This window comes from Mustela lutreola, chromosome X (assembly GCF_030435805.1).
Source record: "Mustela lutreola isolate mMusLut2 chromosome X, mMusLut2.pri, whole genome shotgun sequence".
Classification (NCBI taxonomy): domain Eukaryota; kingdom Metazoa; phylum Chordata; class Mammalia; order Carnivora; family Mustelidae; genus Mustela; species Mustela lutreola.
The window spans coordinates 38,871,115-39,159,472 of record NC_081308.1 but is presented as its reverse complement, the minus strand read 5'-3'; the positions used below and the strand labels follow the sequence as shown (position 1 = coordinate 39,159,472).

General features: G+C 40.7%; 2 protein-coding genes, 1 non-coding gene and 2 pseudogenes across 7 annotated transcripts; 1 reads left to right on the top strand and 4 right to left on the bottom strand.

Moving 5' to 3' along the window:
- Positions 1-6,516: 6,516 nt before the first annotated feature.
- LOC131820925 (non-histone chromosomal protein HMG-17-like) lies at positions 6,517-6,822 on the bottom strand (annotated as a pseudogene).
- A 25,016-nt stretch (positions 6,823-31,838) lies between these two features.
- On the bottom strand, positions 31,839-31,939 carry LOC131822365 (U6 spliceosomal RNA; annotated as a pseudogene).
- Positions 31,940-83,096: 51,157 nt separating this feature from the next.
- EFHC2 (EF-hand domain containing 2) lies at positions 83,097-277,208 on the top strand. 5 transcript variants are annotated; one of them, XM_059157389.1, is made up of 16 exons: positions 83,957-84,085; positions 101,163-101,376; positions 114,813-115,001; positions 158,521-158,671; positions 168,968-169,191; positions 172,287-172,538; positions 175,685-175,798; positions 176,171-176,309; positions 182,759-182,924; positions 191,001-191,143; positions 193,790-193,986; positions 197,430-197,560; positions 247,485-247,682; positions 249,884-249,976; positions 262,168-262,273; positions 276,701-277,208. In XM_059157389.1, the coding sequence occupies exons 2-16, from the start codon at positions 101,272-101,274 to the stop codon at positions 276,800-276,802; spliced, it is 2,310 nt and encodes a 769-aa protein (XP_059013372.1). In that variant the 5' UTR covers positions 83,957-84,085; positions 101,163-101,271; the 3' UTR covers positions 276,803-277,208. The 5 variants fall into 5 exon arrangements, with proteins under 5 accessions (XP_059013376.1, XP_059013373.1, XP_059013372.1 ...); XM_059157392.1 differs by lacking the exon at positions 101,163-101,376 and adding an exon at positions 84,452-84,948 and having other exon boundaries at positions 83,967-84,085; XM_059157393.1 differs by lacking the exons at positions 83,957-84,085; positions 101,163-101,376 and adding an exon at positions 83,097-83,455.
- On the bottom strand, positions 144,309-147,209 carry LOC131822078 (putative deoxyribonuclease TATDN2). Its single transcript, XM_059158477.1, has 2 exons — positions 146,978-147,209; positions 144,309-146,736 (listed from the first exon to the last, which is right to left on the bottom strand). Exons 1-2 carry the CDS (start codon positions 147,207-147,209, stop codon positions 144,770-144,772), a joined length of 2,199 nt encoding a protein of 732 aa, XP_059014460.1. The 3' UTR covers positions 144,309-144,769.
- Positions 184,174-184,280, bottom strand: LOC131822377 (U6 spliceosomal RNA). The gene has a single exon (XR_009350241.1). It is a non-coding gene; the product is annotated as a U6 spliceosomal RNA (small nuclear RNA).
- Positions 277,209-288,358: the final 11,150 nt, after the last annotated feature.

Here is a 288,358-nt window from a genome sequence, read left to right as displayed (position 1 = left end):
AAGGTCACACTGTAGAAGAGAATGCACATAGTCGGCCACAAGGGTGAAGGTGGAGTTGTGGGCAAATTGAGCTCTAGTGAGATAAATCGGCAGGAGCAGGAAAGAGGGATGTTCAAAGTGTGTGGAAGGAAGAACCAGTTGTCTGGTTGACATGAGGAGTGTGATGAGTTGGGAGAAGATAAATTTGAGAAATTATTTTGGGCTCTGTCCATAGAGGGCTTTGAAAGCCCAAATGCTGTGTCTGGTTTACTGAGAGGCAACCTTGTGATGAGATTAACAGCATGGTCTAGGAGTCAGCTAAAACACTTTCTGGATCAACCCTTGATTAGCTGTGGGTGTTAGGTAAATCTTACCCTTCCAGAGACTCTATGTTCTTACCAACAAAAGGGGATCATTGTAACTTTGTTGCAGTGTTACTTTACAGGATAAGATAGTGCATGTGAATCACTTAATATATAATAAAGGGTGGCCATTATCATTACACTGATAGTAATAAGGCAGCCAATGAGAGTGTTTGAGGATAAAGGAACTCCTAATGATCAAATTTGTCATTTAGAAAGTTACCAGACAGGGGGGCCTGGGTGGCTCAGTTAAGGTTAAGCATCTGCCTTTGGCTCAGGCCATGATCCCAGGGTCCTGGGATTGAGTCCCCCTCAGCGGGGAGCCTGCTTCTCCCTCTGCTCCACATGCTTGTACTCTTTCTCTCTCTCTCTGTCAAATAAATAAATAAAATATTTTTTTAAAAAAAGATTACCAGATAGGCCTGAAGTCAGGTAGACCAGTAGGAAGAAATGCCATTACTGTAGTTAAGAAGCCACGAGAGCCTGAACTAGGGTGGTGACTGGAAAGCACTTAGGATAACAAGATGTTGAGGAGATAGAGGTTTTATTTGGTGGCTCATTGGCTACAAGGGTGAAGGAGAGAGAGGGAGCACCTGATTTGGGTCAGAGGTCAGAGTGCAAAGGGCAGGTCCTCTTGGTTGGTTGCTACAAAAAAGCACCATTTCTGCTGTCTAGGATGGCTCTTGCTCTCCACATCAAGGAAGTGTCTTCCACAAGGTTCTAGAAGCAGAACCTGAGACAGGGATTTTTTGGGCAAGGATTCTCAGGAGAATGAGAGGGAGGGAAGCTGGATGAAACAAGGGAAAACATGAAAAAACATGGTGGTTTCACCTGGAGACTAGCTTCAGAGGGATCCCATAGGGAAGTTTGCTGTTTGACTATACCACACAGCCACACCTTCAAGCAGAGTGGGCCTGACTTTCGTGCTTCCTAGCCAGTCAGTTGTCAGCTTTGGGGTAAGGTGTCAACTTCCTTGCTAGATGGTTCCATTCGGCCAAGAGCAACTCTCTGGAGAAAGAAGAGGCTGTGAGCTTTCAGCAACTACCATCCCTAGCAGCTAGGGAACAGGCGTACTGGCCTGGGAAAGGGGATTTGGATGAGGCACCACTAGTGTGACCATTACAAGGGTAAGGGTTATGATCAGTTTGCTCAACACCTTTTCCTAGTCAGGGAACCACGGCAACTGCACTTCTGCTCAGTATGCTTCTGATCATCGTAGACTATTCCTTTCGGTTGCAGGCTGTAATAAAAACTATGTTTAGGAGTTCATCGTGTCTTCTTAAAGAATCTTAGAGTATGGCATTATGCGCGTGCAGACGGCTGAAATGTAGGCTGGCAGTGAGTCTATGGAGCCTCTTGGCCTGCTGACAGGAAGAGAGAGAGAGAAGGAGGGAGGGAGAAAGTACCCATAGAAAAGACAGCACACGAAGATATGCATTACGTCATACTTACTGAAGAAGTTTCCTCATAATTTATGTGCCTCTCAAAGGACCCAGCAAGGGCTATTTATTTCATCTCTAGCTCTGCGATCTTCCATTCCATGCACACTGGATTTGATTGACATTAGACAAATCACTGTTTTCTTTGAAACGGGAAACGTCTGAAGCAATCTCTGAACATGGGGCATGATAAATTTAACTTTTTGCATAGGTACTGTTTCCTTCTTTAAAGTCAATAGAAATGATTAAACAAGAATAACTTACATAATTCAAAGTAAACACGTACACACATACCAAGTCTGTAGATGAATGGTTAGGCTGCCTGCCACCAGAAATCTCCCACTTCCCTTTTATTATTAGAAACAAACACAAAACCGAATCAACACCATCGAGGGTTTGCCCACTTGGAAAGGATATTGCGTTCCAGAGAGGGCCAAAGGTTACACTTCTCATGACGATTGTATATTGTTTTCTCTCAAGTTCGTGGGAAAATAATAGTTGTTATTTTCTGCCTCCAAGCCAGGTTTTCAGCACTCTGAGTCCTTCTAGAAGGGAAATGCACCCCTGTTTTGTGCCTTTTATAAATGACCCTCTTTGGCTACTCTTCAGGAAGCCCTCCTACTGGACTGAGCTCGTCTATTTATCACCATGGTTCTACTTTATTCTGTTATAGCCATCTAAGACATCCTCAGTTTCAGAAGGAGAGAATATACTCATGGAAACCACTCACAGACAATCACCATTTCTATGCTGGATAGACAACCATATAAGAATAAGCTGCCAGAGGTTATGTTTTGACCAGATGACCACAGATAAATGGTTTCCAAATATGTGTTAGATGCTGTTGCATTGAGTGAGCTAATTAAGTCCTAGGGATTAAATGCTAGTGGGGTTTCTCAGTTATGACAAGATTAATGCTCAAGGTGAACATGTTCTGTATATATTTTAAAATGAAAAAAACTCAGGTGCCTGGGTGGCTTAGTTGGTTAAGCGTCTACCTTCAGCTCAGGTCATGATCCCATGGTCCCAGGATCGAGCCCCATAACGGGCTCCCTGCCCAGTGGGGAGTTTGCTTCTCCTTCTCCCTATGCCACTCCCCCTGCTCGTGCTCTCTCTCTCTCTCTCTCTCTCTTTCTCTCTCTCTGGCTAGCTCACTGTGTCTCAAAGAAATAAATAAAATCTTCAAAAAAAAAAAAAGAAAAAAGAAAAGCACTCAACTTTTCTCATCTGTTGTATGATGAAAAGATGAAGATTCAAGAAACCCTGACTTGCAGTGACATGAGACTTTGGACAAGCCTTTGAGCCTCAGCTTCTGGATCTCTAGAGTGATAATATATGTTAGACCTGTCACCCAGCATTGCTCTTTACATCTAAAGAGATATAAATGGAAAGGAACTTTGTAAACTCCTGAATGATGTTCAAATATTAGAAACTAGGAGACATTAAAGTAATATACACTTAAAATGTCTTATTTTATTCCATGACATAGGAAATATATTTTGTAACAAAAATATAGGAAACAATTTAAAAGGAAAAGATAGTTATAGGATTTAAGAGGTTATTAGTTATTAGTTATCATTAGGGGTTGAATGGGAGCCCCCAAAAGATACATGTGAGTTTTAGTCCCCAGGTACTTGTGAACGTGATTTTCTTTGCAAAGAGGGTCTTTGCAGATATGATTAAGTTAAGGATCTTGAGATGAGAGCATCCTGGATTGACTGGGTAGCCCTAAATCCTAAAAGAAGTGCCCTTATTAGAAGAGGAGAAACACAGATGACAAATGTGGAAGGCCGTGTGAAAATAGAAGCAGACCGGAGTGATGTGTCCACAGCCAACCAGAGGCTGGAAGAGGCAAGGAAGGAGCCTTCCCTAGAATCTTCAGATGAAGCATGGTTCTACTGACACCTTGATTTCAGACTCCCAGCTTTCAGAAGAGTGAGAGAACCCATTCTTATTTTTTTGGTGGAAGGGAGCAGAGGGAGAAGGGGAGAGAGAGAGAGAATGTTAAACAGGCTCCACACCCAGAAGGGAACCCATTACAGGGCTTGATCCCATAGCCCAGAGATCATGAACTGAACGAAAATCAAGAGTCAAATGCTAAGCCAACTGAGCCACCCAGGTGCCCCAAGAGAATACAATTCTATTGTCATAAACCACTTAGTTTGTGGTAATTTGTTATGGGCATCCTTCAAAGTTAACAGAGATGCTCATCATAAAAAAAGCCCAGTGAATTTCCTCAGGTCAGGGAATGAGCAGAGTTTTGAAAGACAAGAGAAGCCTGGGGTTGGCAATCTTCAGTGCATGGCTTTTCTAATAAAAAAAGTTTATTGCCTGTCCTCTCTAAAGGAGCACAGTCACTTTAAACAGACCAGAGGAAAACAGCATTAAAAACTATAATAAAGGCAAGTTAGGAGAAGGTTGGGAAGGAAAGTAATCACAGCAAATAATAAGATTGAGTCAGTTGAGTGGCCTTATCTTGTATTAAGGAAAGACTTTCGGCGTGGAATTAAGCAGGTGAGCATTTCCTCTTAAAGTGGAACATGGGGATAAAAGAAGAAAGGGGTTAGGAATGGAAACAATTAAGGAATAGAAGAGAAAAACACCTAATCGATCCAGAATGTAGACCTCCTTTGCTCAGACCTCACCTGTTTTTATTTTTTTGACTACATTTAGTTGTGTTTAGACATTTTTTTAAAATTTAGATTCCATTAGCCAACATAGAGTACACCATCAGTTGTGTTTAAACATTTTAATAAAGAGATTAATTTTTATCAAGTCATGTTGGGAAAATTTCATTGTTTAATTGGGGTGAGTCTCAGCAAAGGAAGTCTTTGACTAATTAAGCCACTTTAATGAGGTACCTGATACCTGCAGCTCAACCACTTGGAGCTCTAATTGATAATTTGGATTTTCCATGTCCTGAGACTGATCTCTTCCCCAGAAGGTGATTTATAGGAAGTCCTGCCCAAGGCAGAAGTCACCTTAATGTAAAGTCTGCCTGGTTCCTATTTTGTCAATCCTAACCCCCTTAATTTTCTTCTTTTCTACTCACTCGGTACATTTCTATGGTTGTTTGGTTGTTAAAAAGAATAATAAGCACCAGTTACCTCTGGGCATTTATGATTTCACAGATACGCTTTGACTCTTGTGATGATCTTGGGAGGTACCTATTACCATTCTTGTTTTATGCACGGAGAAACCAAGGAGCTATGGTAAAACTGAAGGTAGTTCAATGGGAGTGGAAGTCAAATAGATTTGGGATTCAATTTCTGGCTCCATATTCAGAAATAAGCTGTCTGACATTGTTTTATTTTGTTTCAAACTGTATCCAGCCTTATTAAAGATTTTTTTCAGGGCACCTGGGTGGTGCAGTAGATTAAGCATTCTACTCTTGGGTTCAGCTCAGGTCTTGATCTCAGGGTCTTGAGATGGAGCCCTGTATCAGGTTCCCCACTCAGTGCGGAGTCTGCTTGAGATTCTCTCTCTCCCTCTGCCCCTCCTGCTCATGCTTTTTCCCTTCTCTCTCTCTAAAGTAAATACATAAATCTTTTTTTAAAAAAGATTTTTATTTATCTGACAGAGAGATCACAAATATGCAGAGAGGCAGGCAGAGAGAGAGGGGGAAGCAGGCTCCCTGCCAAGCAGAAAGCCTGATGTGGGGCTCAATCCCAGGACCCTGGGATCATGACCTGAGCCAAAGGCAGAGGCTTTAACCGACTGAGCCACCCAGGCACCCCAATAAATAAATTTTTTAAAAAATAAATATACTTTTCATAAACAATCACAGTATATCAGGCAGGACATGGGCAGATGATAGTTAACAGTATACAACAACCTTCGAACTCCCTTCTTCAATGGGCTACCAAAAGCAGAAAGCCACTATAAAACCCAATGAAGTCTTCCTCTGATGCACTGAACACGGAAAGTTTAGAGTGAGGGTTGACAGTTGACATTTATCATGTTGCTTAACAACTTTTCACAAGCTGACCCTGATTTTCCGGAAATGAAATGAAAATGGCAGAATTACTAATCTAAAGATCCACAAGCTAAAAAAGGAACTCTTTCGAGAGATGCCATCTCCATGGTGACGCTGTAAAGTCCAGATTGTCTGACATAATGAGAACCATGCCTTGGGGTCAGGTTCCAACAGGCCTCTGGGTTTAAGGGGGTCAAGTCTATGTTGAAGGCAGAGAGGGAGAAGAGGATATAAAAAGTGAATTTTAGTCTTTCCATACCACCAAGGCATTTGTGCCAAGGTAGCTCATGTGTGTCAACATCAAGAAATCCCTTCCAAGAGGAAGTTTCTCAAAACTAGAAGGGAAAAGTGTTTTACCCCCTTGGTGTTTTTGTTTAGTTTTTGTTTTTTAAGATTTTATTTATTTACCTGAAAGAGAGTGAGTGAGAAAGCACAGCAGGGGTAGGGGCAGTGACAGAGGGAGAGGAAGAAGCAGTCTCTTTGCCAAGCAGGGAGCCCAATGTGGGGCTCGATCCTGAGACCCCAAGAACATGACCTTAGTCAAAGGCAGACACTTAAGTGGCTGAGCCACCCAGGGGCCCAAGGGTTTTTCCCCTTTCATCAGTCTAGCTTTAGAGATATTATGTTAGTGACAATATGCCCCTCGCCCAAAACAACAACGAAGCACTCTGTGTGCCAACAACACATCATTTTAAAAAAGCAAAACAAAATTCTGAATTTTTATAAAACTTAGTTTAAAAACAAACAAACAAACACTATTTCAAACTGTGGGGTCACCAGTGAAGTTATCAAAAACGCACTTGGCATATCCAGCACCTTCAGCTTTCTGTGCCTGGTCTATTGAGGCACCTCGGTTTTCTGCGGGGTTATTCCCATCCATGCCCACACCAGCTTCCCCCTTTTGCCCTTAGGGTACCTTCTCTCCCTTCTTGGCAGGGGACCTTTTTAGGCTTGGGCTATGGCTTTGGAGGAACAGGATTAGCAGACAGCAGATCTTCTCTGTGGCTTAATCCTTCACCTTGACTTTATCTCCTTTGGTGTCCCCTTCAGCCTTTCTCCTGGGCATGGTGGCAATGGTGGAACGTAGGTTCTGGATGCTGGGATACAGCGACACTCAGCCTTTGGCGGGTCCAGGGGTCGTTCTTGCCTTTTCTTCTTCACGCTGCTTGTAAGCTGTGTGACCTAGGCCAGATAAGGTTCCCTAAGCCTCAGTGCTCTCGTACATAAAATGGGATACTTACTACTCCATTTTTCTTGTGATCTAAAGAGCCTTTCATTTTAATTTTTTTAAAGGATTTTATTTATTTGTTTGACAGAGAGAGAACACAACCTGGAAAAGAAGCAGGCAGAGGGAGAAGCAGGTTCCCCGCTGAGCAGGGAGCCTGGTGCAGTACTCAATCCTAGGACCCTGAGATCATGACCCGAGGGGAAGGCAGATGCTTAACTGACTGAGCCACCCAGGCATCCCTATGGAATTGCTATTAAATTGATGATGTCTTCTCATTGACAGCATTTGATTAATTGAGAGGTTGAGCCATTCCCTTCCAGGTTCTTATAAAGATGAAAGATATGTATGTTAGTGCTTGATACAGAGTCAGAGCTCAAGAAACTTTGTTACATTTCAGTAACTTGGTCATAGGCTGTATTACTAGCAAGTGAGAAAGCCAAGATTGGAACTAAGTTTGTAACCATAGTTACGGCGCTCCTTCTCTATTAGCCTTAAATTCTAGCCTCAGATAGTGAGGGAAATAGCTCATTATATGTGCTGTGAGTCGATCTCTCACGTCACGGCCCAGACTCCTTGATTCTCATAATTCTGTCTGCTCTTCCTAATTCCTACGATCTTCACCAGGCATAAATCATGTTGAACCCATCATTTTAAAATTGAAATTGTAATCCTTAAGTCAATGCACACAGGACTTTTATAATTATTATTTGTTACATTAAGTTGTCATATGTTATCTTTTCGAGACTGAGCTTCTGGGATAATAGGAACGAGGTGAAGCATCAAATAGGCTAATAGGCAAATAGAAAGATAAATCTTTAAATTGTCGAAATGAAGTTAAGTGTTTAGCCGACTCCAGTACTCTCTGCTTTGTACTGCTGCTTTTTCTCCCAGAGGGAATCAAGGATCCATAACTGTATTAGTGATTGGTGTTAGTGCTCCCCTAACTACTGAAAGTGGCTCTGAGCTGGGGAGGGGAGTGTGGCCAAGGATCTCAACCACAAAGTTGGTGTAGTAGGTGATGATGGTGATGATGATGATAATGATGATGATGGATGGTAATGATGCTTTGCCTGCCCAGCATCCAGTCTTCTTTTCCATCGGAGAAACTTTATCTTCCCTCCATCCTTGTGATTTTCTGGAGGTCGGATTCATCCTAGGGGTGGTTGAGAAACCCGGGCCTGGACAATCAGCCCATTTTATCCCTTTGGCCACCATATTTGTTACAGGGATGAGTAAATCATTGAACATTTTTTGCTTAATCTAGTTTGAGTTTTAACTTTTTAATATGTTCAGTTGAAAAAGTCCATCTTCGCTAATGTAATTGTAAATCAAGACCAATTGGCAACTGAGGACACCCCTAATAGCCATGGGCTCATGCGAGAACTAAACCCTTAACAAGGAGTCGATGAGAATAGTTTTTCAGGTCCCCTGGCACCATCAAGGAAGAGGCTTGCCCTGCTGGACCAACCCAGGTGTAAAATCAGCCAGACAGATATTTTCATTAGCCCTGAAGTTATCCTCATACCACAAATCAATAACTTTTTTTTTTTTTAAATCACCCAATTCCCTACTCTTGACTCTAGTGTCTGCCAGCTAATCATTTGGACTTAAGGTAGCCCTTCTTCTCTGGGAAGGGAGTACATACAGCAGGTGAAACCCATACTCTGGGAGGTGTTTGGGAGGTAGTACAAATAAATAAACTCACGAACTCACTTGTAAGTGAACCTCCTGCAAATCTGATTATCATGAGTCAGTCCAATTAGTGAGCTCAACTTCAGATAATTTCACACGTTTGAATTTCTGAACCTGCCAATTTGAAAACCATCGCATCCTAAAGAGTAATGACTAGCAGCAAGTGAAGAACCACCTTAAAGATGACCTCAAAATACCAAATCTTTAAATCACATACTTGCTGTTTTCTCTTGAGCATAGAGTGGAGTTCATGTTCTTTGAAATGCTATTTCCCTTATCTAAGATCTAAGATCCTGTATGCATCGCGCTGGCATTCAGTGAGGGTGTGGGGGCTGATGGACTGCCTGCTTTTCCCCAAGACCCCAGCCACCAAACTTCACAATCCTTTGTGTGGTTGCTTAGGTATTAGCTATGAGAAGCTGTGACAGCCCTGGTAAGATGTTCTAAAATGGTACTTGACAAAGTGGTTCAGTCTTTCAGAAAGTTTATATCCATGACTACCCTGGGGAGGTGTGAAGTTCTAGAGCCAGTGGTGGAAAAAATCAAATGTCCGATTTATTTGACAATATGGCTTCCTGCAGCATCTTCAGATAAAGAATGACATTTAGAGAAGATGTCTCTTCATTAAGAAGACTTGATATTCCTATAGGAATTGCAAATATTAAACTATTAATAGATTTGCTAGGGATTTTATTTGTTAAGTACAACAAATGCCAAGTATCTGCTATGTACATGGCATGGGTTAAGTAAATGTCCTTTTTTACACAATCTAAGTGCAGGATACTGTCAAACTAATTTCATAATCATTTCATAAGCCAGATAAAGGCACTTACCATAAAGGTTGTAATGTTTTTTAAATGTCAGAGCAGTAACTGAACAATTATAAGAGTTAGGGCACATTTTATTATTAATTTGTCACTCTTACTGTGACATTAACTTCCTTCCTCCAAATTGCTCATTTGACATTTTTCCAATCCAGACTGTGTGAGGAGCTTCACAATGGACATGGACCTACCTTCCTTCTTCTTTTTTACAACGTATTTTTTAAAAAGAATTTTCTTGTCAAGAGAAAAAGTTCAAATGATATAAAAGCAAATGTTCCCTTTTATTCATACCCAATCTTACTCCCCTTTCCAGAAGTTAACTGTTTAGTGTCTCTACTTCCCGCTACTTCTGTATGTATTTATGAAAAAAATATGTGCACAGGTCAGTTAGTATATGGTTTTATTTTTGGTGTGTGTATTTATAAATTGGATCATAGTGTATATATTGCTTTGCGACTTGCCTTTTTCACTTAATGGGGATGTTATGGATCTCTTTGTACCAGTACACATAGATTTATTCATACGATCGTTCAACAAATATCTATTGAACACTACTGTGGACTTTATTTTTTTATTCTTTTAAAATATTTTATTTGGGGCACCTGAGTGGCTCAGTTGTTAAGCATCTGCCTTTGGCTCAGGTTATAATACAAGTGTCCTGGGATTGAGCCCCGCATTGAGCTCCCTGCTCAGTGGGGAGTCTGCTACTCCCTCTTCCTCTGTTGCTCTCCCTGCTTATGTTCCCTCTCTTGATGTGTCTCTCTCTGTCAAATAAAGGGCACGGATTGCATGGAGCACTGGGTGTGGTGCAAAAATAATGAATACTGTTATGCTGAAAATAAAAAATAAATTAAAAAAAATAAATAAAACCTTTAAAAATAAATAAATAAAATACTTTACTTATTTATTTGAGAGAGAGAGAGAGAGAGAGAGAGAGAGAGACAGCACAGAGGGAGAGGGAGAAGGAAGGTCCCCACTGAGCAGGGAGCCCAATGTGGAGCTTGATTCCAGGACCCTGACATCATGACCTGAGCTGAAGGCAGATGTTTAATTGACTGAGCCACCCAGGCGCCCCTACTGTGGATTTTATTGTTGTTCAGCAACAACAATTCCCTCTCCTTTCCCCAGCTTCTCAGGGGAGGAGTATATTTCCAGTATATTTCCCTATACCATTGATGTGGAGTTTGCTCCTATGACTTGCATAGGTCAATGGAACGTGGTTGGTGGAAGTGACAGCGCACCTAATCCTATCAGAAGCTTTTAGAAGCACTGCAAGTTCTGTTAGCCTTCTTGGGCTCCTGCTGAAAGAATACTTTGTCCCCCATGTCCTTCAGCCTTGTCCCTGGTAGAGGAAGACACATGGAGCAGACCTGAACGCAACCCACAGCCAGGAACAAAGTTGTTACAGGTGACTATAGAAGGATAAGCAATAAACAAAACATTTGTTGCTGTAAGCCATTGGGATTTTGGGATCTTTGTGACTCAGAATGATCATACCCAAAGCTGACTGATACAAATATATCTTATTTGCCAGGCACTGTTCTAGATGCTGGGAAAGCAACAAAAATCCCTGTCTACATAGATTTTACATTAAAAATCAGGGTAAAACTCCATGGAACAGTTGTACCGTAATATTCTCTCTTTTTGAGTCTCAGAGGCCTTTTGTAGAAAATGCTTAACATGCAATATCTGTGTGTCTTCAAATCTTCTGCCCCCTCCATCCCTTCCTTCCTATCACGACTGCCATCTGTTCATTTCTCCTGTCTTCACCTACGTTGACTGTGGAAAAACGTATTGGTTCTCCTCTTGGTTCTGTCCACCCTCAGATATCCTGTGCATTATGACAGGTGCAACTTCTAGCCATGACCTTGCCTCATGCCAAATGCAGCAACCCATTTTCCTTCTTTACAAAATGTGACGTCTGACTTTCAAGGTCCACCCCCTCTCAGTTTTCCAGTTTCATCCTTTCCTTAGTCCAGCAGGCTCATGTCTTGCCAGATCAACCTGCTTGCTGCCCAGGGCACACATCTTGTAGTGAACTTCACCCAGAATTTTCCTTTCAGGACCAAGTTACTCACTCCCCCAAGTGCTGGGAGTGTTGGTTGATGCTGGCTTTCATATGAGTACCTCTCTGTGGATTGCTCTTGGATGGAGAGGACCACCTCACACAAGATTCACATTCCTTTCCCAGTGACAGCCTACATCCAATGACTGGTACAAAGTTGGGAGGAGGTGTCTATAAAGACCTGTCCCCTTGTCTCAAGGCAACTCTGAAAAGTCATTCCAGCTTCTGAACAATTCATGTAATTGGCTAAGACCTTTTTAATGACTGTACTATACCCCAACACCCTCCTTTGCCTAATCCTACTTTCCTTGCTCCCCCATAGGGGTTGATCTCAATGACTCCATAATACATTTTTGGAATGCTAAACTCTAGCTCAGAGTCTGCTTCCTGGGGGATACTGACATAAAATGCGCCCTGTAGGTCCTTGGGCCCTTCCCATGCCTTGGGACCCTTGACCATGCTATTTCCTCCACCCAGAACACCCTCCCTATGGTCTTCTGCTGGTTAAAACTCTACCTATAGTTCACAGCCTCCCTTAAAATCATCCACTCCATAAATTTATCCCTGATTCTTGAGCCCAGAAGTCCTTGCTCTCCCCTCAAACACTCCATCAGCAATATTCTTTTCATGCTTCTGTTAACGGTGCTATGGGGGCTGGCAGTTGTAAGGGAAGAGTTCAGAATTTGGAGTCTAGCAGATTGGTACTCCTCCCCTTACTAGTCAGGTGACCATGGACTCCTCAGTTTTTCTTATCCATAAAATAAGGGAAATAGGCTACTTTGTAGAAGTAATATGAGCATTAAGTGACATAACACAGATAAAATGCACAAATGCTGCATAAGAGGTGCCCAAGTTCAAGATCCTGCCAACACTTTTCTTTCTTCTTCCCTTTATTATATCTTGCATCTTTGTTAATTATGCCAGTCATTTGTGCATTTGTCTCATCTGCCAATATGCTTGGTAAGGACTGGAACATGTCTTATTTTTGCATTCACACAGTGCTTAGCACAAAGAGCTTAATAAATGTTATTGAACTGAATGCCACTTCTGGGCAAAATCTTCTAGTTTGTTTTTGGAACCAAGAATTTCTCTGTTGTATCCCATTATTCATAAATTTATCACACAAGGGAGTCCAGAATGTCTATTTATGGGATCTCAATGAGACCTGTACTCCAGCAGCACTAAAGCGCTCCATGCCTTTGCTCATGCTGCCTTTCTTCTTAGAATGTCCTTCCCCTCCTTTGTTGGGATAACGTCCACTCATCTTTTAAAATTAATTGCAGAACGGGGCACCTGGGTGGCTCAGTCAGTTAAGTGTTTGCCTTCGGCTCAGGTCATGATCCCAGGGTCCTGGGATCAAGCCCCCCATTGGGTCTCCTACTCATCAGGGAGCCTGCTTCTCCCTCTGCCCCTCACCCTACTTGTGCACTCACTCTCTCTAAAATACATAAAATCTTTAAAAAAATAAAATAAAATAAAAAATAAATAAGCTTGCAATAAACGGGTCTTTTAAATCTTCTGAGTCCCTTTTCACCTGACTGGCTGGCTGTCTTGCAAAACAAGCAGCATATACTATTCTTTTTTCTGGCCTGGTATTTCCCAACTGGCAGGTTGGGACACTCTGGTAGGTCATGAAGATGTTGAAGATGTTCTTAATGTGTCACAATATCCTTGACTTCCTCATTCTCTGTTATCAATTTCTGGCAGGGAGGGTAGGATTAGTGGTATTGTGGTAGAAAGAGGAGGTGGGACAACACAGGCAAATACACGTGAGTGACTGCAGGCCCCATGTTTGGGGGTGGGGGTGGCTACAGAGCTGCATCGGTGAAGGACTGGATGGGATGCAGCAGGAGGCGAGAGGCTGCCCACCCTGCCTGTATCCCGCTTTTGCACAAGGTTGGTAAACATAGAGATTTCAAGTGTCGGCAAATGAAAATGTGCCCCATAGGTGTCCATGCAAAGAGCGCTCACATGTCACAACTCTTGTGGTCGAAAAATGATGGAAACTCACCTGGAACCACCTTAGGCAAAATGGGAGATATAGTGGCACATGTAGAAAACTCTGGGAAAAGCAGAGATGGCGCTGGCTTCTGGGAGGAACAAGGACAGGGGGCTATTGCCCCACTAGGGTGAGAGAGTGCTGGTTTCGCTCTGTCAGCTTTCCTCTTTCAGACAGGCTTTTCCACTAGACTGAACCACAGATGACACAGCTGCCAGTTCTCATCTTCCCACGTTTCATTCACCCAAGTCACAAAACAAGTATTTATGGAGCACCTATTACATTGCCAGCCATTGTTCCAGATGCCAGAAGAGCAGGGAAAGAAAAACAAGAAAAAAATCCTTTTTATATTCTGGGGGAGGAAATTCAGGCGGTATACAAAAGTAAAAGGGAAGAGTTTATAGTATGTGAGAAAATAATGAACACTATGGAAGAAAAAGTTCAACCATAGAACGGGGATCAGGAGTGCTGGGATGGGGGTGGGGGTGAGTGCTGTGATTTAAAAAGTCAGGCAATTCGGCTCAGGTCGTGATCCCGGGGTCATGGGATCGAGTCCCCTGCTCAGTGGGGAGCCTGCTTCTCCCTCTCTCTCTGCTGCTCCTCCCCCTGCTTGTGCTCTCCCTCTTGCTCTCTGTCAAATAAATAAATAAAATCTTTAAAAAAAAAAAAAAAGCCAGGCAACGCCTTACTAGGGAGATCACATTGGGGGCAAAGATCTGAAGGAAGAGAAAGGGTGAGCCATGCAAGTAACAACTGAGAAAGAACTTCAGGTGCAAAGAACACAAGGTAGGCGTGGGTTGGCATGTGCAAAGAACATTAGCAAGACCACTGAGACTGCATTGGAGCGAGCAGGGGGAAACTAGTAGGCGAGGAGGCCAGGGTGGTAAGGCAGATTACATGGAGCTTTGTGGGTCATAGTAAAGACTTTGACTTTCACAGAGTCTGAGACAGGCCACCACCACAGGGGTTTTCAGGGAGGAATGGCATTATCTGATTTGCATTCGGCTCTGTCTTGTATTGAGAATGAACCGTAGAGAGGCAAAGGCAGAAGGAGGGAGACCAGTTGTCTATTGCAATAATCCAAGTGAGATATGATGGCGGTTTGGACCAGGTTTGCTCTCTGAGAGGGACTGCTACTCTTTCCCAAGGTCCAGTGTAAAGGGGCATGGAGGCTATGAGGTCATGGGGTCACATGGTCACAAGTATGGCTTGTTGTCCCAATGGGAGCATTTGGATGGCATGGAAGAAGGAGCAGTTTCTCTAAAAAGGAGAGAGCTGTTTCTAGAAGAAGGCAAAAGTGGGAGGAAAACACTTCAAACACTGTTTACTCAAGATGGCTTTAAAAATGAACATAAGGGTGGGGCGCCTGGGTGGCTCAGTGGGTTAAGCCTCTGCCTTCAGCTTTGGTCATGATCTCAGGTTCCTAGGATCGAGTCCCACGTCGGGCTTTCTGCTCAGCAGGGAGCCTGCTTCCCTTCCTCTCTCTCTGCCTGCCTCTCTGCCTACCTGTGATCTCTCTCTGTCAATAAATAAATAAAATCTTTAAAAAAAAAATGAGCATAGGGTAAGGGAAGGACAAATAAAAAAAGATACAGACAGGGAGGCAAATCATAAGAGACTTTTAGGGGCACCTAGGTGGCTCAGTTGCTAAGCATCTGCCTTCGGCTCAGGTCGTGATCCCAGAGTCCTGGAATCAAGCCCCACATTGGGTTCCCTGTTCGGCGGGAAGGCTGCTTCTCCCTCTCCCACTCCCACTGCTTCTGCTCCCTCTCTCACTGTGTCTCTCTCTGTCAAATAAATAAAATCTTTAAAAAAAAAAAAAAGTTTGTTAACTATGGAGAACAAACTGAGGGATGCTGGAGGTGAAGTGGGTGGGAGGATGGGTAACTGGGGGATGGGCCTTAAGGAGAGCACGTGATGTGATGAGCACTGGGTGTTACATGCAACTGATGAATTACGAAACTCTACTCCTGACACTAATAATACACTATATGTTAACTAAATTGAATCTAATAAAGAATTTTAATTAATTAATTAAATAATTTTAAAAATTAGAAGTGTTCTCCTGTCTTTGCCCCTGTGTTTGAAGGGATCTGGGAAAAATTCTCTGCCTATAACTCAAACAATGTAGTCCTCCACATCCATGGACAAGTCCGTGGAAAACAGAGCTAAGGTTTTCATGAAGAATCGAGGCATGAGATTCCATCCTGACACCATGTCTTTTAAAGTCCTTGTCTTCCTGCTCAGAGAAGTTTTCTTTGTTGAAATATAGATTGCTTGATTTCTCATTTACTCACAACAAATGACCTAAGCGGTTTCCTATGTGTGGTCTGGTTTTCTTAAAAACTACCTCTTTAGAGCACCATACTGATTCTCAGGAAAGAGAGAATACATTACAAACATTGCATTATTTATGTCATCTTTGCTTCTGAGTGACTCCTCAAAATGTTGGGTAGAAGTTTAGGAATCTAAAGAGCTATAAAATAAGCTCTTCCTATACTGCTGTTACAATTACAATGAAAGATTCTAAGCATAGAAGTTGTTTCCCTTTCACTTGCCTTGAGTGTCTTTTGTACTTAACCATGATCAAACTCACTGGAGTGGTCCTTGAACAGTAGTCTCTTCCATCTCAATTTTTTTTTTTTCACAGAAGTATGATATGATGAGATCTGCAGCCATTTCAAGCTATATTCAGTACTAAAATATGTATCTTCCACAATTTTAGTGCTTGATATCCATATCAACTTTTATTATTATTATTTTAGAGACAGAGTGAGAGAGCAGAGCAGGGAGGAGAGAGGGAAGTGGACTCCCCACTGAGCAGGGAGCCTGATGGATGCAGGGCTTGATCCCAAGACTCCAGGATCATGACCCAAGCCAAAGGCAGACACCCAACCAACTGAGCCACCCAGGTGCCCCCATCTCAACTTTTATTGTTATTATTATTTTTAAGATTTTATTTATTTGCTTGACAGAGACAGAGAGATCACAAGTAGTCAGAGAGGCAGGCAGAGAGAGAGGAGGACGCAGGCTCCCTGCTGAGCAGAGAGCCCAATGTGGGCTCGATCCCAGGACCCTGAGATCATGACCTGAGCCGAAGGCAGAGGCTTTAACCCACTGAGCCACCCAGGTGCCCCTATTATTATTTTTAAAGATGTATTTATTTATTTTAGAGGGAGAGGGCTGGGGAGGGACAGAGAGCATCCCAAGGAGACTTTGAGCTGAGCACAGAGCCAGATGACACATGGCTAGACACCACAACCCCAAGACCACAATCTGAGCCAAAATCAAGGGTTGGGCACCCAAACCACTGCGCCAGCTAGGCGCCCCTAAACTTCTATTATATTTAGTATTCTTGGGTTAGAATGTAACATTATCTTATAACATGGAATGAGAAGCTGAATATTTCTTTCTTCTTCATTTACAAGCTTATCTAAGGACTTTCTAGAATGAGAAGTTTAGACTTTGTCTCTCTTTTATACTCTCCAAAGTACACTCAGATAGGAATAATTCTTGTTAGGGCACCGTTCTACTCACTGCTGATTCTAAGGTCTACATCTTCTGACAGCCACAAACAAAAGAAAATATGCAATCAATTCGTGAAGTATAAAGGAGAATGTGAGAAGTATATGCCAAGGTAACTTAATAAATACTACTAGATCCCCTGTATATCCTTCTCCTGACAGATCCTTTTCCATTATTCCAGAGGCTACTCCTATCCTGAATTAATCTTTATTTATTTCTCCTATTTTATGTTATTTGCTTGTTTTATTTCTTAATTGAGTAAGGATTATTTTGTACATACAAAAGAATGTAAGAGGGGCGCCTGGGTGGCTCAGTGGGTTAAAGCCTCTGCCTTCTGCTTGGGTCGTGATCCCGGGGTCCTGGGATCTAGCCCCACGTCGGGTTCTCTGCTTGGCAGAAAGCCTGCCTCCCCCCTCTCTCTGCCTGCCTCTCTGCCTACTTGTGATCTCTGTCTGTCAAATAAATAAATAAAATCTTAAAAAAAAAAAAAAGAACGTAAGATAAGTAACAAACACCCATGTATCTACCAACTAGCTGAAGCAATAGACTATTACCAAGACTACTCAAGTGTCTATATTCCTTTTTGATCTTAGAAACCATATGCTGCTTGCCTGGGTGGCTCAGTTGGTTAAGCATCTGCTTTCAGCTCAGGTCATGATCCCGGAGTCCCAGGATCAAGTCCCACATTGGGCTCCCAGCTCAGTGGGGAGTCTGCTTCTCTCTCTCACCCTCTCCACTCTCATATTCTCTCTCTCTCTCTCTCTTATTCTCTCTCTCAAATAAATAAATAAAGTCTTTTTTTTTTTTTTTTTAAGAGAAACTACATCCTCCAGCTCTTTTCTAAATTTTTTGCTTGTCATACCCATGTTTGTCTTTACAGGCTTACTATGTCTTTACGTAGGACAAATTATCCTGGCTGTGTACTACACAACTGTAGAGGATCTATTTGCTTTGAGGTCCAGGCAAATGGTAACTCCTGGAGATGTACAGTGGATGACTTGCTTGACTGTACCTGATGGCTATGATAAATTGTGTTTCCAAAGATGGCCACAAAAATCTTTCCCATCTCACAGGCTCTTTTGCCTTCTGATGTCACCATGCCCTCATCAGCAAGAGGAGTCTTTTTCCCCTCCCACTGGATCTGGGTTATTTTGACTCATAGAATGTACCGGAAGTGATGGCAGTTGACTAACAAGGTTAGGAATTCAGAGATCTATACTTTCTGCCTTCAGTATTTGGAATGCTCCCTCTTAGAAGACAGCCACCACACAAGAAATCAGATTGCTTCAAGAGCACTGTGCTGTGGGGATGTCCCAAGTAATCAAGTGGTAAGACAGAGTCCACTCAAGGGAGCATTTGGGTGCCAGGCACGTGCATGAAGGAAGCCTTATTGGATCTTCTAGTTCTGCCTAGTTACCAACCAAATGCAGCTGAATGAATAACCCCAGCAGATACGATGTGGAGCCAAAATGGCCAGCTAAGCCCAAAGCAAATTCCTGTCTCACAGTATCATGAGCAAATGAAATGAAACTAGAATGGCCCTTCAGAACATTCATGGCTGTCCCGAGTTGGGTTGAACAGTCATTGGATGTGGCCATCCCAGTAAGGAAGGTGACCTTGTACCAGGCAGTTCTCTGAAACTAAGGCAGTCCCTAAAGGGTTTGACAGGTGAAGGTCAACAGCTGACAGCACCTCTGGCAGCTGGGGCCACCAGTCCTTCCTTGAAGGGAGTCTTGGAAGTGGATCACGGTATCCACAAACACTATATTGTATGTGATTATTTATTTAACTCTTCCTATTGATGGATATTTGGATTCCTAAAACCATTAGATATTCTCTTGTGGGTTTTTTTAAAAAATATTTTATTTATTTATTTGAGAGATAGAGAGAGCATGATCAGGAGTGGGGGCAGAGGGAGAAGCTCTGCTTACCAGACAACCCGATGTGGAGCTCAATCCCAGGACTCCAGGCTCATGACCTGAGCTGAAGGCAGATGCTCTACCAACTGAGCCACTCAGCACCCCTTCTCTTGTGTTTTCTAACTATATTAAAATTTTGCTGCTCATATTTAATTCCTGCATGAATCTGGAAGTTTGGGTTTTTTTGTTTTTTGTTTTTTGTTTTTTTTTTTTGGTATAAAGTAAACATCTATTTTTTTTCATGTAAATAACTTAGTTTGCAGTGATGCCTCCGTCATATATCAAGTGTCTCTATATATTTTAGTGTGTTACTGGCTCTTGATTGTGTTACTGTGTTCTGTTGGCGCATTTGTCCATCTCTGAGCTAATATCAGAGTGCCTTAATTACTATAAATTTATAAGACTTAGAGCAGCTTTCCCTCAACATTGTCAATCTTTTTCAGGGATATCTGTGCTATTCTTGACTCAGCTCTACCATATAAATTTTAAATCGCTTTGTCAAATTCCACACACACCTAAAATCTATTATAAATTATTTGTTTTGTCCTGTTTTCTTTGCAAATGGCTTTATTTTAGAAGTGGTCTGTATCCCACCGTAATTTGAGAAGAACTGAATTGAGAGATTTGCTAACGACTTGTAGTGTGGGTCAAAGGGTGTCTTCCCACACGCCCACCCTTGCAAAAATAATATGTCCATCTTTTAATCCCTAGTACCTGTGAATGTGATCTTATTCAGAAAAGGAGTCTTTGCAGATATAATTAAGGATTTGAGATAAGGAGATGTTCTGGATTATCCAAGTGGGCTCTAATTCCAGTGTGAAGTGAAGTATCTTTATAAGAGACACACACAAAGACAAAAGAGAAGAGGAAGAAGGAAAGTGTCCACAAGGACAGAGTGGAGTCATGTGGCCTAAGCCAAAAGAATACCTATAGCCACCATACGTTGGAAGAGATAAGGAATGGATTGTCCCCTTGAGCCTCCAGAGGGAGTACGGTCCTCCTGAGACTTAGATTTCTGACTTCTGAATTTCAGAGGATAAATTTCTGTTGTTAGAAACCACCCAGTTTGGGGACGCCTGAGTGGCTCTGTGGGTTAAAGCCTCTGCCTTCAGCTCAGGTCATGATCCCAGGGTCCTGGGATCAAGCCCCTCACCAGGCTCTCTGCTCAGTGGGGAGCCTGCTTTTCCCTCTCCCTTCTCTCTGCCTGCCTCTCTGCCTACTTGTGATCTCTGTCTGTCAAATAAATAAATAAAATCTTAAAAAAAAAAAAAAAGAAACCACCCAGTTTGTTTAATTTGTTACTGTAGCCACAGAAAACTAACTCACCACTCATTCTCTATTTTCCCTAAGATCTTCTCCTGTATTGTTTGATCTCTAGAAGGCAATAAGCCAGGAGCATATTATTACCAGTATAAATATAAATAAATATTAAAAAGTGCTCACTGAATTGAAGCCAGATAGTAAGTAGCTCTCAGAATTTCCTAGAAAGTCTATATAAGAAATGGCCACATTAAAAAAAAATGTCTGCATGTTCTGCAAGGCAACAGTGCTCATTCCCAGGAGAGGGTCAAAGCAGAACATTCCTGTGGGTGAAGTATGTGTCCTCAGTCAACCCAGGCAACAAAGCACGGACTGGAGAGCCATAAATTCATAAATTCTGGTCCAGACTAGCCAAACACAAAGAAAATTCTTGGTCAGGTTCACTCACAAATCCTGTTCTCAGGTTAGAAAGATGGGGCAAAGGCAGTGGGCATTGGTAGTGGCATCCCTCAACATTTCTATCACGTGCATCACCTGTTCTAATTTGGGCTGGTTGCTTTTGTCTGATGATGCATAGTTGTGATCCCATGATATCCCTTCACTGTCTACCTGGGGATTGTCTTTGTGTTTTCCATGATGGATCTATTTCCTGTGTCTCATAACTTCTTTTGCCTTGATTTGGTCATCTAATTTTGGTGAGCACTTCCTCCAGTAGCTTCTTTGGAAACTGAGCTTGGAGAATAAGTATTCTGAGACCTTGCATATCTACAAATACCTTTGTTTATCTATACTAAAATAGGAGTTTAGTCAAGTACAGAATTTTAGATTGGAAATAATTTTCTTTCAGAATTTTGAAGCATCATTCCATTGTTTTCTTGATTTAGTTCTGCTGAGGATAAAGCCATTCTGATATCTGATCCTTTGTATAAAACCTATACATTTTTTTCTGTTCTAGAATCTTCCATTAGTTCTCATTGTTCTAAAGTTACCTTGAAGTAGGTCTATTTTGTTCAGTGGTGCTTTGTTTTAACTAGGCTTTTTTTTTTTTTAAGATTTTATTTATTCATTTGACAGACAGAGATCACAAGTAGGCAGAGAGGCAGGCAGAGAGAGAGGAGGAAGCAGGCTCCCTGCTGAGCTGAGAGCCCGATGCAGGGCTCCATCCCAGGACCCTGAGATCATGACCTGAGCCGAAGGCAGAGGTTTTAACCCACTGAGCCACCCAGGCACCCCTTAACTAGGCTTTTTTATATGACAATTCATGTCCTTGAGTTTGGAAAATTTTTTCTTTAATTCTTTCAGTGATGATTTTCTCATCCCTGCTTTCAATATTCTTTCTTTCTGTAACTCATATTTTCCAGATCTCATACTTCTTGGTCTGGTCCTTTCTTTTTCTTACATTTCTTTCCTGATCATTATTATTCCTTTTCTGTCCTTCAATGCCACTACTGAGTGTTTCATTTCTGCTACCATCTTACCATGTTTTTACTTTCCGAGAGCTATTTTTGTTTTCTATTTTAGTAATAGAATTAGATTCTTGTTTCAGAGATCCAATATCTTTTCCAGTCTCTTTTAATATATTAATAATATTATTTTTAAAATTTTCTTTTCCTTGCATAGATTATATTTCCTTCAGGTTGCTTCCATCCCTTTGTGTGTTCACTGGTCTGTTTGTTTTGGACTCTATCTTCCACATTAGCGGTTTTCCTTTGATGTTTGTTAGACCTTGTTTGACTGCTCATGATTAAGAGTCTAGGATTAAAAAGTTGATTGAAATCTCTGACCCCAAGAATGGAACTTGTTGACTTTGAGCTTTACCACTGAGTGATCTGAGTACATCATTTGGTGGGGTAATCCTTAAGGTCAGTATCTTTAAGTCTTTCTTCATAGATTTGCTGAATTCCCCAGAGGGAATTAGAGGAGGATCATCTAATTAGAGGGTAAAGGTTTGACTGTCAGAGTTTTGTGATTCAACTGGAGAGGAAGACTTAAGAGAGCAGTGGGGTAGAATCTCAGTATTTAACGTTTAGTGATTTGGTCACATACTTCCTGGGTTGGTAGTAAGGTACTTCCGTCTTCCAATGTAGCTATTTTCTGCAGTGCAGAGGCCTCCTGTTGACTTGTATAAAGAATAAACCTCCGTGTTTCTGTCAGTTTGGGGAGGAACACTTGCTTTAGCTTTCAGTAAAGCTTCATAACTTTCTCTATAAATGTCATATATATGTTAGATTTATTTCTATTTAACTTTTTTGCTATTATTAGTGGTATATTTTGAAACATTATGTTTTCTATCTGTTGCTGTTGTATAGAAATGAAATTAATTTAATTTAATTTTAAAGGTTTATCTTAGAGAGAGAGATAGTGAGAGAGAGCATGAGCAGTGATAGGGGCAGGGGCATGAGAGGGAGAAGCAGGCTCCCTGAGCAGGGAGCTTGATGCAGGGCCCTGGGATCATGACCTGAGCCAAAAGCAGACACTTTAACTGACTGAGACACCCAGGTGCCCTGAAATGAAATTAATTTTAGATCTCTCCATTTTAAACAACATCTTCAATTATTCTATTCACTCTAATTATTTGTCAACTAATTCCCTTGGGTTTTCTGTGTTAGCAATCAATTACTTTTCAAATAAAGATCATTTTTCCCCTTTTCAATCTCAATTGCTTTTCAAATAGTGATCATTTTTTCCTCCTTTTCAATCTTTATAACCTAAAAAGGTTATAAATTTTCTTTCTCATTTTACTTAACAGATAGGACCTCTAGTTTGGTGTTGAAATGAGGTGGTAATAGTCCTTGAGTTGTGTCTGATCTTATTTTAAAGGTGAACTTCTCATGTTTCAAATTTAGGTATTAGGTGGGTTTTTAGTTTTTGGAAAATAATTTTATTATGGTATCTTCTAATCCTAGATCATTAGGCAATTTTATTCCAAATAGGTATTGAATTACATTGAATGCTTTCACTGCACTTAAGATACTTATTTTTTTCTATTACTCAGTTAATAATAATAATGGATTTTCTAAAATTAAACTAAGCTTACCTTCCTGGGATAAGCATAGCTTAGTTGTGATGTTTATCTCCTCGGTTCATTGGTGATTTAGTTTGCATACAATATTTTTAAGGTTTTTAAATCTATGTGGGTAAGTAAAATTATGCTGTCTATAGTTGTCCTTTCTTATACTCATATCTGTGTTTTCTATCAAGGTTGTACTAGCCTCATAACATTGGAGAGCTGGACAGTTTCCTTTCTATTTCTGTTCCCTGGAGGAATTTTCATAATTTTGGGATGAGATATTTTTTGAACACTTGGTAGACTTTGACTACAAAACCAGCTGAGCCTGGTGTTTTTACCTATTGATTTTGTCTTCCAGTACTTATAGGACTACCTAAGATTTCTGTTTTTCTCTGAGTCAGTTTAGGTTGGTCATATTTTCTAGGAGGTTTTCCATCTTGTATGAGTTATCAATTTATTGATATTAAGTGTTTCATAGTATTACCTTTTCAATTAAGCCAACTTTTGCCTTTGTTGATTCTCTCTGTTGTTTGCCTTCCCTTTTATTAGTTTGTTATATCATTTCCTTTTTTCTATTTTCTTTGAGTTTATTCTCTTTTTCTTTTACTAACTTCTTATGTTCAATGTTTAGCTCATTACTTTTTGTTTCATGTTATTTCATGATTTTAAAACCTTCTTTTTGAATTTTTAATTAATTAATTAATTAATTGTTTAAACAAACTTCTTATTTTGAAATAATTATAGATTCACAGGAAGTTGTAAAAATAGCACAGAGGGGTCCTCTGTACACTTTACACAATTTTTCCCAATGATTACGTATTTGGTAACCACAGTATACTATCAAAATCAGGAAACTTTCATTGCTACAATGTATGTGTGTAGTTTTATGCCATTTGATCACATGTATTGATTTATGTAACCACCATCAGTCAAGATACAGAACTATTCCGTCACTACTCAGATCCCCACCTCCTAGTCTTTTTCACTTATTTGCTTTGTTTGTTTGTTTTGTTTTGATTTTTTTGATGTGTAATTGACATACATTATATTAGTTTCACACATGCAACATAATGACTCAACATTTGAATATATTTCAAGATGATCACTACAATAAGTCTAGTTAACATCTGTCACCATATATATTTATATAGATTTTTTTTTCTTGTGGTGAGAACTTTTAAGATTTACTCTCTTAGCAACTTTTAAATATACAGTACAGTGTTATTAACTCTAGTTGCCATGCTGTACTTTACATGCCCATGAGTTATTTATTTTATAACTGCTCCCCTTCACCCATTTTCTCTATCCCCCAATGTCCATGCTTCTGGTGACCACTAATCTATTGTATGTATCTATGGGCTTGGGTTTTTTCTGTTTTTGTTTTTATTTTTATTTTATTTTATTTTATTTTGTGTGTGTGTGTTTTTGTTTTTAGATTCCACTTACCAGTGACATCATATGTTATTTGTGTTTCTCTGCCTGACTTATTTCACTTAGCATAATGCCCTTAAGGTCCATCCAGGTTGTTGCAAATGGCAAGATTTTATTCTTTTTTATGGCTAGATCATATTCCATTGTGTTTGTGTGTATATATATGTATGTATATGTTTGTGTGTGTGTGTGTGTGTGTGTGTGTGTGTGTATAATATATACCACAATTTCTTTATCCATTCACCAATCAGTGGACACTTAGGTTGTTTCCATATCCTGGCTATTGTAAATAATTCTGCAATGAATGTGGGGGGGGGTGTATACATCTTTTTGAATTAGTGTTCTTATTTTCTTTGAATAAATACCCAGAAGTGGAATTGTTAGCTCATATGGTAGAACTATTTTTAATTTTTTGAGGAACTTCCATACTATTTTCCACAGTGGCTGCACCTATTTACATTTCCACCAACAGCATACAAAAGTTGTATTTTCTTATTATCCTCACCAACACTTGGTATTTCTTACCTTTTTGATAATAGCCATTCTGACAGGTACAAAGTGAGTGTCATTGTGCTTTTGGTTTGCATTTCCCTGATGATTAGTAATGCTGTATTGGCCATCTCTGTGTCTTCTTTAGAAAAATATCTCCTCAGATCCTCTTGCCCATTTTTTAAAAGATTTTATTTATTTATTTGAGAGAGAGAGAGAGATAGAATGAGAGAGAGAGAGCATGAGAGGAGAGAGGTCAGTGGGAGAAGCAGACTCCCTGCTGAGCAGGGAGCCCGATGTAGGACTCAATCCCGGGACTCCAGGATCATGACCTGAGCCAAAGGCAGTCACTTAATCAACTGAGCCACCCAGGTGTCCCCTCTGCCCATTTTTAAATCAAATTGTTTGGAATTTTGCTATTGAGTTGTCTAAGTTCTTCATGTATTTTGCATATTAACCCCTTATCCATTATATGATTTGCAAATATTTTCTCTCATTCAGCAGGTTGCTTTTTAATTTTCTTGATGGTTTCCTTTGCTGTGCAGAAGCTTTTTAGTTTGATATAGTCCCCTCTTGTTTATATTTCTTTGTTGTCTTTGCTTTTTGTGTCAAATTTTAAAAAATCATTGCCAAGATCAGTGTCAAGGAGGTTACTGCCTATGTGTTCTTCTGCTTTTGTGGTTTCAGATCTTCCATTCAAATCTTTAATCTAGTTAAAATTAATTTTTCTGTATGGTGTAAGATAGAGGTCTAGTTTCACTCTTTTGCATGTGAATGAATGTCCAGTTTTCCTAACACCACTTATTGAAGAGACTGTCCTTTTGCTATTGTACATTCTTGCCTCCTTTGTTGTAAATTAATTGGCCACATATGCATGAGTTTGTTTCTGGGCTCCATTCTGTTTCATTAATCCATGCATCCGTTTTTATGTCCATACCATGCTGTTTTGATTATGATAGCTTTGTAATACAATTTGAAATCAGGAAGTGATGCCTCTGGCTTGTTCTTTCTCAAGATTGCTTTGGCTATTCAGGGTTTTTGTTGGTTCTATACAAATTTTAGCATTGTTTATTCTATCTGTGTGAAAATGCCATTGGAAGTTTGGTAGGGGTTGTATTGAATCTGTAGATTGCTTTGGGTAGTATAAAATTTTAACAATATTAAGTCTTCCAATCCATGAGTACAGAATATCTTTCTATTTACTTGTTTCTTCTATTTCTTTCACCAATGTCTTATACTTTAAAGTGTATCTTGCCTGCTAGTCTTTTATGGTTATACTACTCACTTCCCTCCAAGCCACCTAACTCCTGGTCTGTCCACTATTTCTATCATTTTATCATTTTGAGAATGTTATATAAATGACTCATACAATATGTCACTTTCAAGACTGACCTTTTTCACTTGGCATAATGCCCTTGAGATCCATTCAAATTGTTGTGTGTATTGTTCTTTTAATGGCTAAGGGATATTCCATGGTATCAATGTACCACAGTTCTGGAGGTGTTTTGTTTTGTTTAACAATTTATCTATTAAAGGATGTTTTAGTTGGTTCCAGTTTTGACTATTGCAAGGAAAGCTACTATGAACATTTGTGTACACATTTCTTTAAAGGTTTATTTATTTATTTTAAGGGTGGGGAGGGCCAGAAGGAGAGGAAGGGAGAGACTCCTCAAGCAGACTCCCCCCTGATCACAAAGCCTGACACAGGGCTCAATCCCAGGACCCCAAGATCATGAACTGAGCTGAAATCAAGAATCGGCCACTTAATGGACTGAGTCACCCAGGTGCCCTTTGTGTACACAGTTTTGTGTAGACATAAATTCTCATTTCTCTGAGATAAATTCCCAGGAGTGCTTTTGCTGAATGATATGGGAAGTATGTGTTTAGTTGTTGTTTTTTTTTTTTTTTTCCAAAATAGCTGTAACATTTTACATTCTCACTAGCAATGTTCAGAGACCCAGGTTGTCCACATCCTTGCCATAATTTGATATTGTCTTTGTTTCTTTGTTTATATTTTAGCTTTTCTAATAGCAGTGCTTGTCTTATGGCTAGTGATGTTGAACATCTTTTTATGTTCTTATTTGTCATCTGTACATCCTCTGGTGAAATATCACTTCATTTCTTTTCTCTATTTCCTAAGTGGATTGTTTGCTGTTTACCATTAATTATGAGAATTCTATATATATTCTAGCTACAAGTCCATTGTTTATATGTTTTATAAATATTTTCTCCAGGTATATAGCTCATTTTTCCATTCTTTTAACAGAGTATGTTACAGAGTTTTAAATTCTGATGAAGTCCAATTTAATGACTTTCTTCTTTTATTTATTTTTTATCAAAAATTTTTTTATCTTTTTTCTTTTAATGAACTTGCTTTTGATTCCATGTTTGCCTAGTCTTAGACCCAAAGATTTTCCCCCATGTTTTCCTCTAAGTTTTATAGTTTTGTCTTTTGCATTTAAATATATAATTGATTTTTGAGCTAATTTCTATATAATGTATGAAGTTTATGTCAAGGTTCATTTTATGGGTTGATTGATTTTCTATGGATATTCAATTGTTTAACACCATTTATTTTATTTTTTTTAATATTTTATTTACTTATTTGACAGAGAGAGATCACAAGCAGACAGAGAGGCAGGCAGAGGGAGAGGAGGAAGCAGGCTCCCCGCTGAGCAGAGAGCCCGATGCGGGACTCGATCCCAGGACCCTGAGATCATGACCTGAGGCGAAGGCAGGGGCTTAACCCACTGAGCCACCCAGGCACCCCATGTTTAACACCATTTATTAATAAGATTATCTTTCCTCCATCGAATTGCTTTTGTACATCATCAAAATTCACTGTGTCTTGTTTCTCTGTTCTACTTCTGGGTTCTCTATTCTGTTTCATTGATTTATGTGTACATTCCTCTGTCCATATTACACTGTCTTGATTACTGTAGCTATATAATAATAATTGGTTGGAGTGCTCCTTTCCAATTCTCTATTTCCTAATTCTATTTCAAAATTCTTTTAGCTCTTCTAGTTCAATGGCTTTTCCAAATACATTTTAGAAAATTTTGTTTATATTTACAAAAAGGCTTACTGGGATATTAATAAGAATTGCATGAAAACTGTATATCAATTTGGGAAGAAAGGAAGCCTTTATTATGCTGAGTTTTCTAATCCATGGATTTGCTATGTCTCTCCATCTATGCAAATATTTTATTTCTGTCATTGGTGTTTTGTAGATTTTAACATAAAAGTATAGTACATGTTTTGTTACACTTATACTTAAGTATTTTTTTGAGTGGTTGTAATGGTATTATGTTTTTCATTTTGGTGTCCATGTGTTCATTGGTAATACATAGAAATACCACTGATTTTTATATGTTGATCTTGTATTTTATGACCTTCCTAAAATGACATATTAGTTCTAGGAGTTTTTTGCAGAATTTTTGTCATTTTCTATGTAGACCACAGGGATGCTTTGATTTCTTCCTTCTTGATCTGAATCGGGTTTTTATTACCTGATTGTTTTGGTTAGGATTACAGTATTATACTGAATAAAAGCAAAAAAAGCAGACATCTTTACCTTGTTCTGGATCTTAAGAGGAAATCATTGTTTTTCATGTCCATTATACAATTTTGGAAGGCATTCTTTGTCAGATTGAGGAAGCTACTCTCTATCCCTAATTCTCTGAGCATTTTTATCATGAATGTGTTGAACTTTTTTGAAATATTTTTATTAATATAAAATGCACATAACAAAGGATATTAATTACTTAAACCATTTTAAAGTGTACAATTCAGTGTTTTTTCATATATTCACAATGTTATGTAACTATCACCACCAGCCAATTGCAGAACACTGTTAATACCTTAAATAGAAATCTATACACATTAAGCAGTCACTTTCCAATCCCCCTTCCCCTCAGCCCTTGGCAACCACTGATCTGCTTTCTGTCTGTATAGATTTATCTATTATGGGTGTTTCATAGAAATGGATTCATACAATATGTGACCTTTGTGTCTGGCTTCTTTCACTTAGTATCAACTTTTTAATTTCATTCATGTTGTAGCATGTGTCAATCCTTCATTCCTTTTCATGACAATAATTTTCCATTTTATGGCTATACCAAGGTTTGTGTATTCATTCACCAGTTGATGGACATTTGAGTTGTTTCCACTTTTTGGCTACTAGGAATAGTACTGTTATGAACAATCATGTATAAGTTTTTATGTGAACATATGTTTTGACTTAGGTTGGGTATATATCTAGGATATATAGGAACTCTATGTTCATATAGTAACTCTATGTTCAGAAACAGGCTGAGTTTTGAGGTAAGGAAGTTAAAGGAAAACCTTGTGAAATGATCTTCCAAGGATCTACCAGATGAGTCAGAGCAATTAATTACAATTCTTTGTAAATGAGATCTGTTTTGCTCCCCTCCACCCCAGTACCAGGAAGGTGGGGTTATTTTCAAGTCTACCACTGGGCTTGGGATGGGGGGACGGAACCAAGATCTGTTAAAATTCCACAAAGCTTCTTTTCTCACTGAGATTTGGCTTGATTTTTGTTTGTTTTCTCTGTTTTTGGTTTTCGATTACACTCTCCTTGTCACTGTAAACTTTTAGTTAGTTTCCAGAGTTCTGGAAAAGTTGCTTTTGCCAAGTTTTTATTGCTTTTATGGAAGGGCAGATTTTTGAAATTCCTCTCTTCACCATCTTTGCTGATACCATGCTTGAGTGATAAATTTTTTCAGGTGCTTTTTCTGCACCAATTGATAATGATCATTTTACTTTTTTTCTCTAGACCATTAATATGGTGGTTTACATAGACTGATTTTCAGATATGGACCCAGCTTTGCATCCCTGGAATAAATCCTCTTCATTCATGATATGTAATTATTTTTGTATGTTGCTCAATTCCATTTGATAATACTTTGGTAAGTAATTTAATGCCTATAGTCATGAAAACTCTTTGCAGTTTTCTTTTTTTGGACTATCTGTCTGATTTTGGCATCAGGATGATACTGCCCTCATAAAATAAGCTCAGAATTGTTCTCCTTTCTATTTTTTGGAAAAGATTTTACAAATTTGGTGTTCTTTTTAAAATGTTTGATAAACTTCATCTAGAATTCATGTTTGGTAGAATTTATGTGAGCCTGGAGATTACTTTGTTTGTAATTTTAAAGTTACAAACTTCTAAGTAGTTATTATAGGGCTACTCAAATTGGGTGAGTTGTGCTACCTTGTGCTTTTTGAAAAATTGCTCCATTTCATCTAATTCATCAAATTTGGTAGAGTTGTTCATGCCATTTCCTTATTATCCTTTTGATGTTTGAAGGGTCTGCAGTGATCGCCCATGTTTCATTTCTGATAGTAGTAATTTGTGCCTTCTCTCTTTTGTCATTTGTCAGTCTAGCTAGGGACTTGTCACTTTTATTGCTCTTTTCAAAGAATCAGCACCTTGTTTTATGGATTTTCTATGTTGCTTTCTGTTCTCAATTTTGTTGTTGTTTTTTCTTTCCTTTTGCTTCCTTTGGGCTTACTTTGTGCTCCTTTATGAAGTTTCTTAATATTAGGTGACTGATTTGAGATTTTTCCCTTTTTTAAATGTAAGTATTTAATGGTAAAAAAATTCCCTTTCAGCACTGGTTTAGCAGCATCTCACAAATTTTGATATGCTATATTTTAATTTTCATCCAATTCAATGTATTTCTTATTTTCTTTGAGAGTCCCTCTTTGATCTATGGATAATTTAGTAGCATGCTTTTTGTTTTCAAATGCTTGGATATTTTCTGTTATCTTTCTGTTACTTGTTTCTAGTTTGATTTTTTGTAATCAGAGAACACATTCCAATTTCCATTATTTTCATTATGTTGAGATTTGTTTTATGGTCCTGAATATGAACTATCTTATTCTCTGTTCCATAGATACTTGTTATTTTTTATGTGTGTAGTAAAATGTTTACATTTACAATTACCCAGCTAGACTCAGTTTAGATAATCCCAATATTGTTGGCAATATCCAAAGTGTCATAGTCAGAGGCCAGTTGAACACATGCCTTCTTCTCTTTATCAGGCCTGATCAGGATGTTGACCTTGGCCACCTCAATGTCGCAGAGCTTCTTTGCAGCCTGTTCGATTTGGTGCTTACTGGCCCTGACATCTACAATGAACAGTGTGCTATTGTCTTCTATCTTCTTCATGGCTGACTCTGTGCTCAGGGGCAAGTTGACAATGGCATAATAGACAAACTTGTTTCTTCTGGGGGCATTCTTCTAAGGATATATTGGCTGCTTTTAGAGCCATAGAGGCTTGAGCCACTAGAAATTGAGTGATGTGTGAATATCCTCCTCTTCCTCTACCTTCTCCTCCTCCTTCTTCTTTTCTTCTTTTTGTGATTCCAGATAACTTTCAACACTGCTTTCTTGGCCTTTGAAAACCTGGCTTTAACTTTGGGAGGGGCAGGGGCTTCCTTCTTCACTTTCAGTGCCATCTTTGTGCTGTGGACACCTTAAAAGAATGTGTATTCTGCTGTTATTGGATGGAAAGTTATATAAATGTTACTTAGATCCTGTTGGTTGATGATGTTAAGTTCTTATATATTCTTGTTGATTGCCTAGATGTTTTATTGGTTGTTTATACAGGGGTGTTGAAGTATCCAACTGTAATTGTGTGTCATCCTTGTGCAGGGGCCATGCTAATCTCTATATCATTCCATTTTTAGTATATGTGCTACTGCTGAAGTGAGCACTCTCCAAATGTAATTGTATTAATTTTTACTTCACATATTTTGTAGCTGTTGGTTTATGCATACAAATTAGGATTTCTATGTCTTCTTGGTAAGACTGACTCTTTTATCATTATCTAAAATTTTTCTGTCCAAGGTAATTTTTTTTTCCTCTAAGGACTATTTTGTCTGTTAATAATATACCCATTCCTGATTTCTTGTAATTGATGTCTTTATAGTATTTATATTTTTATTCTTTTAATTTCAACCTACCTATATGGTATTTGAAGTGAGTTTCATGGCTGCATTATATGTTTGAATCTACTCTGTCAATCTTTGTCTTTCAATTGGTATAATTAGACCACTTACATTTAGTGTATATAATGATATGTTAAGGCTTATGTTTGCCATTTTAATTTTTGTTTTCTGTGGCTTGTTTTTTCTGTTTCTTCTGGCTGTAGGTTAACTCTTCCTGTGGGTTATTTGAACATATTTTAGAATCTCATTTTGAATTATTTGTAGTATTTTTTAAAAATTATAAAAATAATACATGTTCATTATAAAATATTCAAATAATACCTAAAGTAAAAAGTAAAGATAACTCCATTCTTCTGAAGAAGTACAAAATAAACTGTTTTCATTTTTCAAACTACAAGATTGGCAAGATTAAAAGAATGATGAATCAATGATGGTTATGGAAAACAAATTATCACTGGTTACATAGAAAGCAGGTAAAGGGAAACATAAATACAAACTTTAAAAAATGTTATTAAAAAGAATGATAATATCAGCACTGGTGAGCATGTAAGCCAGGGTTTTTCAACCTCAGCACTATTGATATAATTATTTGCTGTGAGGGACTGTACTGTGTGTTGTAGAATGGTTCACAACTCTGGAATGTAACACTAAATACCAGTAGCATCTCTAAACCTGTCTACCTCTGACCCTAAAGTATTTTTTGAGTATATCTCTTTCTCCAGAGTTTTAATGGTTGCCCTAGGTTGCATACTTATACATACATGAGTTATCACATTCTACTAATGACTACATTTTACCAGTTTGAGTGAAGTGTATAAATCTTATCTCCCCATAAATTCCTTTTCTCTCTCCCATTTATAATTATCTTAAATATTTTCTCTACATACACTGAGAACCATATCACATAATGTTATCTTTTTAATTTTTGCTTCAAAAGTAAAAATTTTAAAAACTCGAGAACAAAAGTATTTTATTTACCTGTATTTTTACTATATCCCTTATTTTTTTATTTGTTGCTGATGTTTTCAAATTTTTTATCATTTCAATTCTTTTTCAAGAATTTCTATTAGCTATTCTTCTGTAGTAAATCTGCTGATAAATTCTCTTAGTTTTCTTTATTTGGGAATCTTGATTTCCCCTTCATTCCAAAGGAGGATTTTTACTGGTTATAGAACTCTACATTGACAGTTCTTTTCTTGTAGCATTTGAAAAATTTTGTGTTATTTTCTTATGGCCTGCACAATTTCTGATAAGAAATCCACTGCCAAAAAAAAAAAAAAATCCACTGCCATTTGAATTTTTTCACTGTAAATAAGGTGTTATTTCTCTTTCATTGATTTAAAGATTTTTCTTAATTTTTAATTTCTAGAATTTTGATTACCGTGTGCTGTAGCATGGATTTCTTTGAATTCTGTGTAGAATTCTTTAAGCTTCTTGAATCTGTAGGTTTATGCTTTTTTGCCAAATTTGGGGGAATTTCAGCCATGATTTATTCAAATCCTTTTTCAGTCCTACATTTTTTCTTTTCTTCTCCTCATGACTCCAAAGAGTGAATGTTAGCTCTTTTGTTACAGTTCTACCGTTCCCTGAGGCTCTATGTATTTTTCCCAGTGGTGTTGGTTTTTTTTTTTTTTCCTTTCCGTTGTTTAGACTGGGTAGTTCCTACTGTTCTTTCTGTTCATCAGTTCTCTTCTCTGTCCTCTCCATTCTGATGTTCAGCCTATCAAGTGAAGCTTCCCCTCCTCTTTGGTTATTGTGTTTCTCAGTTCCAATGTTTCCATTTGATTCTTTTTATTTTCTCTTTCTTTATTGACACTTTCTTTGATTAAACTTTCTATTTTTTTACTTATTTTAATCATGTTCATAATTGCTTCTTGAAGGATTTTCAAAATAGCTACTTTAAAATCCTTGTCAGATAATTCTAGTTCATGTCTTGGTACCTCATTGTGGCATCTGTTGATCGTCTTTTCTTACTCAAGTTGAGATTTTCCTGGCTGTTGGTATAACTGGTGATTTTAGATTGTAGCCTGAACATTTTTAGTATTATGTTATGACACACTAGATCTTACTTAATTCTTGTTTTAGTAGACTTCCTCTGACACAATGCTTTCAGCGTAATATGGATACAACCTCATTCCTGCCAGGTTGTAAGCAGAAGTCTGGATGTCTACCTCAGCCTCTGTTGACACCCTGAGTTGGAAGTGGCACTTTGTTGCCACCAGGTGGTGGTGAAAGTCTTGACTCTACTGGGCCTCCTTTGACACCATTCCAGCAGGGAGAGGGCAGGGTTCCTTTTTACCATCATGTGGGAGTGGAAGTCCTGGTTCCCCATGTGATATCCATTGACACTATGGGGGATAGCTCATTATTGTCTGGCTGAGATGAAAGTCTAATCACTTGGTCTTCTGTCATACCACCCTGACAGGGGAGGTGAGTCGCTTCGTTAAAGCCTGGGGAGGGTGGAAGTCTACTTTCTCCCCTTGGCCTTTTTTGGTGTGTAGAGTTGGTAGGGCTACAATTTTTTCCAAGGTGTTAGGGTTGAATAGTGTGGTTGTTGTCCACAAATTTTCTGTCTTGCAAGGTTCTCCCTTTCCTGGTCCTACAGTTAGAAAGAGCAAGATTTCTTAGGGATTTTTTTTTTCAGCCTTTGTCTATTGGCATTTCTGTGTTGCCAGCTTCTTTAGGTCCCAGTATGAGATATATAAAACAAAAAGAATGCCCAGGAAACTCATTACTGTGTCATTCCTTGGGTACCCAGTTTCCTTAGTGTTCTCCATTTCAAAGTCATATTTTTTTAATATAGAGTATTCAGGCTATACTTTGTGGGAGAAATAGGGGGAAGTGTGTCTGCTTTTTTGATCAGGACTAGAAGTGTCTATTTAACAATATTAAATATGTCACATTTTCGTTATTTTTCAGTTTAAGAGCTTTATAATTTTCTTATGGTTTGTTTTTCTTTTACCAATGAGTTCTTAATTTCCAAATACATGAGATAAACTTTTTTTGGTTGTTTTACTAAACCTATTTGCTTGTGGGTGATAAAGTTGTTTAAAGGAATGTACTTTAATTTTTCTCCTATAAAGTGGAGGTATTAGTAGTTCTGCTGTCATGGGTTGTGAAGATTAAATGAATCTGTCCATGAACTTTCCTAAAAAATCATAGGTGTGTTCCCTCACCATTTTTTTCCCTGATTCTTCCTCTATATAATTTCCAAGGTGTTAAAATTCTGTTTTTTTTTTAAATAAAAGCCTTATTGAAATATAATTGCTATGCCATGCAAATCACCTACTTAAAGTATACAATTCAATCAATAGCATTTAGCATATTCACAAAGTTGTGTCAACATCACATAATCAATTTTAGAATACTTTCATTATCCTGCAGCAAAACTCATTAGCAGTTATTACCCTTCCCTCCCTGGTATCCAAACCTAAGGAATCACTAATCTACTTTTTATCGCTTTGTATTGCCTGTCCTGGACATTTCACATACACAGAATCATATAATATGTAGTCTTCTGTGATGGGCCTCTTTCACTTAGTATTATATTTTCAGGGTTCATCCATGCTGTACTGTGTAGTAGTATTTCTTTTTTAATTACCAATTAATATTCTATATACCACATTTTATTTATCCATTCATCAGTTTATGGGCATTTGGGTTGCTTCTACTTTTGAGCTATTATGAATAATGGTGCTATGAACATTCATGTACAAGTTTTTGTGTGGACACATGTTTTCATTTATCTCGGGTAAACTCCTAGGGGTGGAATTTCTGGGTCTTGTGGTAACTCTATGTTTAAACTTTTGAAGAACTTCCAAACTTTTCCATGGCAGCTGCATCGTTTTACATTCCCATCAATAATATATGAGGGTTCTGATTTCTTCTCATCCTTACCAACACTTGTATTTTGTCTTTTTCATTAGAGCCATCCTAGTGGGTGGCTCTCATTTTGGTTTTGTTTTATTTCTCTGATGATTAATAACACTGAGCATCTTTTCATGTGTTTATTGGCCATTTGTGTATTTTCTTTGCAGGAATGTTTATTGAAGTCTCTTGCAATTTAAAAAAGTTGGGGTATTTATCTTTTGTTGTTATTGTTAAATTGTAAGAGTTCTTTTTATATTTTGAATACAAAAATCTTTATTAGAGATACGACTTGCAGATCTTTTCTCCCATTCTGTTTGGTTGCCTTTTCACTTTCTCAATAGTGTCCTTTGCTACACAAGTTTTTAATTTTGGTAAAGACCCATTTATCTATTTTTCCTTTTGTTGCTTTTGTTTTTGGTGTCATGTCAGAGACTCCACTGTCAAATCTATGGTCATGTAAGAATTACTCCTACATTTTCATCTAAGGATTTTATAGTTTACCTACTTAATTTAGGTCTATGATCCCATTTGGAGTTAATTTTTGTATATGGTAAGTGGTGGGGGTCAACTTAACTCTTTTGTTTATGGATATCCGGTTGCTTCAGCACTATTAATTGAAAAGAATATTCTTTCTAATTAAGTTGTCATGGCACCCTTATCAAAAAATCAATTCGCAGTAGGGGCGCCTGGGTGGCTCAGTGGGTTAAAGCCTCTGCCTTCAGCTCAGGTCATGATCTCAGGGTCCTGGGATTGAGCCCCACATCGGGCTCTCTGCTCAGCGGGGAGCCTGCTTCCCTTCCTCTCTCTTTGCCTGCCTCTCTGCCTACTCGTGATCTCTGTCTGTCAAATAAATAAATAAAATCTTTTAAAAAATCAATTCACAGTAAATGTGAAGGTTTATTTCCAACTCCTAATCCCATTGGTCTATCCTTCTGTTGGTACCATGGTATCTTGATTACAGTAGATTTGCAGCAAATATTGAAATTAGGAAGTCTGAGTTGACAGACTTTGGTCTTCTTCTGAAATATTCTTTTTAAACATTTTTAAAAGATTCTTTTTTAAAAAAATTGCAGTGGCTATTCTGAGCCTCTTGAATTCCCATATGAATTTTAGGATCAGCCTGTCAATCTCCACAAAGAAGTCAGCTAGAATTTTTATGGGGATTGCACAGATGTTGTAGATCAATTTCAGGGACTATTTTGATCTTAACAATATTAAGTCTTTTGATACATGAACACAAGATGACTTTTCATTAGTTAAATCTTTAATTTCTTCTAGTGGTGTTTTGTAGTTTTCAGTGTACAAGTTGTATACCTTTTTTGTTAAATACATTCTTAAGTATTTCATTCCTTTTGATGGTATTGTTTAAGGTGGTCTCTTGAACCATAAAGATGAGGGCTGTATCCTAGGAATGGCAGACCAAAAGCTGGAAGGAATCAAGGCAACCTACACATTGAAGACCCAAAGAGCTCTGTGCCTCCTACAAAGAGGTGAGAGAAATTATGGGGGAAAAAAAGATGTCTATCTTGTCCAAACATTTGTTATTTGGGGTGAGCTGTCACTTACAGATGAACTCGTTTTAATAAATCTAACCTATGATGCCAATCACTTGTTTACTCACTCATTCAACAATTATCTATTGAACATATAAAATGTCATAACAAGTGGTGGGGGTCAACTTAACTCTTTTGTAAATGAAATGAGATGAAAAAGACATTTAAATTCTAGCTATTTAAGGACCTCCCAGTGAAACATACACCCTAATAAAAGCTTTCAAGCGTTGACCTAGTACCATTTGTCCCTTCAAATGAATAACAAGCACAAACCAGGCTTCTCTCAGCAAGTCAGAGAACACAGGATAAATAGGAAAGAGGAGAGCTCCCCGAGGACCGGAGTCTTAGCTGAAGATTTGAGGGAGGAGTCTTGAGCTGGAAAAAGCAGTGGAATCTCAACGAGCGGAAGAGATGAGTGCTTGAGTATTTCAGATAGAACATTTGCTGAGAAAGAGCAATGTTAACACAGCCTAGAAATGGAACAAGGATGGCAGAAAAAATTGAGGTGACCGAGGAAAAGGGGGCCAGGACCCAATGAGAGGACCAGGATGAGCCATCACCTCACACCAGTCAGAATGGCTAAAATTAACACAAGAAATGACAGGTGTTGATGAGGATGTGGAGAAAGGGGAACCCTCTTGAACTGTTGCAGATTGGTGCAGCCCTGATGAACACAGTTTGGAGGTTCCTCAAAAAGTTAAAAATAGAACTACCTTATGATCCAGCATTTGCGCTACTAAGTATTTACCCAAAGGTGACAAGAATAATACAGATTAGGAGGGGCACGTGCACCCCGATGTTTATAGCAACATTATCAATAACAGCCAAACTACAGAAAGAGCCTAGATGTCCATCAACGGAAGAATGGATAAAGATGATGTGTTACACACACACACACACACACTCACACAATGGAATATTACTCATCAAAAAGAATGAAGTCTTGCCATTTACAATGATGTGGATGGACCCAGAACATATTACAGTAAGCAAAATAACTCAGAGAAAGTTAAATACCATATGACTTCACTCATATATGGAATTTAAGAGATAAAAGAGATGAACATACAGGACAGGGAGAGAAAAACCTAGACATTCTCCTCTGGACCTTCATTAACAGATGAGAGGACTCCTGGAGTAGGGCAAAGAGGATGGGATTTATAATTAGAGAATCTGGGTTTGAATCTTGCCTTTTTAAAAAAATTGAATTCCTTGATAGTTTTAGTAAACAGGATTTTATATGAAGTGAAAAAAAAGGTATACAGCATGTTGATTTGATGCATTTATAGGTTGCAAAATGATTAACATCATAGACCATCATAGCGTTAGCTAACATCTCCATCCTGTCACATAGTTACTGTTCCATTTTGGTAGTAAGAACATTTCAGATTTACTCTCTTAGCTTCAAGTATATAATACAGTATTAGCTAAAATCACCACGTTGTATGTTAGATCACCAGAACTTATTAATCTAATAACTGGAAGTTTGTACCCTTTGCCCAATATGTCTCTGTTCCCCCAACCCCCTGGCACCCGGTAAACACCGTTCTACTCTCCGCTTCTCTGAGTTCACCTTTTTTAGATTCCACATATAGTTGAGATCCTATAGTATTTGCCTTTTTCTGTCTGACTGGAGAATAATAAGTTTGTAATGGTTCATAATTATTAGAGCTATTTTAGGCACAGTTTGTGTCTAATTCCTGTGGTAATGCATATTCCTGAGACTAAATAGTTGATTAGAAATAAGCAGTGATAGAGGGGCCTGGGTGGTGCAGTTGGTTAAGTGTCCAACACTTGATTTCAGCTTCAGTCATGATCTCAGGGTCATGACATCGAGCCCCATGTGGGGCTCAGCACTCACATAGAGTCTGCTTAAGCTTCTTTTTTTCCTCTCTCTCTGCCCCTCCCTCCTGATCTCTCACTCTCTCTCTCAAATGAATAAATAAATCTTTTTAATAAAGAAAAAAAAAGAAATGAGCAATGATACCACGGTGATTATGAACCAGAAGAAGATGAAATGGTTCAATTCTACCATTCTAGGTTTATTACTTGGAGTGTGTTTTTTAAAATTTAAAACAGTGAAGCAAAGTGCAAACTGTGATATTTAATATTTTGGCTGGTAAGTGAAAATATTAATTCCTACATGAAATATTTAGTTATTTGAACAATGTTGTTAAAATTGAACTGTATTTTTTTCAATCATTAGCTGCTCATTTTAAAACTAAGGAAAGCCTCAAGAAAATCATGATGTATTTTCTCATAGAGAGATGGGTATGCCAAAAAAAAAAAAAGATCGATTCTCACTGTCAGGTTCAGTAGGTAGTTGTCGTCATCTGGGTTCACCAGAGGAACAAAATAGGATCTATATATTTTATTATATTAATTTTAAAATATATTTTAAATAAATATATTTTTATTATTTATTTAAATGTGTTTATTTGATATATAAATATATTATATAAATATATAAATAAATACATTATACAATATATAATAAATATATTATTTATTTTATTTATATTAAATGGTATTAAATTTATATTAAATATATAAATATTTATTTATATTAAATATTATATATTATAAAGTATATAAATATATTACATAGTAAATAATATATTTAAATAAATATATTTTAAATTACATTTATTATATTTATTTTTATTATATTTATATCTATTTGTTATTATTATATTTATTGCATTACACGCTTATGGAGGCTGAGAAGTCCCAAGATCTGAAGTTGGGAAGCTGGAGACCCAGAAATGCCAGTGGTATTGTTTCAGTCTGAGTCCCCAAGGCCTGAGAACCAGGAGAGCTAGTGGTGTGGTTCAGGTCTGAGTCTAAATTTGCAGACAGGAGAAGACTGATATCCCAGCTTAAAGATAGGCAGAGAGAGAATTCTCCTTCCTCAACCCTTTGTTCTATTCAGACTTTAAGTGGATTCCATGTGGCCTGCTCACAGTAGGGAGGGCAATCTGCTTTACTCAGCCTACCAATTGAAATGCTAATCTCATCCAGAAATACCCTTGCAGACACACCCAAAAGAACTTTTAAAGAAGTATCTGGACACCCAGGGGCTCCGTCAAATTAATACATCTAATTAACCATCAGAAGTGTAGGTCACTGGTTTGACCAGAGAACATGTCTTTACACATTCCTTCACCGCACACATACTCCTTTACTTTGATTATTACAAACAATACCATGACCTCCACTCATGTACGTTAAGGAGTTCAGATCATCGGCTATGTCCAAGTTAGCATGGAAAAGTTCTTGTGATTGCCTCCAAGAGCAGAACACCCACAGCCTCCGAGAACATTACACTTGGCCAACTCATCCTTAGCCACTGCAATTGTGAAAATACTCTTTCATACATAAGGAGAAGACTTCATGGAGCAAAGAAATGCACTTTGGTGCCCTACAGAAAATGTCCTGTCTCAGTGCAAAAGTGTTCAAGTAAATAATGGAGGCCTAGAGAATGCTTGTACTGAAGCTAAGAACTGGAGAAACAAATTTGGCCATTTGTAAATTCCGTGACTTGAAGGACAAATATCATTCTGTGAATCAGCAGTTTGACATAAGACTTTCTAATTATGTGACCATGGCTATTTTATAGGATAAATCTTTCAGCCTAACACCAAAGAGTATATAAAATGGCTGTAAGATGGGTAGTTTATAGGATGGGTGTCATTCTTATCCTCTCTCTGTATTACTATGGGGACGGTCCTGCTGTATTCCCTCTGGAGTGTATGGCGTGAAGCCCATACGCTTCCTTGGGGGAATTTCCCTCCCATTTATGAACGTTTCTTGGCTCTCAATGAACAACACAGGCTCCATTTTATTTGTGTATGTATCTGACCTTACTGGTTTCCTTTTTCGCTTTTTTTTTCATTTAGTTTTCTTGCACCACCGTTTATAGTGGTAGTTTATGTTTACCTCGAGTGACATTTATTACAGTCTCTAACTTACAGATCTTTATATAGATCTTTCTCTCTCAAAATCATTGAAGCCATAAAAAGCATCAGAATGTAGGCACTCATATCAAACCATAAATCTTTATTTTTTATTCCTAGGCAGATAGACTTCCAAACGATTTTAGATGACAGGTTGGTATCTGCAATGATTAATCTACCCATTCTTTCACACACAGCTATTTGTATGAAGCATAATCTTTAAATAGACACGTTATCAATAGGTGCAACCCTTAAACGCATGAAGAAGTCATTGCAGTGTGACTCCCTTTTTTGGATCTGCGATCTTATGATCTTTCAGACACCACTCTCCTCATCCAGAAGAAAATTGTTCACTTGCAAGAGGCCCTTGGGCATGACATGACATTTACAATACATAGAGTGTGCATTTTATGTTTATTTCTCATGTATTTCCTTTGGTTAAAAACTAATATGCAATCTACAACATCCAAATAAATGATTTGACATATTTTATACAGCACATGTTCAAGTAATTAATTTTCTCATGGAAATGTCATACCATTTAACTCATAGTTATGAGCCAAATATTTGTGCAGTAGTTTGTAATGAATATATGCATAATCACAGATTGCCCTATTTTCTTTGTACTCAAATGTAATTTAAAGGGACAGAATCAGGGTGGAGCAGTCTTCTCACTACTTAGTGCCTGGTGCATATTAGGTTCTCTATAACCCCTTGTTGGATGAACAAATAAATGACTGACCATTTTGGCAGATTTTTATCAAGTCCTGTGAGTTTAGGTTTTTGGTTAGTCTTATTGGAGTTTTATTACTAATGACTAACACAATTAACTACATGTGGTAGGTTTTGACAATACATGGTTGCCAAAGACTAGAGCAAAGATAATTATTGATCTATATGATCAAAAAATGCCACACAAACCAAGTAGGGAGTACATGTAGCAGCTTATTTCTAGCAGCAAGTAACAGAAATAAGGCTCAAACTGGCTTAATAAGGGCATTAAGAAGTCCTTAATAAGGATATTTATAAGATATCCTTAATAAGAGGTCCTTAATAAGGATAATTAAGATGTCCTTAATAAGGACATCTGCCAACATTCCCAAAAGTAATGCAAGCTCGAGGCACCATTTCAGCAGGGCCCTGCTTTCTTTCTCTCAGTTCTCTTGGCACTGCCTTCCGTCATGTATTTGTCTGTCTGTTTCTTTCTTCGTCTGTTTTTGTCCTTGGTCTGACCTCCTTCACGATCGCAAAGTGGCTGCCAGTGCCAGCATACTCATGGTCAGTGGGAGAGAGCAAGAAAGCTCCAACCATGGCTTATATGTCCTTTCCTACAGTGCAACTGGGTGGCGTAAGGTCTTCTGGGCACAGTTGCTTGGGGAAAGCCATCCACTGATTTTCCTAAAATCTGGATTTCTGAACTAATCATTGACAAAAATGGTACAATTACCTGGAATAGCTGAGAGGAATCAAGACCTATTCCTGGAGCTGAAGAAGAGGCTGGAGTCTCCTGAGTCAACTGGACCCTGTGGAGGTAAGGTAAGGAGGATGCTTGAATAGAACTGGGTTCTGTTCAGAAGGAAGAGGAGGGAGACAGATCCTGTGTATGCAACTAACAGTGTCTACCCTAATATGGCACTTCTTTTAGAAATTATTATTATTATATTTCTTTAGTGTTTTTTGGTTTGTTTTGTTTTTTACTAAAGACTCTATTTTTCTACAGCTGTTTTAGGTTCACGGCAAAACTGAGAAGAAGATGCCAGCTGCCCCCACACATGCACAGGCACCTCCAGTAAACATTCTCTGCTGGAATGTAACTTGTTACAGTTGATGAACTGACACTGACACAACACTGTCACCCAAAGTTCATAGTTTACATTAGAGTTCATTCTTGGTGTTGTATATTCTATGCGTTGGGACAAATATATAATGACAGGCATCCATCCTGAGAGTATCATACAGATTTTCACTGCCCTAAAAATCCTCTGTGCTCTACCTCTTCATCACAACTCCCTGAATACCACTCTTTCCCAAAGAGGAATTGAAGTAGTCAATCAAAGACAAGTATTCCTATATCTCCACAAAAACGAGGATTGATTCTCTCCTGAAGATACGCTCATCAGGGGAGCCTGGGTGGTTCAGTCAGTTAAGCGTTTGCCTTCGGCTCAGGTCATGATCCTGGGGTCCTGGGATTGAGCTCCGACATCAGTGGGGAGCCTGCTTCTCCTTCGATTCACTTCTTGCGCTTTCTCTCATTATCTTTATCTCTCTCTGTCTTACTCTCTCAAATAAATAAAGAAATAATTTTTTTTTTTTAAATACACTTATCAGTGAATTAAGAAAATGAGGACAGAATGGGAAAATGTAGTCAGTCCTTCTCAAGTTTTTTTCTTTTTTTTTTTTAATTCACTTTCTTCTTGATTGGTATGTATCAAAGACCCCATCATGCTTTAGTTCATTTTACCTACTACTTATTCTCTTACTTTCTCTTTTTGAGAGTGATCAGCTTCTTTGTACCATGTCTCTTAAAAAAAGAAAACGTGTTTTTCTCTTAGAAAAAACAATTCTAAGAATCACCAAAATAAACCCTTTATCACTTCCTGTAGGTTTTGCACCTTCTTCAGTTAAACTTGATCTGGGAAAAAACAACAACAACAACAACAACAACAAAAAAAAAAAAAAACAAAAAAAAAAAAAAACAAGAAAGGAAGTCCCACCATCCCCATCGATGCTTATTGAAAATACAATACAATAAGCTTGTCAGTTACATTCTTGTAGGGATCTCAGCTCTCCGATAGTTATTTAACTCTTTCTGAAATTACTTAGATTAATGAAGGTTAGAAAACCCTGTGCCTGTGGCCACATCTGAGTGGTGGGGTGTCTGTGTGGTTCAGTCAGTTGAGCCTCAGACTCTTGGTTTTGCCTCAAGCCATGATCTCATGGGTCTTAGGATGAGGCCCCCATCAGGCTCTGTGCTCAGCACGGAGTCTGCTAGGGATTCTTTCCCTCGTCTTTTTCTCCCTTTCTGCTTTCCTCTCCCCCCTACACTTGCACATGTTCCCTCACTCTCTCTCTCAAATAAAAAATAAGTCTTAAAAAAAAAAAAAGAAGCAAGGGAGTTGTGGGTCATCAGCTCGCTGAAGGGCAGGCTAACAGGGGCTCTGGTCACTTGGACAAAGGGACAGAAAGCAAGTGAGAGATTTGCTGAACAAAAGAGAGGGACTTTGGGAAGAAAACAAAGCAGGCTTCCAGGATCCATTCACTTTCTGTGCAACCTGGTACAAGCTTTTGGATGATCATACTAGGCAAACAGTTACAGCCTGTATTTCTCTGGAAGAATAACTGCCTTTTCTTTAAGGTCGTGCTTTATGTAACTGTCAGAATCAAACATTAGGGAAGGCAGAATCTCTTATATGGGAAGAAGAGGAGTGCTTTCATTTCAAATTGTTTTTAACTCCTCCATCTTTTTCCACGCATATGCTGTATAAAACATTTCCTATGACAAAACGAGGCCATGATTTTTACATCCTGCCCTTTTCACATTTAAACATTTCCCAGTGGTATCGGTCTTCAGAAAAATGATTTTTTAATTAATGAATATATTTATTTAAAGGAGTTTATTTATCTAGTTGTGAGAGAGAGCATAAGTGGGGTGGGGGGGGGGGGAGAAGCAGGAGCCCAACGTGGGACTTGATCCCAGGACTCCAGGACTCTGACCTGAGCAAGACAGATGCTTAACTGACTGAGCCACCCAGGTGCCCTCGGACAAGTGATTTTAAATAGTGATTTTATAAGCCATGCAAGGTAAGTACCACAGTTAATAATTACCTCCTTTTAAAAATTCTTTAAAAATAAAACACTTCTTTTAAAATAGAGATATCATTTACAGACTGTAAAATGCATAGATCTAAAGCATACAGTTTAATGAGTTTTGACAAATGTAAAACACACCCTTATCAAGGTAAGGAATATTTACATCACCCCCAGAAGTGCTTTTAGGCCTCTTTCCATTCAATAGCTGATCTCCCCACAGTGGCTCTTCTGATGGCTATTACCATAGATTTGTTCAGCCTATTCCTGAACTTGATATAAATGGAATTACACAGTACATACTCTGTTATGTCTGGCTTCCTTTTTGTTCAATTATTTTGAGATTCACCCATGATGTCATGTTCATCAGTAGTTGGTTCATTATTGCTAGTAATATTCCATTGTACGGTTAGATCACAATTTGTTTACTCATAGTTGATGGATATCTGGGTTGTTTCCAATTTGGGTCTATTAGGAATCCAACCACCTTAATCTTTTTTTTTTTTCCCACATCAATTTTAGAGGGGGTGAGAAATGGTAAGAAATGATAAATCGGTCAGTGGTTCCTTTTTTTCTTTTCTTAATATTTTATTTATTTGAGAGAGACAGTGAGAGAGAGCATGAGAGGGGAGAAGGTCAGAGGGAGAAGCAGACTCCCTGTGGAGCTGGGAGCCGGGACTCGATCCTGAGACTCCAGGACCATGACCTGAGCTGAAAGCAGTCGCTTAACCAACTGAGCCACCCAGGCGCTGAATTCCTTCTTTTTCTTAAAAGAAAAAGAGAAGCGGGGGAAGTTAAAAAACTGAGAAGGGAAGGGTAATTTAAAAAATGAAACAAAGACGTTTTTTGAAAAAGAGAGTTCAGGGGGAAATTCATTTAAAAAGGAAAAAGAGAAGAATTAAAATGGACAAAGATACGAAGAAGTAGTAAATAAACAAATGAAGGAAGGAATTAATTAAAAAAAAAAAAGAAACACCTGTACAAATTAGAATAAGTAAAAAGAATTAGAACCACGAAACTTCTGTTTTTAATCATGGTCTTTGAGAAGTCCTGAAACCAAGACAAACTTTTGAGCTTCTTCCACACGGACTTTGGCCCCTCACATGTCCCTGATGCTCTAATGTTTTTACATGAACGCTTTCTACAGGCAACCTTCTTTCCCTTGCCTGCCAGACAGAAGAGTGTTCAAAGGGGCTTTGATCAGGGCAGCACACTCAGGGCAGTCTGTAAGGGAGGAAGCCAGGAGGCTTTTTAATTTAAAAATAAGTGCTGCTTTGTCTCCCATGTTTCCTTAATTGAGGCAAAAGCTGAATCTAGGACACAGCCTGGTGGGAGATTGGCTATGGCATGGTCACGTGGAGACCAGACTTGCAGCGAGAATGGGATGTTGAGCTGCAGAGAGTCGGAAAGACACGCACATGCGTGAGCGTGTTTGTGTGTGTGTGTGTGTGTGTGTGTGTGTACAGTTACAGGGAAGTCTCCTAAACTGTCAGACCTGTCAGATTAAAACGTCTGAATGAGCTATGAGGGAAGGAAATAACTGAATTCGCATTAGTTGTACTATTTGATTTTTGTGGACATGTTGCAGAAAGATTGCAATGCCTTCAACCAGGGATCGAGGAAAGAAAGACAGACTAAGATGGCTGGAATTGTTTTTGTCTTAGAGAGATTCTGCAGGCCTGAGAGTTGAAACTTCCTTTTGTACTGCGATGTTGCTGGCTTTTTTTTTTTTTTTTTTTTAAGATTTTATGGTTTTTTTATTTGAGAGAAAGAGATAGGAAGAGAGAGCATGAGCAGGGGTGGGGGTGGGGAGTCAGGCAGAGGGCAGAGAGAGGGAGAAGCAGCCTCCTCGCTGAGCAAGGAGCCTCATGTAGGGCTCGATCCCAGGACCCTGGGATCATGATCTGAGCCAGAGGCAGACGCTTAACCAACTGAGCCACCCAGGTGCCCCTGTTGCTGACATTTGACCTAGAATATTTGTTTTCTCTTGAAACAAGAGAAGGGGCACAGAAATGTGAGGGATGACGGAGGAGGAAGTGTGAAGACTCTGCTGATGGAGTTTAGTGGTGCTTTTCCCCAGCCCCTAACCCTGACTTTCAAATCAGTTTGAAGTGAATCTGATAGATAAAAGCATGAAAGGGGGGAAGGGAACGGGCCATGGCTATGGTCTGCAGATACTGAAAGGTGCTAACATGGAGGGATTTATTTGGTCTAGAAATCCCAGATGGATAACGGGGAGAAATGTGCTGCAGTTTACAAAAATTCTGATGGAGAAAGAGGACCAATTTCTGTACATCAGAACTTTTGGAATACGAAATAAAATAGGATACCATGTATTGACACATTTGGAGGAGTACAAGTACAGTGCAAATTCAAAGCATCCTTATGACTCAACCCTTAAGGGAAATGGTGGTATCCCCACCATTAAACACACACCCAAGCAGTCATATACATTATTGGTTTCACAATGTCTGTGGGTCCCAAAATACAGAGTCCAAGAACCCCATGGGTCAGATGAGATCATAGTGTATGCTGGGGTCCCTTGGGGGTGGGAGATATTCTGCCCATTTCCCCACATTCCCCAAAGCTTACCACTTCTCTTTGATGGGCTTGCTGCTCCCTCACTCCATGTAAATGACTGCTTCTGTGGAAAAAAAATCTCACATGATCCATGTGACTAAGGACCATCTGCTTGATTTTAGGTGATGAGCTGGGGCAGACATTAACCTTTCAAAAAACTTGTTGAATTTTCATCTCTCAGATGTTAAACGATATTCTTTGCAGGAATCAGGTTGGAGTAGGGGGCATTTCCATGTAGGGTGTTTGGGAGAAAGTGAAACAATGCCCGTAAGTGTGAAAAAATACTCTCTTTGGTTAGCTATTTACTACAGAAAGTGCAGTTTTGTGTTTCATTGTGTAGCCTGGGGGCAGAAGTTGGGGGGCTTACAGTCATAGTAATCTCATCCACTTCCAAGTTCATTCTATATTCTGAGCCCTTTACACCTGTTATCTTGTTTAGTACAACAACCCAAGAGGAAGGACATTACAAGTGAGAAAACTGAGACTCTGAGATAGTATATGACTTGGGCAGAATTACTGAATTTGGATATACAGAACTCAGGTTTAGAATCCAGCCTGATCTGACTCCAAACCCTCTGCTTTCCCTACCGCATCTTTATGATACAAGGGAATATTGGTTGCTTTCCTTCCTGCACTTGATTTCATTGTCTGTGTTTTCATTTGGGATCTCCCAGAAGCAATTTTGAGATAAGGATTTGGAAGCAGGTCGTTTATCAGGAGGTGGTCCCAGGAAACACAGGTAGGGAAGTGGGAAAGGAAGCAGAGAACAAAAAGTGCCAATACGCAGACCATTATTGAGCGAGTTTTTACTGGGGCTGATTGTCTGGGTCCTGTGGGGGATCTTTGGAAAATCAGTTATTCTGCCTGTGGGGCAAGAAAGTTGGTGCCTTTCTTTTAATTGACCTATAATTGACATATAACATTATATTAGTTTTAGGCGCATAACATAATGATTTGATATTTGTATAGACTGCAAAATGATCACCACCATTAAGTCCAGATAACATCTGTCACCTTACATAGTTACAATTTTTTTTTCCTGTGATGAGAAATTTTAAGATCTACCCTCTTAAAGCTACATTTATATATGGTCAACTTCTATCCATCCGTTGTTGAAGGTTACTGGGATGGGAATGGGGCATTAATTCCTGGCAGGCAAAGCTGGCTCCAGTGGTCAGAGCATGCCTTCAGTCGAAGAAAAGAAGGTGCTGGAAGCAGAGGTCAGGCTGGTGTGCACTGAAGGGCAAAGGGTGAGGGTAAGTCAAGTGTAGATGCTTGCTGGCCCTGGACCTCTCCCATGCCCAGGGTTCGGGCTAACCTGGTAGTCAACACTAAGCCTTAAATGGGGCCAATTTGGCTCTGCGGGGGCTTCAGTACCCACCTCCACACCCCTATATGAGAGCAGCAGGGAATCTAGACACCATTTGGCCAAAGGGTGAGGCTACTGTGTTGTGCACAGAAGGAAAAATTGTATTATTATTATTATGTTTTTTACCCAGGGGAGCTTCTCTTGGACTCCTGATTGCCCAATAACCCAGGGATGTGCTCACCGTTTATAGAGATTCAAAAGCAAAATATATGAAAGTTACTGGAGAGGATGGGAGGTATGAGAGAGGATACTTTGATTCTTTTAGATGCTGTGTTCCAGCCATTTGTTCTGGATGTTGCATAACACTCGACAGGGCTCTCCCAGGTCTCTTAGCAATTAGCATGTGCCATTAAACTCTTATCTACAATTATACTCTCCAATCTAAATTCTAGCTTCAAGTTTCACCTGATCTTTTCTTCCCGGAACACATGAGTAGTTCAGAGGCCTGTGAAATAGACAAACCCTGTAGGGGATTTGATAGCCCAAATCACACTGAATATTTTACTGAGAGGTGAAACTTTAAAATGAATTCCTGAAAGGTAGCGCTTCTTTTATATTGAAGCTCAGACTTAGAGGTTGGTTCGCTTCTACTGTTAAATAGTTTGGCCAACACTTCTATTTTAGTAACAAAAAATTTGCCCGGAAAGAACCCAAAGAAGTAACAGGGCTCAGTGACAGGATGAAAGGGTCTGCCTGAAGCCATTTGAGCCACCTTTGAGACATAGACATAAGGACACTGTCACAGAAAACAAACTGTCCCTACATTTATCAGACTGTTAAAAAAAATCTGAAGGTTCTGGTATTTGAATATGCAAATCCAAATGTAACATTCTTTACAGATAACATTGTATGACTTGGCCAAAATGAGAAGTTAAAGTGTGCCACTTCAAGAACTGATTTTCTTCCTAATAAAACTTGAGCTTCCTCATCATAGAGGGCACACCCATGGAGTTATTACATACACTCGTCGAATTTTTATATACAGTTGTAAACAAGGCATCTTGGTGATTTTTAAAACTTTTCCAGGGCATTTAGGCAAAGTATTAAGTCATTTCCTCAAGGAACAAAGTCAGCTTTTGGTCAGCAAATACCACAAGGCTTGTAGAAACAGGAAGTAGTCAAGGCCCTAGGAGATCTCTCATCTGTGAAAATCATGTTTCCTTTTATATTACATTCAGGCCTAGGTGTATAATTTTACATAAGAAGGATCATATTTTATGCACTGTCCTATGACTTGTTGTATTTGTGGAACAATATGTGGTGGATTTTTTAATGAAACTCACTACCAGTTGACATCTTAATGGCTTCATGCTATTCTAGTTGGATGGGCGGAATGCTATAGACTGGTGATGTCTGTTGAAACCTAATACCAATATGGTGGTATTTGGATGTGGGTCTTTGGGAAGTGATTAAGTCATAAATGTGGAACCGTCATGATTGAGATTAGTGCCCTTATGAAGAGATCCCAGAGAGCTCCCTCTTCCCTTCTGCCACGTGAGGACAAACCAAGAAGACAGCTCTCAGTGAACCAGAGAGCGGGCTCTTATTAGCTACCAGATCTGCCAGTGCTTTGATCTTGAAATTCCCAGACTCCAGAATTATGAGAAATTTCTGTTTTTTCTAAGCAGCCAGATCTATGGTATTCCATTATAGTTGACTAAGACAGATTGATTTAGCCAACAGAAACATGAGGAGATGCTCAAAATCACTAATCAGGGAAATGCAAATCAAAACCACAGTGAGATCACCTTACACCTGTCGGAATGCATAGAATCAAATAGACAAGAAATATAAGTGCTGGTGAGTATGTGGAGAAAAAGGAACCCTCATGTAGACAGAGGAAAATCTCTGAAAACGGCATAGAAGTTACCCTTCTGAAAAAGACATTTACGTGTATAAGGAAAATCCCCATTTGCAAGGGTGTCTGGCTCTCTCTGATAGGAAAAGGGTAATGACTAAACCTGTAGAAACTCTTAACAATGAAGAAGGCAATGACCTAAATCTACGAAACAACCTTACCTTTGTTTACAGTGTTTTTCCTAATAGCTTCCCAAAAGGGTTCTTTATATTCAAGGGGGACCCCTGCAGGGTGGGGGGTGGGAGTGGGGGGGTTGTGGGAATAATAGAAGGAAGAAATAGGCTTAACTCTGAACTCAAAAGATAAGTGGAGATTATGGCCAAGGACAAGGGTAGGGGTAATTGGATGGCAAATTCCTAGAGTTAATATCAGGGGTAAGGAACATTCTGGCTAAACTGACTGGACAGGATTCCTGCCTTCAGACAGGCCAAAGGGATAAGATACTGAGGGTGGGGGATGAGGAATTTGACCTGATAGGAGAGTGGGGATTTCTGCTAAATTGACTCAGCAGGATTCTTGCTAAAATTAATCTCAGTGGACCAAGGATAAAACCCAAATTCTAGGCCTCATTGAGAAGAGGCCCCGAGGAGCCTGACTCAAGTTTTGTCAAGGAGAGAGTCTTTATCAGAAGTAGGGAGGCTGATGCATTGGAGTTTCTTGGCAAGGAAGAATTTCCTGTCCCTTTCTAGGTCCTTCTCGCCGGACTTAGAATCAAATTAACGTGAGACAGATTAACAGGAGAAAATCAAATTTAATAGGGGTTTGTATGGGGAATCCACACAGACATGGGAGTTCCAAAGACAGTGAGGCGACATGAAGCTTCTATCAGCTGAGTAGAGGGGTAGGGGTCTGAGGATACAAATGGGAGAAAGACCATTAGGAAGAAGGTGAGGAGATTTTCAGAAAAACAAGGTTGTCCTTTGATCCAGGTAAGTTTCTTAGGTAAAAGGGAGTCTCTGCTAGGCTCTCTTCATGCCTATAGGCAGGCAGTCGAGAGGGAGGTAAAGAGCTTTTCCTGAGTCACCTGGGTTTGGATGGCTTTTAACATTAATTCAAAATAAAGTTCATGCCAAAGTGGCCCATCTTGGCGTGGCCCGCCCTTGACCCTTACAGGTTACACACAGCTTGGCATAATTTGCATATAGACTCTCATTCCAAAAGGAAAGGATAATTTATTGTTTCTTATTTAAGTGTACCTAAATGCTTTAACTATAATGAAGGTTTGTATTGAGAAATGTGGTAAATCTGCCTTCATGTATAATTCAAATCTATGTCTAAGCAACTCGTTCATGGTGAAAACAGCACAGCTATTGATCAACCTCTATACCGTTGTGTTTCCGGCCTTGAAAGCTATTTTTTAAACAAATATCCCCACCTTCCATTTTTCTCTCTTCTTAGATAATTAATCACAATCTCGATCTATCACAGTCACCAACTCAGGAAACAAACAGGTGAGCCCTGGCCTTACCACAGCCACCTGCTCCATCCTGGGGATCCCGACAAGGCTGGACAAATCTGGGCTTGCCAACACTGTTGCGGAACAAACTCAGATAAACTCATTGCAGGAGAAGCCAGTAATTCAAGAAATTAGGGTTTGGAAAAGAGAAACAGGAGAAATTTATTTTGGGTTCTAGCAGCCGGGGGAGGTGTCAGGCTCAAATCTTAATAACCACCTCTCCATTGGCAAGATGGACACCTAGAGTTTTATAGAGAGAGTCTCAGGGGCACGTGCAAGAGAGCAGGCAGGGAGCTCATGATCTGGGGCAGGGTTGGTATGTGTTCAGCCCATGATCCTGGACAGGGAAGGGGACATGTGAAGTGTGGTTTCTACACATTCTGTTTCTATCAGGGTTTTTCTGGTCCAGTGGTTGGAATGTTCTGGTCATTGCAAAACTGTCAATGCCTCAAGAAACTGTGATAATAAGTAAGTACAATGGGTTTCAGTTTGAGTTAAGCAGTCTTGTCTATTTCTGTTTTTTGTTTGTTTATTTTAGACAGTGAGCCAGGAAGCGGGGGTTGGGCCAGGGGGAGGAATAGAGGGAAAGACAGAGAATCCCAAGCAGACTCTGAGCTGAGCAGGGAGCCCCATGTAGGGCTTGATCTCAATACCCTGAGATCATGACCTGAACCTAAACTAAAAGTTTAGGCACTAAAAGGTGCCTATTTCTGGTGTTAACTATTGAGGTCTAAAGCCGAGCAAAAGGGCTCACAGACAATCACAGTTCTTAAAGTTTAGTCCTTTCTTTTAAATCCTGGGCCTTTGAATTCCAGCAAAGTGTGTTGCCCCTTTAGGTTAAAGTTTCTTTTTCAGAGAAGTTACAGAAAGATGAAATTGTCTGTTTGAAAATTGTTGGGAAGGTTAGTGATTTTTTTGCCTTTTATATCCAATTCCAGGTTCCTGTCTTGGTGAGAACATGGTCATTACTGTCTTGTCTATTTACTTTTTTTGTTTTTCCAAAAAAAATTAACATTCTTACTGACAGGTGTTCCAGAAAGTTGCCTGGAGTATGTGGTCAGGACAAAAGTAAGGCAAGTGATGCCCCTGGGGTATAAGTGCTTAAATATAGTTTTGATCAGAGGCCTGCTCTGGGGACCATCACTGGCCTATTCTTTTGAACAGGGAAGTGTTCACAGTGCTGTTGACTCTAAGGGGGAAAAGAAGTCGCTTCTGGAAGAATACAAGGTCCACAAATATTAAAGGAACACTTTCTCTCACAGGGATTGTGGCCAATAGCTCTCTCCAGTGGGAAGGGAATTAACTCACAGCATCAATCTCCTAATTAGAGCAGCCATAGCAATGGTCCTCAAGAGAGGAAGGCATGGGGGAAGAAATCACTCAGGGAACTATGCACATCATTTCTGCCCCTTTCCCTACTCGCCAGTCTTATGGGGCTGAGCATGTCAGGATGGCCCAGGGGGAGTGGGTACAGGTGGTTTTAACAAGTTTCCCAGACAACACAGAGAGGCAGCTCTCTTTTGCCCATTGGGAATCACTAGGCTAAAGAAAGACCTAACGTTACTTATGAAAGTTTGAAATAAATACTATTGACTCCTAGGAATCTATTATGCAGAAATACTTGTACACTCATTCAAAGATAAATGCACAAAGATGGGAATGATAGCACTTTGTAATAATAATAGTAAAATAATAATAACAATGGCAATCTTAAAGTCCATCAGTAGGAGACCAGTTAAATGTACAGTTTAGCCCTACTCTGGAATTCTATATCTTGGCTAAAAAAAAAAAAAAAATGTTAACTCTTCTTGTATTCATGAACTCATATGGAGTGATCTCCAAGGAATATATTTGGGTGGAAAAAGCACGTTGCACAATATGTATAATGTGGTATTTTTGTAAAACAAAACAAACCAAATTAAGATGTGTGTATGTGTTTCGGTATATAAAAGAATTCTAGAAAGAGATACACAAATTTTTAACACTGGTTATTCATGAAGACAGGAGTAAAATAGGGTGGAATTTTCCCTTTTTTAAATGGACTTTGGCACCTGTCCTTTTTGAGAACTCACATTTTTTTTTTCCCAATGAAAAAATTAGTTGAAAAACATGCTCAAATAAGTGTTGTTGCTGTGGCTTGTTTTTCGTGGTTTTTTTTTTTTTTTTTTTTTTTTTTGCCTCACATGGTTCTCAGTCTCCTTCCCATTGAAGCTTCTTTAGTTGTCCTCATCTTCGTTAGTTCCTCACTTTCACACCCACACCGCCATCATGAGCGTCATGTGGTACATAAACAAGGGGAAGGAAACAAAAGTTCAAGGTGTTCTATAGAGGAAGGTGAAAGGGAAGTGTCACAAAGTGTCCTATGTGACAAAGTGTCACATGTCCTATCATGTGACAGGACACTCTCTGCTAGACAATATATATGTTATTCAAGATGATCCCAATAGATAGTGTTTTATAGATGTTGCCCAATCATAGTCTCTATGTTTTGAATACAGTTTAAAAAGTGGACTTGAATTAGGAGTAATTCTGTCTTCAGGTCAGGCCCTCCTAATCCCCCACTGGGATTAGCCAACATTGTCCTGATCAGACTCAGTATCTTCTGTTTCAACGCCCTTCAGTCTGCCCTCAGAGATTTTTGTTTTTAACATTTGCCTCATCATATCTCTTTCTTGCTTAAAATTCTTCAAGGATTAAACATTACCTAGAGGACAGTATCAACATTCACAAGCATAGTTTCCAAGTCCCTTCACGATCTGGCATGTGACAATCTTTTCAGTTCTATCACCTTCTGTGTGCCCCATCCTTTGGCAGGTTGTTTTACCAAGCTACTGCTAATTCCTTGAATGTGCCATTTGGTTTCATTCTTTAGGTCATTGTACATGAATTCTGATGAATTCCTACTTACCTTGCAAGAGTCAATTCACATATCTGAAACCTTTTCGGACCCACCTAAACTGTATCCTCTCTGCTCATTCCATCCTCTGTGAAACGGTTCAGAACCAGCTTCCCCAGAATGTGCCACTTTGATATGTGGATTATTTTGAGTTAAAAACAGTCAAGGCCCAAAAGACCCAGGAAGAGCTTTTTAGTGCCCTCTTAACTGCCTTTAACAGTTTAGTTACAGGGCCTGGCCCAGGAAGAGAGCTATCACTAGAGATAAACAGGGAGTCTGGGCAAATCTGGGAGATTCAAACCAAAACCACATTGAGATACCACCTTACACCAGTTAGAATGCCCCAAATTAACAAGATAGTAAACAACAAGTGTTGGAGAGGATGTGGAGAAAGGGGAACTTTCTTACACTGTTGGTGGGAATGTGAGTTGGTGCAGCTACTTGGGAAAACAACATGGAGATTCCTTAAGAAATTAAAAATAGAGCTTCCCTATGACCCTGCAATTGCACTGCTGGGTATTTACCCCAAAGATCCAGATGTAGTGAAAAGAAGGGCCATGTGTACCCCAGTGTTCATAGCAGCAATGGGTCACAGTTGACAAACTGGAAAGAGCCAAGATGCCCTTCAACAGACAAATGGATAAAGAAGATATGGTCCATATATACAATGGGGTATTATGCCTCCATCAGAAAGGATGAACAACCAACTTTTGTATCACCATGGATGGGACTGGAGGAGATTGTGCTGAGTGAAGTAAGTCAAGCAGAGAGAGTCAATTGTTATATGGTTTCACTTGTGGAGCATAAGGAATAACACAGGACATTGGGTGAAGGAGAGAAGTGAATTGGGGGAAATCGGAGGGGAGACAACCCATGAGAGACTGTGGACTCTGAGAAACAAACTGAGGGTTTTGGAGGGGAGAGGGGTAGGGGGCTGGGTGAGCCTGGTGGTGGGTATTGTGGAGGGCACATACTGCATGGAGCATTGGGTGTGGTACATAAACAATGAATCTTGGAACACTGAAAAAATGAAATAAGATTTAAAAACAACAACAACAGTCTGGACTAGGCGTGGTAAGCTGGGGGGAGCTTGCCAGGGCTTGTTTGTTCGAAGTCCTCTCTGTTGCCCGTTGTCTCTACATGGCACAACCAACCTCTGTTTACCAAACATTTGCTCACCCCATCTTCCTATAAATTCACTTCCTCCCCTTTGAAGCCACAGATGCCTACGCCCTTCTCTCTAGCTCAGGATGGCATATAAGTCTCCATTGCCTGACTGTCTTTGAGCCTCTCATGTCTTTGTGGGCCTCCCATAAGTACAAAATTAAATTTGCTTTTCTCCTGTTCATCTCTGTTATGTCAATTTAATTAATAGTCCAGCCGAAAGAAGCTGGAAGAGTACAAGCAGAAATTTTCCTCTTCTACACCTGTATAGCTGATGTTTTATAGATATTTGTAGTTTTTAAATCTGTTTGACTTTCCTATTAGACTTTCAATTCCTTGAGGATAGTGACTTTGTTTTCCTTATTATTTGTGTACCTGATACCTAGAAGGCATATGATATACATTAAATAAATATTTATTCCATGAATAAGTAAAAAATAAATACATAATCAATTGCAATAAATTTTATAGGGATAAAGATTTGAAGAAGAACATATATAGGAGATTTCATTATTTGAAATAATCTCCTAGGTATAAAACTTGAAGGTAATTGATCTGTAAGATTTAGACATCAGATAATATAGAAGAATTCTCAGGAAGTAAGACTTTTATTTGGATGAGATGTGATTATCACTGATTTCAAATACTTCCCTGCCTGGGAAGCTTTGATTTTGTTTTTATATAGGATTATGTATTACATACACAGCAAGGGCATACCAAACCAAGAAAGAGAAGTAAAATTCAGAGACATAGGCAAACTGAAAGTATAGTTACTGTTCCATGCACAACAGATGAGCTGTGGACTTTCAAGAAACAAATGTGACTGGAGTAAAGAAGAAATGCCGTTCAGGGGTGTGTTTTACTCTTCTCTCCCTGAGTACCCGCATATAGAAAACCAATGTTAAGAGCCAGAGAAGCAAATTAATGGCTAAGGAATGATTTTAAAATAGAATATTGACAGTAGGCCGTAATGCTTTCTTGTAATTACTCATCTGCTTAAGAACTTCAAAATGTATTAGCCGTGGGAAGCCCCCAGACAAACATTTGCAACTAAAATGTTTAGGCTGCGGTGGCTGGGTGGCTCAGTTGTTAGGCATCTGCCTTCAGCTCAGGTCATGAGCCCAGCGTCCTGAGATTAAGTCCTTCATTGGGCTCCCTGCTCAGCTACGAATTTGCTTCTCCCCCTGCCTGCCGCTCCCCCTGCTTGTGCACTCGTGCTCTCGCTCTCTTTCTCTCTGTCAAATAAATAAATAAAATCTTTAAAAAACTAAAATAAAATGTTTAGGCCATCTTGGGTTCTATGACTGTTTTTTTTTTTTTTAAGATTTTATTTATTTATTTGACAGACAGAGATCACAAGTAGGCAGAGAGGCAGGCAGAGAGAGAGGAGGAAGCAGGGTCCCCGCTGAGCAGAGAGCCCGATGCGGGGCTCGATCCCAGGACCCTGGGATCATCACCTGAGCCGAAGGCAGAGGCTTTAACCCACTGAGCCACCCAGGCGCCCCTCTATGACTATTTTAAACAGACACACACACATCCACACACACGCACGCACACACTCATGTATAGGCACATATACACCCTCAAAGCCCACATATGTATTGATTGAATTATCCTCATAGGCCATTACTTCAGATCTTAAAAGACTGGACTATTGATACAACCTGTGAAGAAAAGAAAAAAAATACTCACAGGAAAAATTTTAATCTTAGTGCAGAAAAGAGTTCACACCAAATGACTCACTGTTTATCCTTAGAAAGGTCTGCTTTCAAGGTTAGCCCGGTGGCTGGAGTCTGGGAACTTGAATTTCAGGAGGGTTCCCACCATTTCCAGAACTGATTAAGTGTGGCTCACTGATCCTAAACAGTTAGTGCAAATATGAAAGTTTATGCTGAACACCTGCTTTCTGTTTGAGAGGCTGGAATTTGGGAACACGCCAAACAAGGGCTGCCTACATGACCACCTCCAAATAAAATCCCTAGGCGCTCAGTCTCTAATGAGCTTTCAGGGTCAGGAACATTTCATACGTGTTGTCATAACTTCGTTAATCCATTGGGAAAGGACTCTTGGAAAATTGCTCTTGGTCTCCCTCGGACTTGGCCCTATGTGCTTTTTCCCTTTGCTGACTGTGCTTTGTGTCCCTTCAGAGCACAAATACATGCTGAGTCCTACAAGTCCTCTCCGTGAATCGTCAAACCCAGTGGTGATCTTAGGGACCCCTGACACCCCCTTCGACAACAGAAGCAGACTTTTTTTTTTTTTTTCCTTTTGACAGACAGAAAGGGCGCATGGGGCTGGGGAGTGGGGGGATGGTTAGAGGGAGAAGCAAACCCAGGGAGCCTGACGTGAGGCTCAATCCCAGGACCCTGGGAACACAACCTGACCTGAAGGCAGATGCTTAACTGACTGAGCCACCCAGTCATTCCAGAAGCAGATGTTTTTATGATCTTATCTGAAAATTATTCTTACTGAATATTCTCAGACCCTGTCATAGCCTATCTTTCTCTTTTGGTACACAGCAAATATCCAGTTAAAATAGAGCCTGCTTTTCTTTTCTCTTCTCTTCTTCTTCTTTTCTTTTCTTTCTTTTTTTAGCATTTCATTGTTACACACATAGCTGTAAAAACAAAATATAGTTAAAAGTCAAAATTTCCTTCCAAATAAGGCAGTTGGTTCTGTGTAAACGTAAAGTATCTGAATATTGTCATCGACTCAACAAGAAGGTCTGTAGGTTTGCGTGACCCTTTGGGGATATTCCATTTTGATGTCAAGATGCCTGACTTTACTTTCTAAAGAGTGAGGTTTCTTTTTCTCTCTTTTCCACGAGGCAAATCCTACTCAGCACTCAAGATTCAGTTTAAATGTCACCTCTTCAGTTCAACCTTCTAAACTCCCCCAGGCTAAGTGGGTCCCTTATCTATCAGTTTTCCCATTGTATCTTCTGTCTTCCTCTTTTGCAGAGTGCATTGCATTAAGATTGGTTTTCTCTCTCTCTCTCTCCTGAACTTTGAGGCTCAGGACTAGGTCTTTTCACCCATCAGTCCCAGATTATACATTAGCATGTGACAAAGGGCATGTACTCAGAAGGTTTGTCACATAATATTAAATGAATCACTAGGCATCTGTTTGATTCATCGCTGAATTTAAATATATTTATGTTTGTGGGATCTTTTATTGATTATGGTACTCAGATATCATTGAATGGGATCGTGGCTTTAAAATTTCCTGAATAAGTATAAAGTGCTATACTGCTCTTGATTATTATTGTTAGTCATCATCATGGTTGAGAGTTGGTATTATTATTATAAAAATGACAAGTCTTGGCATTTCGAAAATGCGAAGTTAAAAATCACTGTTCTAGCTCTTGCAAGAGAGCCAGACAGTATGTCATTACACAACATTTTATCTTTTTGGAAAGCAACCAAATATGATCACGGGGGAAGCAGATAAAGGGGAGCAGACTGTCACCCCAAAATATGCCTCTATGGCGTAAAGATTATTTGAGGCTGGTAATTTTTAAGAAACTACAGACACAGAGGAAGCTCTGAAATCAGAGCAAAAGCTACCCTTTTGTAAAAGACATTTACACGTATAAGGGAAATCTCCATTTGTAAGGCTGTCTCCCTCTCTATACTGGGAAGGGGGGGTGATATGACTCTAAATCTTTAGAAACTGATCAGTGGGGAAGGCAGTAACTGAAATGGATACAACCACCCTCCCCTTGTTGACTGTGTTTTTCCTGGTCACCTCCCATAACTGACTTCCCCCCACAACCCCAAAATGTTTCTTTGGTTTTAGCCGAAGGTGATATTTTAAGGTGGTGGCTTGGACCATTATGGGGAGTCACTCAGTTTGCCTGGACCTCTCCCATGTATACAGGTGGTATATATGCTATTAAACGCTTGGTTTTCTCCTGTTAATCTCTCTTTTTATCATGGCGGTGGGGTGGGGGGGGTGTCTCAACCAAGAACCTAGAAAAGAAGAGGGAAAATTCTTTTTTTCCCCTCACACAGCAAAGGGCTAGCTAGCAGTTAATACTATTGCAAAGCAAACCACAGAACAAGAAGGCGATACTGGCTAGTGGTGCTGGCCTGTTGAAGATCAGCAAGAACCTCCTACTTAGCAGGTACAGTGGCCTTTACCTTCTTCCACTCTCTGTTGTGTCTGAAGCTGTTGCCTTCCTGTTTCTTCGGATTTCCTCTTTCCTTACTTTCCAGGACCCCACTCTCTTATCCACCCTCCTGTTTCACGGCCCCTTCCCTTCTTTCTTCTGTGGCTCGCCTCTCCCCTCCCACCTCTTAACTGTGTTCATTTACTCATCTTCTATCCATGGCCCTCTTTTCTCTCCATTCCCTCTGTTGGGAAATAAGATGGTTAAAAATGACCAAGCATTTAACTATTTATTTTAACCTCCAAACAATTATACGGTATTGGGGAAGGAAAATTTTGTTCTACTCATCGAAGATTGTTTCCGCTGGTCTAAGAATCTAACTGACTTGAGACAGAGTAACAGGAGAAAATCAAATACAAGTTTAATGACATGTATACCTCCTGTATATATGGGAGCGATCCAGGACAACTGAGTAACTCCCACAAATGGCTGAAGCCATCACCTTAAATAACATCTTGAGCTCAAAACAAAAGAGATGGGAGTCAGTTATAAGGGTACCAGGAAAAACTCAGTAATGAACGGTAAGGTTGTTATGCATACTTAATTCCCTTCCTTCTCCACTGTTAAGAGTTTCTAGAGATCTACAGCCATTCTCCTCTTCCTGTTAGAGAGAGGAAGACACCTATTACAAATGGAGATTTCCCTAATATGTGTAATTGTCTCTTACAAAAGGGTGTCCAATGTTTCTTAAAAATAACCAGCTTGAAATAATCAATATGCCCAAGAGACAGAGCCTGGGTTGCCAAAGTTTGCTCTCCTGCAATAGGTCATAGTATCATTCCCATTGTAAAGATGGGGAAGCCGAGGCAGAAAGATGTGAAGTGAGTTGTCCAAAATCACAGCCACTCATAAGGGGAGAGGCTGAGAATGAAACTGACAGCTTGGCTCCAGAGTCCGGACTTTTAACTGCTTCATCACTCTGTCAGAAGCACCCTTTGGCTCACAGTCTGCAAACTAATTGTCTCAAGAGTGTTGAATTTGGAAGGACAGGGGACTTGCTGTTTTTTGTGAATGCCTCCTAGGGATTCCCCCGATCAGACTCACTTAAAACAGAAACCACCAGGTGCTCTGAAGTTGTGAGACCAGGCAACTGAAAAAAAAATCTTGGCAATCCTGACTAGTTCCCATTATGACTTTCCTATCTCTAGTACTGATTCTACCGTTAACGTGGAGGGTTTGCAGATGAGATATTTGAGCTACGAGCCTATACAGTAGCGACCTGTTAGGTCTCCACTGACCCTTGGTGGACAGCAACATCACAATTATTGTGTATTGCCCGGTGCCGGGCACATTATCACCTTTTGTGGAAAATATTTACAGAAGGAGTGAACATATTTGTAGCAGAATGTAAGTTCCTGAGAAGCAGGGACAGTGGCGTTCCTACGTTGTATTCTGTAATGTTTCTCCTAAGTAATCCTTAAATTAGGTGCATCTGTTAAATTCTATTGATTGCAATCAAACTTTTTGGATGGGCACATCTGAATGCAGTGGGAAGCTTACTTTGGGATTTAAGAAATATTTGCATCACTTTTAAGGAGCTTATTAAATTCTAGAAAGAGCCCATTTAAAAGCCTTTTTATTGAACCAAGAATGAAAGTAATGAAAACCAATTTTGCACAGTTAAAAAAACAGTGAAGCTCTTAATAATAATTGTTTTTGAACTCCCCATTGCTTAACTCAATACATTTTGTTTCTGAGTAAAACTTTCCTTTCCTCCTGGGAATGCCTTAACCAATCCCAAAGTTACACAGTAATTGAAGTTGTTAACTACTCTGCCAAATGCGAATCATTTGCCTGGGAGTCTGAATCACTTTTAAAAGCTCACTAATGTTGCTCGTGATGCGGAAACATTCATGGATGGTTCAGAATATTCCTGCAGGTTCACTCCAGTTGTTTTTTTTTTTCCCTTGAGTTGAAGGAAAGTGTTATTTAAATTCATATATTTTATTAGATATCGCATATCTAACCCAACTGTATTCTTATGAAATTATTTCAGGGTATCTGGATTGTTACATTCTGTCTCCGTGGATGCTGGCTCTTTCCAAGTGATGGGACTCTGGGGGAATTGCAGCTTTCTTCTTTGTACTTTGATGTATTCCTTAAAAGATTTCTTTTTTAATTAAAAAGCATTGCTCATTTTTATAAAATCAATACATTGCTTGATTTAATCATATTTACTTTCTGTGTTTCAGTTCCAGTTCAGACAATCAAACATGTATTGAGTTTCTACTATATGCTAAAATGCAACATCGAGTAAAGTGGGGTCTCCTCCCTTAAGGAGCTTTCAACTAAGTGGGAGAGAGAAACGTACGCGGACAAAAACATCTACGCAGGTTGTTTGCCCAGGGGATCAAGAGAACAGAGGAGGTGTTCTCTTGGAAGAGAGAGCCTGGGCATGACAAGGAGACCAGATAATAATGGACTGGGAGGCTGGGGGCAGAAAAGGCGGAGTGGACAGCATGAACAAAAGCCTAGAGATAATAAAGAACACGGTTTGTGTGGCTTGCTGCAAACCTCCCTGGAATTGCTGGTGAAGAACGTGCTGGGCACAGTTGGTATGGAAAGATACTAGACAGCTGTCCAAAGACCCGCTCAGGAAGGACTTTTTTGCTATTCCAAGCCACTATGCCATGCTCTGCAGCTTGGCAGGAAATGAAGCACTGTGGAAGGGTTTTTAAAAAAGAAAGTGACAGTGGGAATATAAATTGATTCAGCCACTACGGGAAACAGTATGGAGGTTCCTCAAAAAATTAAAAATATAATTACCATGTGATCCAGCAATCCCACTTCTTGGTATATATCCAAAGGATAAGAAAACATACAGAAAATAGATCTCAGCTCTCTTGTTTATTGCAGCATTATTCACAACAGGCAAGATGTGGAAACCACCGAAGTGTCTGTCAATGAATGAATGGTTATAGAAGATGTCGTGTATTTACACAATATTGAGGTGGTGTCTGTGTACGATATTTTTCAAGACTGAAAAATGTGGTATATATGTACAATATTTTTCAGCTGCAACAAAGAAGGAAATCTTGCTGTTTGCAACAACATGGATGGATCTCAAGGGCATTACGCTTATTGAGATAAGCCAGACAGAGAAAGACAAATACTGTTTATCACCTATATGTGAAATGTAAAAAAGTTGAACTTACAGAAGCAGAGAGGAGAATGGTGATTACTGAGGACGAGGGCTTGGAGCAGTTGGAGAGATACTGACCAAAGGGTACAAACTTGCAACGAAAGGATGAATAAGTTCTGGAGATCTAACGCACAGCGTAGTGATTACAGTCAACAAGGCCTTATTTTATTCTTCAGAGACCAGCAAAGAGAGTAGATTCCTTTTTTTTTTTTTCCAAAGAGACTAGATCTTAAAGGCACTCACCCCCCAAAAGAAATAATTATATCATCTGATAGAGGTATTAACTAAAGCTATCGTGGTGATCATATTGTAATACATAAATGTACCAAGTCAATGCGTTGTATGCTTTAAACATACACAATGTTAAATGTCAATGATATCTCAAAACTAATTTTAAAAATTAAAATTAAAGGGTGCCTGGGTGGCTCAGTGGGTTAGGCCTCTGCCTTTGGCTCAGGTCCTGATCTCAGGGTCTTGGGCTCGAGCCCCGCGTTGGGCTCTCTGCTCAGCAGGAAGCCTGCTTCCCCTTCTCTCTCTGCCTGCCTCTCTGCCTACTTGTGATCTCTCTCTCTCTGTCAAATAAATAAAATCTTTTAAAAAAATTAAAATTAAAATAAAAAATAAAAATAGAAAAGAAACTGGCAAGTTCAGATCAACGATTTAGGTAAGTCATTCTGGCGGCACTGTGTATGGAGGTGAGGTTGGCAGAAGTAGAAGCTAAGACTCAGTTGGGAGACTTTTGCAATGACCCCTAGAAAATGGGTCTTGAACTAAAGCAGAGGAAGCAGGGCTAGAGAAATGGATGGTGGGTTTGAGGTATATTTAGTAAGTGGAATTACCAAGGCTCCATGTTTGGAGGGTGAGAGGAAACTTCTAGAATAATCCTTAGGTTTCTGCCTGTATGTCCTTTGGTAGATGACATTTTAGGGGAAAGACTGATGAGCTCTACGTTGGGCTTTTGAGGTTATAGGTGTCTGTGGAACACCCAAGAAGGCTTGCACAGCAGGAATTTGGAAAAAGTATTCAAAAATCAGGGCTAGGTTTTCGGGGTATTCAGTATTCTAAAGTTCTGGGCTAGAGCACAGATTAGGAAGGGCCTATGGTTAAACCTATGAGGTCGGGTAAGATCAATCAGAAAGCAGTATGTAATGGAGTGTCTGGCTGGCTCAGTTGGTAGAGCTCATGACTCTTCATGTTGGGGTTATGAGTTTGAGCCCCCCCATTGGGGGTAGAGATTACTTAAGAAATTTTTAAATAATATTCAAAATAGAAAAAGGAAAGCCATATGTGAGGAATTATGGGCTGAGGGTGGCACTTCAGAAAGAATCAGGTAGTTTGGGAGAGGAACATGAAGGTGACAGAGAAACAACATCAGGCGGGTGCACAGAGCACCAGGAGAGGGCAAAGCTATTGAAACAAGGGCACTAGAGACTTTCCAGAAAGAACACTGGACAACAGTGTTAAACACCTCAGGACAATCCAGAAGGGGAAGGAGGGAAAATGTCCATGAGGCCTAGCAGTTAAGAGGGTCGCTCGTAACTTCTGTCAGTGCAGGGGGAAGGCAGATATTCCAGGCCTGGTCTGTGAGAGGGCACACCTATGATTAAGGGGAGATTTTTTTCTTTTCATCACCTTAAGTCAGTCTAAGTCAGTCAAGCTGTTTTATATCTCCATGGCTGGTGGGAGGGTTATTTCCTAGTCTGCCGTTTCACTGAGGGGGCAACCCCTGGAGAAGGATTCCTTTTTTGGGCTTTAGGCCTCTTTCTAGACTTCAGTAGACTCCTGCTTCATCACATATCACTTCGCCTTTTTAAAAAACTATTTTTAAAGATTTATTTTTATTTATTTGGGAGAGAGTGAGAGAGAGCCAGTGGTGGGGGGCTGGGGTAGGGGCAGAGGGAGAGGGTGAGCTCGATCTCATGACCCTGAGATGATGACCTGAGCTGAATCGAAGAGTCAGTTCCTTAACCAACTGAGCACCACCCAGGTGCCCTGATTTTTTTTTTTTTTTTTTTTTTTTTTTACATAAACTGTACCCACTAGTCCCCTAGTTACCAAGGTCCAGAAATGATCCACACCAAGACACACAGCACTGTCATTGCTCATCACTCTGGTTCACGACATCTTCTCCATCTTTGGACCTTGGGAGTTCCTTACTGCCTTCACACCCAGCTATATATTTTAAAGGAGTCTGTGCCAGGCACAGGTCATGATTCCAGGGTCCTGAGATCGAGCCCTGTGTCTGGTTCCCTACTCAGCAGGGAGCCTCCTTCTCCCTCTCCCTCTGCGTGCTGCTCTCCCAGCTCGTGCTCGCTTTCGCTCTATCAAAGAAATTTAAAACTTCGTTAAAAAAATTTAAAAAAATAAAGGATAGCTACTGTCTAGTATTGCCAGAAATGGAAACATAGATCTTTTTCTGAACATTGAAATATGCTGCATGTACATAGACTTCTTCCTTAGCCCCACACTTCCTTATTCTGTTACTTTGTCACCTTATCTTTTTTTTAATAAGTTTTAATTTTAACATACAGTGTTATATTTGTTTCAGGTTTATCGCTTTATCTTGAGCTTTTTGTTGTACAAAGTTCTTCTAAAACACTCTTGGGGGATTTTCTCCTATTCCTTGCCATGCTGTATCATTCATTCAATATGAGGCTAAATTCAGTTTTCCAATATTTTATTTAGGATTTTAACATGTACATTCATCTGTGAGATTGCCCTGTAATTTGTTCTTATTCTCTTCTCCCCCTCCTCACTTCCTCCTTCCCTTCTTTCTTTCATAGCACTCTTTTTTTGTCTGGGCTTGTCAGTTTGGGGTTATACTAGTTAGTATTGCGGAAAGAGAGCTGGCAACATTTTTTTTTTTTTAAAGAAGATTTTGAAGATTTAATCATTTTACATAGGGAGAGGGAGAGAATCCTCAAGAGAATCCCTTGCTGGATGCAGAGCCTGCTGTGGCGCTCAACCGCAGGACTCTGAGATCATGACCTGAGCCAAAATCAAGAGTCAGACACACTCAACTGATGGAGCCACCCAGGCGCCCCAAGAGTTGGGAATGTACTAAGTTTGTTAACAAGCTCACAAGTACATCTGTTCTTTGAAGGTTTATCTGCTTGAAGAGATATCTTTTATTAAGCTCTTGGGGCTTGGTGACTTTTGAGAAGATCTTGGATTATCTTTTACATTTCTTCAATGATTGTTTGCTTATTCAGGTTTCCCACTTTTTAATTTTACAATTATCATCAAGTAAAATTGACTGCTTTTCTTTTGATGTATGGTATTATGAATTTTAATACATGTAGATTTGTGTCAGGCTTACTACAATCCGCATACAAAACACTTGCAATATCCCCAAACTTTCTTCTACTCCCCTTTACAGTCACCTCTAACCCCTGACAACTGCAGATCTGATCCCCATTACTATTGTTCTGTCTTTGCACAAGTGTCATATAAATGTAATCAAAGTAATGAGCAAAGTGATCCATAACTTGGTAGCTGGGAGCCAAGGGAGGGATTAGCTTTGACAATCTGCTCCTCATCATTTTCTCTACTAGAGCCTGCCAGTGATCATAGGTGAAATTGTTTTCTAATTGCAGAGAACCAAAACTTGGCTCTCTTTTTTTCTTTCTTTTTTTTTTTCCTCAGATGATGCCAAAATTGGTAGTTCATAGAAAATGAAGAACTTCTAGAAAAATATGACAAAGAACATTTCTTTATTGTTTTAACATATATGGTTTATATGTCAAAATGTTACGGGCTCGGATCTTTCTGTTTGCAATACAAAGTTTTAGAATAAAGTGTCATTTTCTGCACCAGTTACGTGCTTACTACAAAGCTAAGAATTTTACATGTATTTCTCATGCACTCCTCATGACTATCTTCTTTACAGATGAAAAACTAGAGCACAGAGAAGTTAAGTGGTCTCCCCAAGATCACCCAGCTGGTAATACTAGTAGCAGAGCTGGGATTTGAACACATGTCTTTCTTTCTCTAAATCTTGTCATTTCTATGAGTCATTTGTATTTATAAGAGAGTAGCGGTAGTAACAGTGCTGTTTTACAAGATTTATTCTTCCCTTCTCTGCTTTGCTTCATTTTATCTCCCATCAGAGAACTCATTTTTCATTTTATTTTATTTTAATTTTTAAAGATTTTATTTATTTATTTGAGAGAGAGTGAAAGCGATCACAAAGGCAAAGGGAGAAGCTGACTCACTACTGAGCAGAGAGCTGGATGTGGGACTCGATCTCAGGACCCTGGGATCATGACCTGAGCCGAAGGCAGACCTTTAACCGACTGAGCCACCCAGCCGCCTCTCGTTTTCCATTTGAACAGTCATCTCTATGTGGCTTACTCCTAAACATTCTGTCTTCAATCCTAACATCTGCTTTGAACTCTCTTGAACGCTAATATCAAAGATGTGGAACTGGATGTTGCTAGTGGATATCAAGAGGCACAACTGTATAGTAGTTAAAGGCAAAAGCCTTGAATGTGGACTGCAAAAACTTGAATTCTGTTTTTACCTGAGGTAAGTTGCTTAAATTCTCCATGCCTATATTCTCATTTATAAAAAGAGAATAAGATAAGGGCGCCTGGGTGGCTCAGTGGGTTAGGCGTCTGCCTTCCGCCCAGGTCAGGACGCGGGGGGTGGAGGGGGTGGGCAGGTGGTTTAGGGATGGAGCCCGCCTCAAGCTCCCTGCTCAGCGGGGAGCTTGCTTCTTCCTACCCCTCTTCCTCTCCTTCTGCTTGTGTTCTTTCTCTCCCTCTCTCTCTCATTCTCTCAAATAAATAAATAAATAAATAGTTTTAAAAAGAATGAATTTGCTATTATGTCTCAAATTCTTCATTTCTAAAACTGATCTTTTCAACCTCCCTCTCAAAGCACATCTTTCCACTTTTTACCCCTCCCACAATAATAAAAAACTAGATCTAGACTCCTTCTTGTTTAGTCAGGCCCTAGAGCCCTTCCATGATGTGTTCTGAATATATCCCTTTGTTTTTCCAATTTCTTGGCCACCCCACTTTACCTGGATTACTTCAAGAACCTTTCTTTTTCCTCTTCTTTCAGACATTTTCTCTTTTAATCCATCCAGTCTTTTCTTCATATAGCACACTTTGACCATTTCCAGGGTTATCTGTGATTTTTTCTGTTATTAAACATTTTTTTTATTCTAATGATGATGAATTATCAAAACTCCCAGCTCCTATACAACAGAAACAATTAAAGACTCCCACACTTTCCTTAAGATTTAACCACTGTTCACTATTTGGTGCACGTGTTACTTAATACTGTATAGAACCATTATTAAAATTAGGTGCATATTTTCTTTATTATTACACATAACCACTAGTAACATTTTGGTGTGTATTTCTACTGTTCACAATTTGGGCATGTTGCATGTAGTATTTTCCATAACCACTATTACTGTTTTGGTACATATTCTATTTTTTTTTTAAGATTTTATTTACTTGACAGAGAGAGACACAGTGAGAGAGGGAATGCAAGCAGGGGGAGTGGGAGAGGGAGAAGCAGGCTCTCCGCTGAGCAGGGAGCCCAGTGCCGGGCTTGATCCCAGGACCCTGGGATCACGACCCAAGCCGAAGGCAGACACTTAATGACTGAGCCACCCAGGCACCCCGGTACATATTCTATTTAATATGACACATAAAGCTTTTCAACATTATCTCTTAACCACATGCATTGTTGACATATTTCCGTGGTAGCAATATAGATGTTTATCCTTATTTTTTAAAAAATTGATCATATTAGATATTGATTGGACACAAAAGAGGATTTATGAAACACGTGTAAGGAATAAAGAATTTTTATACAGTGAACATTCATATGCACAGCACCCTGTTTAAGAAATAGAACATTTTCATTACCTTTGAATTCCTGTTGTCTTCCTTCTCAGAGATATTACGTATTTCTGTTTATCATATTCTTCTTTTCGTTGTAGATTGCACGTACGTTGGTATAGCTAAACAATATACTGTTTGCTTTTGCATGGTTTTGAAATTTGTATAAACAGATCATTCTGTATATTGTCTTCGGCAACTTGATTCTCCACCCCCCACCCCCTTCAATGTGTGTCTCTTTCGGGATTGTGACTGGAATGACAGTAAGGAGAATTGATATCTTCATGATATTGAGTCTTCCAGCCCATGAATGTAATGTATATCTCCATTTACTTGGGTCTTCTTTAATGCCTTCCAGTGTCATTTATCATTTTCTCCCTAAATGTCTTGCCCATCTTCTGTTAGATTTATTCCTAGATATATATTATTTTTTGGTGCTATTCTAAATGGCTTTTAAGAAGTCAGTTTGCTGGCCATTTTGGTAGATAGAGAAATGCAATTAATTTCTTTAAAAAATGAAACTGCTTATTTAAAATCTGGAAACAGGAAATGAACATATTTATTGTTTATGCTATGCATAGCTATATTGAGATTTTATAAATTTGGTTGGGAATGATAGACACAAACTTCAGGATAGTATGTGGAGAGGGAGAAAGAACAGAATGAAGGACAGGCACAAAGAGGACATTAGTGGTATTTATAACATTTCATTTTTTTGAAGCAAATATGGCTAAGTATTAAGATTTGTTTAGGCTGCATAGCAAGTTTATGAGCGATTGTTTTATTATCCTCTGTGCCTTTTTGAAATAGGTCATAATTTTAAAAAGAAAATACACAATGTTGATTATATATGCTTCAGATAAATCACTTTTATGATGGATGACCTCAGAATATATGAATTCCATTGATTATTCTAAATTAGACGTTGTAAAGTGGGGGCTGTGTGCCGAATCCAAGCTCCAGATGTGATTGTTTTTTTGTACCCTATGATCAAACAAATGATCCAGCCATGAAACACCAAGGATTTTACATTAGAATCTGGATTTCTGAATTCCCTTAAAAAGTTAGAAAATCTGACAAATACTGTATTTCCATGTGGCAATAGTCAATCAGATATTGATAAGTAGTGGCTGCCTATTTGTTTACTATTTGTTATGAAAAATTTCAAACATTTTCGAAGATAGAGAGAAGAACATAATGAACTCCCAGATATCCATTGTTGAAATTTAATCATTGTTGACCCATGGCTAATTTTCTTATATCTGTTTTCTCTGATCTTCGGACCTCTGGATTATATGGAAGCCAATGCCAGACACTGTATCATTTAATGTTTTGCATTTACAAGTATTTCAGTGTTTATTTCTAAAATAGAAGTAATTTTAGAAAACATAACCACAATATGATTGTCATACCTAAAAATATGTAACAGTAATTGCTTAGTATAATCAAATACCAAGTCAACAATCAAATTTTCCCCATTTTGTCAGCTACATGTTATAGTTTGTTCACATAACTCAATTCTTACAAGTACATTGCATGTGCTTGACATTTTTTTAAAAAAGATTATTTATTTATTTATTTGAGAGAGAGACAGGGAGAGAGAGCATGAGTGAGGAGAAGGGCAGAGAGAGAAGCAGACTCCCCTGGAGCTGGGAGCCTGATGCGGGACTCGATCTCGGGACTCCGGGATCATGACCTGAGCCGAAGGCAGTCATCCAACCAACTGAGCCACCCAGGCATCCCTTGACATTTTTTTTTTTTTTAAGAGAGAGAGAGAACAACAGTAGAGGGAGAGGGACAGCGAGAATCTTTTTTTTCTTTTAAAGATTTTATTTATCAGGGCGGCAGGGTAGCTCAGTCTTTAAGCGTCTGCCTTTGGCTCAGGGCATGGTTCCAGGGTTCTGGGATCAGGCCCTGCATTGGGCTCCCTGCTTCGTGGGAAGCCTGCTTCTACCTCTCCCACTCCCCCTGCTTGTGTTCCCTCTCTCTCTGTATTTCTCTCTGTCAAATAAATAAATAAAATCTTAAAGAAATTTTTATTTATCTAATTGACAGAGATCACGAGTAGACAGAGAGAGTGGGGGAAGCCAGCTTCTCACTGAGCAGAGAGCCCAATGCGGCGCTCGATCCCAGGATGCTGAGATCATGATCTGAGCCAAAGGCAGAGGTTTAACCCACTGAGCTACCCAGGCACCCTGGACAAAGAGAATCTTAAGCAGGCTCCCCACCTTGTGGGCAGGCTCCCCACCTTGTGGGCAGGCTCCCACCTGATATGGGAGTTGATCATGACCCGAACCAAAGTCAAGAGTCAGATGCTTAACCAACTGAGCCATCTAGGTCCCCCATGCTTGACATATTTCTTAGATCTCTGAGATCTTGTAGTGAGATCTAGACCAGCACTGTCCAATAACATTTTCTGTGATAACCAAATGTTCCTTATTTGTACTTTCCACTGTGATAGCTACTAGCTATATTATGGCTATTGACCACTTAAGTGTGACTAGTGCAACTGAGAAAACACATTTTAAATTTTATTTAATTTTAATTAGTTAAAAATGTTTGCTAACAGCTTCACTGAGAGAAGATTCACATACCATGAGGTTTACCTTTTAAAGCGTACAATTCAGTGCCTTTTAATATATTCACAAGTTGTACATTGATCACCATTTAATCCAGAACATTTATATCACCCCAGAAAGAAACTCACTAGCAGTCATTTCCTGTTCCCTTTGCCTCCACCCCTCAGCACCCACCTATCTACTGTCTTGCTTTATGGATTTATTTTGTTTTTTTGTTTTGATATTTCACATGAGGAAATCATACAATACGTAGCCTTCTGTGTCTGGCACTTTTCACATAATGTTTTCAAGTTTCATCAGCTGATACGTTAATAACATGTATCAGTTAATTCATTTAATTTTATGTCTGAATAATGCTCAATTATATGTATGCATATGCCATAGTTAGCTTATCCATTCATCCACTGATGGACATTTGAGTTTTTCTATGCTGTTTTTTTTTTTTTTTTCTTTAAAGATTTTATTTATTTATTTTAGAGAAAGAAAGAGAGTGTGAATGGAGGGTGGAGCAGAGGGACAGGGAGAGAGAGAATCTGAAGCAGACTCCACACTGAACTTGGAGCCCAACACAGGGCTCAATCTCACGACCCTGAGATCAGGACCTGAGGCAAAATCAGGAGTCTGATGCTCAACCGACTGAGCGATCCAGGTGCCTCAAGATTCTATCTACCTTTATATATGTTACTATGAACATTCATATGTAAATTTCCTTGTGGACATATGTTTTTCATTCTCTTGAGTTTGTACCTAGGGATGGAATTTCTGGGTCATATGGTTATTCTGCATTTAACTTTTTGAGAAACTGCCAGATGGTTTTCCAAAGCAGATGTAATATTTTGCATTCCCATCGGCAACATTTGCAGGTTCCAAATTTTCCACATCCTCATCAATTCTTGTAATTGTCCATCTTTTTAGTGCAACCAATATAGTGCATGTGAAGTAATATCCCCTTATGGCTTTCATGTACATTTCCTTAATGACTAATGATGCTGAACAACCTTCCATGTGTTTACTGGTCATTGATACTTGGGATAAATGTCTGTTCAAATCCTTTGCCCATGTAAAGATTGGGTTATTTCTTTTTTGTTGAATTGTGAGCATTCTTTGTATATTCTAGACACAAATCTCCTATCAGATATATGGTTTGCAAATATTTTCTCTATTGCTCTGAGTTGCCTTTCCACTTTCTTGATGATGTCCTCTGAAGCAAAAAAGTGTTTAATTGTGATAAAGCCCAGTTTATCTATTTTTGTTTTGTTGGTTGTGCTTTAGGTGTCCTACCAAAAAACAAACAAACAAAAACAAAAACATCAACAAAACCCCAAAACATGGCTTAAACCAAGTTCAAGAAGATTTGTTTCTATATTTTCTTCCAAAAGTTTCATAGTTTTAGCTCTTACATGTAACTTTGGTCCATTTCAACTTAATTTTTGTATATAGTGTGATAACCATATATTGTATATAGTGTGATGTATGGCAGGTGTATAAATTCACTCCTGTGCACATGGATATCCAGTTATTTCAGCATGATTTGGTGAAGATTATTCTTTCTTCCATTTAATTATCCTGACCCACTTGTCAAAAATCAGTTGACCATAAATGTAAGAGTTTACTTCTGCACCCTCAATTATATTTTATGGATCTGTATGTATATCCTTATAGGAGTACTACACTGTTTTGATTACTGTAGTTTTGCAGTAAGTTTTGAAATTGAGAAGTCTGAGTCCTTCAACTTTGTTCTTCTTTTTCAAGATGGTTTTGGCTGTTCTGGGTCCCTAGCATTTCCATATGAATTTTCAGGTCAACTTGTCCATTTCTTAAAAAAAAAAAAAAAGAAAAGAAAAAGAAAAAGAAAAAGAAAAAGTATTTGGAATTATGATAGCACTTGTATTGATTTTTTAAAAAGATTTTATTTATTTATTTGACAGAGAGAGATCACAGTAGGCAGAGAGGCAGGCAGAGAGAGAGGAAGGGAAGCAGGCCCCCTGCTGAGCAGAGAGCCGGATGCGGGGCTCGATCCCAGGACCCCGAGATCATGACCCAAGCCGAAGGCAGCGGCTCAACCCACTGAGCCACCCAGGCGCCGATCTTTTTTTTTTTTTTTTTTAATCACTTTGGAGAGTATTGCAATCTTAACAATATTCTTAACAATATTAAATCATTCAGTCCTTGAAACATGTATCTTTCCATTTATTCAGGTCCTTTTTACTCTTCCCCGATGTTTTATACTTTCCAGTGTACAAATCTTGCACTCATTTTGTTAAATTTATTCCTAAGTATTTTATTCTTTTTGATTCTATTATATATGGAATTGTTCTCTTTTATATTTTTAAAATATTTTATTTATTTGAGAAAGAGGGAGAGGGAGAGGGAGAATTAGATTCCCCGTTGAACAGAGAGCCCAATGCAGGGCTTGATACCAGGACCCAGAGATCCCGACTCGAGCTGAAGGCAGATGCTTAACTGCCTGAGCCACCCAGGTGCCCCTGGAATTGTTTTCTTAATTTATTTTTCAAATTGTTTCTTATTAATATATGAAAATACAATTGATTTCTGTATGTTGATCATGTATCCTATAATGTTACTAAACTCATTTGTTATTTCTAATATTTGTGTATATGTGTGTATTCCCTGGGATTTTCTATACACAAGATCACATCTTCTATGAATAAGGGTAGTTTCACCTTTTTATTTCCAATCTTGATGCCTTTTATTTTATTTAATTTTGACTTAAATGCCTTGGTTAAAAACTCCAGAACAATGCTGAATAGAAGGAGAAGAGTGAACATCCTTGCCTTGTTTCTGATCTTAAGGAGAAAGCAACTAATATTTCACTATCAGTTGTTATGTTATCTGTTGATTTTAATATATGACTTCTGTTAGGTTGAGGAAGTTCCTTTTTTTCTTAGTTTATTGAGTGCTTTTACCAAAAAAGATGCTGGATTTTGTCACATGTTTTTTCTGTATCTATTGAGATGATCATATCGTTTTTGTCCTTCATTCTATTAATATGGTATATTACATTGATTAGTTTTCAGACGCTAAGCCAACTTAGCATTCTTGGAATAAATTCCACTTGGTCATATGTATAATCCTTTTTATAGATTGCTGAATTCAGTTTCCCATTATTTTGGGGGGGATTTCTGTGTCTCTATTCCTAAGTTCTTTTCTTATGATGTCTTTGTCTGATTTTGGTATTAGGGTAATACTGATCTAATAGAAAGAGTTAGGAAGTGCTCCTTCCTCTCTTGTTTTTTGGAAGAGTTTCTGAAGGATTGCTGCTAATTCCCCTTTAAATGCTCAGGAAGAGGTCTTGAAATGTGGACATAACCCAAGTAAGCACAAAATAGTGAAGAGTGTCCACTTTCAGGAGCTCAGAAGAATGGGGCAGTGCTATTTATGAGGATATCAGGACAAGGGACACTTGAGAGGCGAGGCTTCAATGGAGGAGAAAAGGAAGTTCCCGCAGAAATACTGTCAAAGGCTCTCCCTCCTGCTGCCAAGGGCTCTTGCATCTTGTAGAAAGGCTCTAGATTGTAGGATGACCTCATTCCTCAAAAGAACTTCTCCAACTGGGTAACTATTTCCTTGTTCATAGGCCAGTTTGAGCTTGCTCAGAAATGTTAGCTTTGCTGGCCTCCCCTGTGCTTTCTTCATCCACGGGTGTCTGTAAGACTGATACTTTGAACATCAGTTAACAGTTGCTTCCCAGCGCTGGTCCTGACATGCCCCAAAGTGTCTTCAGTTATTTCAGGGGGTGTCTTGCGATTCTAGGAACTAGTTTACTTTCAATTTATTTTAAAAAGAGATATGCGTCATTTCAGATGTTTCCTTTGTGTCAGATGTGTCAGGGGAGGCAAGAATGGGAAGATAAGTGTCAGGGAAGGACTATAAAGCAAAAAAAAAAAAAAAAAAAAAAAAAAAAAAAGTTGCAAGTTGCAAAAGACTGAAAATATCAGGTCTGCGGTGTTTAGAAGTGTTCACTTTGTCCTAATCGCTGAGTTATCCCAGTGTTTGGGAGGAGTTCTGCTACATTAGAGTAGATGCTCAATAGATGTTCGTTAAATGAAAAACTATTGAATCAATGACTCTAAGTCTCAGTGGGTGTATGGGGATGTACACAGGATGTGTGGAGTATCTACAGAAGTACAAAGGTAGAGGTATCAGTGCAGAAGTAGCATGTGCAAATGGAAGGACAATGGATGGGTGTGTGTGGCAGACTCAGGTGTCAGATTTTTCAGACAGCTTTAATTTCAGATATTTTGTTCCGTTACTCCCTTGAGAAAGTCATTCTTATTGGAACTGCTATTCTGTTTGGAAAATATCCTCCTTGTGGAAGGGAGAGGCCTTGTATGTGTGGAGCATGGCTGTGAATGGGCAGTGGTGGGCGTGTGAGGTGTGGCATATTAGAAATGACACAACTTAGAATCAGATGGTAGGTGTCTTAGTACTGCAACTTGCCACATAGCTGGGATCACCAGAAACATTTATAAACATGTGAGGGAACAATTCGCTCTTAAGGAAACTCAGCTAACACAAGCAGGAGAAGTAGAACCCCATGAACATAAAAGAGCAGAATTGTTGGTTAAGGACTCTAAACTAAGCATGTTTAAAATGATTAAAGAGATAAAGATAAGCAAAATAAATTAAGAGTAAAAAACAGAATTCCATTTTAAAGAAAGAACACGTAGATATAAAAGAACAAAGGAAACTTCTAGAAATAAAAAGTCTACTTACTGAAGTTAAAATTTCAGTGTATTGGTTATAATCACTTTAAGGGGCGCCTGGGTGGCTCAGTTGGTTAAGCATCTGACCCGTGGTTTGGGCTCAGGTCATGATCTCAGAGTTGTGAGATTGAGTCCCACATGGGCTCCTACACTCAGCATGGAGTCTGCTTGTGATTCTCTGTCTTCTTTTCCCTCTATCCCTACCCCTGTTTGTGTGTTCTCTCCCGTGTTCTATCTTTCAAATAAATACATAAATAAATAAAAAGCCAATTTTATTTATTTATTTCAGAGGGAGAGAGAGAGAGCAAGTGAGAGCACAACAGTAGGAGGAGGGAGAAGCAGACTCCCCACTGAACAAGGAGCCTGATGTGGGACTTGATCCCGGACATAGGGATCAAACCTGAGCCAAAGGCAGCCACTTAACTGACTGAGCCACTCAGGTGCCCCTAAATAAATAAATCTTTAAAAAATTCAATATTACTTAGTAAAATGGGAGGTGTTCAATTCTCCTAAAGAAGTTATAAGTACAGGGGCACCTGGGTGGCTCAGTGGGTTAAAGCCTCCGCCTTCTGCTCAGGTCATGGTCTCAGGGTCCTGGGATTGAGCCCCACATCGGGCTCTCTGCTCGGCGGGGACCCTGCTTCCCCCTCTCTCTGCCTGCCTCTCTGCCTACTTGTGATCTCTGTATGTCAAAAAAATAAATAAAATCTTTAAAATAGAAGAAGTTACAAGTGCAAAAATAAATACTAGAAGATATAAGCCTTCCTAAATACCAAAAGAAATTTATAAATTATAATAGCAAAGAAAACACATCATGAAGAAAAAGAAACAGTAAGCATACATAACACATAAGTACATATACAGGTGTATAAATATACAACAATATAAAATATAAAATAATATATCAGAGTTGAGATTAAAAAATGACTTCTCAATAAATGTGACTGAGTTTAACTCACCTACTAAAAGGAAAATATTTTCAGTGTGGTTCACAAAGCAAGACCCAACTGTATGTGGTGTACAGGAGATCTATCTAAGTGAAAATGATTCAGACAGGCTAAAAATAAAGGCATGGGCAAATGGAAATAACACGTAAGTGGAGCCTGTGCTCCTCCATATCAGATAAAGTAGAAGTCAGGCCAAAAAAAGAATTACACATTACAGAACAGGACACTTTATAACACTAAAAGCCAATTTCACATTGTAGGTATAACAACTATGAAAACCTATGCACCAAATAACCATGTTTAAGAAGCAGAAAGTACAGATGCAAGGAGATCTGGATAGAAATACTTCGGTAAGAGGAAACTTGAACATATCACTCCCAGTGCAGAATAGATCAAATGGAAGAAATATAAATAGGATGCAGCAGTAAATAACAATCAATACAATAGATCTCCTTCATCTATTCTGAACTTTAGGACCCAATAAAAGAGAGTATTACTTTTTTTTTTCTTGACTACAAGTGGAATAGTCACAAAAAATGATCAAGTATTAGGTCACAAAGAAAGCATCAATACATTCTATACAATGAAAATATTACCATCAACATGTTCTTACCACAGTGCAGTAAAGCTAGAATTTTAGTTCTAGCTGTAAGTACCAGAAGGTGTACTTAGCTTTAAGTACAAAAACCAAAAAGCCCTTCCAACTAGAAATTTAAAAATCTTCTATTGAACAACTCTTGGGTGAAAGGGAAGATAATAAGCCAAGATTACAAATAACTAAAGAAACAAACAAACCACCCCCAAACCTTCAAATAAACAAGTAATGAAAACACTATATATCAGAGACCAATGGATACATTTAAAGTGGAGATCAGAGGAAAATTCGGAGCCTTAAACACTTGCATCAATAGAAATAATGAAAATGAATGAATTATATCAACATAAAATGTGAGAAAAAGAACAACAAATGAATGAAAAGAAAGCACAAAGAAGAAAACAATAAAAGTAAGAGCTGAAAAATAATGAAGACTAGTATTGGAAAGCAGTAGTGTCAGAATTTTTTTTTTTTTAAGTAGGCTCCAAACCCAATGTGGGGCTTGAACACACAACCCTGAGATCAAGAGCTTCACGCTCCACCGCTTGAGCCAGCCTGGTGCCCTAAAAGCAGTAGGTCAAATTAATAAATCAAAATTTTGATTCTTTGGAAAAAGTAACAAAGCACGTAACCCACTAACTAAATTAATCAAAGGAAAAAGGGGGAAAAAACAACTTCAAAAGAAGACAAAGAGGAACAAGACAAAAAATGGAGCAAAAGGATGAGGAATACAAAAGAGAATGAACCAGATTGTTTTTCAAATGAGTAACATAAGTAACATTGGTGCTCTAAACAAGAGAGGGGGAAAGAGGAGGAAGAAATCCAGCCTAAGTCATTTTGTAACAGTATTTTGACTAAATCCAGTAAAGCTAAAGAAAAAATACTCTGAAAATAAATGTTGAACTCTAGTTAATAGGTTCATTTTTTTCTGACATTTACATCAGTTAGATATTCCGAAATGGCTTTTGGGGTCTTTTAGTATGAGCAAATACGTAAATATTTTGACAGTAATTGGAATCAGGTTTCTGACTATTGGAGATGAGCCTTACCGATGTGGAAAGGGGAACTCCAGCATGTACTCCACTGTATTGACTGGAACTGGATGTATCAGTATAAACGCATGGGTTTTAACGTATTTATTTTTATCTATCATCGACAGAAATGGAAAGGGATATAGCTAAATGTGAATATCTAGATCTACCTATATTTATAGATATCTTGACTATCTTGCAGTGACAAGCACAAAGAAGTGCTTGAAAAATGGTGGAACAATTAAAAGGAAGGAGGAGAGGAAGGAAAACTTCTTCCTCGAAGTAGATTGCCAACTAATATGTGCAGAAGGAATGATGGAATTAAGAAGTCACCATTTGGCAGCATCATAAATGATTTGGGCAAAATCCTCGACTGAGGGGCGCCTGGGTGGCTCAGTGGGTTAAGCTTCTGCCTTCTGTTCAGGTCATGACCTCAGGGTCCTCGGATCTAGCCCCGCATCAGGCTCTCTGCTCAGCAGGGAGCCTGCTTCTTCCTCTCTGTCTCTGCCTGCCTCTCTGCCTACTTGTGATCTCTATCTGTCAAATAAATAAATAAAATCTTTAAAAAAAAAAATCCTCGACTGACGCTAGCAGTTTAATGATGAACTTGGTATTTACCCAGTCTCAAAGTATCTCCTCACAAAATTCTTATTTGTTGGAAAGGAAGAATAGTAACTTTACAGGGGAGAAATTTGGCATACAACACCCTAACCAAGTGGTCACACTTAACCTCACCATTGATGGTTAAAATACTCATTATGTACCTGTTCCTTTGATGAATGAAGACACAGCATTTCTCTTTTGGTGTTACTCATTATGTACCTGTTCCTTTGATGAATGAGGACACAGCACTTCTCTTTTGGTGTTGGAGATGGAGAGGAGAAGGGAGTTGAGGGAAACTGGAAGGGGAGGTGAACCATGAGAGACTATGGACTCTGAAAAACAATCTGAGGGTTTTGAAGGGGCGGAGGGTGGGAGGTTGGGGGAACCAGGTGGGTATTAAGGAGGGCACGGATTGCATGGAGCACTGGGTGTGGTGCAAAAACAATGATTACTGTTAAGCTGAAAACAAATTAAAAAAAAAGCCATAAACAAAAAACCATTCAAAAAGCCATTGAATTGACTCATTAGGAAACCAGGAAACTTAGTCAAATCTAAATTTAATAACATTCTCCCAACTATCTTGCCTATTTTCTTCAACAATATCAAGATCAGGAAAGACAAAGAAAGATGGAAGAAGTGTTCCAGATTAAAGGATAAGGAAGAGATAGGACAATTAATGAGGAATGTTAGATCAGATTTTGGACCAGATTTTTAAAAATTTTTTTTAATTTTTTTTTTTGCTAAGAGGGATATTAACCCAATATGAATAGGTATTTTAGATTAGAAAGTAGCATTTTGTTAATAATAAGGTTTTGATTTTGATTGTTGTACTTCAGTTATGTAAGAGAATGTCTTCATTATTAGGAAATATGCACTGAAGTATTTAAGAGTAAAGGGGCGTGATGTCTGCTATTTACTCTAAAATGGAAAAAAAAATTGTATGTGTAGAGGGAATGATATAACAGGTATGGTAAGATAGAAAACAATTGGAGGAATCTGGGAGAGGATAGCCACTATTCTTGCAATTTTTCTATTGGGTTGTAACTCTCAATTTAAAAAGTAACAAGAAAGAAATACTTAAAAATATTTGTAAGAACATATAAGAGGGTAATTTTGTTCTATAGAATTTTTTGAATTCACAGAAAGTGCAAACCATAATGGGAAAGAATGATCTATTTGAGTAAAGTAAAATGACACATTCACATACAACAAAGAAGTATGTAAGTGGATTAAAAGACAAGCCACAAACTAGGAGAAGATGTTTGCTGTGCCTACGATTATATAGAACATATTTTAAAAATTACAAATGATCAAATACAGAAATTATCAAAGGATATAAATAGAGGAGTCACTGAAGAAGGTAACAAGCATGTGAAAAGATAACCAACTGCATAGGAATTAGGGAGAAACAATTTAAAGTAACAGCCATTTACCATTGAATATATAGTTAGATACTTGCTCAAAATTTTGATTGGCTAATAACCATTGTTGAAAGAATGAAGGGCAGAAGGAACTTTCTTAACTGGCTCAACAATTCTGGAGATTGTTTAGCAAGATCTAGTGAAGTTGAAGTTGTGAACAATTCCATCCTTAGGCATGTGGATAAACTCTAAAGGAATAGGAGAGGGTTGTTCATTGCAGCATTGATAGTAACTAGTGAAAAATTGGAAGCAACTTAATTGTTATTAACAGATGACATCAACAGATGACAACAGATGGATCAGTAATTTGTGGTATAATCATACAATGCATTGAAAATGAATAAAATATATCTACATCTGTTAACATGTAGAAATCTCAAAAAAATCTTAGGTGGAAAAAGCAGGTAGCAGCAATTTATAGTGCAAAATTTATAAACATAGAGAACAGTAATGTATGTTGTAAACAAAGAAAATGGTGACGTATGTTGTGAAAATTAGTAAAGGGAAACCTCACTGAAATGGAGTTGGGAGGTTAGAAGAGGGAGCTGGTACCACTTGATGTCAATTACAGGAAGAATTGTCAGTTACAGGCCCCAGCAGAAGAATTCTCAGCTGAAAGAATGATCAATTACGGACTCTAATAGGAAAAAGCTGTACATTGTATCTCCTGTAAGAAATCAACTACCCCTGCAATTCAGCCAATGAGAAAGCCTAATCACTCTGAACTCTTGCTTTTCTGCAATGGACTTTTGTTCAGAACAACCCCTCCCAACTTCCTCCTTCTTCCCCATAAAGTAACATTTCTCCCCTTTGTTTGTTAGACTGACTCAGGGTTTTGCTGCAGCTAGAATGTTCCAAATTGGAATTCTTTGCCATTCCCAAATTGCAATTCTCTGCCTTTCCTGAATAAATCCATTCTTGGTGTTAAAATAACTTCTATTTTTAAGGTTAACATTGTCGTGAATGAGAAAGGAGATAGAGTTCCTGCCTTGGAATAATTTGGCATTTGAAGAAAGTCAAATGAGTATGATTACAATTCACTACCACCGAAGCCACAATGACAGGGCCCCTAATACAGATGGAGGAGTGGAGAAGACGAAGGAATATTTCCCAGAAATGGCAAAGCCTTCCGTGTCTTTTTCCCACACTGAACCAAGTCCTGAATAATAAGAAGGGGTTACCCAGATGAAAGGAAGGAAGGGTGTTTCTAGCAGATAGTGACATTGGCAAAATCCACAGGAGAGAAACCACCGAGTCCTGTTTGGAAACTGCCAGTGGTTTCTCAGAGCTGGGGCGGGCGGGGGGTGGGGGCAAAGAAAGCTACAATGGTATTGGAAGGCAACCCCGGACATAGGTATCACGAATTATAAGAGGATGGCTCTGGAGGGAAGATCAGTTAGTGTTGTTTTTTTGTTTGTTTGTTTTGTTTTTTTTTTTGGTGGTGGTTTTAAAGAAAACCAGGCAGGAAATAATGGGGTCTCAGCCGAGCAGGAGAGAGGGGTGACTGAGAGATACCAAAGTGTCTGAGCATTATGACTCAGGGCTGGCGGTAGGTGAGGGGAGATGATTCCAGGAGGTTCCTGGCCTGGGCATCTTGGGTGCATGATGGAAAGACGGGCGCTGCGTTTTGTGCCACCTACCCCCTCCCCGGCTACCCTGATGAGACCAGGAACAAGCACCTTACACACGTTTAGTTCAGGTATAAAAATGTACAGGAGGAGGACTGAACGGGTTTCCACGGTGGGTGGGGTGGGGGTGGGGAGTGTGGTTTTGGATGCATCTCGAACGTTTTAACTACAAAATGAAAGCTAATGTAACTGTAACATTAGGCGGTGCTAACATTTCTGAGATCGCGCGGATGTCACATTGTTTTCTGCACTTTTCTGTGTTTGAACGAAATGTAATAAGCCAATGGCCGAAGAATGCGGTTAGAATCGGAGGAGCCTAAGCTCTAGAAAGGGGTTAAACCAGAAAGCGGCGGGGGCGGGGAGGGCTGTGGTTGTGTCTTTGTGTGCACAGTGCGTGCGGAGAGAAAAGCCTCGGGAGACCGCACTGGGCTGGGTGGGTGAGACTGGGCGGGGGAGGAGGAGCGCCGGGGGGGAACTTCCTGCCTGACCCCGCCCCGGCCCCGCCCCCTCCGACTAGCCGCAGCTCCTCCTCCTTCCGTGACGCCGCCTCCCGTTTCTAGGTAACGTGGTGGGGTGGGGGCTTAAACAACGCCGCCGAGAGGTGGCCGCTCCCTGCTGGCCCCTCTTCTCGGCCCCTTGACCCTCGGACGCTGAGAGCCATGGCCCTACCGCTGCTGCCTGGCAACAATTTCAGCCGCAACGTGAGTAGTGAGGGCGCCCGAAGTCAGAGGTCCAGGCCAGAATCTGGGGTCCAGGCGTGGCCAACTCCCCCGACCCTACCCAAGCATCCTCCTGCTGCATTGGGCACAACTTGGACCAAACTTTGTAGGCCAGTGGAACCCTTATTCTCTGTCTCCTCTTCCCCCAGTCTAACTGCATCAGGTTGCTTTTAACTACAGCAGATACATAAGTAGATTCTTCATGGGGGGCAGGACCCGCGAACGTAGCCAGGGGTAGTGAAGGTGGTAACAGCCATCGCTGAGCGTGTAAGCTATGACAGGTGCCATGATTCAGTCGCCTTGCACGGCATTTGCTGCTTAGGTCCTATTTTTATTCCCATTTTACAGTTGAGGAAACTGAGGCACGGAGAAATGAATCACTCCCTGAATGGCCAGAGTTACAAAGCTTCAGTGTGAAATTGGGTTTCTCCCAGGCAACCTGTCTCCACAGCCCAGGTGCCTAGTCATTGTCCTTGAAAGCCCGTGTGGAAGAAAGAAATAGAGTTGCTGTTACTAAAGCAAAGAAACCTGGGCCCCTGGAGGCTGTTGAGGCTGAGAGGTAACCAGGGTTCCACCAGTCTGTAAAGTTCTGTCCTAAGCTTTATAGAGTGAAGCCTCCAAACTTGGAGTTTTTTCCTCGCTGAAGACTGAGAGGAGCTTATTTCAAAAGAAGATGAAATTACAAAACAACACAACACGACAACACAAAAAAACCCTGAGCACCGAAGAATCTTGTCTGTAATAAATAGCCCCTTATTTAAACAACAGCAGAAAAGTGATTCGTGTTTTCCTGTACACTGGTCACCACATTTTCCTGGGGGTTGCAGTTGCGTCTCCAGAAGAAGGTAGGTGATAACACGGGTGGAAGGGAACTCCAGGGAGCCCCTCAAGGTGTTTGTGTAAAGCTCTGGTTAATGTAGAGCCAGGGAGCCCCTCAAGGTGTTTGTGTAAAGCTCTGGTTAATGTAGAGCGCAGTCAGCAGATTGAATGAAGCCTTTGACCTTCTGGATTCCAAAGTGTCTGCAACCAAGTTGTTGGCCCTAAAGTCTCAGTCCTTTGTAGCTTCAGGCCACTGAATTCTGACCTCCACGGGTCGGTTGGCCTGACCGAGTTGCTTGTTGAACCGTGATTTGTGTAATTTTTTGGTTGATGGGTAAAGGCTGGCCTTCCCACACAGCTTCACCCTTTGCTAAGCTTCAGCCAGCCATATCAAGAAGGAGGACCCCAGAGAGGAAGGCTACTCAAAAAGATTCCAGAAATAAAAAAGCATGTTATGTAGGAATAATTTTAATAAAAATTGAAAGCAGAGCCCACGGCTTGGGCCCTGCAACGCTTTAGATGACCGATGACCCCCTCCTAAGAAGCACCTAGCTCCAACATGCAGTGATGAAGAGTAGCACTTTCATGAGAGATTTTAAAATCCGTGAAGCTGTACTGAGTGTACTTTGTTTTGTCTTTATTGGGAAGTACAACAAGTGCAGAGAAATGCATAATGGATGAACACCAAATGAACATCAAGAAATGAAGTATTAACTGGTACTCCAAAAGCCTCTCCCTTTTTTTTTTTGAAATTATTTTCCCCCCAAAGATTTTATTTATTTACTTATTTGACAGAGATCACAAGTAGGCAGAGAGGCAGGCAGAGAGAGAGGGGGGGAAGCAGGCCCCCCACTAAGCAGAGAGCCTGATGTGGGGCTTGATCCCAGGACCCTGAGACCATGACCTGAGCCGAAGGCAGAAGCTTTAACCCACTGAGCAACCTAGGTGCCCCCCAAAGCCTCTCTCTTGATTGTGGCTATCAGATTGAGCAGATAAAAATACGTGTCCCCAGTGCTGCATGGGACCCACTTAGACTGAAAGCTTGCTTGTTGTTGATCTCAAATTCAAATTTAACTGGACATCTTGTATTTTTTGGGGCAACCCCGCCTATCACTCTTTCTGGTCATTAACCCCTTTGTTTTTACTGTCCAGAATTAATTATCCTGAATGCGGGGACTTCTTATCAGTGTGAATGTCTGGTGTTCTTTTGTGACTGACTTGTGTTTAGCTCAATATTATGTTTGTGAGATTTGTTCATCGGGCTGTCTCTAGAGGTAGTTTACCGATTTTCCTTGCTCTGTAGTATTCCACTGTGTGAGTATGACATCATTTATATATCCGTAGATAGAGATAAGGCTTGTTTGGGGTTATTAAGAATAGTTCGCTGTGACTATTCTTAATCACGTCTGTTGGTACAATTGCTGGATCGTAATGGCTTTCATTATGTTCTGCTTTAGTGGACGCTGTCAAAGTGCTTAAACCAATTTAAATCCCCAGCAGCGCCTTATGTTCCTATCTTTCCACATCCTGAGACTTGATATGGCTGGCCTTTTTAAACTGTAGTTATTTCGATCAGCAAGTATAGGGAAACTGTAGTTCCAATATGTACTTGCCTGATTCCTAATGAACTTGAGCACGATTTACTGGTCATTTGGGTATTCTCTTTTGTGTAGTACTTGTCTCTTGCCTACTCTTTCTGCTGGTTTGTGTGCCCCCCCCCCCTTTTTTTTACTTAGGAAATGTAGAAGTTCTATATAGATTTTGGACGTGACTCTCATCTGACATCTGTGTTGGCAAATATCTCTACTCTGTGGCTGGCCTTTTCACTTTTTTTTTTTTAAAGATTTTATTTATTTATTAGAGAGAGAGAATAAGAGAGAGCAAGCAAGCATTAGAGGGGGAATTTCAGAGCTCCCTGCTGAGCAGGGAGCCCGATGCGGGACTGGATCCTGGGACTCCAGAATCATGACCTGAGCTGAAGGCAGTTGCTCAACCAACTGAGCCACCCAGGCACGCTGGCCTTTTCACTTTCTTAGTGGTGTTTTTGATGAGTAATTGTTCCTTTAGCGATTTTTTGGTTCTTTAAGAAATTGCTCCCTATGTCAAGTTCATTATGGTATTTTTCTGTGTTGTCTTCTGGAAATTTTGTTGTTTTTACCTTTCACATTTAGATTTCTAATCTAGTAGAAATGTGTGTGTGTGTGTGTGTGTGTGTGTGTGCGCGCGCGCACGAAAAGGAGTATGGATCAGGTTATATTTTTTCCTATATAGCTATTCATTTGACCCAGAACCAATTGTTAACACAAGTTAACTGAGTAAGTTTTAAAGATCTTACTGGTTCTATGCCATGATTCATGAATTGACAGTATCCAGTGGAGCAGAGAAAAAAGAGCTCTGAAGAGCTCTCCCAGCAAGACATTTTTATAGGTGGGGGCGGGGGCGTTACAGTAGGCAAAAATTGGACTGGTTACTATAAGGTTACTATGGGTTATGATAGCAAGGGCTTTTTAGGTAGATTACTTAAGTCATGCTGATCAGGCGATTCATGATTGCCTGGTGTAAGGTTCAATTTCTGGGACAGCCAAAACTGTAAGTTAAGTTTCAGTTGGTGGCATGGGGCTTAGCATGATCAACTCTACTTAGGGCCTGTTGTTTTATCTTTAACACATTTTTGGAAAAGACCACCCTTTCTCTACTTATATGCAGAGCTGCTACCTTTGTTATAAGTATCCAAATACATGTAGGTCTGCTTCTAGATTTGTGAATGTACTTAAAAAATTATTTACTTTATGCCTCAGACGAATAGGGGTGTGTGTGTGTGTGTGTGTGTGTGTGTGTGTAAATTAGGGAATGACAGTATACTTCTTAGATATCTTAGGCTGTCATTTAACAGTTTAGTATTTATATATGGAGAGTCCTTGTATGTGCCCAAATCAGATGGCTATATTTACATTAACCTTAGTACTGACTGTGTTGCCAAAAGACTAATATTATTTAAAAAACTTGTACTTTGTTAAAAGATCAGATGTTCTCTGGTGCATAGAGTGGTCAAAAATTCAGTAGAGACAAATCTGGCTTTTTTGTTTTTAATCATTAGTCCCTCCCCTCCATTACAGAGCCATGCTTGCTGAATTACATTATCAAGTGAAAAACCTTGGCCTCCTGGAGACAGCATAATTACTGGCTGTTTGGGTTTAAAATTATAACACAAGCTAACTTTTACTGCTTTTCTTAGAAATTAAAAAGGAACTTGTTTCTCCCCTTAATTAGCTGCTGATAGTCAGTCCTGAGCAATAGATTGATTTCAGCCCACAGCTAGCTACATGTGCAGCCTGTATTTCTATCTCTGAAATACAACAAGTATTGTGCTTCCTAAAATATAAGCACCTGTACCACTGATGACATTAAAATTATTTTGATGTGAATTAATTGAAAACCTTAGGGAAAAGTCACAGATAAATTCCAGACACATGGTATCTTTTTCCAGCAATGTACATGCTGGATTTATTTTGAGCTAAGAGAATCTCAGGCATATTGTCAAAAATAATAGGATATTAAAGTTAAAAGGGACATTTCCAGCCAAAGCTGAAAATCTTTCCTATAGCATTTTGGACAGATGTTTGAATAGCTGATCCTGAATGCCCCTAATAAATAATGAGGATTACACTTTGTTTTTTATGAAGCTACCTTGCCACCATCTTAGGAGGGTTTGTTGTCAATAGTCCATCTCTACCTTGTAATGAAGCAACTGTTTTCCTTAGAAGAAAATAAAATATTTGAATTCACAGCAGTAGAATAAAACAAAAATTCAGAATCTCTCTGTCTCTCTTAGAAAAGGGTGTGGGCAATACCTTGAAATTTATTTTTATCTAGAGTAATATAAGACTACTTATATAAGGAAATAAGGTTCTTTGGGAAATTTACCAGCAATTTAAATGGTGAACAGCTGAAGGACACACTATGAGGAATGCTTAATATACAATCTGACTTCATCATGGGATGGTAGATAAATCAATTTAAATTTATCACAATGACAAAGATAATCATAAAACAATGACTTCATGCACAGGATGGAGGTTTTTCCTGATCTAAAATTCTGCTTACAGATTTCTGGTCATATTCTTAGTGGTCAATTCCATTGCCTTAAAATAACCTGCATCAGGTGCAAACCCTTATAAGATTAGTTTAATGAATCATGGCTAGCATTTAAAAAAAAAAAAGCAAAATTGACTAGAAAATAATTTTTTAAAAAATCAAAGTAATGTGTGATGACATGGGAACAGTAAGCATTCTTCCGTGAACTTTTTCTTTCCGTCATATGAGGCATGTGAACTGGGTTGCACTCAAACCTGTTTGTTATTGTGGTTGCAGAGTGTGAAACACGTTCTCATTAGAGCTGTCTCCACCAGTTCATGCTGTTTTCAGCACGTTTTCAATTCAGTTTTCTGTTTTCAGTTCAGTACTTCAGTTTCCTTCCAGGCCAGGTCTAGTCTTTTACCCTTCTAGAAGCTTCAACTGAGCCTATCAGACTTTTTTTTTCTTAAATTGCTGTAAAATTCACATAACATAAAACTGACGACTAGCCATTTGAATGGGTATCATTCACTGGCATATGGTACCTTCACAGTGTTTTGCACTGATCACCTCAACGAGTTCAGAGACGTCTTCATCCCAAATTTCAATCTCTATCTCAGAGGGACTTGGAAAGGTCTTTCAGCTCTCAGGGACCTCCTGTGTATAAATGATTAGCATGATCCATGACTTGTAGATGTAGTGATTCAGTAATAATCGTCTCTTCTGAGTAAAGAGTAATAGGTTTCTGTGGGTTTGTTAATTTTGGTCAACTTAGTGACCTGCTCTGTGTGGTTTCCCTTTCCTGCAAAGGATATAAACTTTAATGCAGGGTTGGGGGGAGGTGGTGCATAGTGGAGGAAACTTCAGGGTTTTTTTCCCCTTACTGTAAAATTTCTTACTTTCCCCTTATCCAAGTAGGCCTAAAAATCCTCGTAGTTTCTATTATCGAGGGCCCTAGTAAGATATGATGTGTGGTATGTGGGATCAGCAAAAGTAGTTTTCTCCCCTATTTGAAACTAAAAATGACTTCTGGCCAGCTTTTCCTGAAAAACAAATAGGCAATCAAGCCTATCTTACCTTTCTTTCCTTTTTATACACTTACACATTTAGAAAATTCATAAAGCAGCATAATGCATTTCTGTTCAGTAACTGTTTTAATCCAAGATGGGATTTATTTTTAAAAGGCTCAGTTGTTTAATTTATATAGATGTTATAAATTCATTTTCATTAATGCTGTTTACAACATGAAAATACATTGACAATGTTAAATAAGTTACTAAAACCATATGGCAAAGCGATATGAATAAAAATATAGCCTAAGACAATTTTACATGAGACTTGAAAGTTAAGCTTTATGAGGTGTCTGGGTGGCTCCATAGGTTGAATGTCTGACTCTTGGTTTCGGCTCAGGCTATGGTCTTTAGGGTCATGAGATCAAGCCCTGCGTGGGGCTCAGCGAGGAATCTGCTTTTGAATTCTCTCCCTCTGCTCTCCCCCTCCCCCAGCCGTACTCCTGCTTTCTCTGTCTCTCTCAAATAAATCAATCTTTTAAAAAAAGAATATTATTTTCTTAAAAGTAAAGAATAAAAATTACCTCTTAAATGTGCCTGTGTTTTGCTCCCTAAATACTGAATTCTGGGTCAAATTTGAGATAAGCACACGTGGATTTCATTTTCAACTAAAATGAGATTTCTGACTGGACTCTTGATACCTGCTACCAAGGAAAGCTTTGCTTATAGGAATCAGACGTTGAAAAACCACAGCAAAATTGTCACTGCTTCCCTACAAGTGACAGGATACTTGACTTTCTTATCTGTTTGGAACTGGCATATGTATATGTTCAACTTTATAAGCAGTTGCTAAACTGTCTTCCAACGTGGCTGTATCATTTTGCATTCCCATCAGCAGTGAATGAGTGTTGCTATTACTCAGAATCCTCACGAATAGCTGGCATTGTCAGCGTTTGAATTTTAGCTGTTCTAATAAATGTACAGAGGTATGTCATCCTGATTGAAACTTATTTCCCCTGGCAGTTAACGATGTTGAACATCTTTTTGTGTGCTTATTTGCCACCCATCTATCCTCTTTGGTAAAATTTCTGTTCATGTGTTTTGCCTGTCTTTAATTGGATTATTTCTTTCCTATTGAATTTTGAGAGTTATTTATATATTCTGGAGACAAGTTCATTGTTAGATATATGCTTTGCAAATATTTTCTTCCAGTCCATGGCTTGAATTTTCATTCTCTTAAGGCTAGAAAATATGTGTACATTTTTTTTAAAGATTTTATTTATTTATTTGACAGAGAGAGATCACAAGTAGGCAGAGAGGCAGGCAGAGAGAGAGAGAGAGAGAGGAGGAAGCAGGCTCCCTGCCGAGCAGTGAGCCCGATGCGGGACTCGATCTCAGGACCCTGAGATCATGACCTGAGCCGAAGGCAGCAGCCTAACCCACTGAGCCACCCAGGCGCCCTATGTGTACATTTTTAAAGATAAAATACAACATGAATCCAAATTGATATTTCCAATGCAAATGAAAGATTATAGAGTTTTTATCTTCTTTGATTCTATAGTTATCTTTTACTTACATTGAGAATCTTTTTTTTTTTTTTTTTTTTTTTTTTTTTTTTAAATTTATCCATTTGACAGACAGAGATCACAAGTAGGCAGAGAGGCAGGCAGAGAGAGAGGAGGAAGCAGGCTCCCCGCTGAGCAGAGAGCCCGATGTGGGACTCGATCCCAGGACCCTGGGATCATGACCCGAGCTGAAGGCAGAGGCCTCAACCCACTGAGCCACCCAGGCGCCCCTACATTGAGAATCTTGCTTCATGAGGATGTTAGCATGATTTTCTTGTTATCCTACCATAAGTAAAAATATATATCCATATAATAGTTTCTGATCAATAATAACATTATTAACAATTTCAGTTTTCAAATGGTTTAATACTTCCTTGTAGTTCTTTTGTTTTATATATTCCATTAGGAATTTGTGGTCAAATTATTGAGTTTTAATTTCATTTAAATGTTTCTGACAGTATCGTTAGGTCCCCAACTTAATACCCAGTTAGGTTCATTCATTTCATTTTGCTTTTGGTTTTTTTTTTCTTCTTATTTTAATTTAAAAATTTTTAAAGACTATTTATTTGAGAGAGAGAAAGAGGAAAGAGAGCACAAGCAGGAGGAGGAGCAGAGGGAGAGGGAGGAGCAGAGTCCCTGCTGAGCAGGGAACCCATGTAGGACTGGATCCTAGGACCCTGAGATCCTGACCTGAGCCAGAGGCAGAATCTTAACCATCTGAGCCACCCAGGCACCCCTAGTTTAAATTTTAGATAGTTAACACACAGTGCAATATTGGTTTCTCGAGTAAAATTCAGTGATTCATCACTTATATGGATTTTGCTTTTCTAACTTTAAGAATTTTGGTTTTACTTTAGTGTAAAAATAAACATTTCTGTGGTTTCAGAGTTAAATTTACAAAGTGAGGTGCATTCAGGCAGGTATAGCTTTTAACCTTGTCCCTTCAAATCTTTTTGTCTTTCTCCCTTCCCTCTATAAGTAGCTTAACCCAAAACTTTTTTTAATCTTTTCTTTTTCAGAGTGTGGTGCCTAAACAATGAATCTTGGAACACTGAAAAAAAATTAAATTAACTGAAAAATAAAATAAAATAATTGTTTTAAAAAAAAGCCCAGCAAATTTTAAAATATATTCCCATGGTCTCTTACTAAACAGATGGTAGCATACCCTATCCATTGTCTTCCAACTTCTGTTTTTCCTTCTAACAGTGTATCTTGGAGATCGCTTCATCATAGTGGACAGTTTTCCTCATGCCCTTGGAATGTGTCCTCCACTCATAGCTACTTATTCCATTGTGTGGACATACCATAGTTTGTTCAGCCCATCCGCTTTCATTTTTTATTTTCTTTTAAAAGATTTTATTTATTTATTTATTTGACAGAGAGAAATTACAAGTACACTGAGAGGCAGGCAGAGAGAGAGAGAGAAGGAAGCAGGCTCCCTGCTGAGCAGAGAGCCCGATGCGGGACTCGATCCCAGGACCCTGAGATCATGACCTGAGCCGAAGGCAGCGGCTTAACCCACTGAGCCACCCAGGCGCCCCAGCCCATCCGCTTTTAATATATAGTTGCGTTATTTCCAGTGTTTTGCTATAACAAATACTGCTGCAAGAAATAGCCAAAGTTGGGTTTCAAAAGAAACTACAGAAAAAGTAGAATGGCAGCCTGTAGTATGGCAGACGATATCTGCAAAGCATCTATGTGATGAAGGACTTCTGTCCCGTGTATATAAAAGGAGTAGAGGATCTGAACAGGTGTTGCTCCAAAAAACTTTTACAAAGAGCCACAAACACTTGAAAAGATGTGCAATATCATTAGTCTTTAGGAAAATTTAGATCAAAACCCCTGTGAGCTGTTACGCTATCCCCACTGGGATGGCTATAAGGAAAAGACAGTAACTGGTGTTTGCAAGGATGTGGAGAAATTGGAAGCCCCGTCCATTGCTGGTGGGAATACAGAACAGTGCTGCTGCTATGGAAAATGTGTTGTTTCACAGAAGTTTAAAGGTAGAGTTACTGTATGACACAGCACCCCCACGTATACAAGAGAAGAGACATGTATGTCCATAAAAAATGCAAATGTGAATGTTTATAACATTATTCATATTGGCCCCCAAATTGGGAATAACCCAAATGTCCATCCACTGACAAATAGATAAATAAAATGTGGTATGAGCCATACAACGGAATATTATTTGGCCATAAAAATACTGATACTGTAAACAATATGTAAAAGAGTGCAAGTTGTATGAGACCGTTTGTGTGAAATGTACATCACAGGCAAATCTATAGAGACAGAAAGTAGATGAATGGTTGCTGCAGCCCGTGTTGGGGAGGGGATGAAATGAGGAGTCACTGCTAATGGGTATGAGATTTCTTTTGGGATGATGAATGCATTCTAAAGTTAGATTGTGGGGATGATTGCACAACTTTGCAGTTGTGGTAAACTCCATTGAATTATATATTTTAAGTGGGTGAACTTAAAAATATATAAATTATACCTCAATAAAGCTGTTGGAAAATAAATAGCCAAAGAAAGGAGTTGGTGTGGGGCTCCTGGGTCACTCAGTGGGTTAAAGCCTCTGCCTTTGGCTCGGGTCGTGATGCCAGGGTCCTGGGATCGAGCCCCGCATCAGGCTCCTGATGCAGGGAGCCTGCTTCCCCCTCTCTGTCTCTGCCTGCCTCTCTACCTACTTGCAGTCTCTGTCCGTCAAATAAATAAATAAAATCTTAAAAAAAAAAAAAAAAAGGAGTTGGTGTGGAATTGCTAGACAAACAAGAGGTGTCTGTCATGCCAGGATCATGGGATCATTTTGATTGAGAGGATTTTGTTACTTGTTACTTTGTTACTTGTTTCCAGTAGCTATTGAAATGTCTTTGAAATCCCATTAATGCAGACTGGGCCAATTCTTGAAGCCATCATTCATACTTCGGATGTTATTCCATTGCCATTCCTAAATGTTAATTTGGGGTTCAGAAGTTGGAGTCACTTTGGCTGTTTGGGGATCAAACACAGCTAACAGTGGTCACTTTTGCCTTCTGTCCCTAACTTTATAGCTATGTCACTTAGGATAGATACTTTTGGCTGTAAGTAACAGTATGCCTGGCTAACAGTGGCTTAAGCCAGATTGATTTTCTCATCAGAAGAACTCTAGAGGTGTGGCAGTTTCAGGTTTAAGCAGTGGCTGATGAATGTCATAAAGGACTCAGACTCTTTTTCTCTCTCCATTCTGCTATCATGAGAATGCTGGCTTTTCATTCTTAGGTCCTTGGCCTCATGGTTGCAAGGTGGTTGCCTCAGTTCCAGACATCACATCTCATAACCATGTTCAAGACAAGTAGGAAGGAGAGGGAGGTGAAAATGCTCTTATATAAAAAATTGTTTTCCAGGCCCTCAGTAGATTTCCCGTTTATATCTTATTGGTTAAAATTGAGTTGTGTGGCTTTCCTCTGCTAAAGGGGTATTGGGAACTTGATTTTTCACCATCTTTTTGGAGCTGAGAAAGACAAAAGAAAGTAAATAATGACTTTTGGGAACTAAAAATTTTGTCTGTTGTCTGCCACACCAGCCACAGACTCAAGACCTGTGAGTCTAGATGCCTCCTCAGCCTTCGCATTTCGTTGTTGGTTTGAGAGAGAGAGAGAGACAGAATGAATGGGGGAGGAGCAGAGGGAGAGGAAGAGAAAGAATCCCAAGCAGGCTCCACACTCAGCATGGAGCCTGACATGGGGCTCTCAGTCCCTTGACACTTGAGATCATGACCTGGGCCAAAATCAAGCATCTGACGCTTAGGGGTGCCTGAGGGGCTCCGTCTGTTGGGGGTCTGCTTTCAGCAGGTCCCTCTGCCTGCTGCTCCCCCTGCTTGTGTGTGCTCTCTCTCTCTCTCTCAAATTTTATCTCAAATAAATCGTATCTTTAAAAAAAAAAAAAAAAAGAATCTGATGCTTAACCTACTGAGCCACTCAGGTACCCTAGCATCCCTTCCTTTAAAACATTTTTGTTTGCCTTTTTTAATATATAGGTAATACATGAGTATACCACCATTGTAAAAAATCAAGCGATACTCTTCTTTCTTAGCAGTTTTCTTTTTCCGTAATAGAAAACAAGCCTCATACCCCAGTGAAACCAGCATATGCTCAGTCTGTCCTTTGAATATATTTTGGACTCCATTATTAAACCACTCAATTCTGAGTTTACTTGTCATCTTCCTGACGGCATTCTTGTGCTTCTCCCTGTCCCCATCTAGATCTTAGCCTTCCCTCGGAGGGCAACTCTACTCCCCCCTTCTCATTCAAGCCTTCCCTGATCATGTCAGCAGGAGCCCTCTGTCTGGCTACAGAACCTTGAACATATCTATATTGTCCGGACCGCCCAGTTCATCCCCTTACTGGCTGGTTGCCCGTGTTGTGTTTGCGTTCTTTACATGCTGTTTTGTGACATTCCTCCGCTGACTGGGAAACTATGATTGATGGCTCTCTGGGTTGCCCTTCCTTCCCCGGGGCAGGCTCCTAATAGGTGCCTGTTTGCTAACCTCTCTGCCTGTAGCAGCCATACCTCAAAACTAGGGGGGATAAACCCAGTTGGGGAAAATCCTCTCTGGAACTAGATTTTTGCCTGTGTCTTCCCCTGCTGCCATGGAGCAGAGTAGTTCTTAGGGTAGCAATGGTGACTATAAGAGAGAAAGAAACTCATTTGTTTCTGAGCCTTAAATAAATTATAAGCCTGTCAGGATGCAAGGCTTATATCAAGCTGCCAGGATAGCTCAGTGGCCACATACAAGGGGTGACCCCAAGCCTCTCCTGTGGCCTACTGTGCCATGTAGAGGGACAGTTCTCTTCTCCTTGTTGACATCCAGTTTGGCTCTTTGTGGAAGCAGAACACTGTTCTCTGAGCCTTGATCAGGCAGGACCCCCTTAAGAGACCAGTCTCCCGACGACAAGATGCTAGACACGCACATGTGCAGACATAAAGGGATTTCTTGGGCCATTCCCCGAGTTGATTCTGTTAGTACAGTTGTAGAAAGGGCAAAGTCCACTCTGAGAGGGGAAGGGGGTCCCCAAAGCAAAAGGAAGGGGAACTAGTCATTTTCAGTCCCTCATTAGCCAGGCCCCAGGATGCCTGAATTCAACTTAGCAATTCCTATGTGACGAACAGCCCAGTTTGGCCAGCTGAAGGCCAAAAAAACTTTTTGTTTTCCTAACTATGTGTTTGGCATCTCCAAGGAGGGGATGGTCACAATGGTTAGAGATCTGGGGGAGAACAGGTCCGTTCACTTGGCTTACGGTTCATTTAGACTACCTTTTCTTCGGCAGCCAAGTTTGGCAACTTGATGTTTGTTTTATCATTTATAGGACTATTTCCATCTTATTGTTGTGAGTCATTTATGGCTCATGTGTGTTTCCATTCATACTTCATACATTATCCAAGGGCCCTGTGTGGACTGTCTCCTGGTTTATCAAGGAAAGTAGACCCACTCTTGCCTTTTACTGTTAATTGAAATTTTTATGGAGGAAAATTAAAGATTCATGTGTAGTTCTAAGGAATAATACAGAGCAACCCTGTGTACACTTTACTCAGTTTCCCATTGGTACCATTTTGCAAAACTGGTAGAATATTTACATTAATATAATCCACTGATCCCATTAAGGTATGCCCAGCTTTTTTTTTTTTTTAAGATTTTGTTTATTTATTTGACAGAGAGAGATCACAAGTAGGCAGAGAGGCAGGCAGAGAGAGAAGGGGGGGAGCAGGCTCCCCGCTGAGCAGAGAGCCCGACTCAGGGCTTGATCCTAGGACCCTGAGATTGTGACCCAAGCTGAAGGCAGAGGCTTAACCCACTGAGCCACCCAGGCACCACCCCTGGCTTTACTTATACTCATTTACGTGTGTGCTTTTAGTCTAAATGGTTCATCACATGTGTGGGTTGCTCTTGTCACCTGACAGGAAAGATACAGATCTGTTCCAGCACCACAAGGATCCATCCTGTTTCTTTTATAACCCCTTTCACCTCCTTCCTATCAACTGCCCCCCCACCGTGTCTCTGATTCCTGGCAACCCCTAATCTGTGCTCCATTTCTAAAACTTTTTAAGAAGATTTTACTTATTAATTTATTTGAGAGAGAGACTACAAGTGGGGAGGAGAAGCAGAGCGAGAGGGACAAGCCAATTCCCCACTTAGCATGGAGCTCATAGCAGGGCTGGATCTCATGATCCTGAGATCATGACCTGAGCCAAAATCAAGAGTCAGGTGCTAAACCTGAGCCACCCTGGGTCTCCCCCCTCAATTTTCATTACTTTGAAGATATTGCACGAAATGGAATTATACAGTATGTACCTTTTGGGATTATTATTTTTCACTTGACTTAATTTTTTGATGGCTTATCTAGCAAATTGTCCATGTCAGTTGTTCATTCATTTTTATTGCTGAGTAGTAGTCCATGTATGTGCCACAGTTTGTTTCACTGTTCACTTGCTGGAGAACATCTGGGTTGTTGCTAGTTTTTGGCTACGAGGGATGCAGTCGCTATGGGCATTCATGTGCAGGTTTTTGTGTGGACACGTGCTTTCATTTTCCAAGATGAATGTCCAAGAGTGCAGCTGCTGGATCATAATGGTAATTGCATGTTAAGTATTTTGAAAAGATTTTATTTATTTCAGAGAGCGAGATAGAGAATGTATGAATGGGGGGTGAGGGGCAGAGACAGAATCTCAAGCAGACCGCACACTGAGCACAGGGCCCCAACGTGGGGGGGGGGGTGGGCTCGATCCCACAACCCATGAGATCATGACCTGAGCCAAAACCAAGAGTTAGATGTTCAAATGACTGAGGCACTGTGACGCCCCTGCATGTTTAGTTTAAAAAAAAAGAAAGAAAGAAAAAGCCTACCAAACTATTTGTGAGAGCGAATGTACCATTTTACGTTCCCCAGAGCAGTGTGTAAACGATCTAGTTTGTCCACATCCTAGTCAGCATTTAGTATTGTCACTATTTTTTATTTTAGCCAGTAGGTGTGTAGTGACATCTTATTGTGGGTTTAACTGCCATTTCTCTGATGGCTTATGTATGCATTGCATCTCTTTCCATGTGCTTATTTGCCATCTGTATATCCACCTTGGTGAAATGTCTGTTTATGTCTTTTGCCTGTTTCTAATTGGACTGTGTTTTTACTGTGGAGCTTTGAGAATTCTTTATATATTCTAGGTACTAGCCCTTCAGCTAAGATGTGATTTGCACATATTTTCTCCCAGTCTGTAGCTCGTCTTCTCATCCTGTTAACTGTCTTTTGCATAGCAAAAAAGTTTCTAATTTTGTTGAGGTCCAATTTATCAATTTTTTCCTTTTATGGATCGTGCTTTTGACGTTAAGTCTAAGAACTCTCTGCCCAGCTCTAGAGACTGAAGTTTTTTTCCTAAAATTTTTATAGTTTTACATTTTATGTTCAAGTCTGTGATCCATTTTGAGTTGATTTTTTTTTTTTTTAATGTAAGGTCAGATATTTAGGTCAGGATCCATTTGATTTTGTCTTTGACTATCCATTTGTTGAAAATACTATCCTTCCTCTACTGAATTGCTTTTGCACCTTTGTAAAAACTCACTCGAGCATTTCTTAAAATTTTTATTTATTTATTTATTTTAAAGATTTTATTTATTTATTTGAGAAAGAGAGGAAGAGAGAGAGAGATATCACAAGTAGGCAGAGAGACAGACGGAGAGGGGGAAGCAGGCTCCCCACTGCGCAGAGAGCCCAATGCCGGGCTCAATCCCAGGACACTGGGATCATGACCTGGGCCAAAGGGAGAGGCTTAACCCACTGAGCCACCCAGGTACCCCTCATTTGAGCATTTTTGAGTGGTGTTTTTGGTGTCTGTTCTGTTCTGTTGGTCTTTGTATCTTTCTGCCAATGCCAAACTGTTTTTATTACTATGGTAATATCATAAACCTTAATATCAGGTACAGTGATTCCTTCTACTTCAGTCTTCTTAAGATTCTTCTTTGTCTAGGGCCTGTACCTTCCATACGAATTTTAGAATCAGCTTGTCTATGTCTACAGGTAACTTTGCTGGGATATTGATAGGAATTGCATTAGACCTCTAGATCCTTTTGGAGGAGAATCGGCATCTTTACTATGTAGAGTCTTCTAACCCTTGAACTTGATATGGGTCTCCATTTCTTTAGGTCATTTTTGATTTTTTTAATTAGCATTTTATAATTTTCAACTCACATATCTTGTGTATGTTTCAAATTTCATTTTCTTTGGAGTGATTGTAAATGACATCATGTTTTAAATTTCAGTCTCACGTGTTCATTGTTAGTACATAGAAGTGTGATGGACTTATGTGTGTTGATCTTGCATCCTGTGACCCTGCTGAACTCAATTACTAGTGGTAGGATTTTTTTTTTTGGTAGATCCTATGAAGTTTTTTTATATAAAGAATCTTGAAACCTATAAATAGAGATAGTGCTTTTTCTTTCTTTCTAGTTTGTATCCCTTTAATTTATTTTTCTTGGCTTCCCATGGTGGGTAGAACTTCTACTAATGTGTTGAATGAGTAGAACAGACATTCTTGCTTTGTTCCTGATTTTGGGAGAGCATTTAGTCTTTAACTATTAAGTGTGAGGTTAGCTATAGATTTTTTGTAGATGGTCTTTATCAAGTAATTCCCCTATATTCTTAATTATTTGGGGGTCTTTAACATGAATGGGTGTTGCATTTAACAAATGTGTTTAACTTGTATTACTTGATATGATCATTTTTCTTCATTTGTTGATATGGTAAATTACATTGATTTTGAAATGTTGACCTAGCCTTGCATAATAAATCTCAGGTGGTCATAGTGTATAATTCTTTTCATACAGTGCCAGACTCAATTTGCTAATTTTTTTGTGGAGGATTTTTACATCTATGTTGAAGAGAGATTTTGGTCTGTAGTTTTCTGATTTTGAACTGTCTTCTATGGTATGGTATCAAGATAATATTGACTTAATAAAATAAGCTGGGGATAGTTCCCTCCTCTTTATTTTCAGGAAGAGACTGCATAAACTTGGTGTTAATTCTTATTTAAATATCGGGCAAAATTCTCCAGTAAAGCCGGCTGGGCATAGGGATTTCTTTTTGGCTTTAGTTGTAAATTCAGGTTCTTTAAAGGTTACTCTTCAGATTATTTCATCTTGGCTGAGCTTTGGGAGTTTGTGGTTTTGAGAAATTGGTTCACTTTTTTAAGTTGTTCAATTTATGTGTGTAAAGTTGGTCAGAGTGTTCCCTTACTATCTTTTTAATGGCTATGGCATCTATTAAAATATCCTATTTCATTTCTGTTATTGGTGATTTGTATCTTAACTCTTTTTAAAAGCTTTTTCAGTCTTGCTAGAGATGAATTTTATGAATATGTATTTTTTGAAGAACAAGTTTTGTGTTTGACTTTCTCGGTTTTACTGTTTTTTTTTTTTTTAAATTTTGCTGGTTTCTGCTCTAATTTTTATTATTCCCTTCTTTGGGCTTTTAAAAAAAATTATTTTACTCTTCTTTTTCTAAGTAGGAACATAGGGGATTGATTTGAGACCTTTCCTCATTTCTTTTTTTTTTTTTTTTTCAGATTTACTTACTTTCTAGAGAGAGAGTGAGAGAGCAGTGTTGAGGGGCAAGGGCAGAGAGAGAGGGAGAGAGAACCTCAAGCAGATTCCTCACTGAGCGTGGAGCCTGACATGGGGCTGGATCCCACGACCCTGAGATCACGACTTGAGCTGAAACCAAAAGTCGGCCGCTTAACTGACTGGACCACCTGGGTGTCTCCTTTCCTTATTTCTAATGTAGGTATTTAGTGCAAATTTCCCCCTACTGTTTTAGGTGCGTTCCACATATTTTGATATGTTGCATTTTCATTTTCTTTCCATTCTACCTATTTTTAAAAAAATTTCTGCGCTTTCCTTCTTGACCCATATACCGTTGAAAAGTGTGTTGTTTGATTTCCAAACATTTAGAGGTTTTTCCTGTTGTTCTTCTGTTATTAATTTATAGTTCATTGCCATTATCATCAAATACAATCTGTATGATCTTAATTCTTTTGAATTTGCTAAAGTCGCTTTTATGGTCTGGAGTATGGTCTAACTTGGTTATTGTTCCACACACACTTGAAAAGAATATGTATTCTGCTCTTGTTGGGTAGAGGGTTCTATATAAGTCAATTAGGATCTGTTGGTTACATGTGTTGGTTGCCCAGAGGTTTGCTGAAGTCCCCAACTGTAATTGTGGATTTATCTATTTCTCCTTTAACTTTACTGGTTTTGCTTCATATATTTTGACGTTTTGTTATTTGGTGCATACACATTTAAGTTTGTTGTGTCTTTCTGGTGGATTGATTCTTTTATCATTATATAAAGGCTCTATTTTCTCTAGTAATTTTCTTTGCTCTGAAGTCTAGTGTATCAGTTACTGATAGAGCCACTTTTGCTTTTTTTAAATTAGTATTTGCCTTGTGTATCTTTTTCATATCTTTACTTTTAACTGATTTCTGTCCTTGAATTTGAAGTGAGTTCCCTGTGATCAGCAAGTAGTTGGTCATGCTTTATAAATTCACTCTGCAAATCTGCCTTTTGATTAATGTATTTGGTTATTTACATACAAGGTGGGTTTTGGTGTGTTAATGATTATGTCTGATATATTATTTCTGTTTGCTGTTTCTTTCCTCTGTTTCTTTTTTCTGCTCTTCCGATGGGATACCAGAACTTTTTTGTTGTTGTTGTTAGGTTTCCATCTTGATTTATTTATAGCGTTTTGGAGAGTATAGGCTTAAATTTTTTTTTTATTATGGAAGTATAATTGACATGCAATGTTATATTAGTTTCTGGTGTTCAATATAGTGACTAAGTGGTATAAATTTCCAGTTGTAAAATAAATAATGCACAGGGATGAAAAGTAGAGCATAGAGAATATAGTCAATAATACTGTAATGACTGCGATGCCTGGGTGGCTCAGTCAGTTAAGCATCTACCTTCGGCTCCGATCATGATCCCAGTGTCCTGGGAGCCCCCACGTTGCGGTCCCTGCTTAGTAGAAGGCCTGCTTCTCCCTCTCCCTCTGTTGCTCCTCCTGCCTGTGTTCTCTCACTCCCTGTCTCTGTCAAATAAATAAAATCTTAAAAAAAATTATACTGTGATAACCTTGTATGGTGACCACACTGTGGTGACAGTTACATGATAAAATTGTCAAATCACTATGTTGAGGGTTTCTCTTAGTGTAGTTACATAGTGGTTGTTCTGGATCTTACAGTATTTATGGATGATTTACATAGACTGTGGTCTGTAACTATCAGCGTTCTACTACTACAAATGAAGCATGGAAACCTCACTTATGTTTAGGTCCCTATACCTTTCCCACTTCTCAATATTATTGTTACAAGTATTGGATTATAATTTTTGCTTCAGTCATTGCTTTTGTGGGATCAGGGACTACTGAAGCAGATTTTCAGATGCTAGTCCCAAAACACACTCTGCACAACTGCACAATCACTACCCCCTCCCACCCTTGGGCCTCTATCTTCTACTGTCCTCACAGCCAGGGGACACATCTGCCTCTGCCCCCTGAAAGTCTTTATCAGTTCACCAAATCTAGCTGGAAGGTGTGCTTCCCTTGTATCTCACCCCTCTACTCTAACCCATCATTTTTGAATCCATGGCTATTACCCCCAGACTGCTGGGGGAAGGAGGGAAGTCTGTGTTGCAAGCACTTTGTTTTTTCATGCCATCTTCTTTGACCCTCAGCTTGCATCAGATACTGTGCTAGCTGGTGTGTTATTATAGGAGTGTTGAGCTTGGGGGTTGGGCGCTCAAGTCAGCGTTCTACCCCTAGCATGCTGACACATGCGCACACCCGCGCCCATGCATTCATGAACCTCCATTCCCTGAACAACTCTCTTGTTTTACCTTGAGGTAGACTTTCCTCCGTAATATCCTTTAAGAAGGTACCAGGCCAGGTCATGAACTCCTGGTTTCTGTCTCCAGGTACATTGCCCATGTGTATACCCCTCACAGCTGCCTTTGTATTTTCCATTCTTTCAGTCTTCTCAGTGGAACCAGTGGCTGCTCTTCATAAATTCAAGAATTAATTTCAGCTAGATCCCTTAGTTCAGTGAAGGTGATAAATTTTACTAATATTTGTTGTGCTCAGAGTTTGAGAAGAGATTTTTTTTTTGTCAATGTATAAAGAAAATTACCCATTAGTTCACTTACTCCTCTTACTCTGTTTTAAAAAAAAAAAAAAAAACCAACTGCAGTCAAGCACAGCTTTTAGAAACTAAATGCATTAGTATGTTATGCTTTCTACTGTGAATAATGAAATACCTGATTAATAGAGGCTTAAAGAAGCAGGGATTTATTTATTTTTTCGCTGAGCCAGAAGTCTGGAGGTCAGTGGCTACTGGCACACATTTAAAGGCTCAATTTTGAGCCACCATTTCTGGTGTCCTCCCCATGATCCCAAGGTGGCTGCCGCAGCTCTAGGCATCATGTATACATCTCAAGGCAAAAAGGGATGAACTAGGGGCAGTGTCACTTGTCCCTTGGCTCAAGGGGACAAAATCCTTTTCCAGAATCCCAGAACAGACTTCTGAAAAGGAGGCTGAGGAAATAAGTGGAGTGTTTGGCTTTTCTGGCTTCTAAATGGAGATAGGCAAGGGAGAAGCAGTTTGGGTAGGATGTACTGATCAGCTATAATCAGCCAGTGATTTTAACCGACTTTTCTGGGGAAGCCTTTAGAATTCTTTTTATTGATTGGTGTTTTGAACTGAATTATTTAGAGGAAAAAAATCAGTTTTTTGAGGAAGGGGCTGCACCTTTCTTTAGATCTTATTGACCTTTATCTTCCACTCTACTGATTTAAATACCTTATTAAATATACTAAAGCAATGTCACTATTCTATTGAGCTGATGGCTGAGCACAATAATTTTCCAGCTTATGTTTGGAAAGAGAAGAAAATTAGCTGAAAAAAAAAAAAAAACGTTTGAAGGTTACTTTAACTTGGCTTTTTTATTTTTACATTTGGGCTTTGTTTTTGAGTGATTTAGCTTTATTAATAAGTAATGATAGCTTTCCTGCTCTTTCATGCACTCCAAGATCCCACTCTGCCTGAGGCAATTTCGTTGTTATTTTCTCTGGGAGGTTCATAGCATCTACTGAGTGACTTTTTTGCTCTATAAAAGTACAGAAAAGAAGAAAATAGAAAATGTGTTCCTAAAATAAATATGATACGAAGGGAGGGGGAAAAAAACCCCCAAAACTATTCATGGAATAGAAGCAAACTAGAACCAAACTTGATCAAGCAGGAATATCTGAGAATGATCATTTTAGATAATTCTATATCCTATTTTCCATTAACCTCCGAAGGCAGAAAAGTAAGTTGTCAAGAACGGACATGGAAATAGGAAATTCGAACTCGCTATCTTCAGTCCTTAGGTTTCCGGTAATTGTTGGTAACTGGGAAGGGCTTTCAACAGCACTCTCGAATACCTGTTCTGGTTTTGAGGAAGGGGTGATGAAAACTGCTATTAATGTTTAGGTCCCTTTAGCTCATCTCTTGGTGGTCCTGGTGGTCATTTGCGTTAGTGTATTTGTCAAATTAAAAGTGTTAATTCAGGGGCGCCTGGGTGGCTCAGTGGGTTAAAGCCTCTGCCTTCGGCTCAGGTCATGATCCCAGCGTCCTGGGATCGAGCCCTGCATCGGACTCTCTGCTCAGCAGGGAGCCTGCTTCCTCCTCTCTCACTGCCTGCCTTTCTGCCTACTTGGGATCTGTCAAATAAATAAAATTTTTAAAAAGTGTTAATTCAACCTTGGTGATGTAAACAAGGGGAGCTCTAGCACATTCCTTGAACAGGCACAAACAGTGCAAGGTCCCATGTTTAAAGGCTCACATCTTGAGTTTGCCTCCTGGACGAAGCACTTAACAGTCACCCACAGCAGCTGAGTGACCTTGGGCAAATGACTTAAACCACCCCCGCACCCCCAACGTGTCTGAGTATCCTCATCTACAAAATGGGAATAATGACAAAGCATTCTCCGAGATTCGCTCTGAAATGAAGAGGATCGAAGGCTTTTAAAGTACTTGAAATGGTGCTGGGCACGTTGGCTGTTACGGTCACAGGAATGATATTCATATCCGCGAAGACAGGCTTCCAGCTTAGGGTGGCCCTAATGAGCTGTCAGTTTCTTACCAAGCACCTCACTCTTCCTTGACTTTGTCATGTGGTTGTCAAGCATCTGGGCTTCTCCAGGCAGCCCAGAAAGAAACAGCGAGATTCTGACGTGCCGGAACTGAGAAGGAGAGATTAGAAATGGATAAACACTGGGTGTGGTGCATAAACAATGAATCTTGGAACACTGAAAAAAATAAAATAAAATTAAGATGTTAAAAAAAAGAGAAATGGATAAATAACTCACGATACTAATGGCTGCTTCTCAGTTTGGCTTAGCTTTATGGCTTCCGTCGTGGCCCTGACAATTCGCTGACTATTCAGTAATCAATCTGAGCGTGTGATAAAGTTGCTCTTCTAATTTTTAGCAACAGGGAAGGGGCTGGTGGTATCAGCTATTAATTTGAAGTGAAACATCAAGGTGAGTCTGGATCTCGCAGCCATGGTGGGACCCGGGGAGTTGAGACACGAAGGGAGCACGGTTTCTGGGGATTATATATTCCTCACTTTGTCATTCACTAAGACCTTTGTCCAGTTTGGGACTAAGTACCATATTGCAGTCACTGGGGCAAGGGACAGGTTAACAAGTGGTCCTATGAGATTATATCAGCAAATGTCAAGTGCATGTGCGCGTCAGGAGAAGCAGACATTTGAAACAAGTGCCGTATGGACTTTCACGTCATACCCAACAAATCCTCGAGCAATTAGTTTCTGATATATGCAGTTTTGAACTGAAATTTCCCACTAACAGGAGCGCCTGGGCTGCTCAGTGGGTTGAGCCTCTGTCTTCGGCTCAGGTCATGATCCCAGGGTCGTGGGATGGAGAGCCCCGCATCGGGCTCTCTGCTCCGCGGGGAGCCTGCTTCTTCCTCTGCCTACTTGTGATCTGCCTGCCTCTCTGCCTACTTGTGATCTTTGTCTGTCAAATAAATAAAATCCTTTAAATAATAAAAAAAGAAATTTCCCACTAACACTCTGATAATGCAGAAATGGCATTTTGCGTGCTATGTTGATGAGAATAACCATAGAAACCGATATTACTAAACTTTTGGGTTTGAGTGTATGAATTTACAACCCACAAGCCACAACTTTAGGAAAAATTTTAGTAATAGTTCCTTTCATACTTAAAGTATTCTTTTTAAGAGTTAGGTCTGGCTGATTTAATTGTATTCAGCAAAAGAATTGAAGTATTTGACAAGTATGTAGTTGGTACTCTTTGGATGGAGATGTTGCTCATCGATTTTTTTTTCTTTTCTTCAGTGTAACAGTATTCATTGTTTTTGCACCCCACCCAGTGCTCCATGCAATAGGTGCCCTCCCTAAGACTCACCACCTTGTTCCCCCAACCTCCCACCCCCCGCCCCTTCAAGACCCTCAGGTTGTTTTTCAGAGTCCATAGTCTCTCATGGTTCTCCTCCCCTTCCAATTTCCCTCAACTCTCTTCTCCTCTCCATCTCCCCATGTCCTCCATGCTATTTGTTATGCTCCGCAAATAAGTGATACCGTATGATAATTGACTCTCTCTGCTTGACTTATTACACTCAGCATAATCTCTTCCAGTCCCGTCCATGTTGCTACAAAAGTTGGGTATTCATCCTTTCTGATGGAGGCGTAATACTCCATAGTGTATATGGACCACATCTTCCTTATCCATTCGTCTGTTGAAGGGCATCTTACTTAGTTCTTTCCACAGTTTGGCGGCTGTGGCCATTGCTGCTATGAACATTGGGGTACAGATGGCCCTTCTTTTCACTACATCTGTATCTTTGGGGTAAATACCCAGTAGTGCAATTGCAGGGTCATAGGGAAGTTGTATTTCTAATTTCTTGAGGAATCTCCACACTGTTCTCCAAAGAGGCTATACCAACTTGCATTCCCACCAACAGTGTCAGAGGGTTCCCCTTTCTCCACATCCTCTCCAACACATGTAGTTTCCTGTCTTGCTAATTTTGGCCATTCTAACCGGTGTAAGGTGGTATCTCAATGTGGTTTTAATTTGAATCTCCCTGATGGCTAGTGATGATGAACATTTTTTCATGTGTCTGATAGCCATTTGTATGTCTTCATTGGAGAAGTGTCTGTTCATATCTTCTGCCCATTTTTTTTGATATGATTGTCTGTTTTGTGTGTGTTGAGTTTGAGGAGGGTTTTTTTTTTAAGATTTTATTTATGCATTTGACAGAGATCACAAGTAGACAGAGAGGCAGGCAGAGAGAGAGGAGGAAGCAGGCTCTGCTGAGCAGAAAGCCTGATGCGGGGCTTGATCCCAGGACCCTGAGATCATGACCTGAGCCAAAGACAGAGGCTCAACCCACTGAGCCACCCAGGTGCCCTGAGTTTGAGGAGTTCTTTATAGATCCTGGATATCAACCTTTTGTCTGTACTGTCATTTGCAAATATCTTCTCCCATTCCGGGGGGTTGCTTCTTTGTTTTGTTGACTGTTTCCTTTGTTGTGCAGAAGCTTTTGGTCTTGATGAAGTACCAAGAGTTCATTTTCGCTTTTGTTTCCTTTGCCTTTGGAGACATATCTTTTTTTTTTTTTTTAAAGATTTTATTTATTTATTTGACAGACAGAGATCACAAGTAGGCAGAGAGGCAGGCAGAGAGAGAGGAGGAAGCAGGCTCCCTGCTGAGCAGAGAGCCTGATGTGGGGCTCGATCCCAGGACTCCGAGATCATGACCTGAGCCGAAGGCAGCGGCTTAACCCACTGAGCCACCCAGGTGCCCCTGGAGACATATCTTGAAAGAAGTTGCTGTGGCGGATATCGAAGAGGTTACTGCCTATGTTTTCCTCTAGGATTCTGATGGATTTAACAGGAACTCAATTGAATTATTTTCTGAATTTATGTATTGTAGTTTCTCAATGTTCACAGCATTGGTGGGTCTTATGTCATAAAATAAAAGACTCTGGGATGCCTGGGATGGCTCAATGGGTTAAGCCTCTACGTTTGGCTGTGGTCATGATCCCAGGGTCTTGGGATCGGGTCCTGCATCCGGCTCCTTGTTCAGTGGGGAGCCTGATTCTCCCTCTGCCTGTTGATCCCCTGCTTGTGCATTCTCTCTGTGTCTGATAAATAAATAAAATATTTAAAAATAAAACAAAGGCTCTGTGGGTGCCTGGGTGGTGCAGTCGGTTAGGAGTGGACTCTTGGTTTCAGCTCAGGTTGTGATCTCAGTGTTGTGAGAGTGAGCCCTGCCTCGTGCTCTGCACTCAGCATGGAGTCTGCTTTAGTTTCTCCCTCTCCCTCTGCTCCTAGCCCCTAGCACTGTCACTGTCTCAAATTTTAAAAATATATCTAAGATATAAGGCTCAGTTTTTTGGTATTCTTAGTCACTGTCACTAGCTGGACAAAAATGTGCTAACAAGAGTTCATAGCAGTTGTGTATGTGTACATGTCTGGGGGTAGGGAGCCGGCACTCCTCCTCTACCCTCTCCCTCTTCTCTTTGCTGCTGTGGTGGTGGAAAGGAAGGACTAGACTCTCTGAAAGTGCTTCAGGTTTAATCTGCTGTTTTGGTCTCCACCAGAAATTTCAGAATGAGAAACTGAGCCCAGGAGCTGTGTCAATAGGTAGGCTAAGGGGTCAGCTGATGGAAGTCCTTCATCCTTTTTATATATTTATTTTTTAATTTTTAAAAAGCTTTATTTATTTGAGAAAGAGCATGAGAGGGAGGATCAGAGGCAGAAGTAGACTCCTTGCTGAGCAGGGAGCGTGTCGTGGGACTTGATCCTGGGACTCTGGGATCGTGACCAGATCCGAAGGCAAATGCTTAAGTGACTGAGCCAGCCAGGTTCCCTTCCTTCATCCTTTTTAGTGCTTTTCCTCTCTCATCTTCTGCTCCCCAACCCTTCCAAAGTGGAAGTGAGGCTTGCGTGAAACTTTCAAATCACCTCCCCTCACTCTTCCTTCTATAACACATCCAATCAGATGTTGGTTTCTTCACCTGATGGTGGCTATGGCAGTGCCACTCAAAATGTGGCATGTGTGTGTGAGACACTGGGAGTCTTTAGAAGCTTATATGGCAATTTGACATTGCTATGATTTCCAAGGGTGTGATCAGTGGGCTTGTAAGACTTTGTATGTCTTTGTATTAATTTCAATTTCTTGTAATTAATTTTATTGTATATTGGAAAGGTATTAGTCTGAAGCAGTTTTGGGAAAATCATCAACTTGCCCTTCTTCAAAGATAGTTCGAGGCCCACTGTTCTATATCTAGAATGTCCCTTCCTTCCCATTCTCATTGTGCCTCCCTTGTGCTGTCCTTTCTCATTTGTGCCTGCTCATGCACTAACAGCTCGCTAAGTCTGCCTGCCTCTCACATTTCTTTCCAACCCACCTTTGTTTGTTGGTTTTTTAATGTCTGGCACAAAGAGGTGAATTCATTATATTCGTCTATTTCTGGCATTACGTCATTGATCTGTGCAAGGTCCATCTCTGGTTTTAGGTATTTTTATTCCGTATTGGTCCTTAACCTTAATCTCATTCTTTTGCCGCTTTACATAAGCTTCCATATAAATATCTCTGATGCACATTCTGGAACCTGTATGTTTCCTTGCAAAATATATAACACTGTGTGTGTGTGTGTGTGTGTGTGTGTGTGTGTATTTTTAGAAACAAATGTAATTATTATTATAGATAATCATTTTTTTTCAACCAACAATGTTTGAAGGATATGTGTTACTGTGTGTACATTTGATGCTATGGACTGAAATGTGCCCTCCCCGGATTCTTGTGTTGAAGCCTCAACCCCCAATGTGAAGGTATTTGGAGATGGGGGCTTGGGAGGGAATGAGGTGTAGAGGAGGTCATGAGGATGGGGCCCCCATGAAGAGATTAGTACCCTTTAAAGAAGAGACACCAGAGAGCTTGCTGTCTGTTTCAGTACCCTGTGAGGACAAACTGAGAAGCCAGTTTCTGTTAGTGTATGGTATTTTGTTGTGGCACCGTGAGCTAATGCATCTGGTTTAGTGCTTGGTTTATTGCTTCAAGCAGTGAGGTGAAATTAACATCCACCATTAAACCATATTTTCTTGTTGATTTCATCAACACAGATCTCTAGATTACCTTCCACTTCCCCAAAACACCATGACACATTCTCATATTTAACCACTTATTGACTACTGTGAGAATTTCTCTGAGATATATATCCAGGGGTGAGATTCTTGATTATTTTATTTTCATTTCAGATGCATGCAGTAGTTAAATGTGAGGCTTTCCATAGTATAGACCTCCTTATGTATTCTACTGTCTTACCCTCTTTCTAAACTTGAACTTGTCCTTTTTTAGTAGACTCACTACTCTCTTGCCCCTCCTGCTGGGTGCTGTCAGCTCAGCTGCCGTGTATTACATGTAACCTTGTCCCCAACATCCTTACCTGTCGTTTGCTGTCCGATTCGTCCCGTTCCTCCCTGCCCAGGACAGGATCCATTTACCCATGGGACCTTACCACTGCTCCTCCAGCCTGGCTGACCAGAGCTTAAGGTCACATGAACTTAAGTTCAGAGGCAGGCTTCACTAGTTCCAGCGTCCCTGTGGGTATGCTAGTCTACTTCCCTCTACTTTGGTTTCCTCATTGGTAAAAATGGCAATAATAAAACCTATCAGATAGTTCGGTGATGGTGAAATGAGATAATGTACAGAAAGCCCTCTGGAGTCTAGCTCACAATGAGTGGTCAGAAATGGTACCTGTACTATTTTCTAGTTTTCTAGTTGTTCCTTAGATCTGAATAGTATCTCACCAGCAAGACTGTGGGTTTCTTCTTAGGGTGGAGGCTGCGTCTTATGCTTATTTTAACTAGTAAATCTGGCATACAGCTTGGAGTACAGTAGATGCTTAAGAAACATGTGTTGGTTTGACCTGAGGTGAGTTTGTGATTGCCTGAAAGGACTTGCTTTATTTTATTTATTTTTATGTATTTATTTTTTCAAAGAGTGAATGCACAGAGTTGTAATACACAATGCGAGGCAGAATGGCATGAGAGCTGAAGGGGCAGTGGGTATGTGCAGGGAGCAGCCACTGGAATTCCTTGGAGCCTCTGAGGTTACTTGCTTTAAAAGAGGAAACAATGCTGGGTGTCTGGGTGGCTCAGTTGGTTAAGTACTGCCTTCAACTCAGGTTGTCATCCTGGAGCCCGAGGATTGAGTCGGGGGCGGGGGGGGGGGTGCGTCACTGCTTAGCAGGAAGTCTGTTTCTCTCTTTGACCCTCCCCCCTCTCAAGTTCTCCCTCCCTATCTCATTCTCTTTCTCAAATAAATAAAAGCTTAAAAAAAAATAAAAGAGGGAGCATTCATGAAAATGCGGGAGGAAACTCCAGCATTCGTTTTAACCAACCCAGTTTTTGCTTTGCTTTGGTGATTTGGGATTGACTTGTGGTAATCTGAACGTGTATGAGTGGCAGGTTTGTGGGGGAGGGGAGGTCAGAGCTTGGTAGAGGTCATGACAATGGATTCTCCAAGGGACAGAGCCAGGCTGCAGCTCACCATCTTAACCACCGCCTCTGGCCTCCCCGTCATAGCCTTTGAGCTGGGTTGTTCATCTGCCCAGGGCAGCTGTTGTGGCCTTGTCTCCCATGCGTGGGGCTGTTCAGGCCCTTCCTGATTATTCCAGGCTGCCTTCATTTACAAGAGGAAACTGGGTCTTTTCTTTTTCTCTTCATTCTTTCTAACATTGAGTATTGTATTTTTTATTTTGATTGAGGTATAATTGACACATTATATTAGTTTTGGGTATACAAATGATTCTGTATTTGTATATATTGCAAAATGATTAAGTCTAGTTAGCATCTGCCACCACACGTAGAAAGTTTTTTTTCTTGGGATGAGAACTTTTTAAAATTTAGTTTCAGTGAGCCAACATATAGTACATTAGTGTCAGATGTAGTGTGCAATAATTCATCAGTTACATACAACACCCAGTGCTTGATGAGAACTTTTAAGATTTACTCTCTTCGAGACTTTCAAATAATACAGTACAATATGAATTATAGTAACCATGTTATACATTACATTCTAGAACTTATTTTATAACTAGATAATTATCCCTTTTGACCCCCTCACCCATTCTCCCTCCCACCCCCACCTGTGAACAACCACCAATCTGTTCTCAGTATCTGTGAGCCTGTGGTGTTTTGTTGTTTGTTTGTTCGTTTGTTTTTTGTTTTTAAGATTCTACATATAAATGAGCTCAGATGATATTTATCTTTTCCTGTCTCATTTCACTTAGCGTAGTGCCTTCAAGGTCCATCCATGTCGTCACAAATGGCAAGGTTTCATTCATTTTTTTATGGCTGAATAATTGTGTGTGTGTGTATCTTGTGTTTTCTTTATCCATTGATTCATTGGTGGACACTTACGTTTTTATCATGTTTTAGAAGCTATTGTAAATAATGCTGCACAGAACACAGAGGTGTATATATTTTTTTGAGTGATATTTTTATAGATAAATACCCAGAGGACTTGCTGGATTGTGTGGTAGGTAGTTCTGTTTGTAATATTTTCAGGACCTCCACACTGTCTTCCCCCATGTCTGCACCAATTCCCACTCCCACCAACAGGGCACGAGGGCTCCAAGATTTTATTTATTTATTTGATAGAGAGAGAGAGATCACAAGTAGACAGAGAGGCAGGCAGAGGTGTAGTAGGAAGCAGGCTCCCTGCTGAACAGAGAGCCCGCCGCGGGGCTCGATCCCAGGACCCCGAGATCATGACCTGAGCCGAAGGCAGAGGGTTAACCCACTGAGCCACCCAGGTGCCCCACGTCTTGTCTTTTTGAACAGGAACTGTTCTCACAGGTGTGAGGTGATATCTCACTGGGCTTTTGATTCCCATTTCCCTGAGGCTGAGTGATACTGAGCCATTTGTGTGTCATCTTTAGAAAAATAACTGTTCAGACGCTCTGCTCATTTTCTCATTGTATTGTTTGTGTTTGTGCTTTTGAGTTGTAGGAGTTCTTTATATATTTTGTATATTAGCCCCTTATCAGATAGAAGATTGGCAAGTATTTCCGGCTGTTCATAGGTTGCCTTGAAATGAGGTCTTTTCAGACCTCTGGTCAGAATTCCCTGAGTCATGCTTTTGCAAAAGACGGTTGCCCCGACAAAAAATGTTAAAACTCCAGCGACAAATTCAGGGTAATGGTTACCCACAGGCGAGGCAGGGAGGGGAGCAAGAGATGGCTTTGCTGTAATCGGAGTTGTTTTATTTTTTTTATTCAGGGCTGCGGCTGGATGTTCACCATGTATGACATGTAGCACAATAAATATTTATATTTGTTATAGATATATTTATTATTTATATTTAGTTCCTTGTGCACAGAGGCAAAGGATATTTGCAAATGGACTTGCTAGGCCAGACGGCATCTGCACTTGTCACTTTCCTGGGTATTGCTGGATTTCTTCTCCGAGGGACTCTTTCTTTTACTTCCCTGCTGCATAGCACGCGAGCTGACGTCGGCCCACATCTTTGCCAACCCTCGGTAGCCTCGTCCAGGCTTTTCTCTCTCTGCCCAGATCCCCAGAAAAGACAGGAGGGGAGTGAGGAAAAGGAAAGGCAAATTTTTAAAATGAGGATGAGAATGTCAGCTCTGAGGAATTTCCTGTTACATTCATTTTAATGAGGAAAAGATTTTATTTTCTGTGTCAGTGCAAATAACGTTTAGACTTACGTAGGAAAACTTACATTTTCACTCTGAAGTAGAGGATCCCCCCCCACCAACCCCGCGCCGTTTGCATTCTTGGCAAATAAGTAGAATAGACCAATTAGCAAGCTAATGTTCTAAATGTTCACTTGCAGTAATCGTTATTTTTAACCATTTTAAATAGCATGGAGCATCGGGTTTCTTCTTGATTGCTTTTCAAAGTTTTGAATTTGCTAAAGTGAATTGAATTTAAAAATGTGACCCAACTTTCTGGGTGAAGGTGGATCATAATTATTTGCCACTAGAAGGTGCATTTTGTAATGGGAAAAATAAACCGTGGGGGATGTGTTTACCTTTTAAAAAAACGAGTAGGACAAGACAGAAAGCCATACTTCAGCCATTTTATGTTGTGGCTTGCATTCACAGGTGGGAAAGGAGAAGTTCCACAAATCTCAACATTGGGGCTTTTGCAACAATGTGAGCATGCTGGTGAGTGAAGATAAACCTGGAATTGGTGGAGAACTGCTTTTCGGGCAAAAGATGAAGCCTAAATATAGTGCATTTCCTAAAGGAATCGGAAGTGATGCTCCATCCTGGGTAGCTTTCGATAAGCAGGTAAGTCCCATGGCACTGGGAAAAATGCAATTGTAAAATGTGACATGTATGATATAGTAAATATTGGAGAAAATTCGAGCCCTCGATGTAAATGTTCAGGCTCGTTCTTTTGTAAAGACACATTGCAGAAGAAAAATACCCACGGCTCCTCTTTCTGACCAGGCCCACTGGTTTCAGGACACTGAATGTTTATCTTTCTTGGCTAATGCTTATCAACCTTTCTCCCTTCTCCTCCCCTGGACAGGATAATCTGTCCTCCCGTAGATGCTTAGAGTCTGGTCAGTGTCACTGTTGGTTCGTGAGTTGCCATTAGTGAAATCATGTTGTTTGATTTGGAACATGCCATTAAATAGCAACAGAAAGATGTATTCTCTTTTCTGCATACTAATCATGGTTCCCCATCCCTCAGAACCAAAGGGTGATGGGGTATGAATTGTAGAAGTGAATGAAAGAGGCGCCATTGTTAGACAAGAACCTGAACTGAACGTATATGTGTACATAACACACACATATCATGGAGTATTGATAATTGAAAAAGGTGATCCATTTGAATATCTTTAAAAGGAACTAAGATTAAAGGGAAGAAAACTGCAGGATGACCAATTATTGCCCATAAGACAGCACAATGGTTGTGTTGGGTTTACGAGACAACCTTGTATTGTGGCTCACGTTCTGTTTTCCAAAAAGGAACCTGTTACTAGATTATTTAAATTCTGTAATTAAAAATTAATTCAGGACTGTGGGGCACCTGGGTCGCTCAGGTGAGTGTCCGACTCTTGGTTTTGGCTCAGGTTGTGATCTTGGTGTTGTGAGATTGAGCCCTGTGTCAGGCTTTGCGCTGAGCAGGGAGTCTGCCTGGGATTCACTTTTTCTCTCCTCTGGCCCCTCCCCCCAGCTTGAGCATGTGTGTGTTCTCTCTTGCTCTCTCTCTCTCTCTGCCCAAAATAAATCTTAATACAAGTAATTCAGGACTAGATAAAGAATTCAGACCTTAATACCCTAAGTTTACCAGGTGGTTTTTAGCAGCTTTAGCATGGATTAGTTGGCAATACTTTGGTTCCAATTAAAATGTCTCAAATTTGATAGAAATGACATATTCTGTGTCATCTGTTTTAGGGTTGATCAATTAGAGCACATATTTTGTTTTTGAAGCCCATTTCTGACACTTATGGAGATCTAACAGACTGCATAGGAAGCTTCTTTCCAGGGAAATCATCTCTACTTTGAACATGGACCATTGTTTCTCTCTCTCTGTCTTTAAAAAAAAAAATTTGTTTTAATTATTTTCAGTACCTGGCCCAATGTTGGACCTGGAGTTCAGAAGCAATTTCTGGGCTAACTTACATGGCTGGCTCGTTCATGGTTTCCTGTTAATATCAATCTTATAGGTGTTTGCACATCATAATTCTAGAATATTTAATTTGCAAGTGACAAAGAAAAGATTCTATTTTTACTTTTTGTGTCAAAAAGAGGGTATTGACAATAGTTTAAACTCATCCACTACTGAATAAAAGTAATGTTGGAGGTGACAGTATATTAAACTATTCTTTTGCACTGAAAGTTGAAAATTCATTTTATTTCCTGTTTTTCTCAATATTTAATATGTGCCTTTCAAACCTATTTTGCAGACCTTTAATTACTTATAAAATTATGTAGAATATTTCATGAAGTTGGAATGATTTTAGCTTCAAACTTCTTGAGAAAATGAAGAGCTTGCTCATTTTAGGCCTAACTAAATGCAGCATAATTCTTTCAGTTATTTTGTTGGTCAACTTCAATTAAATATTCATTGAGCTTTCAATGAGACACTAAGACTATGAAATATTTACGTGCTCTGATGAGATTGTGAACTACAGCCTGGATCCTGGTTAATACCCAGAGCAAATTATAAAGTGCTTTCCTGTTCGTGGTTCAACAAAACAAGTCAACACCTGTTAATCATTTTTCTTAAAAATGAGACATCTTTAACTCGTTGCCAGTTCTCTAATGACTTTTAATCATAGCAGTATATCCAGGCTTATATTCTCAAACAGTGCAAGATAGAAATAAAGGCAGTTCTTTGGAAAGTGTATCAAACTCTATTCTTTGTCACAGATGCCCTGGTGCCCACCCAGGTCCATGTTAGGGGTGGGGCACCCAGCTCCCCCAGCTGTAGCACATGCTTTGGCAAACAGCTCATACCCATAGCCCTTCACGGAGTGGTGTTCTTGGCCGATGGACATTGCATTACCCAGAGAAACCTGGATGGTTGCACTGGCCCCATCACCGTGAGAGGAGGTGGCAGATGGCTAACTGATTTATCAAGGGTGAAAAAGCTGAGCTGCTTCAAGGCTAGACAACTCTGTATTGTGGATTTCGGCTCATGGCTCCTTGCGCATCAGGCCCAGGCAAAACTTCACGTGTGATTGCATCCTTGCTTGGCTCATTTCCCTTCCCTTGGGTGCTCCCCTCACTGCTTAAAAGTTTCTCCTAAGAAGGTGCCCTTGGGGGCACCTGGGTGGCTTAATCAGTTGACTTTGTCCTACTCTTGGTTTCAGCTCAGGTCATAGTCTCACGGTGCTGGGGTGCACCCCCATTTGGGCTCCGTGCTCAGTGCAGAGCTGCCTCACATTCTCATTCTTCTGCCCTCTGCTCCTTCCCTGCTCGCTCATGCCTTCTCTGTCTCTCTCTCTCTTTCTCAAATAAATATACAAAATCTTGAAAAAGAAAGAAAAGAGTGTGCCTTCCATAAATCCCATGCACCTGAATCCCTGTTTCAGGCCTTGCTTCTATGGAGCCCAACCTAAGATGACATTCTGGGTTTTATCCGGAATTCTAGAAGTGACCATAATATTGCTCTGCCCAGGCAGACCATCTGATCACCAGCAGAGAAAAGGTGATTTGTGATCACCAGGAAGAGCCGGCCTTTACTATGTTGCATGGGCCCCATGGCAGACATTTCTAGCTGTTTCTCTTTCACTCACCACCACCCCCCCTTCTTCTTATAGAGGGAACCCTGGTGTTATTGTGGCTGCACTTGTGCCCACACAACCGAAAAGGGTTCAGCTGCTCAGGCTCCTTGCGGCTACGGGCTGGTCAGGGGATTCACTTCTGGCCAGTGGTATTTGGGTGAAGGTTTACTGGGTAGGGTTCCTGGGAAATCTGTTTTTTTCCCCTAATTAAAAGAGGCTCGGCTGATAATGTTTCCCCTGTGCTTCGCCATATCTGTGTTTTCTTATCTGGAACTAGGACCTAATTCTGCAGCCATCTTGGCATCATGGAGGCCCTGGGCTGCCTGTCTTTGGACTTCTTGTTGTATGAGAAAAATCAGCCCCCATTTCAGAGGTTCTCCGAACCTAGGGAGGCCTTTGCAAATGTGGGCAGGTGTTTTGGGTTGTCATAGTGACGGGGACTAGGTGGAGGCAAGTGAGGCCCTTAACTTGGTGGCAGAACTCACGGGGCACCAGAACCTCAGTGATCAAGCGGGATAGTATTCTAATGAACTATCATCAAGAATCAAAATGAATGCCAACATTCATGATGACCGAACTAGCAGTATTTTAAATGAAGACAAGATCCATGAACTGCCATGCTGGGCCATTATGGAGGCGGAGGCAAAAGGAAAAAAAAATCAGTAGTACTGATTCCATCTTTATTTACCATTTTTGGAATTTTGATATATTGTTTCCCATGGCTCGTTGGCATTCATCTGGATGTTTTAAATGGCCTTGCCTAGGGCAGTGCCTGGTCCAGAGGCACCTTCCCCTGTTGAGTACTAGTGATGGGCCAGCTAGTACCGCCATGTGGAGAGGGCCACCCTGGATGGGGGACAACGTCCTCCCTAAGATACCAGTCCTGCTGCTGTTGAGAAACACAGTCCTAACTGGCCCTGGGAGGGTTTATGCTGATGGCCGGTTTTGCATGATACTGCATCCGCCCCCCACACCGCAACCCAAATTCATCGAATTCACGTGAATACAAGCAAGTGCATACTCACACCAGTTAGTTCGAGCCATCATTCCAGCATGACATCGAGGAAGAAGCAGGCTCGGGTGATTGTTCTCACTCTGTAAGTGAGGAGTCATTGGTAAGAAGTGGGGCAGGGACCAGGAGCCTGAGGCTCTGCGTTGGGCGGTGCTCCTCACGGCTCCACACAGCCGTGTGACTGTGGCTTTAGTCACTTTCCCTCTCTGAGCCTCAGTTACCTGGACCTTGATGAGGGTCTCAGCGGGCTGATCTCAAAAGCCCTTTCACCGCTAGCAGTCTGTGCTTCAGACTTTGGTCTTAGTAGGCATAACATTTAGTCTGTGACTCAAAGAAAATTCCCACTTGTTCATCCTAGAACGGAGCCCAGATCTTGGATCTTTCGGCCTTGGGGTTCTTTCTAATGACACCAGGTACCTACATGTTTCATTGGAATATGGCATTTACTAATTTATCATCTGCTGCTGTGGTTACTGTATATGATCTGTCATTAGCCGCTTTTATAAAAAGACTAGTTTAAAATACCCAAATAACTGAATGTTTTTATATGACTTTTATCTGGATGTTAAGTACCATTTGCATTGACTCTATAATTACACTCTCATTTCTTTTCATTTGGCAGTGACTCCTAGTTAGCCTAATTTGTTTGCTGTTTTGCAAATGACTCTATTATAGTAAATGGCAGGATAAAGGTTGATCCTATGGGGTATGCATGCATTTAAAAATATTATTTCATTTTTTCCATCTATAGTAAACATAATAATTATAATCAGAACTACTGGCCACAGAATTAGAATTTTAATAACTTTGCATTCATTGACATTGGGTTTGTGGTAAGCTGATTATGTAGTACTGTGTGAATCTTTATGCTTTGAGCAATATAAACATAACTTTTTAAAACATAATTTGATCTCTTGGGTCACCTTGATTTTTTTTAAGAGAGTTAAAAAATTTTTTTTAAGATTTTGTTTATTTGTCAGAGAGAGAGAGAGAGAGAGAGAGAGAGAGAAAGGGAGCACAAGCAGGGAGGGTAGCAGGCAGAGGGAGAAGCAGGCTCCCCAGTGAGCAGAGAGCCTGATGCGGGGCTCCATCCCAGGACCCTGGGATCATGACCTCAGCTGAAGACAGATGCTTAACTGACTGAGCCACCCAGGTGCCCCTAAAAAAGTTTTAAATTATTTATTTATTTATTGTTGGCATGCAGTTGAAACACAATGTTTTGTTAGTTTTGGGTTTACAACATTTATGTTGTAATATATATATTATAATATATAATATATAAACTATATGTATTGGGAAGTGATCATCATAATAAATCTAGCTACTATTTGTCACCATACAAAATTGTACAATATTATTATTATTTTTTAACATTTAATTTTATTTTATTTTTCAGTGTCCCAAGAGTTATAATATTATTAACTGTGCTGTACATTGCATCCCCGCGTCTTATTTATTTTATAACTGGAAGTTTGTGCATTTTAACCCACTTTCTTTATTTTGACCCTCCCTCTATTCTGTCCCCTCTGGCAACCCCCAGGTTGTTCTTTGTATCTAAGAGTCTGTTTCTGTTTTGTATTGTTTGTTCATTTGTTCTGTTTTTTAGATTCCACATAGAAATGAAGTCATACATGGGACACCTGGGTGGCTCAGTGGATTAAGCTTCTGCCTTCAGCTCAGGTCATGATCCCAGGGTCCTGGGATCGAGCCCTGCATTGGGCTCTCTGCTCGGGAGGGAGCCTGCTTCCCCCCTCTCTCTCTGCCTACCTCTCTGCCTACTTGTGATCTCTGTCTGTTAAATAAATAAACAAAATCTTATTAAAAAAAGAAATGAAGTCATACAGTGTTTGTCTTTCTCTGAATTATGTCACTTACTTAGCAGAATGCCCTCAAGGCTCATCCATAGTGTTGCCAATAGCAAGATCTCCTTTTTTATGGATGAATAACATTCCATCGTATATACAGGGCATCTTCTTCTTCTTTTTTTTTTAAATGCTGGATTTTTTTTCAAAGATTTTATTTATTTATTTGATAGACAGAGATCACAAGTAGGCAGAGAGGCAGGCAGAGAGGGTGGGGGAAGCAATCTTCCTGCCGAGCAGAGAGCCCAATGTGGGGCTCGATCCCAGGACCCCAGGACCACGACCTGAGCCAAAGGCAGAGTCCCAAACCCACTGAGCCACCCAGGCGCCCCTATTGGGTATCTTCTTTATCCATTCACCCATTGGTAGACACATAGGTTGCTTCCATATCCTGACTCTTCTGAGTAATGCTACAGTGAGCACAGGGGTACATATAGTTTTTTGAATTCGTGTTTTCATATTCTTCAGATTAATATTTAGAAGTGGAATTGCTGAATCATATATGGTAGTTCTAGTTTTAATTTTTTGAGACACCTCCATGCTGTTTTTCATAGTGCTGCACCATTTTGCATTCCTACCAACAGTGCATGAGGGTTCCCTTTTCTCCACATCTTCGCCAGCACTTGTTTCTTGTCTTTTTGGTACTAGCTGTTCTGACAGGTGTGATACCTTGATGTGGTTTTGATCTGTGTCTCCCTGATGATGAGTTAAGTTGAGGATCATCCACTGTCTGTGGGTCATTTATATGTCTTTTTTGGAGAATTCTGTTTAGGTCCTCTGCCCAGTTGTATGTTGGATTTTTAAAAAAAATAATGAGTTATGTGAGTTTTTTTTAAATGTACTTTGGATATTAATTCCTTATCAGTTATATTATTTGTAAGTATCTTCTCTCTTTCAGTATTTTGGGATTTTGTTTTGTTGATGGTTTCCTTCACTGCGCAAAAGCTTCTTGGTTTTATGTGGCTCTGCTTATTTTTGCTTTTGTTGCCTTTGCCTGAGGAAACCCATTCAGAAAAATACTGCTCAGACTGATGTCAAAGAACTTACTACCTATGTTTTCTCCTAGGAGTTGTATGGTTTCTGGTCTTACCTTTAAGTATTTAATTCACTTTGAGTTTATTTTTATATAAGGTATAAGAAACTGGTCCAGCTTCATTCTTTTGCATGTAGCTGACCAGTTTCCCAGGCACCATTGGTCGAAGAGATGGTCTTTTTCCCATTGGATATTTCTGTCTCCTTTGTTGAAGATTGATTAACTATATACGCGTGGGTTTATTTTTGGATTCTGTTCTCTTCTATTGATCTATGTGTCTGTTTTTGTGCCAGTAGCGTACTGACTACTGTAGCTTTGTAGTATAGTTTGAAATAATGGAGCATGATACCTCCAGCTTTGTTATTCTTTCTCAAGATTGCTTTGGCTAATCAGGGTCTTTGGTGGTTCCAGGCATATTTTAGGACCATTCTGTTTTTGTGAAAAATGCACCATTGGTATTTTGATAGGAATTGCATTGAATCTATATAGGTTGCTTTGGGTAGTATGAACTTTTTAACAATAGTTATTCGTCCAATTCCTGACCCTGTATGTCTTTTCATTTATTTTGGGTCTTCTTCAGTTTCTTTCATCCGTGTCTTATAGTTTTCAGAGTATAGGTCTTTTACCTCCTAGGTTAAATTTATTCCTAAGTATTTTTTAATTAAGTTTTAACTTTAATTCCAGTATACTTTTAACATATAGTATTATATTCATTTCAGGTGTACAATGTAGTGATTTAACAATTCTATACATTACTCAGTGATCATCACCATGAGTGTGCCTTTGTTTTTTTAAAGTAGTCCCCAGGGGGTGCCTGGGTGGCTCAGTGGGTTAAAGCCTCTGCCGTTGGCTCAGGTCATGATCCCAGGATCCTGGGATCAAGCTCCGCATGGGGCTCTCTGCTCAGCGGGGAGCCTGCTTCCTCCTGTCTCTCTGCCTGCCTCTCTGCCTACTTGTGATTTCTGTCAAATAAATAAATTTAAATCTTTAAAAAAAAAAAAAATAAAGTAGGGGCGCCTGGGTGGCTCAGTGGGTTGAGCCGCTGCCTTCGGCTCGGGTCATGATCTCAGGGTCCTGGGATCGAGTCCTGCATCGGGCTCTCTGCTCAGCGGGGAGCCTGCTTCCTTCTCTCTCTCTCTGCCTGCCTCTCAGTGTACTTGTAATTTCTCTCTGTCAAATAAATAAATAAAATCTTTTAAAATTAAAAAAAAAAAAATAAAGTAGTCCCCAGGCCCAGTGTGGAGCTCAGTGCTGTGGGGCTTGAACTCATAACCCTGAGATCAAGACCTGAGTTAAGATCAAGAGTCAGACACTTAACTGACTAAGCCACCCAGGCACCCCATGATGAGTGTGCTCCTTAATCACCAGGGTTTTCTATGTAAAATATAATGTTGTATGCAAATGGTAGCAGTTTAAATTCTTCCTATCCAATTTGGATGCCTTTTATTTCTTTTTCTTGCCCACTTGCTCCAGCTAGGATTTGTTACTATGTTGAATAGAAGAGGCAAGAGTGAGCATCCTTGTGTTGCTACTGATCTTAGAGAAAAAGCTTTCAGCTTTTCACCATTGGATATGTTAGTCATGTGTTTGTCATATATGGCCTTTAATCTGGTGTATCACGTTGATTGATTTGCGGCTACCGAACCATCCTTGTGTTCCTGGGAAAAATCCCACTTGATCATAGTGTATGGTCCTTTTAATGTATTATTGAATTCTGTTTGCTGATATTTTGTTGAAACTTTTTTGCTTTTGTGTCTATCAGGGATATTGCCTGTAACTTTTCTTTTGTGTGTGTGTGTGTGTGTGTGTGTGTCTTTGGTTTTAGTATTAGGGTAATGCTAGCCTGATAGAATGAGTTTGGAAATGTTTCTTCAAATTTTTGAGAGAGTTTGAGGATAGGTACTTACTCTTCCTTAAAGATTTTTTAAAATTCATTTATTTGAGACACAAAGTGTGTGAGAGAGAACATGAGCAAGAGGTAGGGGCAGAGGGAGAGGGAGAAAGAGAAACAGACTTCTTGCTGAGCAGGGAACCTGATGCTGGACCCTCGGATCTTGACCCGAGCTGAAGGCAGATGCTTAACAGACTGAGCTACCCAGGTGCCCCTTAACTCTTCTTTAAATGTTTGGTAGAATTAACCTGGGAAGCGGTGTGATCCTGGACTTCTGTTTGTTGGGAGTTTTTGTTTGTTTGTTTTTTACTGATTCAATTTGATTACTAGTAATTGGCTTGTTCAAATTTTTCTATTTCTTTTTGATTCAGTCTTAGAAAATTGTGTTTTAGGAATTTATCTGTTTCTTCTAAGTTTCCCTACTTGCTGGCATAAAATTGTTTGTAGTAGTCTCCTACAATCTTTTGTATTTCTGTGTATACTTCTCTTTTATTTGTTTTATTTATTTGGGTCCTCTTTCTTTTTTTCTTGCTGAGTCTGGTTGAAGATTAATCGATGTTGTTTATCTTTTCAGTGAATCAGCTCAGAGTTTCATTATTCCTTTCTGTTCTTTTTAGTCTGTATTTCATTTATTTCAGCTCTGATCTTTAGTATTTCCTGCCTTCTACTAACTTTGTTTCCTGTTAGTCTTTGTTTTAAAGTTTATTTTCTCTGATACAAGTTTTGTTACCCCAGCTTCACATTTCCATTTGCACAGAATATCTTTTTTCTATCCCTTCACTTTTAGTCTGTGTCTTTAGATCTGGAGGGACTCTTTTGTGGGCAACATATATATGGATATTCTTTTTTTATTTATTTAGTCACCCTATGTCTTCTGATTGGAACAGAATAAATTTAAGTAATTATTGACAGGTATGTATTTACTGCTATTTTGTTGATTTTGCTTTTTATGTTTTTACAGCTCTCTTCTATTTCTTCTTTTTTTACTCTCCTCCCTTGTGGCTTGGTGACTTTCCTTAGTGTTTTGTTTGAATTCCTTTCTCTTTATTTTTTTGTGTATCTATTATAGATATTTGGTTTGTGGTGGCCATGTGGTTCGTATATAACCATCCTATGTATATAGCCATCTATTTTAAGCTGGTGGCAAATAAGTTTAAGCGTGTTCTAAAATCACTATATTTTTATGGCTCCAATGTTTTATATTTCTGATATCATATTTTATATCATATTATTTTGTGTATCCCTTGACTAATTATTGTAGGTTTAGATGATTTTACTACTTTTCTCTTTTAACCTTCATACTAGCTATGTAGTTGATTGATCTACGACTTTTATTATATGTTTTCCTTAACCAGTGAGATTTTTTTCTTTCTTAATTTTCTTATTTCTAGTTATGGCTTTTTCTATTTAAAGATTTTTAAAATTAATTTATTTGTCAGAGAGCAAGAGAGAGAGCACAAGCAGAGAGAGCAGCAGGCAAGAGGCAGAGGGAGAAGCAGTTTCCTCACCGAGCAAGTAGCCCAATGCGGGATTTGATTCCAGGACCCTGGGATCATGACCTAAGCTGAAGGGAGATGCTTAGCTGACTGAGCCATCCAGGCGCCCCTCTTTTCTATTTAAATTCATTGTTTTAACATCTCTTGTAAGGCTTGTTTGGTGTTGTGAACTCCTTTAGCTTTTGCTTGTCCAGGAAATTCTTTTTTTTTTTTTTTAAGATTTTTTTTTTTTAATTTATTTAGTCAGAGAGAGAGAGTGAGAGCGAGCACAGGCAGACAGAGTGGCAGGCAGAGTCAGAGGGAGAAGCAGGCTCCCCATGGAGCAAGGAGCCCGATGTGGGACTCGATCCCAGGACGCTGGGATCATGACCTGAGCCGAAGGCAGCTGCTTAACCAACTGAGCCACCCAGGCATCCCCAGGAAATTCTTCATCTCCTTCAATTCTGAGTGATAAACTTGCTGGGTAAAGTATTATTAATTGTTAAGTTTTTCCTTTCCCCAATTTAAGTATATCATGCTACTGCCTTCTTCCCTGTAAAGTTTCTTCTGAAAAGTCAGTTGATACTCGTATGGGGTTCCCTTGTGTGTAATTTGTTTCCTCTTGCTGCTTCTAAGATTCTCACTTTATCTTCACCTGTTTACACTTTGATAATAATGTGTCCCGATGTGGATCCCTTTGGGTACATTTTGTTTAGGACTGTCTGTGCTTTCTGGACTTGGATATCTATTTTCTTTGCCAGTTTGGGAGTCATTTCTTCAAATAGGATTTTTGTCCCTTTCTTTCTCTTTTCTCCTTCTGGGACCCCTAGAATGTGAATGTTGTTAGTACACTTGGTGTTGTCCCAGAGGTCTCTTAAACAATCCTTATTTAAATTAATTAATGGGCTGCTCTGATGGGGTGATTTCTATTTTGTCTTCCAGATTGCTGAGCCATTCTTCTGCATCCTCTAATCTGCTGTTGATTCTGTTGAGGGTATTTGCATGCTTTGTGTACCTGCTTGTTGTGGCTGGGTTGTGATTGTTTGATACTTGCTGGTGCAGTGGGGCTGGCTACCAGGCCCAGCTGGGACAGCTGTGGAAGCACTGGTGGGTGGGGCTGGCCCCCTGAGGTGGAGGCACTGGGGAGGGGCTCCGTAGCCTGCCAACTGTGCCTGCTGGGAGTGATGGGATAGGAACCAGTTGAGGGGAGCTTTGGTGTAGGCTAAGTACACCCATAGATGGTGACAGGGTGGGGTGCTGCTTGGGATGGGTTCCTAGCCAGGGCAGGCGAGTCAAATGGGGTGAGTCTGGAATGTGGTGAGGGAGTGGCGCTAGCACAGCAGATGGAGAGGTAAAAGATAGTACCTGCAAGTGCCTGGCCTGCTAGGTAGAAGGGAATTAACAACAACAACAACAACAAAAAATGGTGTTTTCCACTGCTTGTGTTCCCAGAGAATGTTCTAACAGATCCCTGCCCCGCAGGACACACCCTCCAATTAGTCAGTGGCTCTTCATTAGTCACCTTGCTGCTTTTCTTTTTTTCTTTTTTTAAAGGGTTTTTCCTTATTTAAGAGAGAGAGAGAGAGAGAGAGAGAGAGCGAGCAGAGAGAGTGACAGAGTACACGAGTTGGGGGACGGGGCAGAGGGAGAGGGAGAAGCCGACTCCCCACTGAGCAGGGAGCCTAACTCAGGGCTCAATTCCAGGACCCTAAGATCATGAGCTGAGCTGAAGGCAGATGCTTAAGTGAGATTGTACCTGTCCCTTTAAGAGCAGTCTCCGTTCATTTCTGCCCTCCAGGCTCTCCTGGACATAAGCCCCACTGGTATTCGAAGCCAGATATTATGGGGACACATTTTCAAGTTCAGGTCCCCTGGGCAGTGGAGCCTAATTAGGGGCTTGGACTCTTTGTTCCTGGGGACACGCCTCTGTGGTCGTGACAATGCTTCCACTTATGGGTCACTGTGCTGGCAGTGTGGGTTCTCTGACTGACCTGCATCTCTGCCCTTCCTTCCTTCCTTCCAAGATTTTATTTATTTATTTGAAAGGGAGAGACAGTGAGAGAGGGAACACAAGCAGGGGGAGCAGGAGAGGGAGAAGCAGGCTTCCTGCCATGCAGGGATTCTGACACAGGGCTCAATCCCAGGACCCCGGGATCATGACTGGAGCCGAAGGGAGATGCTTAATGACCCAACCACCCAGGCACCCCTCCTCCTATCTTTCTTGATGTGGCCTTTTCTCTCTTTTGTTGTGTATGATCTGTTCTGCTTGTCTTCAATTTGTTCACAGAGATAGTTCTTCTACATGTAGTTGTAGATTCTGGTGTGTCTGTGGGAGGAATCTTTTTACTCTGCCATCTTGATATACTGTCTCTTGATTCTGTTTTTATTGGGACAAGTTGGTTTATTACTCATTGTAATACCCTGAGTAACTGTAGGATGTCTTAAGTAAGCAGATGTTAGAAAAGACTTACTATAGGATTTGGATTTGTTTTAGTTAATTTGGGGGAGGGCTTAAGGAAATGGGGTCTTGCTCTGGATTGGGTGCTGTCAAGAAGATGGGTACTTGTATGATTGTATATCTTAATAAATTTGATTTATAGTGACAGCAGGCCACATTGTGGCTGCAGATGTCAATGGAAGTGAGGAAGCCCCTACCGCTACGATCTAGGGGAGGAGGTTGTTTGGCCTTTTGTTGTTTGGAGAGTGTTCATGTTCTGCCTGCATTCACGTGTAATTATGGACTGGACTTGTTTCTGTCTTGATCCATCACCAGACACAGAGTGGCCTTGTCTGAGGTTGGCATCTTCTGAGAAGCGTTCTCTGAAAGTATCCATGTGCTGCAGGACGACACAAGGCCTAGCTGTGGCTACCGGCCCAGCCCATAGCAGCACCAAAGCCAGTGCACACTGCCCGGCTGGCTCCTGGAGGTCAGGGGCTGATTTTTCCTGCTCATCCAGTGCCGGCAAAAGTTTTCATTTTCCTACCGGGTGATCAAGGAGCGACCAAACACGTTAGAATTTCATATGATTAGCAAAGAACAACACATGAATACCAATTCTAGAAGTTTTGCCTAAAGGCAATTAGGAATGTTATAACCTATCATTAGAGTCTATAAAAACAAAACGTAATTCTGTTTTAAAAAATAACTAGAAAATGTGTTAGTTATTATACCTGTAAACCATACCCCAAATTTTGAATGAAAAATTTTCAGTGGGTTTATGTAATTTTCAGATTATCTGAGTCCTGTTAGAATCATTCCATAAAGGACATCAATATGTATCATTATAGCACAATGTGATTATAATACGTTGTAATTTAAATCCCATGCTTTATATCATGATTACATTAATCTTCAGCCATTCTTAGAAAAGAAATTAAAAGGCTTGCCTAAAATCAAACATGTCTTATCCCAAATTTCCAACTATGTATTCTGCATTTATCATTAAGTGTAAAACACAAAATTGCATCCTTTAAACTTATATTAAAGTGATAGTTACACGTTTCATCATACAATATGGGTTTCTCTAATATTTTGAAATTCAAAAGACATTTAATAAAAAAAAATCCAAATTTGGAATAAATGGTTTTGGAATAAAAACAATGAGATTCACAGATGTTTCTCTTAGTAACAAGAGAGTTATTTTCCCCTCCTGTTTTCTGAAAGCTAAAATAAAATTACTTATGATTTATAATAGTAATAACTAATTATTTATAATAATTTAGTTATTAGATAAAATTTTAAGACCATCCCCTCAGGCCTAAGCTTTTTATCTGTAATTAGGCCTATGGCTTGTTCTCATTAGCACAAAGTTAGAATTGTCTTTTTGAGCTTAAACTTGGAGTGAATTACTACACACACATCAGAACGGCTGTAGTTGAGAAGGACTGGCAGTAGCAAGTGTTGGCAAAAATGTGGAGAAACAGGGAGCCTGGGTGACTCAGTGTTAAGCATCCACCTTGGGCTCAGGTCATGATCCCAGGGTCCTGGGATTGAGCCCCGCCTCAGGCTCCCTGCTTCTCCCTCTCCCACTCCTCCTGCTTGTGTTCCCTCTCTTGCTGTGTCTCTCTCTGTCAAATAAATTAAAAAAAAAATCTTTAAAAAAATGTGGAGAAAATAGAATTTTCATACATACCTGGTAGAAATGTAAAATGATAATGCCATTTTGAAACAGTTTGGCAGTTTCTCAAATAGTTAAACATAGACTTACCATGTGACTCCATAATTCCTTTCCTACATATCTTTTTTTTTTTTTTTTAATTTTATTTATTTGAGAGAGAGAGATAGCAAGAGCAAGCGTGAGCCAGGAGGAGAGGGAGAAGCAGGCTCCTTGCTGAGCAGGGAGCCAGACGTGGGGCTTGATCCCAGGACCCTAACATCCTGAGCTGAAGTCAGATGCTTAACTGACTGAGCCATCCAAACACCCCACTACATATCTAAGAGAAATTAAAACATAATTGATTAAACATTATGTGAATGATTACAGCATTATTATTCATAATAGCTCCAAACAGGGAATAACCCAAATGCTCATTAACTGATGAATGGATAAATAAGATGTGGTATAGCCATTCAGGGGAAACTCTTCAGTAATAAAAAGAAACTACTGGTACATATTACAACATAGATGAACCTCAGGAACATACTAAGCAGACACAGAAGCCTTTATATTGTATAATTCCATCTTTCTGAAATCCTGGAAAAGGCAAGTATATCAGAGAAAGCAGATCAGTAGTTGCCAGGGCTGGTGGGGGGGGGGAGGGAGGTTTTTGGGAGGTGACGGATATGTCCTAAACTAGATTGTGATGAAGACTGCACAACTCTATAAATTTATAAAGAGTCAGTGAACTGTGTACCCACAAGAAGTAAATTTTATGGTATATAAGTTATAGTCTAAAATATTAGTTTGCTGGGACAGTCATAACAAAATACCGTAGACTTGGTGCCTTAAACCACAGAAATTTATTTTCTCTCAGTTCTGGAGGTTAGAAGTCCAAAAACAAACATGCTATCAGTGTTCCTCTTAAGGCTTTCTCCTTAGCTTCCAAATGGCTAGACTCTCTTGTTCCCTTGTCATGTGACTGTTCCCCGTGCACATCAGTTTGTTTTTAAAATACAATCTCGCTTATATGTAACATTTGATTTCACAAGGTAGGAATTCTTAGGTTCAGTTTGTTGACATATTTTTAGTGGATTTTTATTTTTTTATTATTTTGTTTTATTTTTTTTCTACTTTTATTTATTTATTTCACAGACAGAGATCACAAGTAGGCAGAGAGTCAGGCAGAGAGAGGGGGCAAGCATGCTCCCTGACGAGCAGAGAGCCCGACGCGGGGCTCGATCCCAGGACCCTGAGACCATGACCTGAGCCGAAGGCAGCGGCTCAATCCACTGAGCCACCCAGGTGCCCCAGTAGATTTTTATTTTGTTCTGAAGTTTTAATCTGTTGAGTCCTTTTCATTTTATGTACTTTCTCCCTCTGACAATGGACTACGGGCACCTGGGTGGTTCAGTCCATTAAGCATCTGCCTTTGGCTCAGGTTGTGATCCCAGGGTCTTGGGAACGAGCCCCACAGTGGGCTCGCTACTCAGCGGGGACTCTGCTTCTTCCTCTTCCTCCTGACCCCGCACCACCCCCGCCCCGCCTACCCCACCCCACGCTCATGTTCACTTGCTCTCTTTCTCTCTCTTTGGTTCTCAAAAATAAATAAATAATCTTTTTAAAAAATGAATAGACACTAGCTGCAGGTTTATTAGAAACAGTTACAAAGTTATTTCCCTTCCGCAATTTTTGTATTTGCAGGATTATGTTGTATAATAAACTCCTCCCTTTGTACCGTTGATGGTGGGTTATAGTAAAAAATACTGACTATATAATTTTTGTTCTTTTTTAAGAAAAATTTTTTCAAATAACTTTTGACTTATGAGATACTACAAAATTGATACAAGATAGTTCTTTTGTTTTCCCAATGATATCATCTTATATAACCATAGTATATTATCAAAACCAAGAAATCGACATTGGTACAAAATACTAAACTTGTGGACCTTACTTGAATTTCACCAGTTTTTATATGCACTCCTATTTTCTTCCTAGTTTATGTTTCTCTGAAGCTTTAGCACATGTATATGTTTGTGTAACAGCCACCACAATCAGGATACAGAAAAATTGTATTTTTCTAGGATTTTGCTGTTTGAGTCTTCATTTTAATCAACCTTGTTGAGGTAAACCTTACTTTAATTTTTTTTTAAATCAACTTTATTGGGGCGCCTGGGTGGCTCAGTGGGTTAGAGCCTCTGCCTTTGGTTCAGGTCATGGTCTCAGGGTCCTGGATCGAGCCCTGCGTCAGGCTCTCTGCTCAGCGGGGAGCCTGCGTCCCCCCTTTCTCTCTGCCTGCCTCTTTGCCTGCTTGTGATCTCTCTCTCTCTCTGTCAAATAAATTAATAAAATATTAAAAAAAATAAAATCAACTTTATTAAGGGAAGTATAATTTATATAAGATGCAATGTGCCCATTTTAAGCATAAAGTTCCAGGAATTCTGACGAAAGTATGCATCTGTGTAACCACCACCCAGACACCGTACAGAGTATCTCTACCACCTCAGAATATGCCCTCATGCCCCCTTCCATTCTGTCTTCCTCCATTGCTCTGACTTCCATGACTGTAGACTAGGGTTTTATTTATTTATTCTTTTTTTTTTTTTGAAGGTTTTTATTTATTTATTTGACAGAGAGAGAAAGAGTGAGTATAGGCAGGGGGAGCAGCAGGCAGAGGAAGATGGAGAAGCAGGAAGAGTTAGAGGAAGAAGCAGGCTCCCTGCTGAGCAGAGAGCCCCACTCGGGGCTTGAAATCAGGACTCCAGGATCATGACCTGAGCCAAAGGCAAATGCTTAACCAACTGAGCCACCCAGGTGCCCTACCATGGATTAGTTTTGTCTCTTCTTAAACTTCATGTAAATGGAGTGTTACAGTGTATCCTCTTTGGAGTCTGACTCACTGCTTGGGATTTAAGATTTGAGGGACAGCTTTGAAAATACCATGTATATAAAGAATGCTGCCAGTTCATGTCATAATCCACCATGGCGATCTCTGGGTGTTTGTGTAATCATTTCTCATCATCCGGATTGATGGTCCTTTATTTTTAACCATGCTGGTTTTATGTTTTCAAATAAATTACTCTCCTGACCCCCTTCAGAGGTTTTTAAACATTTTAAGGATTTAGAATTATCCATATCTTTCTATTTATTTTAATTACACTCCTCCATTTAAATTTTTGTTCTGCCTATGAAATTCGCCGTGCTATTTAGCGTGGTAATAGTTCTTTTAATAAAGAGGATTCTCCAGGGACACATGTCATTATCATACCTTTTATCAGAGAGGTAAGTAATTGGGGAAGCATGGCGGTTTCTAGGACAGTAGAAATGGAGAGGTGGCAGGTAGGGCCCGAACACCACATTATGCGGGGGCGGGGTGGGGACGCATTATCTCCACTCTGTTTTCGATGTTTCCCCTTGCTTTTCTTTCATCCCTTCTATCAGCCTTTTTATCCCTTCCACTTCCATTCTTTTGACCTCTTCTCTTTCTTTTTCTCTTTTACAGAACTTCAGTCTCTTCCTTCTCATGCTCTTTACTTTGATTCATTTTCATTCCTCTTCTGTTGTGAAGGTTCCGTATAACTTTCTTCCCTCTCCCTTGGTCTTTCTCCATTTCAGGCTTTGCGATTGCTGACACCTTTTCTTAGGAGAGTATAACCATCACTGCCATTGTCATCATCAGTGTTGTTACAGCAGGTGTCTTCCCTTTTCCCCTTGGGTTGGACCCCGGGTGTGTATGTCATCCCAAATGAAGTGTTGTTTGAAATGAACTCTGTGTATGGATCAGGTATCCCTTGGGAACACGGTGCTCCTGCAACACCCCCCACCCCCGCCCCCACCATTGGGAGGCTCTTCGGTGTAGAGGGGAGAGCAAGGCTTTTCAGACACATGGGTTCGGAACCTGGATTTATCATTTATTACTTATTTCTTCCTGGCTATGTTTTTTTAAAAAGTTATTTATTTATTTGAGAGAGAGAGAGATCATAAGTAGGCAGAGAGGCAGGCAGAAAGAGAAGGGGAAGCAGGCTCCCTGCCGAGCAGAGAGCCCGATTCGGGGCTCGATCCCAGGACCCTGAGATCATGACCTGGGCGGAAGGCAGAGGCTTAACCCGCTGAGCCACCCAGGCGCCCCCCTGGCTATGTTTTTAACCTCTTTTGGTTCCAACTCCCTTATCTGTCAAGGAAGACTAACAAAACTACCTTAGAGTTACTGTAAGCATCGGGTGAACAATGCATGTCAAGGGCCCAGCTCATAGTAAATAGTCAGGAAAATTTAAGTCCCCCACCCCCCACCCCTTTGCCAAGATTTGGCTTCTTTCCTTTCTTTTTTCTTTTTCTTTTTTTAAAGATTTATTTATTTTAGAGCGAGAATATAGGGTTGGGAGGGGGGATGGAGGGGGCAAAGGGGAGGAGAGAGAGAATCTCAAGCAGACTCGCCACTGTGCACAAAGCCTGATGTAGGGCTCAGTCTCATGACTCTCAGATCATGACCTGAGCTGAAATCAAGAGTTGGATGCTTAACTAACTGAGCCCCCCAGGCGCCCTGGCTTATATTCTTAAGATGAGGTAGAGGGGGTGGTGTTTCTTGGGGAAAGGAAGCATAAACAGGGGCTGTGCTAGTCATCAATTGTGCTGCAGGTCTCTTGTATTCTTTTTGGCACAAATTGTGGCATATTCCAGAAGAATGTTTGGAGATACTGCCGGTGAGACCAGGGAGTTCTAAAAAGTGACCATTAAACTATTCATGTGTTTCTCTTCCTAGGTGTTTCTTAGTATTCCACTTATGTTGTGAGTATTGGGATAGTTTTTAAAAGTCTTCTCTTACTTAAATAAGAGATTTTGTTGTGTCTGTTCTATTTTAGCAAATTCACTTAATGGTCTCTTAGCAGGAAAGGTGATAAATAACTACCTTTATAATTATTTTATTTTTTCATTATTCAGAACCAATAGCAGTCAGTAATAGACTACTACAACTGTGTTTACATTCTGACTATTCTGAACTTATACTCAAAGATTTTATACCATCATCATCTGGGTTGTAGAAACTTCTTATAGGCCCTTTATTTCCTTTGCAGTCTACCCTGTTCTTTTCTTTTCTTTTTAGCTTAAAATATGAAACCATTTTGGGTACATGTTAATTCTCTCTCTCTCTCTCTCTCTGTCTCTGGTTCTACTGTTGATTTTTTTCATCTAGTATTTCAGGGAATTTATTGTTGCATTTGTGTTTGTTAAAAATAAATGATTCTCTCTCTCTTTCTTAAAAGGTTTTATTTATTTATCTGACACACAGAGAGAGAGATCACAAGTAGGCAGAGAGGCCGACAGAGAGGGGGAAGCAGGCTCCCTGAGGAGCATAGAGCCTGAAGTGGAGCTTGATCCCAGGACCCTAAGATCATGGCCTGAGCCGAAGGCCCAGGCTTAACTCACTGAGCCACCAAGGTGCCCCCAAAATAAAACTATTTTCAATTCTGGCCTAGTTGACTTTTACAATTAGATTTATTAATTAAAACTTGGGTTTTTACTGACATGTAGTGGAGATAATACTCTTTTTAAAAAATGTTTCATTTATTTATTTTAGAGAGAGAGAGTGCTCATGCAGGTGTGTGTGTGAGTGAGGGGAGGGGCACCAGGAGAGGGGGAGAATCTCCAGCAGACTCTGTGCAGAGCATGGAGCCTGATGCAGGCCTGAACCCATGACCCTGAGATCATGACTTGAGCTGAACCAAGCATCGGATGCTTAGCTGACAGCCACTGAGGCCCCCTGGGATAATATTCTTGTTTTTTTTTTTTTTGTTTTTTTTTTTTTTTTAGGTTTTATTTATTTATTTGAGAGAGAGAACACAAGCAGGGGAAGAAAAGAAGCAGACTCCCTGCTGAGCAGGGAGTCTGACGTAAGTCTTGATCCCAGGACCCTGGGATCATGACCTGAGTCAGAAGCAGATGCTTAAACAACTGAGCCACCCAGGGGCCCCCTGGAATAATATTCTTCATGTGTGCTCTCAGCTTTCTCTTTTTTCCCCCATGCCCTGTGTGCTGAACAAAACTTTGTCTTTGCTCATTCCTATTCTCCCCCATCCTCTATCTGCTGAGGATTATTCTGAGTCTTTCAGTTAGACTCTTGGGTTTTGGGGATGTAAGAAATGAAGACGCCTAGAGTGGGGGTGGGTTGAGAGAGAGAAAGCTCACGGACAGAAACAATGGTGAGGAAGTGAAGAGACTATTGAAAATTGGAAAAGAAGAGGAAAGGCATTTTGGAGGAAGTGTATGTACAGCATAAATTTGGATCACCTGTACAGTTTCTTCAGAGATCTCAGACGAGATGGACTTTTCAGTTGCTAGTGGGTCGCTCCGTCTTCTCTTGGAATAAACCATCATGCTGAGAGTATGCACGTTTGGCTTATTATCTAAATGCTACATCATGATGTTACATATTTTTATGTTTAAGCAAATAAGAGAATCACCATTGTGCTCCCTCTTTCACTGTCGACCCAAGTTTTCTCTCATCTCCCTCTGAAATCTTTATTCCATCCGCTTCTTTTCAAGGCTATCACTGCTCTCCTAGTTCACGTCTCTCCCCTGGAGAGCAGCCTCTTCGGTGGTGTCCCTGCTTCCAATCTGATCCTCTCACTCAACTGTCCATGCTGCTACAGAGTTAACTTTCCAAAACGTCTACAGTCCTTTGACTCAACTTTGCGTGACCCAAGGACCACCAGTCTTTTGACTCTTGTGCTTTGCTAATCTCATCACCTCTGCCCTCCCTTTCCCATTCAGCTTTTGGCCACACAGAAAGACTTACAGGACTGCCCATCTGGGAGCACTAACATGGTCCTGTAACTTTGCACATGCTGTTCCCTCTGCAGAGAATGCCCTTACCCACTTGTCCGTATGTGGAGTTCTTCCATCTCTCAACCTTGAAGACCCATTTCGGATGCCACCTGGACGTGCTGCCTTCTTCTTGATGCTCTTGGGTGGTTAGGCACATCTCCTACTGGAGCACCTTGAAACGCTATTACAATAGCCCCATTAGGCTTCTCTGTGTCTTCCATGGAGCTGAAGTGTACTGGGGTTTTGTGGCAGTTTGGGAGATTGTGATTAGTTTGTGGCCTCTGAAGCTAGGCAGTTTCAGTTCTTTTCCTTTTCTCTTTTTTTGTTTTAGGATTTTGTTTATGCATTTGACAGAGAGAGCCTGAGTGGTGGGGAGAGGCAGAGGGAGAGGGAGAAGAAGACAGCCCCCTTCTCCACGCTAAGCAGGGAGCCCATGTGGGGCTAGATCCCAGGACCCGGAGATCATGACCTGAACCGAAGGCGGCCGCTTAACCATCTGAGGCACCCAGGCAACCAGGAAGTTTGATTTCTAACCCCAGCTATCCCATTCTCTTATTTTGAGTTCTTCGGTAAATTATTTAGCATCCTAAACCTCGATTTCTATAAAGCAATGATCACAATATCCCCTATGTTGTTGATGTGTTGTGAGGGATAAATGAGGTAGAGCGTAAAAGCACCAAACACATTGTCTGATCCATTCTGACTACTTGACCAATGCTGCCAATTTCTCATTTATTTTTGAATCTCAAGAGTCTAGCACAGTGCCTGACACATAGCAGGACTCAGCAAGGTACACCAAATGGATTTTTAAAAATATTATTGAGGGGTACCTGGGTGGCTCAGTGGGTTAAAGTCTCTGCCTTCGGCTCAGGTGACGGTCTCAGGGTCCTGAGATCAAGCCCCGCATTGGGCTCTCTGCTCAGCAGGGAGCCTGCTTCTCCACCCCTCTCTCTCTGCCTGCTTCCCTGCCTACTTGTGATCTCTCTCTCTCTGTCAAATAAGTAAAATCTTTTTTTAAAAAAATTAAAAATATTATTGAATCTCTAATGGCTTTTTGCTTTATAGCCAATGCATTATAATTATTTGGAGATACCATACCCTGCTTTGGAGTCATTTGCATGTAATCTCATCTCCCTTATTTGACTATACAATCCTGAGAGCTGGAGAGACTGTCTTGAGACATTTACCCTCCACACACAGGTTTGAATTTGGCAGGTGCTCTGTAACTCACTTGGTCTGTATTACTTTGCTTTTGATAAAGGAGCCTTTCTTGTATTGAGTATCCATTTTGTGGTCTCAGCTGTTGATGCACTTGTGGGAAGTAAAAATCACAAACTTTGAAACCCGTAGGGCAGTCCAGTGTACTGGGGAGTCCAGTTTATTGGGTAATTACTAGAATTACAGAATGGATTATTTTGATTGGAAGAGAACACACAAGTCATCCTTCCTAAGCATCTTTTTTCTGACTCTTTAAGGTAGAAGCCCACCTGGAAAGCATGTATCTCAATATGGTGGCAGAAGGGGGCATGTTTGCCTCAGTTCTCATATTATTCCCTCTGGGAGAAAAAAAAATTCGTACACACACACACACACACATTTGGTAAATGTCAATTATATGTATTTTTTACCAAATATATTTTCCCTTTATTTTTTATATTGTAGGTGCTGTTTTTCTTTTGTATATTTTATACTGAATATTTCGATATTCAGTTTTCTCTATTCAGTTAATGAAACTCCATGATTCACAACATGATTTCTTTTGGATGAGGTGTGATCCCTTCTAGTTTTAATTATTTTCCCAGGATGTCTGACTTAAAGCAGTGAATATGAACCTTTTCTCTTAGTAATATCAAGTGTTTTTTTAATTGCCTTGCTCAATAGATTCCATAAGGATGTGAAAAGACTATTTTAGATGTGGTTTTGACAGTATTTTTAAGCTTCCAGCTTTGCATCCTACACTGATTTATATATTATTCAGTATTTTTATACATTCATTTTCTCTCCAAAGCTCTGTTATATATACATAATTTTCTTGGTCCTTTAAATAGTGTTGCACTGTCCTGTGGTTAGGAAGTGTTGATTTTCTAATTTTTTGCTGAAAGGTTAACCAGCAAACAAAGGAATTTCAGTGGTTTGCACCAGTTATATGGTTAATTAGTGATAAAGCCACAAGAAGAATGTTCTGATATTCTAGCCACATCTTTTTTCCCTTTTATTCATCATAAAATCAGGTCTTAAGAAGCAGCAGACAAGTAAAAATAAATTTGATGGATGCTTACACTGTCCATATAGGTGTGTTTCATCTTAAACCCTAGATTTAGTTATGAAAAATTTGAGCACAGATCATAAGTAGATTTATGATGATAATATTTTTGTAATAAAAAATTCTTTAGAAGTCATCTCTCTCTATTTTGTATTTTTTGTCATTCAACTTACCTTTACTGACCCTCTTCTGTGTTCAGCAAGCTAAATGAGATTCAGAATTGTATAAGTTGAATTTTCCTAAAATAAGATATGCCTATTTAAACACAGTATCCATAGGAACATAAATTTATCAAAAAAAAAAAGTGAGAGGAAAAAATTGAGAATTTGGAGTGAGATTCTAACTTGAGCTTTGATATTTAGATGAACCTCTTCACCTTCGCAGTCCCAATTAAAATGACTGCAACATTTTAAAATATGGAGAAATCCTATTAGTGTTGGAGGTTGGGGGTGGTAGGTCCATCTTTATGCTGAAATCTTGGAGGAATTTCCACTAGGTGTAGTGCAGATGGGCTCATATTGAGGAAATGTACTTAAGCCAACAACGTGGCAGTTTCACTTCATTAAAAAAAAAAAAAGTGTCAAGAATTGAGGTGGGGGGCGGTTAGGACCACCTGTAGGGGCTTGCACACGGCTCACTTACACAGCCATAGGTGGCTTAGGAGTGTCAGGAGGAGCCCCAGGAATAGTTGCATTAGGGTATGGCTCTGTCGCCACAGGCGGTTTGCAGGAAAGACTGGCTCTGTTCCTGGAGTAGACAGAGGTCAGGTCAATTTAGAAAATGTTTATATGGAAAATGGGAAAGTTTTCCCCCTAGGGAACTACTCTCGGCCGCCACCTCCCTCCCTACTTCTCTTAACCTGCTGTATGTGAATTTCTATCAACCAGCCTCCCAGTGGAAGGAGGAATCAAAAAACCTCAGAATGGCTGGTGAAGGAAGGGAGAGGGGAATCCTACCCACCCTGTTTTGGGGGGAAACACCAGTCTGGATAGATGGCTCTTTGTTCAAGAATGAACAAAGAAAGCCAACATAAGGTTTCCGAAAAGCCCGCGATGTAAATATAGGAGAGTAGAGTATTTAAGAGGCAGAGGAAGAAAAATATTTTCTATAGGAAAAATGAATACTTTTAATAACAATTTGCTCTGTGCTTTCTGTTGAGTGCACGGAAGTAACAGAATGAAGGAAGCAGTGAAAGCAATCTCTGGGGGGTGAAAGCTGGAGGAAGAAAATAGAGCGAGAGAATAAATTTAAAATATTGCTGAATAAGACTCTAGGCAGAAAGGCAAAGGAGCTCGCTTAAGAAGGAAGTGTGAGGGAACTCAAAGATGCATTATATTGGTAAAGAAAAAAAGTGAACGTTGGAGAAAATGAGATGAATGATGGTAAAGGCAAACCTGAGAAATTCTCCCTCAATGTGAAGCAAGGTCAGCTCTAAGAGGACGAGATGCGTAATGGAAGGCCGGACAAATAGCAGAGTTCTCATATACAGACAGTTCTGAAAGAATTAGAAGCTAGATTAAAAGCAGCCAAAGCAATTAAGCATATTATACGAAAATAATAAAAACAGATCCCACCTTCTTGACTTTAAAAAAACATAGACCTGAAGACTGAGTCCTTACCATGTACCAGAGAACGTAGCAGAAGAGAGAAAAATAATTTGATACAGTTTGGCAATTTTTCTGTTTATTTCATGGATAAAGCAAAGAAATTACCAAACATCCTGATCAGAAAAAGTAGTTTAACCCCCAAAGCAGAAGTTAGCATTAGAATTTTCTGCAACATTAAATGCCAGAAGACAATGAAGCAATGTCTGTAACTTTTACAGGAAAATGTTTGTGACCCAGAAATACTAGACTCGGCCGAGGTGTTATTCATTAGTGAAAGCAGTGGAAAGATATTCTCAGATATGTGATTTCTCATAAATACGCCATCCGCGTACTTTTCCTGAGGAAGTTGCTCGAAGATGCACTCCAGCCAATTATAAAGCAAATTAAACAGTTCAACCATGGTGAAGTTATGAAATAAAAGGATTAGTGATGAGCAATAGAAACCTTATGATTATAAAATAAAAACTTCAAAACATGACAACATTTTAAAATGTTTATTGAAAGATAAAATTATAATGAACAACGATGAGATGAAATGAGCCCCAAATACAATACAGGGATTAAAAAAAGAAAAACCTATTACTTTTCTCTACTTAGATAAGTTGCAGTAGATACTAATCTTTGGAATTAATACTTCAATTAAAAATTCTTTAAAAATAATGAATACAGGGAAACTCTCCCTCAGTCAAAAGAAAAAAAAAAGCTTATCTTTATATTGTCTTTCCCTAGGACCTGCACATGTTCTTTCTTTAGCTTTGCTTAAAAAAAATACAAGATTTGTGTTTCTAGCTACATTAAAAAAGAAAGAAAGAAAGAAAAATACACCAGATCCCACTGTGGGGGGATATTATAGCATGTAAATCTTCAGTAAGTATGGGCATGAAACCATATGCATTTTTTTTTAAAGTACATATAATTTGACATAGCTATATAATCACAGTTACCTTAAGGGGAAGACATTAACAAAACAGTGGGCTCCAGGTAGCAGAAAAACCTGTACTTTCTGTTCTTCTCTGTTCATATATTGGTAATACTTTATATATGAATCTTTACAGTGGAAAAGTAAATTTCATGAAAATAAAAAATCCTATAGATAGAACAGAGTTACAATTAGAGGCAGATTTATAGTATTGGATGGCCTTGTTCTTTCCCCCAAAATTAAAAATAAACTAAGCATTTAATGTAAGGCATTAGGGGAAAAAAACCAACACAATAAAACAGATCATCCAGCAATTGAAGGGGAGTGGGGTCAGGATTTCATAAAAACCATAAACAGAATAGATTTGAATAAAAAGTCTAAGAGTTGAATCTTTAGAACAGACAACAGAATTAGTAAACTTGTAGCTCATTTGCTCAGGATAGCAAACCAAGATGTACAAAATAATGTATTTAAATCACAAATTCAGAGGAAATAAAATGTCTAACTTATGCTAACTATGAAATGAAAGTTCTAGTAAACATTAGCAAAACTGATTCAAAGACTACAATACTGGAATTGGCAAGAACTACAGAAATACCAAGAACACTGCCACGGAGCCACTCCGGTTGTTAAAGTGACTGTCTCTAAGTATTATGGCCTATTTTTTATTCTACTTTGTGCTCTTGAGTTGTCACAAAAATCCTATTATAAGCAGGGACTAATTTTGCATATGAATAAAGACTAACTAAAACAACAAAATCTTTCTCTAAGTAGGGAGTTCGTTCTTGTGGAGCTTTTTTAAAGGTAGAAAAGAGCTGCCTTTCTAAAATTTAAGAGCAGCAAAATATTGACATGCAGTCAAAGGAGTGCCAGGGTTCAGGGAGCCTGGTAATGGGCCCAAGAGGCCTTGTGACTCTGGGCTGACCAATAGCCCAGAGACCACTAACGGCAAATTGAATTTCTAGATCACCGGTTGCCTTCATGGCTCTCTGAAGCCTCTAGAATGTGAGAGCAGACCCACCAATTTTGAAGAGCCATGCAAACATACGAATTCTAATCATTCTTTGAGGTTCAATGGAATCTCTATCACTAGAAAGCCATTTATAGAGTGCCCCAAATTTTGCACATCTCCATCACAAGATTTTGATAGTTTGTTTTTACTAGTAACATGAATAGACGAAGTGCTCTTTAGTACATTCATGAAATAAGGAAGATCTGGATTTTTGATTTGGGCCACTCTGGATATACTACACTCACAAAAACAAACAAACAAACAAACAAACAAAAAACAACAAAAAAAACTACATTGCTCACTCTCATTCCCAATGAAATAAAGCTGAATTATGGCAAGGCTCTCTCCTGTGTGTTAGAAACACAGCCGAATATAATCTATGCAGGTAAGAAGATTGTCTTTTCTCCATTTCTTTTTGGAGAGGAAAATTCATTGCTATATACATACGATCTCTTTATCTTGTGGAATGTGTACTTAGATATGCTGTTGTTCACTCGGACCCACTGTTAAAATGCCCGCTTGGTAACATCACTTTGCTAGGATCAGATTAAATGGTGTTTTGTTCTCGGTGGATCTTATACAGTGAGAGAGGGAAATGAAAGAAGATGTGAGAAATAGAGGCACATCCACAATGTGACAAGGGGACCGCAACAGCAGAAGTGTGACCTGAAGTCACGTTTTCCAAGCTGGCGTGCCCAAAGAATTTAGCTTGTTGAATTGTACCTCAACTTAATCCAACGAATTAACTTTGAGGAAGTTGAGGATTTGTGGCTCACATTAGCTTATCAAAGGGCATGTGAGTTTCCTCCCCCCTCCACCAAAATCTAAATTTTGTAGTACTCAGTGTTTCCCCATTACGTGTGTCCACAGAACCTTCTTTCCGGCAATCCTTTATGAAAAGGTCAGGGCTCCTGTGGGTCGAAGGACACACTTTGTGCAAAGTCTATTTACAGTCTACATTAAATGGGGAAAAGAAAAAACAACTTCTTCAAACACCGGCTTCGTTTCTGAAGGTTTGCTGTCATGAAAATATAATCAACTTGCACCTTTTTCATCGCATCAACTTCTTTTGGTCCTACTAAAGCAAAGTAAAGCACTTACAGCTTTCTTACACTGATAATTCCTCCTTCTCCAAATGGATTCCCAGCAAAGGGGAAAAGTCTGTGACCTACTCAGTGTTATTTTTCGGAAAGCTGAACTGTCAAGTTCCTGGTAGGGCTTCACCTTGATATTTTTTCTCTTTAATGGAGGACCTCTAAACAGCAGAATATGGCTGCCTTTTAATCCTTGCCTTTTAAGTTAGAGAGGGGTGCTAGAAATAAGATGGTTTCTTTCTCTCTTCTCTCCCTAATATCTGACCCCCTGCTTAAATATTGTCATTAACTCACAGGGGTCGGTGGAGTCTGTTGTTCACTCATAGGTTAACTCAAGAAATCTTTGCTGGGTGCCTGCACTGTTCTAGGCACTATTCTAACATTGGGTATATGTACAAGGTGTATGGGGTGTGAACAAGACTGACAAGCTTATAAACCTAGTGGGGAAGATAACCAACAAACACACAGGTAAATACACAATTTGCAGACAGTGCTGAGTGCTAGGATTAAATCAAAACAGGAAGCCAAGCAGTTTTTTTCTCCCCAGGTGAGGGGAGCACTATGTACATGGTAGTCTGGGAAGGCTTCTCTGTGGAGGAGACTTCTGAGCTAAGAACCAGATGGTGAGGAGCCGGCAGATTTTTCTGGAACTGGATAAATGGGCCCACGGGAATCTAGAGAAGTCTGGAGTATGCTGGGCCTATTTTCATCAAGAGACTCCTGGATTTAGGTGTGTGCTTTGGCTTGCAGAGTTAGATTTTTGAACTCAAATATGTGGGCTCCTTTTAATCTCACAGGAAGGACGGCTGTTTGCCCAGTGGGCACCTGAAGCTCTTCTCCGTTTCTGTCCTTCGGGAGAATAGCATTTCTCAGTGGTATACAGTTGGGCCTTGTTAAGAGTCAGAGCAATCTGAATAACAGTTGCTATTAATATACTGGTTACGTGAGAGGTGTGCAGTTATACAAGCGTCGGGAGTTCAGCTCAGATATGAAACTCATCTCAGTGCTGCTCTGAGATTCGACTGCTCTGGCTCCCATCACTCCAAGCTCCTCCATGGAGAGCTCCCCCCATCACACACCTGGCCCATTCTGACTATTAACAGACTAATTTTTATCTAAATCGATTTCCTTTGCGACGAAATGCTAGTGTTGGTTTATCTTTAGAAATAAGAAATTGCAAATTGCACAGCCACTGAATTATGAACTTAAGAACAAACCATATGGGTTCTAGAATTCCTATAATAACAAATACATTTTGGGAATCAACAGAACAAATTACCTAGCTTACTTTTAAAATTCATCCTTCTTTGCTGTTTGTTTGTTTCTTGAAGGGCAAGTAGGAAGGAGGGTGACTTTATGCGCTAACTGCTCAAAAACCCAGGCGGCAGAGAACAGGGATTTGGATTAGTCAACCCACTGACCCTATGGAACACTTTCTTCTTTGCTGCCTACCCTGGCACAATTTGGCTGGGAGGAAAAAAACCTTGATAACGTTGAGAGCAGTTCCCCCCTACCCTCCTTCCACTCTTTTGCACCCCACCCTACCAGCCTGAAGCAGAAGTCTCATGAAAAGGTTTTGAAGCCAGCATCCTATTATGGTCTCTTTCTGTCCCAGTGGACTCGCTGAACACGTCCTTGACCTTGGGACACAGGCAGAGTTCAAACCAAGTCTGTGCTGTTGGGCTGTTCATCCCCCTTTCCTGGAAGACTCCTGACGATACCCTCTTTGCTTAAAGATTGTAAAGGTAACTAGTGTTCTTGCGCAAGATGGCCAAGGTGTAGGAGAGAGGCTGACCTTTGACTCTGGCAATCTCTCGAACCGTATGCAGGGCCAGGCCCGGGTGGGCATACTGGCAGACGCTTTTGGGAACTCCACGAGGCAGGAAGTAGGGCGCATCAGTTTCCACAACGATTCTGTCCAGTGGGATCATTTTCAGAGCCTCGCGGGTCTCCCAGGCAGAAGAGTAGGTCAGGACCGCTGTGAACCCCACAGACATGTTGGGAAAATACTTCAAGAGGGGCTCGATGAGCGGGTAGGTGCCCGTGAAGCAATGCCTATGGATCTTGTAGTCAGGGGGCACTCTTCTTTTCATGATGCCCAGCAGATCTTCATCAGCTTCTCGGCAGTGGATCACCAGGGGCTTCTTCAGAGACACGGCCAGCTGCAGCTGCCTCTCAAATACCCTGTGCTGCTGTGGAACTGGGGTGGTACACTTGTAAGAGTAATCTAAGCCCATCTCTCCAAACGCTATGGCCTTGGGGTGCCGTAAGGCGTACAGAAGCTTTCTTTCTTGAGTGTCATTGTAGTAACGTGCAAAATGGGGGTGACAGCCGAAGGCCCCCCAAACCAGATCATCTTTCAGCAGCTCCTCCCAGAGGCCATCCCTTAGTGTGCGAGGATCACAAAAATCAGAGATGCAGCCCTGAAATTCCTTAGGAAAGGTATAGTTGTATATTTCTGTGAACTTGCTAAAGGTCCCTTTGAAAGACAGCTTGGAGTAGAGAATATCCAAGTGGCAATGGGTGTCAATGAAACCATGACCTAGGCCTCGATTCCAGTGGCATCTGGGCCCCAAATTAGACACATATTCTCCAAAAGGATATGATGCGGTCTCCTCTTGGACGGTTTGCTCCCGGGCTTCTAAACTTCTGGAGAAACGAGAGGCATGAAAGTTCGGGGATGGACCTTCCTCTAATGCCTTCCAGTCTCTGGACCAGTTTTGGAAGTGCATTTCTGAGCCGGAAGGATAATCACTGAGAAAGCTGCGGCTGTTCCTCCCGGCCTGGGGTGTGCTGTCGCTGCTGCTGCCCACAGAGGGAGAGTAAGAAGGCTGGGGACTGCTGCTCCAGTAGCTGGTATAGGCCTGCCGCAGACCCCTGTGCAAATGAGGTTGGTCCGGGACACCACCAGTGGTGAAGGATGGAGGCTTTGAAACTCTTGAGAAACCCAAGGAGACTGGCTTCTCCTGAGGGAATCTGGCTGCAGCTAGCTCTTCTACACCAGGCGGGTGACTAAGTGAAAAGGGGCGCTCAGCGATTGCCTCCCTTTCTTGATGCTTTTGGATCTCTGAACAACAGTCACGTCTGTCTAGAAATTTGGGGACCGGACAGCCTTTTTCCAAATTGAGCACCGTTCTGTCACCTGGCAACTTCTTACAGGGTTTCTCCTGCGGATCCATAATCACTCTCCTATTACCAAAACTGTTGACTTCTATCGCTATCATTTCCTTCTCCACTCTGACCTCGGGGGCTGGCAGCTGCTTTTTCGGAGGAGCAGAGAAGGTGACGACCCTGGCAGGTCTTTGTCCAGGGCTGAGATGCTCTCTTCTGCTGGGTTTTGCACCAACAGCTTCCTCTGCTTCTGGCATCAGTTTTCCCTGGGTGCCCTGGATACCCTTTCCATAGATGAATGGAGCGCTTTGGTCATGCAGTGTAGCACTCTTTCTCCTGACATTGTTTGGGTCCTCGGACTTATCACTGTGACCCTCAGCCTGGGCTGCAAATTCAGAGTTAGTGGAGTTACTGGCACTCTGTCTGGAACTGCTCCTAAAGCGGTAGGCCTCCTCGAAAGAAGCCATTTCCTCTAGGGAGGGGCTGAGCCCAGGAGAGTTGGAGCAGAGGGGAGTCCGCCGATGGGAGGAGCCCCAAGTGCTCCCTCGAATCAGGCGTTTTTTAGAGGCTCCACCCACACCTGGTCCTGAGGAATGGGGTGGTTGGGGAGTTGGCGGGAGGAATTTCCCTTGGCAGGCTGCACCCCCTGAAAAACCTCAGCTTGAAAGCTGTAAGTCTCTTTCTGTGTTCTCAGGCGGTGGGGGACACTGGCCTCTCCTGAAGGAAATACAGAGTTAGGAGGTGGCTAGTTGGAGGGGACACATCAGTGGGCTCCCAGAGGCCTCCGCATTAACCGGGGGGCCTGAGTGTTGCCCTCGCTACTTAACTTCGCGCCGCTCCAGCCACTTCGTGACCTCGTCCCCACTCTTTCAGCTGCCCATGATGGTTCTCAGTGTTCCAGAGATGGCAAAGCCCTGCAACAGAGTGCGTGACCTCAAAGCGCTCTGAAAAAATCGCGAAGATCCAAGATTTGGGGAAAGCTTGGTCTGGCGCCCAAGCCACAACTTGCTTCCGAGATTTCTGAGCACTCGTTCTCACAGAGCTACTTCCGGGGGGCATCGAAGCACTTCCGGGACTACAGAGCGCTTCCGTTTGGTTTGGAAAACAAGGCCCTTCCGATGTTAAAGCCCTTGAAAAGACGGTAGGGTGCTTTGGGGACCACACACAGGGCGCCTGGAGCCTAGGCTAGGACCCAACACAGCCCTGGAGCAAAAGGAGAGGCTTATCCCCCTCTCCCCCGACTAGTTTTGGCCAGTGGAAATACTCTCCCCCTCCACACACAAGGGACTGTGCTCCTGTCCCCGCCAGCACCCCGTTGCCTCTTCCACCTTGCCTCCGTGGTCCAGAAGCCCACTTCTATCTGTGGCCCAGCCAGGCTTCTCTAGGAACTGCCACCATCATTTGCTGTTTGTTCCTTTTCTTCCCCCCATTCTTTTAGAAAACATGGTTGTTAAAACATAGTTTAAATATACATGCTTTTAAGAAACATAGTTATAATTATAGCATATTACCATTTTCAGTTCTGTGGTTTTTTTCTCTCAACATTTCTGCGTATCCTAAGTATTTTTCTTACTGCTCTGTAGTTTTCGAAAACATCATACTAGTGCCTTCATAATATTCCACAGAGTACATAGATGTGCCATAATTCACCAAACCCTTCCCTTTCTGTTAACTTTTTAGGCTCCTTCACTTGAGTTTTTTCTATTTAAAAAAAAGGAAAAAAAAGACTGCAAAGAACATCTCTGCACATATGTTTCTCCATATTTTGGTTTGTTTCTTTGGGCTACATGCCCAGAAATGGAGTTCCTGAGAAGTATAGGAATTTAAAAATGGTTCCTCATAGCAGTACATTGCCTAGAAGAATTGTAGTAGTTTAAAATCCCATCCATGATGAATAATCCCACCAGGCCCATTTTATAGGAGAAACAAAACTGCTGCCTCATTTTAATTCGCTCTCATCTGATAATATCTTAGAGCAAACATTTTTCCTTTTTTATTGACCCTCTGGTGAATTTTAAGTCCTTTTTTCATCTTTTTAAGGGTCTTTTCAAAGTTAACTAAATATATTTTTATAAAATAAATAATCATGTTCAGGTTTTTTTGTTAGTGTGTTTATTTTTTACTTACATTTTCTTTTTTTGAGGTTATAACTTGTTTTTCTACTCAAATCTTAATTTATTTCTTTCGTAATTTTCTTTTTCCTCCTAAACCTAGGATGGTCATCCTCCCTTTCAAGGCTTTAACACACACACACACACACACACGTTTGGAGGGTGGTTACATGGGTGGATCTGTTATATTTAAGCTGGTAATCCCATCTGGTATGTATTTGGGATTATAATTTATTTTAGGTTGGGATATACTTGCTGCTATTCCAAGTTAGCACTTTTTTCACTTACTGATACGTGGTTCCTTTTTCATGTGTTAAATTCCTATATGTGGAGAGCCTGGGTGGCTCAGTCGCTTAAGCATCTGCCTTCCGCTCAGGTCATAATCCCAGGGTCTTGGGATCGAGTCCTGCATTGGGCTCCCTGCTCAGTGGGTAGTCTGCTTCTTCCTCTCCCTTCCCCCCATGCTATTCCTCTGCTTGTGCTTTCTCAGGTTCTCTCTCTCAAATAAATGAATAAAATCTTTAAAAAAAAATTCTGTATGTAATAAGGTCTATTTCCAAACCACTTCTTTTTCACATACTATTATGATTTTTCTTACTGAGGTGTTGTACTATTTTAGTAATTGAAGCATTAAATTGTAGTAAGGTATAAAATCTGGGAGACTTAGGTCCCCTCCATTACCCTGACTTTGTATTATTTTCTTTAATAGGCAGACTTGTTTATTTTATCAGGTGGACCTAGAATTATTTTTTTTTCAAATACCTCCAAAACACCAATGAACTTCAAATATGTTATTTTAGTCTGCTTATCCAGAATATATTCCACTATTTGTCAAGTTCATCTCTATTTTTGAGTGTTTGTAGGGTTTTATATGGGTCACAGAGTCTTCATTACAACTATCTTTAAGTGTTCTGTAATTTTTATTCTATTGTGAACATACTCTTCTCTCTCACCATATTTTCAGCTGGTTAGTTCTAGTACATGAGAATATTTTTTAATTTTTTTTTAATTTAAGTAGACTCCACGCCCAGCATGGAGCCCAAGGTGGGGCTTAAACTCACCACCCTGAGATCAAGACCCAAGCTGAGATCAAGGGTCAGATGCTTAACCAACAGTGCCCCTAAGAATATTTTTGATTCATTTGTGGTCATGCTGAAATCTTTTATTTATTCTTAGGTACCCAGCCTTTGCTTAATGCCATTATTTTATCAGCCTATAGTACTTTGGTCTCTTTCTTGCTAGTATTTTTATTTCATGCCTTCTGACATTGTCCAGAATTCCTCAAAATGATATTAAATAATGTCGTCAGTAGGGGCATTTTTGTTCCATCCCTGATTGTAGCAGGTGCACAGTTTACCTGACTATAATGCCGGATAGTTAGGCCATTGTTTCAGAGCAGATGTTTTTCAGTCTTGTTAAGGAATCACTCTTGTGTTTTAAAATGCATGGGGAAGGAAAATGCTGCCCTTCGTGCAGGTGGCTTATAACTTTTACAGGGCTATTGAATTCTGTTTGCCTGTATCTTGCATCCTAAGTAGTGAAATAGTCTGGAGCAAGCTTGCACACTCCTATCCCCTGGGGAGCTATAAAAATCAGTATTCTTGGACCTGCCCTGAAAGATTCGGATTTCACTGTGTGTGGGTGTGGATACCGCCCAAGCAACAGGAGTTTTATCTGTAGGTGATTCTCATGGGTAGCTGAGGTGAGGACTCCTGTTCCATAGTTGACTTTTTTAATGGTCTGTCAGGCATTGGAATTCACTTTGTGGCTTTCCATCTGTTCGGGTATCCAGGGGAGTTGTGTAATGGGGTAATTTTCTTTTCCTTGAAAGTTAGAAAGAATCCATTTGTAAATCATCCGGGCTGGAGGTTTTTGTTGAGACAATTCTTTGGTAATTTTTTTTCCACTTCTTACTTGGTTATGGTTCATTCATTGCGTTTTGATAATTCACAGTTTTTACAAAAATCACTAATTGGGGTTTTATTTTTATTTATTTTTTTAAAGATTTTATTCATTTGACAGACAGAGATCACAAGTAGGCAGAGAGGCAGGCAGAGAGCGGGGGTCGGTGGGGGGGGGGGTGGAGCAGGCTCCCCGCTGAGCAGAGAGCCCAATGCAGGGCTCTATCCCAGGACTCTGGGATCATGACTTGAGCCGAAGGCAGAGGCTTTAACCCACTGAGCCATTCCGGTGCCCCAACTAATTGGGGTTTTAAAAGCTATTACTATTTTTTAAAGCTTTATTTATTTATTTCTTATTTGACACAGAGATAGAGAGTGCAAGTTTGTAGAGCAGTAGGCAGAGGGAGAGGCTATCCGCTGAGCAGGGCGCCTGATGTGGGGCTGGATCCCAGGACCCTGGGATCATGACCTGAGCCAAAGGCAGCCGCTTAACCAACTAAGCCACCCAGGCGCCCCTAAAAGTTATTTTCATAAAAGCTTGCATGATATTTTAAGATGATTTATATCTTATAATTTATTAAATTTTTATGTTATACCATCTTTTCTTTCTGAGTTTATACTTTCTTGATTATCTTTGCTAGAATTTTATCTTATTTATTAAAGAAGCTCTTGGATCTATGTATTGTAGTTGCTTTTTTTTTCCTTTCAAGTTCTTCTATTTATGCTCTTATCCTGTTTGTTTTTTACTTGTGTTCTTTATGACAAATTTTTACACTTCTGAAAAGTTTTGCTCAGTTCATTGCTCATGGAATCAAAACTCTTGACTGCATTTCAGAATTACCTGGGTTGCTCTTTAAAAAAAAAATGCCCCTCCGACCTAATGCGATGTGGGCTGGGGAAGAAGGGTCATTTTTGGTGGAAAAAAGGTATTTTGATTAAAGCAGGGGGACAGGACTTATGGGCAGGAAAAGCTGCACTGGGGTTGTGGGGAACAGTCTATGATTTACTTGTAAGTTGGGCGTGTGTGTGCAGAGATAAAGGATGTTTCTGGAAGGATTTTCATATGTTAGAGAAGACTTAGAAGATCCTGGAGGTCTGGTTATTGTCAGGCTAAGGTTGCTTTTTGCCTGTAGCAAAACATTAGTGATTTTTTTGTTTTAAACCTTTTTGTTATGTTCAGTGCAGAGAAAGACAATTATTGTATGATGTCACTCATGAGCAGAACAGAAGCAAAGCCCGAGTGTTAAGGCAGTTGTGAGTTCCTGGAGGAATGTCACACTCCGCCTGTTTCAAGTATTTTTCAATAGACTGCAAGTCGTGAGATTTAATTTTATCTTCATTTCTTTTGCCTTTGTTCTCCTCATCATTACCTGCCCTCAAGATTCTAATTTAATTCATTTAAGCTTGGGTCTGGTTGTTGTCACCATTATCTTCTGCTGCTGCTTCCTTTTTTTTTTTTTTTTTTTCTAAGTTTCCGATTCAATTTACTTGGGCTTGGGTCTGGTTCATTTGTTCTTTCTCTCTCTGTCTCTCTTTCTTTTTCTTTTTTTCTTATTTCATAATGCAGAGCCAAGGCTGAGAATAGCTGAGTTAGAACATTGAACTGAGTAAGCTCTCTTCAATGCTAAGTTCTTTTATGTAATCATCTAAACCCAGTAGCTCACCCAAGATGATGGATTTACCTAAGTTTTATAGGTTTGTACATCTTTAAATTTTATTATGTTCTATACTTAGCATTTTTATTTTTATTTTATTTATTTGTCAGAGAGAGGGAGAGTACAGGGAGGCAGAGTGGCAGGCAGAGGAGGCAAAGAGAGAAGCAGGCTCCCCACTGAGCAGGGAACCCCATGCAGGACTCCATCCCAGGACCCTGGGATCATGACCTGCGCCCAAGGCAGCTGCCCAATGTACTGAGTCACCCAGGTGTCCCCTAGTATTTGTATTTTAAAATTACCTTTAGCACAATAATCATTAGTGAGAATTTCTGTTTATACTTCCATAATACATTTCTAGTTGTATTTGTGATTTGTGACTAGAACTTACATAATTTCTCTCTGTCCAATTTATTAGAATTTTTTGTGAATTAGCTTGTGTAGGGGAGGAAAAATCATTTTCCCTTTACCCGTCTAGGTGCTTGAGCTAAGATGCCCCTGTAATACAACCCAGAATAACAAGAAAAAAAAACAAAAAGTAGTTTAGTAACCTGTATACTTTTTGTGTACATGGGAGAGACGCAGGAAAACGGAGTAACAAATGGCCCAAGCCAGTGCCTTAAATACCATCTCCAGCTAAAGATGGGGAAGAGGGTATTGGGGGTGGAGAGTCAGTCGTTGTGGGAGTGGGGGGCTGGGAGGCTGAGGAAATGATGGGGAGGTTATCAGGCAAAGCACAGTACACAGGGGTAGCGTTGTTTTGCAGACTTAAGTCCCTGCCTTCTCCTCTGATTGGAGTTTCTAGAGGTGTTTGTTGCTCATCTATTTCTGGGTACAGAGGAGGAGACACCCTTACAAATGGAGATCCCCCTTATACCTGTAAATGTCTCTTACTGATGGGTCACTTTTACTTGGATATCAGAGCAGGTCTGCTGCCTTTTTTTTTTTTTTTAACTATTTATTTGAGAGCTGTTTCTTAAAATGAATCAGTTTAAGGTAAGTCTTAGGCCAAAGAAGCATTATTTGGGGGGTGTCATATTCTGTTTCTCTTCCTGCATAATAAATTTCTATAAATATTTCATTGCCATGTATAAGGGAGCCATCCTTTATATGCAGTACCAGATCTCTTACAGTTTATATTCTTAATTCTAAGACTCTATAATCATAAAAGAAATCACTGGCTTAATCACAGCTCTTGCAGGAAGAACAAACACCACCACATGAAATGTATAGAATTTGTATTGTCTACCAACCTTTAACAGCTATGCATTTATCTGTACTATTATATACCTTCTTCTTTAGGACCCCATGATTTGTCTGAGCATTTTTCATCAAACAGAACCCAAGCATCATTTTCAACTTAGACTAGTGATGCTGGTCTCTTTATAGACTGTTGAGCCTTATTGAACATTACTGGTGTTTCATCTCTTTCCTGACAGTTTCTCTCGAAATTCAGCTGTAAATTTTTGACACTTCGATGTTGAGTTTCTGAGTAATACAGACTTTATGACTCATGCATTGGTCACACCAACCTCACCACCTTTAAAAATTCTCTGATTTATTTAGAACGATTCGGCTCCGGCTTTTGCCTCGGGATTGCATTGCGTAGCCTGTGACGGACAATCTTCTACAGGCAATTATTTTGTGTGGCAGGGCTGCATCAGACAATAATCATTCTGAAAACAATTTAAGTGGAAATTAGGAATCCAAATCGATGTTAAAATCCAGCTATTTGGGATATGCAATGCAAAATGAGCAGCTCAATTCACACAAAATAGGATTAACTCTTTCCCCGCCAGGCAAAATTTACACTTTACATCGAGTTAGAACCAGGAGCTCAGCAGCTGGAACACACTCCTGGCTGCTCAGAGCTCCTTCTGCCTTTTGTTGTAAGAAGATCCCGATTTCCCAAATCTTAACATTTCCAATGTTTCCTTTATAATGAAGAAATGCCTTGTATCTATTATTTAAAACTAATTGATTTCAGATTTTATATCCTCTAGGCTAGCATCAGATATTCAAATTGCCTTGGGGGCTCAGGCAGGTAACCTTGTATAATAACAGTAGGGCTTGCAGAAGCCTGTGGGGAACTGAGGATCACATGCTCTGCCAACTGATATTTACATTCCGTTTCCAAGAAAATTACAGCCAATTACATCCTGTAGGACCTTATTTATCTAATCTCTGCTTGACATCATAAATTATGATGAAACCCTGTATCATAATTATGTTTCTATAAATTGTTATTTCTAGCAGGTTTTTATTTTAGGTCCTCTTCTCCGAAGACTCTGGTACTTCGCGTTCCTCTGTGATGAGGTGTTTTATCTGGGTGAGATCACTTTTAACCTATTTGGTGTCTCTTCCTTGGTATTCTACTTCGCTACATTTTACTAGTTCGCTCTCTTCCTTTTCTATCTTTTAGTCTCTTCTGCTCCTGACTTGCTCTCTGCCTTTTGTAGGGGAGGAAAAGTCCTATTCCCTCCACCTTCTAGGTTCTTAGCCAAGACACCCCTGTAATAAAGAGATTAGCAGGAGAAAAAACAAACAAACAAACAAAAGCTTAAGAAAGTGTACACCTGGAGGAGGCCCAAGAAAACTGAGTAGCTCCTCAAGATGGCCCAAGCCCCCACCTTAAATACCATGAAAACAAAAGGCGCTTAGGGTGGGGAGTCAGTTACAGGAGGTTACCAGAAAAGGCACACAGTAAATAAGGGTAAAGTTGTTATGTAGCTTTTAAAAAGACTTATTTATTGAGAAAGGGAGCTAGTGAGCACAAGTTGCGGGGGAGGAGGGCAGAGGGAGAGAATCTCCAGCAGATTCCCCACTGAGTGCAGAGCCCTAGCTGGGGCTAGGTCTCACCATCTGTGAAATCAGGACCTGAGCCGAAATCAGGAGTCAGCTGCTCAGCCAGCTGAGCCACCAGGTGCCCTGGTTATGCAGATTTAAGTTGTTGTCTTCTCCTTTGATAGGTCTTCCTAGAGATTTAGGGTCTTTTCTTCTGGGTACAGAGAGGGAGACAACCTTACAGATGGAGATTTCCTGCATAAATGTAAATGTCTCTTACAGAAGCTTTGCTTTCAGAGCTGCTCCTGTGTTTGCAGTTTTTGTTTTTTGTTTTTTTAAAATAATGAGTCTAAAATAATTGTCATGCCAAAGAGGTGAATTCTGACAAATTCTGCTGTCCTTCAGTTTTCATGCTGGAGTCTGGTGGCCCTGTGTTCTTGGGGGACCAGAACATGAAATAGCGGTCCATCCCTCTTCCATTGAAGCCCAGCCTAAAATAATGTCTTTTATTCTCTCTTCCTTTTTATTTAGCATCCTTTATTCTCTTTTACCGTGTTATTTGACTGTTAAATATTTAATGATTATGTAAATGACAGTGTTGTCAACTAATCTATGCCAGTTTGCTCATTCACAAATTTATACCAATGATATTCAATATATAGAGGTAGGTGAAAGTGATGAATATTCCCTCCATGCTTTCCGATCCAACTACAAAGCAAAAAAAAAAAAAAAAAAAAAAAAAAAAAAAAAAAGTTTCAGATGGAATCTAAGGGGGCAGAATCCAGATTCTTTGTCTGGTCTAATGATTAGATTGCCATAAGATAGGTCAACAAGAGAAAAAAAAATTGATTATATACCTATGGGAGCCCCACAGAGATGTGGAGACTCAGGCAGTCAGGTAACTGAGGCTTGTCTACCATCCAGAACTCAGGAAGAAGGTGTAGGGGGTCTGAGACTTCAAAGAGGAGGAAGACAATTGACAATATGAGAAGAGCAAATGTTTGGTAAGCAAATGTTTGCCATGCCATCCAGATAAGTCTTTCTGAGAGAAAAAGTTTTCTCTGGTAACAGCTTGTTTGCTGGTACAGGGTTCCTATCTAAATTCTTGGAAGCAGTTAAGGGGGAGGTAAAAAGTTCATCTGGAGTCTGCTGGGCCCCAGTTGTCTTCAGGCTGAAATAACCCACAGGCCAAAGTGGCACATTCTGGAATGGCCTGTTTTGCTCCGTGTCACTCCCTTTACTGCAAGCTCAGAGAAGCTCCAGCTCTTTTGCCCTTTTAGGTCTTCCAGTATTTTTTTTCTCCTTTACTTTTTAAAAATTGAGATACAGATTTGCCATTTTAATATGTCCAGCACAATTCAGTGTCCGACATCTTTTTCTTTTAAAGATTTATTTATTTATTGGAGAGAGAGAGAGCACGAGAGGAAATGAGAGTAAGGGGAGAAGCAAGGGGAGGGGGGAGGATCCCAAACAAGATCATGATGTTAGCCAAAATTGAGAGTCGGACACTCAACCATCTGAGCCACTCATGCACCCCAACATCTTTGTTATTAATTGAGGCAAAATTGACATAACATAAAATCAATCATTAGCCATTTTAAAGTGTGCAATTTAATACCATCTAGTATATTTACAGTGTTGTGTAACCATCACTTCTAACCAGTTCCAAGACATTTTCATCACCCCCGAAGGAAACCCTATATCCATCCAACAGCATCTTACCAGAAATACTCACTCAACACAAATAGGACAGCATTTTAGAAATGGGTTTAGCTCACCTTCTAACTGGAGGCAGGCCTGTTGAATTTTCAAAGAAAACAACTAAACATAGGACCATTTTGGAATTAAGTCAAAGGTACCATTTTGAAAGGGAAGAGATCTCTGGGTTCACTAGATTCTTAGAACCTATTATAATAAAGACGGTGCCTCCTTTTTAACTGATCCATTCATTTTTGAATATAGTCATTTAAGTACAACTCATTTCTCACATTCTATGTGGTAATTAACAACATTTCCTGTGTTGATCAAATATAAATTACTGAGGCATTTTGTTAGCCGCTTCTGAAGTGGGCTTCTGATAGAAATTTGCTACTCCTGGAGCATATATTCCTAATTAGGGTAACTTAGCACCCTGAGAGGGTAGATGATACCAAACAGACTGACTTGTATATAGGACATTGTCCATGTTGAATTACTATAGTATTACATCATATACACCATTAACTTTTGCAACTCTAATTACAAAAATTGATTAAAAAAATGAGTGTAGAGGGAATATTAAAATGGAGATCTGAAGGAACATGTGTCCCAAAGCATGCTTGAAAGCATGATCGGGTTGCTATGTTGAGAGTGATTCCAATGGTTAAAGATAAGTATTACTCATACAACATGGCACCTAAGCCTAAGAAATCTATCTCACCTGGAAGAAAAATGGGCTGTGTTATACTTACTGAGAGGCCCAGTTTTCCAAAATGGTTAAAGAATTGTTTTTGATGATCTCTGATTTTTATTCTACTTCATTTTGTTTTTTTAAAGATATAATGATTTGAGAGAGAAAGAATGAGAAATGGAGGGCATGAGCAGGAGGAGGGGGAGAGGGAGAAGGAGAGAAGTAGACTCCCCAATGAACGCAGAGCCCAACATGGGACTCAACGTGGGGCTCCATCTCACTACCCTGGAATCATAACCTGAGCTCAAATCAAGAGTCAGCCACTCAGCTAACTGAGCAACCCTGATTTTTACTGTAATTACTTGAGAAACCACCTCTGCCACCTGAGTCCCTCTCCAACACTCCCCTCCCCCTGCCCCCCCAGCACATACACAGTGTAAGATGAGACTCGCCGGCATTAAGCTAGGCTCTTTGAATTTCCTGAAGAAGTTTAAGGTGGGCTCTCCAGCGCACTGAAAGAATTTCAGATCTACCTATTGAGGGAATATTCAGAAAGAATATTATCTTCTCTGTATAGTAGTACCCTCCCATCTATGGGCTATATGTTCCAAAACCCCCAGTGGATGCCTGAAACCATAAGTAATACTGAACCCTATATACACTGTTTTTTTTCTTATGCATACATACCTATGATGAAGATCAATTGGTAAAATAAGCATGGTAAGAGATTAATAATAATAAGTAATAAAAAAAAACATTATAACAATGTACTGTAATAAGTTATGTGAACTTGGTCTCTCCCTCAAAATATCTTACTGTACTCACCCTTCTTCTTGTGATGACATAAGATGATGAAACACCTACATGAGATGAAGTGAGGTGGATGGTGTAAGCATTGTGATGTAGTGGTAGGCTCCTATTTTTTTTTAAAGATTTTTTTTTATTTATTTGAGGGGGAGAGAGACAGGGCAGGAGTGTGTGGGGGGGAGGGGCAGAGTAAGAGAGAGAAGCAGACTCCCCACTGAGCAGGGAGCCTGATGCAGGGCTCCATCCCAGGACCCTGGGATCATGACCTGAGCTGAAAGCAGCGACCCAGGTGCCCTAGTGATAGGCTCCTTTTGACCTGAACATATGGCAGAGGGAGGGTCATCTGCTTCTGGACCCAGCTGACTGCCGGTATCTGAAACTGCAGGATGTAAAACCATGGCTAAGGGGGGAGCCTACCGCAACCTACATCTAGAATCCCATTGTGAAATTCCGAAGCCAGAAACTAGATCAGTTTATAGTAGAACTGAATGATGGATTTGTGGTTTGAATATCATTTCCTTATTCTAACTAGGCAGTGATGCAAATATAATCTTTATATATGGTAACTTAGATTGTGTGTCTGTTCTCAGAGCTGATGTGTAAAATGTCTTTGTAAAAATCTCAGCTTTTTGCTTTTAAATTAACAAGTATGCAGGCAAAAGCTGTATTGATTCTGAGTTTGCTGAAATTTTTTCATTTCTTAGTTTATAATTATGATTCCAACAGGTATTATCTTTTGATGCCTATTTAGAAGATGAAGTACCTGATAAAAGCCAAGAAAACTACAGAATAAGACGCTATAAAATCTACTTCTACCTTGAAGATGACACAATTCAAGTAAACGAACCAGAGTTGAAAAATAGTGGAATGCCTCAAGGTATCTATTTAAAGCAGAGTTATGCTTCTCTTACTTCCGATGCCTGCCTTTGTATACTGTCTTTCTCTAGCTTTTCAGAAAATACTGTGTACCGCTTAGGTATCTAACTTGTTGGTGACAATGAACATAAACATGCTGGTAGCTTCTGGTCATTGATAGTGACTTCCCTCCTTTTTACCCCCCAACACCTCTCCATGGGCCATTTCACTCACTCTTGTACAGCATATTTGTTTTCTGTCAGGCATTGCTCTAGTTGGACCAGACTTTTCCTGTGTATCTGGTCTTTTCACTATGACCATATTACTGCCTTCACAACACTTTCCAGGCGAAGAGAGGAGGCTGTTGTCCACTGTCCCTTCCAGATCTGTATTCTTTCTTCTTTCTTGAATTTGCTGCTGTTGGCTTCGGCCACCCTCTCCTCATACCTGTTCTCTTGAGACTTTGATGGTTCTTCAGGAACAGAGGGTCATTGCTCCTTCACCCCCGTATGCCAGTCACCTTTGTCCATGGTCCTTTTCAGCCAGACAAGAGTTAATTCTGTGACATGGGCACCAGAGAAACTAATCCTAAATTGCATTATTAGAAATAGGATGGAGATCAGGGGAGATGACTGATCTCTTCTGTTTGTGCTCTGAGTCCTTCACTTGGGACAGTTCTGAGATCTGGATGCATTCAGGGGACAGCAACCATGGTGGTAAAAGGACTGAAAATTTGTGTGTGAGGCAGAAGAGTGAAAGGATATTTGTCCATAAAGGGAAGACTCCAGTTTGCCTGGTTAATGTCCTCAGGAACCTGAAGGGCTGCTATGGGGAGGAAGGGTGACCTAATTTTCTGTATCCTCAATGCTAGGATCTAGGGGGTCAGAATTTAGGTCGGTAAGAAGAAGAATTTTCTGGCAGAGAGCTGCCAGAGGTTGTGGTGGGTGGTTCTGGATGAGCATGAGGGGTCAGTGTTGGGGTGTAGGGGAGGAGAGGGATGGACTAATTTGTTTGGTCCTAGGTATACATGGATACATGGGGGCAGGTCAGGGGTTCTTCTTCACGGATAGCTTAATAGAGGCATGGTGGAGGGGAGTCAGGTGTTCGTTTGGTGTTCACACTGCTGGAGAGACAAGGGGATAAGTGGGCCTGGCCACAGCTGTAGCTCACCAGTAAGCCTGCTGAATAGTCATGGGTTTTGTTTGTTTCTTGGGGAAAGGACACATGGGGCCAGAATGGGTGTCACCAATGAATGAGTGGCCGAATTAAGGCCTCATGAATACTGAGTACTCATGAATATTTACTGCTTTTGTATATTTAGTGCATCATGAATATTCAGAGACCAGGTGCCTCATATATATTTAATACATTTGGAAAATTAATTATCTCCTGGTCTTTCCATCCCTTTCTTTATATGTTTGACATACGCATGTTCTATTTTCTACCTACTTATTGTTTAACACATCTCAGGAGTTTCGACCAATGCTGAATAAATTTTTTCCTTAGTAATGACTTGTCTGGGCCCATTGCGTCCATGTTGATATACCACAGTGGGTTCGACGGGGGAGAAACAGAAAAATTTGTGGACCGTGGGCCTCTGAGTACAAGGTTTGATGAGGCAGTATGCAAAGGACATCCTTCAGTGCTCATGACATTGAGGTTTTCTTGGTATGTAGCCCCATTGCGTCTGGATGATGAATCTGGGGTCAGTCACCATGGCCAAGAAGTGTCTGTTGAATTATCTACTCTGTGCCAGGCACTGTGCTGGGTTTTGGTAAGAAGACCTCCATCTCATAGAGCTTATGGGCAAGCAGTTGGGAGAGGGAAGGGAGCAAGGTGACTAGTCCCAAGAATTTTGCAATTATTCTGGTTAGAATAAACAAAGACAGTGATGGTAGGAATAGGAAACAGAGGAAAGATTTTAGAGACATTTGGTTGGCAGACTTGATAGGCCTTGACCAACAGTTAAATATAGAGAATGAGGAAGGGGAATATCTAATGATAAAAGTATCTACTTGATCATTATCTCATTTAATCCCCCAACGACCATCTAAAGTAGGTCATTGTTAGCGTTTACAGAAAAAGAAACAGGTTTAGAGAGGTAATTTGCTTCATCTAAATCTTAACTGATTGCCTCAGAGCTCACTCTGTGGTTGAGGTTTTCAGTCACTTTGTGGTTCCAAGGATGGTGATGTGTTTGCAAAACCCAGAAGCATGGAGCAAGGAGCAACACTGGGGATAGAGGTTGGTGATGTTTGTTTGGACACATGAAGCCTTGGAACGTGGGTTGGGACATCTGTATGGTGATGCCCACCAAGCAGGTAGAATCTTGGGATGTGTTTTCAGAAAGAAAGTCACGACTGGAGATGTGGACCGGGAATCAAGGGTGCCCAGATCATGAACAGAATCATTTGGCTTATTTTGCCACATTAGAAGAGAGGCACTGTTGAGGTGGTAGAAGAAGGAAGAAGATTGGACATAGCGTCTGTAGTTGGTTTTACTAGTGGAGGGAGAAAGTGAGGATTGGTCGAAGGAGATGATATGAGGTATCCTCATTGTTCTTTGTCCCCCGACATACTATCCACTCACAGGTCTTTTAATTTGGATGGAAGTAGGATGCTTTGTAAAGGAATAAGAAGTCTTTAGATCCTTCAGAGTCATTTTTTAAAAAAAGATTATTTATTTAAGAGAGAGAGGGCGAGAGCACAAGCAGAGTATGGCCTAGGTGGCTCAGTCGATTAAGTGTCTGCCTTTGGCTCAGGTCACGATCCCAGGGTCTTGGAATCAAGTCCCTGCATTGGGCTCCCTGATCAGCAGGTAATCTGCTTCTGCCTCTGCCCCTCCCATCTGCTGTGCTCTCTCTCTGTGTCAAATAAATAAATAAAATCATAAAAAAAGGCAAGAAGCCTAGTAAGGGAATATCAGAGTAAAGCATTTAAGTGAACATAAATATGATACATTTTTATAAATATATATTCTTACTAATATAAAATATTTATAAGAAAATATGTTCTCCTAAGGCAATACTGTCACTTACATAATTAAACACACATAGGTAAAAGATGTTCATTGAATTTAATAAGTTCTGAATTTTCTTTCTGTTCAGAAGTAATTCTTCTTACCTGTCAGAGAGAGAGAGAGAGAGAAAGAGAGAGTGCGAGTGCGCGCATGGTTGGGGCATGGTGAGAGGCAGAGGGAGAAGCAAGCTCCCACTGAACTAAAAACCTGATGCGGCATTCGATCCCATGACCCTGGGATCATGATCTGAGCTGAAGGCAGATGCCCAATCAGCTGAGCAACCAGGGGGCCCATCTTGCTTATTTTGTGATGACCTTCCTCACATGACTTCAGATGTACACAAATGACAGACAGGAGGTCACAGAACATCCTGAACATTTATCAGTGACTTACATTTTTTTCTTATTATCCTTTTAATTGAAAGCTCATATTCCTGCAGCTTACCAGCCCTGTCTAGTGAGTCTTTAGTTTTATTACACCATCCAAGAAGAAAAACGAAATGCAGCCTTGATGAGGAACTTGGAAAGGCTTTTATAAGACTTTCCAGTTCCCTCAGCCTCTTGATTTCATATCTCGCATTGGCAGATTCCAGAGGTAAACCGGAGTTAGTCATAATGATTTATTTGAAATTAATTCTTAGGTGAGTAGGGGGGATTGTGATTCATAAAGACTCATGCGGGGGGGGGGGGAAGAAAATGAACTCTGAGTAAAAGACAACTTTAAAGCCTCTTGAAAATTTGAGAATTTCTGATTGAGTCCCTGATCAGGCTCTCTCTGACCAGTTTCCCTGAGGGAAGGCGCAATTTGAGGGATAGGTCAATATATGGTCATCGCGGTATGTCTAACAAGACTGAATTTGTTAGCAGAGATAATTGCAGGCCGTAGCAAGTGCTGTGGAGAAGGCAAACACAAATAACCACTCTATCATCAAGCTCTTTTTATTCAGCAAGAAACAGGTCTTTCTTGAAATACTTAATATGATGAATCTTGCTAAGGAAGGTCCATGAGGACAGAGGATACTTTGGAAAATCACTTAAGGGGTGCCTGGGTGGTTCAGTGGGTTAAACATCTGCCTTCGGCTCAGGTCATGATCCCAGGGTCCTGGGATGGAGCCCTGCATTGGGCTCTCTGCTCATCAGGGATCTTGCTTCTTCCTCTCTCTCTCTCTGCCTGCCTCTCTGTCAAATAAATAAGTAAAATCTGGCGGGGAAAAAAAGGAGAATCACTTAAACCCCTTCTTCAGGCTTTCCTAAATGAAATGATTGGGGAAAAAAGAACAAATAAGTGCAATAGGCCAGTGGCTCAGACTTCAGTGGAATGGGGTAGGGTTGTTTCTTTCATTTGTGTCTTGAGTGGCCTAGGACTGCTTCCCATGCACCCACGGGCCCTGAGAAGGGGCTAGGGATCATATTTAGGGGCCGCTGCACTCTGATGATATCCCTGTCACTTCCATGGGGTTTCTGTATTTTCCAGATGGAAAGGGAGGTCAGATGCATTTGTTCTTTTGTATAACTGATCATTCAGAAATTAGTGCATGTGGAAGAATTAGCCTCCTAATTTTTAGCTGCCTCTCCTATCCTGTTAGTGTGTTTGTTTGGGGGTTTTTTGTTGTTGTTGTTTTGTTTTGGGGAGTGGGGGAGTTTGGAATAAGCCAGAAACAAAAGAGGCATGATGCCAAAATAAGCATTCAGTTACATGCAGCTTCTAATCAGAACAACATATTTTTAATGTTCACGAATCCTTGCTGGCAGAGAGATCTATGTACGTTATAAGTCAAGTCACTGTTGCACTTCCAGGCTTGCTTTTATTTCTTGCCAGAACATCACTCTCTTTTTGGTTAGATGTGTCATTTGTATAGAATTTGTTGCTGTTCTGTTGGAATGTAGTTAAAACAATGTTACACCAAGCCAAGAATGTCAGAGGTTAATCCCAGTAGTTCTACTTGTAATTGTCTAAAAGAATCACTGTTTGTCAAATACTACCAAATCCAAACTAATCTATGCTAAAGAAAGGCTGATGATGAAAAACCTGCCATAAATTTCTGGTGAGGGCAATACCAGTTGTTGTTAGCTGAGAGCGACCATTAGAACCTCGTGGCCTGCTACAAGAATTTCTGATTCTATAGGCCTGGGGCCAGGTTATAAATTGGCTTCTGCTTCCTAGTGAGTCCTTGGTTGAGAACACTGATTTCCACTGGGCACTTGTGTTGGCGCTTCAACGTAGTACTTTCTTAATGTTTTTTATACTCTAAGATAATCTGACCAAGCAAATGTAATCACAAAATGTGGCATTCGTATGTCATTCACTCATAGTGACCATGTACCACATCTTAGTACTGCATCCCACAAAGTGAAGGAGGCATGGTCATAAGGTTGCCAGAGAAAATACAAGCTGCCTAGCTAAATCTGATTCTCAGATAAGCAATGAAGTTTTTCATATGTCCCCAAATATTGCATGGGCCGTAGTTATATTAAAATTACACACTGTTTATCTAGAATTCAGATGTAACTGTGCATCTTCTATTTCAGTGGGTTAAATCTGGCAACCCCAGAGGGTGGATCCTGGGGAAGGGGTGGTCATTGAATGGAGAAGAGGAGAATTTCAGAGTGGAGGTAAGTCAGTGGCCTGTGATGACAGGTGTTTGGTGCATGGTGGCCATGGAGAAGGAGGGAGGAAAGAATCGAGGAGAGGAAATGTGGTAGACAACATCTAGAACACAACACAGGTATCAGAAATGATACCAGGTACTTTGAGGGATCAGAAGAGGAAATACCAGTATCCACCAGAGAAGACATTTGAGTGGTACCTCAGAAGTTCCTCCAGATAAAGATGGATGATGAAGATATAATAGCCAAAAGGAACAGCATAAGATGAAGGAGGGTAGGAAAGCAGTAGGGTGTGGACTTGGGAGGTATGTGGGAGCAGATCCTAAGGTGTGTAAAGAAAGTGAGGCAAGAAAGCAGTAATGTAAGAGAACGTTAGAGCATAACATGCGTGCATTTGGGTCTCATCCAGTGGCGGGGGGAGGGCAGATAGGACTATTCTTTCTTATGATCAGAGATGTGGAATTTTAAGTTTTGTATTCTTTTGCTACAAGACAGATGTCAGGCTCTCTATATGGAAAAAGATATTCTTATGAAAACAAAACTCCGAAGAGGACCTTTTGTAAAAATACAAATGGAGTAGTTATTTGACCTAAGGAATAATTGTAAACAACAAGAGGAGGAAAAGATACTCTTTCGTGTCTGATCCCAGTGAAGAGTCTTTGTATTTTTAGGATACAGACTTAGTAGACACAGTAACAGGTGGCAATTCCAGTTGAACCTTCATTCACCTAAGAAATACCGGTCTCTAGGCTCAGATGGATCCTAGGTCTGCAGCGGTACTAAAATGAACTAAATATATGGAAAATTAAGATAGAGGTAAGAGGTTGGAGTCTTAATTCTGGAAGGTGAATTTCTAAAAGCCAAATTTAGTGGTATGAGCAAAGATCTAAAGCAAGTCCCAACTGAATGAAAGGAAAATGCATTAAACATAAATGGATATATCAACATTTTGATCTAAACCACAGGGAAATGTTAGAAAGTTAAAGCTTGCAGAGTATAATCAGATAGCAGGGCCTTTAAAAAGGAAGAGAGATTTAAAGTAGGAAGATCAGGAGGAGCTTAAAAGCAGGCACCCGATGCCTGGACATCTGCCCAAATTGTCTTTACGGGGCAGTCAGGAAGGCAAATGTTTAAAAATTTAAAGGGTAGATATGGTACTTCTGTTCTTGGTTTTCCATTTTATAGCATTATTTTTATTTATATAATTGATGATCTCAGGTTCTTTTCAGTGCATGCCAAATACGTGCCATCCTGCCCATTTCTTTGATACTCCAGATCACATTCTTGCTGGTGGAGTTTCTGCCATTTATCCTGGAGGACTATAAACACACAAATATCAATAAATAGAAATTTTCGACCCCCCAAAGGACACAGTGGAGAGATGGCCACGAAGACACCATTGAAAGCTCTCAGGTGCCACTGTCCATTTCAAATGGCCCACATTAGTTTTCTGATTAACATGGCCTTGTGAATTTGGATTTCTTATTATTAAAAATTGTCTTGTTTAGTTAGGTTTGCCTTCTCTTCTCAGCCCGTGAGTGGTGACGGAGCTTCTCTGGCCTCTTCGGAGAACCATCTCTAGGAAAAATGTGGGAGCATACATAAGGAAGCGTGAGGGCATGCAGGCCTCGGGGGTGGGGGAGGGATAGGTGTTGGCCCTGGAGGGGGTGTTGCTACAGTGGGCAAGTGTGCCCCTCTCCAGAAAATTGCCTTCAGAGAACAGAGAGGCTGGTCTTTGGGAAGAGCAGCTCCATCTTCTCTCTCTCTCCTTTTCATGGTGGCTGTCAGCTCTTCTCCCCACTTCTATCCTGTTTTGCCTCTAACACTCCCTCCTCTCCTTCACTTAAGTAATCTGTGGCTGTAGTTCAGTGAGACATAGTTCAGTGCGATATAGTTCAGTGCAAACTGTGGAAAATGCTGGTTTTTATTTATTTTGTTAAGAGTTTATTTTTAAATAGTCTTTGCACCCAAGATGGGGCTCAAACTCCTGCCCCAAGATGGAGTCACGTGCTCTTCTGACTGAGACAGCCGGGCACCCTGGAAAGGGCTGGTATTTACTTAGAGCTTGAAAATCCAGGTCCAGGATCTTCTGCCATTTGTTAGAGTGTGACCTTGAGCACGTTACTTAACAATGCCGAACCTTGCTTTTCTCGGCCATAAACTGAATATTTATATTTCATGCATTATCTGCCTCATGGGATTAGTGAAGATTAAATGAGAAAAATGTATATGAAAGCATATCCTAGGGCTCTGATGATGATTCTGATTATTATTATTTGAAAGCTCTGTAGGTGGGCCGGTTCTTTCCACCTAGAAAAATAGAAGATTCTTATTCAAAGTCTTACTGAACGGAAATCAGCACCAACTTGCTTATTTAAATTTTTATAATTAAGTACAAATACAAAGTAGATGGAATTTCTGAACAAGCTCCTGGCTGTTGAATAAATTTTATATATCTTAAAAACTGTCACAATATAAGTATTTTTAAAGAGATATATAATGGTTTCTGAAAATACCTGAAATGCCCATGCTTTTATAGATGTTTAAGTATGCAATTTGTTCTAAATGTCTAATCTTGAATGATTAAATAATTTGCATACTGTTTTCAGTGGCATGAATTAAAGGCTAATTGAAGTACAATTTTTTGCAGTAAAATTATATCATCTTTTATGTAGTACATTTAAAAATATTCTAGGCCAGTTCTAATTTTATAGTTTTATTATTTTAATTTAATGTACCAAGTAATTAAAAATTGCTACAGAGAAAAGAAGATGAAAATGATTTCAGTTCATTTTGCCTGAACAGAGTGAAAAGATGATGAAGAGAAAAATGGAACAGAGTTCAACACAGTTACTGGCACATAAAGATACTCATTAAATTTCTGTAAGAATAGCAATGAATAATTTCTAAGTATTTCTAGATGTCAGGAAAAGGTGCCATTCTCGGAGCTATAGAAAATAGGAACAAGATTGCTTGACCTCATTATCCTAAAATGCTTCCATACAGAGGTCCCACAGGCCACTTGGACTTGAACCATTAGTCCCTCAGTTTGCTCTGCTCACGTTTTCTCTTCTTCCCTTTACTCTTGGAGTAGATTCTCAGGCCAAAGTTGGTCACGGATGTTGAGAAAGCATTCTCTGTGGGTATCTTGCATTTGGGTAGATTTTGCAAGTAGAGGCACTGTCTGCTCTTTGTTCTGGACTGTCTCTTCAGGGATGTCTCTATAGCAAACAGCTTTTGAAGATAAAGGGGAGGTTTGCTCATGGCCATGGGAGAAAGAGGCGGTGTCTCCTTCCAGAACAGAGGGAGGACAAGACATGCTTACTGTCCAGTCTAATAAAGGTCTTGTCTCCCTATGAGACAAAAAGCAGGAGGGTCACCTGGATGGCTCAGTGGGTTAAACCTCTGCCTTCGGCTCAGGTCATGATCTCAGGGTCCTGGGATCGAGCCCTGCATCGGGCTCTCTGCTCAGTGGAGAGCCCGCTTCCTTCTCTCTCTCTCTCTCTCTCTCTCTCTCTCTGCATGCCTCTCCACCTACTTGAGATTGAAATAAATAATATCTTTTAAAAAAAAAGCAGGAATGCTTACTATCCATTTTAAGGCTTGGGTTTCCTACGCTTAGGGCTCCTCTCCTGTAACATACCCCACCACGTGGGCAGGAGTTACTCAGACCTTCTTGGGTCATCCCGTGGGAATCGAGGCTCAGGAAACTGGTGTGAAACATGCTGGTGTTCTGGCTGCTGTTATTGCTGTGAATTTATCTCTAACCAAGGCAATCTATGCCTTCTACCAACATCCATGAACCTGCAACAGGCTACCTTGTTAGTTTGCAAGTAGAATAAAATTTCATCTCAAACTCTAAACAGTTCTTGACAACAGGTTTCAACAGGGTTTGGGTAAGTTGGCTGGTATGGTGTGGTGTAGTTCGCATGCTCATCTGGGAGCAAACCCTTTCAGTGCCAGTGGCTAACCACCACTTGGGGACCCTGGGTCCATATTCTCAAGAGTAGAAGTGAAGGGGCACCATAGGGTTAGCAGTAAAAGATAGAATGAGATCCAGAACATTTGGCAAAAACGCTGTCTAAAACAATGAAGCCTCTGATAACCAGAGGCTTGTAGGGGTGGTTGGGGGTAGGAGGAGAAGAGGTTGGTAGAGCAAAGAAGATGCCATGCAGTTTCCGAGCAGCATGAAGTCTTTCATGTTTATAGAATCTACAAATCATGGTGCTGGCACCTACCATACTGAAGCTGATAAGCTTTTTTTTTTTTTTTTTTTTGAGCCAAGAGGATGCATTTTCATGAGTACTTTGCTTTGCGGTCATAGTGCCTTGTTCATTGTGCTCACATTGAGTGCTTGTTCTGGAAGAAGACAGGATGGCAGTGTCTGGCCCATTAGGTCACCCTCTCTGTGCCCCTCTTCCTTTCCTAGTCTTTATGGCTCATTAAAGTACGTTAGTACCACTTAGGCAACTTTAATAACAAACATGCAAGGCTGGTCAGTACCTATGGACCTCAGAAATCTCAGCTCCCTCAGGTACCCTCAGAGTCTGAACATAATCATGCCGCCTCCAAGAACCAGCCCTTTGCCCCCTTCCCTGTTGTGGGACGGCATTCAGGGCTGTTACGGAGATGTGCTGTGACCTTTTCTTTGTTAGCCGCCTGATGAAACAGCTACGTTTGGTTCCATACCATAGGGACTTTCATCCGGCGTCATCGGATTTCACTCCCTCCTCCTGATGAAGATCAGTTTTATACTGTGCATCATTTCAATATCAACATAGACATCATCTTCTATGGCCGGACATTCAAGATTTATGACTGTGATACGTTCACAAAAAACTTTTTGAGGAAAATGGGAGTCAAATTAAACCCCCCGGGACAGTGTCCAGAAGATCCTTACATGAAGTTACGGAGAGAGGTAAGGAGTTGATGATATATCTGTGAGCTGGTATCTTCCGAATGAGAAACCAAAAAGGAGAGTCAGTAAAGGGTATCTGCACTCCTGACGCAGACGTGAAAGAATGTTCGGGGTCATAGTCACTGGAGTTGTCCTAATCCCCTTTAGGCTGGAAGGAATTCTAGGTGTTGACCTCAGGGCAGGAGAGCCTCACTCACTGCCCCTGCCCCCACTTCTCTCCATGGAGATTCTCCCTTCCAGACAGACAGTAGGAGTCTTCAATGAGCCGCCCACATGGGACAAGCTCTAAGGCCCACTCTTACCTGGCCTGTCTTTCCCCATTTTGGTTGCCTAACCCTGGGAATATGTTTGCTTCTGATCTACTGATTTATTGCAGCACACCTTGGGTATACCTTTTTTCTTCTTCCCCAGGACTCCCAGCTCTAGCGATGATGGCATCAGGTGTAGGAATATTCTAGCAGAACGGAGAGGGCCATGATTCTGATGTACCCTATTGTAAAAGGATGTTTGTCTTCCAAGTCTGACCCCAGTTAGTATAGGGAGGCAGGAACAGTGTTCATAGTAGTACTGTTGTCTTTCTAAAGTTGTCTTTTTTTTTTAATGATCCCTTGGCCCGAATTTTGTGGGTTTTTTTTGTTTTTGTTTTTGTTTTTGTTTTTTTTTTACAGAAGAATCTGAACACGCAGAAGGGCAGGTTGTCAGGTGGAAGGTCACATACCCAGCCAGTCTTCTTATGAGGATTTCAATTCAAATCTTTTGCTGCCTACCCAGAATTTCTTTATTGTCATTCTCTTTTTTTATGGAAGTATGGTTAGACAGAGTAAAATACACAGAAATGAAGCACACAGTTGGAAGAGTCTTCACAAATGCATATGCCCATGTAATCCACAGTCCAAATCGAGACACAGAATGTGTCCTTTGCCCCAGAAACTTCCCTCTTGGCTTTTTCCAATGAATCACTCTTCCCACCCAGGGAGAGATAACCACTGTTCTCACTTCTATCCCTATAGATCAGTTTAGTCTCATTCCTGTTGTTTCTTAAACTTGTAATTAATTTCCTTGCAGAAAGATAACATGAAATTTAGAATAAAATCCTCCTTTAATTCTGCTCTGAGCTCTTGTTGAAAGCTGCGCTGTGGGGTCATTCATCTCTTCCCACCTCCTGGCCCCAGCAGAGTTATCCTTTAATATTGTAGGCATGCAGCTCTCCTGAGAAATATGTATTGTTGCTCCTGGAACATTTAAGGTGAAGTTCCTTTGGAATTATACCTGTGTATATTGGCATACGAGCAGATTTATAGTTTGGGTTTATTTTTATTTTTTTCCAAATGCTCTAGATGACAGAGCCTAGATAAACATGAAGTCTCTACAATGAGAAGAGAGAACCTGAAAGAACAGGTCCATATGAATTACCACCTTTTGCATATGGCTTCGCTTGTTTGCTAACAGTTGGCATTATACAATAGTGATTATGGATGGTGATGCATTATATTAAATACAGAGAGCCCTGTGCCATTTCATAAATTTATGAAGAAAAAAAAAAAACTTTTGTGCCAGGAACTGAGAATAAATACCACAAACAGCCAAGAAATGCTTTAACTAATTGCCTTTCAGGTTGAGAAAATCATTTTCGCATTTACTCCCTCAGGGAGAAAGCTCTTCAATAAATATAGCAATCTGTGGAAAATTAGGAGTTTAATAAGAGGATTTTATATTGACTCTAATGCATTTACTTCTCCAGTGCCTGCTGCCTTCAAATATAAAGTTAAAATTAAACAATTTAACTTAAACTGAAAAGAGCCCCAATGGTGTATAATCAATAATGCATTTCTTAAAGGCCTTATAATGCCAAAGAAACATTTTTCAGTTAATGAAAGTAGAGGTCCCATAATTTCATTTAAATATCCAGGATAAGGAAGAAGGATAAGAGCCTCTGGAAGGCCATAATGTCTCCCCGCAATCTTGGAGTAGGTGTCTCCCTAGACTGCCCCAGACAGATACCGAGTTTTGAGAATGGACAAATATGATCACATAAGCCGATATGGGACTACTTCTCCCTTGCCACTGAGTGCTCCTTTATATAACGATTCTGTTTCGCTACAGCAGATAGAATGGGAGCAATTTTGCTCCAAGACAGGGCTGAGAACATGCAAATAGAGCTCCACCAGGAAACCCGCAGAAGTGGGGATACCTGGGCCGGGGAACATTCTGTGTGGCTGGGTAAGTTCTCCATTTGCTCTGTTTCTGTTTCCATGCCCTTCCAGATCCTTGATAGGAAAAGCTTTGAAGCAAAATAAAACTGGGACTATGTTTCTTCCCTTTTACTTTTACAAAAATCTTTGGATGAATGAGGATATACAGATATGAATTCTCAGTGAAAAGACAACAGGTTTTTTAGGGGGTTGAGATAAAATTAACATATGCTCAGACGTATAAATCTTAAGCATACAAATCAACAAGTTTTGGAAAATGTATGTTTAGTAAGTGACACAAAAATCAAGATATGGAATATTTCCATCACCCCAGAAAATTTCCTTCTCCCCCTTTCTGGTCAGTCCCCTACCCAAAGAGGAAATTACCCTTCTAATTTCTGTCACCACATGTTAGTTTTGTGTGTTCTTAAGCATTTTAAGTCTTGGAGAAAAGCCAGGTTTTTTTTTGTTTTTGTTTTTGTTTTTTAAATTTTTTACTTTTTATAAACATATATTTTTATCCCCAGGGGTACAGGTCTGTGAATCGCCAGGTTTACACACTTCACAGCACTCACCAAAGCACATACCCTCCCCAATGTCCATAACCCCACCCCTCTTCTCCCAATCGAAAAGCCAGTTTTCAAAGACATCACAAAGTGTATTTTAGTGTTTCAGATTACTGTTTGATCTTAAATGCTTCCTACTACTTGATTGTCTATTTTTAAGGTGAAAACTTGCTGTAGGTGTATCTACATGTATGTCATTAGTGTGTTGACATTTTAAAAAAAAGAAATATCCCGTCATAGTCAATGGGCAAGATATCTTTACATTCTCTGATAGCTTGCATCTCAGAAGTGGTTGCGTAGAAGTGCTATTCTTGACATTTTTTTTTTCTGTTTTCAGACTCTAGACTGCATGGACCCCTTACGTCCCTATGAGTCCTTTGACACCCTGAAACAGTTCCTTGAATACGATAGGAAGGTGTTACGTTTTTTCTGCCTGTGGGACGACTCCGCCTCGCTGTTTGGGGACCGTAGGGAACTCATTCTGCATTACTTTCTGTCTGATGATACCATTGAAGTCAAAGAAGTGATACCACACAACTCAGGCCGGGATGCTATGTCATTGTTCCTCCAGAGAAGAAAGCTCCCTAAGGTGAGCAGCGGACACAGAACCCCTTTCCGCATTTGCCTGTGACCTCAAAGACTCTCGTCACTCCCTGTCTGGAATGTCGGGCCTAGGTATCAGTCACCATATGTTAGTACAGGTGTCTAGAAAAGCTTGATTTTGTGCTCTCTCCTAAGATACATCTGTGAAAGTACCATAGAGGATATGACAAATTGAGGTAGGAATATTTTGGGTTTAATTAAGGCAAGTAAAGGAAGAAAGTCAAATGTAAGAGAAAGCACATATTCATTACAGAGTTCATAATCAGTCTTCTGAATGTAAAAGACTCTCTAGTTAGAATTGCTCATGGGGTGCCTGGGGGGGCGCAGTCAACTGAGTGTATGACTCTTGATTTCAACTCAGGTCATAATCTTGGGGTCCTCCACTCAGTGCAGAGTCTGCTTGAGGGTCTCTCTTCTTCTGCCCTCTCACCAATACAAAAATAATTCTTAAAAAATAATTTAAAAAGTTGCTCATGCCCTTCGGTAGGGCACTGGCCTCTGGCCTCTATATTCTACTGAGGAAGATGCATGGTTTTGGTCCATGTTGTGAATGTACAAATACGCACATGCACACATGCATACATACATGCACACACACACACACACACACACACACACACTCCTATAAGCGTATGCACAAGAGTGACTCTTAGAAGAGTAGCCATCAGTCACCAACTAGCCATTGGCTAGCATCAATGACAGCTTTTACATTTTGTTACTATTAAAAGAGAGTTGTGAGACTGATCTCTACACATTCACGGCCATGTGAGAGCTAATGTAATTTGGGTGCAGCAGAAACATCACAGAGACAAAAGTCCTAGGTTAGAATTATGGGTCTCCCACTTAAAAGCTGTCTGAACTTCACGTCACGTCACTTCTCTGAGTGTATTTCCCTATCTCTAAAATGCTGGTAACAAGGCCTCCCCCTGGAAGTAACTGTAAAAGGATAGTATAGTAAAAGACACCCACTAAGAACCTAAAAACACTATAAGGACAAATGAAAACATAAAATCCTTTGCACAGCTCTGTGTTATGTTTCCTTTGTTACTTGGATAAAATATTTTTTAAAAAATATTTTTTAAATGTATTTATTTGAGAGAGAGAGAGAAAGAGAGCATATGTAAGCATGTGCTTAGGAGCGGGAAGGGCAGAGGGAGAGGGCGGAAACAGGCTCCCTGCTGAGCTGGGAGCTTAACACCAGGCTCAATCCTTCCATCCAGAGATCATGACGGGAGCTGAAGGCAGATGCTTAACTGACTGAACTACCCAGGCGTCCCTGGTTAAAAGAGATTTTAACTTCATTCTTATTGTGACTGAGGAGGTTACCGTGACACTTATTTCTGATGCAAACAACCTCATGGGAGGTTATCCCAGATTCTCGGAGCCCACTGCCAGAAACCATGCTGTGTTGCTTGGGCTGCAGGGAAGAGACAGGATTTGTCCCAGACGGAACTTGGGTATGCACAGCGGGCAGCCAGGAGGTACACGGGAAGCCCATTTTTAGAATGGCTCTGACTGATACACTAATTATAAGATAATAATGACACACCTGACATTTGCAGTGTGTCTTGACGTCATTTGATTCATTTATTCATTCATTCAGCAAATATTTATCAAGTGTCAACTGTGTGCCGGCTCTGAGGTTACAGTGTGAAAGAAAATGGATTAAGTCCTGATTCGTGGAACTTACGATCTCATAGGGGAGAGAGAAAATAGCAGTAGGTATTCCCTCGACACTCAAACATCCTTTGCGAAAGCAAGGAGTCAGTACTATTATCACAGCTAGATGACAAAACTGAAGTTCCCAGAAGGTAAATATCTGGCTCCAAGTCCTGTAGCTAGTAAGTGGTGAAGACAGAATGCGCTCCAAGAGCGCTGGTTTTCTCTGTTACGTGGCTTACTTGCACCCCACATCTCCTAAATTCACACATTTGAACTTGGCATTTTATGTCGCACGTATCAGGGATGATTCAGATTTCTCATCTGTATATGATTTGAGAAACTGATCACTATCAATTTGCGTAAGTTAGTTAGGAGATTTCCCAAAGCTCCCGCAACTGCTGGGACACCCCCCCCCCCCCCCCCCGCCCAGTGCACGGAACCGAGGAGCATCGAGGGTCGCTCCGGGCTGCAGTTTCTGGTAAAGGCTGACTGTGCTCTGTTGTTCTTGTGCCTCGCCACGCTGCCTCTGTCTCGCCGCCAGCTAGTGCTTCCTGAGCTCAGGACTGGGCAGGATGCTAAGCTGAGTAAAGACGGCAAGGCACGGTTTCTTCCTCAGGGCATTTCGTAGTTGAGTACAGAGAAAAAATGTCTGCCGATGAGGCATTTAGAGAACCGCAAGGACTGCTTTAACCCTGTGGTAGGTGCTGTGGAGGTGTGACTGGGGATAGGCCAGGAGCACGGGAAGGGTCAGGGGAATAATGGGTCTTGATCAGGGCCTTGAAGGATGGGTGTGGAAGTATAGAGAGACGTACATGGAGTGTGATGGCCGAGAAGAGCTGTGTTAGGGAGAGGATAGCTACATTTCTCTCTGCCCTTCTATTCTAGGTTCTTGCCTGAGACCATGCCCCCCCCCCGACCCCAGAATACAGATTAACAGGAGAAAAACCAACAAATATTTAATTACCTGCATACCTCCTGTAAGGAAAGGAAAATGGAGTAACTCCCTGAAATGGCCAAAGCCACCATCTTAAACATCATCTCCTCTTAAAGATGGAACAGACTGCCAGGGGAAGTGGGAAGGAGACCAGTTATAGGGGGTCACGGAGAAAAGCACAGTAAACAAGAGGAAGGTTGTTATGTAGATTTATATGGTCTTTTCCATTAATCAGAGGTTTTAGAGAGTACAAGTCTTCTTTCTTTTCTTGGTACACAGAGGGAGATACTCTTACAAATGGAGATTTCTTTATAGATGTACATTTTTTTATACAGAAGGATAATTGGTACTCAGCTTTTCCTGTGCCTGCCGTTTCTTAAAAATAACCGGCTCAAAATAATCAATACACCCAAAAGACATATTTTGGAGTGTTTGCACCCTTTCACATACAATGCGTATTTCCCATTTGAGCCCCTCACCCTTCCCGGCTCTGTGTTCAGTAGGCCATCCACCACACTTTGCATTCTGTCTTCTAGTACGGCCCACCTGGAGTCTATCAGCCAGGCCAAATAACAGATCGAACAGTTCTTAATGTGTACAGTGGCTTGGGAGAGAACCGAGTCAAAGGCTACCTGTTGGATAAATACAAGGTAAGGAGCCTCACATTTTGTTGCTCTTTCCAGTGTGGCTCTCCTGGAACCTGACATGTGCAGGGAGTCACATATTGTCTTGGGGGATTGACTGTGAATGAAGTTAATGACTATATAAATGCATATGCAACGCATCGCTGTCTGTCCACACCGAACATGCTTAAATGCGTGTATAAAGAGTTTCCAAGGGTTAACACCGACTGCTTGTTTTGGCTTGGTTTTTAAAATCCTGTTGTAAATGATACAATTGAGGGGTGGGTTTTTGTTTTGGTTTGGTTTGGTTTGGTTTTGCAATTATGTTTCTTTCTGGACTGGGGCCTACCTCTTTGGAGGGTCTGTGGTGCCCACACTTTGTTCCTTTGTTTTTATTAGCTAGGAAAAGTAGATCAAGAGTTTTACAAAGATGATGACCTGTTCATAGGAGCCACCATCAACGTGTGGGGAAGGAAAGTGCTGCTTTGTGACTGTGATGAATTCACGAAGACTTATTATAAGACAAAATATGGAATTGGTAAGTGAAACGTATGTCCATTAGAAAATACATTTTAAAACTTGGAATCTTTGTCCCCTACATAAGATTTTACTTTTAGGTTTCAAAGTCTAAGCTCATAATTGCTACCATTTATGGAGCATTTGCTCTCTGTTGGGCATTCATTGGCTTCCTTATTCCTAACAATGATTCTAGGCTCATGACCTCCATTTTTGAGGTAAAGAAACTGAGGCTTGGAAGGGGCTCACTTGTCGGAGGTTGTGCAGTGAGTGAGGGGTGAGCTGAGATTTGAACTTGCCTGCCTGCTGCCAGAGGCTTCGGTTTTCCTTTATAGCCAGCCCCTGCCTTACTGTAATATGGGGTCAGTGTTTTCTGGTCGAGCAACTGAAAAGGCTTTTCTTTTCACTGATTTCTTGCTTACTACAAAGGTTATACTGCTTCTTAAGTTTTCTGGGGAATTCTCTTATGTCAGTTTGCTCTGCCTTTGCTGGTGAAGCCTGGCTATGTTTCCAGCTTTCTCTCTTCTTGGGTATCCGTTCTATTCAGATGAGTTCAGTTCAGAATGAAGACATGTGATTTATTAAGAACCTACTAGGCACAGGTTATTGTAGTAGGACTTAGGAGCTACAGAGTTAAAGGGTTTCTTGGGCTGGAAGGAGAGTGGAAACCTATAGCACATTGGATTGTGTTATGAGAATGACAGAAGCAGGCAGAGGATCTGATACGAGACCTGAAAAACAAACCCCTCATTTGTGAAACCTGCCAGCCAGCTCTGCCCTCTTCCTGGGCCCTGTTCCAGGTACCTGCTGGCGCTAGGCTAAGTGGGGGTGGCGAGGGTTGCTGACCTCCCAGGCTGGGGTCTGGCTGGGGTAGGAGTGCTTACTCCTGCCTGCCTCTCCAAACCTTGGTGTGTTCTTGTGAGCACACTTCCCTGAGGGATGAGATGGAGGCCAGAAGCAACCACAGATTTCTAGAAGACAAGGTGCTTTTTCTCTAGAATGAGACGAGCACCTCACAGGCCTTGGTGTTCCATTGTGGAGTATTCCCGGCCTCTTGGGAATCTCTTTCTTTCTTTCTCTTTAAAGATTTTATTTATTTATTTATTTATTTATTTAGGGAGAGCTGGGTGGGGGGAATAGGCAGACAGAGAAGGACAGGGAATCTCAAGCAGGCTTCACACTCAGTGCAGAGCCCGATGTGGGGCTCAGTCCCAAGACCCTGAGATCACGACCTGAGCCGAAACCAAGAGTTGGATACTTAAGCAACAGCCACCAGGCACCCTTGCTCCTGGGAATTCATATCTCGTGGGAGAAGGCACGTACCACACACAAAGCGTTGGAACAAAAAAAGACGTTGAATTTCACTCTTCAGTACATTAAGGGAATTTGTTCCACTGCAGCTGCAATGCCTGATTAGGCAAAATGTGGGGGCCCTATGGGGCCAAATTGGTGGGGTCTCCTAACATTCTTCCTCATCTGTGGACACCGTTGGGCATATTGGTTTTGGGGACTGTGAGCAAGAGGCATCAAGGCAAGTGCATATGGTGGCTATTATAGGAAGTGGCGAGTGGCCCGTAGGTCTTTGTATAGGAGAATTTGGTTTTTGTTTTTGTTTTTTTTTTTAAGATTTTATTTATTTATTTGACAGAAATCAAAAGTAGGCAGAGAGGCAGGCAGAGAGAGAGGAGGAAGCAGGCGCCCTGCTGAGCAGAGAGCCCAATGCAGGGCTCCATCCCAGGACCCTGAGATCATGACCTGAACCAAAGGCAGAGGCTTAACCCACTGAGCCACCCAGGCGCCCCAGAGATTTGTTTTCTTATAAATGTCGGTGCCTATTTAAAGCCAATAAATCTTCAGTGTTGGCTACTTAAAATTTGAAATATATATATATATAAAAGATGAGTTAACCCAAAACACTGACTTCTGTCCCACTGAATGATTATCTTTGTGTAAAGGATGGGGCAAAGTTTCCAAACCATCCTAGGATCCCTTCAACCTAGAGTCCAACATCTGGTTGGTGTTTGTCTGTCAGCTTAATTTTGAGACTCCGAAGGTGGCATTTGATAAAATGGACATGGTGCTGGTGAGACATGGGACACTGTTAGTTTCTTAACATGTTGGCAGGGAACTTGCCGAGGCAGAGTGAATTCACTGGTGTACTCTGTATGTTTGGCAAATGGATCTGCTTCAGGTGACCCATGGTCCGTTTCCGTGGAGCCCTAGCACTTAATTTCTTTCTGCTCACTTCTTTTGTTCACTCTATAGGATTATGTATTATGTAAAAAAAAAAAAAAAACAGTTTGTGCCTTTAAAGCTAATATAACACGAGCATTATGCGTTTAAACAGAAAATTATGCAAATGCAAAATTATGATGCATTTTATAGTCACGCTGACTTTTTATATTTCTCATAACATATGTTAAAATATCCCATTTAACAGACACTATTATTACACAACATTTCTTGAGTAACAACAGTATACTTAATGTAAGTAATGACTAGAAATTATATCCACGATGCAGCGGGGGCGGGGGTGGGTGGGTTGTGAATCCGTGTTCTCTGATAATCTTTACATTGCCTTTTCTGACTTTTTGGTAAGGTTAAATTAAGATGCTTCATGTTACTTGGATACCGTTACTTCTGACATTTTCATTTGGTTGATAATTCATTCTGCTTCTCCAAATTCGTAAGACCAAATTCTATACACTGTACTTCGGTATTTTGGGAGCTCAGACCTGAACAAGGTCCTGCCCATACCTGAGGTCACCTTTCCTTCCATGTTAATAACTGTGGTCGGTAGAATGCGTAGTGTCTCCGCTCTGCAGCCCCACAGGAAGGAGCTGGCAAGTGCTTACCACACAACCAGGGACCTCCTAAGAGGAAGCCAGAGGGGACATTTGTAAATGCAGCCTCAGGTGCTTTTTTCCAAGAGCTATTTGTACCCTGGTGTAAAACCCAATTTGCCTCCTAAAAAGAGAAGATTCTTCTGTGCATTTAAGGATTCTAAGGAGAAAGCAATTCTGTCGACTTCTTGCACAAAACAATCCAGTGTGACCAGTGTGACTACCCCACCAGGCAGCTCGGCCATCCCGCCAGCCCTGGCTCACCTGCTGGGCAGTAGCATGTCGCTCCCTCAATATTTCGTGTGGATGAACACAGACTGGCAGATGGAGGCCTGTTGGACTTTCCTGTAGCATAAAGGTTAGAAGAGGCTCCAGGGGCTCCAGCATGTGTTTCTTTCACTGAAGGAACAGGGACTTGAATAGAAACAGCTCTTACCTAGAATTTCCTGCCTTGGGTTATTTCTTTGCTATAGGAGGACTTGCTGGTCATCCATTCTTAGGAGCTGGGGCAACCAACAAGTAAAAGACCAGCCGTTCCCCATTACTCTTGAATATTTCCGAGTCTGTACTGACATGAAGGATGAGCATAGTTGTTAAAGCATCTTTAATTTTGCAGTATTACTTCTGGACTGTTGATCAACTCTGAACTCCTGGTGCAGGAAGCAGTGGGACATCCAAGATGGGAATTTAATAGTCATATGAGCAGATGAGCCATCCCAGGCTACAACAATGGAGTAGACTTTGCTTCTGGTTGCAGGATATGACCTTAATGGGTGGAACAGTTTTATTTCTTTGTCTTCCCCTGTGAAGTACAGTGGATTGAGGAATCGATGGTCCCCAAGGATTTTCTAGCTACAGCTCAAAAGTATGCGATTCACTAATGATTTGACCCAGAAATGAACATCCCACCCAAATTATTTGACCTGGGTATTGTACAAGCACAGGGGGATTTGCTTGTTCATGAAGCTCGAGCTTTAGGGTTCTTCCTTTGCAGGAGCCCCAGTTCAAGGCCGTGGACCTGACTTTGTCTTCATATTTGGCATTCTTTGTATTGAAGAGCTTCTCCCAAATTATGTAAGCTTCAGGCCTGTCCATATGCGGGTTACTAGAACATACAAGATGAACTTTGAGGTGATCGAAGGCTTTTTCCAGCATAGTTTCCAACTGAGATGGCAAATAGTGGTTCACTGTAAAGTGTCATTAAGATTCATTTGAGAAACATATCACCTTTCTGCAAATTTGTTGGAATCTAGCTAATCATGGCTAGACATTCAGTATATATGTTTGTGCGAGTCACTTGGAATTAGAGGAATCAGACCGTTGGAAAGCCAGATGTGTCCCAGGGTTCAGGAGAGGGCCGTTGAAGAAGATATTTGGGAAGATGCTATGTACAAAAACGTCATTTTTCATGTATCCAATAAATAGATTTTAATACCTGAAACATGCAGGATGCTAGGATGTTGGAACACCAAAGACATGAAGCATATTCAGGGATAAGTCCCAAGCCTTGTGAAGGTACACAATTACCCAGAGACAGGAGCCCTTGGATAAGAGTATCCAGAAAGATGTACGCGGGACAAAAAGTCAGGCAGGGTGGAGTGGAACCGTCCTTGGTGTTTATACACTAGATGGCACTGTGGGTGCAGAGGAAAGCTCTAACTTGGTTCTTTTGTTACTTAAATCTGTGGCAAAAATTATGTAGTTGAGAAAACAAGGCTGTTATAAAACCTGTAATTTGGGGGGGAGGTATAGAATGCATTCTTAATTACTTTGTGATTCAGTACGCATCCTCTTTCGGTTACACTGTTCAGATTAGTATGGAGAGTTGTCTGTATGGATGTGTCCCCTGTTAGGAGAAGCAGATCATGCCCCAGTTTTCTAATAATCACATTGAGCTTTTTCCCTGCAAGCCTCTGGTCCTTTCCCTGAAATGACAGTACCACTCAGCGGCATGTTTGATTTCATGGTTAGCAACAATAGGGTCTACTGCAGTTCTGCCTAATTCCAAGATCTGAACTTTCTTCTTTATCACCCAGATTTTAATTGCCACAAAAATAGCAATAGGAGAGGCTCACTGTCACTTCTGTACTGGCTGCCTGGCTGCTGGCTCTCAGTGAGCCAGCGAGAAAGCTCTGATGGCGTTCTCTCTGTCAGTGTGTCTTCTGTGAACAGTTTCTGTTAGGATAGAACAGCACTCTTTTGGGGATCATGCTTGAGGGGATTTCACACAAAGCTGAGGAATAAGGAAGTCTAAGGAAATGTGAAAGTTGAAAATGTCTTCAAATCAGAGTTAGAAATGGCTGCAGACCCTTAGCCTTTTGATCCATCTGTTTTAAAAAAAAAAATCCCTCAATTTTAAGAGTTAGGTTGTGTTGAATGACACATTGATGCACATTTTCAGCGACAGAGGTGTGCTCTTAAATCTGTACTCTTGCCTCTGCTAGGACTTTGACAGTGGAAAAGGAAATCATTGCTTATATGGAACTACTCTGAGTCCCAAATGGCACTATCTATGGGATATGAGAGCTTGGGGAAAGAGTAGAAGTTAGATTGCATGAGTTGTTTTCTTGTTGTGTTTTGCTTTCGGAAAGATCCTGGCATTTTCTTTGCCCTTTGTGGTGGGACAAATACAAGTAAGTGACTTGGAGCTCTCAGTTCAACCCTCTCTTCCCTCTGGAGAGCACACTTGCTTCTCAGACATTCTACAGCTTCACAAACGAGGGCCTGAAAGCTGCCAGGGTGTTATAGATATGTCTGAAGCTCTCTGTCCATCTCTCCTTCCTCACAGATGAAAAGTACAGAAAGACAATCAGTGGTATTTCCGTGTAACAACCCCCGTGAGCGAGTAAGCAGGGGTTAGCTTTAAAGTTTTGTGTATTTGTTTGTTCTCAGTTTTATTTGTGTGTGTTTATGTTTTTTATTTTGTTTTATTTTATTTTGTTTTTGTTTTTGCTTCATCACATTTTAGTCTTTTCTTGGAAGAAAAGACTTGGTAGTCTTTTCATTGTAGTCTTTTCTTGGGCAGTCACAAGCGCAACCCGGAGCGGTGGCTGGTGAGCAGTTTTGGTTTTGTTTTGTCACTAGATGGGGAAGTGCCATGGCCTGGGGTTGAGTTGGAGGAAAGAGAGAGGCCTGAAAAAGTTGGAAGCAGAAGGAGAGGACAGTACCTGGGGAAGGCAGAGGCAAAACAGGAGTCAGTCCTGTTGGAAAGGAGTCTGAAGAGTGAGTGTTGACTGGGCAGGAGGGGCCTAAGCTGCAGGTTAAAACAGGGGATAGGTGGCAAAAAGTTCCAAGTTTGAATTTTCATATCACTGGAACAATCAGGGAAGAATGAAAAATAGTCAGACATGGGGGTGTGATGATAAAAGATAAAAGATAAAAGATAAAAGATAAAAGATAAGTTTTTTTTTCTTTTCTTTCTTTCGAACCAATGGCGATTATTGAGTGAGTTCTGTGGTTTTTGTAAACCTACCCTCCCAGGATTTTGCTGTGTTTTGTTTGAAAGAGTTTAAAATAGTCCACAAAGATCTCCATGTCCATCTTGAAAACATAATAAACCTTTCAAAACAGCCACAATCAGGGCAAAAAAAAAAATATTGATGTTTCGTTCGCCTTTGTTTTGTTATAGAGAACTTCACCTCGATTCTGTGCAAGGCTCCACCTCCTCCAAAAATAGAAAGGAAATTTCCACCTTATACCGGCTTTGGTTCTGAAGAGGATTCTCTACGCTCCTGCATAGGCCTCAGGCCCACACCTCATCAGAAGAACTTCAGGAAGTTTGTGGAAAAAGACAGGTGCTTGAGGGAACCATGACTTTATTCTGATCTTTCCCAAATGTGTTCAGGGTTTATACCATAGTCCTCAGGGCGGAACATAAGACACTCAGCTCGTGTAATTAAGAGTTCAGGAACATCCCATTATAGCTTTTTAATGACACTGATTAACATGCAAGTATTAAGAGGTTCTTCGTTGAGTGGTTATTTTATTTTTTCCCAGTTTTATTGAAGTATACTTGACATGTAATATTGTATAATTTTTAAAAAGATTTTATTTATTTATTTATCAGAGAGAGAGAGTGTGCGCATGCACACAAGCAGGGGGAGGGGCAGGCAGAGGGGGAGACACAGGCTTCCTGCTGAACAAGGAACCCGAAGTGGGACTTGTTCCCAGAACCCTGGGGTTATGACCTGAGCCAAAGGCAGACGCTTAACCGACTGAGCCACCCAGGCGCCCCAACATTATATAATTTAAAGGTGTGCAACATAATGATTGGATACGTATACATTTTGTAAAAATGATCACCACTGGAAGATTAGTTCATGTAAGTCATCTCCCATAGTTACGTTTTTTTTTTTTTTTTTTTTTTTCTGTGATGAGAACTTTTAAGATCTGGTCCCTCAGTAACTTTTCAGTATACAATAGAGTATTGTTAACTGCATACACCCTGTTGTACATTATTACATCCCTAGGACTTACTGATCTTATGACTGGAATTTTGTACCTTTTGATCCCCTCTACCCATTTTACCCACCCTCTACCGCCCAAGCTCTGGCAACCACCAGTCTGATCTGTTTCTGTGTGTTTGGTTTTTTGAGATTCCACACGTAAGTGAGATCAGACAGTATTTGTCTTTCTCTGACTTATTTCACTGAGCATAATGCCCTCGCGGTCCATCCATGTTGTTGCGAATGGCGGGATTTCCTCCTTTTGTATAGTTGGATAATATTCCAGTGCGTGTATATATACTTGTATCCATCCGTCTGTCGCTGGACACTTAGGTTGCTTCTATGTCTTGGCTGTTGTGCATAACGCAGTAAGCCCGAGGGTGTGGGTATCCTTTCGAGTTAGTGATTTCATTTTCTCTGAATATATACCCAGAAGTGGAATGGCTGGATCATATGGTGGTTTTAATTTTTTGAGGAACCTCCATAGCGTTTCCCAGAGTGGCTGCCCCACTTCACGTTTCCACCAATAGTGCATGAAGGTTCCCTTTTCTCTACCACCAAGTGGTTATTTTCTTTTATTTTTTTATTTTTATTTTCTGAAACTATAGAACACTCCATGAATTTGCTTGTCATCCTAATGACGCAGCAGCCATGCTAATCCCTGTATTGTTCCAACTTTAGTATAAGTGCTGCCAAAGTGCGCACTTGAGTGATTATTTTAATGAGTCAGCTAGAAGCCCCTAAAGTTATATTACCCCCAATTTATGTTGCCTTTCCTTACATATATCTCCTCAAGATGGTCCCTTGGAAGTGGTATAGAGTAAGGGTCAGCAAATTTTGTCCTGGAAGAGTCAGATACTAAATGTTTTTGGCTTTGAAGGCCATAGGGCCTCTGTTAGAACCATCCAGTTCTGTCACCATAATGTGAAAGCATCTGTAGAGTCCAAAAACAAAGGTGTGACTGGTTCCAATAAAACTCTGTGTATGGACACTGACATTGGATTTCATATAATTTTTGCATATCACACAATAATATCTTCTTGATGTTTTCACCCATTGAAAAACGTGAAAACCATTCTTAGCTTACAGCCCACGCAAAACCAGGTAGCTGGCCATATTTGATCCACATGCTGTAGTTTGCCTACCCTTGGTCTCAAGGCTTTAGTGACTCTGAAGTATATTTCAGACTTTTATTCGACGACTGATGTTGTTTTCCTTTGAGAAGTTTGGCTGAGTTTAGTAACTGTAGATTGCTCCCATGGCCAAATATAATTTCAAAAGATGGACTTTCAAAACTTTTCCTAATATATACAAAGAAAAATCTCCCACTCCATCATGTATGTAGAATGTGGGCACTGCCCATGGCCACTTTTTCACTTCTTCAGGGAGATGAGGCCCCGGAGAAAGAAGTCGGGGGAAAAAATGGCGGGAAAATGTTGCATATTTTTGAATAGGATGTGGGCTAACCATTGAAGTCCTGCATGAGGAGAGTAGTGAGTCAGGAGAACCGGTAGAGGAAAATGATAAAGGAACATGCAGTAAGACCAGGAGAAGGAGATGAAAAAGATAGCATCCTGAATTTGATATAAAATTTAATGGGATCAGATGCAATTGTAGAACCATTTTGACATAGAGAAAATAATCATTTTGCATGCTTGTAAAAATGACAAAAATACATGAAGAATTGTATAGAATGTCAAAAAGGTGGTCTTCCCCATGACATGATGGCCTTTGCAAACTTTAAAGAAATAATCTTTGGGGCACCTGGCTGGCTCAGCCAGTGGAGCCTGTGACTCTTAATCTCAGGGTTGTAGGTTTGAGTTCCATGCTGGGTGTAGAGATAACGTAAAAATAAAATCTTTTTTTAAAAAGCCAATCCTTGGGACACCTGGGTGGCTCAGTGGGTTAAGCCGCTGCCTTCGGCTCAGGTCATGGTCCTGGGGTCATGGGATCGAGTCCTGCATCGGGCTCCTTGCTCGGCAGGGAACCTGCTTCTCTCGCTGCCTCTGCCTGCTTCTCTGCCTACTTGTGTGTACTCGCTTGCGTGCTCTCTCTCTCTGGCAAATAAATAAAATCTTTAAAAAAAAATAAAAATAAAAAGCCAATCCTTTATTTTGAAGTACTTTAGGGTTCTGGTTTTTTTTTTTTTTTTTTTTTTAAGTGCTAGAATAGATGCTACTCAAAGTGTGGTCCCCACACTGGTTAGAAACACTAATTCTTTTGTCTCATCCTAGACCTACTAAGGCAGAAACTCCGGGGGGTGGTAGGACCCCTTACTGTGTGTTAACCAGCCTTCCAGGGGGTTCTGATATGCACCAGACTTTGAGAACCACTGCTTTCAATCGCATCAGGGGGATACCAACTCATACGCCATCCTCCTTATGGATAACAGAGTTTACCGTGAGGTTTCAGGGCAGGACTTCTGATGGATACTTTTCACTAACTGCTGTTTTTTAGGGCAGCCACCCGAAGGAGGCGGGCAAGAAGAATGTCCCTATTGTAAAAGGAGAGGGAATTTTTCTTATAAGTAAACAAGATGAAATATGATCTAGGGTGTTGCTTCTGGAACCCGGGGGGGTGGGGGGGTGGGGGGAACAGCTCCTTGTGGGTAGCTGCCTTAGTCTCTCTCTTTCTGTCTACACCACATCAACTTGCCCACAGAGCACGGACCGTAGACAGCATTCCACATTCTCGTCCTGCTGTCAGGGCTAGATGATGGTGGCACAGGCACAAATGTGTCTAATTTTGTTTCTTTCTGTCCACTGCTCGCTCTGAGCCAGGAATACACTTCCCTCAAGCTCCTCCCACACAGTGACCTTGTTTCCATAGTAACTGGCACATTCAGCTGGAGACTTACACATGAGTTTGAATAACTCAAGGTTTTAAAACTGTGAGAACCTAGGGAAGATGGACCCACAAAGCACGCAAAAGACAGTTTCTTCATGCAAATAAAGTGGGAATTGAGATGTGTAGTTGTGTGTGACGTGTGTCGATTATATGTATGTTGCTGTTAGAAATCTCCTGGGTGCTAATCATTGTATGAGGTTACTGGTGATCTACTTTGATTTGCTGGAGGAGGAAATAGTTCCAAATTAGAGCATATGAGGTTTTTGATGGAATGAAGGCCTTTATTTTCTGGGTAAAAATTCACTGTGGTGGCCCGCTGGGCAGATTGTCTAGTCTGATTTGGGAGAACCAGAATTGTATTTTTCTCCTTGCACTGGTGGAATTAGTTACTTTGTTCTCTGTGTGCCCATAATACTCTGCTGGTCATACCTCTTGTAGTTGTAATAATAATAATAATATTACTACTGCTGATAAGCAATTTGTGATTATGGTATGCTAAGTACTTTATAATACTTGATCTTATGTATTCCTCAAAACAACCTCATGAAATAAATTAACATTATCGTACCCATTCTTCACACGTGGGAACTGAGGGTCAGAGATTTTATGCCATTTGCCCAGGCTCTCCAAGCTCATTTGTAGTTGAGCTGAGATTTGAAACCAGAGAAGTCTGACTCCTGGAGTTCATCTTTCTTTCCCCAGAGCCTGTACGATTCGCAGTGTGTGGCAATTACTTCTTCATGGAATCGTGGTGTCCCCCCTAGATCAAGAGGTCCTTCAGGGCAGGGACTGGCTTTACTGCTTCCCTCAGAGTGAGAACAGCACTGGCTGCGTGCTTGGGGCTCATTAAATATTTTGTCCCAGAAGGGAAGGAAGGGGTAAATAGCCATGGAGCATCTCTGACTTGCTTCAGGTGTTGTCCACCTGCTGTCTCCATTCGTCATGCTGATTCCTGTTAAGAAGTTATTTTCTCATCATTAAGTAAGCCTTCATGTCTCTTCCAACCCCAAGAGTATAGCTCTCGCTGTTTTTGAGGTTTTCAGTGGGTACGTAGCCCTGAGCAATCCATTCATATTCCTGGTCCATATACACTCACAGGGCACCTGCCTGTGTGCCAAGCCCTGATCTAGGGGCTTGGGATTCATCATTGAACAGAACAGACGTGCAGCCCTACTCTCCTAGAACTTACAGTCTAGCCGGGGGAGGCAGACAGCGCACACCACGGCTAACAGAGAAGGGCATTCTAGAAGTATGGAGAAGGTGTTAAGTACCATGGACGAAGTCAAGCAGGTAATAAGTTGCTATGAGAAGAATAAAGAGGAACTGGCAGGGTGAGGCTGAGGCGTACCCCAGGTTTCATTTTTTAAAAAGAGCATGTCTGGATGGGCTTTACAAAAGGGAAGAAATATGTTCCGGGCTGAAGGAACAGTTGGCGTAAGGGCCCTGAGCAAGGAGCAGGTTGACATAGATAAAACATGAGAGTAGAGGGCAGAGAAGACAGATTAGAAGAGGTAATGCGGTGCTCAGATGCCCGTAGGGCCATGCAGACCATTGTAAGGGTTCTTTTGACTTTGAGTGATAAGAGGACTCCTTGGGAAATCAGAGCAGTGGGAGTGACTTGATCTTATTTACATATTAAAGCAATCACTCCTGTGGCCCTCTTGTCAGTAGACAGCAGAAGGGCAATGGTGGGAGGAAGCGCTACTCCAGAGCCTGCCACGGCCCTCCAAGAGAAAAGTTACAATGGCTCCGATCCTGGTGGGTGCCATGGAAATGATGAGATCTAGCAGATTCTGGAACTGTTTTTGAAGTTTGAGCTAACAGGATTCTGTGACAGATTTGGACATGAGGTCTGAAACCAGAGAGGCATTAAAGAATGACTCCCAAGGTTTTGGCCTGAGCAAGTGGAAGGATAGAATTGCTGTCTACCAAGACGGGAAAGACTGTAGGTAGAACAGGTCTGGAGCAAGAACAGAACTTCAGTTTGGGCACAAGTGAAGTGTAAAATGTCTCCTAAATACAAAATTATATATATATATTATAGATATATATATAATATATATATTGGCATGTAGATGGTAAAGACTTGATACTAGAAGAGATCACCAAGGAAATGAATATACACTGAGAAGTGGATGACAAAGTAATTCCTTATAGGATACCGCCTTTCTAATACAGCAAGGACAATAATCCACATCTACATAGACCTGTGCAGTTCAAACGTGTGTTGTTCAAAGGTCACCTGTATGTTCTGAGTGGTCATGGCAGCTAGCTGCAGGTGGGTGTGTCTGAACCTATCCATGGCCCAGAAGGGCAGATGGAGCAATGTAGGTGGTATAACAGGAAAAGGGAAAATTCTGGTTTTTTGAGGGTGAAGGGAGTATTGTGATAAAAAGTTTAGAGAATGTTGATAATTAGCTTATTAGTCAAGGAAATAGCTGAAGATAACTCGCAGTGTTTTCCAAAGTGTGCTCTGGGGACCACTTCATCAGAACCTCCTGGGGAGCTTATTAAAAATGCAGGTTTCTGGAGATACAAGCTAACTACTGAATTCATATCCCTGGGGTTAGGACTCTGGATTCTGTATATTTAACAAGTTCCCCAGGTGACTTTTAAACACAACAAACTTTGTGAACTGCTGCTCTAAAGATTTTTGAGTAAATTATATTCCTGACTGACGAGCTCTCCAGAACACAAGACTCAGGTGAAAAAAAAAATGGCATTTTGAAAGTGAAAAACCCACACTTAACATACACACTTCTAAACGCACTTAAGTTTTAAGAAGCAAAATTTACAGTAGTGTTCGTTTGGCCTGATGTTAAACCTCCTTCCGGTTGTTTCAAGGATACTTCCTGTATCTGTGAAAGTTAATGACTCCCCCATGAGATGGGGGTTACCAAATCTGTTTGTTGCTTATAAATCCAACTATGTACCAGAGAAGATGGTTGACAAGGTGTAGCTCCCCCCATGCTCTCTGAGGTCTGTCTGAAGCCAGGGAAACCAGGAATTAAGAGGAGAGAGCTGTGGAGTCCCGGCTGTTTTGCCCCAGGGTTCCTGGAGGCAAACCTCTGAACTGCTGCTTTCCACCTTACAGGAGGCCTTACATCAATGTAGCTGAGAATCTTGGCGCCATGCTTTTTCAGCCCTGCTTCCTTGGACATTCGGAGAAAGGGGCAGAGAAAAGCAAATCAGAAATATGGGTTCTGTTTTGTTCTATTTTGTTGTTTTGTTGTTGTATTTTCATTCTCTGTGACCACTGGGAAGGAATGATCTTTGGCATAGGAGACACTGAAAGCGAGCGTCTCCCAGCTTTGAGTTGTGACAGGGAATTGATGAAGTTCATCGTTTATTTTACTTTGTGCCTCCCTGATCTAAAGGCCACCTTATACTAGCTGATTTCCGCAGACATGCTTCCACTCATGGACCATAAATTAATGTCTTCAATGACCAGGCAGTCAGCTTTGGGAACTTTTATTCTAGAATTTGATCCCATCTTCGACATTCACTAGACTATTTTATTCATGCATAGAATTCTGAGTGCAAATTTTAATCTATTTGGATCTTTTCATGACCTTCTACCAACATTTATTGAGTACTTATAATGTAAAAAGTATTGTATTAGCCAGTGGCTAATAAGGCACAGTCCTTGCCCTGGGGAAACAGACCTGTAATAGCCACTCACAATATGAGTGATAAGTGCTATATTTAATCTTAGCATTATTTATTCTAGCATTTGCAAGGGAAGAGGTAATTTTTTTCTTGAAGGGAGTTGGAGGGATGCTGGGGAGCTAGGGGAGTGGCTCAGGGAGGAGAGGGTGTGGGGCTGGAAGGAAGCAAGGAAACGGGCCTGAGAACGTGGGAGGTGGCCATGGGGTCATGGCTCCAGGCACTGACAGGACACACCCTCTTGCTGCTGGACCTGTGAAGGGCAGGTGCTGTCCTTCCTGTTGACATGATTGTTGTGGCCGCTGACCAGCCTCATGAGTGGGAAACAGCTGTTCAAAGCAGATGGTTTGAGGAGTGTGTTTATGACATTTGTTTTGGGTACATTTTCCCGGAGGGTTACCCTGGACATCTAAAGAACAAGAGAGATTTTAATAAACTGAGAGAATTTCTCTGCATATAGATCTAAAGCGTAAATAATAAGAAGGTGGTTGAACTTTTTCAACTTCAGAGAGTTTATGCTACTCCCTTAACACTGTAGCACACCTGGCAGATGGGGGAGGTGGGTGAAATGGGCGGAGGGGGTAAAAAGGTACAACCTTCCAGTTATAAAATAGAGAAGTCCTGGGATGTAATACATTATGGTGTTTACAGTCAATAATACCGTATCGCATATTTGAAAGTTGCAAACAGAGTAGATCTTCAAAGTTCTCATCACAAGAAATAAAATATATAACTATGTGGGGTAGTAGTTGTTGAGTAGTCTTATTTCAGTGGTCATAGTGAATCATGTTGTACAGGTGAAATTAATATATTGTAAATCAGTTATACCTCAAAAAAATAGCGCACCTTTTGCAGGTTTTTTTTTTTTTAATTCTGTAATAAGGCTGTAACCCTCATTTCTCTTCCATTTAGCTATGGCAACATAAGCAATATCCTCCGTTTTTTTGCAAAACTCTTCACACACAAATGTGCAGATGTGGACAGGTTGTTTGTTATTTCGTACTTTCTCAGTGATGACACGATTTCAATATTTGAACCTATTGAGAGTAATTCAGGTAAGAGGTATAGCTCTTATAGCAATTTTCTCAGAATAAGAAACTGTCTCTTCATTTTGAAAGTTAGGGAGCGTGGTTTGATTTTATAGCCTAGATGACTAAGACAGTGGCTTTCATTTCTTTTCTTTTTTTTTTAACCACCAAAGTTCATTTTACAAAGCTCTCTTAAATGGGAACCCAGACATATAAAATGATGAAAGAGGCACAGGAAGAGTTTGTTTGGCTCAGGGTTGGGGGACTCTGGACGCCTCCTTTTGGAAACTATTCCCCTTTCTGCTGTGGCCTCTGAGGTTCTTCTGTGGAATCCAGGGGCTTCAGAATCATGGTCTGTCTACCACCAGTTCCATGCAAAGACAGCAAGACAAGAGGAAATCTCTGTTTTTGATAGTACCACTGACAAAATGTTGGCTTAAGTATAAGACAATCCCAGATTTTTAAAAAAAAAATTTAATCTTCAAAGTCTGTCTCCCTCTGGCTTCTCTGTCTGTCGAGGCTCTTGCCAAGGTTCCAGCAAACAGGCCCACGGAGTGCCTCTCTGCAGTGCACTGATGCTGTGGACATTGCCCGGACGAGCCATTGATTCTGACTTACCGAATTATGGAACTCTATGGCTCTGCTCTTTGTCCCAACACATTGAAAATTTTTTATCTGTGCCAAAGGCATATCTGGGAAGAAGAATCAGTAGTGTGTTGGTAAACTGGCTTTCTGAAAAAAATTTAAAAGCCTTGATCTCCAGCACTTGTCAGATGTCATGGAGCAGACACCTCAACCACAGTGCATTTCAAGCAACCAACACGAACAAGTGGCTTGCAAAATCCCTAACGATTTAATAGTCGGCTCTTAGGAGTTGCTGTGAGCCACTCTGTGCACCAATGAATAAGGCATAATTTGTATAACTAAGTCAGGTTGCAATAGTGATTGGAATAACGGATCAAATCCTAAAATATGAAATCAAATAGGAATAAGTAGAAAGTCATGGTCTTAAAGGTCAAAAAATCCTCTCTGGGGCTGCCTGCTTGGTAGACCATGTGACTCTTGATCTCAGGGTTGTGAGTTCAAGCCCCACGTTGGGTGTGGAGGCTACAAAAAAAAAAAAAAATCAACTCTGTACATCTAGAGTGGGGAAGATGATGGCCAAACAGATTGCAGCACTCCTAAAACAGGGTAATAGATGTCAGCTGCAAGCTTCTTAGTAGTAATAGCAGCCATGACTACCTACCATTATCCTTAGAAAAACTCCAAGAGGTTAAGTTTTATGTTAGTCCAGATCCTCCAAGGGGCAAACCGCAAGATGGTACTGAATATAAAAGAGATTTACTAGGGAAAATGTCAGCAAGGGAATTGTGGAAGGAGCCAGAAGAGGCCAGGAGAGCTCTCGGACTTCAGTGCCTGTCTGACTCCTGTGAAGGACAGCAGGAATGAAGAAAGGAAAGAAAGTCTTAGATTGCAGGGGATTCTAAGCAAGTTTCAGCTAGGCTGACCAGGAACCCGAGAGCCAAGTCATTAGTTGGAAGAGACTCCATCTTGCAGGAATGGACCTACCTTGTCCCTGTCCTGTCCAGTCATTTGTTGGCAGCAGCCTGTGGGAAGCATGACCTTGGTCCAAACCCAGGGATAGGTTTCAGAGCATAGCCACGGGGTGCTTTGTCAACTACATTCCCCGTGATAGGTGATCTGAAAGGCCCATTTTCATGGCTCCCTACAAATTTTATTCCCATTTTACCAGTGAGAATTCAGAGGGGTTCCAAGAGATTAAATAACTCCTCAAGATTATCTAGCAAGTGACAGAGCCAGGATGGGCTCCAGCTCTGTTTGGCTACTAAGCCTGTGTCTTTCCGCCACTTCTGATGTTTGAATGTGGCAGGAGTGTGATGAAGTTGACCCCCAAAGCTCAGGTTGTATTCAGATGCCTGAAGGTTTCAGTTAAGTAGCAGAGAGAAGATACTGGAGTTTCATCCTCAGTTCTGCTCGCTGCTTTCCAAGAGCCACAAAACAAAAACAAAAACAAAATGCCTAAATAAGCCCCAGAAGAGAGCACATGAGATGGTCAGAATTCTGGAAAGTAAGAAATACGTGGCATTGCTAAAAGAAGCAAAGATATTTAGCCTGTAGGAAAAAAAAAAAAAAGTTATGGGACTCTCAGAGTTATCTTCAAACAGTTAAGTAAGCTTCTTTCCAGAAGCTGGGCATCCTCCACTTAATCCGCATGTCGGAATAAATATAAGACATCATCTGGGACAGATAGGTGGAAATAAGCTCAAGTGGGGAGTTTTCTACGCGGTACTGTTCAAACGTGCTCTGAAGCAGGGTTATCTTCTTAATGTCCCAGTTCTCCATATGCTCCTGGGCATACAGCAGGCACTTACTAAGTGTTTATTTAGGTGTTTGGATTGGGAAGGAAGTAGAGAGGGGAAAGAAAAGGCTGGAATGCCGTATCTCTTTTTTTTTTTTTCTTTATACATTCACCTAGGGAATCTGTTGTTCTCCTAGTGCCTCATTCTCCCTTTAGGTCTGAGAAGAATAGGCAGTGTGAGCTCACAAGCTAAGCTGTATGGTCTGTGTTTGAGCAGGAAGGAACTCTAAAGGCAAGTTGTATGGTTCTTCGAAGAACAAAGGGTACTCATTAAGTTTTCTCTTTTTCTATAGGGATTACTGGCGGGAAGTTCTTGAAAAGAACTCGTGTTAAGAAGCCTGGGCAAGAGGTCTTTAAAAGTGAACTATCAGAATATATCAAGGCCGAGGAACTGTATATCGGAGCCAAAGTGAACGTGAATGGCTACCTGTTTCTTTTGCTCAATGCTGACAAGTACACCTTAAACTTCATGGAAGCGCACTCAGATAAGGTGAGCTGCCTGTGGCACTCTCCACTTGCCCCTCAGCACTCTGCAGTCTGTGTTTTTCTTTCTCTAGGCCTTTTCTTCTGCCTACCGGCCTTACATTGTGCATTCACACACGTGGCCATGAATAATGGATCTGCGCGACTTGGCCACGGGTCCCGATCTCCTCTGTTTACACGCTGGGCCCTCCGGTGCCCAGCGGCACGGATGCCGGGCACAGGCAGGAGGCAGGCCCAGGACTGAATCAAGTTTCCTGGCTTTTCTGCTGACGCTGACAATGTTTTCATAAAGAGATTCAGCGACTATAGGAAAGGAAGAAAATCTGGTGCCACACACTGCGCAGTCCCCGTTAATTGGCACAGGCCTATGAGGACGGCCAAGAACGGAACAAACAGAAGCCCCAAGGGAACCCGGTAGTTGCTGGGGTTGCAGCTTTCCAGAACAGGAGCTACCTGAGGCCTAAATAAGAATTCAAGGACAAATTGGCAACAGTGAGCTTGGAGTTTTTTTCGTTTGAAACAAAATGGCAGCTGGGTACTGTCACTAAAAGTACTAGTATGGCAGTGCTGTTCTGGAAAAATGACAGTTGATGAATTCTTGATTTTGAGTGTGGATTGGTTTGGTGTGCAAACATGTATATTTGAGGGACATTGCCTAATATTGCAAAATCTACCTAGAAACCATCTATTTTATTTTTTTTTAAAGATTTTGTTTCTTTACTTGAGAGAGAGAGAGCACACGGGAGCACACAGAGGGAGAGGGAACACAGAGGCAGAGGGAGACGCAGACTCCCCGCTGAGCAGAGAGCCCGACTTGGGGCTCCATCCCAGGAATCCAGGATCGTGACCGGAGCTGAAGACAGATGCTTAACTGACTGAGCGACCCAGGTGCCCCTAGAAACAATTCATTTTAGAAGTCTGCCTGTAAGGGGCTACCTTGGTGGCTCAGTCAGTTGAGCGTCTGCCTTTGGCTAGGGTCATGATCCCAGGGTCCTGGGATGGAGTGCTGGGTCAGGCTTCCTGCTCAGCAGGGAGTCTGCTTCTCCCTCTCCTTCTGCCCCTCCCCCTGTTCATGCTCTCTCTCTCTCTCTCAGATAACTTTTTGGAAATCTAAAAAAAGTTTGCCTGTAAATAATGTTTATGTGTCAATTATATCTGTATTTTTTTCTATATCTCTATACACAGTACCAATTCTCTTTCATTTATATATAAAACGCTCAGGGTTAAGTTGCTAAGATCAGTCTCTCTATGTATATCCCATCACCCTCTTCTGTCTGGGGGCTCTGAGCAGCAGGTGCCAAGGCTGAATTCAGTAAGCAAGGGACATCCCGGGGAATGCATATGAAGGATAAATGAGAAAGGAGCAAGAGCAGGTGGGGAACCTGAGATGTAGGTCTGAACCCCCGACAAAGGAGAAGGTAAGAAGGAGGTTGGGGCGCGAAAGGCCTCAGGACACAGTGCGGCTCTGAGAAAGCGTCAGTCAGGCTTCTGGGGAGCCCGAGAACAAAGGCTGCCTATAGATGTCCCACGTCAGGCAGCAGTGGCCCAGCTCCTACTGCTGCCTGACATGGGACATCTATAGGTGGTGCCCCTGATGCAGTCATCGGGAGAAAATGACCCAGGCAGAGTGTGGCCAGAAGGTTCGGCGGGTGGGGGCTGTCAGCTCTTCTCTGTGTTCCCTCTGGATGGTAGAGCCCGACCCGAAGCACCCTCCAGGGCCGCCACTCCCTTTCTCCATTTGCAGGGTTGGGACCTGGCATTAGCATAAAACTGTGAACTGGTAGACCTCCAAAAGCACTGAATTCAGGCAAAGGGGATCAATCATCGGGCAGTTAGATTTCTGGAAACAGCAGGCTCAGCTGGGAAACATGGCTCCATGCTTCCTGGCTGAGAGGCCTTCGACATGTATTGTCCCTGAGCTCCACGTGCCTCATCTTTACACGCTGACTCTTTCAGAGAGTTACCATGCAGAGGAAATGCCATCATGCATATGAAATCACTTGCCCATAGCAAGTGTTGTCAGGGTACAATTTACAATAGCTACTGTGAATGAGGACTCAGTTTTCAAACACAGGACAAACCTATATGTTAACATACATATATATATATAATGTGTATGTATGTGTGTATTTATATATATATATATATATATATATATATAACATGCACATATTATATATAGGTATATATGTGTTCTAGATACATAGTTCTATATACATATTGTTTGTACATATATTATATACATATATTAACATAGCTTGAGTGTATGGATATATGTATATATACATATATATCTGTAAGATATAAAGGGCTTTTCTCCTTTCAGAAAGGTAAAAGCAGGGTAGGACATTATCTGGTTTCAACATCCCAAGTGAAAGCTGCATTATTTTAAAACTACCCTTAACAAGGACTTTTGAAGAAGAGAAAGATTACTATACTCCTTGTTTTTTGTTAGTTTGTTTTTTGTTTTTGCTTTTTTTTTTTTTTTTTTTTAATTAGGACCCACACCCGGCACTGGGCATGGAGCCTGACATGGGACTCGATCTCACAACTCTATGACCTGAGCCAAAATCAGGAGTTGACCACTTAACTGACTGAGCCACGCAGGCGCCCCAAAATTAATATGCTCCTTAATATCTTTGCAAATTAATATGTTCCTTAATATCTTCGCAAAAGACCTAATAGATCGAATCATGGAAGTAGATGAAAGGCAGTGCAGAAGGTGGGGAGGAAGGGGGGCTGTGATAGGTCACAAACCCCGTGGTGGAAAAAAGAGACCTTTATACTAAATTAACATCAGTGTTTTGAATCTTCGCATTCAGTCTTCTCTCTCTCTCTCTCTCTTTTTTTGGACATTTAGCTGTAATTATTTAGAAGCTTATGCTTTACTGGATTGAGTAAGAAATATTTTTAGAGTCAAAAACCTAATCACAGGGTAGGAGACGACACCTGGGGGCTGCCATAGAATGAATGTCGGGGTTGCAGTGCATGTGGATCTCCGACACCCGGCCATGCTCTGCTCAGTGCACAGTCTGACGGCCGCTAGTCCCAGAGGGCCCACTCATAAGATCCAGAGAAATTGAGGGTCCACTTTTATCGAATCCTGAATCACTAATCGCTCCATTAGGATCTCCCAACCCATTAGGCCAACATCCAAGGGTTCAGGGGAGAAGGCTAAGGGACTGTTTTCTGATTTCTGTGGCTTGCTGTCCCTTAAGCTCATTTTCTCTTTGATCTGGGCCTATGCCTATGTCACTCATTGTCCTAAAACTGCAACTGAAGAGATTTAATTCTAGTTGTGTCTTCTCTGTGGTGGTCTCTGTGGAAAGCCATGCCCAGCTACCTTCAGGTTCAGAGCGTGAAAAGTCTGTTTCCCGGCCATCAGAAAGATTGGGCTCCCTATGGCTCAGGCATGTTTTAATATCCATCCTTTCCTTCCCCCTGCTTCAGTTTCCCATGAGCAGCATTGAACTTATCCTACAAAAGCTGAAAGAAGAAGAATCAAAATCCAGAGAGCTCAAGCAGGTTCTTAGAGCTGCTGACTCTAGGCTCACGAAGATGGTGGATTACAATACATTCAGGTAAGCCAGATGCTGCCAGCAATAATCCGTTTTCCCTTCAAGACTGTCCAAAGAGCAAAAAAACAGTTTCTTCCCTGGTGCTGCCTAACTAATTTACTACATGCTTTTTATTAGGACTTGATACATCTTTGTGTTCCTACTACTTTGTGATCAAGTTTGGCCCATTTCTAGTAAAGTTTGTGCATTTGCATATAAAAGAAGCTTATAGGCAAGAACAGAGAGACAAAAGCACAGAAAGTCAGTTCTGTCCTCTTCTGAATCCTGGTATTGAAGGCTCCAGGGAATGCCCGGAAGAGTGCATGGTGGTGAGACTGGGAGGAAAAAATGTAGCTAAGGGCCCCCCTGCTCTGAAATCTGGGGCAAAAAGGAGAGACAGCTCCCTAGGAATGTGATCCAGTTGGAAAAGATAGTGGAAACTTTCCTGATTATCAGCGGAGAGGCGATTGGTATGCATCTGTGTGTAGGTGAGTTCACACACATCGGTGTGTTTTGAAAAACATAAAAAGACGCACACACATCGGTGTGTTTTGAAAAATCTAAAAAGACAAATCGAGGGGAAAATACATGACAGTAGTTAGAACTATAATAAGAAATCGTGCGCAATGAAGGTTTTCTCTAAGGTAGAGCTGAATTCTGGGATTGTCCAGTGGCTGACCTGGGCAGACTGCCAAACAGTGGAAACACAGGGAAATTCAAATTCAGGATCTAGTACAATTGTGAGACTTCTTAGCCTGAAAACAAAGTGAATAGCGCGTTCAGGAGGATGAAAATTAAATCATGGATGGGAGAACAAAGGGGACTTTCTCTTTACTGAGAATTCTGACTCCTGAAAACAGTAGTGGCCAAAAGCTATATAAGAAACTTGGGGCAGTCCAGATGCGGGCTGACCAGTGAGGAAGTGAGTCCAGGAGGGGGTGGAGGGTGTGTAGAAGGGCATATTTCCAGCTGTGTATCTGGAGTTGCCTATTCCATCAATACCTGGTGATGTGAGGCCACCATCAGGTTCAAAGTGTCCCCCAAACTCATTTGTTGTCTTAACAAAGCTGTTTTGTGTCTCCAGAATGTTCTTTTGAGAGAAACAGTCAGGACATATTTTTATTGTTTAGAATTGCCAACCTTCTGGGATCAATAAGAATTTATAGCTCTTTGTTTTTGTTCATAGTCATACGCATGTTCATGGCCTTTTGGAAAATAAAGGGAGAAGGAGGAAGGAGCAAAGACCTTTGCCCAGGCAGGGGACTAATGGAAAGCCATTAGGAGGAAACAGATTTCCATCAGAAACGAGGGAGTGGTTTTGCTTTTGTTATTTTGTGTCCTTTTACAAAAGCATCCATTTTCCCAACACTCTAGCAAAGTCTGTTGGAAACACTTGAGGGAGTTTATGGGACTTTTTGGGAGGCACTTAGGCCCCGGGCAGGAGATCCAAGGAGGAAAAGTTGCGATGCAGATGGAGGCCCGACCGTGGGTGGAAGAAAGGCCCGCCAGGCCGTGTGACAGAGGATGGCCTCGAGGCACCGCGTGCTTGGAACCAACCAGCTCCTCTCCCCACACCCCCACCCCCATCTTGAGGCCCTCTCCCGGCCAGGAATTCCTTACGATGGAAACCAGATCAGGTCATGCCCAGCCTGCAGAGCCCTTCCCGGGCTTGCCACCGTCCTTACAGTAAAATCCAGACGTTTCAGGGCAGCCGGCTGAGTCCCCAGTGATGTGACTCTGTTTATGTTTCCAGTATTAATCACTTCTTGTTCCCCAGCCTCGTCCTCTGGCCTCGCTGGCTGCCACTCAGTTTCTCGAACAAATGAACAAACATTGTCAAGCTCTTTCCTGCCTCCAAGCCTATGCACACGCCCTTCCCTCTGCTTAGAATGTCCACACCCCAGGCCTTTCCAGGGCAAATTCTAAGGCTCATCTTGAGTGGCACTCTGCCCGAAGGGCTTTCTTTCTGCTTCTCCTGCCATAAGTAGATGGCTCCCTGTTAGCCTTAGCATTTCGCTGCCCCCTTTCACAGCACTTCGTACAACTTGCAGGTGCTTGATTTAGATAGTGGTCGTCTGGTGCGCGTGCACCTGTGTGTCTTCTCCTTCCCGAGGGCCAGGGACCTTGGTCGTCCTGTTCATGGCTCGATTCCTGGCACTTAGCTCTGGGCTCCGTGAAGGTCTTAGTTCCCCAGCGGAATGGCCAACTGCTAGGATTATTCTTGGGGGTTCCAGTTTGGAGGCGGTGACATTGTCTTCATAGGACAGGCCAATCCTCCCAGCCTCTCAGTGTTTTCATGGGAGTTTGGTCATGGCCTGACCCTTGCCACCCCCTCCCCTTATTTCCCTCTTACTAGAGGAAGACTCTTATAGAAGTCCCCACTGATGGAGCCCTGACTCTGGGCGAGACAAGGTGCTCAGTGCAGTTCATCTGCTATCCACGGGTAGCCCCTGCTAATTTGATTACTCGCCAGAACCCACAGTTGGCTCCGGTCAAGTACCCTACATGTTTGTCAAATCATTTCATGAGCGGCCCTGTTTCTCAGGGCTGTTTAGTCGCCAGGTCCACAGCAAACAAGCAAATAATTGATTGCCTTGCCCTGGGGAAGGATGGTCTCTCTCTGACTGGAGGGGAGTCAGGGAGAGCTAGGCCTGACCTGCATGAGAGAAGGGACTTAGGCAATTGCGCCTGCCTGCACCTCACTTTCGCCCATGTCATGGTCTCTGTGGCCCTTTCCAGTCACTGATATTGTGAAGCCCTTGGATGTCGGTTTATAAATAAACACTTGTAAAATGTTCCCCTTTGCAAATTGTGCATTGCAGGAGTAGGCACGCAGAGACAGGACTGAGGCTAGTAGGCCTCTGGGCCTTACCTCTGTGGCCCTGCGTCTTTCCCCTACTTACATACCTGGCACTGTGAGCGCACACCTGGGGACTCAGAGCCCTGACCTTTTACTGGGGGAGCAATCCAAGCCCTAGGCATTTCCTTACCCTTCTTCTCAGAGATTTGTGCCTCTCTCAGGGAAACCAGGAGAGTGGGAGCTAATCAGCCGCTTCCACAGAAGATGCCACTCCTGATAACAGATGAATGGATTCTTGTGTGGGCCTTCTTGAGATAATCACCTCATAAATGGCCTCAAGGAATGAGGGGACTGGTGGAAACAAGAGGCAGGTTGGGCAGGAAATATTTCTCTTCTGCCTTGTGGGGGTCCTTGTTCTGTCTTTTGTCTGTCAGGTCACCTGATGGGAGTCGCTGGTTGTGACCCAGGAGAGCGCAGGGAGCCTTCCTCAGAGTCTCAGGGGGCTCCCGGGCAGACCTCAGCAGGGAGCTGGGCAGGGACTAGGCTTCGCAGGGCCAGTGTTTTGTGCAATCAGGAACATGGCAAGATGCGGCTTCCCCCTGTGGGCCCTGGATTCTGAACTATAGCCTGCAGCATCAGCGAGGGCCCGGCCCCATGCCAGGGAAGATATGATTAGTTCCTCTCTCTGGCCACCTCCCTAAGCCCCCAAGCCTTGAGCTACCCCTTGGAGATGACACCTACCCCAGGAATCCTGTGCATATTTTGGTTTTCTGCGTGCTCACCTTTTCTCCTCTCCAGGACTGAGCTCGCAGAGGGTAAGGCCCATGCCCTGTTTATCCTTCCTGTGTCTTTCACAGCTACCTCTTGGACCTATAAACATCCATGTAATAAATGCCTTAGAAGATTTAGAGCCTCGAGAAAGTTTTTTTCTCTTATAAAATTCAAATTCTACCTAAGAGAGGTAGTATAATAGAAATAAGATCTGATTTTGGACTTGCTGACCTGAATCCAAATCTCAGTTCTAACATTGGTCCACTTGCCAGCAGTAAGTTGCTGAACAGTGTTTTCACCTGTAAAATGGGGATGATAATACCCACTGTATTAGAAAAGTTGTGATGCTTAAATATGATAATATATAGAAAGTTCTTATTATAGCACACTGTGGACACTAGAAAATGAAAACCCTTTATCCTGATAGTTGCCACTTCATGTCACCAAAAAGAGTAATAGAAATCTATGGCTTATTTTCTGTATTTCAGTGAAGTTACAGATTTATTGATGATGAGGTCATTGAAAACAGTCAGTTAAGTATCTGACTGGTTTCAGCTCAGGTCCTGATCAAGCCTCACGTCAGGCTCCACACTTAGCACGGAATCTGCTTAAGATTGTCTCTCCCTCTGTCCCTCCCGCTTGTGCACTCTATTTCTCTCTCAAATAAATAAATATTTTTTAAAAAGTTCTTTAATAAATGAGGTTGGAAGAAAATCTTAAAAGCCTTGGAGGCCATGAAGGTGGAAAATAAACATCTTCATTGGTGAACTGAATTTGGGAAACATTGCCATAATCCACCCCATTACTGTCCTTTACTTCAAGGAAGAAGAATATAAATTTAGTGCTTGGAACATTGTAATGATCTCATTCTGATTTATCTCAGACAATTATCTCTCCCTTTATGTGGTTTTGCTCTATCTTTATTCAAACAGCTCTGTGTTTTTATGGGTGTTTTTATTGTAAGTCTAACATCTTTTAAGTCTATGAGTCTGTGCGAACAAAAGCAAAAACTAAGATATAATCCAAAAGCACTGAAACATCTATTCTCATCATGAGCTAAATAGACACTCTGACAGTGTTCATAGCATCTCTTTGAGATGGCAGCCTTGGCATACATTTTTTGAAAACAGTGTTTTGAACCTTCGTAAAAGCGTTAAATATAAATAAGGTGATGTCATAGAAAAAATACTGGCCCAGGAATCAAAAAGACCAGGATCTTTGATTTGATTCTGTCACTGCCAGATGGTATTCTTTGTATTGGTGAAGCCTTAGTTTTAACAAAGAGAACTGTCTCTGGCTAGCTAAACAAAAAAGGAATTTATTAAAAGGATCCTGGGTGGTTCACAGTATCATTGGAGGGCTCAAGAAATCAGCCTGAAACTAAATTCTAGGAACAGTGCCCAGAATTGGGCTGTAGAACTTGTCTGATGGGAAAATGGCCTCTGTTACCACTGCACCACCCATGACTCAACGCTCCATTTGCACTGCTTCCAAGAACTCCATCTTACCACAGTCATCGCCACCACCACTTTTGGCATGCTCGCGTCCTGTGCTGCCGCAGAGAACTGGATCCCTCTGCCACCAAACATGGTCTATGCCTCACTGGTTTCCCCTGTTAATCCCTCCCAAGTCAAAGTCTTCTACAAACTTCCCTGATTGGTGGAGCTTGGGTCACCCACACGTTTCCAGCTGCAAGGAAGGCTGGGTCCTGCAAGTTGAGCTCTGACTTCCATATCGGTGACAGGGAGTATAATGTGGAACTTCCCCCAAACTGGAAGGAGAATTTAAAAGGTAAACTTTGGGGGCATCTGGGTGGCTCAGTGGGTTAAGCCTCTGCCTTCGGCTCAAGTCATGATCCCAGGGTCCTGGGATCCAGCCCTGCATCAGGCTCTCTGCTCAGCGGGGATCCTGCTTCCCCCCTCCCCCGCTTACTTGTGGTCTCTCTCTCTCTGTCAAAATAAATAAAATATTTTAAAAACTTAAAATAAAAAATAAAAGGTATACTTTGCATTTGCCATGATTGCAAATCCAAGGCAAGACAAGCCAGAGGACAAAGTATGGACATTAGGGACTAAACTCCTTGTCTGTAACCAAACCAAGCAAAGCATTTGCCTAGTCCTAGCACTTTGTAAATACTCTTCTGACCCACCAAAGAGCTAAACAAAATACGAAGCCCTTGCCTGTCATCTGCTATTCTTGCGATCTCTGACACACCTGAGTTTAAATTGCCTTAAATGAAGGTATTGGATTAGCTTCAGGGAAGTTTCTAGATTGGAAGCTAGCTGTTGTGATTAGTTTGGCTTTTGTTTAATGTTTTTTAAAGTTAGGAGTTCAAACAAAAGTCTTTATACCTAGCGCCTCTTGAAAAATAGACACCGAGTCTGCATTTCCTCATGGCACCCATCAATTGGGAGAGAATGGTAGCTCTCCTTTTTAGATACAACCTGTTCTCAACATTTCTTTCAAGTTTCTCCAATTCCTTATAGTCTTACACCTTCTCACATTTATCTTATCAGTATACCCCAGTAAGTACTTGACTATATAACCCTTGAATTAGATCACTATAATGTCCCTTCCAACCATAAAATTCCATTATTTTGTTACCCTAGGTATAGTGGAAATAGGCATTTAGGAACCACTGTATTAATACCCCAAAATAGAACTGAACAGTGATTTTTTTTTTAAGGGAGAAAGCACATGAATGGGGCATGGGAGAGCCAGGGAAGAAGGAGAGAGAGAATTTTAAGCAGGCTCCACATTCAGCACAGAGTCCAGTGTGGGACTTGATCTCATGACCCTGAGATCATGACCTGAGCCAAAATGAAGAGTAGGACACTTAACCAACTGAGCCACTCAGGTGTCCCAGAGCACTGAAGACTGATTTTTAAATTAGAACCCAGATATGATTGTATACCTAAAAATCTAAAAGGCTAAGTTTAAAAGTGGTTAGAACTGTTAAGAGTATTCAGGAAAGTAACTAAACACTAGATGATTACACAAAAAGCAGTAGTTTGACTTTGTACCAGTAATAACCAGTTAGGAAATATTATGCAAGGGGGAATACTATTTGCTATAGCAACAAAAACTATGAAATACTTGGGAAGAAATACTGAACAAGAAGGTTTAAGATTAAATACAAATTCAAAGCTTTATTGTATCTCTGAATGAGAGGACATTGTTATAAAAATTCTAATGTGTGCAAATTACTCTATAGATTGGAAGTAGTTCCAGTTAGAATTACAGTGTGGGTTCTTGTTGTTGTTAGATTTGGTATTGTTTTGCAAGGTTAAGGGTGAGAAATTGGCTCATGGATTATGAAGTCCCTCATGAAAATTAAAGGATTGAGAAAATGTTGAAAAAATAGAATATTAATGTCAGATACTAAACTTTATATAATTTGTAGATATTTGAAAACATCACGTATTCTAGTAGGGGAAAATCATAGAGGAAACCCAAATATCAGTAAAATACAATATGGAACCCATAAAAGACCCATTCTTAGGCTTTTGTTGTAAGGTATGGAGAACTTTTCAAATCAGTGGAGATAAAATGGATTAATAAAGGTTTTAGCGACAATTGATTGGAAAACATTTAATACATTTTTCTTTTGTGGTAGGGCACACTTTCCAAAAACCATAAAGGAGAAGTTGGCTGTATGGACTACAGGAAAATTTTTATGTTTCTCTGTAGCAGAAGTTGCAATAAGAACACTTAAAAGGTGAGGGACAGGCTGAGAGAAAATACTTGCAGCTAGTATAAGAACCAAGGAATTAAAGATTTACAGAAATCTCCTATAAAATCAGCAGACAAAAATGGGTTAAGGACAGAAATAGCCAATTCACAGAAGGAATACCAATAGCTTTTAAACCCATGAAAAGATGACTAATTATGGTACACGCCAAAGCAACAATGAGATATAAATGCCACCTATTTTACTGGCATTGTTTTTAAAGAAGAATATAACTGATGCCAGGTGAACCTGTAGGATAACTGATACTCTTATTTTCTCTTGATAGAGGAGTTTAAGTTGGCTCAGCATTTTGGAGGACAGTTGGCAGTTTCTGGCTAATGTTTAGAAACTTTTACCTGGTAATTACACTCTCAGAAGGGTTTTATCCAGAAAAAACTTTACGAGTGGATCGTAACAGAGCTCTGCGTGTGTATGCATGTGCGCACGTGCACGCACAGCTATGTGCACATGCAAGCAATATTTATTGTAGCAAACATTTCAAAAAATCAAATGCTCAACGATGAGTAATAGATACAATTTACTGCATTAATTTAAGACTACTGTTTAATGATGTAGATCAAATATGTGTACCTTAAGAAATATTCAGTGTATTAGTGAGGAATGGCTAAGTAATGCTCAGTAAGAACCAGTCCCCCCAAATCTCAGGGAATTAAATCAGTAAAAATTTATTTCTTGCTCACTATACATTGTTGGGGGAACTGTGTTCATAGTAGTCACTCAGGGACTGAGGCTAACAAAACAGCCACTACCTTGAATGTTGCTGATCACTGTGCCAGAGAGAGAACTTGTCCAGCCCAACAAATTTTCAGCTGGGCAGAAGTACATATCATTTATACTCAGTGCAGTGGCCCGTCCTCGCCACATGGCCCATACCCATGTATTCACAAGGAAGAGAGGAAACCGGATATTGGTGAACACTAATGGCTGCCATATATATGTTGTGCTGTTTTCTAGAGGAAGTAAAATTCAGAAGACTGTTTAATATGATCCTATTTATGAAAATATTGAAAGGTTATGTGTACATGTGTATTTATATAAATACTTCAAGGACTGTATATCCTTTGAAGGGATCCTAGCAGACTATACGTCAAGCAGTTTAAAATAGAGCTTGCCTCATTCTTTGATTCACATACATATTTTTTAACAATGAGCAGTTTAGAAAATTTAAAAAATAAGACAACAAATAAAACCCCAACAAATAAACCAAAAATCCTGGGCAAAAAGCACTGTACATTTTTTATTTCTTGCTTCAATTTCCGGAAAGAGCTAATGGCAAAGGCAGGCAGAATGTGCGGAGCAAAAGTCGAATGGCTTAGAATCATGGAGCATGGGTACGAGCTGGGTATTGATTAGAGTTGAATAACTTTAATGCGCTTACTTAAAATGCTTGGATTGCAGGCCAGAATTTTATATTGCAAGTCAGAATATTTATATTCTATCACAGGCTACCAAAACTCTAGACTTTTACAATTAAATTTTGGGATGGAGTAATTTTTATAATTTTCAAATTCTTATCAAATTAACAATGAATTAGCCCATTTATTCCCCACCCCCCAACCTTTTAGGAAAATGTTAAAACTTTCAGAAAATTTGAAGGTATTGAAGAGTAAACATTCCTCTACCCACTATTTAGGTGTGCTAGTTATGTTTTACTATATCTGCTTTATCACAGAGCTCTCCATTCATACATTCCCCTGTCCATCCATTAATGCATCTTAATTTTGGTGCATTTCAAAGAAAGTCAGGGACATCAGTTAACTTCCCTCTAAATATGTCAGCGTGCTTAACGTTTATTTGTAGATGTAAAGTTTCGCAGGCGAGGTAAGGTAGGCACAAGGCAAGGTAGGCACAAGGCAAGATTTATTAAAGGCACTCTCTGGGGAAGTTTCAGGGCTCAGGAGAAGGGGAGCCAGGAAAGTTGCACTGGGAGGAGGTGGGCACCCTCGGGCGAGACTCCAGAAAGGGGAGTGGGGGAAGTCGCACTGGGAGGGAGTTGGCGGGGGTCTTTTATCGGGCCAAGGTAGGGCATGGGCTCACATCCATATTTGGTGATCGGAATGTATGGGGTGAGGACTCCTGATACTCCTGTTTCCTGCATAGGTATTGGGTTACCTATGGAGAGGTGACCTGGGCATACACCCTTTTGGCAGGAGAGTCTAGGGTTAAGGAAGCGGGGGAGGGGACTGAAAGATGGTGGCCCTGGCGGTCATTTCTATTGTTCTTCCTGCATTCCTGGAACCTTGGATGAACAGCAGGTTTTTTTCTTTTCACAGAAAATTTATGTTCAATAAAATGCACAAACCTGGGGCGCCTGGGTGGCTCAGTGGTTTAGGCCTCTGCCTTCGGCTCAGGTCATGATCTCAGGGTCCTGGGATCGAGCCCCACATCGGGCTCTCTGCTCAGCGGGGAGCCTGCTTCCCCCTGCCTCTCTGCCTCCTTGTGATCTCTCTCTGTCTATCAAATAGATAAATAATTAAAAAAAAAATGCACAAACCTTTAGTGTACATTAAATGAGGGGGTTTTTACCTTTTTTTTTTTTAAATTAAACTTTTATTTTCATTCCACTACTGTTAATGCATAGTGTTCTATTAGTTGCAGGTGTATGATAGAGTGATCCAACACTTCCATACATCACCCCGTGCCCATGACAAGTGCCCTCCTTCATCCCTATCCCCTATTTCATCCAACCCCCCCCCCCACCTCTGGTAACGGTCAGTTTGTTCTCTATAGCTAAGAGTCTCTTTCTTGGTTTGCTTCTCTTCTTTTTCCTTTGCACATTTGTTTTGCTTCTCAAACTCCACATATGAGGGAAATCATATGGTATTGTCTTTCTCTGACTGCCTTAGTTCACTTAGTATTCTTTAGCTCCATCCATGTCTTTGCAAATGGTAAGATTTTATTCTTTTTTATAGATGAATAATAGTCCATTGTATTTGTATACCATATTTTCTTTAGCAGCAAATCTATCAGTTGGCATCTGAGCTGATTCCATAACTTGGCTATCATAGATAACCCTGCAATAAACAAAGGATTGCATATATTCCTTTGAACTAGTGTTTTGGTGTTTCGGGGGTGAATATCCAGTGATGCAAAACAGGATCCTTAGGGTGATTGGATTTCTTTTTGAGGAAACTCCATTCTGTTTCCCACAGTGGCTGAGTGATGTCGAGCATCTTTAGAAGATGAGCGTCATAGAAGAACTGACTATGTAATTGTGGGTTTATTCCTGGGTTTTTGGTTCACTTCCATTGATCTGTGTGTCTGTTTTTGTGCCAGCACCACATTGTCTTGATGACTACAGCTTTATAATACAATGTGAAGTCTGGAATTGTGATACCTCCAGCTTTGTTATTCTTGTCCAAGGTTGCTTTGACCATTTAGGGTCTTTGTGTTTCTGTACAAACTTTAGGATTGTTTCTTCCAGTTCTGAGAAAAATGCTGTTGGTGTTTGATAAGGGTTGCATTAAATATGTAGATTGCTTTGGGTAATATAGCTATTTTAACAATATTTGTTCTTCCAATTCATGAGCATAGAATGTCTTTCCATTTCTTTGTGTCATATTCTGTCTCTCTCATCAGTGTTTATTTTTTAGTTTTCAGAATACAGAACTTTCACCTGTTGGTCAAGTTTATTCCTAAGTACTTTATTATTTTTGGTGCACTTGTAAATGGGATTGTTTTCTTATTTTCTCTTTCTGCTGCTTCACTTTTAATATATATAAATTCAACAGATTTCTATATGTTGATTTTATATCCTGCAAATTTGCTGAATTTATGAATCGGTTCTAGTAGTTTTTTGATAGAGTCTTTAGGGTTTTCTACATATAGTATCATGTCATCTGCGAATAATGGAAGTTTTACTTCTTCCTTACCAATTTGGATACCTTTTATTTGTTGTCGTTGTTGCCTGATTGCTGAGACTAGGACTTCCAGTACTTTGTTGAATTAAAGTGGTGAGGGTAGAGTGGACATCCTTGTCTTGTTCTTGACCTTAAGGGAAAAGCTCTGAGATTTTTCCCGTTGAGTATGATGTTTGTTGTGGGTTTTTCATTTAAGCCCTTTATTACGTTAAGATATGTTCCCTCTAAATCTACTTTGTTGAGGGTTTTTATCATGAATGGATGTTGTACTTTGTCAAATGCTTTTTCTACATCTATTAGAATGATCATATGGTTTTTATCCTTTCTCTTATTGATGTGATATATCACAATGATTCATGAATATTGAACCACCCTTGCATCCCAGGAATAAATCCCACTTGATCGTGGTGACTGATTTTCTTTACAATATTGTTGGATTTGGTTTGCTAGTATTTTCTTGAGGATTTTTGCATCTCTGTTCATAGATGTTGGCCTATAGTTCTCTTTTTTGTGGTGTCTTTATCTGGTTTTGATATCAAGGTAATGCTGGCCTCAGAATGAATGTGGAAGTTTTTCTTCCTTTTCTATTTTGTGGAATAGTTTGAGAACAATAGGTACTAAGTCCTCTTTACATGTTCGGTAGAATTTGTCTTTGAAACCATCTGGCCCTGTATTTTTGTTTGTTGGGAGTTTTCTTATTACTGATTCAGTTTCCTTGCTAGGAGTCAGTCTGTTCAAATTTTCTATTTCTTCCTGTTTCAGTTTTTTTTTTTTTTAAGATTTTATTTATTTGACAGAGAGTGAGAGCACAAGCAAGGGGAGCGGCAGAGGCAGAGGGAGAAGCAAGCTCCCCACTGAGTCGAGAGACCCATGCTGAACTCGATCTCAAGACCCTGGGATCATGACCTGAGCAAAAGGCAGATGCTTAACCAACTGAGCCACCCAGGTGTCCCCTGTTTCAGTTTTTTCTTTTTAAGACTTTATTTATTTATTTGACAGACAGAGATCACAGGTAGGCAGAGAGGCAGGCAGAGAAAGAGAGGAGGAAGCAGGCTCCCCACTGAGCAGAGAGCCCGATGTGGGGCTTGATCCCAGGACCCGGGATCATGACCTGAGCTGAAGGCAGAGGCTTTAACCCACTGAGCCACCCAGGCACCCCCCTACCCGTTTCAGATTTTAATCCATTCTAGGAATTTACCGATTTCATCTAGCTTATCTAATTTGTTGCCATATAATTTTTCATAATATCCTATTATAATTGTTATTTCTGTAGTGTTGGTGGTTATTTCTCCTCTCTCATTTGTGATGTTTGCTTTCTCTTTTTCTCTCTCTTTTTTAAGAAGTCTGGCTAAAGGTTTTTCAGTTTTACTGATTTTTTTCAAAGAACTAGCTCCTGGTTTCATTGATCTGTTCTATTTATTGATTGATTTATTTGGTTTCTATATCATTATTTCTGCATTAATTTTTACTATTTCCTTCCTCCTGCTGATTTTGGGTTTGGTTTACTCTTCTTTTTCTATCTCCTTTACATGTAAGGTTAGGTTTCTTGAGATTTTTTTTGTCTTGCTTCTTGAGGTAGGCCTGGATTGCGTTAAACCTCTCTTAGAACGACTTTTGCTGCATCCTGAAGATTTTGGACCATAGCATTTTTTTTTTAAAGATTTTATTTATTTATTTGACAGACAGAGATCACAAGTAGGCAGAGAGGCAGGCAGAGAGAGAGAGAGAGAGAGAGAGAGAGAAGCAGGCTTCCCGCGGAGCAGAGAGCCCGATGGGGGGCTCGATCCCAGGACCCTGAGATCATGACCCGAGCCGAAGGCAGCAGCCCAAACCACTGAGCCACCCAGGCGCCCCAGGACCATAGCATTTTAATTCTCACTTGTTTCCATGTGATTTTTTATTTCTTCTTTGATTTCTTGGTTGACCCATTCAGTGTTTACTAATATGTTATTTAACTTCCATGTATTTGTGGTCTTTCCAGATTTTTTTCTTGTAGCTGATTTCTAGCCTCATAGCATAGTGATCAGAGAAGTTGCATACTATGACTTCGATCTTTTTGAATTTGCTGAGAGTTGTTTTGTGGCCCAATATGTGATCCATTCTGGAGAATATTCTGTGGGCACTTGAAAAGAATGTGTATTCTTTAGTTTTAGGATAGAATGTTCTGAATATATCTGTGAAATCCATCTGGTCCAGTGTGTCATTGAAAGTCACTGTTTTCTTGTTGATTTTCTGTTTGGATGATTTGTCCATTGATGTAAGTGAGGTGTTTAAAGTCTGCTGCTGTTGTATTACAGTTGTATTGTTCATTTATTCTTTTTTAACTGTTTTATGTACTTGGGTACTCTTATGTTGGATATATAAATGTTTACAATTGTCGTATCTGCTTGTTGGGATTGTCCCCTTTATTATTATGTAGTATCCTTCTTTTTCTCTATTTTAGTATTTGTTTTAAAGTTTATTTTGTCCCGAGCGCCTGAATGGCTCAGTCAGTTAAGCATCTGCCTTCAGCTCAGGTCATGATGCCGGGGTCCTGGGATCAAGTCCTGCATCCAGTTCCCCACTCAGTAGGGAGCCTGCTTTTCCCTTTGCCTCTGTCCCTCCCCACTGCTGATTCGCGCTCTCTCTCTCTCAAATAAATAAATAAAAATCTGTAAAAAAAAAAAAAAAAAAGGAAAGTCTAATTTGTCCAATAGAAGTATTGCTACCTTGGCTTTCTTTTCACATCCATTTGCATGACAAATGTTTTTCTACACCCTTACTTTTTTTTTTCTGCAATACTTTTTAATCATACTAAAACAACCATGAATTTAGGCTTTTCTTTTTTTTTAAATTTTTTATTTTTTATAAACATATATTTTTATCCCCAGGGGTACAGGTCTGTGAATCACCAGGTTTACACACTTCACAGCACTCACCAAAGCCCATACCCTCCCCAATGTCCATAATCCCACCCCCTTCTCCCAGCCCCCCTCCCCCCAGCAACCCTCAGTTTGTTTTGTGAGATTAAGAGTCACTTATGGTTTGTCTCCCTCCCAATTCCATCTTGTTTCATTGATTCTTCTTCTACCCACTTAAGCCCCCATGTTGCATCACCACTTCCTCATATCAGGGAGATCACATGATAGTTGTCTTTCTCTGCTTGACTTATTTCGCTAAGCATGATACGCTCTAGTTCCATCCATGTTGTCACAAATGGCAAGATTTCATTTCTTTTGATGGCTGCATAGTATTCCATTGTGTGTATATATACCACATCTTCTTGATCCATTCATCTGTTGATGCACATCTAGGTCTTTCCATAGTTTGGCTATTGTGGACATTGCTGCTATAAACATTCGGGTGCACGTGCCCCTTTGGATCACTACGTTTGTATCTTTAGGGTAAATACCCAGTAGTGCAATTGCTGGGTCATAGGGCAGTTCTATTTTCAACATTTTGAGGAACCTCCATGCTGTTTTCCAGAGTGGCTGCACCAGCTTGCATTCCCACCAACAGTGTAGGAGGGTTCCCCTTTCTCCGCATCCTTGCCAGCATCTGTCATTTCCTGACTTGTTGATTTTAGCCATTCTGACTGGTGTGAGGTGATATCTCATTGTGGTTTTGATTTGTATTTCCCTGATGCCGAGTGATATGGAGCACTTTTTCATGTGTCTGTTGGCCATCTGGATGTCTTCTTTGCAGAAATGTCTGTTCATGTCCTCTGCCCATTTCTTGATTGGATTATTTGTTCTTTGGGTGTTGAGTTTGCTAAGTTCTTTATAGATTCTGGACACTAGTCCTTTATCTGATATGTCATTTGCAAATATCTTCTCCCATTCTGTCAGTTGTCTTTTGATTTTGTTAACTGTTTCCTTTGCTGTGCAAAAGCTTTTGATCTTGATGAAATCCCAGTAGTTCATTTTTGCCCTTGCTTCCCTTGCCTTTGGCGTTGTTCCTAGGAAGATGTTGCTGCGGCTGAGGTCGAAGAGGTTGTTGCCTGTGTTCTCCTCAAGGATTTTGATGGATTCCTTTCTCACATTGAGGTCCTTCATCCATTTTGAGTCTATTTTTGTGTGTGGTGTAAGGAAATGGTCCAATTTCATTTTTCTACATGTGGCTGTCCAATTTTCCCAGCACCATTTATTGAAGAGGCTGTCTTTTTTCCATTGGACAGTCTTTCCTGCTTTGTCGAAGATTAGTTGACTGTAGAGTTGAGGGTCTATTTCTGGGCTCTCTATTCTGTTCCATTGATCTATGTGTCTGTTTTTGTGCCAGTACCATGCTGTCTTGATGATGACAGCTTTGTAATAGAGCTTGAAGTCCGGAATTGTGATGCCACCAACTTTGGCTTTCTTTTTCAATATCCCTTTGGCTATTCGAGGTCTTTTCTGGTTCCATATAAATTTTAGAATTATTTGTTCCATTTCTTTGAAAAAGATGGATGGTACTTTGATAGGAATTGCATTAAATGTGTAGATTGCTTTAGGTAGCATAGACATTTTCACAATATTTATTCTTCCAATCCAGCAGCATGGAACATTTTTCCATTTCTCTGTGTCTTCCTCAATTTCTTTCATGAGTACTTTATAGTTTTCTGAGTATAGATTCTGTGCCTCTTTGGTTAGGTTTATTCCTAGGTATCTTATGGTTTTGGGTGCAATTGTAAATGGGATTGACTCCTTAATTTCTCTTTCATCTGTCTTGTTGTTGGTGTAGAGAAATGCAACTGATTTCTGTGCATTGATTTTATATCCTGACACTTTACTGAATTCCTGTATAGGTTCTAGCAGCTTTGGAGTGGAGTCTTTTGGGTTTTCCACATATAGTATCATATCATCTGCGAAGAGTGATAATTTGACTTCTTCTTTGCTGATTTGGATGCCTTTAATTTCCTTTTGTTGTCTGATTGCTGAGGCTAGGACCTCTAGTACTACGTTGAATAGCAGTGGTGATAATGGACATCCTTGCTGTGTTCCTGATCTTAGCGGAAAAGCTTTCAGTTTTTCTCCATTGAGAATGATATTTGCGGTGGGTTTTTCATAGATGGCTTTGATGATATTGAGGTATGTGCCCTCTATCCCTACACTTTGAAGAGTTTTGATCAGGAAGGGATGCTGTACTTTGTCAAATGCTTTTTCAGCATCTATTGAGAGTATCATATGGTTCTTGTTCTTTCTTTTATTGATGTGTTGTATCACATTGACTGATTTGCGGATGTTGAACCAACCTTGCAGCCCTGGAATAAATCCCAATTGGTCGTGGTGAATAATCCTTTTAATGTACTGTTGAATCCTATTGGCTAGTATTTTGTTGAGTATTTTCGCATCTGTGTTCATCAAGGATATTGGTCTATAGCTCTCTTTTTTGATGGGATCCTTGTCTGGTTTTGGGATCAAGGTGATGCTGGCCTCATAAAATGAGTTTGGAAGTTTTCCTTCCATTTCTATTTTTTGGAACAGTTTCAGGAGAATAGGAATTAGTTCTTCTATAAATGTTTGGTAGAATTCCCCCGGGAAGACATCTGGCCCTGGGCTTTTGTTTGTTTGGAGATTTTTAATGACTGTTTCAATCTCCTTACTGGTTATGGGTCTGTTCAGGCTTTCTATTTCTTCCTGGTTCAGTTGTGATAGTTGATATGTTTCTAGGAATGCATCCATTTCTTCCAGATTGTCAAATTTGTTGGCATAGAGTTGCTCGTAGTAGGTTCTTATAATAGTTTGTATTTCTTTGGTGGTAGTTGTGATCTCTCCTCTTTCATTCATGATTTTATTTATTTGGGTCCTTTCTCTTTTCTTTTTGATAAGTCGGGCCAGGGGTTTATCAATTTTATTAATTCTTTCAAAGAACCAGCTCCTAGTTTCGTTGATTTGTTCTATTGTTTTTTTTGGTTTCTATTTCATTGATTTCTGCTCTGATCTTTATGATTTCTCTTCTCCTGCTGGGCTTAGGGTTTCTTTCTTGTTCTTTCTCCAGCTCCTTTAGGTGTAGGGTTAGGTTGTGTACCTGAGACCTTTCTTGTTTCTTGAGAAAGGCTTGTACTGCTATATATTTTCCTCTCAGGACTGCCTTTGTTGTGTCCCACAGATTTTGAACTGTTGTATTTTCATTATCATTTGTTTCCATGATTTTTTTCAATTCTTTAATTTCCCGGTTGACACATTCATTCTTTAGAAGGATGCTGTTTAGTCTCCATGTATTTGGGTTCTTTCCAAACTTCCTTTTGTGGTTGACTTCTAGCTTTAGAGCATTGTGGTCTGAAAATATGCAGGGAATGATCCCAATCTTTTGATACCGGTTGAGTCCTGATTTAGGACTGAGGATGTGATCTATTCTGGAGAATGTTCCATGTCCACTAGAGAAGAATGTGTATTCTGTTGCTTTGGGATGAAAAATTCTGAATATATCTGTGATGTCCATCTGGTCCAGTGTGTCGTTTAAGGCCTTTATTTCCTTGCTGATCTTTTGCTTGGATGATCTGTCCATTTCAGTGAGGGGAGTGTTAAAGTCCCCTACTATTATTGTATTATTGTGTTTCTTTGATTTTGTTATTAATTGGTTTATATAGTTGACTGCTCCCACATTGGGGGCATAGATATTTAAAATTGTTAGATCTTCTTGTTGGGCAGACCCTTTGAATATGATATAGTGTCCTTCCTCATCTATTATTATAGTCTTTGGCTTAAAATCTATTTGATCTGATATAAGGATTGCCACTCCTGCTTTCTTCTGATGTCCATTAGCATGGTAAATTCTTTTCCACCGTCTCACTTTAAATCTGGAGGTGTCTTCGGGCTTAAAATGAGTTTCTTGGAGGCAACATATAGATGGGTTTTGTTTTTTTATCCATTCTGATACCCTGTGTCTTTTGACAGGGGCATTTAGCCCATTAACATTCAGGGTAACTATTGAGAGATATGAATTTAGTGTCATTGTATTGCCTGTAAGGTGACTGTTACTGTATATGGTCTCTGTTCCTTTCTGATCTACCACTTGTAGGCTTTCTCTTTGCTTAGAGGACCCCTTTCAATATTTCCTGTAGAGCTGGTTTGGTGTTTGCAAATTCTTTCAGTTTTTGTTTGTCCTGGAAGCTTTTAATCTCTCCTTCTATTTTCAATGATAGCCTAGCTGGATATAGTATTCTTGGCTGCATGTTTTTCTCGTTTAGTGCTCTGAAAATATCATGCCAGCTCTTTCTGGCCTGCCAGGTCTCTGTGTATAAGTCAGCTGCCAATCTAATATTTTTACCATTGTATGTTACAGACTTCTTTTCCCTGGCTGCTTTCAGGATTTTCTCTTTGTCACTGAGACTTGTAAATTTTACTATAAGGTGACGGGGTGTGGGCCTATTCTTATTGATTTTGAGGGGCATTCTCTGAACCTCCTGAATTTTGATGCTCGTTCCCTTTGCCATATTGGGGAAATTCTCCCCAATAATTCTCTCCAGTATACCTTCTGCTCCCCTCTCTCTTTCTTCTTCTTCTGGAATCCCAATTATTCTAATGTTGTTTCATCTTATGGTGTCACTTATCTCTCGAATTCTCCCCTCGTGGTCCAGTAGCTGTTTGTCCCTCTTTTGCTCAGCTTCTTTATTCTCTGTCATTTGATCTTCTATATCACTAATTCTTTCTTCTGCCTCATTTATCCTAGCAGTGAGAGCCTCCATTTTTGATTGCACCTCATTAATAGCTTTTTTGATTTCAACTTGGTTAGATTTTAGTTCTTTTATTTCTCCAGAAAGGTCTTTTATATCTCCCGAGGCTTTCTCTAATATCTTCCATGCCTTTTTCGAGTTCCGCTAGAACCTTGAGAATTGTCATTCTGAACTCTATATCTGACATATTACCAATGTCTGTATTGATTAGGTCCCTAGCCTTCGGCACTGCCTCTTGTTCTTTTTTTTGTGGTGAATTTTTCCGTCTTGTCATTTTATCCAAATAAGAGTATATGAAGGAGCAAGTAAAATACTAAAAGGGTGGCAACAACCCCAGGAAAATATGCTTTAACCAAATCAGAAGAGATCCCAAATCATGAGGGTGGAGAAAGGGAATAAAAAGAGGTTCAAAAAGGGAGAAAGAAAAAAAAAGAAAGAAAAGAAAAGAATTTAAAAAAAAGAAACGAATAAAGAAAAATATAAAAAAGAAAAAATATATATATTAGATAAACTATTTAAAAAACGTTAAAAAAGAAAAGGGTAAAAGTTAAAAAAAATTTTACCAGAAGGTGAGAACAAAAAAACAAAAAAGGAAAAAGAAAAAATTAAATTAACTGCAAAACTAAAAAAATCACAGGGAGAAAGCCATGAGTTTCGTGCTTTGCTTTCTCCTCCTCTGGAATTCTGCTGCTCTCCTTGGTATTGAAACCTCACTCCTTGGTAGGTGAACTTGGTCTCGGCTGGATTTCTTGTTGATCTTCTGGGGGAGGGGCCTGTTGTAGTGATTCTCAAGTGTCTTTGCCCCAGGCGGAATTGCATCGCCCTTACCAGGGGCCGGGCTGAGTAATCCGCTCAGGTTTGCTTTCAGGAGCTTTTGTTCCCTGAGCGCTTTCCGTAGAGTTCCGGAGGACGGGAATACAAATGGCGGCCTCCTGGTCCCCAGCCCGGAGGAGCCGAGAGCCCAGGGCCCCACTCCTCAGTGCGCCCTCAGAGAAGAGCGCCCAGTAACTCCCGTCTGCCTGACCTCCGGCCGCGCTCTGAGCTCACTGAGCCTGCCACCGGTTCAAGGTAACACCAAGCTGTGATCTTACTGTCGGCTCTGTCTCTGTAGCCGGCTTTCCTGTTCCAATACCCGCAAGCTCTGCGACACTCAGACACCCCCGATCCTTCTGTGACCCTGCGGGACCTGAGGCCACGCTGACCCCGCATGGGCTTCGCTCCGGTTTATCCTCTGGAGCGATGTCCCTTAGCGGAACAGACTTTTAAAAGTCCTGATTTTGTGCTCCGTTGCTCCGCCGCTTGCCGGGAGCCGGCCCCTCTCCCCAGGGTCTATCTTGCCGTCCCTTTGGATTCACGTCTCCGCCGGTCCTACCTTTCAGAAAGTGGTTGTTTTTCTGTTTCCAGAATTGCTGTTCTTCTTCTCTTCGATCTGCCGATGGATTTGCAGGTGTTTGCAATTTTTAGATAAGCTATCTAGCTGATCTCCTGGTAGCTGAATAGTCTCAGCCTGCTACTTCTCCGCCATCTTGACTCCTCCTCTACCCCTTTACTTTTAACCTGCATGTGTCTTTAGGTCTGAAATGAGTTTCTTGTCAACAGCATATAGATGGGTCTTTTTTTTTTTTAAAATCCATTCTGACACCCTGTGTCTTTTGATTTAGCCCATTTACACCAAAGTAACTATTGATAGACCTGTATTTGCTGTCACTTTTTTACTTGTTTTATGGGTTTTTTTTGTAGTTTTTCTCTGATCCTTTCTTGTCTTTCTCTCTTTCATGGTTTGTTGGCTTTCTTTACTGATATGCTTGGATTCCTTTCTCTTTATTCTTTGCATGTCTATTTCTGGTTTTGATTTTACCATTTGGTTTGTGTATAACATCTGCGTAAAACAGTGCATACTAAGTTGATGGGCACTTCAGTTTGAACCCATTGTTTCCTCATCTCATTCCCACCACAGGTATGTGGTATCATGTTTTTACATCCTTATTTTGTGAATCCCCTGACTGATTCTCAAAGATACACTGATTTTTACTCTTTTTGTGTTGTCTGCTTTTCACACTCTCATTTTCAGTCTTTCCTTTCTGCTCAAAGTGTTTCCTTAATGTTTCTTGTAGGGCTGATTTAGTGGCCATGAACTCCTTTCGTTTTTGCTTATCTGAGAAACTCTTTCTCTCTCTTATTCTGAATGATACCCTTGCTGGGTAGACTACTTTTGGCTGAAGATTTTTCCCTTTCAGCACTTTATCATTGTTATTTTTAATATAAACTCTGTCCCCAACATGGGGCTCAAACTCATGACCCTGAGATCAAGTGTTGCATGCTCTACTTTCTGAACTAGCCAGCTGCCCCACTTTGAATAGATCATGTCACTTTCTTTTGGCCTGCTAAGTTTCTGCTAAAAAAATGTGCTGATAGTCTTATTGGGGTTTCCCTCATATGTAACTGTCGTTTTTTCTCTTACTGCTTTAAAACTTTTTTCCTTTATCCTTACTTTTTGCCATTTAATTACTCTGTTTTGGTGTGGACCTTCTTAGATTGATTTTGTTGTGGAATCTCTGTGCCTCCTGGCTCTGGATATCTGTGTCCTTCCTCCTGCCACACTTTTTACCAAAGTAGCTGGACCAGTTTCCATTCCCCCTAACAATGCACAAGGAGTCTGTTGCTGCACAGCCTTGCCAGCATTTGGTTAATTAAATTTTAATTTAATAGGTGTTTTCCAGAGAACCCAGGATGTTGAGCACTTTTTTCAGGTGCTTTTGGGCTGCTATGTGTGTCTTTTTGGTGAAGTATCTTTTCTAATTTTTTGCATTTTTATTGGCTGTTTGGTGGTACATTATTGAGTTGTAGGAGTTTCTTGTATTTCTTGGCTACCAGTCATTTGTTAGATACATGTTTTGCAAATACTTCTCTCCCAGTTACTGGCTTGCCTATTCATTTTCCCAGTGGTGTCCTTTGATGAGTACTATTTCCTTTTTCAGTATTGATGAAGTCTGAATTGTCAATATAGTCTTTTATGGCTTTCTGTAATATGATTAAGGTATCTTTGGCTACCTCAGAATCACCAGTATACTATCCTATGTTTTCCTTTAATAGCTTTATTATTCTAGTTTTCACTTTCAAGTTTTTTATTTCTCTCAATTCTATATATGGTGTGGGGCAAACATGGAGGATTACTTAAATTTTTAAAATGCTTCTTTGAAATTCTTATATTATGGACCAGAATATCTTAGAGTAGATAATAACTCTAGAGCTTTAAAATTTAATTTTAAAATGAAAGAGTTTTTATAATTTTAAAATTCTTGTTAAATTAATGTCAGTGTTTTATCCGTTCATTTTTTTTTTTCTTATTCTGGGGCATAGTTTTGACCATTAAAATTGCAGATCCTCTTTTCCAAAAGAAGCTGAAATAATTTTTGAATTTTTCTTTTATAGTTTTCAACAATTTTCTCACATAATATGTTCTCACTTCTTTTTTTAATTTTCTTAAGAGATTTTATTTATTCATTCAAGAAAGAGAGAGAGACAGAGCACAAGCAGGGGAAGAGACAGAGGGAGAAGCAGACTCACTGAGCTGGGAGCCTGATCTGGGGTTCAGTCCCAGAATCTGGAGATCGTGACCTGTGCAGAAAGCAGACACTTAACCATCTATCTGAGTCATGCAGGCGCCCCACATTCCTACTTCTTGAGAATTGAAGTATTTCAATAAATTAATAACTCAGTTAACTAAGTAAAGCTAGATACCAATGATCACATTTACCGATGGACTCTGTAGACTATGCACATACAACAGATCTGCACCAGTATGTCTCATCCAACATATTTAACTACAGTGTGAACTTGGTACTCCTTCCACCGAGAGGTGGGGTCATTTCCCCTGGATCTTGAGTGGTCTTGTGATTCACTTGTAACCAGTAGAATGTGCGAGAATTGATACCGTGTAACTTCTGAGGCCAGGTCAGAAAAGATGATGGTGCAGCCTCTACACTGTCTGCTGTGACCCTTGCTTTTAGAGCCCTGACCCACCTTGAGGCTGCCATGCGATGAAGCCCCAGCTACATGGAGAAGCCAGGTAGAGGTGGTAATTTAAATGACAACCCAAACTGAGATCTCAGGTCATGGTTCTTGGCTGTGGATTGGACTTGTGAGCAAAAACCTTCTCATAAGTCAAGCTTCCAGTTATAGAATCTTCCAGATTGAAATCCCATACATTTTTTCATGCCCTGTCTGAATTCCTGAGCCCCCAAATCTATGAACATAACAAAATGGTTGTCTTAAGCTGTTAATTTTTAAGGTAATTTGTTAAATAGCGCTACTAACAGAAGCACCATGCACCTACACGTTCCAGGGAATTAGAACATTGAAAATATGTTGTCCTCAAATTACGTATTAAATTTTTAATTATTTAAGAGACGAGTTGATAGCCTATAGTGCCCCAGAGTCATGGCTTTCCACTTCTTTAATTGCAGAGATAGAAAAACCTTGTGCCACATCTTGGAAGTTGTCCTTAAGAAAACATCTCCACATCTGATTAGAATGCAAAATATGCCCCCACCCCCCACCAAAAGATTCTGTGTACTTGTATCCTCTACCTGGAAGAATAGTGAACTCTTCCTTTCACCTGAGCTGAGCCAGGTGAGGTTAGAACTTTTTGTGAATTTAGATGTATTTTCCATCTGAAGAACAAATTGTGGTCTCATTTTTCAAGACCATGTTGGATTTTTTAAAAAATTCTGATTTATTTTAAAATGTGCATGCAGTAAGATTTACATATTTTGGTCTACAGTTCTTATGATTGTGACAAATCCCTAGAGTTCTGTGACCACCACCACAATAAAGATATGGAACAGTCCCATCTCCTCTGCCTTCCCACCAAATAAAAAAAAAAAAAGAAGAAGAAAGAGAAAGAAAGATAGATGTTTTCTCCTAAGTAAATGCCTAGGAATAGAATAGGATCATATGCTAGGCATATTTAACTTTGTGTGAAACTATTAAACTGCTTTTGTTGTTAGTTTTGTTTAGAGATTTTCTACATCTTTAGTTAGGTTTTCCCCTAGATATTTGATACTTTTGGTCCTGTTATAAATGGTATCTTTTTTAGTGGTTGTCCCAGAGTTTGCAATATACATTTGCAATTAATCCAAATCCACTTTTATTTATTTATTTTTTAAAGATTTTATTTATTTGTCAGAGAGACAGAAAGAGAGCACAAGCAGGGGGAGTGGCAGGCAGAAGGACAGGGAGAAGCAGACTCCTAGGCAAGCAGGGAGCCCGATATGGGGCTCGATCCTAGGACCCTGTGATCATGACCTGAGCTGAAGGCAGACACTTAACTGATGGAGCCACCCAGGAATCCCCCAAATCCACTTTTAAATAACTCTATACCACTTCACAAGTAGTGCAGGAACCTTATGATAACAAAATATGCCTAGTTCCTCCTTGCCATCCTTTGTATCATCACTGTCATTTATTTCACTTACGTAGAAGCACATATTTATTATATAGATACATAAATATACTGTTGCTATTTTTTTAAAGATTTTATTTATGGTTCTAAAATAGAGAGAGAGTACACAGGCAAAGAGCAAAGCACAGGGAGCAGCAGGCAGAGGGAGAAGCAGGCTTGCACTGAGCAAGGAGCCCAGTGTAGGACCTGGTCTTAGGATTCCCAGATCATGACCTGAGCAGAAGGCAGACACTTAACAGACTGAGCCACCCAGTCGTCCCTGTATTGTTGCTATTACTATTTTGAACAAACCAATGAAACTTCTTTTAACATTTCTTGTAAGGCAGGTCTGCTGGCAACAAATTCCCTCAATGACGGTTTGTCTGAAAAAGGCTTTATTTCCGCTTGCACTTTTGAAGAATAATTTTGCAGGATATAGAATTTGGGTTGGTGGGTCTTTTCTCTCACCATTTAAAATATTTCACATCACTCTCTTCTTGCTTGCTTTTCTGAGAAGTAGGATATAGTTCTTCTTGTTGCTGCCCTATAGGTAAGGTGTTACCCTCCCACCCCCCACCCCCCACCCCGGCATCTTCTAAGATTTTTTTCTTTATCTTCAATTTTCTACAGTTTGACTATGATATGCCTAGATGTAGTTTTTGGAGGGTGTTTATCCTGCCAAGTGTTCTTTGAGTTTCCCAGGTCTGTGATTTAGTGTCTGACATTAATTTAGGGAAGTTCTCAATCGTTAACTGCTTTACATATTTCTGCTGTTCCTTTCCTTCTAATATTCCCATTACAGCTTTTGTGGTTGTTGCAAAGTTCGTGGATATTCTGTTTCTTTTTTTTCTTTCTGTCCTTTTTTTTTTCCTTTTTGCTTTTCAGTTTGGGATATTTCTACTGTCCTATCAAGAGCAGAGATTCTTTCCTCAGCTTTATACTACTGAGGCCAACAAAGTAATTCTTCATTTCTGTTACAGTGTTCTCTCTAACATTTCTTCTTGATTCTTTCTTAGGATTTCCATCTCTTTGCTTACATTATCCATCAGGTCTTGCCTATTGTCTATATCTCCAGTAGATATTTAAAATTTCATTTTAAATTCACAGTCTAAAAATGACAACAATCCTGTCACATCTGAGTCTGGTTCTGATTCTTGTTCTGTCTCTTCAAACTGTGTTTTTTGCACCGTCTAGAAGTACCAGTACAATGTTGAGTAGAAGGGGTGAGAGAGAACATTCTTCTCTTGTTCGTAAAATAGGGGGCAAGCACTCCATCTTGAACACTGAGTACAATATTAGCTAAGGGTTTTTGGTAGATGTCTTTTATCAGGTTGAAGAAATTCCTTTCTCTTCCTGTTTTATTGAGTGTTCAATTTTATCAAATCCTTTCTCTGTATCTATTGAGATGAACATACTGGTTTTCTGTTTAAGTTTGTTAATATGTTGACTTATAGTGATTGATTTTGAAATATTAAACCTTGCATTTCTGAGATAAACCTCACTTGGTTATGGGGTTATTTTTTTCTTGGTTATGGGGTTATTTTTTTCTTTTACATATTGTTGTATTTAATCTACTAAAGTAGAGAGCCTGATGCGGGGCTCAATCCCAGGACTCTGGGTTCATGACCCGAGCCGAAGGCAGAGGCTTTAACCCACTGAGCCACCCAGGCACCCCTTGTTTGGAATTTTTGCATCTCTTTTCATGAAACCTAATGGAATGAGTTGCCTGCCTGTCATGGCAGACCACTTTACCTGCTGAGATTTTATTTTCCTGTTTGTGAAAGGAAGAGGCTGGATAAATGATTTATCCATTATTTTCCATTATACAGGAAACTAGTCTTTTCTGTAATTCATATTTTTCCATGATTAACATTTATGTTAATTAATCTTTTAAAATTATTTTATGTATATTTTATTATATATAAAAGTACAATAGCATAAGTATATTATTAAGTGATAGATATACATATATTGATGGTGACTGCTCAAAACATTTTAAATGAAGGGGTATTTGGTGAAAAACTTCTGGAAAACGCTGCTGTATATAATTCTCCTCACTAGGAGGGCTAGGCTTTCTCATAAGCCTCAGTCTTTCCCACCCAGGGCACTTTGCTATTATTATTAGTCTCTGAGGTTGCTTTGGACACTTACATAAAACTTCATTTCATCCTTAAAATAGTCCTGTAGGCAGACTTATTAGTTAACTCGAGATCGCAGACCTAATTAAGGCAGAGCTGGAATTAAGACCTAAGTCTGTCTGATTTCAAATCTGATATTCTGTCTTTTAAAACTTAGATGAGGGGCACCTGGGTGGCTCAGTCATTAAGCATCTGCCTTTGGCTCAAGTCATGATCCCAGGGTCCTGGGATCAAGCTCCCAATCAGGCTCCCTGCTCAGTGGGGAGCCTGCTTCTCCCACCCCCCGCCCCGGCTTGTGTTCCTGCTCTATGTGAAATACATATATTTAAAACAAAACAAAACAAACTTAGATGAAGGGTACCTGGTGGCTCATCTGGTTAAGTGTCTGACTCTTGATTTCAGCTCAGGTCATGATCTCAGAGCCTGAGATCCAGCTCTGTGTCAAGCCCTGTGTCAGAGTCTGCTTGAGGATTCCTTCCCTCTCCCTCTGCCCCCACCCCAAATAAATACATCTTTTAAATAAACAAGCAAACAAATAAATAAAACTTTAAATAAAATTTTAATTACGAAAATTTTAAATACACCAAAATGTATAGAAATTGGAAGACACCATATACCTACTTCCCAGAAGTAACAAAGGTTAACATTTTTTTCTGCATTTTATTTTTATCTCTTTTAAAAAAAATAAACAGGAAGTGGATATGTAGCTAAATCCCCCTCCTTCAGTGTCTCTTTCCCTTACTAGTACCAATATGTGTATATGATCCCCATGGTTAATTTTTTTCCACATACAAATGTACCCATAAATAATTTATAGTATTGTTTTGGGCATTTAAAAGTGTACATAGTGGTACAACACTAATATATATATCATATGGTGATTGAAAACAAGTAGAAAAGGGATATATGTATGTATATATGTACACATATAAAAATATATACATGTACATATAGATATGTATACATATATATATATCTCCCTTTGGTACTCGCTATTTTCAGTCACCATATGATGATGAGATATTTCCATGTCAGTATATGTAGATCTAGTTTGCATACTCTCCTTGTCTTATGGTATTCTATTTTATGAATAAACTACAGTTTATCAACATCTTTTTTTATATTAAAATTTTTTGATCATTTTATTTGGTTTTTTCATATGATAAGTGTACTCTTTAATCCCTACCCCCTATTTCACCCATCTGCCTGCCCACCTCTCTTCTAGTAATCATCAGTTTGTTCTCTATTGTTAAGAGTCGGCTTCTTCCTTTGTCTCTCTCTCTCTCGCTCTCTCTCATTTTTTCCCTTTGCTCATTTGTTTTGTTTTTTTAAATTCCATGTATGGGTGACATCATATGGTCTTTGTCTTTCTCCAACTGACTTATTTCCCTTAGCATTATACTATTAGCATTGTTGCAAATGGCAAGACCTAGTTCTTTTTTGTGGCTGAATAATATTCCATTATGACCTTTTTTTTTTTTTTTAAGGATTTGTTCTCCATTTCTTTGAGAGAGAGAGAGAGCAGGCAGAGGAAGGAGTAGAGGGAGAGGGACAAGAGACTCTGTGCTGAGTGTAGAGCCCTTCACAGGGCTTGATTCCACAACCCTGAGATCATGACCCGAGCCGAAATATAGAGTCAGATACTTAACCAAGTGAGACATCCAGGCTCTCCTATTCATTTGCTTTTTTGTTTTTTTAAGTTTTGTTTATTTCCTTGAGAGAGAGAGAGAAATAGAGAGTGGGGAGAAGGCAGAGGAAGAGAATCTTTAGACAGACTTTCCCCTGAGCACAGAGCCCTACATCGGGCTCCATCTCACAACCCTGAGATCATGACCCGAGCCAAAATGAAGGGTCAGCTGCTCCACCACCTGAGCCACCCAGGCACCCCTATTCATTCATCTACTGATGGATATTTGGGCTACGGCCATAGTTTGGTTATTGTAAATCATGCTTTCAGTTTCTTATTATATTAGTTTCTTAGGGCCCCTGTATCAAATTACTACAACTAAGGGGCTTAAAACAGTGGAAATGTACTCTTATGGTTTTGGAGGCCAGAAGTCTCAAATCAGTATCACAGAATGAGATTAAGATGTCAGCAGGGTCTTCATGGTACCTCTGGAAATTCTGTGGGAGAATGAGATCCTTGCTTCTTCAGTGGTTGCTGGCATTCCTTGCCTTGCAACCACATCGCTTCAGTCTCTCTTCACATCACCTCCTCCTACTGTGTGTGTGTGTATGTGTGTGTGTGTGTGTGTGTGTGTGAAATATCTCTATCCTTTTTCTTATAAGGATATATGTGACAGCAATTAGGGTCCACCTGGATAATCTAGTGTTCAAGATCCATAGTTTAAGGTCCATAAATTAGTCACATTTGCAGAGACTCTTTTTCCAAACAAAGTAATGTTTACAAGTTCCAAAGATCAGGACCTGATATCTTTGGGGGTCATCCTTCAATCTTCTACCACTTATGAACAGCTGTATTTCTCTTATGAATAGCCACAAGGGAAACACCTTTGTACATGTCTCTGTAACTATGTGCTGGTTTCTCTAGAATAGGAACATAGAAGTAGAATTGCTGGGCTATAGACTGTATCTTCAACTTTACTAAAGAAGTTAAATTATTCCCTGAAGTGATAGTACCAATATGTATTTTTATACCTTGTGTATTACTCATTTTTCTGTTGGGATTTAGTCTTATTGCTTTGTTCTTGATGCATTTTGGGTATGAGTTGCTTATGTATGTTACAGACATATTCTCTATCTGGATTTCTCTTTGCACTTTCCATATGGTGCCTTTTGCCATGTGGAAGTTTAAAATTTTAATTGTAAATCATTTTAACCACTCTTTTTCTTTACGGTTTGTTCATTTTGCATCCTCTTTAAGAAACTATGAATACTATATGGGTTGCCAGTCTTCACAGCACCATGTATTGAGTAAACCTGTCCTTTTCCCAGTGGTTTGTGTTGACATTTCTGACCTATTTCATGGGCCCATATCCATATGAATCAGTCTCTAGGCTCTCCATTTTGCTAAATTTGTCAGTACCACCAGTTTTAATTTGTTACCGTAGCATCATAACAAGTTGTGATATACAGCGGCGTTCTAATTTTTCTTATTATTATTCCTAGGCCTTGAATTTTCCATATCACTTTTATGACCACTTTTTCTAGTTCTTTAAAAAGCCAGATTGGATTTTGACTGGAATTTTGCTGAATTTATAGATTAAAGGAGGGGCGTAATTGCTGTATTATGAAACAGAGATTTCCTGTCTGTGAGGCAAATGTGATAACCACTACACTACGGAAATGCGGCTCATTTCCTGTCTGTGAATATGGTATATCCTGTTTTATAATATAGTTTTGTTCCTGTTGCAAATATTGTCTTTTCACTTTAAAGTTATATTTCTAATTGGCTGCTTCTGGTATATATGAATGTTACAGACTTTTGTATTTGATCTCATTTTTTCTTTTGAGTTCTGTAGATACTTTTGAATTCTATTTTGGGCCATATCCTATAAACTGCAAATAATGACAGACTTGCCTCTTCCCTTTTAATCTTTATGATCTTTTCTTTCTTTTTTTCTTCTTTCTTTCCTTCTCTCTTTCTTTCTTTTTATTATATCAGCTAGGAGCTGCGATGATGCAGTATATGAAAGAAGTAGTAGTAGAAGATGTCCTTATCTTCTTTCCTGACTTAAAAAATAGATACTTCTAATATTTCACCATTATGTACTCTACTTGTCCTTGGTTTTTGGTAGATTGCAGACATTTTATTTCAGTTTTTCACATCTTTGTTCATAAAGGAAATAGGCCTAATACTTTTTCTTTTCTCATACTAGCTTTTGTCCATGTTTTATAACATTCTCATAAAATAAGTTTCAGAACATTCACTCTGTTTTTCAGAACAGTTTGTAGAAGGTAGGTATTGTCAGTTCTCTGAAGGTTTTGTTGAAGTTGCCTGTAAAAGCACACAGCCCTTCCTTTTTTTCTGGGGGTAGATTTTTAACTAATGATTCACTTTCTTTATGGATAATATATCTTATTCCAGATTTCGATTTCTCCGTGAGTTGGAAAACTATATCTTTTTGAGAAACTTTTTTCATTTTGTCTAGTTTAAAAGTTTTATCACCTTTACAGCTCTCACATTGTTGATTTGTGCCTTCCCTCTTCTTTTAAAATCAATTTTACTAGAATTTTTTTAAATTTTTTTTTTTTTTTTTTTAGGATTTTGTTTATTTGAGAGAGCAAGCATGCATGAGCTGGGGGTAGAGGGTAGAGGAAGAGAGAGAGGGAAAAGCAGACTTTCCACTGAGCAGGGAGCTGAATGCAGGGTTCCATCAGGACCCTGGAACCTTGATCTGAGTTGAAGGCAGCCGCTTAACCAACGGAACACTTAACTAGAGTTTTTTGTTTGACTAGTTTTAAAAGTAACATTTCAATTGTTAACCCTCTTTATTTTTGCTTTGTTTTGTATTTCATTATTTCCTCCTCTTGTTTTTATTATGCCCTTTCTATTTTCCTTTGTGTTTATTTTCTAACTTCTTGCATTGGACATTTGTTTCACTGATTATCAGTCTTTATTCTCTAAGAAATATACTTATGGCTGAGTGTGTTTATTGTCCTTCATATGCAAATAGTTCCTAATATTGGCCAATTAATTATTTTTAAATTTCCAAATGTGTATGAGGTTAGCTTTTAGTTCTTGATTTCTCTTTTTGTTACATTTAGTTAGAGAATATAGTTTGCATGACACTGATTCTTTGATATTTATTGAGATTCGCTTTGTAGCTCTGAGACTGTTATTTTCTGAAATTTATTTTTCTCTTTTGAAGTTGAACTGGGTTAATACTTCTAGATTTATAATGATCTTCCCTTGACCTTTTGAAGATTTTCCATTGTCTTCTGCCCTCCATTGTGGTTATTGGTTAAGTCTCTTAATACAATTGCTCCTCTGTAGTGGTAGTCTTTTTCTTCTCAGATTGCCTTTCTCTTTGTTTTTGGTGTTCTGTAGTTTCATTACAGAGTATCTTGGGACTATTTGTAGCTGTTCAGCTTGAAAACTGTTGTGAGCCATTGTCTCATCAAATATCTTCTGTAGTCCCTTCTGTTTTCCTCCTCAAACTCCCAGTCTGTTCTTTGTCTCTTAACTTCTTGTCACACTTCTCTTTCTTCTCCATGTCATTTAACCTCTCATTCATTCTTTCACTTATTTTTCATTTTGTGCTACATTCTTGGCATTTTTCTTAAATCCATCATCCAGTTCATTGATTCAGTAACTGTACCTTACAGTTCCTATGTTTATTTAGTTTGTGTGTATTCAATATTTCTGTTATTTCTCACAGCATCTTGTTCTTTTCTTATGGTCTCTCTATGTTTTATCTCTAATAATTCTTTTCTCTTTAAAGATTTTTTATTCATTTATTTGAGAGAGAGAGAGAGCATGTGCATGAGCAGGAGGAGGTGAGGAGAGAGAAGCCGACTCCCTGCTGAGCAGAGAGCCCATCATGGACCTCTGTCCTAGGACCCTGAGATCATGACCTGAGCTGAAGGCAGGCACTTAACCCACTGAGCCACCAAGACATCTCTCTTTAATAATTCTAAACATAATAATTTCATAGTCCATTACCAAATTTTGTTCTATTGTCCCACATACATGGGGTGCTTAGCTTCTGTTTATCTGGTGACTCTCATTCATGATGGATCATTTCCTTTTATGTTTTTGAAGCTTATCTTAAACTGTATTTCCTTCCCATACTACAGTGTTTCTTTGCTCTTTGGGTTGGCCCTACAGGGTAGTTTTGTTCTGTTTTAAACCCTCTTAGTTTGAATTAACTCTAGACTTACAGAAATGTTTCCAAAATGTTACAGAGAATTCCCATATACTCCTTACCCAGCTTCTCCTAATGATAGCATCCAGCCATAGTGCGGTTATCAAAACCAGGAAATTAACACTGGGACAACACTATAAACTAAATATGCTATTTGAATTTCACCAATTTCTTTCACTAATGTTCTTCTTCTGTCTCAGGATTCTATCTGGGATTCCACATTGCATTAGTTGTTTTTTCTTAGTTTTCTGTGATCTATAACATTTCAATTTCAGTCTTTCTATACCTTTTTTTTTTTTTTTAAGATTTTTATTCATTCATTTGAGAGAGAGCACAGAGGGAGAGGGACAGGCTGACTGTGCTGAGCAGGAAGACTGACACAGGGCCCTATCCCAGGACACCCAAGATCATGACTTGAGCCAAAGGCAGACGCTTAACCAACTGAGCCACCCAGGCACCCCATTCTTTCTTTGCCTTTTATGAACTTGATATTTTTGAAGAGTATTAATCAGTTATTTTGTAGAATGTCCCTCAATTTGGAGTTGTCTCATGTTTTCTCATGGTTGGACTAAGGTTATACACTTTTGAATACTACAGAAATGACATACCCTCCTTAGGACATCATTTCAAGGGGCTGATGATGGCAAAATATCTTACTCCTGGTAACATTGGCTTTGATCGCTTGACTAAAGCCATGTTTACCAGATTTCTCCACTGTAAAGTTACTCATCTTTCCTTTTATAGTGAACGAATACCTTGAGAGTATTGATTTGCAACTATGCAGATCCTGCTTTTCCTCAAACTTTAACTTACTAATTTTAACATCCAGTACTAGAACATTCAGAGTAGTTTTGATTTTACCCCTCTGGGTTGGCTTATAAACTGGACTTAATTTCATCTTAATTTCGGTGTTAATTTATTGCCTTCGAGCATTCCACAGTAAATGGGTAAAATAAATTTATACTCCAAATTTTTATTTGGCAGAACATTGGCTTTGAGTTCTGAAAGATAACTTTTTTTTGGGGGGGGGAGGGTGCTCAGAGACTCAGTAGAGAAAAGGTCCATTGTCATCTCCCTTGGCCAGCGGGCAGAGTTCATTCATCCTTCTTTCACTTCAACCGAAGCCCTTTACAGTCCTAGCTTTGTGCCCAGGTTTTGTGTGTAGGTGTTCCAGATTGTTATCCTCCTTGGCCAGAGGCATTGTCTCTTGTGCCTGAATGAGCGTTAAAATCCGGGTTCTTACCTGTTAATCGTGTTTGATTCTCACTTCCCCCATGTGGTACCTTATTAGCTTGTACTACACCTTCCCCTCTGGCTGTCAGCTACCTCTTTGCTTTGGTACCTGCTACATTTTCTCTCCTTTTTCACAAGCTCAGCCAGGAGTTTAAGCTTTAATTGCTGCCTCGTCTACCATTTTGCCACACACAAACTCTCCACCATGCCATATGGGCTCTCTAAAATTACACTAGAGAAAATACTGACTAGACACATTATGATTAATACCTGTGCTGCAGTGGATTTGGCTTTGCTCGTGTAGGCCTAGTTAAAATCCGCTCCACTATTTAAAAATCTTAATAACTCTCAGGCTTTTCTCTTTCTATTTTGGAAGCATATCCATTCTTACAGCCTTGAGTTTTATGGGATGCTAGAAAAAATTCTTGGCATTTTAGAATAAATAAACCATATAATGTTGTGCCAAAACAGATAGACTATTTCTTATGTTTCTAAAGAGTGGAAAAAGGACCAACGCTTTTTCTGAGGTTTTATATATACATATATATTTATACTGTGTTTCTTTTATTTCTTTTTCCATGATTATATTCTTGTGGGAGTGGGTAAATCATTAACAGTGAAACGACTGTTTCATCCAAAATTCAGCATTCTAATGGTCTCTTTTCTAAACGAAGTCTCCGTGAATAAGAGCATGGCGGCTGTGTGGCCATCTAGTTGGTAACAAATGACCAGGCTAGTGCCACCCAAGGTTTCTTCTTTAATTAGAGTCCAACTTTTGTTTTAAAAAAGGAGAATGGTAACAAAACGCTAATTTTTTGTTCCATAGAGGGAGAATTAGGATGTAAAAATTACGGTAAACAGAGAGAACGCTGCACAGCAGGGAGGGAATGACACTTGGGTCCCCACAGGGTATGTCCTGCCCAGCCATTCTTTTTGCAACCCAGTGGCCTGGGTTTGGAAGGCATGCTTCAGTGTAGTGTTGAACCATGTCCATTTTCATTCATTCATTTAATAAACATATGTTAAACACCTACTCTGTGCCAGGCCCTGTGGTGGCTGATGGAGCTTCAGAGGTCAGTGAGCTGCCTTGGAGAATGCCACCTTGTCTCTGAACCCCTACCACCCACCATGGATCCTGACAGTGCTGTTTCCAGGCTGTCCATTCTGGGTCATTCTCTTCCCATACTGTTTTGGAGGGGGGGCAGCTGTCCTTTGCTGTCCAGCTTTCTCCCACCCCTGAAGACATGGTTCCGGTTACCGTTCTTAAGATGTTCCCGACCACCCCAGTTCTCGGTGATCCCCTGCCTCTTTGACCTCATTGCCTTTCTGGTCAGGGACACTCAGCACATCTTTTTCTTGCCTCACACACAAAAGTTGAATAATCAATGACTTAGTGAATGTATGAACAAAAGCAGTGCCTTTTGTTTGGATTCAATTTTCACTCAGTAGTTAAGATCCTCTTGAAAGGGTATTCCTAGACCAATGTTGGCCTTTCTCGATGGACAGTTCATTCTACCACCTCCTAATAATTATAATGATACCTGGTACTTATACTCTGCTGCCTACACAAAAGTTCTGTACTAAATGCTTTCTGTGTGACTCGTCTAACCCTCACAGTAGCCCTAAAAAGTAGATACTTCTACTATTTTCATTTTGCAGACAAGGTAGCTGGGACACAGAGAGCTTAAGGAACCCACCCAACATGGCTTACTAACTTGCAGAGCTGAGATTTGCACCAGGTGGTCTAGCAGTTTTGTCATGAGTTAAGATTTAGAGTAAAACTTGCTAAGGGTGACTGCCCCTCTAATGCCTTACAAGCCTCACCTGTGAGATGAGAATAATTCAGGAGATTACTGGGGGAACTGAATGAGTTAAAGATATGCCAAACACCAAGCCAGTAAATACCCCATGACCTTAGCTCCGTCCACTCCCCTCACCACTAGCCACGTGAAATTTCCACGTTCTGAGCCTGGAAAGCATGAGTATGCTCCTGGATGGCCCAGCAGCCTTGAGATCTTTGCTCTCACTCACTGAAATCTTTTGCCTCGCCTCTCCCTTTTCTGGAGGGCTCTCCTCCACAATGGGGGTGATGGGGGTGATGGATGAGGAATTGCAATGATGCAGGATCCCGCAGAGGGGATGGAAAGAACCGTAGGAGAAGCTCACTGCCTTACTACACGGAGGATTCTCCTCGCTCTGGCCATATCTGCTGCCACCATGGTGGTTCATCAGGCCTCTGGAAAGCTGAGGCATGAAGTGACTGTGGTCAGCCCCTGCTGCTGGCCCCTGGGAGAGACCAGTGTGTGGCCTGGGAGGGATTGTGCTGCAGCCCCCAGTACTGCCCCGAGTGGGGACCATGGCCCCAGAAGCAGTGGGGCAGTTAGGTTTGTGACTAACAACCAGCTTCCCTGTTTGGTTTTCTCTTGACTGACTTCCTGCTCATTTTTCCTTTTTTTTTTTTTTTTTTTTTTTTTTTCTGTTGTTGAAATGTCAAACTGTGAACAGATTAACATATTTGTTTGATTTTTGATTTAGAGCCACAGAGGCTTTATCAGCCTATGGATTTCTTATATTACTCTGAAAACCACTATATTTAGGCCTAATGTTCTATGGTTACACACTAGGATCCATTACATAATTTAAGCATGGGGTGTTTAAAACAAGAAGCCAGGAACAAGTTCTCATTATATTATCTGGATTAAAAATGATTTCTCACTGATGTGGCAAAGTTTAAAAGTTCTAGCCACTGTTAAAGTGGAGGTGGGTGGCTGGCCTAGGTTGGATCCATGACTTCTGATTCAGATAAGTGATTTCGCTGTCATCCCAGTGCTGCCTCTCCCAAGCTCAGAATTCTTCATAGAAGACCAAAAACAAATCCAGAAATAGGCCTCTGCAATATGTAAGAAATTTTCCAACTTTGTATTTGGATAAAGAAGTAAATCATTGTGTTCATTAAAGTACTTCTCCTTCTTTCTTTTCGGATTTACTTCCTGGCACAAGAGAGCCAGTTGCTGTAATGAGAATCTGTCAATTGAGCATGAGTCTACCCTAAGACCTTTAGGTGACTAAGTGGTCCTAGGGAAGGGTCATAGTTAGAGATGTGCAGATTGTGACCTGCACAGCTCTGGGGACACCAAGCATGGAGAGTCCCCCTGTCAGTGGTTGGGGTATGGGGACAAGGCTCCCAGCATTTACTCTGCCACTTAGCCTCTTCTTTCCCTGTCAACCCCCACCCAAATTTGGCTTCTTGGTCTCCAAATCAAAAGCTTGTCTTCCTCCCCTTCTCCCTTCTTTCTTCCCTCCCTCTTTTCATGTTGACTTGGGCACGCTTAATGAGGGTAGATATGATTGGATCCCCCCTTTCTTTCATGGCTCCCTTCCCCCACCACCCACCAATATGCACATACCCTATCTGTGACAGAGCCTATCAAATTTGGTGAAGCACAACCACACATCAAACGCCCAGAATGTTCTAGAGACCTCTCTGTGAGGTTGTGTAAGCAGAGGGAAACTAAGCTGTGCAGTACAGGAGAAGCAATGTGGATTCCAAAAATGCTTTATCATAAAATTGGGTTTTGTTTAACTATTTTTAGGAGATCGTTATAGTCACAACCAGATGTATGATGGTCTCAGCAAGAGCAGGCCGTTTTGAGCAGCAGACACACCAAAATAGGGAAAGAGTTGTGTTAAAAGGTCCAAAACACATTTTTTTTTTTGAATTAAAAATTAAATGGGCCATCATGGGAGAGAGGACATTACAGAAAACTCCATAGTAAGCCAGAGAACTTGCTTTAGAGATAACTCCCAAACAGGGTGATATAAGGAAGGGATTAAGAGGATGAAAAAAAAAAAAAGAGCAGGATTGGAGGGAGGGAGGGAACTAAAGGAATAATCGAAGATAATTATTTAAGAGAAATCCTTTTCTAAGCTAAAAAAAAAAAAAATCTGGAGATTGAGAGAATTCACTCTGTTTGAAGCAAAATACATGAGAAGAGATCACTAAATATCCCAGGGTAAAAATGTACAGGTCATATATATAAGGAAAGAATCTCATAAAGAACATTAAAGCAAAACCTAAGCAAAGCTTAAAAAACATCACCACCACCAGCAGCAGAACCAAGGATCTAAAAAGCAAAAAGAATGAACACAATGCACAGGCAACAGAATGAACAAATAATCCAATCAAGAAATGGGCAGAGGACATGAACAGACACTTCTGCAAAGAAGACATCCAGATGGCCAACAGACACATGAAAAAGTGCTCCATAGCACTCGGCATCAGGGAAATACAAATCAAAACCACAATGAGGTATCACCTCACACAAGTCAGAATGGCTAAAATCAACAAGGAATCTTCAGTGCTTTGAGAGCAAACAAATTGGGCCCTGGCTGGTTGTTGTACATGGGGACAATCAAAACGTTTTTAAACCTTCAAGAAGACAAAACATAGTTTTACTCAATTTGAATTAAAAAATTACTCAAAGTAATGCATTTCTTTAATATGTTACCCAAGACCATGAAGATAAAATCAAAATTCAGTACTCAAGGAGGACATCTTATCTTAACAAATTGGAACAGCACTGGACCCTAAAACAACTTTCTCTCTCTCTCTTTCTCTCTCACATACATACACACGATTATACATCCCAACTCCAAGGTCAAATGTTATTTCAAGAGGTGAATGATATTGTCACAAATTTAAAAGGATGATGACATGGATTATGCCACAGACAAAATAGCCAAGTCTTAGCAAGACAGAGTGGGGAAACAAAGAGCTGAATTCTTTTTTTTTTTTAAGATTTTATTTATTTATTTGATAGAGATCACAAGTAGGCAGAGAGGCAGGCAGAGAGAGAGAGGGAAGCAGGGTCCCTGCTGAGCAGAGAGCCCGATGTGGGGCTCGATCCCAGGACCCTGGGATCATGATCTGAGCCGAAGGCAGAGGCTTTAACCCACTGAATTCTAAACATTCCATCTTGAGAGTAAAATCTTGTATTTCATCCTTATCTTTGGAATTTAGGTAGATCTAAGATTAAAATATTTTAGGGCAGTTTCAATTTCACCGAGATAGAATGGTAGAATCTAATCATTTCACAATGCATATGTATATGAAATCATCATGTTGTATACCTTCAATATATATAATTTTGTCTGCCAGTTATACCTCAGTAAAGCTGGGGGATAAAAAAGGAATTCTGGGGAATGGGACTGGAGATTGGAGCAGTGAAGACATTCCTTATAGAACTTCTTGTATTTTTTGAAATTGTACTGTGACACATTCATTTCTAATATTAAAACCTATTATTAAGAAAAAAAATATACAGACAAGCACAGTGTTCCTTTTTAGAAAAAGAATTTGCAGAACTGAAGAGCAAAGTTAGTACAGTCTTCATTGCAAAAGACAAATAGCAACAGATGTTATACATGAAAAACCGAAAGTGAAAAATAAGATGACAGGGAAAATGAGTCCAAGAGAAGTCTTGACCATCAGTGTAAACTCCCTGATCACCGTTAGAACTGTTAGGACACGTTCCACCTGCCCGGGGTTGGCCTATGGTCACAGCTTTTTTTCACTTTCCCTTTTAATTTCTTGAGGTCTCATGGGCCATATTACCAGGAATTCCTCTTGAGGAATATACCAGTGTATTCCCCCTGAGAACTCTTCTCTACACCTTCCCCCTTAGTTGTCCAGGAACCCCAGGAGGGTTACATCATCCAACGAAGATGAGACCATTGTCAAACACCACTGCTGTGGCTCCCTGCGGTCACAAGGCTGCTGTGGGAGGCTGTTCTGCCAGGCTGATGGGTGCCATTTAGCTACATAGAAAGTCAAATGTTCGGTTTTGCTGCTATTTTAAGTTGGGAGAGACATGATCATGTCTATAAAGGCAAAGGGAGAGGACCAATAGTGACCAAGAAAGCAAAGACACAGATGACAAACTGGGTGATTGATGGATCAATGAGCAGTTAAGGATGGGTCAAGACTCAGGTATGCCTTTTGCGATTCCCTCCAATGGATGTTTCAAACGTTCTCTCTTTTCACCATTTTCCTCGCACTCATGGTACAAAACCTCATCTCCAGGTTAACAGAGGCTGTAGAGGTCCCTCCCGAGATACAGACCTCCTCCATGTCCCTGCATCCATAACTTGGCATTCTTCCTTTCTCATCTCAGTAGAAAAGGTGTCCCCCCTGCTCTTCAAAGCTAGCTTTCATGATGGCCTTGTCTCATCAAGAGACCTGGAGCCCATCCTTGGCTCCATCCTTTTGCCCCATCGCCCCTGTACCAGCAGCCCTTGCTGGTGTGCCAACCCTCACGTTGCTTTCTGAGTGCTCTGACATCCAACTCTCTGTTGCCCTCTTGTTCAATGCTCAGGAGATTCCTTTTACCTGCAGAGGAAAACCCAGGTGCCCTAACATGGCACCTCATGTGCCTTTTGTGATTGGACCTCACCTGCCAGCTCTCTAACCCCTTGTTCCACTTCCTTGTGTTCTAGTTATCCCAAGAATCCTGACCATCTGGGTTCATATCTTGACTTCACCACTTACTAGCTGTATGCCCTTGGGAAGTTTGCTGAATCTCTCTGGGCCTTAGTTTCTCATCCATAAAATGGGGATAATCAGGTACATCTGAGTGGCTTAGTAAGTTAAGCATCTGCCTTCTACTCAGGTCATGATATGTGGGTCCTGGGGATGGAGCTCTGAGGAGGGCTCCTTGTTCAACAGGAAGTCTCCTCCTTCCTCTCCCTTTGCCCCCACCCCTCATGTTATCTCTCTCTCAAATAATCTTCAAAAAAATGGGGATAATCAAAGTTCCTGCTTAAAGGGCTTCTGTGGGAGAGATGAGTTCCTGCTTATGAAATAGTTGGATTAATGGATGCCTTCATGCATAAACATGAATATACAGTTAACCACCTTTTTTTAAAAATATTTTATTTATTTATTTGACAGAAAGAGACAGAGAGGGAGCCCAAGCAGAGGAAGTGGGAGAGCGAGAAACAGGCTTCCCATTGAGCAGGGATCCCGAGGCAGGGCTCAATCCCAGGACCCCAGAATCGTGACCCAAGCCGAAGGTAGATGCTTAACAACTGAGCCATCTAGGCGCCCCCTATAGTTAACCACCTTACCCAATCTGACAACACAGTACAGTAGAACCATCTGAACACTAGCACTAAGCCCTTGGTAAATGTGAGCTCCTGTTGTCGAGTCTTTGTACAGCTCCTCAGATGTACTATCCTCTTGTTCTCCTTGAACCTTTAAGGATACTGTTCTTTCTACAATTCCTCCAACCTCCTTCCCCTCCTTGCCCTACTTCTGTGACTGGTAAATTGTCATTCATCTTCAGGCTCTGTTCTATTACCATCTCTGTTATGAAGCCTTCCTTATTTCCCCCTACCTGTATATACATGCCAGACTGGATGTGGGGGTATTCCCTCTAAGCTTCTAGACATATCTTTATTGCAACCTCCTCCCCTACCATTTTTTACTTTGTTGACTTGGTTTTCCTTTTGGTTGGTGAAGAACTCTAGGGTGCAGTCATTGAGGGCTAGGGATTGAATCTAGTTCATTCCTCTCTTATTCTCTATCAGTTGATGTTGCTTGACATGGAGTAAGTGTTCAAATAGCTTTTGTCAAGTGAATGAATGAATCCATAGTTAAGGACATGTTCAGACAGAACACAGTGGGAGATAGATAATTTCTTAGCAAATAAGAGATGGTCAAGTTTATTAGTAATCAAATCATTATGAATTAAAATGAGACCTCATTTTTACCTGTGGAATTAGGGAACACTTTTAAAAATGATAATATCTATTTGCATGGACATTCTGTCATTGCTGGTGTGAAAGTGAAAGCAACTTATTGCCATGTATCAAGATTTTTAAAAATGTCCTTTTTTTTGCCCACCTGATTGTACTTCTGGGACACTATCCAAAGTAAATTATTTTACTTATATATTTATTTATATTTTTAAAGAGAAAAAATTACTTTAGATGTCAACTAAAAAATATGTGAGGTGGGTACATAGTTTTTTCAAAATTATTTTGTGAGTAAGCAAGCCAAAAGAAAAAAGTCACTGCTTCTGTCTGTGGTGCCCATTCCCTACCCTGTACCACAAGACAGCTAGTCTCTTCCTTCCTCTGTGGTCAAAGGAAATAATTTTAAATACAGACAAATGTTTACACATGAAGATGTTAATTATGACATTACTTATATAAAAATTTGAGAAAACCCCCCAAAATATCCAATAGGGTGGTTTAGCATTTTTGTTTCAGAAGAATATGTGATAACAAGGAATGTATTAGTTAAATGAAATAAAAGGCCATAAAATATGTTCACAAATATTAAGAAAAAGAAAAGACAATTAAATACCCACGCATAGAAAAGAGACTGCAAGGAAGTATACCAAAATGTTTACTTACTTGGTTATGTTTGGGCAGTAGGAATTTGTTTGACTTTTTTTTCTTGCTTTTATTACCAACCAAATTCTCTATATTTAGACATGTGATCCTTTTATAATGGAGTAAAGCCAATAAATTCTATATTTTAGAGTGTGTGTTCAGAAAGAATTAGGACTGATTGTATTCTATTTGATATGTTTTGATATTAGTAAGTCTTAAATTACTAAATTGATTGTAAACACCTGGAGGGAACAAACCTAGTCTTGTTGAGCCCATTGTTCGATCAATAAATACCTATGGGCTTCTATGGGGATGGCCTTCCATGTAAGGTCCTTACTCCTTGCCCCTGGCCATTGTCGCAGGGACCAGGATGGCCTCTCAAACATCTAGCAACCAGTGAGAAAGAGTTAAAAACAAAAAGCCAAACAAGAGAAGTTGGCTTGGAAACAAATTATCCTTGAACACAGGATGGGTGTTAGCCAAAAGAAAGGTGCTAGAAAATGAATAGCTTTGCTTATAAATGAAATGAATATTCATTCCTTTCTGCCCACATTGTAAGTTAGGCACCATCATCTACACTTTTCATTTGCTGCTACCAAAAAATCTTGACATAATTTAAGAAACAAAAAACACTGTTGTCCTAGCCTCTTTCAATGTTAATTGAATGGTATTGTGCCAGATTGTAAAAGAATGATAGAGGAGTGGCCTTTAAGGGTTTCTCAAATTGCACCTCTATGAGGAATATTGTTAATAATCCACAGCAATTGCTCTTAACAACATGAGAATATCTCATTTTTTGTTTGGCTACACTTAAACAGCCCCAGAGTTGAGTGCACCAAGACATACTGAATTTCAAACTAAATAAATCAAAATTACCATGTACATTCCACTACATGTCAAAACAGGAAAAGCCATAGTATTTGATGTGAAATGAAGATTAGAAGAGCAATAGAGAGAAAACTAGAAGCCTGCTTTCAGTTGGAATAAGAAAACGGGGTCAGTGATTTTCAATGCAGATGTACTTCTCTTGGAGAAAACATATAAAAAAAAATCAATTTACAATGCAGATGAATTTGGCAGTAATTATGATACTGTCAAAAGATTCTTTAGTTTCCAGAGGACTTATTTCAGAGTCCATGGTGCTTGCTTGTCATTAAGAGCTTGAAAGGAATCAGAGGAATTTAAAGCTAAAATGTTAGGTGCCATTGTCAATTTAAAAATTGACCAAGAGGAGGATAGAGCATCTTTATATGTAACAGGATGAAAAGGGGCGCCTAATTTGATTTCTAAGAATTAAGCAGTTGTGCAGTTTCTCAAATATATACATTATCTAAAGAAAGGCACACCTGGAACTCATTTACTTTATCACTTCAGACTCAATCCTGAATATGACTAATTAAAACAAGTGTACCATGTTCCTTTTACATTCTGCAGATAAATTCTGTGACTTTAGTCATCAGAAACATTTCACATTTTTCTAAGATAAACTTGCTTCAGAGAAGTAACTCTTTTAGTTCAATGTAAATTGAAACTATCTCCATTATGGGATTATGAGAGAAATACAAATTGTTATCATTTATTGGGCATTCAGGTTTCCAGGCACTAATGCTAAATGTGTTTTTATACCTTGCTAACTTAACCCTTGATTTTCATTTATTCAGCCACCTACTTACTATAGAAATATTACTATGTTCCAGGAGCTCTTTAAAGTGTTGGAGATTCAGCCATGAACAAAATGGTCCTGTCCTCTGTGGATCTTGTGTTCTAGTTGGGGGACAAAGATGATATACAGAAAAAGAAAGTAGAGGGTATACCAGGTTGGCGTATGATGAATGCTACTGAGGAAAAGAAAGCAGAGAAGGGGTTAGGGAATGCCAGATTTATGGAGGGAGGGGGTCACAGTTTTAAAAAGAATGGTCAGAGAAGGCCTCATGGAGAAGATGACACCCAAGCAGATGTGAAGATGCCCTACAGGAGATAAAGGAACAAATCATGGAACTGTCTTGGGGAAGAGCCTTTTAGGTAGAGGGAGCAGTAAGTGTGGAGACCTTAAAGCTACAGTGTACCTGGCTTGTTTGAGGAAAAGCAAGGAGTGCAGTATGGCACGTATAGCGGGAAAGGGGATGAGGCCTAAAAGATAGAAAAGGGGTCATCTTGTCAGACATCACATAATGAGACTTTTGGGTTCTACTTCAGGAGAGATGGCAAGCCCCTCAGAGGGTTTTAAACAGAGGTTTGACATGACCAACGAAGCCAATGGTCTTGTCCAGTTTCACAAGTAAGAAACAGAACTTGGGAGAAGTTAGGTAATTTACCAAAGTTATTTATGTGTTAGTGAATTAGTGGGTCTGGAATTTTAATCTGGGTCTGTGTAATTCAAAAGCTCATACTTTTTCCCATTAAACCACAACTGCACCTTCCGATTGCAAAGAGGTTTATGACCCAGGCTGGAGTAGGTGATTTTCTTAGTCTGGACTTGACCTCATGTTTCCCTTTTCTCTGTAGTTCTTTGTCTTCTCTGGCAAGGCTACTGTGTCACACAACTCCAAGGGGACACCATTTATACCCTAAGTCTATAAATGTACTCCCATCTGGACAATGTCCAGATGAAGTGACCATATATAATGACCTTTTTCTCCAATGAGAACATAAATGGTTTTGAACTATGGTCAGGCTGGTAGCAAAATCCATTTGGTCGGACATTTGTCCTAGTCCCACTTTGAAGCATCTCACCGTCTCTCCTTCCTCTGACACTTAACCAGCTGTTTCTACCACCTTCCACTCACTGTCTGGCAACACACTGGTCCAACAGTATGGCGGGCTGGGATGTCCGTGACGGAAAGGCAGGGTTTTCTGTTCTGCATGGGCAGCTCAGGACCACAGTGTATAAGAGAAAATCTGAGGGACTGTAGAACATGAGCATATATGTCTGACTTCTGATTAGTAAATTGTCATCACAGTTGCTGCTTGGTTTAATTTAGGCTGAACCAGATTTTCTTATAAGCCTTAGAGCATAGAGCTTCAATTCTTGAGCCCTTGTTTATGTTGAAGCTAATTTTTTTTAAGTTGGTAGGAAAGTTCTTGCTTAGACTTTACCGATTCAATGTGTACGGAAATACCCTGAGATTCAGAGCTTTAAACTGAAGTTTTTATTCATGGTTACTTGAGTGGGTAACTTTAATGGAATTATATCTTGTAAAACTGCTTAGCATTTCATGTGTCAGAATTCTGCCTGGTTACTTCAATACCCTCTAGCAGTTTGGCATTATTTTTTGACTCTTATGATTTTAATTACAAAAACTAAGAGAAAATCATGGCAGCGTCCCTTAAAGGATTAACCAAATAATACTGTGATGATCCATATAAAATATTATTGCCAGGAACATAGTACAGTGCTGAGTAAAGGCAAAGATGATTGCCATTTTGAGTTTTTAAGATCAGCATTAGTAATCACAGAACACCAGATCAGTACAATGAAAGCTCCTTTTATTTTTTTTAAGATTTTATTTATTTATTTGACAGAGAGAGATCACAAGTAGGCAGAGAGGCAGGCAGAGAGAGAAGGGAAGCAGGCTCCCCACCGAGCAGAGAGCCTGATGTGGGGCTCGATCCCAGGACCCTGGGGTCATGACCTGAGCCGAAGGCAGGGGCTTTAACCCACTGAGCCACCCAGGCACCCATGAAAGCTCCTTTTAAAATGAATTTTCATTTCCCTTAAATGAAGGGACAGGAAGCACCAAGATAAGACTTTGCTCTCAGGTCATATTTCAGGTTCGCTCTGAAGGTTTATGTGAGGAAAGGCTATGTGTGATGGAAGTTGGATCTTTGTTTTTGTGGCTGTTGCTAGCAAAAATAGAATATGCAGAAGACCGTGTGATGGGTCCTCACTAGGTTAAATACAGAATTCCTAAGTGACCCAGCAGTTTTACTCCCCAAAATTGAAAACAGGCATCCAAACTAAAACTTGTACATGAATGTTCACAACAGCACTATTCACAAGAGCCCAAGGGTGGAAACAATGCAAACGTCCTTCGATGCATAAGAGATACCCCAAATGTGGCACATTCATACAGTGGTATATTACTCAGCCCCCAAAAGGAATGAAGTACTGATACAGCCTGGATGAGAGCACGAAAACATTGTGCCAAGCAGAAAAAGCCAGACACAAAAGACCTTATTTCCATGATTCCTTTTCTAGGAAATATCCAGAACCACCAATCTGCAGAGATGGTAAAAAGATTAGTGGTTGCCAGGTGGGGAGAGGGCAGGGAAGAAGGAAGAAAGGAAAGTAATGAAAATGTTTTGTAAGAGACCGATGTGGCGGTTGCCCAGCGTTGTGAATGTGTTAAACACAGCCAGCGGTACGTTGTATGTTCCAGCTGTTTTTACCACAGTCCAAAATAAGGTGGGGTGAGAAGATCCCTTGTTTTTGGTGAAGCCCATTCAGGTTTGACTTCTAAAGAAGGGGGCACATGGCAAAGGCAGGGCAGAGTAATGGCAGCCACTTGAGCTCTGCAGGACAAGTCTTCCACTTCCTGGTTGCGATCCCCAGTCCTGGGACCCTGCCTCATGTGGGGACAGCAAGCACAACTACCACACCAACATCCACTCCAGGGCCCCTGGCGTCCTGTGTGACCAAGGGCCATTTTAAGTCTGGGGCAGCTTGTTTGAAACCTTCACATTAAAGACATTGGAAGCAGGGGGATACTGAGCTGTTTAAAACCCAAGCCTGCAGAGATCCAGCAGATAGAAACTTGAGCTGCAGTGAGGCCAGGACAATTTAAGCTTATCCACTGAAAAGGGAAAATAAACTTTTATGACCTTGGGATGCTAGAATAAGTTTAGTGAAAGGTAGGTGGGAAGTTTCTAATTAATGCTACACACGTTCTTGTCCCTTGTCCTTGCAAGTGTACCACTTGTCCTTCTTCACACTGGTTCTACCCTCAAAAGAAAAAATCTCTCAAAGGGTTTTTTTTTTTTTAATGATGACCATGAAAATAATATTTCTTTATTATAGAAGTTCAGAAAGAACAGAAACTCTCATACATACACGTGTGTCTATGTAAAGAAATCTCAGAGATCAGGGATAATATAGATATTTGGCATGTATCCTTTGTCTTTTTTTTTAAGTTTGTATTTAAATTCCAGTTAGTTGGGTACCTGGGTGGCTCAGTGGGTTAAGCATCTGCCTTTGGCTCAGATTGTGATCCCAGGGTCCTGGGATCGAGTCCCACATTGGGCTCCCTGCTTAATGGGGGGTTTCCCTCTCCCTCTGCCCCTCTCGTCTGCTCTCCCTCTCTCGCTTGCTCTTGCTCTCAAATAAATAAATAAAATCTTTTAAAAAAATTCCGGTTAACATACAGTGTCATATTAGTTTCAGGTGGACAATAGCAATCCAGTCCTTCCTTACATCACCTGGTGCTTATCACAAGTGCCCTCCTTAATTCCCCTCCCCTGTTTCACCTATGAATATAGGGGTACTAGCACCTTCAGTTTCAGTGGGAATCCTGAAACTGAATTTATCAATATAGCATGGGCACCTCTCATGCCAGTAAATACCAATCAATAACATACTTTTCATGGTTGCATAGCGTTCCATTTTATGCACGTTTCATGACTGATTACTCCATGACCAGTGTTCTAAATGAGCCTGGGGCTTTCATTGAAGTGGTTCCTCTGTGGTTGCTTAGTCCTTTCTCATGGCTGGTGACTCAGGGTTTCTGAAATTATTTTCTGTTACCTGATTATGCTGATCAATGATAGCTCTCAAAGCAGAGGTCATAGGCAATGAAAGGACTAGAGGTCTGTAAACAATCAGCTCAAAACCCACAACCTTTAGGCAACTTGCCCTGACGGAGCTTCACTCCATCCACTCATTCTGTCTTCTGTGTTCCGACAGAAGAGGGGCAGGAGAGTATGCGAGGGCTTGGAGCCAGACTGCAGGGGTTCTCTTTCTGGCTTTCAGGAGGTTGGGCATACTCAGTGTTTCTGTGTTCTCATCTATAAAACGGGAATGATAATAATAGTCCCTATCCGGGCACCTGGGTGGCTCAGTTGGTTGAGCGTCTGCTTTTAGCTCTGGTCCTGATCCCAGGATCCTGGGATTAAGCCATGCATCAGGCTCCCTGCTTAGCCGAAAGCCTACTTCTCCCACAGCTGTTGACCCTGCTTGCACACTCGTACTCTCTCCCTCTATCAAATAAATAAAATCTTAAAAAAAAAATAGTCCTTATCCTGCAGGCCAGATGAGATGATCTGTGCCAGAAGTCCCTGGCAGCACAACAACTGGCACCCAGTTAGTACTCCCTGAAAGGCTAGGGTTATTATTATTACTCAATTCATTCAAGCGGGGCTCCTGGTTTGTGGCATTGGGAGCTCATCTGTGTGTGCCGGGGATGCCTATAATAGGTTAGAGACTCTGAAAAGCTCAGAAACCCAAGTGACTATACAGCGTTTCCTACACAGTGAGCCCCCAGCTAATATTGCTGTTTGATGGTCTGATCCAAACCGACCTGATGTAATTGTGGGATCCTCTTGTTTGAATTTGGTTGGTCTTGATTTCCCATTTAAAAAAATAAATAAACAAAAAGATAACAAAACAAAAAACCCCCAGAAACCCTAAGAAGCGGATATAGGTGAAATGCAATTTCTTTAGATATGTCAACATCATAGCCGTGGGCTTTCCTACATGCTAAGGAAATTCTTGACTAGGAGAGCTCAGAGATCTTCGATGATAGTGATAATGACAAGAAATACATAAAAGCACTAAAAGCCATTATTCCAAAAGACAAGTCTATAGCCAAAGAGCAAATAAAATCTTGTCTTCAGGGGCACCTGGGTGGCCCAGTGGGTTGAGCCTCTGCCTTCAGCTCGGGGCATGATCTCAGGGTCCTGGGATCAAGCCCCGCATCTGGCTCTCTGCTCAGCAGGGAGCCTGCTTCCCTCTCTCCCTCTGCCTGCCTCTCTGCCTACTTGTGATCTTTCTCTCTGTCAAATGAATAAATAAAATCTTTTTAAAAAAAAAATCTTGTCTTCGGTCACTTAGCTGGGATTCTTGGGAACTGAATCACTCTCAGTAAGTAGAGTTTCTCGATGGTGGAAGCTTATTCAGGTAACCTCTAGAACAGTTGCTATTTTAACTATTTTGATGTCCTTCTTTCTTACTCGTGCTGCATGGTTTATCGCTTTGATATAGAGACTGTATTGAAAACAGTCCCACGAATTTGTTAGGTTTTGAGTCCTCGTTGTTAATGTGTCATTGCTGTTATAATTACTATTATTATTATTGCTCTGCCACATAATTTTAATACCATTTGCCTTCAAAAGACTCAGACAATGATTCCTCTACACAACTCTTCACTTTTTAGTCTCTTCTCTCACTTTTTCCTCACTGGCAGGGTGTGTCAGTCTTAGTTTTTAACTGCAGAAATGTTTCTGATTGCATTCTCGAACTTGAAAAGACTTTCCAAACGTGCTGATTTATAAATTTTATACCATGGGAAGCCAGAAACCCCAAGTCTGTTACTATTCTGTGTAAAGTAAGATTAATAGGCATCGAATGAAATCATGTATCTGGTGACAGGTTTTTTTGACCATTCAAGGACTTTGAAAGACTTACTGTCTGGTTACAGGCTCTTCTCTACTAGAAGTTTGACTCTGGGCAAGATGTAATTTTATTTAGAAACTATAGTGCTTATGGTTTTCCCTTGTAGCCCTGGTATATTCCTACTACTCCTAAATGAAGTAGCAATTAAATTAAAGGAAAATAGTCACCTGTCCTCTATGCAGTTGATAAAAGTTTTACAAAATGGAATTTGGATTTTTTTCTTAAAAGATTTTATTTATGCATTTGAGGGAGAGATAGAGAGAGGGCATAAGCAGGAGGAAAGGCAGAGGGAGAAGAAGCAGACTTCATGCTGAGCCGGGAACCCGACGTGGGGCTCAGTCCCAGGACCTGAAGCAATGACCTGAGCTGAAGACAGACACTTAACCAATGAGCCACCCAAGTGCTCTGGAATTTAGATATTTTTCACAGAAAGAGAATGAAGTGTTCTTAGATGTAATTTCATGAGCATTTTCTCATTTTCTTTACAGAGACATAATAATGAGTCTGACTGTTGGGAAACTCACAGACCATGAAGTTATAACCCTTGCCCGTCACTACCAGGTGCCCGAGGACACGAAGCCTGATGTGAATGTCCTAATTGCACGGGCCCATGAACAGCTCAAGAAAAACGCTTTTGAGAATTTTGAAAGACTCAATGCTATTTGTGTCTACCAAGACCGAGAAAAGTAAGCTTTCATTTTATCAATTTCAGTAAATCATGTAAGGTTCTGCAGACCTGAGTAATGAAGGAATTTATATTTTATCCAGTAGGGCAAAAAGAACACTGGGATGTCCCACTACACTCCACTATAGACCAAATGTACTTTATTTTTTTTAAACAAACTTTATTTTTATCGCAAAGAATATTAAAAAGTTGTACACTCAAGGTTGATATTTAATAACGTCAGTATTGTTACTGCTTCAACAATGAAGCAAAGGGCTTACGTGGACCTGGCTTTTTTTCTTAAGAGAAAAACTGTGGTGATGAATTCAGTGAGTACTGGCACAGTTTGGTGTCCCTGTGTTGATTGATGATAAGCACCAGCAGTTTTACCCATCGGTGTTTTTGCACCATTAGTACAAACGTCCACCCAGTGGAAAATGTCTAAGTATTATTACAAAACTAGTCTTTTTTATTTTTTTTGCTTAAATGTCAACTTTATTCACATTGGTATCAATAAAACGTGGTTATCACAAAAATCCCAGCAACATTCTTACAGAAATTGGCAAAATGATTAAAAATTTTCTTTTTTTTTAGTCTGGGTTGTATACAACACTTTTTTTTTTTCCCAAATGTACTTTAAATCATTTTGGGAAAGTATTTGGGTACTGATATTTCATCATGATGGTGAGTTTTGTTTGTTGATAGAATAGGGAAGGCCCTTGTATCTTCAAAAAGATAAGATGGCCCTTTCCATTTCCTTTTAATTGGTTTTTAAAGGCTTTCAACTGAAACATAGTAAATCCAGATGTTAGAAGGTTTAATCCTGAAATATCTTTTCTTACATTAGTTTGTGATCACCGGGATTTATAAATGTGTCTTTTCTAATACAGAGAACAGGGAATTTACAAGTAAACTTTATTTAGAAATTCTTTGAAATTATTTCTTCTTGATAATACGGAAGCTCAGCATAATCAATTTCTAGTACATTTGCCATGTTTCTATTACTCTTTACTAAATCATTTTTATAAACTGGAGCCCCATTTTAATAAGTTTTGGTGTTCATCTTACCCACAGACCTGATACTCTGGGGCGGCGGGGGGGTGGATATTCACCAGGAGTTAGAAAACCTTACTCTTAACTCTAGCCTCTAGTTTTCCTACTATGAACCGCTGATGTTTCTTTGCCCCATGACCCCTCCCATCACCCCCAGACCCGAAGTTTGTACCCAAGTGGCCAGCTTGCCTCCCCTAAATATCTTTAAAGACCTGTAGTTTATCTTAATGTTGAACACAATTTTTTTTGCCTAATCCATAACACATAGTTGTTGAGTTTTTGTAAAGGTGGTATTTTTCCTTGAATCTTTTAAAACTTTCTGGAGCCTCCCTAGGCTATATTGCCTGAGCTTTGCATGACCTTCCACTCTGGTGGTACCGCTTGCCCAGCGTGAGAAGTGTGACCCCCCTTCACTAAAAGAACACCTCCTGGGAATGATGGGGCTTCTTGATCAGACAGCTCTGAAGTTCTTCCAGATCTGACAGGCTTCAGTTCTAGACACAAACATTCTCCCATCATTTTGTAAACTCAGTGTGCATAAAGCAGCTCGCTTTCTTTCTTATTGGTTCTGATTTTGCCTGGTGCCTGGGAACACTGGCTGAATGAGAACATTGGACAAGCATTTCTGTGCCCCTGGCAGGCTGGGGAAAATGACTGTTGAGCTGCTCTGGAGAAACCATCTAACAAAACTGAGGTGAATGTTAAGGCCCCAGCTGGGGCCTCAAGGTTACAAGGTTTGGGTCCAAGGAAAAGACTAGAAAAATACCCTCAAGTCATACAATACTTGCGTTGGAGGCTCTAGATGCCTGTCAAATTAAGAGATGTTTTCAAATATCAGAACCAGTTTTGACTAGTGGTCAAGAAGGCAGATCGATTACTTAGAGCAACACTCGTGGCTGCACCCTTAAAGTGCCGTACTATCACCAACCAAGAGTCTGAATCTTGATGGAAAGGCCTTTGGAAGGACAGAATCTGGTCACTTCTGAAATGGAAAAAGTCAGTGAAAATCAATATGACTCTTTTTCCTTACTGTGAGTTCCAGTACCAATTTTCGTACTCATTTTCATGTGCAGACTTTAAGGACACATCTGTATTTTCTTTCCTATAGCATGTAATTGTGACTCAAGAGACACAAAATATAAAAGACCTGTTTACTTTGTTTTAATGCAGAAAAAAAGTATTACCCAGCAAATACATCAGAAGGCTGTGCAAGTCCTCCAGGTTACCTTTGACCGATGATCTTCTGGCATCCATACTGTCTCAGTAAGCAAGAGCTCCGACCCTCAGGGGGTTTGTCCTGCATATTTTTGTTTGGGGGAACTATTCCTGGTTGTACATTGACCTTTAAATATCCTTGATTTACCCTTGACTGCTTTGATTATATTATTGATAACACATCTCCATTTAAGTGTTACAAAAGGAAAAGCTGGGCATGATTTTGAATGTTAGCCTACTATGAATTGCTATTTTATCTTTTTAATGTTAAGATATGCGCACACACACACATATATGTATACACAGGTTCCTGGGACAAAATGAAGATGTCTAACTTCATTGGTTATGAGGGTATTAGATCTAAAATTCAGGGCCAGTTTTTCAAAGCGGTAGTTCCTGCTGGCTAAAGACATGCAGGAAGAGGGCCTAGTGTTATGATTCAGGGCTCTGTCCTACTAGAACACCAGATGTAAAGTGTGAACGTTATGATGTTGCAAAAGGAAAGCACAGTGAACTGCTTTCTAAAGCACTGGGCCCTCCTGTTGAACGTTTACTTTCGACTTCAGGCACCACCCTCATAGTTATGCAGACTCTGGTCATCATTTTTCATTTCTATGACATTATCCCCAGCCCCGCCTCTGACTCACTTATCTTGGTAAGTTTGACATTTTGGACTGTGTTCTAGACATTGTTGTCATTGACAGAAGACCTCATCTCAATTGCTTTGTGAGAACTACTTTATGAGTTACAACTTATATTCTCTTGCCTCACCTGAGGAGGCTGAGGTTTAGAGAGATGAGGTGTTTTGCCCAAAGTCGCCCAGTCTTCTAAGAGCTGTGACTTAATCCCTGAACCTTTTAAATACTCATCCCCTGCTTCTAACCATTTTGAATTACTGTTTGCAAATAGCCAATGGGTAGGAATGTCTTGACAATTCTACCTCCTTCCTATTCCTTGTCATTCCCACTGTCTTCCCACTTTCTTCTCCATTCCCACTATCTTCACTCTGGTTCAGACCCACAGTTCTTCTTGACTATTCAGGGCCTCCATGTTGGTCTTTCTTCCACCGGTCTCTAATTATTTAAATCCATCTTTACATACAGCAGGTTAATACTGTCTAAGAACAAAAATGTCATAGTGCTGCTCTTCTACTCACAAACTTTCTGTAAATCTCTTTGCTCCTTAAAGGAAGACTGAAATCATCAGTTCTGAACTCCTTCACCCCCTTCTCCATTGGGAGGCTGAGGGTTGTCAGTTGGAGCAATTGTTCTTAAGCAGGAGCTGGAGTGGGGTGTCCTCATCTGAGACAAAAGGAACAGATAAAACTAAATCCTATGCAGGAGCACTAGGGTCAGAAGCATCAGAAGCAGACTCAGGAGGGCCAATCCAATTGGAAGTATGCACTGAATTGACCCGGAGTTATTTTCTGGACTGTCAGCTCAATTTGGTTTTATCTGCTGGCATCAGTGTGACAGATAATTAGGTCATCTTGGTGTAAAGGACTTCAGATGAAATAGGCAGGCCTAGGAGTCTCGTTTCTTCAGTTATCACATTCCCAAAGCCACATGAGCTGTTTATTTATTTAACAAGTGTGAGCAGGGAGAGAAGCAAAGGGAGGGAGAGAGAGAATCTTAAGCAGGCTCCATGCCCAGTGCAGAGCCTGATGCACGGCTCGATCTCACAACCCTGAGATCATGTCCTGAGTTGAAATCAAGTCGGATGCTTAATGGACTGAGTCATCCAGGTGGTCCTCCACATGAGCTATTTAACATTTTTTTAAATAATTCATTTATTTGAGAGCAAGAGTGAGAGAATGCGCACAAGCAAGAGGGGCAGAGGGAGAGGAAAAGAAAATCTCAAGGGGGCTCCCTGCTGAACAGAGCCCAGTGCAGGCTTGATCCCATGACCCTGAGACCATGACCTGAGCTGAAACCAAGAGTCAGACATTTAATCGACTGTGCCATCCAGGCACCCCTTGTGCAAGATTTTTGACCTGCCCAACCCTCAGATTCCTTACCTCTGAAATGATATAATACCTCCTTCCTGGAAGTTCTGAGGGTGACTTAAGATAACGTCTATAAAGTACCCAGTGCAGCACCTGGTACTAGGTGATGATTGGGGCCTAGGAGAGAAATTGAAGTCAGGGACCACAGACCACACACCCTGACTTAGAAATGACCTGGAAGAAACTTGTGTCCTTCTACACAGAGGAAGCCTTGTTTTCAAACATTTGGATCTGAAGGCGTTTCGCACATTAAGCTGTCTCCAGTCAGGAAGCTGTGGATATTTATTAGATTATCTCTTATGGCCCCAGGGATGTGTTGTCCTGGAAAGTCCAGTGATGTGGGAGCCTGGCCTCTGGAGGACCTAGATGTTTCCTCTCTAACACCGAGGCCACCAAGTCCTCATCCTCTCCTTTTCTCAGCAGACTGTTACGTCTTCGCCTTTTCGATTTGACATGAAAGGCAGAAAGGCTGTTCCACGATTCGCTTCGGAGACATCCCAGGCTCAGCGCGCGTCCGCCTCCAAGCCCCATGTAGCTTTGTGGAGGTCATCCCCCTGAGTTGCTATGCAGGCTCTGTTCAGTCTAACTCTGCCTCTAATTGTGCAGTGACCCTGCTCCTCACTGAGGGGAAGCTTCAGACTAGTCAGATTAGAAAATGTCTCATTCCCAGTCCCTTCTCCCTCCAATATGCCCCGCCACGATTTGGGTCACATGCTTGGTGTTTTGCATCATCTCCGCAGATTCCTTTCAAAGACGGCCCTAATTCCTCATGGACCCATCAGCCTGCAGCTCACATTTATATTCTGCATTCTTATTGTTCCCCACAGACTCCGCAGGGCTTTCCAGAGCCTTGACCAGACTCTCCTTCTGCACAGCCCTCCTGTGGCACGCTGAGCCAGAGCCCCTCTGACGTCTGCCATCTCCTGTGGGAGGCAGGCCTGGAGTTTATTGTTTTGGTTCAGTGCACGCTCTGCCCAGGGGCAGTGTTACCTGCCACGGGATGCAGCTGGGCAGCTGTTGAGCAGCTGGATAGCCCTGCTGTGTGAACAGAAATCAGGGGATGGAAAACTGTGGCCAAAGAGTTGGCCGATTTCTTCCACACAGTGATTGTCATGTATGTATTTTGCCTAGCGCTGCGTCTCGCTAGGAAGAGTTCCCTCTACTGCCTTTCCATTTTTCTTGGGATTCCACTAGGTTTTTTCCTTACTAGCACAACTCAAGCTAAGAGCAGGACTTCAAAATCTTTACACCTCTGGCTACCTCAGCCCCCCACCAGTTTGTGCTGTGGGAGCTGGTCTGAACTCTCTGTACTTACCAGTCAGATTCCTTTCACTGCTGCACAGGGCATCCGACTTAAATGTTCTAAGTGGTAGTAGTAATGGGGGACTGACACTCCATATTGACATAGTGCCAAGGGCCCTAGGATATTTTGTAAACCCTTGGAAGGGAATGTTCTAGTTGAGGCTAGACACGATTCCCCAGTTTGTAAGTGCCGACCCTGAGGTATAAAGAGGCTCTGTCACTGAGGGACCTTGCAGAGGACTAAGATGAGTCTCTAACAGGATGAGAACTCCCTACATTGTCCCTGTCTGAGCTCCTGGGAATCAGGGCTGTGTCTCATTCACCTTTGTAGTCCCAGACACTTGTCCTGTGCTAGTGCACTGGGGAGTGAGGGTCAGGGAGGGGAGAAAAACACAGGCTTGATATGCACCAGACCAGCCTCTGAGCTCTGCAGCTCTACTGCCTCCCACCCATGTGATCCTTGTAAATGGACTCAACACCTCTGAGCCCTCATTTTGGACTATTAATGTTTCCTAAGTATTAATAAGCAAGAAATCCTGGTTCTCAAACCATTAGGAAGTGGAGAGTATTCTGAGGTCATTCCATTCTGTGTTCTGTGTGGGACTGGGGAGTAAAGAGGTAGCCTCCTTTCCTAACTGGCCTTGTGAATCGGCACTTGGAACAACTGGAAATTCAAGTGCAGCTCTTTCCCCAGCAGCTCTGCCCCAAGCTGGCCTTTCACAGCTGGCTCTGGGCTCCATGGAATGCCTTCGAACTGACCTCCCGAGAGAGTGGGTGCCGCATCCAGAAATATCAGTTAAAATGGAAAAAGTTAACGGGGCTAATGGGGCTCTCAGATCATCTCGTTATACTCTCCCCAGCCTCAGCCCCTGCACCCCCGTCCCCCCCAGAGGCATGGTTTGGACTCTGGTGATTTCACCCAACAGTACCTGGCAGTGGGGCCGAGGGACAAGGGTCAGGCAGTGTGGCTGCCACTGTGGCAGTGTTTGGTGCCCCGGGAAGTCCACAGAGAGAAGCCCCACCTCCCAGATGCATCCTACGTTTTCCAATATAAGGTGATACATGGTTTTTAAGAAATTTTTTAAAAAATTCCAAATCCACATGGATCAACAGAGTGTCAACCTTGAGCACACTCCATACTTGGCTGCTGTGACATGCCTCGCCGAGAAGGTGTGTGTTGGAATGAGAACAGGAATTTAGAGGCCCGGCTGTCCGGACATGACTGGAGCTCCTCACTGATAACTTGAGCCATGCCACCTGGCCAGCTCTGGGTTTGTATGACCAACTGATGCAGTGGCCTGGAGCTTGACTTTTTTTCTGAACTGTCCATTCTTTAAGAATCTCACCAGGTGCTCTCCTGGGGATAAAAATATATGTTTATAAAAAATAAAAAATTAAAAAAAAAAAAAAAGAATCTCACCAGGTGTTCCAGCGTGTGCCCCTGGGTTTGCTGGGTAATGCATGGAAACCAAACACAACGGCATGAGTCAGAAGTGTGTCTTTGCCGGGACGCCTGGGTGGCTCAGTCAGTTGAGCATCTGACTCGTGATTTTGGCTCAGGTCCTGATCTCAGGATTGGGAGATGGAGACCCAGGTCAGGCTTCGTGCTGGGCGTGGAGCCTGCTTAAAATTCTCTCTCCCTCCCCCTCTGCTCCTGGCCCCTCCGGCCTCTCTCAAAAACAAACAAACAAACAAATGTGTCTCTCCTGCCTGCCCTCCCTTCTAGTCCCGGTCATGCATCCCAGCCCATTCCCCTATGTTACAAGATGGCCTTCGCAGCAGAGGGGGAAGCCACGTTACTCTTCAGCCACATACAGCTGCCACCACATGGTTTATACCTCCACAGATGCTGGAAATAAAGCAGAGCAGCTTTATTCCCTGTGGCAAGGAGTTAAATGGCTTCTGTAGTTTGGGGCCATTCATCATTTTTGGGAGGGGGAGCACAAGCACCCGTGTTTCTAGCAAGGCATTGAGAAGCGTGCTTGGGGGTCATGATTCTCGAAGGAGGAACCAGAGAAATTCCCTTCCCTCCCTCTTTCTCCACAAACACGTCCCTTAGTTTGTGTCGGGAAGGAAATGGTGGCTTGCCCCAGTATCAAAGGGAAAGAAGAATTTATGGAGGTTTTAGGAAAACACTTTAGCACTGTGAGCTGGGACTTTAAAGTAAGGAGGCTGACTTTTTAACAAGCAGAGAAACACTTTAAAGCCAGAATTAGTGCTGCCCTTTAGGGCAGTCGCCCTGGAAGACTGTGCACTGATTTCAACAATGTCGCCATAGACAGTTCTTCTTTGGAATTGCTTTCATGGCCTTTTCAAGAGAATGACTTCCAGAGTGGCAAATCTTCATCCTTTGACCATGGATCAGAGTCTTAGCAAGAGCCAAATGTCATTTGGAGAGGAGCAAAGTAGGAGATTCAGGGGGAGAACCAGGAGGCTAATATTTTTGATCAGGAGCACAGCATGACCCCGAAGCAAGGAGATATATTTTCTATACGATTCAGAGGCCTTTCCAAAATATTTTGAAAGGTTGGGTAGGATTTGGCTAACGATGACCTGTAGCCATGAGGCAGGTAGGACGCCATGACAGGTGGCTGTGGGAGATGGTATCCAGTGGTACATGTAAACACTGACCTACCCATTCCTAGGCCCCTACAGCCAAGCCCTCTGCCTCTCTGAACTGCCACCCCCAGGTTCCTCTGCCTCCAGCTTGGACTGTTTTTAGAACTAGAACTCTCCTTTGTATCCTCTCTCTCTCTCTCTCTCTCTCTCTACCTCATCAAACAATACCATATAGTAGATTTCGTGTATGTTATATAGCAGAGGAGGGCGTGACAAACCTCACCCCATCAGCAGTCTGGGGGAGGAAGCGGTGTACAGAACTTTGGAGCAGGGAGGAAGACTGCAGACTAATTCTTCACCAGCAAGCCCCAACTAGTGGCACGTCTTCCTTTCCAAGTCTGACTTGTACAACTGTACCACCTTGAAAAGCACGTCTCAAGGTCTCTCATCTGCTTTTTCTGCTTTGTAAATTTGTATTGATAGCCAACTGATACACACTCATAGTTAAAAAAAAAAAAAAAAAAGAAAAAGAAACAAAACTCAATTCTGAAAAGTTTATTCCAGCAAGAGTAGTTTCCAGCCATATCCTTCCCCACCTCCCAGACCCGTTCACAAGAAGCAGCCTCTCTCATCCCTTGTAGCTATCTCTATAGACATTTAAATAGCAGGCATGTACTACTATTCCTGTTTCTCATTTTTGGATTCTAATACTAACTTCCTGTTACTGTGCTTGAGAATTTAACATACTATTCGTTCCCATTATTGTTCCTTCTAGATGCCCTTAGGATCTTCTCTTTGTTCCTGGTGTTCTGGAATTTTGCCAATGTTGTCTTGTGTGTCTGGGCTTGTGGGCACTTAACACTTTACAGACCCTTCTGGTCTGGAGACTCTGTCCTGTGGTTCTAGGAAACTTTCTGTTGATTTGTAGTAATTTTCTCCCCTCCATTTGCATTTTCCTCTCAGTGAGGACTCCTGTCATTAAGATTTTAGATATCCCAGATTTGGATCTCTTTTAGACTCCCCAATTTTCTATTTGCCATTATGATAGACTTACTAAGGGATTTCCTCAACATGATATTCTACCTCTTCTACTGGGTCTATTTACTACTGTCAGATTTGTTTTATTCCAAGAACACATGTTAATTTGAATGATCCTTTTTGGTAGTCTTCTGTTCTTTTTTCATGGATATACTTTATCACTCTTATCTCACCTCTTTCCTTCTGCAACCTGAATTGTATTTGTTTTTCTGATTCCTTTTTTTTTTTTTTCTGTTGCCGTTTTGGCTTCTGTCTTTAATGTTGGAAGCTTTTGCAGGGTGGATCTTATGGATTCATGGGTTTCACTGCACAAGTCCAGCTCGTAGCCCTTATTTTCATGCAGTATCCCCAGAAGCTGGAATCTGGAGATTTTTCTAGGCCCATTCGGAGGATCAAGAGAAGAATTCTATCTTCTCCTGCTGGAATAGGAGGGAGGGTGGAATGAGGGAAAGCAGATTCATTGAAGTGTGGCTGTTGGTGTTCTTGAAATGGGAAAGGGGAAGAAAAGTGGCTGAGAGGCTCAAGTTCAATGTGTAATGCTCTCCTCTGCCCTCCATTATGCTTCAGCCCCACCCCTGACTAAAGCTCTTTTAGTTGAATTTCTGTAGAAGAGGACAGTATAGAGAAAGGTACTCGGGGCTCCAGCTGCCATTGCTTTATTCAGGCTTTGAAAAACAGCCCTTGTTTTCAGTCCCACACCATGACCCTGCCTCTGTTGGAACCTGCAATCTGCATTCTCCGCATCTCGGGATCTTTGTGGGCTACACTGGCTAATCTCTAAGTGGCCCCTGCCTCTGGACATTTAGAGTTTAGCTTCCCTTCCTCAGTTCTGCCAAGTCACTTATAAGCCCTGTGTTGGCTTTCCATTGTGCAAGAGATTCTGAAGATTCTTGTCCAATGTTGTCTTTTTTCCAGCTACCATTGTCATTGTAGGCTATTACTTATATTTATTCCTTCATTATCGTCTTGGTGAGATTTTGGTGGGAAAGGGAGATAAATATATTTGTGATCAATCCATCATGAATAACTGCAACTCTGTCCACTTCCCAAGAGTGAAGAATTCTTCCAAGAAGCATTGGCTACTTTTATCCCTTTTAATTGAAAGATTCTTTGTTCTTTTCTCCTTTGCTCCTTTTGCTGGGATTTCCATATCCACTGAGATCCTCTAAGACAAAACTGAAAAGAAAAACTTGGTGAATTACACCACATCAGCTCAACTCTTCCTTGAAGCCTCACTCTGGGCCTTTGGAAAGATCAAATCTTTCAAATATTTTTCCTCAGAAAAAAATTTTTTTCTTAAGATTTTATTTGAGAGAGAGAAAGAGGGTGAGAGAGTTAAAGAACAAGCCAGAGGGAGAGTGGGGAGAGAATCTGAAGCAGACTCTCACTGAGCACAGAGCCTGACAAGGGGCTTGATCCTTCAACCACAAGATCATTACCTGAACCGGAACCAAGAGTGAGCCACTTAACTGACTGAGCCATCCAGGTGCCCCTTTCCTCAGAGAAATTTTATACTTCATTTCTAAGCTGTGTACTCTTCCGTTTACAGCATTTGATCCTTCCCGAATATCATTTGAGTCAGGAATATCCTTTCCAAATAGTCTTCAAATGGGTAAATGTTTTGATGTGTTTGAGTCTAACATATCACGAGTTGGGCAGGGGAGAAGGCCGGGGGCCCAGGGGTAACAGGTAGGCATCTTATAAACCTAATTGGTAACAAGGTATGATAATAGGAGTTCCAGTGGTGATTCCAGAAATTTTTCTGTAAGTTTCACTTGCCATCGTCCAGGGAAAATGCTGATTTAGGCAGGGGGACTCTGTTAGGCAAGAGGAACTTCAGGAAGGCCTTTCTGAAAAAGCAACGTTTGAGTGGAGACTTTCCAGGCAAAAGGACTAGGGGGTGCAAATGCCTCGCACTTCTGGGAGCAATCTTGGCATGCTCAGAGAACAGCAAGAAGGCTAGTACACCTGGAATGTTGCAAACGGAGAGTTTTCAGATGAGTCTGGAGGAGTCAGTAGTGACCAGGTTCCTTAGGGTTTTTTCAATCCTGATAAGGAGTTCAGCTTATGTTCTTGTGGATTGGGAAGCCACTGGAGAGTTCCAAGCAAGGAAGTTATTGATCTGGTCTGTGTTTAGAAAGCTCATTTGGAAAAAAAAAAAAAAAAAGAAAAAGAAAGCTCATTTGGTTGAGGTTGGGTCTGTAGCAAAGTTCAGAGTAGAAGCAGTAAGACCAAACTACAAAGCTATCGTTGTAACCTGGGTGAGAGTTGATGGTGGCTTGAAATTAGTGAGTAGTAGAGGAGGTGGAGAAAAAGAGATTGGTGATCTGCTATGGTGGTAGAACCTACAGGACCGGAGAGTGCATTGGATACAGGGGCTGAGTCTAATGTGACCCTACGTCTGTTTGGTAGTCTTTTGACTGGCTCCCAAATTACTGGGATATTATACTTCTGAATTCAGAATTGAATTCTGAAACCTCTAGAATTAAATAAGTGTCTCCTATAATTGTTGTAATGGGAATTTACTGACAATTACATTCGGTACTATAGGAACAGATAGAGAAACTTAGTTCATTGGTGATCTCATCCAGTCTCCTGGTCTGGTGGCTTTCAATACCATCTATGTGTGAGTGGCTCCCACATTTCTATCTTCAACTCCAACCCCTTTCAGACTCCTATGTCCAGCTGCCCCCTTCCCATCAAAATGTAACATCGAAACAAAACTCTTCATTTTGTTTACCCCTAACCTGTAGCCCCTACAGTCCTTCCTATCTCAGTTAGGACAGCTATATTTTTCTAGTTGGTCAAGCAAAACCCTTGGGGTTGTCCCGAGTCCATGCATTCTCTCTGTCTCTCTCTGTCTGTCTCTCTGACTCTGTACAATCCTTCAGGAACCCTACACTCAAAATATATTGAGAAGTGGGGCACCTGGGTGGCTCAGTCAGTTGAGCATCTGACTCTTGGTTTTGGCACAGGTCATGATCTCTAGGTTATGAGATCAAGCCCCACGTTGGGCTCTGCACTTTGCATGGAGTCTGCTTGAGATTCCCTCTCTCCTTCACCCTCTGTCCCAACCCCCTCCCCTGCTTGCTCTCCCTCTAAAACAAACAAATCTTTGAAAATATCTTTCAGAATTGACTACTCCTCAGTGCCCTCCACTGCCCCACTGCCATCTAGGTTGCCATTATGTAGAAGACCGCTAACTGCCCTCGCCACTTCGGCCCTGCTCCTGCATTCTCTTCTCAATGTATCCATGAGCGTGATCTTTAGAAGATACAGCTGAGATCCCATAACTGCTCTGTGTACAATATGCTCCAGTGGCTCTTAGTTTTCCTTAGTATGAAAGTCAAAGGCCCTACGTGACCTCATTCTCTGACCTCAGCTCCTACTCAGAGTATTAGGGAATACTTGTCTTCAAGACTCCATGCTAGAGGAAAGTTTCTTACAAAACATCTTTAATTGATTGAGTTTTAGTTCTTCTCCCAAAAAACACACAAATAAAAGACATAATGGTCCAGCATTTTGGCTACAAATATTTCCATAAACAGAGAATGTCCTTTCAAGGAGTTCAAATGACAAGCGAGCCAAAATCCAGAGGATAAACAGTGGTAGGGGGCAGCATATTGGAGTTGTGTCCCAGAATCCTCAGCCAAAGAAAATGTACACAAAAGAAGAACCGAATTCTCTTTCTCCTCTTCTGATCACTCTGTTTATTCTACTTTGTTTAGATTGACCAGTCTATGTGACTTCATCTTGTAACACTTAACTTATTACTGCTAATTTGTATTAGTTTATAAATATGAGCTATTATTTTCTTTATTCCTGTGGTGGGGGGGAGGCTTTTGACTGTTTATGAGTATGTTATTTTCCCAAGTTTATTATCACCAGGTTTTCTTTTAAGTAATTATCCCCTGTTCATTCTTGCCACAGTATCTTGTACACCTCACTTGCCAGTTGGAAGGGGACTATTGAGTTGGAGGTCCTGAGCAGGGCAGGAACCCTGGCAGGGAGCTTGGAACAACACCTTCGTCTTGCCCTTCAAAAAATGGTCTGACATGACCAATGTATGTTTAGCTTTCAAAATTGGCAGAGTGTGGTGAAATTAAGACTGGGTGGCATTGAGGTATTATACTAAGAAGAATTTCACTTTGTGTTTAGGTCATTCCAACAATTGTCTTTGAAATGACTGGGTCTTAATGGCCAAAACTCTATTATGGTTAAGGTTAAATTTGTGCCAGTGTTTTCTTTTAAGTGAAACATGGGCTTAATATTTTTTCTCAAATTTAAAACAATTCAGATACAGAGAACTCTAAAGCAAAAAGCAAAAAGTAGTCTCTCTTCCCAGAGATAGCTGTTTTAATACTTCAGTGTATTGTTGCTAGAATTTTTCTATGCCTTTCTTTTTTTTAAAGTGGGCTCCACATCCAGTGTGGAGCCCAACACGGAGCTTGATCTCATGACCCTGAGGTCAAGATCAGAGCTTAGATGAAGAGTCGGATGTTTAACTGACTGAGCCACCCACGTGCCCTTGTGCCTTTTTATATAAATATATACCTCGAGTGAGATCATATTTCTACATACTATTTTGTAACCTCCTTTCTGCTCAACAATATATCCTGAACATTTCCCCCTGGACAGCATACATGGATCTGAATAACAACCCCCCCTTTATTTTCTTTTAGGGGTGGGGAGGGGCAGAGGGGGAGCAAGAAAGAGAAACTTAAGCAGGCTCCACACCCAGGGCAGAGCACAATGCAGGGCTCGATCTCACAGTTCTGAGATCACAATCTGAGCTGAAATCAAGAATCAGACACTTAACCGACTGAGCCACCCAGGCACCCCTAAATAACCCCTTTTAATGGCTTCATCATAATAAATGATAAAGATATCTTTTATTTTTCCTAAAAGTATCTTAGTAGACGCATTGAATCTAGGCTCCCCTTAAAAATTTAAAAAGCATGCAATTTAAGAAACACAAGGTGGTTTTGTTTCACTGACCTACAGTACCAACCATATTAAATTAAGAGGGCCTGCAAATACTCTGAACAAAATGGTCTTAGTTACTGAATAATAAGCTCATTTGTTTCTATGGCAACTGCAACAGAGCTTTACTGAGCACCTACTAAGTGCCAGCATGACTCCAGGTGCTGGGGACACTGGTGAATTAGCTGTGTGGGATCTCTGCTCACAAAGTTCAAAAATCTAGTAAGAAATAAGAAAAATATCAGGTATTAAAACCTAACCTGACATGTTTTCCTGGATAGCATTTAAGCTGACATTTTGGTCCTGAACTCTGTAGATTGAGTCAAATTATATATTATAATTATATTTTCAGATTTGAAGACAGTAAAGAACAAATAGATTATGAGTCACTTTTCTGCACCCTGAACTGGAGAATGAATCCAGTGCCCGAATTGGAAGCACCATCGTACTTGAAAGAGGTAAAATTAACACCGGTTGTAAAAACCAGCTGTGGCTACCTTCATTGCATTTTTAATATCCTTTATCTTAAAAATTATTTTTCAGAATAAAACATTAACACCAGGGCTTTTGGAAAAAGCACTGATGTATTTCTGGGCATTTGTGTTAAAGGCTAATTCACTTTCCATGCTGAGCAAACATCTGCTCTATAAGAACATGACTTTTCTTCTGCAGCTGAATTTTTTTTAACCTCAGTCGCATCCAATTATATGGAAAATAGGATAATAGGTTACAGTTATAAATAGATATAAACACTGTTATCAAGGGATTCTGCTAACATCATCATGAGCCACGAGAACAAATCTCAAATGGTACATATGTCAAGAATCCCCAGAATGTCTGTGGCTGTGCATACAGGTTTGCCTTGGGTGAAACAGTATAGGATGAGGTGGCGGGGCAGGGGGGTGCATTTCACAGTGGAGCCAAATTTAAAATAAAAATTCAGTAGAAAAATGCTTGGTTAGGGAAAACAAAGTTCATGTGATCGGGTGGTGCTCTCAACATTGTGGAATTGTCTGAATTCTCTGAGATCTCTTTGGACCAATTGTCTTTAAGGAGTGGGTGGGTGGATGGCCGTTTGTTTATATTTTAACATGCTCCAGAAATTGATTTTCTTGGGAAAGTCCCTTGATAAAGCAAATGTCATGTGATTACTCCCAGAAAAGAGGCATTTATCCCTCTCGGTCTCCGCTGACCAACTCATTCTGGCCTGAACTGGTCTAGTGCCCCTGGGGAGTTCCCTCAAGCATGCGACTCTTCTGGAGTGGCAGGCGGCCTTAGAACTTCCAGATGGTTGGGAGACAGTGGCGGCCTTTGGAGTCCAACACAACTTGGGTTGAATTCTGCTGTGCCACTTACTTAGTTGAGTGACTTAGGGTCACATAACTCGCTCATTTCTAAGTTTAACTCTCAGACAAATCGTAACTAAGTAGGCACTCTCAGCAGGTTCTGTGCTCCATGCTGGGGGTCCAGAGATGAAGGCCATGATTGCTACCTTTTGGTCGGGGGAGGAGCACCTGATGATGGCGGAATCAATACACTCATGATTAGGAGTGTAGCATGATACAGCCTGAAGAGGATGGAATGGGAAGAGGAGGAAGCTGTTGGGGTTGGAGGGGCAGGGGCAGAGGAGTTGGGAGACCGGAAGTCTCCTCAGGGGAGGCCGTGCTTGAAATTTCAGTGACAAATAAGAAGAGTTAGCAAGGGAGGGAAGTGGCATGGTAGGGAAAAGACATTCCCAACTGAGGTTCTGGGAGGGGGGGACAGCATGGAGCTTGTGCAGAACCAGAAGGAATTGGTGTGGCTGGAATGAACGCACGAAGGGAGGAGTGGAAAAGGCTGAGGCTGGGGAGGCCAGCAAGGGAGAGCTTTGAATATTGTCCTACAAGGGCTGGAGACCATGGACAGATTTCAAGGAAGAGAGCGACGTCATCAGCTTGCTCTAGCTAGATGGTGGGTACTTTGAAGACAGGCTGTGGACACAGGTAGACCCACCACTGAGAGGCTCTTGATGTCCCGTTGTCACCATAACAACTGTAAACACTTACCATGTGCTAAAATATTACCCTAAGGCCTGAAAATCTATCAACTGGTTTAACCCTCATAGCAACCCTACAAGGTAGATGTTCTCAGGGTCCCCATTTTAGAGATGAGGAAGGTAGAGAAATGGCAAGCGTGTGGTAGATTCAAGAATTAAAACTCAGGTCTTTTTCACTGCAAAGAATAAAAAAGAAGAACTCTTCTTTTTTAATGTAATTATTATTGAAGGTACTGGATTTAATTAACTAAAATCTGAGATACCATCACAAAAGCAAATCGGTACAGTCACTTGGTAACCTTATTAATTCTCATCCATGCAAATATTTAATGTTGTATGTACAAAGAAAAATCATAGATGGAGGTTTTATTCTCACTTTCTCACTCAGTGTTATAGTACTCTGTATTGTGTATGATCCAAATATTTGTCCCATTAGGACTTTTCTCCAGTCCCCCTGCCTCCTGCTCTGAGTCCTGGGCAGTTGACCTTTATGGGCTGCGTCAATGGATCCCCCAGTGCCCTGGCCCCCAATTGGGTTGGCCAGTGTGATGTACCAGCAAGAGAGGGGAGGGTGAGAGGAGAGGGAAATCCTTTCTGTCCCTGCCAGTTCCCATGGATTGACTGCCTCCTGCATACAGCTCCCTACAACTCCAGGCTCCAGTAACCACCATCTCTTGCCCCTTCACCCCAGTGGTGACACTGGCTCCCTGTTGCCATAGTTCTCGAGGGACCGGAGGATCCCCTGTTGGTTTTCCTAAATGCTTCCCACAACTTCATAAATAGTCACTTTATTAAATTCCTTTCAACTTACACAATTTGCTCATGTCCTCTGTTTCCTATGGCACCCTGAATGATGCACACACTTCTTGCTAGATGGCGGCTGCCTTTGTTGTACTTTTCCTTAGTTCCTCCTTCCTTCCTTTTCTGTTTTGCCCAATCCACCACCCAAATGTTCATCTGTATGTTGGGAGCTTCATCACTCATTGTACAAAATATGATTGTACCACATGCATGTATTGACAGTGTTTCTCTTAATGCTACATCATAGGCAATCTCTCTAGTTTAATATGTATAAACCTGAGCCATTCTTGAATAGCTAGCTGTAATATGGATATAGAATAATTCATTCATCCATTTTTCTGTTGATAGACATTCAAGTTGATTTTACACTTTGCCTCTGAATGCGTGGTAGCTTATTACTTTAATTTTTATTTTCCTGATGACTGAATTTGAATGAAATTTAATGACCTTTGGGTATAACAACCCACAGTTAGACTTTTTTCATAACAACCCAGCATGCACAGATACAGCAGAACCAAAGTTTCGTGAAACAATACTATTCTGACTACATGTGGTGCAATGCCATCTTGTCTTTCTTCCTCTGTCCCTTTCTTTCGTCCCTCTTTTCCTTTTCTTCTCTCCCCTCCCCCACACCTCTCCTTTCTCCCTTTTGAATGTTGTTTGTGAACCATTACATTGATTTAAGGGCCCACAGAAGGCTCACCACCCACACTAGAAGAGGAGCCACCCCATGGGAAGGCCCAAGATTCCCTCTCCCCTTAGCCACCCCTCCCCCATTTTATCCCTTGCATACTCTGTGACTGGGACATGACCCTGAGTTCAAATCCTCAGCTCTGTGATTGACTAACTGGGTGACTTTGTGCAAGTCACTCAACCTTTCAGGTTTCCTCCCCCCAACAATGGAGATAAGAGTAGTACTTCTGGGGCACCTAGGTGGCACAAACGATTAAGCTTCTGATTCCTGGTTTCAGATCAGGTTGTGATCTGGGCTTATGGGACTGAGCCCCAGTCAGGCTTCCTGCTCAGTGTTGAGTGGGCTTAGGAGTCTCTCTTCCTCTCTCCCCACTCCCACGCTCTTGTGTGTGTGTGTGTGTGTGTGTGTGTGTGTGTGTGTGTGGTGATGGGATGGTTCGTGCATACGTACACACACTCTCTGAAAGAAAGAGAGAGAGAAAGAAAGAAGAAGTGAGGGGAAGGTTAGGGGAAGGAAAGGAAGGAAAGGAAGGAAGGAAGGAAGGAAGGAAGAAAGAAAGAAAAGAACAGAACAGAACTTCCATCTGGGTGGTTGTGAGGATTGAGTCGATACGCATAAGACACTTATCACCACATCTGTCTAGCAGTAAGGGTTTAAATGTTAGCTATTATTATCGTTTGTGAAATGGGGAGGTCTTACTTCCTCAGGTGAGGGTGCTGGGCCTTGAGCAGTCACCTTCCAAGGCTAAGAGCCGCAATTCTGTCTTTAAAGGTAGAAGAACAGTGGGGGAACAGGAACGTAGCATCAGAGAAAGGGCCCGTGCTTCAGCAGTGGGCTCTTCCAGTTGTTACTCATATACAGTGAGAACTTTACGCTTTGGGTCTCTTCTTATCTCGACTGAGCAAGCCTAGAAGCAGTCCAGTCTGTGGGAGACATTTGGAAGGGGCCATTTCTTTCCCACCGGTTTAAGAAAGATAGGAACATAGGTATAAAATGGTACCAATTTAACTTAATAATGAGAACGTAACTAGATCCCAAAGTCTACAGCACTCTGGTATTCCTAAGCTTGTTATTGTTTCATAAAGAGGATATAAGATAGCTTGGGAATGTTACCAGTGAGTCTATAATCTCATGTGAAAATATTCAGTGGGAATGGGTTGAGCACGCTGTTGCATAGTTGATAGAGCACAATCAGTAGTGAGAAGTACAGTCTCTCCTGAACCATGTAAGTGTGCTCTAAATGTTCCTGTCCAATGATGCCTGGCGACACTCGGGTCAGAGCCCGCTGCACAGTTTGGGTTCTCCAGGAAGCAGGTGGAGTTTAATGTGCGAAAGGTTCATTAGGGAGTGTCTTGGGATCAGTACCTGTGGAAGGGAGAAACTGTGCCAGCCCAGAGAGTTCTGGAGCTAGAATGGCCTTTCAAAGCTATCCTGAGATGGGCCACAATGGCTTGGCCTTTATCCCTGTGCTTGCTTTAGGAAGGGGGTTGACCTTGGGTAATGTGACTCTTTGTAGCCAAGACAGCTCTATAGCCGAGGCCATCCCTGAAGGGGGACTCTTGGCAGCTGGGCCACCAAGTCCTTCCTCAAGGGGATCCTGGGTGGTACATCCTAACTCGGCAACCAGTTGTTCTTGAAGCTCTTGTTTTCAGTTTTTATTAAAATTAATTAGCGTACAGTATTGTATTAGTTTCAGGTGATTTATGCACATTGCACAGTGGTCACCCAGTTAGCTACCATCTATCTGTCACCGTACAATGTTATTAACTATATTCCTTCTGCTGTACATTACTCCCCTGTCTTAGTTATTTTATAACTGGAAGATGTATGCCTTAATTTCTTTTGCGTATTTCGTCCATTCTCCCCCGCCTAACCCCCTCCCCTTCGGTGACCATCAATCTGTTCTCTGTAGCTATGAGTCTGTTCTGTTTTGTTTGTTTGGTTGGTTTTTTTAAATTCTACATATAAAAGAAGTCATAACAGTACTTGGCTTTTTATGTCCGATGTATTTCATTTAGCATAATGCCCTTGGGGTCCATCTATGATGTTGAAATGGTAGGATTTCCTTCCTTTTTTATGGATGAATAATATTCTTTTTTACATATATCCTGCAGGGATTTTTTTTTTTTTTTGATCTGTTCATCAACTGATGGACACTTAGGCTGATTCCATATTGTGGGTATTTAATTTAATTTATTTTTTATTTTTTTAAGATTTTTATTTATTAAGAGAGAAAGCACAAGCAGAGGGAGCAGCAGGCAGAGGGAGATGCAGACTCCCCACTGAACAGGGAGCCCAACACAGGGATCAATCCCAGGACCCTGGGATCATGACCTAAGCCGAAGGCAGACACTTAACCAACTAAGCCACCCAGATGCCCCCGTATCATGGCTGTTTTATTTTTATTTTTAAAATATTTATTCATGGGGCACCTGGGTGACTCAGTGGGCTAAAGCCTCTGCCTTTGGCTCAGGTCATGATCCCAGGGTCCTGGGATTGAGCCTCACATCAGGCTCTCTACTCAGCGGGGAGTCTGCTTCCCTTCCTCTCTCTGCCTGCCTGTCTACTTGTAATCTCTGTCTGCCAAATAAATAAATAAAATCTTTAAAATATATATATTTATTCATTTGAGAGACAGAGAGAGCACAGGCAGAGAGAGAGGGAGAAACAGACTCCCCACTGAGCTGGGAGCATGAAGTGGGGCTCCATCCAGGACCTGGATTATGACCTGAGCTGAAGGCAGATGCTTAACTATCTGAGCCGTCCAGGCACCCCATGGCTATTTTAAATAATGCTGGGCATATGTCTTTTTAAATTCCCGTTTTCATTTTCTTCTAATAAGTACCTACTAGGGAAATTGCTGGATCGTAGGGTAATTCTATTTCTAATTTTTTGAGGAACCTCTATACTGTTTTCCACAGTGACTGTACCAATTTACATTCTGACCAAGAGTACATTTTCTCGATGTTCTCACCAATACTGTTATTTCTTACCTTTGTTATAAAAGCCATTCTGACAGGTGACAGCTGATATTTCTTTGTGATTTGGATTTGCATTTCCCTGATGGTTAGTGATGTCGAGTATCTTTCTGTGTACCTTTTGGCCATCTGGTGTCTTCTTTGGAAAACTTTTTTCAGGTCTTCTGCCTATTTTTTAAGTCATATTGTTTGGTTTTTTTGATACTGCATTTTATGAGTTCTTTATGTATCTAGGATGTTAACGCCCCCTCAGGTACATCATTCGCAAATGTCTTCTCCCGTTGGGTAGGTTGCCTTTTCATTGATGGTTTTCTTTGCCATGGAGAAATGTTTTAGTTTGATGTTGTCCCACTTGTTTATGTTTGTTTTTACTGTCCTTGAAACCTTTGCTGATTGTTCTTGGCATCAACTGGGAGCCTGGCAGTGCAGCACAGCCCCATGCCCAACCCTATCCCCCTATCACTGCCTGATCTTTTGCCCGTGGTGGGGAGTTGTCAGGAGAGCAGTTAATCCTGGAAGAGGTCAAGGAGGAGCCAGACCAGCTGTGGAGGTCTGTGGGGGCCCAGTTGGGCACAGAAAACCTCTCGCTTAGAGCTCTGGGGATTGCCAACATTTGGGGAGGTGGTCCCCACCAAAAAGTCACATGTGGGACTTTAGGATGAGATCCGGTAAGTTGTGAATATGACCCAGCCCTGTGGGTGACATGAGAGATTCGAGTTCTGTTGAGAGCAAGGGATGGCATGTCCGTGTTAATGGACAGGACAGATGGTTGGAGTAGAGATTTAGGCTGTCTTCCCAGGCTAACCTGATTACCTACAACGTATGGGGTGATCAGATAGGGACTGGAAAAGAGGAACAGGACTGGTGGCTTCAGCCAACCAGGGGCTGAGTAGGAGGTTGGTCTGGTACACCAGACATGGGATTGGAAAAGCAGGACATCTCTCCGAAACAGGGAGCACAGTGATGGGGATCCCTGAAGTTAGCACTATTCAGCAATGAGATGAAGCCAGTGTGTAGGCTTGAACTAAGCCTTCAGTGTCGCACCCAGGGGACAGAGCTGGCTAAGTCCCTTTACCAGTGAGGCTCCAGTAGGAAAGGTACATACACAGCACACTCAAAGGAGTCAGGGATATGTACTGAATGAAGGGAATATTGCCAGAGGAGTGGCTGGGGTTACAGGAACCCGATCAGGGACTAGCAAGAGCGGGAAACCATTACCATCTATAGGTCTGAAGAAGCAGAGCGGGGCCAGTGGTAGTGGAGCCCAGTGGAGGAGTGGGAGCAGTGGCAGCAGGTAGTTGCAGGTAGCCACCGCCAAACCATAGGCAGGTGGGGAGGGGGCAGAGGGAAGGGAAGTGGAATCAATAGCCTGATCTCTTGCTGCTTCCCGCTGTCTGGACCCACTGAGCAGCCAGGAAATAAGGAAGCTCAGTGAGTGATGCAGTCCACAGAGGGTGTTCTCCCAGGGATGTGAGCTGGGAAGAGAGAAGAGGGAAGAAAATGGGGCTTCTGGGGTCCAGTAGAGAATGACCCAGCACAGTCTGTTGCCAGAATAAAAACTCGGGCTCAGGTAAACAGACCTCACAATCAGGGTATGAGGTCAGGTCCAGATAACAGCTCCCGGTGCTTGGTCCACTGCATGTCAGGACTGGTCCCCCGGACTCAGGTGGGGCTCCCCTGCATGTGATGGCTAGGTGGTCTCAGCTAATAAGGCTGGGATCTAAGAAAAAAAAACAGTGAAATTTACAAAGAGGACTGTGGTCCGTAGCTCATCTAGCTTTGACTAGTCCTTTGGTGAGCAATTTCCCTACATGGCTGGGCATAAGCTGTCATCCACCATCTGACTTTTGACTGTGGCCTGTAGCCTTAATTCTCAGGAGCTGCCGTGGCTGGGCCTCTGCCTGCCTCCCACAGCGGCCCATGGTGAGCCACCGGGGCTGTAACTGACCTCCCACTCCCTTGTGTGACGATCTACGGTTCCAGCATGTTGCCGTGGTGCTGTCAAGGCTTGGAGAGCCCATTTCCATTCTGTTGTGCTTGCTCACAGATGGTGGCTGTTAAACTGGCAGAATAGGGCCCGTGGTTTAGGGCCTATCTGGTTAATCTCCGAAGCCACGTTTTAAAAAATAACCCTAAATTGGTTCTCGTATAAACTTTATAACTTGCACTGTGTGACTGGCGTCTTATCTTTTGACATTTCTGAGAAAAATTGGATGTGGCTTCATTTTATGAGCACTGTAACTGCCAGACCATTAGCCATGCACTCTGTAGCCCTTTCTTGCCGCAAAGGGTGACATATGGCCTTGGCATGGGGACCAGGGGGCTGCTTGGGTGCACCTTAGGATACGTCATTGGACTCCCCACTTGGGAAAGATCTTCTTTTTGTATTTAGAGCATGGACTATCCTGTGACGTTTTATTGTCCCAATCCTGTGAAAATTAAGTATTCTTCCCAATTTGTAGACAGGAAGCTGGGACTCAAAGGCATTCCTAAAGGTAAAGATTATATAGTTAGGGACTATTGCCAGCTCTAATAAATAAGCAGTTATCTCTAAGAGTTGAGGTTGAATTTAGCAGTTGAAATTAAAGACTATTACTCATTCTCATTAGATTTTAAAAGTAGCTGATAAACACAGACCAGTTACCTAACACAAAACTGTGACCTAGTAGGGAACAATTTTGCCAGAATCCACTTTGATTCAAAGTATGGGACGAGGTCATCTTGAATCCTATGCAGAAGCCAACCACTAGAGCTCAGCAAAAATTCCTGTCCTCTTGGAAGCTTTATTTACCCTGGAAGGCAGCTTCAAAGAAAGGTTTCTTGTTTAAAGGCCACACCTGCGTTTTAGCTACACTCACACAGATGACAGCTCTGTTGAAGCTTTGTCTAGGGCAGTGGGAAGTGACTGGGCTATTATAGTAAAGACAAAAATGCTTAGGCATATAAGCAAATCCCCCGGGGGTTTTTGGGGGGTTTTTTTGTGTGTGCATTTTTTTTTAATCAATGAGCTTTTCCTTATGACATCTCAATGCTCTTGATAATCTCAACAAATATTTGCAAAATTTCTTCCCCCAATTAATTTCCCTTTGATTCATGGAAATTTTAATTGTTTCTACAACTTTGTCAATTGAATTACTTCTGAGGTCACGTCAACCTATTAGAAGGCAGTAAATCCAAGAAAACCAGAGTTTCAGTTCCATACACCCTACTGGACTTGTCTACAAATTCATAGATGTTTCCTGTAGAGACGTCTTTTTTTTTTTTTTTTTTTTTTTTGAGCATGGGGAGGGGAATAACAGTGAAATCACTAACATGATTCCATCAGCCTTACATTTGGGAGGAATAAAAATAACCTTGTTTCAGTGAAGCGTGGAATTTAATTGGCTCCCGATCTTTTCCCCCTCATGCATCTGGTGGCCAGTACTACAGTAGAAAATTTTAAACTAGAAGGAGACATAATCCAATTAAATTTCCTTTTAAAAATGTCAAAGCAAATAAATCCAGAGCCCATGAGCTCACACACAGCTTTGCTATTCTCACTGGGCAGCTGCTGTTCACTGGGTTCCCAGCCAGTGTGCCATCTTTGCTTCAATGTTGTATGATTTTACAGATCAGCAGCTACATTTTTTTTTACCGTTGATGAACAAGTAATTTATTGCCAACTTCTTTGACATGGTCTGTAGCTTTAGTCAAAGCCAGCATGGAAGACGCCGTGGGGTCCCCTTGCAGACAATGATTCCCAGCCATTTTGGAGTCGTGACTGTGCATCATTGTTGAATTCTGCTCTGCATCTCACAGTCCTTCCTCCTTCCAGAAAATCTTCCTTTGGAGGAAATTGAATTTAGTTTTGCGCTTGGGGCACCATCTCTTGAGTTACCTGAAGTCACATTGGAGACTCTGGATCCACCCACCATTTTGAAAGGAATTTCCTGTGTTCTGAGCTGTGCTGTGACTTTCCTAGACATTTTGTTAATTCTGGTAAACACAGAATCACACGGTGTCTTTGTTTGACTTGTCAAGAAGCTGTCTTTGTTTGACTTGTCAAGAAGCTGACGTGGAGTTAAGGATTCAAGCGTATATAGGTTGTGAGGAGGATGGAGGGAAGACTATTAAGGGAGCAGGGAATGAAGAGTAGAAGGGAAGGAGCTACCACAGGGCTTAGCCTCAAACCAGTATCACATGTTGGTGACTGGAGCTTAATGCCTCTGGGAAACTCAGGGATCCAGTGACCTACATGGACTCAGTGTTTTCCCACCCAAAGCGCAAGGCGGGGGTGCACTATTCATCCATCAGCTCCTGTCAGTCATGGGTGAGAGCTGCTCCTGACGAGGGGGGAAAAGAATGAATTCCCGGGGAACTTGTGGCATGTCACAGGGGCAGCCAAAGTGGGCCTCAGAGGCCAAAGAAAAGCTTTCAGGCAGAGGAAACGAGTGCGGGAAGTCGGACCGGTGAGGGCCAAAGTGGAAAGAGTGAGAAGCTCAGGAGGTGCGCTGGCACAGCCTGCTGTGCACAGATATTTAAGATGGCGGATATGCACAGTCAGGAGGCTGTTTTACAGAAACTCCGGCAGCTCATCCTCATCCGGAAGGGGAAGGATCAGCAGCTGTGGATGGGCTCTCCTGTTGTAGAATTACCACACGGTTCTTTCCACTCCCAATGTACGTGTGCTGCAGAGAATACAATCTGACCTGTACTTTTCTTCTCGTTTTGTGGTGTAGCATGAATAAAAGGTCAGTGAACACAAAGAATATATTTTTTAAATATTTTATTTATTTATTTGACAGACAGAGATCACAAGTAGGCAGAGAGGCAGGCAGAGAGGGGGGGGGGAAGCAGGCTCCCCGCTGAGCAGAGAGCCCGACGTGAGGCTCGATCCCAGAACCCTGGGATCATGACCGGAGCGGAAGGCAGAGGCTTTAACCCACTGAGCCACCCAGGCGCCCCACAAAGAATATTTTTATTCACTGCCCAGATTGTCATAAATATTATGTAACATAGAATATTTGTGGATTTATTAGAACAGTTAAGCAGTGGGATTGTGGGGTTTCTTGTGTCACCAAAGGCCTCTTTATTTAGTGGGAGTTTGCCCATGTGACTTCTTTAGATGGACCCAATTACAGGCAAGACTATGAAGAAGATACTTTTCCCCTCTCCTTTATCGTTGCCTCCCCTCTGCTGAGTTGCTTAAATCCTATCTTCTGTTTTCTCACCCTCCTTTGGATCTCAATTTAATTTCTGTTCATCCATTTAAACTAGTGCCCGTGAAAATCTCCCTAAAATTTGGGGTTGGCTACAGTTCTGGTTCCAGTTCCGATGTGTGGTTTTTTTTTTTTTTCCACATACCAAACAATTCTTGACACCAGCTAAGGGTCCTACAATTCAGCTCAGTTCTAACTTGATCCATTCAGAGGCCACATCAGATCCCATAGGGTGTAAGGGCTCAGTCCCACAAGACTGCCCCTTCCCCCCACCCCCTTCAGACACCAGTTTATCACCTGTGCTTCTGGTCACTGGCTGTACATGAGAGGTTCCCATGACCCTTCTCTGGGTTCAATGAATTTGCCACAGCAGCTCACAGAACTCAGAGAAACATTTTACTTCCTATATCACTGGTTTATTATAAAAAGATGGAACTCAGAACAGCCCGGGTGGTAGAGGTGCCTAGGGGGAGGTAGGGGGAAAGAGTGGGGAGTTTCCAACCTCTGTGCACATGCCACATTCCCGGAATCTCCACATGTTCCTGCCAGCCCAGAAGCTCTCCAGTTCTTCTCCTTTAGGGTTTTTATGGAGGCTCATTACAAAGGCACGATTGATTAAATCATTGACCATTGGTGATTGAACTCAACCTCTAGCTCTACCCCTGGAGGTCAGGGGGATGAGACTGAAAGTTCCAGCCCTCCACTTACAAAGTCTGTTACCCTAGCAACCAGCCCCCGTCCCTTGGTACTTTTCAAAAATGTCTCATTAACATCACATAAGGCACCTTATTCCTCTCATCACCTTGAAAATTTCAAGGGTTTTAGGAGCTCTGTGCCAGAAACAGGGACGAAGACCAAATATATATATCTTATTAAGAATCACAATAGCGTATTGGCAGTATATGGGTTCCGGGTTCCACAACCCCTGCAACATGCCTGTGGCATTTATCAGGTGTTGGGGCAGAAGAAGTCCCTCCCACCTGGATCCTAGAGATTAGTGACAAAGGGAAGTCAAATCCAGGGAAGTGGTATTGATTTTAGAGAGGGAGCATAATGGGACTGGAGCATCAAGAAAGCATTGCATGAGCCATGGGATTTGAAGTGATCAAGATGTAAAGAAATGGACTGTTGTGGTCTTTTCATCTCAGATCATCCTTCATCTCAAACCTCAAGATATTTACTTGTGTTTCATTTTGTCCGAGGCTTATTGCTAACAAATTTAATTCTCCTCTCCAAAGTCTTGAGTTGCCATTATTCCAATGTGAGTCCCTCAGTTTCTTTCTCTTTTATTGTTAGACGTCAAATCATGATTTCTTGCTCAAAAACAAGACACTTTTGCTGCCTAATGAAGAAGCTCTGAGGGAAGGACCTTCTAGAACTGGCCTGTTTCATAAAAGAATCCATTCCCCCAATAATTTCTTTGCACTGATAGGAGTTGCATAATGTATTTTATTCTTTTTTGTATTGAAAATTCTTATTTAAAAGAAAAAACCTATTCAGGAAGAGTGATTTTGAATGCATATATTTATATTATATTCTTCTATAACACGATCAAATCTAAAAATACCATTTAAGAGCAAAAATTGCGCTAAGTTTTGTAATGAAATTTCTGAGGACATGTTAAATAGTTGAATGACTTAATTAAAATCTGTAATTTTGTGTATATAATATAAATATTATAAAATATAATATTTAATAAAATATATATTATATATATTTATACATAAAATATATAATTTCTTGGTGTAGAAAGGAAATTTCACTAAGTTCCATGTGGTATAAATATACCCTAGGCCTTGATTTAGCCTTCATCCATCTGGATGGCCATTTCCTTCTTTACACAGCCAGTTGGTTGGTAGTTGGAGAGGGAGAGAGAATCCTAAGCAGGATCCATGCCAAGTGCAGAGCCTCACGCACATCTCAGTCTCACAACCTTGAGATCATGACCTGAGCAGAAACGAAGAGTCAGCCACTTAACGGACTGAGCCACTCAGGTGCCCCAAGAGGCATTCTTGAGAACAAAAAGGTGTGTCACTTCAAGAACAACATTGTTCTCTACTCAGCTTTTCTAGAGGAAAGTGGTTAGGATTAAATGTAGCCATGCAAGATGAGAGCCGGCTGCTTCTAGATTGGCCCAGGCTGCCAGGCTTTGGAGGGTAGCTCAGCAGATGAGCAGAACTCTGGATCCTCATGGCTGGGGTTACAGTCCAGGCTCCTCTGCTTACTGAAAGTTTCCTGGGCAAGCAACTTAACCCTTCTATGCCTCAGTTTCCTTTTCTGTAAATATGTATCATAATAAAACCTGCCTCTTAGGGTTTTTCTGTGATAAAAACTTTTAAAAGTACCTTTACATAGTACATAGCTAATAAATTTATTAGTAATAGTAGTATTACTAATCAGTGTAGCTAGCGGTTCAGGTTTTAATAACTGAGGTCTTAATAAAGCATTACGTGAGTTAATACTGAAATAATGCTGCGTAACAACCTGCCCCCCAAATTTCAGTGGTTCTCAACAACGGACATGTATTTTTCTCATCCATGGACCTGTAAGTTGGCTGGCCTTGATCCACCCATGCTCTTTTTTTTTTTTTTTTAATTTGATACAGAGAGAGGCAGCAAGGGACAGAATATAAGTTGGGTAGTGGGAGAGAGAGAAGCAGGCTTCCCGCTGAGGAGGCAGCCTGATGCGGGTTTCGATCCCAGGACCCTGGGATCATGACCTGAGCCAAAGGCAGAGGCTCAACGAGTGAGCCACCCAGGCACCCCCACCCATGCCCTTTTGAGAGGCAGTAGCATGTTGGGCCATGTTCTTCTCATGGCAGTGACAGGGGGACAGTAGGTTAGGCCAAACCATCCAAGCATGTTAGAGCCCCTGTTCGGGGTACATCTGCTAGTATTATGTAGGCCCAAGCCAGTCATGTGGCCAAGCCCATATCACAGGGACAGGAAAACAGACCTCGCAGGAGGGTCTGCACAGTCACGTGGCAAAAAGCAGGGGTGTACAATTCCACCACATGAAGGGATAAAAACGTGAGCGTAAGAATTCAGTCTACATCTGCCTTGAGAATAAGCTACATATCAAGAGCTTAGGTAACAATAATAAACCATTCGATGTTGCATGTACAAGACCTCACTTTGACATGTGACTATAATTATATCCGTCTTTGGTTCTTTTCCTAGAGATGTGAAGATGAGTGGCTTGGGATGCCATCACCTATCCCCGCGAAATACATTAACTACGTACGTCTTTTAAAGGATGTGTTCGGCTTAGAGGAGGAGTAGCCGTATGCCAATTTCGGGCAACTCCCTTTGATTTCCTGCTCTCATTTCACTAAGTTTATTTCAGTAGATATAATTTCATTTAAAAAAACAACAACAAGGTTCATATTGAATTGAAATCCATAGGCCACAGTTAATTCCCTTTTGTCATTTTAGTTTTTCAGAACATCGTGTTACACTACTGATGTGCCAGTGTTATTAAAAATGCCATTTAAAGAAACGTCAAACATTTTTATTACATGTCTGATTTATTAATACCAAAGAATCTGACGGTAATTTTCTATCCAACATAATTTGATTCATTGCAACACAAAAAGAAAATTACTTTTGACAGCTATACATGACAATATAAAATCAAATTATATCTGAGCAATAAGTTGTGATTCTATTAAACATTTTTTGAAATCTTTTTGACACATGTTTATTACTTATATAATTAAATTTTGTAGCAACCCACCTTATCAAAATAATCCTTAGACCTCTCTAGAGTGAATGTATTTATTTTCTGAAATTAGCAAAGCTATGAGAAGGACTCCTGCCCTTGCCCCACAACACAGACACACACACACACACACATACACAAACACAGAGTCTCACACACACATGCATACTTAGTTTGGGAGAGAAATTGAAACATATACGGGGTTTAAATTTTTAATGCCCTTTTTATATCTAAAGTTAGCTGTCATCTTAGGAATATATGCATGTATAATAATTATAGTATGACCAAAAAATGTTTTATGTCTCAAATATGTAGGGATGTGAATGCTGAAGATTTTGAGAGATCTTTTTTGGTTCATTCTCCACACACATACCACCCACCCCAGAGGTTTAAATATTCTAGGACTGTAGCATGTTTCCCTCCTACCTTTCTCTGGTTCTATTTTGATGTTTCTTCTAGGCCTATACGTTCTGAGTCTCAGCAGAACTTTTGTCAGGTAGTGTATATTTGGTGAAAACTCCTCATCATTGACCTCTGGGAATTCACTGTGAGAAGTTTGTCCCAATTTACCCCAGTCTCCAGTGGTGGATGCTGTGTACCCTAACTCTGAGTGCCTGCTGTTCTCAGACACAAGAAGAAGCCTATGGGAAAGGGGGGCTTCCACAGCTACCTTTTGGTGATGGCTTAGAGGAGGGGAAAAGGAACTAATGACATGTCAGGGGCCCCTGCCACTTCATTACTCCTACATTCCACATTTGTGGCATCTTGCCTAGAAATGAGCTGGCTTCTTGACACTCAGTGGTACCAATTTGGTCGATAACAATGGCTCTTTTTTTTTTTTCTTTTTTTTTAATTGAAGCTAATCGATAAATGATTTCTATATGTAAACGTAGGTTCATTTTCCACGTGCCTCAGTTAGAATACACCCAAAGGACTTTCCAATAAACTGGAATACTCAACTTACATACTAGAATCATTTACCCATAAAATCTAATTTTGACTCCTTGATTTTTATTCCAGGTTTGTTTTGTTGGTTTTTTTGTTTTGTTTTGTTTTTTTCAAGACAACTGACAGTGCCAAGCCATTTTGTCACTTTAAGATTTTTCATTCCCCAGAGAGCAAACTTTTAGAAGGATGAACTTTTCCTGGAACTTTTCGGGCTGACACATTTGTCACTTACCTATTCAACTCTTCAGTCAGTTGTCTTTCCCTCAAGATTTTAAATACTTAGATAATTTAGCCCTTGTACAGACTTGTGATACAGTTCACTTGAGAAGTGGGAAGAGAAGAGGAGAAGCAGCAAACCAATGATATGTTCCTGAGTTTGTGGGATGACAACTGCTGTTCTGTTACATAGATGTGTGTCGCTGCCCTGGTTATTTGCAGTTCAAGCCCACAATTAGCAATTAAATGGCCATTATAGGAATCATGCCGATAAACATGATACATTGCAGCCATACAGACACTTTAAATAATTATTCTTTTAAAAACTAAACTATATACTGAAGGAGATTTATAATTTAGAGATAATATCCCCATTAGTAAAGTTTATGACCCAATAAACAGCTCCCACTAGTTAATAAATGCCAAAGCCATAAAAACAAAGACTATTAATGTAATAGAATTTCTGTGCCTCCCTCTTTTGCTGGTGGTCTCAAGGCACTGAAGGGAAATGCTATCTTAGGGAAAACATTTATTCTCGTTATGTAAATATCAGTGAATTATCTTACAGTCCATCTGGAAATCTCCCAGCCCTGCCTCGGTCCCAGGTGGTCCCCAAATGCTGATGTGTTTCCCTTAGGTTTCAGGCCTTAGATAACTCTGGTTTTCAGCAAGAATGAACCTTGTGGCTCAAATCTTTAAGGGAGGCGATCAAGACCGGCTGGAATTTCTGCCTCTTCGCTTCCCTCCGAAAAAGAGAAATCCCAACTCTTACCATTATTCCGGATGAAGAACTTCGTAAAGTTTCCCAGTTTGAGCATACACTTAAATTTTTAGCTGCCTCTTCTCTTTCCTCCGAAAAAGAGAAATCCCAACTATTGTCATTGTTCCAGGGTAATCATTTTAAAAGCAGTTTCACAACCTTTGCATCTACTTATATTTTTAGCTGCTCATATTTTCTCATTTTGGTGCAAAAGCAAGGGCTGCCTGTGGAAGTCTGGGTGAGTTGAAGGTTAATATAGGCAAACCCTTTGTGCTAAGAACGAACAGTTTTTTCATATTCCTGCAACCGTGGGAATGATAGATGAAGTCATTTGAAAGCCCAGATCACATCATGTCTTTTCAGAAGAAACTGATTGAAAGCTGTTGAGGTTGACATGAAATGGTTTGCTGAGTCATTGCTGTCAAGTATGGATGTTGTCAGCAGATGACTACTACATTGGCAGTGTTTATTTGCCTCATTCTCCCTTTTTAAAAAGATTTGCTTATTTGAGAGAGAGGGAGCAAGCGTGAACATGAGCCGTGGGGAGGAGCAGAGGGAGCAGACAGCCTGATGCAGGACTCAACCCTAGGACCTGATCTGAGCCAAAAGCAAACTCCTAACCCCAGGAGTGCTGTAACTTTGAAGCATTAGGATAGTTTCGACATTTTGCCTACTTTATGTATTGCCTCTGATTCAATTAACGACAAACATATCATTCTTGGTCTTTTTTTATGCTATACTATTTGATGTTTGTTTTGTGTGTGGGGGTGGAGGGGGTAGATCTTCTGGGCAGTTTTTGGACCCCTTAGTGGTGAGTTTGAGATATTTAAATTGTCCTTCCTTTCAAAGAGCAGGGAATTATTGATGAACAAAATGAAATTTCTAAACAAAACTAAAAACCTTTTCTTCCCTTTCCGACTTGGATTTATTTATCTCAATTTGAATGAGGACTGTTTTAGTCTTTGCCACTCATTCCTCATTTCCCGTCCCCTTCTCCCATATGTTACGATTTTGCTCTAAGCGAGGCAGAGGGACCCTTCAGAAATAGCTTGATGTAATGGCTGAGTTTTCCACAAAACATTTATGATGCTCAATAATACAGAATCCATTGAATAATGAATTGTCACGTTCCCAGTTATATGTATATTCTTTTTTGTTAAGAATATACTCTGAAAAACAATCTGAGGGGTCTGAAGTGGGGGGGGGGGTGGGAGGTTGGGGGAACCAGGTGGTGGATATTAGGGCACGGATTGCATGGAGCACTGGGTGTGGTGCAAAAACAATGAATACTGTTACGCTGAAAAGAAATAAAAAAAATATTTTAAAAGTTAAAAAAAAAGAATATAGTGTCCTGAATTTTGAATATCCTTCAGAATCAGTCTGCAAATGACCTTCCAGACAAACAGTTTCCAGATGATATTAAACATTACTTAAGTGCTGGGTCTCTGTCCTAATATGTGTGTTTGGGGAAAGTTTGAATTGCTTCAAGTCGAAGGCAGGTTAAGACCTTTTCAAAAATGAGGCTTTTCAAGTTGACCGAGCATCTGAAGAGACACAGTGCTTTCCAGTTCCCAAGAGAACATAATGTGTAAAAATGGAAAACCCACAGAGAGGCAAGATCAATGAAGCTATTTCACAAAACAAACCTGTGGTGATAATGAAGCAAACATCATGATTACAGACGTAGCGCTGACTGGATAATTAGCTGCAGAGAAATCGGAAGTCGCCCCCACTCTTCTTCTTCTACCAGGTTATGCAAAATAAACCTTTGCGTTCAAGGTCAATTAAGTTCCTCACAATTGCGGAGTTCTGAGACCAGAATGTACATCTTCTTTGCATTTGTTCCTGGTGCCCAGTGAAATTCTGTCCAAGGGGACTTCCGAGCCCATTATGTGTCTGGTGTGGGGGCACAGGACATCAGGGGTCAGCGCTGCTGCTCAGAAGCAAGTGGTAAGGGCTGAAAAATGTGGCCAATGAAAAACTCCACGGTGGCTCAGCAAGGAGAGAATTAATGACTGGCTGGAATCAGTAGGAGCCTTTACTTCTAAATACTCATTAGTTTAAGCAGTGAGGCCTGATGTTATGCAAGTTAGACAGGAAAAAGGGGACCGCCCCTCCCCATTGTCTATTCTGAACAGAATATGCACATTTAACTCAAAGTGGTGAATGGTTCAAATACATCAAACCGACTATTCATCAATCTCCCAGCTTCCTGGGCTCCGCTTCGCATCTGTGTAAAGCCAACAATAGAGGAAAAGCTTGTTATGACCCCACAATAATATTAAAATCCAGAGGGGCGGGTAGCTTGTGAAAAACACAAAATGCAACCTCCTTTAGGAAAGTTCCACCAAAATCATCTTTGTTTCCTTTTCGTACTCTGTCTCTACAAGAACATCTGACTGCAGTAGGAACTTGGTAAAATTACTTTTGCCTGCTTTTTTTTCTTTTTCTTTCCCCCCCACCCCTCACTTGCTAGCACTGCTGTTCATTATTGCTGTGAGGCCTCTCACTGAATACAGAACAGGAGCTGAAAAGCCATTTCAGACTGCTGCCGATATGGGCCTTCCCCCCCCACCACCACCCCCCACCAAGCCCCGGTCCGTTTTCACTGTGACTGGAGCATGGAGAGTGACAAGGGAAGTGGCAAGAGGTGACAATTGCGGAGGGGACTCCGGACAAGAATAGGGACCACCTTGTGTGGGTAATGCACATTATAAACAGCTTGTTCATACAAAGGGCATGAGAAGTTACTGGAAGATTTTAATTGGTCGGATGGAAAGATCATGTCTGTATTTAAAAATCTCTGGCTGCTGGGTGTCTGTGTGTGTGTGTGTACGTACTATAAGAGTGAGTTTGGCAGGCGGAAGGCTGACTGGAGGCTGTTGCCAGAGAAGTGATGGATGGTTTGGATTAATGTCAGTGAGGTGGTGAGGTTGGTGAGAAGTGGCTAGACTCATGGCACATTAAGGATGTCAGAGATGAAAGAGAAGAAATCAGACTTAGGCTGGGTCGTTTTGACAGCTGGGTAAATGGTGGTGTCATTCTTTGTGCCAGGAGACACCAGGGGAAAAATCCGATTTCAGAGGGTGTATCCACAGCTCTGCCTTGGGCATGCTCACTTAGGGAGTCTGTGAAACAGAAACATGGAGATGGAGATAAGGCAATTGGATTACCAGGTCTGAATCTCAGATAAATTGGTCTGGGCTGGAAAGGCATATTTGAGAGTCATCGGAGTATGGATAGTAAATGTGAATTTAGATTAAGATTGCCCAGAGGGAGCACGTTGTCTGAAAACCGTAATGCCTGGCATCTAATTGACTAATTTTTAGGACATGGCTTTTACTGACATACAACAAACTGTTGTACATATTAAAGTGTGCAATTTGATAAGGGCACATATGTGTATACCTGTGAAATACCACCCCAATCAAGATAATATATTTTCCCCAAATTTCCTTGAGGTCCTTGGAATTCCCTCCCTTCCACACATCCCCATTGTAGGGGAGGACAAATATTTTTCTCTCTACCCTTCTGAGCTCTTGGCTGAGACCCCCCTGTAATAAAAGAGAAGAACAAACAGAAGTTGATTCATAGGAGTACCTCATATATACATGAGAGATACACAGGTAACTGTGTAATTCTCCAAGGTGAACTAAGTCACCCCCTTAAGTACCATCTTTAGCTAAAGACGAAGGTTGGGAGGGAGGGGAGCCGTTTCGGCAGGTGACCAGGAAAAGCAACATAAACTTGAGGGTAAGCTCGGTACTGTGGATTTAGATCAGTGCCTTCCCCATCGATAAGTGTCTAGACATTTAGTCGTCCTCTTTCTGGTACAGAGAGAGAGACATACTTACTAATGGAGATTTCCCTTGTAAATAAATATGAATGTTCCTTACAAAAAGGTAATCTCTGCTGTGTTTGCAGAGCTTCTCAGGAGTCTGCTATTTCTCCAATTTATCAGCTCAAAAATAATCCTTATACCAAATAGGCATATTTTGTGAGTGGTATATATATATATATATATATAGGTGTGTGTGTGTATATATATATATATATTTTAATATTTTATTTATTTTATTTATTTGACAGAGATCATAGATAGGCAGAGAGACAGGCATAGAGAGAAGGGGGAAGCAGGCTCCCTGCTGAGCAGAGAGCCCGACATGGGGCTCGATCCCAGGACCTGAGATCATGACCTGAGTGAAGGCAGAGGCTTAACCCACTGAGCCACCCAGGGACCCCCGGTGGGTGGTATATTTTGTTCCATTCACCATTTCCTATGCCCAGGCAACAAATGAGTGGTTTTCTGTCACTATAGAAAAGTTGACATTCTCTAGAATTTTATATAAATGGAATTATACAGCATGTACTTTTTTGGGTTTCTTCCATTCAGCATAATTATTTTGAGATTCACCTATGTTATTGCACATATTGCACAAATAATTTAATTTAATTGCCGAGTAGCATTCCATGGTATGGCTATATCATAGTTTAATGCATTCTCATGTTGGTGGACATTTGGATTGTTTCTAGTTATTAACATATTACAAATAAAGCTGATACGAACATTCATGTATAAGTCTTTGTATGCATATATGGCTTTCATTTCTCTTAAGTAAATGTCTAGGAGTGGAGCAGCTGAATCCTATGGTTGATGTTTATTTAATTTTTTGAGTAACTGCTGTGGGGAGGAAAAATAATTTTCCCTCTACCCTTCTAGATTCTTGGCTAAGACTCCCCTCCGCACCTCCCTACGCCCACTGTGAAAAAAACCAAGCAGATTAATAGGAGAAAAACATGTTTAATAATGTCTGTGTACCTTCTGTATACGTGGGAGAGACTCAGAACAACTGAGTCATTCCCTGAAATGGCCCAAGACTCTACCTTAGATACCATCTCTAGATAAAGACAAAAGGTACTGGTGGGGGGTGGGGGAGCAGTTTGGGGACGTTACCAGGAAAAGCATAGGAAACAAGGGTAAGGCTTATGCAAATTTAAGTTCTTGCCTTATTCACTGGCAAAGGTTTCTAGAGATTTGGAGTCATGCTTCTCTTCGGGACAGAGAAAGACACACAAATACAGATTTCCCTTATACGTGTAAATGTTTCTTACGAAAGGGTCACTTCTACTTAGGGTTCACAGCTTCACCTGTGTCTGCTGTTTCTTAAAAATAAACAGCTTAAAATAATCAGTGTGCCAAAAAGACATATTTGGGGGTGATAATTCTGCTTTCCTTCATTGTCAAGCTGTTTTCCAAAGTTGCTATGCCATTTTACTTCTCTTCCAGTATCCCATAAAGCCCTGGTTCCTCCGCATTTTGCCAATACTTGGTATGGTGGATCTTTCAAATTTTAGCCATTCTAATAGATGTGTAGGAATTTGTCATGGTTGTTTATTTTTTCTTTTTTTTAAAGATTTTATTGATTTATTTGACAGACAGAGATCACAGGTAGGCAGAGAAGCAGGGAGAGAAAGAGAGAAGAGGAAGCAGGCTCCCTGCAGAGCAGAGAGCCCGATGTGGGGCTCTATCCCAGGACCCTGGGATCATGACCCAAGCCAAGGGCAGAGGCTTTAACCCACTGAGCCACCCAGTCACCCAGTTGTTTATTTTCTTATTTTTGACGTTTGAGAGTACTTCATCTGCTCCACATACAAGTGCTTTATCAGATATGTGATTTCCAAATATTTTCTTCCAAACTGTGATGGTCTTTCATTCTCTCAACAGGAACTTTGGAGGGTAAAAGTTTTAAATTCCGCTTGTCTATTTTATCAATTTGTTGTTGTATGGATTACTCTGTTGGTGTTATAGCTTTTTTAAAAAAAGATTTTGTTTACTTATTTGAGAGAGAGGGAGAACATGAGCAGGGTGAAGGGCAGAGGGAGAAGCAAACTGACCACTTAGCAGGGAGCCCAATGCAGGCTTGATCCCAAGATTCCAGGATCGTGACCTGAGCCGAAGGCAGACGCTTAACTGATGAGCCACCCATGTGCCCTGTTGGTATTGTATTAATAAATGTTTGCCTAAACCAAGATCATAAAGGTTTTCTTCTAGAAGTTGTATAGTTTTAGGTGTTTAATTTAGATCAAGAATTCATTTCTAGTTAATTTTTATTATGGTGTGAGTTATGGCTACATGTTTATTTTTTTGCATATGGATACCCAGTTGTTACAGTATCATTTGTTGAAAAGGCTATCTTTTTTCACTGAATTGTCCTTGTACCTCTGCTGAAAGTCAATTGTTGATACATAATGTAAGTTTATTTCTGGACTTTCTATTCTGTTCTATTGATTTTTGTGTATCTTTATGCTGATACATCACAGTCTTGCTCATTGTAGCTTTCTAGTAAGCCTTGATATCAGTAGTGTTAATTCTCTGATTTCACTCTTTTTTGCATAATGGTTTTGGGTGTTCTACATCTTTTGTATATTCATAATCAATTTTAGAATAAGCTTGCAATTCTGGGCACTTGGGTGGCTCAGTCAGTTAAACATCTGCCTCTGGCTCAGGTCATGATCCCAGGGTCCTGAAATTGAGTTTGGCATCAGGCTCCTTGCTCAGCGGGGAGTCTGCTTCTCCCTCTACCTCTGCTGCTCCCCTGCTTATACTTGTTCTCTCTCTTTCTCCCATAAATAAAATATATAAAAAAAAAAAAAAGAAGAAACGTGCAATTCTAAAATCCTGCTAGGTGTTTTGATTGGTATTGCACTGAATCTACAGATCAGTATGACATCTTAATAATATGGACTCTTCCGACCCATGAACACAGTATCATCCCATTCATTTAAGGCTTCAGTTTTTTTAAAGAGGTTTTTTTTTAAAGATTTTTATTTATTTATTGGACAGAGAGATCACAAGTAGGCAGAGAGGCAGGCAGAGAGAGGAGAAGCAGGATCCCCGCTGAGCAGAGAGCCTGATGCGGGGCTTGATCCCAGCACCCCGGAATCATGACCTGAGTCGAAGGCAGAGGCTTAACCCACTGAGCCACCCAGGCGCCCCAAGGCTTCAGTTTAACCCCAGCAGTGTTTTGTAGTTTTTAGTGTATGGGCTGTGCACATATTAGACAAATTTCTCCCTCTATTTCAGGTTTCTTAATGCTAATGTAAACGGTAACTTTTAAAATTTCATTTTCTGATCCTTGGTTGCTAGAGGATAAAAATACAGCTATTTTCTGTACATTGATCCTTGGATCTTTCAAACTTAATAAACACATTTATTAGTCTTGTGGCTTTTTTATGGGCATCGTCAGATTTTTTACATAGACATCCACATAGATGATTAGAGTTTTCACACAGATGGTATTTATCTATGAATAAAGTCTTACTGTTTCATTTCCAATCTGGATTCTTTTATTTCTTTTTTCTTATCTTACTGCACTGACTAGTACAGTGTTGAATAGAAGTGGTGAGGTTGGATATCCTTTTCTTATTACTGAATGTAGAGGGAAAGTGCACGGTCTTTGACCACTAAGTATGATGTTAGCTATAGGGTTTTGGTAGATACCCTTCATCAGGTTTTCAAAGTTCCATTTTCTTTCCACTTTGCTGAGAGATTTTATCAGGAGTGGATATTGGATTTTGTCATATCCTTTCACTGCATCTATTGAGGTGATTATATAATTTTTCTTTTATAAATTCATTAAAATTAAGTTCATAGAACATCAAATAAACTGTCTTTATAAATTCTGTGACATTTAGCATGTTCACAATAGTGTAGAACCACCACCTCTGTTTAGTTCCAAAACATTTCATCACTCCCAAGAGAAACACCATATCCGTTAAGCAGTCACTTCTGATTCAGCCCCTGGGAACCACCAGTCTGCTTTCTGTCTCTGTGAATTTACCTATTCTAAATACTTCCTATAAATGGAATCATACAATATGTGACCTTTTGTGTCTGACGTCTTTCACTTAGTACAATGTTTTTGAGGTTCACCTGTGTTGAGGCAGGTATTATTTGTTCCTTTTTATGGCTGAGTAAGAGCCCATTGTATAGATGTACCACAGTGTGTTTAGCCATTCATCATTTGTTGGACACTTGTGTTGTTTCCATGTTTTGGCTATTGTGAGTAGTGCTACTGCAAACATACATAGACATGTATTTGTTTGAGAACCAGTTTTCCGTTTTCTCTTTTGTTTCGTTTTTATTTTTTTATTTATTTTATTTTTTTGAGACAGAGTGGAGGGAGTGGCAGAGGGCGAGGGAGAGAATCTCAGGCAGCTTCCAGGCCAAGCTTGAGCCCATGCAGGGCTCGATCTCACAGCCCTAAAATCATGACCTGAGTGGAAATCAAGAGTTGTATTCTCAACCCACTGAGCCACCCAGGTGCCCCTATTTTTCAGTTCTTTCATGTATATACCTAAGAGTAGAATTGCTAGATCATATGGTAATTCTATGCTTAATTTCTTGGAGAACTGCAAAACTGTTTTCCACAGCAGATGAACCATTTTATATTCCCACCAGTGATGTATGAGGTTTATAGTTTTTTTACATCCTTGCTAACACTTGCTATTTTCTTTTCTTTTCTTTTCTTTTTTTTTTTTAATGATAGCCACCCTAGTTGGTGTGAACTGGTACCTCATTGTGGTTTTTATTTGTATTTCTTTAGCGACTAATGATATTTAGCATCTTTTCTTGTACTTATTAGCCATTTTTATGTCTTTAGAGAAATATCTGATCAAATCCTTTGCCCATTTTAAAATTGGAAATGACATTGGTTTTTGAATGTTAAACTTCGCATTATTGGAATAAACTTTATTAGGTTGCGATGTGTTATCTTTATATATTGCTACATTCAATTTGTTAAAATTTTGTTTGAGGTTTTTTCCTATGTTCATGAGGATATTTATCTGTAGTTTTCTCATGTTTTGGTCTGGTTTTGATTTCATGGTATTACTGGCCTCATAGAATGAGTTGGGAATATTTCTTCTTTTTCATTTGTAGAAGAGTTTGTATAGAATTGCTATTGTTCCTTCTTTAAATGTTTGATATATTTAACCAGGGCTGCCTTTAGTTTGTTTTATGGGAAGGTAGTCTTTTTTTTTTTTTTTTTAGATTTATTTATTTATTTTAGCAACAGAAAGAGAGAGAGAAAGCATGAGTGAGCATTTTGGGAGGGGCAGTGGGAGAAACTCTTCAAGCAGACTCCCCACTGTGTGTGAAGTCTGACTCAGGGCTTGATTTCATGACCCTGAG

What these genes read in the sequence shown, in the direction of transcription:
- EFHC2 (XM_059157389.1), top strand. Translation starts at nt 101,272, where the DNA reads ATGGGGCTGGATCCCACGACCCTGAGATCACGACTTGAGCTGAAACCA. An exon ending in ACCTGTTGGATAAATACAAG is followed by an intron (nt 175,799 to 176,170) that starts GTAAGGAGCCTC and finishes TGTTTTTATTAG; the next exon opens with CTAGGAAAAGTAGATCAAGA. An exon ending in GTCTACCAAGACCGAGAAAA is followed by an intron (nt 247,683 to 249,883) that starts GTAAGCTTTCAT and finishes GTTTTAATGCAG; the next exon opens with AAAAAAAGTATTACCCAGCA.
- LOC131822078 (XM_059158477.1), bottom strand. Translation starts at nt 147,209, where the DNA reads ATGCCCCCCGGAAGTAGCTCTGTGAGAACGAGTGCTCAGAAATCTCGG. An exon ending in AGTGGCTGGAGCGGCGCGAA is followed by an intron (nt 146,737 to 146,977) that starts GTTAAGTAGCGA and finishes CCCATTCCTCAG; the next exon opens with GACCAGGTGTGGGTGGAGCC.